Source organism: Pectinophora gossypiella, chromosome Z (assembly GCF_024362695.1).
Source record: "Pectinophora gossypiella chromosome Z, ilPecGoss1.1, whole genome shotgun sequence".
NCBI lineage: Eukaryota > Metazoa > Arthropoda > Insecta > Lepidoptera > Gelechiidae > Pectinophora > Pectinophora gossypiella.
The window spans coordinates 17,818,507-18,106,864 of NC_065433.1; the positions used below are offsets into that span (position 1 = coordinate 17,818,507).

The 288,358-nt window shown below is 37.9% G+C and overlaps 13 protein-coding genes and 1 long non-coding RNA gene across 26 annotated transcripts in view; 5 read left to right on the forward strand and 9 right to left on the reverse strand.

Moving 5' to 3' along the window:
* Nucleotides 1–13,326: 13,326 nt before the first annotated feature.
* LOC126380480 (homeobox protein Hox-C6a-like) lies at nt 13,327–21,451 on the forward strand. Its single transcript, XM_050029923.1, has 3 exons — nt 13,327–13,968; nt 19,068–19,243; nt 21,175–21,451. The coding sequence occupies exons 1-3, from the start codon at nt 13,461–13,463 to the stop codon at nt 21,301–21,303; spliced, it is 813 nt and encodes a 270-aa protein (XP_049885880.1). The 5' UTR covers nt 13,327–13,460; the 3' UTR covers nt 21,304–21,451.
* Nucleotides 21,452–21,639: 188 nt separating this feature from the next.
* LOC126380485 (protein jagunal) lies at nt 21,640–26,907 on the reverse strand. Its single transcript, XM_050029927.1, has 4 exons — nt 26,665–26,907; nt 24,890–25,031; nt 23,512–23,745; nt 21,640–22,890 (listed from the first exon to the last, which is right to left on the reverse strand). Exons 1-4 carry the CDS (start codon nt 26,748–26,750, stop codon nt 22,759–22,761), a joined length of 594 nt encoding a protein of 197 aa, XP_049885884.1. The 5' UTR covers nt 26,751–26,907; the 3' UTR covers nt 21,640–22,758.
* A 6,848-nt stretch (nt 26,908–33,755) lies between these two features.
* On the forward strand, nt 33,756–34,611 carry LOC126380490 (transcriptional regulatory protein AlgP-like). Its single transcript, XM_050029934.1, has 3 exons — nt 33,756–33,900; nt 33,975–34,127; nt 34,362–34,611. Exons 1-3 carry the CDS (start codon nt 33,853–33,855, stop codon nt 34,485–34,487), a joined length of 327 nt encoding a protein of 108 aa, XP_049885891.1. The 5' UTR covers nt 33,756–33,852; the 3' UTR covers nt 34,488–34,611.
* Nucleotides 34,612–34,748: 137 nt separating this feature from the next.
* On the reverse strand, nt 34,749–42,337 carry LOC126380470 (uncharacterized). Of its 3 annotated transcripts, none has more exons than XM_050029903.1 (9): nt 42,142–42,337; nt 41,781–41,938; nt 38,037–38,159; nt 37,097–37,216; nt 36,567–36,730; nt 36,232–36,350; nt 36,021–36,150; nt 35,536–35,678; nt 34,749–34,918 (listed from the first exon to the last, which is right to left on the reverse strand). In XM_050029903.1, the coding sequence occupies exons 2-9, from the start codon at nt 41,888–41,890 to the stop codon at nt 34,784–34,786; spliced, it is 1,044 nt and encodes a 347-aa protein (XP_049885860.1). In that variant the 5' UTR covers nt 41,891–41,938; nt 42,142–42,337; the 3' UTR covers nt 34,749–34,783. The 3 variants fall into 3 exon arrangements, with proteins under 3 accessions (XP_049885860.1, XP_049885861.1, XP_049885862.1); XM_050029904.1 differs by having other exon boundaries at nt 42,111–42,176; XM_050029905.1 differs by lacking the exons at nt 38,037–38,159; nt 42,142–42,337 and having other exon boundaries at nt 41,781–42,032.
* Nucleotides 42,338–43,436: 1,099 nt separating this feature from the next.
* LOC126380489 (uncharacterized) lies at nt 43,437–57,575 on the reverse strand. The gene is made up of 4 exons (XM_050029933.1): nt 57,440–57,575; nt 50,955–51,064; nt 47,286–47,483; nt 43,437–44,424 (listed from the first exon to the last, which is right to left on the reverse strand). The coding sequence occupies exons 3-4, from the start codon at nt 47,437–47,439 to the stop codon at nt 44,180–44,182; spliced, it is 399 nt and encodes a 132-aa protein (XP_049885890.1). The 5' UTR covers nt 47,440–47,483; nt 50,955–51,064; nt 57,440–57,575; the 3' UTR covers nt 43,437–44,179.
* Nucleotides 45,925–46,446, reverse strand: LOC126380496 (uncharacterized). Its single transcript, XR_007568479.1, has 2 exons — nt 46,164–46,446; nt 45,925–46,084 (listed from the first exon to the last, which is right to left on the reverse strand). It is a non-coding gene; the product is annotated as an uncharacterized LOC126380496 (long non-coding RNA).
* Nucleotides 52,341–57,368, forward strand: LOC126380457 (gamma-taxilin). Its single transcript, XM_050029884.1, has 7 exons — nt 52,341–52,514; nt 53,262–53,606; nt 53,690–53,887; nt 54,059–54,343; nt 54,928–55,101; nt 55,307–55,426; nt 56,091–57,368. Exons 1-7 carry the CDS (start codon nt 52,446–52,448, stop codon nt 56,754–56,756), a joined length of 1,857 nt encoding a protein of 618 aa, XP_049885841.1. The 5' UTR covers nt 52,341–52,445; the 3' UTR covers nt 56,757–57,368.
* Nucleotides 57,576–67,935: 10,360 nt separating the features above from the next.
* LOC126380472 (translation initiation factor IF-2-like) lies at nt 67,936–78,217 on the forward strand. Of its 2 annotated transcripts, XM_050029908.1 has the most exons (5): nt 67,936–68,012; nt 68,120–68,169; nt 73,064–73,572; nt 75,872–76,075; nt 77,389–78,217. In XM_050029908.1, exons 2-5 carry the CDS (start codon nt 68,136–68,138, stop codon nt 77,578–77,580), a joined length of 939 nt encoding a protein of 312 aa, XP_049885865.1. In that variant the 5' UTR covers nt 67,936–68,012; nt 68,120–68,135; the 3' UTR covers nt 77,581–78,217. The 2 variants fall into 2 exon arrangements, with proteins under 2 accessions (XP_049885865.1, XP_049885866.1); XM_050029909.1 differs by lacking the exon at nt 67,936–68,012 and having other exon boundaries at nt 68,014–68,169.
* Nucleotides 78,218–81,599: 3,382 nt separating this feature from the next.
* Nucleotides 81,600–86,044, reverse strand: LOC126380454 (probable ATP-dependent RNA helicase DDX53). The gene is made up of 2 exons (XM_050029880.1): nt 85,977–86,044; nt 81,600–83,548 (listed from the first exon to the last, which is right to left on the reverse strand). The coding sequence occupies exon 2, from the start codon at nt 83,544–83,546 to the stop codon at nt 81,636–81,638; it is 1,911 nt and encodes a 636-aa protein (XP_049885837.1). The 5' UTR covers nt 83,547–83,548; nt 85,977–86,044; the 3' UTR covers nt 81,600–81,635.
* Nucleotides 86,045–87,882: 1,838 nt separating this feature from the next.
* Nucleotides 87,883–93,108, forward strand: LOC126380460 (ribosome biogenesis protein NOP53). Its single transcript, XM_050029888.1, has 8 exons — nt 87,883–88,065; nt 88,289–88,451; nt 88,712–88,925; nt 89,041–89,222; nt 89,310–89,429; nt 89,554–89,777; nt 91,903–92,099; nt 92,897–93,108. Exons 1-8 carry the CDS (start codon nt 87,944–87,946, stop codon nt 93,064–93,066), a joined length of 1,392 nt encoding a protein of 463 aa, XP_049885845.1. The 5' UTR covers nt 87,883–87,943; the 3' UTR covers nt 93,067–93,108.
* A 160-nt stretch (nt 93,109–93,268) lies between these two features.
* On the reverse strand, nt 93,269–139,069 carry LOC126380444 (mucin-3A). Of its 5 annotated transcripts, none has more exons than XM_050029853.1 (8): nt 139,016–139,069; nt 137,574–137,632; nt 125,665–125,693; nt 103,709–103,790; nt 98,790–98,830; nt 98,233–98,404; nt 97,764–97,879; nt 93,269–97,410 (listed from the first exon to the last, which is right to left on the reverse strand). In XM_050029853.1, exons 4-8 carry the CDS (start codon nt 103,782–103,784, stop codon nt 93,799–93,801), a joined length of 4,017 nt encoding a protein of 1,338 aa, XP_049885810.1. In that variant the 5' UTR covers nt 103,785–103,790; nt 125,665–125,693; nt 137,574–137,632; nt 139,016–139,069; the 3' UTR covers nt 93,269–93,798. The 5 variants fall into 5 exon arrangements, with proteins under 5 accessions (XP_049885810.1, XP_049885813.1, XP_049885808.1 ...); XM_050029856.1 differs by having other exon boundaries at nt 98,233–98,401; nt 137,574–137,676; XM_050029851.1 differs by having other exon boundaries at nt 137,574–137,676.
* An 18,668-nt stretch (nt 139,070–157,737) lies between these two features.
* LOC126380493 (protein unc-79 homolog) lies at nt 157,738–187,647 on the reverse strand. Its single transcript, XM_050029937.1, has 57 exons — nt 187,327–187,647; nt 187,117–187,231; nt 185,941–186,060; nt 185,663–185,824; nt 185,199–185,369; nt 184,881–184,973; nt 184,489–184,674; nt 184,094–184,253; nt 183,952–184,024; nt 183,789–183,871; nt 183,402–183,533; nt 183,194–183,319; nt 182,953–183,074; nt 182,026–182,215; nt 181,741–181,840; nt 181,471–181,623; nt 180,556–180,658; nt 180,009–180,154; nt 179,820–179,925; nt 179,510–179,625; nt 178,884–179,051; nt 178,354–178,434; nt 176,772–176,909; nt 175,980–176,132; nt 175,768–175,904; nt 175,233–175,415; nt 174,374–174,530; nt 172,810–173,011; nt 172,228–172,416; nt 171,793–171,924; nt 171,381–171,513; nt 170,836–170,967; nt 170,254–170,359; nt 169,723–169,839; nt 169,298–169,442; nt 168,203–168,383; nt 167,878–167,983; nt 167,579–167,668; nt 167,369–167,445; nt 166,895–167,013; nt 166,628–166,738; nt 166,212–166,338; nt 166,002–166,096; nt 165,797–165,902; nt 165,322–165,437; nt 164,952–165,080; nt 164,494–164,632; nt 164,087–164,241; nt 163,057–163,184; nt 162,728–162,940; nt 162,386–162,614; nt 161,876–162,051; nt 161,297–161,487; nt 160,509–160,653; nt 159,464–159,688; nt 158,769–158,891; nt 157,738–158,444 (listed from the first exon to the last, which is right to left on the reverse strand). Exons 2-57 carry the CDS (start codon nt 187,172–187,174, stop codon nt 158,232–158,234), a joined length of 7,767 nt encoding a protein of 2,588 aa, XP_049885894.1. The 5' UTR covers nt 187,175–187,231; nt 187,327–187,647; the 3' UTR covers nt 157,738–158,231.
* Nucleotides 187,648–188,244: 597 nt separating this feature from the next.
* Nucleotides 188,245–191,562, reverse strand: LOC126380446 (transient receptor potential channel pyrexia). The gene has a single exon (XM_050029858.1). It carries the CDS (start codon nt 191,521–191,523, stop codon nt 188,593–188,595), a length of 2,931 nt encoding a protein of 976 aa, XP_049885815.1. The 5' UTR covers nt 191,524–191,562; the 3' UTR covers nt 188,245–188,592.
* A 4,129-nt stretch (nt 191,563–195,691) lies between these two features.
* The window catches only part of LOC126380442 (LIM domain only protein 7), a 102,090-nt gene continuing 9,423 nt past the window's right edge, over nt 195,692–288,358 (reverse strand). Inside the window, exons 2-16 of one of the 6 annotated variants that reach the window (XM_050029847.1) lie at nt 255,525–255,546; nt 240,290–240,497; nt 224,913–225,128; nt 221,380–221,519; nt 207,549–207,681; nt 205,612–207,261; nt 203,504–203,833; nt 202,973–203,308; nt 202,567–202,737; nt 200,215–200,687; nt 199,994–200,129; nt 199,022–199,129; nt 197,945–198,063; nt 196,816–196,943; nt 195,692–196,214 (exon numbers count right to left, since the gene is read on the reverse strand). In XM_050029847.1, coding sequence (XP_049885804.1) covers nt 196,027–196,214; nt 196,816–196,943; nt 197,945–198,063; nt 199,022–199,129; nt 199,994–200,129; nt 200,215–200,687; nt 202,567–202,737; nt 202,973–203,308; nt 203,504–203,833; nt 205,612–207,261; nt 207,549–207,681; nt 221,380–221,519; nt 224,913–225,128; nt 240,290–240,394 — 4,233 coding nt within the window. In that variant the 5' untranslated portion in view covers nt 240,395–240,497; nt 255,525–255,546 and the 3' untranslated portion in view covers nt 195,692–196,026. Of the gene's footprint in view, nt 196,215–196,815; nt 196,944–197,944; nt 198,064–199,021; nt 199,130–199,993; nt 200,130–200,214; nt 200,688–202,566; nt 202,738–202,972; nt 203,309–203,503; nt 203,834–205,611; nt 207,262–207,548; nt 207,682–221,379; nt 221,520–224,912; nt 225,129–240,289; nt 240,498–241,031; nt 241,188–255,524; nt 255,547–274,711; nt 274,749–288,358 lie in introns of those variants that run through there. The other 5 variants (XM_050029849.1, XM_050029850.1, XM_050029845.1 and 2 more) reach the window with 5 other exon arrangements.

Consider the following 288,358-nt stretch of genomic DNA (forward strand, 5'->3'; position numbering starts at 1 on the left):
TAAAATTTAAAACCCACTGCTTCACATTTGTGTCTGGAAATCAGAAAGATAGAAACAAACTAATGCACCGTTTACTAATGCTCACAAAGAGAAACGTTGTAAATGAATACGTAAAGCTTATGACAAAGTTTCGGAGAAACGGAGCCAAACAGTAACTTAACGAGCCAATAAAAACTGGCAATAAAACATAAGTTATACATACTTAATAGTGTTGTTAATACGTGTACCTACACACATCCAAACATAAATGTATGTGTATGCGACATAATAAAATACACCTATAAACTCGATGGCATTTAGATCTGAGAGAGACGAATGGCATAATAATAAAGAATACAGCTACCAAAAGGCAATAAAAATCCAATGGCCTCAAAAAATCGGAGGCATTGATATACTTATAAATATATACATTTGTATTCTAAAGGATTTTATTAAGTTTTGGAGTAAAATGTTGTAAAGTCCCAAGGTTGAGTGGAAAAATGTAAATACAAACCCATGTGACATACTATATATAGCTTATTATGCTAACAAGTACCTAGTGTAATGATACAGTAGATACGTGGTCTCATACAAACATCACACACAACACCGACACAGAGCAACACGGGCCTCCGGTTGCTCTAAGCGACCACCAGCACCGGCTGAAAAAGCCATCAAAAACGATACAATACAAAAACTCTTTATAGCACAAACACAAAACGAACAACAATTAACAAATAGGATAAAATAAGTACAAAAGACAAAGTAAACAGCCTCCGTGGTCTAGTGGTTAGAGCGTTAGGCTCACGATCTGGAGGTCCGGGTTCGATTCCCGATGGGGACATTGCCGAAATCACTTTGTGAGACTGTCCTTTGTTTGGTAAGTACTTTTCAGGCGTGAATCACCTGATTGTCCGAAAAAGTAAGATGATTCCGTGCTTCGGAGGGCACGTTAAGCCGTTGGTCCCGGCTATTAGCCGTAAAAACACCTCCATCAACCCGCATTGGAGCAGCGTGGTGGAGTATGCTCCATACCCCCTCCGGTTGATTGAGGGGAGGCCTGTGCCCAGCAGTGGGACGTATATAGGCTGTTTATGTTATGTATGTTATGTAAGTACAAAAGGCTGCTTTACTGCTAAGTAACAATTTCTTCTAGGGTACCATAGACTGCAAGAAGCTGAATTAAAAACAATTCTAAACAGAATGTGATTGTTTTCAACACCCCAAAGGTAAAACTACAATACATATTAATTTGCGGGGTAGAATAGAAATAACAGGCCCAAAAGCCCCAAAGTACCTAACACATTGAGCAACACGCCAGAAATAATGCAGGTTTAAAATGGATAAAATGCACAGATATTTATATAAAAAGATGGGCAACCTACCATTCTTTGAATTGGCGTTTTAGACTAGAATAGATTGCAAATTGCATGTTGTAAGTACGTTACGTACTTAACTGTATAGAATGTGTTATTTATAAGAGTAAGTATTATTTTGCTTAGTTGCTTCCCTTCAAACCGCAAAGCCTAAGTTCGATTTCCTATCGAGACTAACGTCGCGTGATGAGATTCCCCGGTGCGCGGAAATTGTTTGCATTCTGTAACAATGAAGAGAAGTTATAACGGTGCCAAACTTGTTGGTTGACATCCTCTATCAAAATTAACGTTCTTGTTAAATTTTGAATTCATTCTTAATTCAAATCTGAATAAAATTGTCTTTAGCTTTTGAAGATAACATAACATAAACTCACAACTACATATATCCCAATTGGGGTAGTCAGAGGTACATTCATCGCAAGATAAATTATGATCCAAACGTCACCGAGCTTTCTATCGAATAGGTGGTGAGCCGTGTCGCCATCTACATAATGCTATGTTAGTGAATACTGAACTTAAGATATATATATTTTTAATTTGTGATACGTTGTTTTGTTATCACTTTGTTATGTTAAGTACTTTATTGTCACTTTATTACTATCATATTATTAAGAATCAAACTAACCTAACAGAATTAATCTATTTATTGCTGTTTATTCCTGATCACGAAACCTATTTATTCGATCTTATCGTCCGTGATAAAGTTACACATATTTATATTTAGAACGCTCAATTATTAATTATTTTCTGACGAAAATAAGCCATTGAGTTGACAAACACAATATACGGGTAATGTTCAACATATTTATTTTATCCTTACAAAAAATCTACTTTGGTAAATTTTTGTTGGGTCAGGTACTTACATAAAGACTGAAAATTAGACATAGTTTCGTAAGTATCCTAACGGTAAAATAAATAAGGTAATAGGGATATAATAATACATTGATATTGGTAATTCCCCAAACATTAATTTCAAGTAAGTAAGTAATTGAATCGATATCTTATCGGTGCTTTAATTAAGTCAAGGTAAAAAATAACATTAAAATGTATAAATAACAGTTGTGGTGATGGATTAGTATTGAAGATAAATTCTAGATAAGAACCATTCTTGATCTTGAACAACATGGAAATATAATGTAGGTCACAGATCATCTAGCTAGAGCAGTCATGTGGAGTATGTAGGTAAATGCTTACTATTGTATTGTATGTTTGTACCGCGGGGCATAGCTGGAATGACGCATCAATGACCTGAACATTTGTATTGTGCTTCGTCCACAATTAGTCCGATCATTTGATAGTTTCACCTAGACAATTAGCTGGGAGCTTTAAAAATTGCTAATTTTGTTGATATCCTTCACGTTGATAATCTTATGCCCCTCACGCCAAAAAAAGGTTTTTGACAATATCTAATTGAATACATCTAACCTTAGAGTGAATAGGGAAAGCTGTATGCGTCACATAAAAGCAAGATACAGATAAGCTGACCGCACTTCCTCCCTTCATTGCGAAACTCACCCTATGACAACAGTAACTGCCATCATTTTCCGAAGCTTCAATTACATGCATTGAAAGATTCTTGATTTCTTGACAACGTAGAATTGATTTAAAAACAGGTAATCCGGTCAGAAGCAATATTTTTATGAAAGGGTTACTTTTTTTTATTAAATACCTGAATTTTATCAAAGAATTACATAACAACCAACGTTCGAGATTCTATACTCATAAACATTCTCTATTATGGCCTAATAAGGCGTTCTGCTCATGATCTGCATTAAAATTTTTGTTAATTAAAGTTTATCAAAGGACAATGTAGCAGACAGGCCATAGGTTGGTAGAGAAGAGTTGTAAACCAAAAAGCTCTGCAATTATTTATGTCGGCTCCGTTTCAAAAGACAATTAGTGTGGGCATGAATACCCGCAATCAATTACGATACCACGCAGGGGTTAATTTTGAATTCATATTTTGGAAAACATTCACAATTGATTTTAAGAGCAGGGTGACTGTATTCAACACTTGTTTATTTATATATCTGATTATACCTGACCTGAGAGCAAATACACTTTTAATTTATTTGTTTGTGAGTACTACTTCACCAACCCGCAGTGGTGCAGCGTGGTGGAGTATGCTCCGTACCCCCATCGGTTGATTGGGGGGAGGCCTATGCCCAGCAGTGGGACGTGTATAGGCTGTTTATGATGACTACTACTTATAGTGGTTGCTCATGCTCATACACTTGTCTAGTTACTTAGTATCTGTAGTGTTATAGCCATCTGGCACCATGTTAGGGCCTCGATTCAAAATAGGGCGTGTAGTGGTAGATATAAGTTACTCGACCTATCCGATTAGGGATTACGAGCGTTATGAGCTTATAATATATAATCATAATAATATTAGAACATGCACTGTGTCAGGATGGACGAGTGTAAGGTCAATTCTAATCGAGTAAAATCTCACGAGTAAAATGTTTACGAGAGATTGCAACACTGGCCGGAATTAAAAATACGGAAAAATAAAAATGTTCGTAGGCGGGAGATAGTTTTTTTGGGTTGGGAGATGGAGGGACGTAGATGCAAATTTGGATTGTTATAAAATAGTACCATATGTTTAAAAGTATTTGATTGTCAAATTAGAGGAAAATATATATGTTATAAAATTATAATAGGTGAGTAATATAATAGGTTATATTTGTGCAAATGTATCGATTACTACGTAGGGTAGTAAAAGCAATGTGATATCACTAAATAGTACTTAAGTTTTATTTTCAAATCGTATCGGTAAATTAGTTCGTTAGCAAACCTGTGTATTTTATTAACCTTACCAAAAATACTTATTTTCAGAGAAAATGTACGTTTGGCATTGCACGGGCTTTTGCAGTAGTAAACATTATACTCATTACAGACAGCTAAACGCTGTAGTAAGGAATTCTTTGTAAAGAAACTTCTATGCTCAATAGAAGGTTTACTAAGTATCATTCCATTCTATAGCGTTAACGAAAGCAGAAAAAGCAAGTTGACTACGTTCACTGTTGAACAAAATTAAACATTAGAAATTCAAGAATCAATTTATTAAATCAATTGTTTTCCTTCGTTTAACCTTCTAATTTCATGGATAACAGACAATAATTTTATGCATCTTTTATCTTTGTTTTTGGATATAAATGATGATTATTTTATTACACCCGGGCACAATTACATCATCCACCCATTATTCTGATCAAAATATAAAGAGAAGCAATATAGGTAGCAACATCAAACGACACTTATTTTTGTATAATATGCTTCTGCCATTACTTACATTGTATTTTGGAATAATTATGTACCCGAGTAATTAGAAAATACGCAATTACTCCTTTTATATTGTTTTTTAACCCCCTACGCAAAAACGACGGGGTGTTATAAGTTGACGTGTCTGTGTGTGTGTGTGTGTGTGTGTGTGTGTGTGTGTGTAAATGTGCATGTGTCTGTCTGTGGCATCGTAGCTCCCAAACGGATGATCCGATTTTAATGCGTTTTTTTTTTGTTTGAAAGGTATATCAGTCGAGAGTATTCTATGTTTGGTGGAAATCGGTTCAGGTCTTCAAGGTCATCAGGTCGTTTGTTAAGTGTGATAGGAATGTTCAGTTTGCTTGCAAGCATAGTATGTGGGATAAGTTATTTTTTGCTTTTTATAGGGTTTAGCATTTTTAACCTTTTGTCATAATAATTGAGTACTTTTTTTGGATGGGATTAAAAAAAAAACTTCTTGGCGAATGTAGCCTGGAAAGTCCCTCATTGACATCTATGTATAAAAAGAATAAATAAATTCGCCCATCACACAAGTTGTTGTTGGGCGCGAACCTCGGCTCAGGGTGTCTGAGAGGAAAAAATATTTGAAAGAATTAATCAACCCTAATGGGTCGATAGCGATAAGCGCTGAATGAGGGAAATCGTCGACCACGCCGGCGGGGTCTGTATCGGGGCCCTTTCGACGTAACACCGTAGTGTCATGAGTTTGAATCCCAGCTCAGGCTTTAAACCACTGAACTCAACTTTATATGAGTTTGAATTCATATTGGGATCATCGATAATTGATATCACGTGGTTTCCAGCAGAGCTAACATGCGCAACGTGATAAAATTATCGATCGATTCAATAAATTTTGTCGAAATCGATAAGTTTCTTCGTTCCCTAACATGTATGCCACGTGATTTCGTTCGACAGAACGACATAACTTATTTTTGGGTTCACATATTAGCACCAATCGATAAAACGACTAAATTATATCGTCAGAATCGATAAAATGACCGTGACAAAATTTTATCACGTTGCACATGTCAGCCCTACATGATTTATGCCCGGTTAATGGCAATGTTAAGTACCTTCCTTCTTGCTGGTTTGTCTGAATGGTTAAATGAATTAACTCCAAAATAAGTCTTGAAAACGGCTATATATATTCTTGACAATAAAAATTGTACAAATTGTTACAGCGGACACTGGATGGCAATTGGCCGTGTAGGGAACTAGCGGAGAAAAGCGCGGGCGCAGGGTGCGGTGCGCAGGCGCGGAGTTGCGGTGCAGCATGGCGGCGCGGCGTGTGCGACGACGGTATAATATACTTTATAACTTTAGCTGGATGTACTTTTGTTTTTTTACTAATTTCTTATTTTCTTTCCAGATTTTCTTCTTACGAGATTTTTTTTAGAAGAAAGTACCTGTAACTTTCTTGTCTTGTGTTAACAGGCAATAGTATGACATAGCCAATGGCCCCGATTCCTGCAGACACCGCCTAATTTTATTTTAGGTTATATCCGTCATTTTCGTATCCGTCGAAAAGGAAAGGGACGGATGATACACAGCTCTTAATTTTAGGAAGAATGAGTAAATTAATGTGTCGGGTTATTGACTGACGTAAAATTTTTAGACGGTTGGTTTAGATTTGTGCTTAAAATTGACGTGTGTTCCATAAATTTTATGCTTGTCGATTACCCGTCCCTTTCCTTTTCGGCGGATAAGAAAAGGACAGATATAACTTAAAATAAAATTAGATGGTATTTACAGGAATTAGCACCAATAGCCCGCCCCCTATTACATGCGATATAAACATACCTGGCGAGGAGTGGGTGTGTATACTATAAATCTCTGCCTACCCCTTCGGGGATACAGGTGTGATTCTACATTATGTTGTGATTCTGCAGTAGTCATGGAACCCGAGTAACCCTGCTGTCAAAATAATCAGTTATCATTAAAGCTGCGATAGATTGTCAACCAGACACATTACATTATCTATATTATCAGAATAAGTAGTTGACATCCATATCAACGGCGCCCATCCCTTAATTCCACATCGAATTATAATTTGTTTACTAAAACCAAACAAAAGGAAACAGCACTTTCTGTAAGAATCACATTCGATTTCAAAAAAAAATCGAAATTCAAAAATATATTCTTCAAAATTGGCTTAAATAGTTAGCGCTTTTGGAACGTCAAAAATTAAATTACATATTATGTAACTAGCTGTAAAACTACTACCACATTGGAAGCTGTATCGTTAAGGTAAGGACGTGGCCAGATAACCTCCCAGCACAGGGCCTTACTCCTACTGTTTCATGTTTTCCTTTTTTTTGATCGTGAATTTCGAATATTAAGTTACTAAAGTCATGGCTGTATGGTCCTCAGATCTTTGCCTGCCTTATATAAGGTGAATTTAAACAACAACAACATATATTTTTCTATTTCGTTTGCAACTTGACTAAGGCCCTAAGAATCAAGCTCTAAATCAGCCATATTTAGAAACTACTCATATAACGTAAGTCAAGCCAAACAAAGGGAAATTATTTATAAGTACTTAACATTCTTCTTTTCCGTTTTAAGTATAATAGGCCTCCACATTCAGAAGTCATTACAATGTTTATGATTTGTTTTTATACGTCTAATCAAATAGTGTTTGTGGCCATGAGGGGAGAGCGAGCACTTACTAAAGGCTCGTTTCACGACACCACAGTTTCCTTAAGTAAGCTCAACCCAACATAAACCGATTTTATTATTATTGCTTAATAGAAGGCTTAATTAACTGTTAAGCGTAAAGGTTCCATTTGAAGAATATACTTAAAGTTTACAATCCAATAAAGTTTAGTCTGTTACTACTACGATAAATAACAAATATTTAATAGTAATTACAATCTCACTGGCAGTTTTTTTACCACTTTTCTATGGGTGAGTTTAGTATCAAAAGGATATCTCTCTTATTTTGTGCTACAATATACAGTTAGTGACACCGTAACGAATACTAATTAGGTGATTCAGACCAGATTTGCCGCGGAACCCTCCGTCCGCGAGTCAGACTTGCACTTGACCTGCTTTTAGGTTCTGATTCCGTACCTCAAAAGGAAAAACGGAACCCTATCAAAAATCGAACGGGGCCCTAAAACGGGTTATTGCGTATCAGAGTCGTTTCTGCAGTAGGTAGAATGCAGAACATGTCATTGCTCTTCATTTTCTACTAGGGTCAATGGTCAACTGGAGCGGATAATACGCATCAAGTATTTATACAGTCATAACTTGACGAACTCTGAAGATGAGCGCTGACGTAATTTTGCCCTTCCAGTGACGTTATCATTGACCGAATCTGAATGATTCAATTTATTGATCCTTAAACTGTTAATGTACTCGTAGATGGGGTCGAATAAAGAATAGGATAATATGAAATCCACTACAATTCCCCAGGATTGGTATTCGATAGTCTATAATGTCGTGAATCATGATCTAGTATTGAAATAAGTATATTAAAAAAAACACTAAAGCCCAGCGAACTGTCCGAAGAACTGCTCGTTTTATCTACTTACTCAGTCTAGTTAACTAAAAAGCACGGTCTTCTATCGTGTGGGTTGTGAGGATTGCCAACCCCGTCAACCCTGGTGTCATGGTTACTATTGAACCGTCAAAAGCCCCTGACATGGCAGAGTCCCGAATCCCGGTGGGGCATATCACAAAAATCACTTTGTAATCCCTAGTTTGGTTAGGACATTACAGGCTGATCACCTGATTGTCCGAAAGTAAGATGATCCGTGCTTCGGAAGGCACGTTAAGCCGTTGGTCCCGGTTACTATTTACTGATGTAAGTGAGTAATCGTTACGTGAGCCATGTCAGGGGCCTTTGGCGGCTCAATTGTAACCCTGACACCAGGTTTGATGAGGTTGGTATTCTACTTCACAACCTTCACGATAAGAAGAAGATTTTTAATTGTGCGATTTTTTACGTGTCCTAAGTGGAAACGTACCTAGGAATAGCACATCACGGCACAAGAAGTTAGCAGCGGTACGCAGCGGCAACGGTTGGGCTTAATTAAATCACACTTGAATTGAAGCAGTTGCCATGAGCCGACACTCAGGTGGGCAAGTGACCGAATAAAAATAGAATTAAAATCAATACTGGGACGCCCTCCTGCTGTCGAAACCGTCAAGTATTGCTCCTTAGGTAACCTTGTCACAAGCTGTAACTGTGATGATGTGACCTCTTCTAGGCACATCACCCTGCCTGGCAGGCGCGTTATTTTATATACTTAAATCTTTGAACGACGTGGGGAGTCACGGGGTGTCCACAACGCTGCGCGTAGAACGATAATAATTATATGTGTTTAATAAGATTCCTAATAATAAAAAGAAAACCAAAACAGATAATAACGGATTCTTACCGCGTTTAAAGCAGGGATATGAGACTCCCGATATTTCGACACTGTTGCAAGTGCCATGATCACGGGATGACTGATGCGATTGGAGTGGAGTAGTAGTATGATAATAACCGCGTAAACTTAGACAATGTAAGAAAACCAAAGTTGATAATTCCATAAACTTAAGAAGTTATTATTTGTGTATTATATTTTCCCAGTACTTACTTTTTAAATGGCATTTAGGTAGGTATAATAATCATTTCATATTATAATAACTGTAACCGGTTTCTTTTCTTATCTTAGTGTCGTAATAAAGTAAAAAATTCCATAAAATGAGCTTAATAAGTTTCACTGGTAATTCAAATCAGATGTAATGTGAATGTGGAGGAAGAGAAATGTATCAGGATCGAAGCAAATGTAAATCCATAATCTCTGCTTACCACGTTGGAGATTAGGCGTGAATTTATGTATGTACATTATTGAACTTCTTCTTCTTCTTATCGTGTGGGTTGTGAGTTGAATTACCAACCTCATCAACCCTGGTGTCAGGATTATTTATTGAGTCGCCAAAGGCCCCTGACATGGCTCATGTAACGACTACTCACTTACATCAGTACGTAGTAACCGGTACCAACGGCTTAACGTGCCTTCCGAAGCACGGTTCTTCTTAGTTTTTGGACAATCAGGTGATCAGCCTGTAATGTCCTAACCAAACTAGAGATCACAAAGTGATTTTTGTGATATGTCCCCACCGGGATTCGAACCCGGGACCTCCGGATCGTGAGCCCAACGCTCAACCACTAGACCACGGAGATCGTTATTATTGAAGTTCATTTAGCATCTAATACGAATGTATGCACATCCATACACACTCGTAATTACAATTTCTATAAAGCCCGTCTATTTCCGAACTACGGCAAATACCAGACAGCGGAGCTTATTGAGTAGGTAGTTCTTTACCTAGAAAGGGATTTTTTTCATTTCCACAGCTACGAGTATAAATTCACAGAGCAGAGTACAAAAGAATCAGTGATAAAGCTAAACATACCTATCTGCATTTAACAAATGCATTCCAAGTTCACGTATATTGTTCGAATCTTTATACGAAGCAATTTCGCTCTCTCAGTAATTCAATGTACGTAAGTAGGTATTTCATGACTAGACAAAGTTCAATAATAATTTCTGGAACACATAAACATAGCTAGCGACGAGTGGGTGTAATTTAACGAATTAGTTTGAAACCTTGGCAAGGATTTGTTCAGGTTAAAAATATAAATGAAAACCCGAACACGCCCCCGTCGGCGATATAGACGTGATGCCATGTTGAGTTAGAATTTTAGGAATCTGCTATTGAACATATTTTTATCCGACTGCGGCCAAGCAAAATGGAGGGTTCGGTGTTTGACTACGATGTATGTATGTACGTCTGTTCCCACCTAACTTCTAAAGCACTTGTCAGAATTTAACAAATAGTATTTTGATTAGAAGCGTCTTGAACTCTTGATTGTCCGGTGGTTACAGGCTATGTGACGTCACACTAAATTCAATATGGCGCCCTCTAGAGGATATAAACTGAGGTCGAAAAATTTTTTTTCCAATGGTATTGTGTTTGGTATCAAATGAAAGGGCTTAATTTGTACATTTCAAATGTGTATATTGCTTTTACTTGCGGGTGTGCTTGTATTTACTCGTTAATTGAATATACGTATATAACTGCTCAGTCATGTTCTGGATAGGTTTTATCTCCAAATCTTGCATGGAACACATAATGGACACACGTTATCTTAATTAATAAAACCCCAAAATATTATAAATAAAAGTACTTAAGTTTAATAACTAAAACCCGACTACGGGAAAATCACGCTCTAAAAAATATGAAAGAAGAAAATAATTCTTTGAAATTATTTAGAATAATGATGTTTAGGAGATAGCCATGGTCGTATGCGGTGGTGAGCAAACTTTCAGGACAGATTGGCATTCAAAACATGTGCTAAATAAAATTGAAAAATGCATTTTACTGTAGTAGATAAATACTTATAGCAGCTTGTAGATATACAAGCTGGTATTTCCAATTGCGAGTACCGATAAGATTATTATTAGATTATTAAGACTTTAATCCAGGGTAATCTGTCAAAGTAACATTAAATGTGTCATTGAATTATCAATTACCTACCTTCACCGAGGAACCCATAATCACAAAGAAAAATAATATACTACGAAAATAATAAATATGTACTTGTAAATGTTTTACTTGGCACACAAATCACTTATAACGGGGGGATAAACAATAAGCGACCAATTAACCCTCAACTTTCAAACTCTAAATCAGGTAAACTTAACAATTGTGGACCAATGTAGGTATTTGAACGCGAAAAGCGCCGTAGACAAAGGGAATAAAAGGGGTTTAAAAATACGTCCGGTCCAATTAATTAGAGACAATTAGCCGCCCTTCCGGCTGCAACAAAAGGTAGAAAAACTCTTCCCATTAATTACGAAGCAAAGAGGGCGAGAGGAAGGTACCTACGCTCGTGGAATCTCCCCTCTGTTTTTGAAGAGAACTCAATTTGAGGGACAGTAGACTCAATTCAGGGACAATGTCATTCGGTCGGCAATATTTTCCTAAGTGATTTAATGAGGGACTATCCAGGCTACATTTCCCTAAAAATATAGATGGTACTGTAAAAAATTTCCTTCGTTTAACCTTCTAATATCATGGATTTTGCATCGCATTACGCCCAGGCACACTTTCCACCCATTATTATTCTAATCAAAATAAAGAGAAGCAACATAATTATATACATGATCTTATACAAATATCAAGCAACAATTATTTTTATTCTGCCATTAGGTACATCATATTTTAGAATAATTATGTACCTAGGTACTAATGAGAACATAGGTAATTTATCACGTTAAATCTGGGCAGCGTTATCTATATTATTTTTGGGGGACGTAGCCAAGAAAGTTACTCATTATTTACTTACGAAGCAACACGTTATGCAAACCATGTTCCTAATAGAGTAACTATAATAATGACATTAGTAATAAATGCGATTGAATTTTATTCTTTGTATGGTGTCACAGCCACAAGAGACATGTAGTGTAGGAAGTCTGCTACGTATTTCGTCTGCTAAATAAGTACAATAGAGTTCGTACCGCGTTTAAAGTAGGGATATGAGACTCCCGATATTTCGACACTGTTGCAAGTGCCATGATCACGGGATTACTGATGAGATTGGAGTGGAGTAGGTAGATCCATATTTTTTACGGGCAGACATATCTGTCTATCTTCTTTCTTTACCGCTTGTTTATGTATTTGATATCGGAATGTTCGGAACCATCTGAACTCGCACCAAACTCACTACGACAAACCGCACTCACTGTGTCCTCACGTTTTGTCACCACATTAGTCAGTCATCCCGTGATCATGGCACTCGCAACAGTGTCGAAATATCGGGAGTCCTTTAAACGTGGTAAGAACCCGTTATTATGTGTTTTAATTAGAAGAAAGAGGTTGAAAGGGCCAAGTAAGTGCGAAACGCGTGCCATACAAAGTATGAGCAAATAGTTCATTCTTCAACGTTGCACTCCACTCGTCCGCAAACTTAACGACGCAAGGAGCTCCGTGATAGTATAGTATTAAAAAAGTCGTCTTGTGCATAACCTTTAGGACAAAAATCTAATATCGACTATTGATGCAAGGAGATCCCTCTTTATCACAGAAAAGCTAAAAACCTTAGTAAGATCGGCTATTTATCAATAAATTACTATTGTATTCAGTATCTTACGAAAAGTAATGATAAAATTACAGCCTATCATATAAAATATACAGTGCCGGTAAAGCTTTCGTAGGTATCTACTTACAGGAGTAGTACCTAGAAAAAAAAGAGCGAGGTTGAACCGGCGACAGCGGTTCTCGTACAAAATGCGGGTTAGGGCATTTCCATCCTCTTTCTTCTATTCCGTGATAAAAATGAACAGAAACAAAACACATGCGTGATATGATTTAAGTAGATAATAATAATAACGTACCTTATAGATTTTCAGCACCTTCGTGGAGTGTACAAGGTAAATTATAAAAGTATACCTCGGACATTCCTCGCTAATCCATAAAACTCTAATAAAAATATTTGATAAGGTTAGTTTAAAAATAAGTGATTCTTTAAACAATAATCCCCTTTCATACTAATTACAAGCTTTTAACGACTTATAACAGATTACACATTTTGCGTGTATTATCGATGGCATTATCTGTGATACTCTAATCCGCTAGCTGTCAACATGCTCATACAAAAATATTCCAAAGTGCTAACCATCACCTATCGGATATACCTACTTAATCGCCACATAGATTAGACGTGTCCATTAAATAAGTAGCTATCAATTACCGTGCTTGGAACGATAATGTGCACTAGTATTTTTTGATAATAAATTCGACAGTGTTAATCAGATCGTCAACATGTGTGCTTGTCGGCAGAAAAAGTCATTCTTGATCGAGGACATATTGAAAGATGTTTCGGTGAAAAATAAAGGTTATAAGAACTTGAGCCGGGAGCCGACGAAGCCGCTGACATGCAACGAGCCAGGCCGGCTGGAAGCGCGCGCCGGCGACGCACGAGTCGATAAGAGAGCCGCCGACGCAGAGTCGCCGGCCAACGACGAGAAACACGTCAAATTCAACGTTGTCTGCGAAGTGCAGAAGGAACTCGAGTTGAGCAACATGAAGATCAATCTGGAACAGCGAAGGAACACATATCCGTTATACCCGACTGCAGTGAAAGCCAACGTGCCGTGGCCGTCGTACCGGATGAAGGACACAGTGGGCTATGCGGTGGAGGCGCGGCACCCGTTCAGCTACTACAGCGACCCCATGCTCGGCACAGAGCACATGTTGAGGAACCAGCTTGCTGCCAACAACTTCATGCCACATCCGTTTACCATCCGACAAGCATACGGATTGGATAGAGGTAACGAAAAACCAAACATTTTCTGCGACAATAACATGTTACAGTGAACATTGTAATAGAATGTGACAAACATACTATAGACCGCTTACACGCGTTATCGAACATACATACCTAATCTAATACCTAAACAAATACTTATTTTTTTAGGATTTAAATGGCTATGAGTTGATAAGTCAAATAGTCCAATAAAACAATAAAATCGTGTTGATCACCAATCTCCTAGTTATCTTATCGTTATAGTTTGAATAGATGGCATTTAAAATAATTTTGTATAAGGTCAATGTGGGGAAGACCGTCTGGGCTAAAAGACCGTATATTGCAAATAACTTCTAAATTTGAATAACTAGCGCCTTACGTCTCTGTCTATAAAACAGTCCCTAAAGAGCCAGTCCGAACTAAAAACCGTAGACGGCGCTAGTATGATTAGTTTGGACAATATCGGTCCTGCAATTTTTTTTACCATTTCGCGCTTCAGAATGCAGTAGCCAGTGGCGGATTTTTGATCAAAACAAATGGCAAATCGGAGGATTTTCAGAAGTTTCTCTGATCACTTAGGTTATTTATTGATCCATTAATATATTATAGTATATATATATAAATTTTAAATTAGAAAATATAATAGTTGGGAAGACCGTCTACATTAAGAGAGGGAAGTCCGTCATATGCCGATCTTGCCTCAATCCAGACATTGTCAACTATTACAGTAGAGCGTATTTTATGCAAGACTAGTGAGATAACATTTTGTGTCCCATTCTGTTAATATTTTGTGTTTGTGTGTGTTCACATTATAAATCTTACTGACTTATACCTAATATTAAGTAATATGTGTACGTCACATAGTCTACCACCAGACAATCAAGACGCTTTTTAGTGACACCTCATTTGTTTAACTCTGATAAGTGCTTCAGGGGTTGGGAGGGAACAAACGTGTATACACACATACATACATACATAGCGCATAACCCTCTCTTTGCTTCACCGCAGTCGGGTATACAATATGACGAAATGTTTACAACCACTGTCACCAAAGATATGCCGGTCTTGCCTTGTTTTACAAAATAATCATTTATCTGTGTAATGAAAGCCTTATTCATAAATCGGTAAAGTACGTATCAGAATGGCATTGCTGGTTCACCGCCTGAAAGTATTTTCATACGTCTAGGCCTACGATTTCTTACTAATAATGCGTTTTTTCTTTTGTGGACGGACTTGCCTCACACTGCATTGGAAGACCGTCTACTTGGCATGTTTTAAAAAAACCATTGTATATCAAAAGATTACGGCGCTTTCTCTTATATTTAGACTTATAAACATAGCCAAGTAAATTATCTATCATACCCGATCATATAATTTGATCTACAAATGATATCTTCTTCAATAAACTTAGTCAAAATCAAATTTTAGAACAGTATGCCGGTCTTCCCCACATTGACCTTACGTATGGCGTAGGTATTTGATGTACCTACTCGTTATCAGGTAATTGCTATTGCGACTTTTTCATGAAATGTCACGCTGTTGGGCGAATTGAAACCTACTTTTAATCCGTACACATACTTAAGCGACATCCGAAAAAAGGAATGTAAAATTATTAAACCGACTTTAAAATTTGTCTAATGATACATATCTCAAGACTATTTCCCACCCGGATAGCAGGTAGGAATTACTTCATTATAATTTTTACGCGAATAATATTGACTTCCCGCGCCCTGAAATTCATCCTCTAAATAATAAATATACAAATATGTTATTTTTTATTTCCTTTATTCATTATGTACTTTTTAAAATCTAAAAAGATACGTAGATAATCTACAAGGCGTATAGAAAAGCTTATCTTTTTATCTTTAATAGTTAAAATATTGGAGTAACAAAATAGGATATTGCCTATCTACAAGTAAAGGAACAAGGAGTGGGACCTTCCACTATCGATACCGCCTGTCCGATTAAACATATACCTATAGCTCATACAATAATTGTGCGATTATAACGATTATCCATTTCAGTACTCGACTCATTTTTACGTTATCTATATTAATAATACTAGTGATAATCCACGGTATTAAGACAGTAATCGATAGAATCAAGACAATAAATTAAGTAATTATTACATTAATATGATAGGGACACTCGTAGTTTTAGTTAATCTGCAACATTGGGCCCGATTCCTGCAGACATCTCTTAATTTTACTTTAAGTTATACCTGTCATTTTCTTATCCGCCGAAAAGGAAAGGGACGGATGATTGACAGCTCTTAATTTTAGGAAGAATGAGTAAATAAATGAATAACCCGGGCGAATTTTTAGACGGTTGTTTTAGATTTGTGCTTAAAATTGACGTGTGTTCCATAAATTTTATGCTTGTCGATTACCCGTCCCTTTCCTTTTCGGCGGATAAGAAAGTGACAGATATAACTTAAAATAAAATTAGATGGTGTTTACAGGAATTAGCACCATTGTTGTGGTCTATCCGCATTATAATTTCTCACGTGATGACGATGTTGGAGTTATCAATCACCAAACGGTAGAGCTTTGCAACCACTATGATGTGCCTCTGATTATTGGTGTTGTGGCTCTGCAATGAGGGATTTGCCAGGCGTTATGCACCAAAAAATATACACTGACCAGATGGCGCTGAGCCTTTGTTTAACCTTCTAATATCATGGATAACGGACATACGCATCTTTTATCATATTATATACACTCTTCCACCCATTATTATTCTGATCCGGGTGAGAGCCTTCAGCGCTCCCCATTTGTCCGGCCAAGTGGTTAATGCCATCTGCGGCAAATCTACAAAAAGTCACGTCAAAAAAAAATATTCTGATCAAAATAAAGAGAAGCAATTTAGGTAGTATTATAATACAAATATTTTATTTATTTTATTTTATTTTTTTTTATTTAAGGAAAACATACAGCTTAAAATAACACATGTATCAGTATAACACACTTAAGGTAGTACAGAAGCCAATCAAGCAACAATTATTTTTATTCTCTGCCATTAAATTATATTTTTGAATAATAGTACCCTGACCATTGAGAAAATAGGCAGTTATCACGTTAATTCTGAACTGCGCCATATATATTATTTTTGAGGAACGTAGCCTGAAAATATCCCTCATTGAAGATTACGGGAGTGTTTATGTGTGTAATATAGGTACTGTATTATCTGCCTTCACTTATGGTCACAAAGGAGTTAATACAATTTACCTTGGGTAAATAATTACACAAAGAAATGTTTGAACTAGTCCATGAAGCGTCTAAAAATAAATAAGTACACAACAATATACCTACCTAGTATGACCTAGAAAACATTTTTATGTCAACGCATAGGCAGTTGGGTTGAATAAACGATCTATTTTGATAAGGATTAAATACACAGGTAATTTTTAAAATTAGGTATCTGTCTGATATTTTATATGAAGGTGCACTGTTTTACATTAGTCATACCTATTTAGGGAGTAATATTTTTACATTAAAAAGACAGTGCGTGTACTAAAATACAGGGTGTTAGTAAGGAATATTAAGGGGGATGATTCAGACCATGATTCTGAGTTAATATCAAGTGGAATTTTCCGTCGCAAAATTAATGATATTTTTGGTGTTTTTTAAATTATTTTCAATTCTATACTTTTGCGACGGAAATATAATTTTATCCATTATTTTCACGTAGTTTATATTACTTAGCTGAATAAAATAAGTAATTATAAATAATAATATTAAGAGTAGGTACTTACATGTCTGATTGCGGCTACCGCTCCTGTGGGGTGCAAGATTCGGTTGAAGTTGTCTTGACCACAGGGTCGAAGATGCAGTCGGCTTTAACGCAATGCGTAGCCAACAAAAAGGAGTTAAGCGAATGAAAATATAAGGGATTGTTATACATATTGAAGCGAAACACGTAACTCTTACTTAGCTTACGTCAGTAGGGTAGTTTCTAACTAGTCAAATCAGTCACTTTTTACTAAACGTCAAAACCTGAAATTACTATGGAATTTGTATGAAAAATCAACCTGTGACGTCGTAGGAAAACGTGCCAAAATGTCGCACTTATTATAAAATTTCTCTTTATAAAAATTCATAAGTTAAATAGAAAAAAGAAAACGTTTTTTGCCACCTTTCTTTTTGTCTTTATTTAGTAATCAAAATTTCATAATTTATCTTGGAGCTAGGAAATTACCCAATTACATACATTTTCATTCACTAATCTTCGTTTGTGTTATGTTTTGTAGGCCCTCAAGCTTTACTCGTGCTTCGGAGTACCCGTTTCACTTGACTTCTGTACTAGGTAATAGTGAGGCGTGTGCAGTCATAGAATAAATAATAATACTATAATGGCCCCGATTCCTGCAGACACCGCCTAATTTTATTTTAGGTTATATCCGTCATTTTCGTATCCGTCGAAAAGGAAAGGGACGGATGATTCACAGCTCTTAATTTTAGGAAGAATGAGTAAATTAATGTGTCGGGTTACTGACGTAAAATTTTTAGACGGTTGGTTTAGATTTGTGCTTAAAATTGACGTGTGTTCCATAAATTTTATGCTTGTCGATTACCCGTCCCTTTCCTTTTCGGCGGATAAGAAAAGGACAGATATAACTTAAAATAAAATTAGATGGTATTTACAGGAATTAGCACCATTAGGGACTTTCTCCGCCCCCCACCGACCAGAGCTACCCTAACTTATTCCCAATTTTTCGAAACCGCTTGTGTTACCAAAACGTAAGTTACACAAGGTCTCGCAAACAATTGCCTAGTTTCCTAGGTCAAAAAAAAAACTAAATAAAGACAGATCTAAAGGTGATAAAAACACTTTCTTTTTTCTATTCAACTTATTTATGAATTTTAATAAAGAAAAATTGAACAATAAGTGCGACATTTTGTCACGGTTTTCTATGACGTCACATGTTGCTTTTTTATACAAATTGCATACCTAGTATATTCGTGGTTTGACGTTTAGTAATAAGTAAACGATTCGAGTAGTTGGAAACTAGCCTAATGCACGTGTTCGGAACTTCATCTATGTAGTGTCTGTGTAAGAGCGAGATTTTTGTACGGAGTGACCGGGGTGTATTCCAGGACTGATGAAGCTTGCTTGCCTTTCAGTGTCGCCAGGATGTTGTAACCAGTGGTGGGGTATGGGTGGTCGGCGGAAAGGGGGCCAGGTGCGGTTCAGCGCGGCACAGACGGGTGCTCTGGAGCGCCGATTCAGCGCCAGCAAATATCTCAGCCCTGACGAACGACGGGCACTAGCTGCAAGTCTCAGGCTCAGTGATAGACAGGTAAATCACACAACCAACCTATTCTTCTCTTGTGTGGCTTGCGAGACCAACAGCTTAACGTGCGTTCCGAAGCATGGATTATCTTCTTGTCGGAAAACCGGGTGGTCAACCTGCAATATCCTAACCAAACTAACAACATGACACCATCACGCCTGTACCTCCGAAGGTGCAGAGCTGTATAGTACAGTCAGAAGCAAATAGTAACAGTCAAGGTATACATATAGTTAGCAACATCCAGAATATCCAATAATTAGGGACGGTCACGGTGGCCGTATAGTTAGTAACACTCTAAGGGACCAAAAACATCGGTACAACCTACGTGTTCAAAAATATGTGGACGATTAGTTTGTAGCCAACTTTTAGCTATGTTTAAGTCCAATGTAATAGGGAGCGAGCCCCTCACCATTAACAGGCACAAATCCTGGAAATAACATGATAAAATTATCTATGATAATAAAGTCATAAAATCGAATTCAGTGGTTTAGTGCCCGAGCAGGGATTTGATCCAGGGACACTACGATGTAAGTTACGCGGTCTCCGAACAGACATTAATCACGAATTTTTGAGAAAATATACCCTAACCTTTGGATCTTCAACTTCTTTTTTTTTATGTATATCTGTACGCCTGCATGCAGGCCGAACAGATCATCATCACCAGCCCATTAACGTCCCCACTGCTGGGGCACGGGCCTTCCCTATGGATGGATAGGGAGATCGGGCCTTAAACCACCACGCGGGCCCAGTGCGGATTGGTGGTTATTAACGACTGCTAATGCAGCCGGGACCAACGGCTTAACGTGCCTTCCGAAGCACGGAGGAGCTCGAGATGAAAACTTTTTTTTTTTTTGTGGTCACCCATCCTATGACCGGCCTCTGCGAAAGTTGCTTTACGTCAACAATCGCAGACCGAGCGCGTTTACCGCTGCGCCACCGAGCTCCTCAACATTTTTATTTGAATTATTTTACCACCATTTTGTTTTTTATGTGTTCTCGCAAATAAATTGATTTGATCACATAATGATTTTTGTGATTTATCTCCACCGGGATTCGAACCCGGAGGCTCCAGATCGAGGGCCAAACGCTGTTACTAAACCACGGTCGTTATTAATCAACCGGAGAGCTTATTGAGCGATCTCCTAGACGCCGGTAATACGGTAATTAAATTAAGGGGATGGTAGTGGAATCCATTGGAGTCGGTATACGTGTGAATGAAGTAATGCTTTGTAACAATAACAATGTAAGCAAGATATTATGATCAAAACACAAGTTCTACAAAAATATTTTGACTCTTATATACATACATAAACTCACGCCCGTAATCCCTAATGGGGTGGGCAGAGCCACAAGTAATCAAAAACAACTTGCAGCCACTGTTGATACGATGTCGTAAGCTGGATAGGATAAACCTTATGGTGATAAGGGATCAGCCTATCGCCCATAACATTAGTCCATCATGTTAGTGGACACAATCAATTATTTTGACTCTTAATTTATCCATTTAAGATGCTTGGTGATAATTTTACCTCAGAGTATCCCGAGAATTTAACTTCCCCTACCGTTTTTCCTTCGCATAATTTTGTTAGTTGACTACTTGTTTAGGTATGCCTATCTTTATACAAAACTTATGTTAGTATTATTTGAACTTGATAATGATAACATACAGAGACGCGAAGTCTCGAAAGAGTGATTTCAGCCAGATAGATTGACAACGGTACTGTACTATAAGGTACATTCATGCTGTAGCGATGTGGTCTGTTTGGTTCTCCTCAGAAACCCGAGACGCGATCTTTATTATTAAAACATATTAAAATAGAATGTATAACATATTTCCCAAAAAAAAAATATTTCCCTCCGGTTGATTAAGGGTAGGCCTATGCCGAGTAGTGGGGCGTATATATGGGCTATTTTAAAATGTCAACTTTTGTTTTCAGGTAAAGACATGGTTCCAAAATCGCCGCGCAAAATGGCGCCGCACGACTCCGGACTCCGCGGACCCTGGCAGCCCGCCAACCGCTGACGAAGGGTCCGATGATGATGTCCAGATTGCCGACGACGAATGACCGCCAAGATCAACCAACATGACTCTCCCTACATGATACGTAGATAGCAAAACATTGTATCCAGTAAACGCTCTTTAAATAGGCACCCTATTATTTCAGAATCATTAATTACAAATCCCACATTAACATATTTCCGTAACAGATTAAATTGTGTTTTGTATTCATAATATAGTTGTGCGGACTATAAATATGATGCACAAATATTTACGTAAACAAACCGCAATCGAAAAGGCAGTTTGTCAATCAAATAACAGCTCGATTCCGGAGTATTTACAATAACTCAGATTGCTTAAAAAAACGAACGCTTTCTTTCAATATTTGATTAATACTCCCATGAAATATTTTAAAAATATTTTATTAATATAAAACAAGTGCTTTAGGGACAACTTCAAACAAAACAAACTCTTAACACCCTTAAACTGGACAATAGAAGATAATAATTTAATTTATTTACAATATTATATTTGCCATAATACGCCCGCATTTGAACATATGATATTATGACACCTGTATGATTCAACTCGCTTAGGCATACGTGTATATAAAACTTCGTTAAAATTATTTAAAATGTCATTAACATTTACCTCTGGGGTCTCAGACATTTCGATAAATATTTTTGACAACAAAATGGTTTGTCTTGTAAAAATTAACCACATTTGATTGATTAAAATGGCATTTGTGCTTAGACACCTACTGCTATCACATTTATAGATATTCTAAAATATGTTTTTATAAAAAGACATCAAGACAAATTACAGATTTTAAAAACGATAAGTATAATTGAAAACCTAAGAGAGCTGTTCAATTGACATAAACGCATAAATATTGATAAACTAAGTAAACAAGTTTAAACTCCACAGTTGATATGGAATCAAGTGTTAAACTTGAATGTCTTTTCAAGTAAACCAAATTTAAGTTATATATTTGATGGATATACTTCCTTTTATTTGACAATTGCTTAAACTGGCAGTTATTAGTGAATGTATCTTACACTGAATGTACTTTAGTGCATCTGCAATACCGTTCAATAATAAAAGTACGAATAGGTTCCGAGCTATTGCAACATTTCGATTTTATACTCGTCGACCATACATACAAAGTGGCAGTGACAAAATTAAATGTATCTCGATCCCGGCTGTCCACGTATGAATTAATTAGAATACAATTTTAACAGAGAAAAGAAACCATTGTCAAACCAAAATTAACAATTATGAATAGTACACCGTACTCCTTATTCGTCACATTCCCCATTCACCAGATTCATAATGAGTGATGTCATTTAATCATGTGTAAAAAACCCTGTGCACTTCATACGTGTGAATAGTCGATTTTATTATGATGACATTATTACTAGATTCGCTAAGGCATGTGAACATTTTGTGTCATTTGAGAAATTGATACGTATAGCTGTCGAATGTGGAATCTAATAAATAAGGTAGAACCATCGAGTTACGTTTATTCGGCTTTCCTGAGCGCGCCCCGTGCCCGCCACGCCTTGAGCAGGTTGTACGAGAAGTAAAGTTGGAAGAAGTGTACTTGCGACGCTAGCAGCACGTACGCGTACCACAGCAGGCCATAAGGGTAACCCTAGAAATAACATTATACCAATTGTGAGAAAAGCCACAATATTTTATTTTTTTTGTTTTAGTTTTCCCCGAAGGGTAAGGCAAAGGGAACTATGCCCATACAGCCATGTCTGACGTATTAAGCCACAATAAATTGATGAAAATATACCTACATAAACATTAAACAGCCTGTGTAGCTTAGTAATACGCAGCCTGCTGGGGGAAATTACATACATACACAGAGCCACAAGTAATCAGAAGACAACTTGCCTTCAGATGGATATGACAATCCATATGGTGATTAGGTGGTCAGCCCATCGACCTTAAAATGATCTATCGAAATGGACAGGACACAATTCCTCTGATGATTATTATTATCAGGGAAAATAAGCAGCTTAACGAGTCCTATGTTTTTTTTTAGTATAGAAGGAAATAAAATAATGTTGTTTCCTTGGATCATTTTAACAAAATAAATAAATAACAAATTAAAGTTAACTGAGTAAACTGTAAAAGTGTAAAGGCGCTAACTATGATCCTCCGATGATAAATCTTTCATACTAAGTAAGCTATCTACATTAAGATGAAGGATTTATCATCAGTACTGGGAAAGCATTAACCGTGTAAAATAACACTGGACACAAACCTGCCACAATTCAATCTCAACTTCAGAACTGTCGTCTTCTTCTTCGTCCTTCGACAGGTACCTCCAGACATCACCGCAGTAGTAGAGAACGCAGTACAGAAGAGGACCAAAGCCTAGAGCAGTGATCCCGTACATGTATCTTCGAAGGTAGCGGATATTGTTACGTTTAATTGCAGATAGTCCAAGGAAGGAGAGAAGTAGCGAAAGACACCATATGTACTCCCACCAGAGAGGCTGAAAAATAAAGTGAAATAAAAGTTAGGTACAGTTAAGGGTATTTGGCATTGAGGCTGTAACAGTACTGTGATTAATCTTGTTACTATAATGTGAAGGAAATTTAGAATAAAACGTCTTTTACAGAAAATAACGACCATGACGGGTGCTTCAAAAAAAAGTTGGGTCAAATGCTACCTTGATACAAGAGCCCATTTAGGCACCTTTACAGTACCAAACCAGTATTGTGTTCACAGCTTGCATTCAAGGGTATCAACAAAACTTATTGAACACAATAACACATAATCCCTAAGGCATCATACAAATACAGACACTTTCGTCATACAGCGCATTAGGCCATACTGTAGTGTTGTATGTACTTTAATAAATAAATAAATAAACTTTTAAGGCTTCGGCAATATCAGCACAGGCTTAAATACATTTTCTAGTAAAATCAGCTTATTCCTTCAGACCCCATCATAATTATCTGATCAACAAACAGCAACATTGCAAAACACTGAATAAGAACGTTATAGTTACTGCCTTATATAGATAGATGCATCGTAAAATAAATAATATTTCGCCTTGGCAGAAACAATAAGTAATAAGGAAATTACAGTCAATATTACACACAATATGTTAGCATAAGGCAAAATTCGCTGTTTGTGAGCCATTAGTTTCATTGTTTTACGGAAGAAGCTTTTGCCTAGCATTGGGACACATCACACAGAAATAGCAATAAATAAAATTTTGTCCTTTGTCCCAGCCTACTGAATTGTAAACCGTGGCAAAAGTGTTAACACACTAAATGTTCCCTGTAAATGTGACAATTCTGCTTATTTTCTGTTATTACCTGTATTCAGAGACACAGCAAAGTAACATTTTAACTCCATTATGGCATAGCATTTATTCTTGAAATTATGCTCAAAATTACAAATACACTAGCTGCTTATACTTCGCTATGCCACGCATATGTTTAAGTCAACCTTTACGTCATACTCTAGAATATTAGCATCACAGAACATTTTTATTTTTACACAATCAGCATTAATTACTTTGAATCGCCCAATATATTGAATAACATTGTAAATTGTGCATACCAAATTTTCCCCCAGGTCCACTTATTAATTTGTATTTAAAATTTTACATAATATACATAAGTTACCTGTGGAATTTGCAGTTCTTCAATTTCCAAGATAAATATGTCGAGTTTGTCCAATATGTCAGCAGAGAGCTTCGCAAGCATCACCAAGAAGAGCATGTGATGAAAAAATATGCAGTACTTCAGCCTGGACTTGTTCAGAGCACTGAAAACAATATCGGCAAGAAAGTAAATAACAGACCAAACTAAATTATGTAGGAGTAAATTACACAGTGATCACTGTCTATACTGAAATTAATATTCATCAGATAACAGAGCCAAGAGTCATGAAACAATAAAGTTAAATGCAACAATAAAAAATTTATGTTAAACCTCTGAATTAGGATTTTAGCATACTTTAATTACATATAAAATATAGTATGTAAAAATATGTATATATATTATTAGGTCTTTACCTATGAAATTGCCATTTGGTATGAAAAAATTCAAATAAATTGTTTTCATGTATTTTTTTTTAATTTGTATTAATCGAAGCAATCAATACATCTTTGCCAACGCAATGTCAGTTTATTCATGCCCTTCTTAAAGAAATCAGCTGCACGGGAGGCAACAAATTCTTTAAAGGCATTTTGTACTGCCTCTCGGGTATTGAACTTTTTTACCGGCAAAAAGTTATCCAAATTCTGGAAAAGTAGTAGTCTATAGGCGCAAGGTCTGGTGAGTAGGGCGGATGAATGAGAGCTTCCAACCCCAGTTCTAGCAACTTGGAGACCGTCTGCTGTACAGTATGAGATCATGGATTGTCATGCAGGAGTAGCGGAGACGAGTTGACCGATGCTGATTGGAGATGTGTCAGCTTCTCCATCATTGCGTTCAATTCTTCACAGTCTGCAGTAACGCTCACCCTGTTTGGTAAGAAGATGAATCACAGCGGTGCTAGACCATTTTCCTAGGGGTAAGTTTTCATTTAGGGCATTGTTTAGGTGCTGAACCAGGATCCAACCAACTTACCAAGTGCTTGCAGTTATCAAACAGAATGCATTTTTCATAGCAGGTAACAATGCAGTTCAAAATTCCTTCATTTGTGTGTGTGTTGAGCAGTGCAGCTACGTCTCGCCACATACTTCGCGCTGGCGATCATTGACTTCATGAGGCTCCTATTTGTATATTTGCTTTTTTACCTTGCCAATTTGATGCCAATGGACCACATGGAACTTTTAACATATCCATGATGATGAAAAAGTTTGAAATGTAATAAAAATATAACACTAATCAATAAACAATTGACTACTTATGGAAAAAGAATTCCATGCTTTTAAAATAAAATTAATTTGAAATTAGCATTCTTAGCCAAACAAAAAAATATTTTGATTTAAAATGGGTAGTACTGCAGAATGGCAATTTCATAGGTAAAGGACATATTATAATTAAATTACAGATCTTTTTTGAAAGTTAGTGTTGTGTATTATACTTGTTATTGATCAAATTAATATTATAAACAACATTTTACCAGAGAACCTGCAGTTACTGAAACACTTTGTTAACCAAAACAAAAGCTCATAAGGCTATGTTTATGACTTTTCTGATGACTGTTCATTGTTGGCAGATACATTACTCAATAGAAGATCTAATAAAATCCAGGGTGAAATGAAAACCACAGTGCCAACATTATTCAAACAAAAAGCGCGAAATGTTTTTCCTATAGATTGCTTCTGTCTAAAAATAATTTGACGGAACAGTACGGACTGAAACCACTGTAGTGTAGCACCCCGCCGGAACTCTATCACGTCTTTGGATGCATTTCATAACAAAACCAGCGTATAATTCTAAGAACTCACCTTATTTGATATTGAGCTGCTATTTTCTCCCTGTGCTCAAAGTCGGCTCCATTCGTCCCCGTTACCATAACTCCTCGCGAAGACATTTTTTAACTTAAGCCTTTCGACCAAAGAATAATAAAACTATTTTATATTATAGGTAGTCACTCAAATGACATTATTTGTGATTTCTATTCAATTCGTTATATTTTTCATCAAACCATCACGGTAACTCCACATGCCAAACGTACGAAAGAGTGCAAGTGGATTGGCAGATGGCAGATGACGTCGAGTGACAAGATGCCAACCAAAATGCCAACGTTTCGATTACGTTTCGTTTAACGTATTTAAATATGATATTAATGTTTGATATTAAATCTTTTATCATGGATGTACAGTTTCCAGCACGCTGTAAATTTCATTGTGAAATTTTCCGAAATTTCGGTAAGATTGGGTATTTCACTGAAAACAACAATATTTTTAATTAAACGTCATTTTAAATTCGCTAAACTTTCATGTTATTTAAAGCTAGGTACCTTAATCTAAATTATTTATGCATGGTATTTCTTTATTAATTAACGAAGTATACTGGAAACAAAAGATTTGCACTGTTTGTTTTTTGTTATAGGTAATATTTACCTATTTAGCTTGAAGTGGGCGGCGAACTTTCCAGAAACTGTCATTGTTCTCGCTTCATTATCACCAATATTACAAGAAACGAACCCTTTGGATTAACATTATTAGTAACATAATTAACATATTATTATCTCGACTAACATCTTGAGTTGAAGTACTTTTGTTAGCCCTGTAAGGCGTCATTCCTCTCTCGCGAGTTTGTTAACCCAACCCAGTACTACCGAATTGAAGGCAAAGTACCCAGTTTGTTTAGATTACCTACGCGTACATTTCACTGTCATTGTATGAGACATCGTTGCATACCTTTAAGGCAAAAAATGTACAGATAATCTAAACAAAGTGGGTGCCTTACCTTCAATTCGGTAGCTTTGGATTATACCGTGTGTTATATGAATGCATGAAAGTCATTATTCTCACAGAATTCACTGATATTTGAGAATATTAATTAAAATATTAAATTATCTAGCGTGCTTTTATTGTAACAGCATATATTATATTAAGTATATTTAGGACTCTGACTTGAAGGTGTAAAGGTGTTATTCTCGCGACAGATTGTAAAAGTTATTATTTGTATGAGGCGAAGCCTAGGAAATGTACTTACCTTTAAAAAGGCTGCAGGAGACTATTTCTAAAAATGTTTTTTAAAGATAACACGACTTTATTCTGAGTATGCGTTGAGATAGCTTTTTTCCAATCTTTCCGAAAATTTCATGAAAATTACTCAATTTTTCCTTAAGTAAGAGACGGAAAGTTTCGGGCAATTTGTCTGGAATCCAGGCAACGTTGTACAGCTTCTTTTATTAAATATTAGGTTAAGTATCAAAACGTTCGAATACTCTTATAGATACACATAACAGGCCTTATTTGAAATAATTCGTTTAATGTTTGTCGGACACACCCTTGACCATTTTACAATTTTCTTAAAATGCTCAAACCAGTACTAGTTAGTGATAATTATACTATTTCTCAGCATGCATTAGTACAGTCGAAACGCAAGATTCGTAATATTTTCAGAATAATGACTTAATTTTTAACGGTTTTTTGACCCTAACAAGAAAACCACTGAGCCAATTTTAATGAAACTTGCACTAAGTATTCCCTAAGTCCACCATGTAGCGGGCCTACCCACTGAGCGTCGTCCGACATGTGGTCGCAATTCTAGAACCTTTCCGCCCCAGCGGCCATCGGTTCTCTTCGCTATGTGTCCTGCCCACTGCCACTTCAGCTTTGCAATTCTCCGAGCTAATAATGGTTTGTCCTAATGGTTTACCTTTATGTATGTAAGTACCTATTGTATTGTTTTGTGAACGTCTTTTTTTGAAGTCGGTTAAAAAGTAAATTCCTAATTAAATTCTCGAATTATCTAACATAAGCTTGTCGAAAGTCAAGTTAAAAAAAATAATGGAAAAGCAATGTAGTTTTGCGTTGATAATTAGTACCTACTTAGGTATGATTCAGAAATGAATTGGAATTGCTCATTACCATATCCATGGTCTGATTGTTTCTTACGTAGGTAGGTTACATGCATCCTTGTAAAATCGCAGTTTGCAGTTATGATGGGAAACTACAGAGTAGGTACCTATTTAGAGAGTACCTAAGTATATTAATGTGGTGTTGGCGTAAGTTGTTACGCACACCTTGGACTGCGATGCGTACGAATGAGTCCATATTAAAAGAGCTCAAGATCAGCGGCTCTCCTCAATATGCCAGAATCGTGCCCTAAGCTTCTTCAGACATATTACGCGGTCTTTGAAGCACAGTCTGGGGGAGCCCGATACCGACTCCGCCGGCGTGGTCGACGACTTCCCTCAATCAGCGCTTATCGCTATCGACCCACTAGGGTCGATTAATTCTTTCAAATATTTTCCTCTCAGACGACGCCCTGACCCGAGGTTCGCGCCCAACTGGGCACCCTCAGTCCTGTTGTCTTAAACGTTTTACCGGGTGCGAGCCTTCAGCGCTCCCCATTTGTCCGGCCAAGAAGTTAATGCCATCTGCGGCAAATCTACAATAAGTCACGTCAAAAAAAAAGGAGCACAGTCTGGAGAAGCAGATCATCTTTGGGCAAATGAAAGGCAAACGTGCGCTAAGAAGGGCGCTTAACGAGGTGGTCTGACATCCTGAAGAAGACGGTGAGCGGCAGTATGCAGAGGGCGGTCCACGCAGCATATAACCGTACCGAGTGGAAAACCATAACCTGTGGTCGCGATCCTCAGCAGTGAGGGAACGACGAAGAAGAAGAAGAGATATTATTGTTCTGTGTACCCACCCATGTTAATCTTGTAGACACTATAGCGACTAGATTAAATCGAAAGCGTGGCCATTTTACGTAACCCCCTCGAGACTCGCCTTGCCAACCAACGGTATTGAAATTTTTATGTTTATTGCTAATGTACTTAAGTTGGCTACCAACGGCAACCAACTTAATTTACCTGCCATACGGCGTTACAATACGCGCTTTGCTTTAATTCCTTCATAGTAATAGGTACTTTGTATAGAACGGCAACTCTCCGTTCCCCACCCGCATCTGAACTAGGTTTACCCATCCCGGACATAATTTAGTCTTGCCATAGAATAAGGAATAATACTACGTAGATAGTTTTGCTTGAATCGTAAAAGCAGCGCGCGGACCGTTGTTTTTATTTTTTATCAAATTAGTTTATTTATAAATGTTCGAATTTTGAAATAGGACGCCGACGTTATTTTGTACGATTCGAATATTTGATCTCACAGTAATTAGCCGCGTCGTAGCGCCCGCATGAAAACAACCTAGATGTTTGTTTGAAATGTCCTGGATGTGGTAACACCCAGAGCTAAGTGGACTATTTCATATAAGTAGCTATATAATGCAAGAACACTACACGTGTATCATTGATGTATACACACTAGATGTGTACACACATCAGGAATTTCTCATGGATACACCGACAACCATATAAACATACCAGACACTGTCATAGCTGAACTAGGTATCTCATAATATTATCTTAGTGCAGTTGATATTATGGAAATATTAAAATACCTACCTTACCTACTAAGGGTGTTAGTGATAAATAAATTAACATCCTACTTAACATACAGAGTCTCACCTCTCTCTAACGTGATGAGCGGCTTTCCGTTTTTTATTTTTGTAGATGTTTGGTTGATTGTTGTTGTGTGGCGAGTCACATAGGGAATGTCACCTGGAACCTGACAAAGGGCAACAGTAACTGTCAGTACTATTCAGAGACTATTCAAATAGATTACTCTGGGCACCATCACATTCGCATTAAACAGAGTACCTACTGCGGGGCGGAAAGCAAGAGGGAAACCACTGCACTATTTATCCCTAAAAAGTAGCATGGAGAATGCTACACCGACAAGAGAGTGGCTCTTAAATTAGTGATGTGATGAGATTGTTAAAAACATTGTACATACAAGTAAGATAGAAGAAGAAGGTCTGATTCCTATCACTGCCTTCCACAATATAACCGTAAAACAACCTAAATTTAAAGATAATTAGCCTACCTAGGCTAATTATCTTTAAATTTAGGTACATTTCATACGTAGGTAATTATTGATTAGGTAGGTACCTAATCAACGTATGAAATGTACATATTTACTGTATTTTCACGGTGAAAATACATCTCCTACTCATTCGTTTATATTATTACCAATAATGTGTCTGGATCAGGCAATTATCCCAAAAAAAGTAAGGTTGCTTCTATGCTGGACATTACTGTTTATCTTCTATAACGCGTGACTAGCGATATTACCGTAGTTTTATTAATAAAATTGTAGCTTTATATAATATAAAAAATATATGCAGTTAGGTTATTCCGTCATGTTTTTTTTTGTAACTTACCTAGGTACCTACCAACAAGACACGAATAAAGCTGTTGCTACAGTCAAGACATGCAGACGAGTTTATTATTTTATTATTTAGAGATATTTAAGCGAAGGAGATAACTTGTGTCTCATAATTAAGATTGTTTTCTAGAAGACATGGAAAGTAAAGAAGAAAATGTATTTATTGGACCAATCAACTTAACAACTATGTACAGCTGTATACCCACGATCGCGGAGTAGGATTATTAAGCGTAGGTATGGTAGAAATTGGTTTCGCTTCGATAGAGAGACATGACGGACGGTACTGCTTCATCCGTACTATGGACTTCCTCCAGTTGATGATATGGAAAAACTTCCTTTAGCTCCCATACCTACACAGATATTAGAAAGTACGGCTGGTGAGGACAGGGAATGTACAAGAGTTAGCGACACCGTACCGAATACTGAGGGGGATGATTCAGAGTCAGACCATGATTCTGAGTTAATATCAATGGTACCTATTTTGGCCATACGTATCTCTTTGTACGCCACCGGAATGACGAAGTTTATTTACAAAAATATTACATCACAAATTTCATGGTACATGAGCTGAAGTATTTCAAGGTATAGGAAAATTTATAACTATGAGTGGCTGTGATGAAAATACCATGTTTTGATGAAATTTCAAAAATATTCCATTGCTTGCCAAATGCCCCACTAAATCGCAATGGACTACCTAAGGTCTGGTGATAAGTAGGTGATACGTAGGTTAATGGAGCTAAACAGGCAGCTCCGTAAGATTTGTGATGAAAAGTGACATGCATAGTTTTGACGAAAGTACGATTTATTGACACGTGTAGCGCGATTCGGCAACAAACCATGAAATTAACGTGCGTCACGGTTGCCTATGTATTTTTGATTCATTTCTCAATTATTACTGAAAATTGACTAGAAATACCTAAGTAAGGGTGTGCATAAAAATATATAGCTGCCTACCAACCTGATTACCTCTTTTGAGTCGATGGCAGACTCAGGTGCGCCCCTAGTATTTGGATATGGAAATGGCATTCTCAGCAGCCAGAATCAAGTCCTCCCGCGGGCAGGTAGGGCAAGGACACGATATGAGGAGTTCCATGTTCTAAGGAACCGTTCCACACTCACACTCCAATTTGGAATCTCCTATGAATCCTCACCTGGACAACTTTTCCTTACTTCGGCCCGCCTGGGTCTGAAGCCTGTTCAAAGATGTCCAGGTAAGTTATATCCAGGAGGGTGAATCTCAGCAAATTGCAAAACGAACCTCATTATCAGCTGGAAATTGTCGGCTCCTGGTCATAGGCCTCCCAAGACTCGCACCAATGATCGATCCTCTGCCTCCCGCATCCAGCGTTTACCCGCGACCTTCACTTCAACGGCCCACCTAGTGCCTTTCCTGTTCCCGGTCGCCACTCGAGGGCCACATCGACCGTCCGTTTTATGAGGGACAGTGCCATGTCGGTAATTTTGGTTCGTCAACATCGTATCGTAACATAGTAATTTCCATTTTACCGTTGCTGCTATAACTACGACATTTAACTACGATTAAATAGATAGGTAGATATAATGGTGTCACTAAATACATCTACCTACTTACAACTTAACTGTAAGTATAATGAAGTGCAAATGTACCTTTTTGTGCAATAGCAGGCATAATTTAAGGTCCTTTGCTGTGACTTCTATCGCTGACTGCTGAATGACTTCCTCTTTTTTCATCGCGCACCCTTCGCTACCCTATCTATCTCCAACTTGGATATACTTGGGTACTCAAATTCAAATTCAAAAATATCTTTATTCAGTAGGTAACATAGTTACACTTTGAATCGTCAATTTTACATAACGAACGTCTCATCCGCCTAAAACTACTGCAGCTTCTCACAACCTGTACAGCCGGGGAAAAGAAGCTGCAAGAAAAACCTCGGCACAGGGCCCTAGACGTTCTTTAAAAAAAATAAAAATAAACACAAAATATTGGTATACAATTGAGTAATTTAGCTGCCTAATATCAGTTCTCAGACAGTTAATCCCATGCATTCATATCTTCTAAATAATCACTAACTTTATAATAACCTTTTTTGTAAAGTTTTTGTTTAACTACTGTCTTAAAACAGTTGAAAGGCAAATTCTGAATGTCAATGGGAATCTTATTGTAAAAACGTATACATTGCCCCTTAAAAGATTTAGTAATCTTATGTAATCGACTGACTTGTAAAGCAAGTTTATTTTTATTCCTGGTATTAACAATGTGCCGATCGCTATTTTTTGCAAATAATCCTATATGTACTTAAACAATTCTACTAAGATAATGTGGAGCACCAGATCCGCAGTTTAGGTGCCTAACCTAACCTGCTTTTCACTCTGGTTGATTGAGAGCTTTAGCCCACTTGTAGATAAATAGAAATAGCATATTCTTTGTTAATACGTAGCATAAAAGTATGAGTTGGAATATGTATCACAAGTAAATGAAACAGCCTGTATATGTCGTCACTTCCTTCGGCAATAAATTGAATGGCAGCTTGGAAAATCGAAGCTAATAAAACGATAACGATTTTAATTGTTCGGCCGGGAGCGATGTTTTATAAACATAGATCGTTATTAATTCACTCATAATTGTTATTTTGGCATACGTCGAGTGTGGTTACGTCGACTCAGTTATAAATTATACCTGATTAGGGCTCAGGCCTTATTGTTAGTGCGCTTGTCGAGGAAACTATACACCTACTCGTGAAAATGAAGGTTTTCGTGGCCGTTGCTTTGTTCGCCTTTGTGGCTATCCAGGTAAATATTACGTTTTGGATGGTGGTGAATGTTAGGGTAGTGACGCGGTGATATCAATATTGAGTATTTTCCAGCTGAGTCAGGCGGCGCCCGCCCCAGATGATGACAATAAAGACAAAAAGGAGGAGGTCCCGGCGCAGGCGGCGGCGGCTGCTCCATCCCAGGGTGCAGCAGCGCCCGCGACTGTGCCTGCGGCGGGAGTAGCTACTAAAGACACCGCTCGAGAGGTAGAAATTTCGTGATTAAATTCAAAAAGTATTTCTCCATATTCCAGTCGATTAACCGTGTACCCATATTTTATACTTAAAGCATGAAATAAATGTATAAAAAACCTTGGCACTAAAATTTCCCAGTAAAGTATAAGTATATTATATTTATATATATAATATATATAATTCCTTTTGGAGAAAATATACTTATTTTAAATTTTATTGTAACTTCGTCATGTGAATATTTTGTAGTCTCATGATGACCGCAAGGGCGAAGCTAATGCAGCGGCGAAGCCCAAGGCAGCTGCGGCGGCTCCCGCGGCTGCGGCGTCCGCAACTGCACCCGCCGCCGTCGCGGCCGAGGAGAAGAAGGAATAAACACCTCTAGTTAACCTTTTCGTAATATTTCATGATATAAAATAAAATTCGATCTCAGAAATTAGAAAAGTTCCAATGTAGCGCCGCCATTCTACAGAAAACTACAACAGCGTTTGTCAATAAAGTCTAAAGACCTACATTCTCATTCTTTTTCTTTTCAAAAATCCAGTCTTATATCCAGTCGAATATTTAATGCTTCTACTGTCAACTATGCTTCTTCTTCGTTAGAAGAAGACTATCAATTATATAATAGAAACAAACTTAGTGGGCTTAGGTTGTATTTAAACATTAACAATTCAGTTAGAGGTGAAAAATAGTATATCTCTGACGCTGCCTCGCGACGGGAGCTCGAGCGGCGTGAGAGCGACGGCGCCGGCGCTGCCCACGCGGTATCTTGACGAGCGTTCAGCGCCCTGTATGAACAAGGTAACCTATCGGAAAACATTTAACACCTTTATAGGTATTTGAAAGAAATAAACCTATATTATATACAAAGAAATGTATTTTCCAAATAAAAACACAAGGTCACATTAATCAAAATAGGTAAGTACTATATATATTGCTCTTGCACTATTAATTGACGGTAACACGTGTTTAAAGGTGGAGGAGAACACCTGGAGGAAACCGTGCCCTAGATCTTCATAGGCATGGGACGTTATCTTCGTGAATCCGGGATGGAGGCGCTCGTCACAATAGGTAGGTACGTACCGATCCTAAGTACGTACAACCTACTAAATACTAAGTACTCCGTCCGTGCTCCGATTGATTCATGGAAACGCTTGTGCCCAGTAGCAGGCAGTTCATCGTAACGTACCACACTTGTACACAAAACGTTGTAAAATCGGTGTGGGTAACAGCACATTCACGTACAAAATTCACTGCATTGGCTATTAATAATAGCTTTTGGATTTATGGATTGGATGGTGAATAGTGCAAATGGATTTTTGGATTTATGCGTTATCCGCGCAAGACTGGTGCTATTTGATATGATCTGATTCTCGAGTGTGTGACTGGCTAATTACTGTATGAAAATAATAGCAGTTAGTACCTGTGGCTGGGGGCCGTGGTGGCTAGATTCACCAGACAAAGGCACAGAACGCGGTTCCCGCGACGCGTCCTTGCGCCGGCGCTTCCCACTCGCACGACGGCCATCTCGTCTGTGGCCCGTAGACGCACTTGCCGTCGTTGATTCTACCGAGATAATTAATAGTTAAATTCGCACAAATCAAGATTACACACGACTTTTCAAAAAGTGTAGTAACGTATGTGAATCTTTAACGTGAATCTTCGTAAGACACGTTAAACTGTATTGTCTGACCCCCGCCCCGGCACTACTACTACATCTCCTAACAACTGACATAAAATTACGTTTCCTAGGAAGACGTTGTTAGTTCCTGATTTTGGCCATGTTGGTTGATGAAGTCAATCACTGACATAACAACTCCCAGGAAAAGAAGAAGACTAAACGATTTAAATCGTAAATCTAGTTACATAGATTAAAGAAGAATTAAAGAGAAAGAAAGAAGATAGGACCTTCGTTATTATTTTCTTTTGGCAACGGCGGCGGCAGGAGCTGCGGGGGCGCCGGGCAAGTGTTGCGTGTGATGGCGGACCGGCGGCTCTCGATTAATCGAACCAAGCACTCTAACGCCGTTTGCTTGTTCTGTGCAACATACAACCCTGCTCTACTAAACACGATATTTGTAAACAATCGACAAAAATAAGGCAAAGATCGTCAAAGAACCTTAATTTCTTCAAGCAACGGTTCAAAATCAGACGTTTCCGTGGAGTCTTTGAGTGCTTCCCAACTTTTATACAGTTTCCGATCTGAAAGACGCACTGTGCTCTCCAACTCCCGAACCTCTGGTAAAAAACAAAAGCTTTCACGTTAATGATTTAGTCCGGTAGAGCTTCTGATATTCTTACCTACTTACGACAAAAATGATAAATTTCCACATTCTTAACCAATTTATTAGATACTTACTTAGGCAGGTAAGCTTAAGTACTTAAGTACATGAATTGTCATTCGGAAAACGAGAACCTAGGTAGGTACTAATAGTTCAGTATTATTCGGTTAACCTGTTTCCCTCAAACTGGCCAAATGTGAGATAAGATGCTTGCGTTGCGCGCGCACAGCTCGCCGTTGAAGGCGCGTGCGCGTTACCACGTCTCGTGCGTTGCGAGCCTCCGCCGCTAACGTGGCCACTTCCTGCGCCTCTTGATGTAAACGCTGCTCCAATGAACTGAAACCACACCCAATACCCCTTACCTTACCAGTGGATGCCAGAGTCATGGTACCTATACGTGCATGTATGGGCCAACGTGGTGTCGTGGTCCAATGGTTAAAGAATTGGGCCACAACCCGAAAGTCCGGGGTTTAATTGGAAGGGTATGTCCAGCAAAAATATTACTTTGCGAGACGTTCTCTAGTTTATTCAGAATATTGAAGCCTGAAATCACGCAATAGTTCCAATATAAAAAAACTGCGTGCTTTGGAAGCCACGTTCAGCCGTTGGACCCGGCTACTGCTTACTAAGTAAGTGTCTCATGTCAGTGGCTTTTGAAGGTTCAATAATGACAGAGAAAGAAGCATAACAATGATGAGATACCTTGGATATTCTCCTGTAACCTTAGCGTACGACTGTATGTTTCTGATCACCTGTACCAGATTATGAAGCTGATCACAAAATTCTGGCAACTGTTCTGGTGTCAAATATTGTCCGCCGTATCTGCGAAATGAAAGCAATCACACGATACTTAGATTATATTTGCACAATATTATAAACTTATGGTTATGATGATTGATTTGATTAGTCAGTTTAGCATTCTGTCCTCTTTTTAGAATTCCGAACCTCAAAAGGAAAAACTGAACCCTTATAGGATCATTTTGTTGTCCGTTCGTCTAGCATCTGTCTGTCAAGATCCTTTTTGTCAGGGCTACGTTGAGGTATCTATGTATGTACTAAGTACAAGTAGCACGCACCATCATAATATAAGTAAGTATACCTTATTAAATACAATAGAAACATAAGGTTATACATATACCTACAGGGTGTTAGTGACTTCGTACCGAATACTGAGGGGATGATGCGGCTAATAATTCTGAGTTAATATCAAGTGGAATTTTCTTCAAAACTCATCAATATTTGTGGTTTTTTTTTTTCATTTTTTTCAATTCCATACTTATGCGATGGAAAATTCAACTTGATATTAACTCAGAATCATTAGCCGCATCATCCCCCTCAGTATTCGTTACGATGTCACTTACACACCGTACAAGTACGTATACGTAGCCATTCGTATTAGTGATACCATAACGAAAACTTTGGGGGATGGTTCAGACCATGATTCATGAAAATGTTCCCATACTTTTGCACCGGAAAATAGCACTTGATATAAACTTAGAATCATGGTCTGAATCATCTATCAAAGTTTTCGTTACGATGTCACTCCTGTATAGATAGGTACATATCTAGTGAAGATACAAAAAATCTTATTTTATTTTTAAAAACATAAAATATAGGTATGAAATAAAGGTAAAAATATAACCTAAGGTCTATGTTGGAAGCAGATTGTACGTCGTCGATGTGAATGTTGGTGGACGTCGGCAGAGAAGCTGACGGTAAAGGGATTTCTGGCTCGTCCTCCTCATTCGTCGTGCTCTCACTCATGCTGGAATATACGATACGAACAATCAACTCAATCAACCGATATCACAATCGTGTGCTCGTAAACTAGAGAGAATATGTAAAATACTAGATAAGCGAAGCGTGTACCTCATCACACCACCATCTTGACTTACCATCAGGTGGTCGTGGTCAAACGCAAACCTACTTATTTGTGCAAAAATGTTTATTGACTTAGGTAATCGGTTGCAAACTCGTTATTAGATGATTCCGTGCTTTAGATGGAAGGCATGAACCGTTAGCACGTTACTATTTGCTGAAATAAGTAAGTAGATAGGTAGACATTACATAAGCTATAATATCAGGAATTTTGACGGCTCAGTTATAATAATAATCCTGATACCAGACTTGATCATTGACCTCATAATTCACACAAGAGAAGAATCGTTCTCTAAGCTGGCTATATACTCCATGTAGTGCATCTAGATTCAAGCTCAGACTGCCTCTTATCATTCGAAAGATGAGTGGGTGGAACTTTACTGTGGGTTGGTGTTACCGACTTATCGATGGTAACTGGCCAGCATAAGCCCATAGTCTGCGGTCTGTTTCTCTTAATCAGTAGGTACCTACTTAGGTAAAATCAGCAACACTTTAAAATTTGGCTTGGTTAGTTATCAACCAACCAGTCAAATCAACCAGTTTTAATTAAGTAGGTAGGTTGGAAAACCGTTACGAACGTCCTTTACAACATGCAGCAGCGAAACCTATTCGCTTATCAATAATAATGAATAGTTCCTACCTACAGTTCAGAATAAGAGAATAATTATTGCATTTTTTTATTTATATGGATATTAAGTACAACTCTTAGCATGAACATGGCAAAGACAAAAATTATGTCCAACGACCATGTCGCACCCAATCCAGTTCAGGTTGAGAACGTTACACTCGAAGTTGTAGACCATTACATTTACCTAGGACAAATAATCCAGTTAGGTAAGTCCAACTTCGATAAAGAGATCTCTCGTCGGATCCAACTCGGATGGGCAGCCTTCGAAAAGCTGCGGAATATCTTCTCGTCCAAAATACCTCAGTGTCTCAAGACGAAAGTTTTTGACCAGTGCATGTTAAGCAGCGAGACGTGGCCGCTTACTATGGGTCTCGTGAGAAGGCTCGGTGTCGCTCAGCGGGCAATGAAGAGAGCTATGCTCGGTGTTTCCCTGCTCGATCGAATCAGAAATAAGGAGATCCGCAGGAGAACTAAAGTCACCGACATAGCTCGGAGAATTACAAAACTGAAGTGGCAGTGGGCAGGACACATAGCGAGGAGAACCGATGGCCGATGGGGCGGAAAGGTTCTGGAGTGGCGCACACGTGTCGGACGACGCTCAGTGGGTAGGCCCGCTACAAGGTGGACCGACGATCTGGTGAAGGTCGCGGGAAGCCACTGGATGCGGACACCGCAGGACCGATCGTCGTGGAGATCCTTGGGGGAGGCCTATGCCCAGCAGTGGGCGTCGTACGGCTGATGATGATGATGATGATGATGATAAGTACAACTCGAATTTTAATTGAGCGGGGTAACTTCCTACTTTTTAAAATCTCTGTAGGTATGTGCTTATCCTAGTATACCTACACTTCATAAAGGCCCTATCACCACGCAACTATATTACTGTAGGACTAACTAACTGTAGGACTGTTCGATGATTATCGTCTAATGTAATAAATAGCGTTAAGCTCATTGAACCTACTACGCGTCCCTGGCGTTATGTGAATGAAAACACATGCTTGAATTTAGAAATGGACTGTAATATTTTCAAATTATTTAAATTAACAAAAGGAAAAAAGTACCTAACACCCAGGCGCTATGTTGTTAAAAGGATAGAAGAAAAGAAAAACGCGGTGTTGTCATAATACAAAACATAAATTTTAGTGTGTACACACCTATGTATGAGTGAAACTTACTCTGGCTATCGGTTCAACTAATGATAAATACCTAATTGGAGTGATAAACTTGGGTAGGTAGGTACACCCAACAGATAAAGTTATCAGGAACGACCTGTTTTATTATTCGAATAAATACCTACCTACTATGTCATCTTCTTCTTCTATCGTGTGTGGGTTGTGAGGTGGATGACCAAACTCAACCCTGGTGTCAGGGTTATTATTGAGCCGCCAAAGGCCACTGACGTGACTCAAGTAACGACTACGTACTTACATCAGTAAGTAGTAACCGAGACCAACGACTTAACGTGCCTTCAGAAGCACGGATCATCTTACTTCTGGATAATCAGGTGATCAGCCTGCAATATCCTAAAAAAACTAAGGATCACAAAGTGATTTTGTCCCCACCGGGATTCGAAACCCGGGACCTCCGGATCGTAAGCAGAACGCTCAACCACTGGACCACGGACGCCGTTCTTGTCATAATGTTTTAAAACAACGTTAGGATGATATGTCAACGGAGATGTTCAGCATATTCCGTGTTCAGCATACCTGGATCGATCAATGACGTTCAGGCGGTGTGCCAATTTAGCTGTATGATTGGCTACCTAGGGACCTAGGTCTGAATTCGTGGTGGCAATCAGTTTATCAAAATTCGTAACGTAATAACCCGACTGTAGGTTTCGGATGATTTTTCAGGATATAGGTACTACCTAAGTAGATGTGGATTCGCCGCTTTTACGAATAAGTAGTAGCACGAAACCTGGATTTAAAATCATTTGAAGCCAGTTATGTTTCGTAGAACAAGATGGTCGGAAACAATGATTTTGGCTATTCGACCACGAATTCTGAAACTTATTTTGGTTACATGGTAGGCACTCGCTGCCTGCAACACGTGAACGTACCTACCTATCGATTAGTCATCGGACCAACTTACTGCGTAGTCGGTGTAATCTACTTCTTTCTTAGATTACTCATTCTACTCTGAGAATTAATACTTAATCATCAACTCCAGGTTAGGAACACTTACTTTGGTGCTAATGATTAAATACATAAACTCACGACTATTTCCTACCTGGGGTAAGCAGTGGCTATGAAATTCCATATGCTTCGATCCGGACACACTTTTCATGCTTTCTCCACATTAATCAATCGTTTCATACACGCACGCCGGTTTAGAGTAAATCGTACTAAACCTGTTTTCTAAGAACATCTCCAATTTGGTCACTGTACGTCCTTCTTCCTTTGCCAGCCCTACCAACAACCTTCGCTTTATATACCGCTTTCGTAATCCTATTACTTATCCTTCATCCGCTATATGTGTCCAAATCAACTTAAAATTCCCTTTTCAATCTTAGTCACTATACTCATCATCTTTTACACCACATCTCTCTCTTATCACACTGTTTCTAACTCCATCATTCAATTAACACCGCAGATGCTACGCAACGACCTCATTTCTACGGCGTTAATCCAATTTTCATGCTTCTTCTGCCATACCCAACATTCACTACCGTACCTACTTCACTTACTTCAACGTAGGGACAAGTACTGCATTGTGAACAGCCATCCTCGCATCTTGCGAGATACATTGGCTTCTAACAACTGCATGCATTATTACCCAATTTTACTGTCCTTTCTATAACTTCATCACATTTACCAGCTAATGAATACCTACTTGGATTCTAATAAAAAATCAAGAAGGTAATTAATTATAAAATCTCACCCTGTGGAGGTCAAGGAGCAGCGTTTCTCAAGAGTATTGTACCGATGTTCGCCCCGCAACTTGCCCAGCAGTCGACCCAACAACCGCGACTGCTTCCCGCCTCCCTCCATACTCCGATGACTTTGTGATTGACCCGTTGGGATTCTCGTCTTGGATCACTTTTGAGAAATCATGGCGCAATTAGTAGTACCTACTTACTTTTGGATTACTTATACATAATCCGAGAGGTTGTGATTTGCCATAACTAGTAAGCAGGCAACGCAGGTAGCTTAAGAATATAATTATATTTATTGGGACAACAATATAACTATTAGGTAGTTAGGTACCTACGTAAAACAACGCATTCTTAAAAAAATCTTACATGTTGCACAATAGTAAGAGCCGCTACAGATAAGGACACATAATTATTTTGTACGATGATAGGAATATAGAACTACTTATAACCAAAATAAAATTTTACAAAAAATCCCATTTTAATGCGTTTTTTTTCTGTTTAAATAACGTAAATTATACAAAAGTTACATTTTTCTATAGACCCAAAATCGAACTCTTTCTCTTTGACGGTAACCACAGTTTTCATTGTCATGGTGAAATAAAAACCTTTGTAGGTAACTGTCAGTATTGTTCCAATGTTCATTTAAACCCAAGGAGTTTCAATTACGTATGAAAGGAGTAGATCGAAATATTGCAAGTTACGTTAGTCGTGCACGACGCATTTAGTCGCGCTTCTTGATAAAATTATGTACTTATCTAACTAGTGTATATAGCAAAAATACTGGATAATACGTCCAATGAGGGTCTATACAGGCTACGTTCCCCGAAAACAGTAGATGGCGTAGTACAGCTTTAACGTGATAATTAACTACTAAAGTTCATAATTATTCAAAAATACAATGTAATAGCATAAGCATAATATATATATAAAAAAATCTGCTTGATATTTGGTTCACACTATGTATAGAATTGTTGCTGGCTACATTGCTTCTCTTTATTTTGATAAGAAAGATGCACGTCTGTTATCCATGAAATTGGCAAGGCAAATCTGTACAGTGCCATCTATATCGTTTTTGAGGAACGTAGCCTGTAAAGTCCCTCATTACGGCCCTGCGCAGACGACAGACTATCCGTGACGCACTTTTTAGTCTGTGAAAATATAACCTATGCAATTATATGCAGTAACGCACACGACGCGCAAAAAGTCCGGCGCGTTACTGCATAGGTTATATTTTCACAGACTAAAAAGTGCGTCACGGATAGTCTGTCGTCTGCGCAGGGCCTACTTCTCACTATTCTATAGATTCTACGTATACAAAGGAAGTCTTTAAAATTGGAGTAGCAAAGGCCAAGAAAGAAGCTAGAAGGAAAGAATGTATTTATATCTAGCGGGGCCCTCGGAGCTAGAGCGATGAAAGTGAGGAGAGCGGTCAGCTTGTTCAATGTACCTATCAAATATAATAAAGTGGTCCAGAGGAAGGGGAAGACCAAGAAGAGCTTACATGGAACAGATTAAAGAAAAGGTTAACGTCGTGTCTTATAGGGAAGTCAAGGAATTGGCCTTTGATAGACTGGAATGGAAAATGCTACACCGACAAGAGCGTGGCTCTTAAATTGATGATGATGATGAAAGGCCAAGAAAAGTGAAATAAAACAAGAATATAATTTCATGCTTCGTAAAAAAAATACATTTATTATTCAAAACAGGGTTATGCAGTAGGTATCTGATTCTCAATTTTGTTGTCCCAACCTAATTAATACACCTGCCATTGATCACTTTACTCATTCTCATAATAAATGCTAAATTGAGACTGTGCCCCTTTTAAGTACCTACTTTAAAAAGTCAAGGGTCACGAAGGTGTCGTGAATATTAAAATACACATTTAAGATTTAATAGAAAATAAGCCCTAAATAACTATATAAGCCTAAAATATTTTTCAAAAAGGTTTGACATTGTAAAATCAATTGTGACAACTTTTAGCCATATAAAGCTAACATTAAAAGGCAGTTAATACATAATAAAGACTAATCTCGTTTAGTAATTAATACCAGGCAGTACTGGATAAGTTACAATTTGTTCAGTAAAAAGTATAGAATTGCATTTTGCGAGGATTAGAGAGAAGTAACCTGGTTCTTAAGCGAAATGGATTACACAAGTACCTACCAGCAGTACTATATACATCAAGCAGCTTAACGTTAAGAAATCTAGCTCGGGACCAGAGAACTTCTCATCGCCATCAGTCCTAAATACAATATATTTGAAAACACTTAGCGTTAAACAATAAAAAGGCACATTAGTATTATAAAGACAATACCTATAACCAAAACTAACCTAACAATTTCAAGGTCCCAGCAAGAATCTTAATAGTATGCCAACATACTAGGCTTGAATGCGTAGTCCTGGTTTACCAAAGGCGTGATGAAAAGCCACCAGGAGGCACACGCACGCGCTTGGCAGGTGCGTTGGCTGGTTGCTGAGCAGCCACTGGAGCTTCAGTCTTCGCAGGGTTTTCATTCACGCCTGTATTATCAGCATTATTAGTACTCGCAGTTTCTGGTGGAGGTGCGGCCTCTGAAGAAGCTTGTCCATTTTGTTCATGTGACTCTGTACCATTGGTTGGTGCTCGTATATCTACTCCAATTGTCGACACTGGAAATAATACAAATATTTTCATTAAGTAATTATTTTTTAATATTGATGCAAAACACAAAATGCACGTTTTTTTAGAAGTACACGACAAAGTCACGTTCGTGATCCGAGTGGATGGGTGGAACATAAGTAGTTAGATACTTTCTATGTTTCGATATGATGTCTTATTGATGGATATATGATGATCTATAATGTGATGGTAACAGCTGATCAACTCCTCGCCCACATATGGTCCTTCACATAAAGCGGGTTGCCAAGACCTAAGCTAAGGTAGTTCAGCTTAGCTCGCATATCTAAAGCAACTTTTCATGTGTGTAGATTGCAAACTATGGTAAACGATGTGTCTACACTCAGCGGGATCCCCTGTCTGGGAGACATAAGAGTGATGCAGAGAATTAGATCTGGATTTGTTTACTGAATAATGCTGAAAATAGAATTTGTTCGGTTAAAAAAACGGAAATACTAAGTTCTGGATTTGTTCTACTGAATAATGCTGAAAATAGAATTTGTTCGATTAAAAAAACGGAAATACTAAGTTTTCTAACCGACCGGGACCTCCAGCCAGCGGGATATTTACCAAAGATAAGTCTGATGAACTATAAATTGGTATTAACTTTTAGATCTGTATTTATTCTGTTCAACAAAACAAAAAAAAATACTTCTGACGTCCTTACTTCAGCTACAATCAAGCTGCAATGATACCTCCAGTCAGCGGACTTTTTCTCTCAATGACATTCATTTGTAACTTTTACACTCAAATAATAAAAATTGAACTATTTACGACTATAATTTCACTTAAATTACCCATTCGTACATCCAGTGCTTAAATTAAAAATGTATAGAATTTGAAAAGTTTGAAATGTCCCCACCCCTGTGGGTGAACCAATTGTGAGCCCTATGCTGTAACCACTAACTAAACCATACAGGTTAAAGTAGCTGAACGCATTCTATGCTTTTTCTAATTTGGGTGGGTAGTTTAAAAAAATCTTTAGCTTTATCATTAGCCTACCAGATGGTGTATCTATATAGTGATGAATGAAACACTAGCAGCACCTTAATGAAGGCAATCCATTAACGAAAGTATAGGTGTACCAGAATCTGATGGCAAATGGGGAAATAAAATTTCTATAGTAAGCAACACTCGGGTAATTGGATGAAAACGTCTTGATACTTGTTATTTTTTACCTATTGACGGCCAATATGGACATTATATAAAGTACTTATTGTATGCAGTACAATATTGCTTTCGTTCTATTTTTTGCCCTGAATGTGCGTTTGTCTGTTTATCCACTCATCACATCAAAACTAAGCAACGGATCGACTTAAGATTTTGTATGGAGATAGATGGAATGGAGCATACGCTATTTTTTATCCCGGGAAAATAGTTGCGGGATTTCTGAAAAACCTTAGATTCCAACGTTGCTTGAAGCGATAGATGTCGCTAGCGAAGCTGCGGGCAAAATCTAGCTAGTGTAGGTGGGTATATATAAAAAAACAAAATATTTATGAAAAGATCACTTTATATTATTATGCTATTTCCAAATCAAAACTGTCCAGGTTATTTGTTTTCTTTCCACTTCTCTTCTTTTTACCGGGTGCACTAAATACCCTTCCATTCGGCCTTCAGCAATTATTCGTCGTATGGTAGTGCTAGGAACTCCTATAAACAGGTCACAGGTTAATAACTAATAATATAGGAAAAATATATTCAAGTATTAAGACTAGTTAGTCCTACTTACCGGTCACCTTTGGACGCGTTTTAAAATCGAAGATTGCGGTTGATCTCCAACTGCTTCTTCACTAATTTTACAATAAACAATGTAAACAATCTTTCTTGCTTGTGACCGAAGTGGTTTTTTCGATATTCTTACGAAATTCAGTATAATTTCAAGGAATCTTTGGAAAATCTCAGTATTGTTGACAAAACATGTACTTAGACATGACAGGAGACAGTTTAATATTACCATAGGAAAATCAATATTTTTTTTACTTTTTTTATGCCATCAGATTCTGGTAGACCTATACCTGTCTTACCATGTTAAGATCCGAAGGACGTAATATACTATCCTGACGACCCGATTACTCTAGCCATAGAGGCTGCCAATCACCTCGCGACACCAAACACTTCAGGACCCCGATACCGACCCCGCCGGCGTGGTCGACGATTTCCCTCAATCAGCGCTTATCGCTATTGACCCACTAGGGTCGATTAATTATTTCAAATATTTTTCCTCTCAGACGACGCCCTGAGCCGAGGTTCGCGCCCAACTGGGCACCCTCAAAACTGTTGTTTTAAACGTTGTACCGGGTGAGAGCCTTTAGCGCACCTCATTTGTCCGGCTAAGTAGTTAATGCCATCTGCAGCAAATCTACAATAAGTCACATCAAAAAAAAAACATGTTAAGAGGTGAACACGCAGTCAGCACTGTGTCATGGTCTCGTGCAATTCGCATCGAACGACCCAAACGCGCCCCACGCTGTGCTGTGCGGATTGTAAAATAAAATTTCTGTATACTGACGTCATCCGTCTCGCACACCGCACTCGCGGCACGCCATCGAACGCATCAAATTTGAAAACGTCATCCCCGCACGCACTGGTGTAATTCGTATACCTACAGGTAGGTACGGTCACGCGTACACTTTGATACCATGTCACATGATAGAAGATGATGATGATGGATGATGTTGGGAGATGATGGTTTTTCGATGTAACAAGACATCGATATAAGACGGCGTCGCAGTATGGCGATGTCCATGGAAGGTTTTCGAAGAAACAAAATTCGATAATACGGCTTTCGCACAAAAGTAGGAAAACCCGTGCGCGTTCACCTTTAGACGCAGCATGAAAAAGGAAAACCTACCGTGAACACTACCGGACGGAATATGACGTCTGGTCTTCAGCGGCTCGGGTTCGGCGCCGAAGATGTCGGTGTGGGCGCCACCCGGCGGGCGCAGCACACGGCTCGACAGGCGCTTGTTGTCGCTCAGACCAACGTTGAATGGTGTAGACGTCATTTTCAATAGTAATATTTCTTTTTCTGTGGTTAGGTAAGCAGACCCTGTGAAAAAACGGGATAACGCTAGGGAGATGTATACAGGGTGTTACGTGACATCGTAACGAATACTGAGAGGGATGATTCAGCTCATTATTCTGAGTTAATACTCGTATCAAGTGGATTTTTTATCGCAAAGTACAGAATTGAAAATATTTAACAATAACTAAAAAAACCATGAATTATTCGACGGAAAATTCCACTTAATATTTACTCAGAATCATGGTCTGAATCATCCCCCTTAGTATTCGTTACGATGTCACTAAAATACTGTATTTATTTTTCTGTAATAAAATAGTATTAAATAAATATATTATCAAGATTGAAATTTAAATTATCAGAGAGGGAGTCAGAAGATATGCGTGATAATATAGGTACCTAAGTACCTACAACAATATAATAAATACAAAAACCCAGTGGACGATAAAGGATTTTCGGCAGGACAATTAAACTTTTAATTTAATATTTGTACTTTTAGATAACTAAGGCCCGTTGTCCTCCATCCTCTGGATCCACTACTGCACAGCACAAAAACATATACTTACCTAACAATTGTTAGTGTATGACAGAATTAGCACCCTACAGCTCTTTTGACATGATAAAATGTAAGTAACAAATGTGTATTGTTTTGCATCACACGCTACTAATATAACAACTGCTGTTAAATTAAGGGTCTTTTCAAGCTACGTTCCCCATAAACAACATAGATGGCGTTGTACAGTTTTAATATAAAAATTACCTATTGTCTCATTGCTCGGGTTCACAATTATTCAAAAATAAATTGTAAATGGCAGAGGCATATATAAAAATAATTGTTGCTTGTCATTTGGATCAGATTGTGTATAGAATTATGTTGCTACCTACCTACCTATAGTGTTTCTCTTTATTTTGATTAGAATAATAATGGGTGGAAGCTGTAATTGTGCCTGGGTGTAATAACGAGGGTCATCATTGATACTCAAAAACAAAGATAAAAGATGCATATGTCTGTTATCCATGAAATTATAAGGTTAAACAAAGGAAAACTGGACAGCACCATCTATAGTTTTTGAGGAACATAGTCCCTCATTATAAAACAACAAGGGCAATTTTAGGTCCTGCACACAAAATAAATGTAGGTAAGTATTTAAGTTTGCTCCGCCAACCAGCTGCCTACCCTATAATTAATATCATTAAAGGTAACCAAGACAGGGTCTATTGTATGCTATAGAAGAAAGCTCATTTTATTGATAATGATATGGAATATTAAGTGGCCATTGTTTCATACAACAATACTTTATGTTCTACAAATAGTAGTGAATGATGCCACACCCAACTAAAAAAAAAAATTATTGTTACCTACCTACTTTTAAAGATTTTCTGTGATTATAACAAAAAAAAACAAGATAGGTACTATCATTACAACAATAATTAAATTAGGTTCCTAAACTTCACTGGACTGATCATTCCGATCAGCATCATTGTTTTTTTATGTAAGTTTTCAGTCTGACATTTTTGTATTAATGTAGGTATGTGATGTCCTTTTATAATAAATATTTCTTTTCAGTTTTCATTGTACCACCACCACCTAAGCCCATTGCTGCGATCAATGAGATAAAAACATCTTGAAATGGCAAATGGTTTCAGTATCAAGTAAGTAATTCCATAAATTTATAGAAACATATGTAGGTAATTCGTCGTGGAGATCTTTGGGGGAGGCCTATGCCCAGCAGTGGGCGTCGTACGGCTGATGATGATGTAGGTAAGACCAATCGAGTGGAAAAAGAAAAGAAATGTGGGTAGCTCTTCGAACACCGGAAGTCAATATCATAACCGTGAATACAAAATGTGATAATTATCCAGTTAGAACTTATGAACTACCAACTAAAATAAGTTTTAACTGAATATTTGCAAAAAGACCAAAGATTGTAATGAGACCACCAGTGTTTGAAGATCTACCCACGTACAGGCAGACATATAAGGTAACTTAAGCCATTGGAATGCTGATTATACAGTACAATTATAGCATGTCCTTTGGTATGCATTCTAACCACAAAGCGAGGAAATACCACATGATAATTATGTATAAATTGTTCAAGCCACTCACTATGGTACAATAAGGATAATCTATTTTTTTTTTAATCTGGTTTGGTATGGTAGTTTACATATAATTTGTACTGTCCCTTTTCCGAATTTATACCTAAAATAAGAGACTAAAATACTAAAAACACAATCAAGAAAAAGAAACAAAACAAACCATATAAAAATAAACACAATTTAAATAGGTTTATTATATATACATATGTACTTACAAAACATATTCTGAATTATTACTTTTATGATAGGTATTATGAATTATAACATAGCCATGTTTGTAGATAGATAAACACAAGATCAAGTATAGAATTGATATAGCACTTCTTGCAGGGGGCTTAAATTATATATATTATGCATTATGTTGAACATGCACTTTATTAATGTAGGCAGAAATGACTTGCAAGATTTAGTTTAACATTTCAAGTTTACAGTTAAGTAGGTAGATACTAATTTTTATTTTTGTAGGATTTTCGGTCTGGTTGCAGACCTTTACGCTATGTCTTCCTTTTGGTGCTGATTCCAGCAATCACTCAGGTAGGTACATAATATTAGAGAGCTGTAAGTTATTTGTAAATGCGTGGGCAGTTGGTACGTATACCTTTATAATAACAAGGTAGGTAGGTAGGAATACCTTTATAACAAGGTACCTAGTTAGGTACCTTACATTCATACATGCAAGTGCATATAAATATGCAAGCTGTTTTAACTGTGTGAACAGACAGTTTCCTAAAATAATAAATGTTAAAAATAACAAACAAGTAGTCAGCTTATATTTTATATATATATATATATATATATATATATATATATATATATATATATATTTCTATTTTATATATTTCTATAAGAAATATATTTTAATTAACTACACAAAACTCTCCATTACCACATAAAACGTTAATCATAATTTTAAGTACCTACCTACTTTGTAAAAACTACTGTAAAGCAGTCGGTTTAAGTGTCTACCAAATGCAGTTTCAAACAAGCGTAATTTAAGACGTATTATAACTGTAAAAACGATAAATCTATCGGACACACGGCGCGGTCGACCCATTCATGCGGCAATGCTAACGGTGTTTCTTTGTCTGGAAATGGCGTGCTACCCTGTATTTAATTCGGTATAACTGAATCCTTGTACAAATATATTAAGAAGGACCACTTTAAAAGCCTGATGAGACCATAACTTTTAACATAAGACATCAAGAGCACATTGACCTCTTGAAAATCTTGAAAAATAACGGCTTACCGACACCAAAATGTATTCCAAATTGTCAACTGAATTTACTTATCCACCTGGACTCTTGAATTTATATTAACGATGCTATACATATGTTAGAAACATTCGCCAGAATTACAGAATATTACGGAAAAAACTTTAACGAATATTTAAGGATTACTCACCTTCTAACTCTAAAAGTAGTCTATACTGTCTCGCTGTCGCTGATAGAAGCGTACGTTGGATTGGATGGTGACGAATAACGATGGTGTTACTAGCGCTCTGCAGTCAAAACCTACCAAAAAGTGTTAAAAAAATAAAAATAATTATATTCGTTCAGACAAGAGGAGTTAAAAGAGCCACATCGATGCAATTCATCTAATAAAGCAATATTGCGATTTGACATTTGCGCATATAAAAGTAAGTGCGCAATGCAAACAAATGTTAAATAGCAATATTTCTTCTTGCTTTCTTAGATGAATTGCAACAATGTGGCCTTTTAGACCCCAAGATCCATATTGTTAGTAAAAATGATACTAAAATCTAGGACGTGTAGGTATGTAACACATATTTTGCTATTTGACATCATTACACTTTATCTAAAAAGTTACAAAAGTTGCATTCTGGAATAAGAGCAATATAATGTGGTCCATGTTTGGTCAGTGTGGTAGAAAGTAGTGCTAATAAAAACTAAATAGAATACACTTGGTCTTTGAAAATACAACAAACGTGTAAGTACGTGAACTTCTACCAAATATTGAAACACATATTTATGTATTTAACTAAATTATTTCAGGTCAGAAAAGAAGCAACTATACGACAGAGGGCAAAATAGTGCGACGATAATAATTAAATAAATTGGCAACATTTCTTAAAATTTCTTCTAGTATCCGGATAAAACCGGATTTTTCTGGTTAAATTTTCGTTCAGAACTTATATAATTCTTTATATAAATTTACGCTTGAATTAATTAAGGGATTTACTAGAATTAGATCAAGTAATGATGATAAAGCAAAGAAAATTAATAATATAATACATTTTTTTTTATTTTTAAGTAGTCTGTTCTCGGTAATGTCATTTCGTAACTTTGTTTCGTAAATTTGTCTCTGCCTGTAGTGCCTGTCTGTCTGGTCTGTCTACTCTACGGTCAGGGCTTTTTGGCGGGAAACGGGAACGGGACAGTTGCTTTCTTCATTGAATAATCTAAATAATTAATACGAAGTGGTGTTTTGTGGTTAATGATCGCATTAAGTTAGTCGGAAGACATTCGCGAGTGTTATTATATTGGAGTATTCAATAAACAAAGTGTATCTGCCTATTTTCGCTTCGTGTCAGGAAGCCGCTTCATAACTCAAAAGTTTATGCGGACTTTTGAGTTAATTCGTTTGGGGTTCGGAGTAGGAGTCTACTCCGAGGGTGGGGGCTTAGGTTTCATCATCATCACCTTTCATCATTTCATTAATCATCAAGAAAAAAAACACGTCAGACATGGCTGTATGGGCATAGTTCCCTTTGCCTTTTTCCCTTCGGGGAAAACAAAAACAAAAAAAAAACTCTACGGTCAGAAGTCTTTTAGTGCTTTTAGTCTATATAATCTATGCTAAAGTGTCTTCCGCACTTTTCCGTGTTTGGTTATTGTTTCCAAAATTTAATAACATTGAAATAACTATTTTAAAATGGAAATGTGTGCAGAAGAGACTCCAAAAGAAGTTACTGAAAATATGCTCCCCGAAGGTAGCAGTAAAGTGAGTATATCTTTAAAAATGTCTTAAATTTATTAATAGAATGCGATCATATGTCGTTTAAGCCGTTACAATTACCGGTATTAATATTTCTTCTGATGTTTAGCTTTTGTAGTTGAATTTGAATAGATTAACGTATTAATCGCTTTCATTTCAAGGGATTTCAAATGAATAGGACAATAGCTAACCTAAAACTTGTTGGCTATAAGCCAAAACTCAAAATGTTTATGATATTTCTGTTCGAAAGCACGTTTCATGCGCTTTCTTCTTTTATGGTTAACGACAATCAGATGCCAAATTACGTGTTATATAGATATAAACCGATTATGTAAAGGGTTTGGGTTATAGGATTGTATACTATTTTCAAAGTAAAGAATATATACCTACCTACTTAAATGAAGTATCTAACATTTGTACTCTTATTTTTCCTTAATTAGTCAGGTGTAGGTTACAAAAAATCTATACAAATGGAAGTAGAATTGTACTTATAGAAGCTGGTGCAAAAGTTATTTGTACTTATTGACTTTTACTGCTGTCCATGTGTACTATCAACTGTTTACCTACCTACATTAATTTGTTAATTAGAATACATGTCATTTATGGCAAGGGGATTGTTATTGCTACTTATCCTTAAAATATAAATGATGACTTATGTGTAGGCTAATTAATAATGCATGAAATAATTAACTTATATGACATGGATAATTAATTTAAACTTATATGAGTGATTATATTTTAATCATATTCTAGGAAAAGTCACCTGCATCTACTCCACCCTCACAGGAACATCAAAAGAAAATCAAGAAAGATGACAAAAGTAGCAAGAAGGATGACAAACAATTAGAACAGTTTATGAAATCCCTCAATTCTGTGACAAATGTTGATGAGAAGCTCTCATTGGTTTGCAAAAAATATATGGAGAGTACAGAAGAAATAAAAAAAATGCAGTTTTATATTAAGCAATCTGATAAACGGTATGCTGTAGTTTTGAAGCAGAAGGAACATTTACAACAGGAGTTTAATAAAACTGTCCTTGTCAAGTCTAAGCTGGAGAACTTATGTAGAGAGCTGCAAAAACAAAATAAGGCTATAAAGGTATGCTACCATCTGAATATGAATTAAGGCAGTTTTCGCACAAAAAAAATATAATCTGAAATTATTAAATATTTCTTTTGCAGGAAGAATCTCTTCTGAAGATTCGGGAGGAAGAGGAACGTCGCAAAGAAACACAAACTAAGTTCCAGAGTACACTGTCTGAAATTACCATTTTATTACAACAAAATAATGAGAAAAATGTGAAGCTTCGTGATGATAACATTAGCATGAGTGAAAAGTTCAAAAGTATAGTACAGCAATATCAACTTCGGGAGCAGCAAGTATGCATATTTATTTTTATTATAGCGTTTAATGGTGCATTCTCTCTAATTACCAAAACATACCTAAGTATGTGCTGTTCCTATGATAGTGGAGTAAAAGTAAATGTATGGACAATAAACAACTTTATCCTAAAATTAAATGAATTACAAATGTTTAAATTTTTTTCACAGGTAGATAAGATGGCAAAACAAATGGCCTTGGAATCTCAATTGTCTGATGCTAAACTGCAGAAGTCAAATTTAGAACATCAAGCTGAAAAAGAGAGGCTTGTAGCTGAAATGGAGCAATTAAAAGTAACTGTAGCACAGTACAAAGCTAAGGTTATGGAACTTCAAGGAACTGAATCTGCCTTAAAGGGTCAATTAGCTGTTTACACTGACAAATATGACGAGTTTCAAAATGCATTAGTAAAGAGTAACCAAGTCTTTGGTGGATTTAAAGAGCAGATGGAATTGGTGAGTTTGTACTTGTATTAATAAAATATTTTTTATGTAAATCTAATCTATCCCCTTCATGAACTGCTAGGAATGATAAATATACTATAGTAGTATATTCGTTCGTCGTTTCGTTCATCGTTTTATATGTAGTATACTATAGGGTATTTGACTGGGTCAAAGATAAATGATAAAATGCAAATCTAGAAATAGAAGCCAGTCTAAGATGATCAAAGGTCAATCTCATTGTATATTTCGACTTATTTGCGAATTTTATTTATGAATTCAGTAACAATGAGTACAACATTTGACTGCTTTTATTGATGACTGTATTTCCATACAAACTCCATTTGACATACGACCATGGTCATCTACAAAACATCACTAATCGGACGAATTTTAGAGAAATATACCTACCTATTTTCCTATTGGGTTTTATTTTTTAAACTTATATTTTTATTTTTTTTAGTCCAGAGATATGAAAACAGCATACAAATAGCAATAACATTGTCGCATTATCATTGTTTTTGTAATTGACTGACTTGCATGTACCCTTTTATTAATTGATGTTGACATAATCTTAGTAACAAGTTGCTGGTTTTCAGATGTCCAAAAAGATTAAGAAGTTAGAGAAAGAGTCATTGTCATGGAAGAAGAAATGGGAGACATCTCAAACTGCCTTGTTGGATATGTGTGGCGAGCGCCAGACTACAGAAGAGAGAGTTGCTGCTACAACCAGGCAGCTGCAACACATGCAAAGTCTTTGTCGCACACTACAGGTAATTGTTTATAGTCTGCTATCTAAGTGTCAGAAGTAACTGAGAATACATCTTCAGTTAGAGTTAATAAGAAACTTACCTTATGATATGAGAGATGCTATCACCCAGAATTTCAAATCATAACCAAATACCATTCCAGTTTGCAGGCCTGCTTCCTAGCAAACTTGCAAATATAGAGTAAGCATGAATCTCGTTTTGGTTTCAGGCTGAGCGCACAGTCCTGTTGAACACTTTGAAGGAAAACAATATAGAACGTCCACCGCTTCCGGCGCCCACTCCTGCGCCGCCTGCACCGCCGCCCGTCCAGACACAAAGCGACGCCAAGGTAATATTGCTACATTTAATAGTTCATTGTTTTAGCACTTCTGCCGTTGTAAACGGACGACCACGTGCGGGTTGGACCGTTTTACGTTGGAAAGTTGAAATAAGTGTAAGATTTTCTTTGAAGGTACAGATATAATTTATTGAGAAAACAAGTTAAATAGACATGCCAAATCTCTAAAGGACTTTGTGTACTGCCTAGAGTAAGTTGGTGTGATTTTCAAGCATAAGCTAGGTTGATCAGGGCGCAGAGCTGCCTACTTCCCATTAAAAAAAACTTAGCCATCGTTTTAGTTGCAATTTGAATGACGACGCATAAACTCAATGAAAATGGTTGGAAAACAAAAGTAAAATGAGAGTGAGAACTCTACGATATCCTTAAAATGGAAGTAATTTTACAGTCTCTATTAAAATATTTTTAGGCAAAGCAGTATTTTTTATGTAGTTAGTTTTAATATGCACGGGAACTGTCGCACTTTAGAATAATAGTTGACAATAGAAGCATCCTTTGATAGCTCTAACGTGAAGTTCGTTGCAATACGCCGGCGCCGGGTCTCTACAGATAAATAAAGCAATTTAAAATATTTTAAATGCAAAAAAAAAATTTTTCAAAGAAATATTCACTTATCATTTTCATGATATAATTTACAAAATATTTTTACTCTTAGGTTGATGCAATGGTTGCCAACTGCGCTCAGCTGAGACAGAGTCTTGCACATTTACAGACTCAATTAAATGTGTTAACCACTAACAAAAATGACTCGAAAGAAGAACCATCTAAACCAGAGAAACAGAAAAAATCAAAGTCGAAAAAGAACAAAGCGGAGAAACAAGGACAAAAAGTAGACACAGACACAGAGAAATTGGACGTGAAAGATAATAATATTGACGAATTAACCGCATCTAAAGAAACAGAAGATGTAGACCAACAAAAAACTGGAGATACTGAAGTACCTGAAGAAAAAAATGATGCAATCAATTATAAAACTGAATCCCCAGACAACGACGAAGCTGAAAGCCCAGAAGATAAAATAGATGACCAAACAATGGAAAGCCTGATACAGGCTATCAATATGGCTAATGTAGACCTATGCGATTTGGAGGTTGTCAATGGGGAAGTTAATAATAAAATTGATATAGTCAATGACTTAGCCCATGCGCTGGATGATCTGCAAACAGGTGATTCAGGGCTTCCATTACATGACGATAATGTTGAAAAGGAATCATCGAAACAAGAACCTGAAAATGTTTCACTAATTGTGGAAACAAACCCAAATGAAGAAGTTTCGCACATTGCTGAAGTAAAGCCAATTTCAAATGATAAACCTGAGTGATTTTTGAAGTGCGTTAAAAACTTATTAAAAACATTTAGTATTCGAACTTCTTTTTTTATTATTTAAGTAATCATTAATTTTTTTATGGGTCCTGCCCCAGTATTTTTTGGTTCTCAGCTAAATATTTTTAATTGTGTGTGATTTGATTAATTGCTACTTTATTAAATAAAAATGTATCTTAAATTATCTAAAGTGCCTGAATTTAGTGAAGTCTAGTTGTCTAGTCAGAAATCTGTAACGTAAATTGGCTACAGATCCAACAAATTCACATTACATAACACCAAATGAACTGTGTAGAGATGGTTTCTTATATACAATTGAATATTAAATTACAATAATGCGTTAAATATGCCTCTCTTTATTGTTATCAATTGGCACGACAATCATGTACACGTAATGTAATTTAGTGCAGTTTTCAAAGTTTATTCTAATGTTATGCGGTTCAAAGATATGCACAATGTACATATCTTAATGTTAGATACATTAGATTTAAGCCACGATATGTTTTTGAATCTATTGTGCTATTATTAGTGCAACAATAATAACTGAATGATTTAAATTTCAATGAATTTGTAGTCATTTACATTAAACTTAGATTTTCCAATGTCGAAACTGTGTCGTTTATTTTTATCCTTACCTAATCTAAGATTTACAAAAAACGCAATAAAGAAAAAACCACCTACTTGCACTTATTGGAACAGTTGCAACGAACAGTTTCTACCGAGGTGCGTCGTGCACTCCCTTTCTTTACTGCATTTCAGTGAGCGTTATCTAACTAGTGGCTGCACACTGAGTTATCGAATCCGACGAGGAGTCGAGCGGAAGCAACCTGTCGATAACCCCTTTTTAGGGTACCGTGTCCAAAGGTCGGAAACGAATATAGCCGTTTACTCTATTTTTCCATACGGACGAAGTACCTTTAAAGGATTGTGTTATACGAAGCAGGTAAAGAACAATAACAATTATTAATAAAAAGTATTAAGGTTCTAAACGCAAAAAATAGCGTTCCTTTGCTGTTTCTTAGAATGACTTGGTTCGTAACGAACATTAAGGGGGAGCAGAATTTCCTGTCGGAACATTTATTAGGTAAATTTATTATTATTAACTAATTAGAAACACTTTGAGTGGGACACAAGTATTTTACTTCGCAATTTGATTTTTATCATTAAAGGTAAGTATCTAATGATTTTGATGGTTCTTTACAGGGATGGAAATGCCTACTTACGCAGTTATTATTTCTGTCTATTCGTCTGTCAGAGAGTCTCACTGTTTAAGATGTGTCTTTCGTTATAGTGGATATTGTGCTCAGTGATAAAAAATCTGAAAGTTAAAAATAAAGGCTCATTCAAGTCCTCCAATCTTCAAAGAGTCCTCTCCCCATCTCGCTCAGGCTCACCTCCTAGATAAACGTGGGGACTTTAGTATGTTAATACTCTGAACACATTGTTGAAGGAATCGCTTGGGAGCCCTCTCTCGCGCTGAACAACCCCTCCATTGACTGGATTATAAAAACCGGCTGAGACGGAGCTTGCGCTAAGAAACTTTTATAGGAAGTAAACAAAATCTCCGGTTGATTGATGGGTAGCCTGTGCCCAGCAGTGGGATACTTTCTTAGTCTATATACTTATAGACTATTTATGTTATGTAAACATTACACAAAATATTATATTATTGTTATCTATCAATTTAACAAGGAACCCGCGGTGGATGAATCTGACTCGCACCTAGCAGTTTCTTGTTTTGTCCACTATCAAGATATAATGAAAATTCTGAAAGAGTAGAAGTTCCAGTCTAGTGGTTTCTATAGAAATCCTCACTTAATTACATTTCATAGATTGATCTAATTTATGACGTAATTGTAATACTTAAGTACAACAAATCTGAACACCTGTTGCGTTTTAATAACTGTTTTGTAAAAAGTTATGTATTTTTATTTTTCATTTCAATTAGTTTTTTGTTATTTTATGATGCCGCACAGAACGAAAGATTTAACCTAGCATTAGCTACTTACCATTAGCTACCGACTAGCACTCATTTGCCTACTACTAATAATGTAAAAATAAAACTAGTAATCAAATCCTCTGATAGACATCAGGACTCAACTGTTGGTAGCCACTTACGGAACCGTTGTTACACAAATCGTCACGGGTTCAGCGTCATGTTGACCAACTGGCCAGTGTCACGTGATTGCCAAATATCCGTGACAAGTTCTGGACAAAATACTTATTGCTAAACTGATTCACAATCCACACTACTCATTTTATTCGCTATCATAAACTGCACAGTTGGTAAAGACTTAGGTAATCCGCTTGTAGACGATAATGCCTAAATAGAAAAGAATGAATTTTCGTGATCAATATTTATCATTAAGTAACAGAAAGATGCTCGAGTTTTGTTTCGAAATCACGTTTCTGAAAGCGGACATCTGTGAGGCTAGTTTAGGTTCACTTCTTATTGTTGCTATTGTCGTCCCACTGCAATATTAACCTAATCATTTATTTAAGTTCCTATTGTAAAGACAGTGATAAATACGTAGCATAATATAGAAGGTCAATCTAAGCCCTATAGTAACATATTATATCAATGACTTATATCACAGTCTATAAAATAACTGATAACAATAGGGTCAGTGTTTAAAGTTTTACCTCGCTTTACAAGGCAAGGCGATAGTAGAAAAAGGTGTCCGATATAAACCGTTTTGCAATCAATTATTAAGCCAAAGACGTATATTGTTAAAGAATATGGTATTTAATGGTCAGCAACTTAATGAGGGTTATCTACTTTCATAGGTACTATTTAAATTCTTTTACTTAACCCGAAATCGCTGCGAACACGATTTTTGATAGATTCGTGGTAAAAATCAGAAGTGGTTGCAAGTTTACCTGCCCCTGTATCGGTAGTCACGTCCACGTGACTACATGTATTTTGATTAAGTGTTTCATATTTTGGTGGTACTTAAATTAAATTAAGCACATAATAATCATGTTAGCATCTTGCCTTTTTCTAATGATGTAAAACGACGTTTTATAGGGTGTGAAAACTTGTACATATACGTCCATCTTCCTGTGAAAATATCAGCAAAATATTCAAGTAAAACTTAGCTTAACCAGGGTGGGCAGCTCGTCATTACTGTGTCATATGTAATTAAGTATCTATTTTCACGGACATTGGGCCATTGGCTCTGTTTTGCAATTGGTGTTACTACATTGTACTTAAATCAAAAATTCTATTGTGAAAAACATTTCGCGCTTAGAATATAATTCGTTACGATTTAATTGAAGTGTAAATACTTGCTGTATAGATAACAATCCATAACTTTGTGCGTAACCGTGGCGACGCACTGAACAATATTAATTTCGTTGGTTCGGTCAAGGCGAGTTCGGCAACGTGCAGTACTTTCCCTAAAAAATTTTGCATTTGCTTGCAGTACAGCCTTGCTAACAGTGTCACTGTTACACTTACCGAAAATAAGTAGGTAACCTAAAGGAATGTACCTACCGACAATTCAAGAATTTAAAATTTTATAGGTACAATAAATCTTGATAATTACAATCTTTTAGATTTATGAATTAGGTTTGAGCATCAAATGGTTTACTCAAAAGTCCTCGTAAAAAGCGTAATCTTTAGGAAAAGTCTAAACAGAGAATAGGTAACAATAGTATTTTTTTTATGTACAAATGCTTCATAAGAATAAGAGTTGATAATAACCACACCTATTGGATAGTCGCCACAAGTTAAAATACAGCCATGCACAGAAAAAAAATTGTGAATCCAAAATTGATTCGGGAGGTTATCAATATTTATAGAAGCGTTTGTCTAATCTTTTCTTTAACCCGTATCTTCGTATGAAAATTTGCAATGTCGCAAGAAATGAAGAGCAAACTTCACTTGGCGAAGTAAAATCTACACCAATACTTATTATAAACGCGAAAGTAACTCCATTTAGACGATATTTGGTATGGAGAAGTAGTTTGAGACCTAGGTAAGTCCATCAATCCCGAAAATCACCCTCTAAGGGGATGGAAAAAATATAATAACCGAACACCACACGGACAAGGACAAGTCGCGAGTGGAAGCTAGTAGAAAATATGGAAATTACTCCCATTGTAGAGTAGGTAGGTAAATATAGTGAAAAAAACCTCGAAGCAAGCCATACTGTTGCCGAACGATTGACCGTTGGTATTTCACTGCAGTGGAGCTGAAGTATTTTTTAAGCAGATTTACTAACAATCACAGTGCTAAAAATGAAAACTATCACAGCCTACTTATTTTGAGCTCTAACAGCCAGTTAATTTTAGCCGTTACAAAGTGGTCTATTTTTTCGACGAGCACGACTGTTTTTCATCTTACTTTCAAAAGATAATTCGGTTTTTGTGAATAAGACACGAATCTCAACTTCAATAGAGTCGATTACTTTCCATTTCGGATTTACTATTCCGTTTTGTCCTTTAAATAAGTAGCTGTTTGGCGTCCTAAGATAAATGTTAAGCTGTGTAGCGCCGTTTCAACCCGTCCCTCATCTACAGCTGATCAGTATTATACAAAATTCTAAGATTTTTTATTGCACACAGCACTATCTACACAAGAAACCTACCAATAGATATTGATGTCTTAGTCTTAGCAGCAATTAGACCATAAATTTAGACAGCCTCCGTGGTCTAGTGGTTAGAGCGTTAGGCTCACGATCTGGAGGTCCGGGTTCGATTCCCGATGGGGACATTGTCGAAATCACTTTGTGAGACTGTCCTTTGTTTGGTAAGGACTTTTCAGGCTTGAATCACCTGATTGTCCGAAAAAGTAAGATGATTCCGTGCTTCGGAGGGCATGTTAAGCCGTTGGTCCCGGCTATTAGCCGTAAAAACACCTCCACCAACCCGCAATGGAGCAGCGTGGTGGAGTATGCTCCATACCCCCTCCGGTTGATTGACGGGAGGAATGTGCCCAGCAGTGGGACGTATATAGGCAGTTTATGTTATATGATTTTAGACAGGACGCGATATCTTAGTGCAAATCTGCGTTATTTGCGTAGGATTATATTTATCTTCTTGTCCCTACCTTCCAAGTAGATACTTTATTAATTATATAATTACTGCGAACAAAACAATCAAATTACCTACCGATATATTTACTATTTTTTTAAATAATAATATAGGCTCGCGGTTGACCACAATCTCACCTGATGGTAAGTGACGATGTGGTCTAGGGCGGATCATGCTTACTTACCTAGGAAATGCCTATTCACTCTAGCCTTGAAGACTCCCAGATGATAACGAGTTGGAAAAACAGACGACGGCAGGCAGTTTCAATCCTTCGATGTTTGCATCAAAAAGGAACAGGCGTTTAGTGCGGATTAGTGGTATAACCACAACATAAGGATGAAATGCCCGCCGACGCCTAGTTGTCCGTAGATGGAATAGAGTGGGTGGAATTAACTAGTGAAGTTTCTGGGCACACTCACCGAAGTGTATCTATGAGCCTTATTGCTCGTCGCTCCACCGAGACGAGAGTGGCCAACTGAGAGCTGGTAGGGCATTGCCGAAGGTGACAGCAGTACTCCATACAACTACGAACATAATATGCTGTGTATACATATAACTGCTCTGAGGTAAAGTATCCTCTGACCTTAGAAAGGATGATTTTTGGCAGCAGTTTTTGCTATCGACTCGATGTAACGGCCGTAGTTTAGGTTGGCAGTTAGGTCCCGACCCAAGAGCTCAGGACGGTCGGTAATTGGTACGGATACACTCCGGAAAGTCGGGAGTCAGGACGAATGGACTGCGGTTTGCGGTGAACAGACACGCTTGGGTCTTGGAAGCGTTGACTTCAACCAGGTTGTAGGCACCTCAGTCTGAGACGGACTTAAGAGTCAGATTCACAAGATCTTCTATGAGAACACTGACATCCCAGCTTGATTTTTAATCTTTGAACGATATCTATCTGGCGGTTTTTGCGAACCGACGCGGTAGGCGCTAGCCGCTTGTCCGCGCGGATTGATTTTGATCAACATACGAGTATATTATTATGTACCACATACCTATACCGCACACTGTGATACGCGCGGTAACGCGGTGTTCGTGTGGTAGGTATCAGTGGACTGCATACATACTAGTCAATGCAACCTTGCCAACCGGTTCACCGCCAACCGCGTCGGTGCGCGGTGTTATGTGAAAATCGCCTTATAGACATTTTTCGCCTTATCAATCTTTTATGGAATTTATTTGACCTCCAACTTTATCAGGGCGAATTATGAAGTGACAGAAAAGGTCTGTATAAGTAACCAAATAAGTACAATAATTTGTTTTGCAATATCATTGGAACTTATATCTACTTACTTATCAGTAAGCATCAATTTCAAAACATTAAATAGTTTAATTAATGTAGGCACTAAAGTTAGAGGCTACGTTTTGTTGGATAGAAGTAGGTACAGTGTTAGAAAGTGTATCAATTGTAGATACCTATATAATTAATTCTATTTCACATTTTATATTCAAACAATTGTGTTTTCTTAATTGACCGTGAGTTAATATGAATTTAAAAACGGCCCCCAGTCCCCGGCAGCCCCGTTGTCCGTGGCTACGGTAGCGGCTACGGTAACGGCGGGGCAGGGGGTGCGAAGAATCTCCGGGCTGGATTCGGCTACCACCAACGACGACTGTACCTGGCAACATACAACACGTGCACACTGAGGACCGACGAGAAGCTTACCGAGTTGGAAGAATCTATCAGCAGGTTACACTGGGATGTCATCGGGTTGTCTGAAGTCCGAAGAAAGGGCGAGGACACGATAACTCTGGGCTCCGGTAACTTGCTGTACTTCCGGGAGGGCGAACAACTGTCCATGGGTGGTGTCGGGTTTATCGTCCACAAGTCCCTAGTCAACAACGTGTTGACCATCGGTAGTGTTTCGAGCAGGGTAGCGTACCTGGTACTCAGAATATCATCGCGATATTCGCTGACTGTCATCCAGGTATACGCTCCGACCTCGGGACACCATGATGACGAAGTGGAGACTATGTATGAGGAGATTTCTAAAGCCATGCATAGCCATAAAAGCCACTACACGATTGTGATGGGGGACTTTAATGCACAGTTGGGGAAACGTTGCGGTAACGAGCTGAGAGTGGGGCAATTTGGATTTGGGGTCCGGAACACCAGAGGCGGGATGCTTGCGGACTTTATGGAGAAGGAGAACCTCTATATGATGAACTCCTTCTTCAGGAAGCCCGCGACCCGCAAATGGACCTGGATAAGTCCCAATGGCAGGTATAAAAATGAGATCGATTTTATCATGTCGACGAAAAAGCACATATTCAATGATGTCTCTGTGATCAATGCCGTTAAGACGGGAAGCGATCACCGCATGGTAAGAGGCACATTGAATATCAATATCAAGCTAGAAAGATCGCGACTGATAAAATCCACGCTCCGACCGGCGCCAGCCCAGATCCAAAACCCCGAGCGCTTTCAGCTCGAGCTTCAAAACCGCTTCGAGTACCTTGAGAACTGCGCAGACGTGGACGATATAAACGACCTGATGGTGGATGCTGTCCGTACGGTAGGTTCTAAACACTTTAGAACCCGCCGTACCAAAACGCAGAAACTCTCCGCACACACACTCGAACTCATGGATAAGAGACACGAAATGAGGCTGCAGGACTCAGCGGATGTCGTACGTTATAGACAACTTAATAGACAGATCTCGAAGTCTTTGACGAGCGACCTTCGCCAATTTAATACTAAACGTATTAAAGAGGCTATAGAGCGGAACAAGGGCTCCAAGGTGTTCGCAAAAGATCTGTCTATTGGGCAAAGTCAACTAGCGAGACTGAAAACTGAGGACGGCAGAATCATTTCGTCGACTCCCGAAATCCTGAGAGAGATTGAGAGTTTCTATAGACAGCTATATTCCACGAAAACATCAGGCGAAAGCATGGCTCGAGACCCTCGAGCCAAGCTTACCCGACACTACACTGAAGATATCCCGGACGTCAGCCTGTACGAGATTAGGATGGCCCTCAAACAACTCAAAAACAACAAAGCGGCAGGAGATGACGGAATCACAGCAGAACTTCTGAGAGCGGGCGGAACGCCAATACTTAAAGTCCTCCAGAGGCTCTTCAATTCCGTCATATTTCAGGGCAAAACGCCGAGGGCATGGAGCGGAAGCGAGGTGATCTTGTTCTTCAAGAAAGGGGATAAAGCCCTACTGAAGAACTACAGACCTATCTCGCTTCTGAGCCATGTCTACAAGTTGTTTTCGAGGGTCATTACGAATCGTCTCGCTTGCAGGTTTGACGACTTCCAGCCTCCCGAACAAGCCGGTTTCCGAAAAGGCTTTAGCACCATAGACCACATCCATACGCTGCGGCAGGTTATACAGAAGACCGAAGAGTATAATTTGCCACTTTGCTTGGCGTTTGTGGACTATGAGAAAGCCTTTGATTCGATCGAGACCTGGGCTGTGTTGCAGTCTCTTCAGAGGTGCCAAGTGGACCATAGGTACATCGAAGTGCTAAGGGACCTCTACCAAAATGCCACTATGTCAGTTCGAGTACAGAACCAGAGCTCTAATCCGATCCAACTGCAGCGAGGAGTGAGACAGGGAGATGTCATCTCTCCGAAACTGTTCACTGCTGCATTGGAGGATATTTTTAAGCTTCTGGACTGGAAAGGATTTGGCATCAACATCAACGGCGAGTACCTGACGCACCTTCGATTTGCCGATGATATAGTCCTAATGGCTGAGACCCTGGAAGACCTGAACACCATGCTCGAGCATCTCAGTAACGCATCCCAACGAGTGGGTCTTAGCATGAACATGGCAAAGACAAAAATTATGTCCAACGACCATGTCGCACCCACTCCAGTTCAGGTTGGGAACGTTACACTCGAAGTTGTAGACCAGTACATTTACCTAGGACAAATAATCCAGTTAGGTAAGTCCAACTTCGAGAAAGAGATCTCTCGTCGGATCCAACTCGGATGGGCAGCGTTCGGGAAGCTGCGGAATATCTTCTCGTCCAGAATACCTCAGTGTCTCAAGACGAAAGTCTTTGACCAGTGCGTGTTGCCAGTGATGACCTACGGCAGTGAGACGTGGCCGCTTACTATGGGTCTCGTGAGGAGGCTCGGTGTCGCTCAGCGGGCAATGGAGAGAGCTATGCTCGGTATTTCCCTGCTGGATCGAATCAGAAATGAGGAGATCCGCAGGAGAACTAAAGTCACCGACATAGCTCGGAGAATTGCAAAGCTGAAGTGGCAGTGGGCAGGACACATAGCGAGGAGAACCGATGGCCGATGGGGCGGAAAGGTTCTGGAGTGGCGACCACGTGTCGGACGACGCTCAGTGGGTAGGCCCGCTACAAGGTGGACCGACGATCTGGTGAAGGTCGCGGGAAGCCGCTGGATGCGGGCAGCGCAGGACCGATCGTCGTGGAGATCCTTGGGGGAGGCCTATGCCCAGCAGTGGGCGTCATACGGCTGATGATGATAATATGAATTTACAATTAAATATGTCAATTACTAAAAATCTAATTTACTTACTTACCGATACCTATTCAACGACATCCCAAGAATAGATAAATCCATGCAAAATACAATAAAAACATCATCTCTACAATGTAGGTATATGACTCCCTATGTGGTGAGATATACCTACTAATTCCAGTCATTTTTATTTTTCATACCTTTATAGAAGTTGGACGGCAGCGTTGGCAGACACGGCTAAATCGAACGATCTTGCGCAGGCGCCTTATTGTCTGCGTAAGGAATCCTAAAAGATTCAACGTCTCTGATGGCGAGACGTGACGTGACGGTCTAACTATTGATCGATTACTGGCCATTTAGCTGTTACTTTACGCATGACAAGCGACGGGCGATCTTTATTATTTCATATTTTGTCTTCTCTCTAAAGTTTTACTTGTTATAATGTTTTTGTTAGGATGTTTTTCTAGAAAATCTATTTATTGCCTATGTAGACAGCTGTAGTCTATATTTAGACTATCAGACGGTCATATCATCGTGTAACAATATTGATTGAAAGTGCACATGCGGAACCTTTAAGCTTGGTGCACATAGAGTTGGGAAAGCGGGATTTAGTATGAAGCCGCGAAAAATTCCGCGCTTAGTGCGCCGCTTGTCCCGCCCCCTGGGCACTGTGTGCAGTAAACATTACCTACTGAAATTGATGATCTATATGAATTTACTCATACATATCGTGTACGTCGATATTTGAAATACGAGTACTTTTTACATAATGAATTACGAATGTTTTGATATACTTACCTACTTTACAAAGCACCTTCAAAAAATAAAACCTATTGCTAAAATGTTTACATACTTATCTTCTAAAAACTTATGCCTTTTCCATCCTAATATGGACTAGGAGCGTGAAAGAATATCTGCGTGTAAAAAAAAGAGTACTGTTCTGTGATGAAGTCCTGAAGGCAAAATTTTGTCTTTTTACGCGCTTTTGAAGAGTTAGGACTACCTATGTCGTGGTACTAATTTCTAACAATTCATGTTAAACCATTTAATCTTGCTACACTAAGGTGAAGGATCTGCATGGTTGAACAGTTGATAGTTGATGCAAGTGTTCGAAAGTACCTAATTACGATACAGGAAAAATCAACAATACTATAGTTTAAGTACGAATATAATTTTGGTACACAATGCGTGGAACGCTGCAAAATCTGTAACTTAAACTATATCAAGCTGTTATTACCATTTACACTTTCTAAACGAATTCCAGGTAGGTACTTCACAAAAATCAGATGATGTTGGTATTATTATAAATATTATATTTTTTTTATATTTTCTTAAATAAATAACACGCATTTCTTCACGCATTTTTATTTGATATTGTCTGTGACCATTAAAACATTATTCAGGTAATTTAATTGTAATTGCGACGGATAGCAAAGTAGCAGTGGAAACATTCTCAAGCATTATCTAATGCATGCATTAACTAAGTATAAAAGAAAAGTTTTTTATTCTGATATTTAGTTAAAAAAATATTGATGATTTATTGCGTTGTTGTATTATTTAACAAATCGTGACTATTTAGTGTAAGTAAGCAGCAGCTCTATACAAATCCCCGGTGTCCGCACTCTCTGGACGGTAAGAAGCATTCACTATAAATACAAGTGGAACTTGTCTATCTGCACATTGCTTCACTAACCACCGAGGCAAGGGGCTCCAGAACCCCCTCGTAGCCTAAAACTAAACTATACTTATATTTTGTGAAAGTACTGGAAGGTTAGCTATTGTTTTTCTTATTTTAATTTAGTGAATTTCTTTTAATTTTTAAATTATTATCTGAATTTTCTTAGTGATAAACTGAAGTTTTATTGGTGTTATTTCAGTTCGACTGACGGAAATATGAAGACTTACAGGACAGTGTTGCTGTGCCTCGGTAAGTGTCCTTACTCCTTATGTGCATACGAGTAAACTATAGTATTTACCTGTAGAGCGCGTATACTGGATTTCCTTCCAGTCATAACAAAATATTGATCATACACATCATAAACTCAAGAGTCGCTGAGATATTCAGACTGATCACGCAGATTGTTCAAAAAGTAAAAAGATCCGTGCTTCGGAAGGCACGTTAAGCCGTTGGTCCTGGTTATTACTTACTGATGTAAGTACGTAGTCGTTACATGAGTCATGTCAGGGGCCTATGGCGGCTCAGTAATAACCCTGACACCAGGGTTGATGGGGTTGGTAATTCACTGCGCCGGCCAAGTAGTTGATGCCATCTGCGCCAAATCTGCAATAGGTCAGGTTAAAAAAACTGATATGTTCTTTTACAAGTAAATACTCTAGTTAGAATGCATCATCATTTTAGTGTGTATACGTTAATTTTACGTACAGTTAGCCTAAATGAAATATAGGTAGTTATAATTTGCAATAAATCCGACAGGGGGATTGTGTCCTTTCTAACATGATGGACATATGCTACGTTCCCCAAAAATAATATAAATGGCGCTGTAGAGATTTAACGTGATAATTACCTGTTTTCTCATTACTCGGGTACAAAATCATTCAAAAATACAATGTGATGGCAGAAGCATGTATAAAAATAATTTTGCTTGAAATTTGGCTTATTATGTATGTTCAATACATGAACATAAATATTGAAAGTGTATAACAACTTTTTATTTTTATAGTTTTAAAATGGTAACTTTAGTATTTTTGTAATGTGGCAACATTGCCATTTGTTTTTTCTCTCTTCTTGACAATGGTGCTAATTCCTGTAAACACCATCTAATTTTATTTTAAGTTATATCTGTCACTTTCTTATCCGCCGAAAAGGAAAGGGACGGGTAATCGACAAGCATAAAATTTATGGAACACACGTCAATTTTAAGCACAAATCTAAAACAACCGTCTAAAAATTCGCCCGGGTTATTCATTTATTTACTCATTCTTCCTAAAATTAAGAGCTGTCAATCATCCGTCCCTTTCTTTTTCGGCGGATAAGAAAATGACAGGTATAACTTAAAGTAAAATTAAGAGATGTCTGCAGGAATCGGGGCCAATGTCTTGCGAGCGGCCGGACGATGTCCGATCTTAAATTGATATTTCTTCAATAGTGAAATCCATATTTCCAAGTTACTTTATTTTATTTACAAACAGAAATAAAAAGGGTCATCACTTATACCGAAAAACAAAGAAAGAGTGTCTGTTAAACATGGAGGGTAATCGAAGGAAAATCTTTACAGCGTCATCTATGTTGTTTTCGAGGAACGTAGCCTGGAAAGTCTCTCATTGACATGGGCGTTACGCTGATCCCTTGTCACCATAATTCATCATATCCATCTTAGGAGTTCGTTTCAACAGTTGCTGCTGGCTTTTCAAGTTATCTTTCATGACTTGTGTCTCTGCCCACCCCCGTAGGGATTACGTGCGTGAGTTTATGTATGTGTATGTACAATTAGTATCTGCCTAGAAATTAAACATGTTAGGTGAAATAAAACTGCAAAACATAAGTTCACCTTCTCAGGCAAGTTTAGTTAAAATATGAACGAAGATTGAACGAAGTATCAATCAAACCATATCTATACCTCAAGAATTTCAAAGTACCTATTTTGAAAAGTACATCGAAAAGAAATAATATATTCCACATAATTTTGAAAATTACGTAGAAAAGCATAGTAATTGAATCGACTAAAAATTTTAAACATTTTTTACATGTTGGGCACATTAAGCATAAGAAGTAAGTGTGTGCGTCAAGCTAGCGGCCTCAAAAAAAAAATGGGCACGAAAAAATAATTTGACCATACCAAAAAATAGTACTCTTATTGAAAAAAATAGTACCTGTTGTAAAAAAATTAGTACCATCACGGTTCTGGATTTATAGCCATGCTTTATTGCACTTGCTAGCTTGACGGTGAGCGAAATTTGGCGAGAGTTAACGACAAGGTCTTTCGCTTTGATTTAAACGCCAAAAAATAGTACCGAAATAGTACTCACCCCCTGCAAAATACCGAAAGTAGTACTTCAACGGTTCCAAAGTTATAAAGGCAGTTCTTTGATCCCGCTAGCTTGACGTTTTGAAAATACCTATTATCTGGGGAATGCTTGCATACTTCAGTTTGTAACTAATGTCAATAAACTCGTATGAAATAGTACTCCCTACCATCATAATTTGGACCTGATTCTCTTTGTAGAAATATGTCAAAAAGTCATTATAACCTATGTCATACATTTATCAAGACAAGTACAGTCGCGAACAAAATTATTACACATGGTCAAGAATGTTGTCAGATTTTAGTATTTTTCCCCATTTTTGGGTAAAAATTGGTGAAGTGCCAGGGTTGTCAGATGAAAGTAATATCATTGTTGAAACTCTTTGAGTTATTCTACAAATACTGCAAATTGTTTATTAACAAACACTTCGATCCGTAACAAATTTAACATGAAGGTATAAATTATAAAATAAAACAGCAGATTAAAAATGTATTATGATGTATTAAAATCACAGATTGTTTTCGATAAGAACTAGACCCATGCAGCCATTTTCTATTAAAATTAGTGCATATGGGTGTATGCAATAGGAATTTTTTGTAATAGCAGCACTCTGAAGTGCAAAGAAATGGTAGGGTAGACCTCCAAAATGGCAATACTTACGAATAAATTGTGAGGTTATGTAATTGTCTACGTGACTGTATCAACAACAAATGTATGGCATAGGTTATGATGATTTTTTAACATTTCTACAAAGAGAATCGGATCAAAATTATGATGGTAGGGAGTACTATTTCATACGAGTTTATTGACATTAGTTACATACTGAAGTATGCAAGCGTTCCCCAGATAATAGGTATTTTCAAAACGTCAAGCTAGCGGGATCAAAGAACTGCCTTTATAACTTTGGAACCGTTGAAGTACTACTTTCGGTATTTTGCAGGGGGTGAGTACTATTTCGGTACTATTTTTTGGCGTTTAAATCAAAGCGAAAGACCTTGTCGTTAACTCTCGCCAAATTTCGCTCACCGTCAAGCTAGCAAGTGCAATAAAACATGGCTATAAATCCAGAACCGTGATGGTACTATTTTTTTTACAACAGGTACTATTTTTTTCAATAAGAGTACTATTTTTTGGTATGGTCAAATTATTTTTTCGTGCCCATTTTTTTTTTGAGGCCGCTAGCTTGACGCACACAAGTAAGTACCATGTTACCAATTCAAAACAAAAATAATAGGATAAAATTGATAACACCTGGATATAAAAAAAAAAAACTCTAATTCGTAACAACTCGCGACTCGCAAGGTTCATACAAAAGACATCAACGGGATCAAATTTTCTTTATTACAATTCTAAGTTATAAAAGTGCATAAAATAGTAGGTTTTGAAGAAAATACTTCGTTCTTCGAAAATACCATTCAATAAGTACCAAGTTGCTCTGTGATAAGTACCTAACACATAAAGGGATGCAATGGAGCATACAAAATACGTATATAATAAAAAAATCTAAAATTATTTTTTCGCAAGATTCATATAAAAGACATCAACGAAAGCGAATTACAAATCATAATTATAACACTTATGTGGATGAATTTTAAAATTTGCTATTTTTAGGTTATAAAAAAAATTATAAAAAAATTAGGTTATAAAAAACATCTAATGCTTCTCGATTTAACTAACATAAAATAGCAAATACTTTATTGCACACAGAAAATACAAAAAATAGGCCTTATTGCTAAGTAGCAATCTCTTCCAGGCAACCTTTGATGAGATATTTCATATTATATAAAATAGCTGAAAAAATATAGCTAAACTTTTTTTTTTACTTACACGGTACATCTGAAAAATGTAACATTATTAGAATCGCACAGGACAGAGATATAGTATATTGCCAATTGCGTAAGAGACGAGAGATATGTCACTCTAATCGTGTTACTTTTTGAAGGGCATACGTGACACGGGCTTTAAGCTGAATGCACATTTTAGCCGAGAAACTTAATTTTGTATGAAACCACGTGCAAAAATATATTCCCAGCTTTTTCGACTCATTGAGTAACTGCAGCAAGCATAAAACCTTATAGATTCGTTATAGATTCGTTTCATTTAGCATTTACTCCGGCTAGTCTTCGTCTATCGTGTGGGTTGTGAGGTGGATTACCAACCATATCAGCCCTGGTATCAGGGTTACTCCGGTTAGTAATAGCAATAAAACTATACCATCGGACTACTCGTAAGAACCTAATTCTCGCTTACTAACCGCTGTACAATACATTGAGGTAACCATTACGGGTAGGTACACATGATTGATTCCCTGATATACTTACCTATGTAATAATGAAAATGTAATTGTTCTTTATGATTATGTAGGCTTGTTCCGAATGCTTCCACACGATCGCCTGATAGCATTTCCGTAAACGCGTGATACAATAAGTTAGATAACACATTCATCATTAGTTCGTTAAATACATTCCATGTAACGTTACAGCTAATTATGCTGGCAATATAACCATTACTGATCAGCTAACTAGCCGCAAAAAATATAAACTGTTACACATACCTATATAAAGAACTAAATATACAATAAAAAAAACATATATAAATATCATATAATTAGAAAGGTACTATTAGTTGATTATACGTATAGGCATATAATGATCGTGTAAAGAAAGTGTATTCGTGGTAATAGGAACTTATACTAAAACTTACTTACTTTATGCTTTTTGCATCACACTTTTGTTTCCATCCATCCGTCCAGACATCTTCGTAGGTATAGATACTTGAGTAGGTACACAAAAAGTATGTAGCAGATGAATAGCATTTGGAATGTATTTTATTTTCAGGGGCTCTCTCGTTCGCCAGTGCGGCGCCAGCGCCTGCAGCTAGAGACAACTCGCCGCAGCACGCGGAGTACGAGTACGACTACGACAACTCTGCGCAGGCAAGCCAGGCGCAGGAGCCGGCCGAGTCCGCTAGCCATTATGACGCGTATATCCAGGACGTGCAGGCCGCGGCCACCGGCGACGGCGGCGCTAAGAAAGGCTTCAGCAGAGGCAGTGGCCTAAGAACCATCGCTGTCGGCTCCGCAAACCAAGCTAAAACCGCTCTCGGAAACCAAGCCGCCGCTGCGTACCAAGCCGCTTATGTAGCAAAGAATACCCTGGCTCAGTCCGCTGCTCAGGCCTCGGCCACGGCTCAGGCGGCCCTCGCCGGCAAACAAGTGATCCTGTCAGGATTGGAACAGCAAGTGAGAGACGCGAAGGTGGCCCTGCAAGGAGAAGAGATGCAGCTGCAGCAAGCGAAGAGATCAGCCCAGGCGGCGGCGCAGGCAGCGCAGCAGGCTATGCACCAGGTAAGCGTCACTTCAAAACTCTAAATAATCACAATTTATCATTGATTCCCAAATTTATTTTGTGGTTCTAATTATAATTAAAAACCGGGCTCTGCGATTATTATACTTCACATATTTAGTGTTAAAATGCTATGCGAACATACCTAAGTACACGTTATTCTTTATTATGTAGTCGAGACATTTAGCAAGCAAGGTTATTTATTATGCTCATATAATACGACAATGAACTCATTTAATCAATAGTCGAACAAAAAGTAAACAAGAAACTATGTGAAATCAATGTCAGATCTAATATCAAAAAAATCTTTAAAAAATAACGTTAGATCGAAATGAACAGTTTAGTAAAAACTCTCAGCGCCAATATTGCGTAAACCGACCGATTCAAATTCACAAAGAAAATAAAACTATGTGGCGATAAAAAAAAATATTGAGTGCTAATAATTATTTACGTAACCAGCGAAAGTCGCTCCAGTTGTTTTGTATGCATTTTGTTTTTACTTACACGTCGGTATTTTCTGAACTAATTTCGTCAAACAATTAATTTGAGCTTTTTCGGGAGTCCTTATTCAAATCTTGTAACCACAACCTTGTCGATTGCTTATATAAAACCAGCACCTAAGCGTTTCTCTATTGTTATTCTTGATTATCTGCACATTTAGTTGCAGTTGTCGACGTGACGTCGTATAATATGGAGTAATGCGCATTGCATTACCGTAGTTGATTTTAATAAACTGAATAGTAAGATTAAGGTACAATTTGTAATCGATTGCCTTACGGTGGGGTAACCTGAAACTTTGCAAATGATTTAAAAAACCTCCGCTCGGGCGACATCTTGCGAAATGACTTGAGAAAGATCCGTCGCGGAGGCGAATTAGTTTCGAAATTGACAATCGATATTTGTATAGAGGACAAAGGTAAAGTTAATAAGCAATTTATAAATATACTTAAAAATACATCCTGTAAAAAAACGTACATTCATAACACACTAGCGTGTTACTTATAAATAAAGCTTTATATTTACAATTTCATGATTCACTTAATTTAAAAAATCCTATGTCAACTGAAAACTTCTAAATTGAGCAATTCAATTAGTCCATGTCATGGTCCAATTGTGAACTTCATTACTAACTTCAAATTATTTTTGGAGACTTTCTTAAAGACAACATGTATTGTCAATTTCAATCGCTGACGAAACAAGTTCGGTGTTCAAGGTTATAGCACAAATTTAATGCTTGGTTACTCATTAATAGTCTGAAATTATTGTCGCACTCGGAGGCTCAATTTGAATATTGACGTTTTTCGTAATCACACCAATAAGGCGCTGACCGCAAAACTTTTTGTTCCTATTGCTTTGCTACGTAGACTTGACCCGTAAGTACTACGTCCACGAGTTACAATTTTTGATACACCGTGAACAATTTTATAACTAACAAACATTAATATAATTACGTAAAGTTTTGCTACCCGTAATCTTACAGTGTAGAGAACTTCAGAAAAAGTAACGAGTTACCTAGCAGTGCTCCACTTAGGGCATTGCTTCCATTATCCAATTTAATAGAATAAAATAAAATGTAAAAGAAAAAGTGCAAGACTGTTCCACTCCATGTAATGTAAAAAAAAAATGTCCCGATCGAAGTAATTACTGTTACATAAACACAATTCCGTGACAGAAAAGTTATAAACTCATTCTTGTTAGATAGTAATGCTTACTTCTAAACATCGAAGATGGAAAGTTGACGGAAACGCAACGAGTGATAGGAATGAGCGACATTCGATACGGTCTAACGAGATAACTTTACAAGGTTCTTTGATTTCAATTTAATCAATAATTTAATGGCTACACATTAAGTATGCAACTTTTGCGAAGTGAAAGTGATTATAAGCTGTGCGAATATTTAGCGGCGGTGAACTGTAATTTGGCGAATCATGCTGTAGTTACTGCTTGGTGACTTTAAAGTGAAATGCAGCGAATTAGACACTGTTAACACGAATTAAAATATATTACATTCAGAGGTGGTACCGCTTTACAGGCCGGGCAGCGAGATTAAACTCAAACTCAAAAACATCAACAACTCGGACATTACAGAAAAAAACCCACCGGGCGAGAGCACTCAGCACTCTCCATATGTCCGGCCAAGTAGTTAATGCCATCTGAGGCAAACCTACGAAAAGAATTACCCGGTCCGAAAGGTTACCGGTATTGCCTCTGTAAACTTTTATGCAGCGAGCTTATAACTTCTGTTGTGTTTGCTCATAAGCTTCATACGGTGACGTTTTCTAACCATTCTATCGTTTGCAGGTGAACGTGATCCAAGCCGCGTTGAACGCTGCGCAAGCGACGTCGGAAAACGCTAACGAGGCAGCGTCCCAAGCGGCGGGCGAGCTGGGCGCCCAGACCGCCATGGTGGGGGCTGCCAGACAACGGCTGCACACCCTGCAAGAACAGTTGCATGGCGTCAGGATCGACTTCGAGGCCACGCAGTCTGCTGCTAGAAAGGCCCAGGTATGTTCACCACGCTCGTGAGGAGCTCGGTGGCGCAGCGGTAAACGCGCTCGATCTGCGATTGTTGAAGTTAAGCAACTTTCGCAAAGGCCAGTCACAGGATGGGTGACCACAAAAAAAAAATCATCTCGAGCTCCTCCGTGCTTCGGAAGGCACGTTAAGCCGTTGGTCCCGGCTGCATTAGCAGTCGTTAATAACCATCAATCCGCACTGGGCCCGCGTGATGGTTTTAGGCCCGATCTCCCTATACATCCATAGGGAAGGCCCGTGCCCCAGCAGTAGGGGCGTTAATGGGTTGATGATGATGATGATTATTTATTCTATGCCACTGTCTCAAATAGCAACCGTGCAAACATACTATCTGTAAGGTTCAGTGGTTAGAGAGTTCATAATGGCTTCGATTCCCGATATTTTTGTTTAGTTAGGACATTGCAGGCTGAATCACCAAATTATCTGAAAGCAAAATGATTCTGTGCTTCGGAAAGCACGTTAAGCTGTATTGGTTACCATCTATTACTCCAGGAAGAACGTAGTTGTTATATAAGCTAGACGCCAGGATTGATGGTGTCGATCATTGACCTTATAAGCTGCACGAGAGAAGAATACTCGTTGGTATTCTTAAACCGCTACTCTGCCCTTATACACCGTAGCTATCTCAATCTACAAGTCTATTTATGTAGGGTTAGACAAAGGGGGTTCAAAATTCCAGTAACTTTTATGCAATGGCGGCCCTAGCAAAATATTTAGGTGGTGCTTAAAATACAAAATTTTTCGATTCATTTACGGCCACCGAAATATACCTAATTAATTATTTTAAAAATGTATTTTACGGCCACCCGGTATGAGTTTTATGTGGCCGCAATCTAACCCGATGATGTCTTAGTTTGCGGCCAGGGTGAACCAGTCTTGCTTGGTTGACTTTGGCGCCTCTCTATTTCGGCGCCCTAGGGCCGCCACTCACACACATTTATGTTTTCACGCATTGACTATCTACTTGATCGTCCAGTAGGTATGTAGTAAGTATGTTCCTACTCTAAATATCATGAATGGTACGTACTAACTTCAGCGAATAGTACTTACTCGATTGATATTATTGTGTAGATATTTATAATGGAAGATAGTGACATTGGTTGCTTTACTTCTAACAAATCAATAACAATACATCAAATCTGATAAGTCTTTGCGACTGCAGATAAAAAAAGCGGATTTTATTGATGTGGGAATTTCATAGCGTCTTACCCTGGTGGGAAATAGTCGTTTTGTACCTACGTATGATGTGTAGTGTAACATGGAAACATGTTTGGTTGTTGCAGGCGGCCGCTCAGCAGGCGCAGGCGAACGCGGCGGCGGCGGCGGCGAAGGCGGCGGCGGCCGGGCTCGGCAGCAAGCATGCGCACGACGCCTCCCACGAAGGTACGAGCGTCGAGGAGTACGCGGCCGCGCCCGCGGACAACTCCGCCGCACACGACTATTACACGCATCAGTCGAACTTCCAACACCAGTAGCTCATAGGTTTTAGGTAAAACGTTCTGAGGATCCGTCCCCGACATATCACCACAACCAATGTTATTTATCAAACGATACCCACGGTATTCGGAATCCTCAGAACGAAAAAAGGTTATCGATAGAATAGGATATTAACTATTCTTGTCATATATTTTTTTTTACTTTCTACGAAATCATGTGATCATAAGTATTATCCTATTTAAGAAATCCTATTCTGATCGTAACCGACTAAAAGTAGCATTTCTACAAAATGTAAATAAGAAAGTTGTTTGTTTGTAATTAATTATCTAGATTCTGAAATTTTCAGGCTCTCTTTGAATACTAATTCAATTTTTTTACTTAGCTTTTTATACTTTTTTTACTACAATTGTATTTATATTTTATTGTCGAATGAGCTTTCAGTTTTGTATATGTATAACATAGGGTAGTTATATTGCAAAAATGAAGGGCAATAGTACAATAGGAACGAATTAGATAGCAGGCTACTAACCAGAATAAGTGCGATGTCTCGAGGAAGCCATAGAGCGTTTATTGAAATGAATGGTTATGCAGACAAACCGGAGTGTATTTAAAATAAAGAATGTTTTGTTATATGTTTTTGTTATTTACTATTGACTTGACTTGTTCTTGACAATACTCGACTGCATTTAAATTTTCTTACTTGACTTCTCCTTCTGACTCTTACAGGACATCACACTTGATTCTATTACTTACTTTGACTTGACTAACTGTATCCCTTTATTTAAGCTTGTAATAGTAACCCTAGATTTTAAGAAGTGTCTAATGATTTGTGCATGTTTGTACTTACAACCGATTTATATAACATAATCATTTGATACGTTCATTTAGTTTTAAGCTGTTTATCAAAACCTGGAAATGGCTCGTATTTCCAAGCAAGTTACAGCTATCATGTGCACCGACTTTACTAATAGTATATATTTGTAAAGACGTACTCGTACTAGCTCGCCATTAACACTGCACTGATGGCTCGGACCACACCTACTAAGCTGCCACTAGGGTGACGTGTTGTCTATGTGGGACAAGGCTTCTCTCGCTTCCAGACGAATCTGACGGATTCGTAAAGCGGGCTCTTTCCCTTCTTTCAGAGTGGTCCAGCCCAGTCCAGCAACACCCTCATCAGTCCAGCGCAAAGCAAACCTTGCACCCAAAACATCAAGACTCCACAGTTAAATCATTCCATCATCAGCACTCACCATCGCCACTAACCTTCGACCTTTCTTCTCATTCGAAGCCGACTGTACAAAAACCGGAAACTTCTGCCAAAATCCAGATCCTACCGGTCCCTTCTCACGACAAACAGACCAAACAACCTACTAAAATTCCGTCAGAAATTACGCTTAACTTAGATGATGCGAACCCCTTCGATAGGGCGTTCCCGGATAGTTACGTTGATTTTAAAGGATTTTTTGACAACAATGGGAAAACTAAGTACGGGTTCTCATGGCGGTAGCCCTGCATGGTACGAGGTAGGTGTACACATTGTGAACATTATTTTTGAGGTGTACCTATAATAAACGTTATAATAAACGTGTTATAGGTACAGAGTTACATGCTTCACTTTTGATGGTGCTCTCTAAATTACAGAATCAGTGGTAGCGGAGAAGGAGGAAGTACAAGAAGAAGAAGAGGAAGAGGAGGCTGACGAGGAGGAGGACTGCGACGAATGAGCCCTCCGCCCCCTCCGCGCCCCTTAGTTATACTACTTGCCATCTTCTTATAATTCGTTGTAACTATTTTATAAACTATTACCTACTTTACTACGTAAGAACATAATACAATTAAACATGTTTTTACACATTTAATGTTTTCATTTTCCAACGAGGAAGTTTGCAGGCTACGTTCTCCAAAAATAATATAGGTGGCGCTAACGTGATTAAACGTAATAATTACTTATTTTCTCGCTACTCGAGTACATAATTGTAAAAAATAATGGCAGAAGTAATGGCAGTAGAAAAAATAATTGTTGCTTGATATTAGGATCACATTATGTATGTTGCTACCTTTATTGCTGTTTTTTATTTTGATCAGAATAATAATGTGTGGAAGATGTAATTGTGCCTGGGTGTAATGAAACATATTATACACCCAAAAACAAAGATAAATGATGCATAAGTATGTCTGTTGTGGTAAGAGTACTGGGAATAGGGGTATAGACGGTTAACCGAAGGCGAATCTGTATAGCGCCATCTGTATTTCTTTGAGGACCGTTGCTTGGAAATTCCATGATTCAAAGACAACGTTTTTCGCGACAATAAGTACAAGCCCTATTGGTTATTAGATAGGTATTTACTTTTGTAAATGCTTCGCTAACGTAGATCAGGTTATACTTTCGCTCTCAGGTCGAATAACGTAGGTAACAAAATTCAATTCAATAAAGTACTAACCACATCAAAATAAACTTATAAAAAATAATTAAATACTCATACATAAACAGCCTATATACGTTCCACCGCTGGGCACAGACCTCCCCTCAATCAAACGGAGGGGGTATGGGAGTATACTAAAAAAAATACTGAATAATTTTACTCACTGCTGTCAATTGTTATTGAAAAAGTTATAGTTGACAAATTTCGATATAAGATTATTTGGATGATTGAATCGTAAGTAAGTACCTACATTTAGACTAGAGTTAAATACATAAATGCAGCCATCACAGCAGATTCGATTGAATGTAGGACTCCTTCATTCTACAGTAGGAGTAACTCTCACAAAAAGGATTTTTCTTGTAGGTAGGTAGTCCTGTGGTTGGGTACAAGGTCTGTACGATTCACGATCTGGAGGTCCGAGTTCGATTCTCGATGGGGAATCGACTGTCGAAGTCAATCCTTTGTTTTGTTAGGAGATGTCAGAAAAATAAAATGATTTCGTGCTTCCAAAAGCTCATACGGGTGCACCACATAATAATGTGGAGCACTTAGTAGAAGATATTCAAATCCTATATTATAGGATTTATAGTAATAAGTACACAAATAAATATTTTATCTATTTATTTCCATAATTGTCGACTAATATGTCGATTCGTGACTAAGGTCAATATATTGACAATTTGAAACACGTACCTATTATACCTAGACAGTATAATAAAGAGTAGTACAGAGACAGTATAATGAAGACCTATGTAGGTACTTAATTATAATTAATAAAAAATACACGCTGGTACCTACACAAAACTTTTGAATTTTTGATTGTTTTTTTATAGTTGAACCAGATTTATGCCTAAAAGTACTTACCCTGTTTTTTAAAACAGTCAAACCTGAATGGCGATGAGCCCTTGATATATCTACTTACCACCACACCTTCATCCTATCTACCTATTTACTTTTTAAGGAATATATTGATGAACCTAAACATTTTATTAGCTAATGAAATCTTTTAAGATTAGTATAATTTTAATATACCTATATCTAAGTACTCAGATCATTGTTAAGGTTATATTTTTAACATTTATTCCTTCTATCTGACCTCAACTTAACCATAGTATAAATAGGTCCTTTCTTACGTCATAATTAATGATAAATAGAATATAAAAAATACTTATTCAGTTCATGTTGAAGTTAAAGCTAATGAAGGAGACAAGAGTCTTGACTAATAAATAATGTTAAAAGTAACCTGGGTAAAATATAATGTACCCGTAGGTAATTCGATTAAAATAAGTATCTGTAAGTATCTCCATGGCCAATTGTAAAAATGACCTTCAAAAAATAACAAGATACCTACTTAAGTGTATAATATTTAGTTTTACTAAATAAATTAAATAAAGGAAGAATATACTTTACGTTACTTTATCACATTCCATGTGTTTCCATAAAAAGATCACCGCGTGGCGTGGACTTAATTTTAAATAGGCCTACTACTTACTGAATGTTATCGATCATAGTTTTATGCTAAATAATAATTGGTAGTTGTATATTACTTTCACTACCTACCATATAGCCTTTCGTGTAAGAGCTTCAAGACTTTAATTAAATACAATATATTGACAACAATATTAAATAATGCTGCCTTTGTAGGTATCAAGAAGAATATCATCAAACTAATTGCAATATCGCGGCCATAAGCCGCGGCGGTACTTGCCCTTCCCCCTGCGAGACCTACTATCAGAACCCCCAGCCCCAGCCTCTCTTGCTCTTATATCCTCCACGAGTTTCAAAACATTGCAGCTGTCGACCATTTTTGCCAACTCATCAGGTACTATCTTATCTGCTGCCTCGAGAACTTTCGCCAGATCTTTAGCGTGTACAATATCTTTCTTTGTAATAAAAGTCAAAGCTGCACCATTTCCTGTTAATCCAATCCGGGAAACGTACTCCTCCATATTTGGCGGGAAATCGTAGTTAACGACATTCGTCATGATTCTGATTTGAACCAATTCGTCAACCAAAACATCCGTCGCAAGTATAATGTTTATACTTCCATCAATCTCTTTTACTCTATCGTCAGGAAGAGATATGTATTCAATGCCATTGTGTAGTAACGCTGTGGCAATTTGCGAAGCAGTTTCATAGTCTCCGCAAAAAATTATTGTATCTTGTTTAAGAGTCTTGTTGATGAATTTTAACAAGGCGGGTAGTTTGTTTGCAGCCTTAAGAAATTTGAATTTTGGAGTTACTGGTGAAATAGAATCAATATTTAAACCACCTACCCTCACTACCAATGGGTCATTCATGAATTGCTGGGCCACACGTCGCACTTCATACGGCCAGGTAGTTGAAATCGTGACTGTTTGCTTATCAGGTCTCACTTTTGCTAAAGCTTGTATTATTTCACCTTCATATCCCATTTCCAGCATCTTGTCAGCTTCGTATACAACGATGTAAGAGAGGTTAGATGTCTTCACATGTTCAGCCATGACTAAATCATGAAACCTCCTTGGGGTCGCAACAACAATATCCGCGCCTCTTTTAAGAGCTCTGATCTGTTTCTTATTATTTCGTCTATTATAATATAAGCAAACTGAAGTAATATTATCGTATTTATACTTCAAAATTTCTCTGTTGATATCTTCAACTTGTTCCCGATTGAGAGCCAAAATAAGTACCATAGGGCCGTCTTTTTTATCTCGTTGTATTAATTGTCCATTAATGTGTATAAATGCAGGGATTATAAACGCTAAGGTCTTACCTCGGCCGGTCGGAACTACGGCAATCATATCTTCCCCTTTCATTATTACTGGCCAGGCCTGACTCTGTATAGGTGTTGGGCGAGTAAACCCGTGCCTGCGAATTATATTCATCATTCCTGGGAAATTTCGAAGTACGTGTTGAAGTGCAAACACAGGTCTGACGGTCCGCCCCACACTGGTGGACCAAAGCCGGCTTATAGATGTTTCATTGTTTTCCCGCCACATAGTAATTTTATGATTAGTCATAGCTGTCACTTCTGGGTCTTCTCTGTAGAAATCTTTCACTAGCGGCAAAGCAAAGGGAGTATAGCCATGTGGGTGATATATTGGCCCAAGCTGCGGGTGAATCTCAGGTAGTGAAACGGTACCAGATTCAATAACAAATTCATGATACATACGTCTTTGTTGAGAGGCCATGTCCACTTCAAGACAACAATTGATCAAGTTGTCTGTATCTTCATCGGGGCTAAAGTATAAGCGATATCTAGGAGCTCGGCGTCCGAAGTCAGGGCCACGTCGTCCGTACCAACTTCGAGGAGTGGTAATTGTATCCGAGTTGTGGTGTTGAGTGTTTCTTGTGACTTGAGCCCACGTGGCAGCAGCTGCAGCAGTCGCCGCGTAGGCAGCGGCCGCGATGGCCGCGGCGTTGACACGCGTTGAGCTTGCGCCTCCTGCGGGGCCCGAGGGGGCCACGGGACGCGCATCCCCCGTGTCACCTGGAACTCCCGTGCCATCCGCTCCAGCCACATCACCTGCACCACCCGCGGCCCCTCTAGCACCAGCCAGCTCGTTTTTCATCCCGTCTTCTTCGCATTCAGCCATTTCTGTGGGGCAAATTATTTTCAAGATTATTATGGACTGTGATATTATTGCTCCTATAAGTACAGTAGTAGATTAATTTAATTAAACAATGCTATGTTTAGGTTTCTTTCTACCATTTATTCATAGATATACTACTTATTCTTTCTTGTTGATGGTTCTATTAGTTTATTTTTTATTTTGACCAGTAACAATCGGCAGTAGTAATCGGTTACATTACAACGTTGACGGTGGATCCGTACAGTTCGCGAAGCGTATTTTTTGTGGTACTGTGAGTACCTTTATACCGTTTGTGTTATGCGAGTGGAGGTGCCTACGAATTTGTCAGAATATATATTATCATTTTCTGATAGGTACGTCGCTCTTACACCAGAATTATCAAATTGTCTGTCCTGCTATCATACGCACCGCACTAGAGCCATAGAATAAGGAATAATACTACGTACCTACTACAGCGTAAATAGTAGCTAAGCACCTAATTCCCTAACGTTTATTTTGTATGAAAACCGCTGTCGCCGGCTCAATTCTAATACTAATACTACTGCAAACAGATAACTACGATAGCTCTACTGCTTCTCAAATTCTTAACCGCTTTACCGGCACTATCTGTATAATTGTATATATTATGTGATAGGCTGCAATTTTAACATTACTTTTCATAAGATACCTACTTACTGCACACAAAAAGTTTTTTTTTATAAATAGCCAATCATACTAACCTATAAAATGCTACTTAGGTTCTATGACAATCTTGTGACGTATCGAGTAGGCGCCGCTACTTCAAAAGCGCACCCCTGATGCCGGGCAGCAGCGGTATCAGTACTGGTTGGAGGCCGAGGAAATGGATTCTGGTAGGGCTCTAGCTAGAATTTCACCGATTGAGAAATTGGTCGGTGTACTACGGAACGGAAGGCGATAGGGGCAACCACCTTTCTACACGCCCTATCTATGGAGTATTGAAGGCGATTACTCCACCGACAAGAGCGCAGCTCTTAAATAAAGAGAGAGAGAGAGAGATGATTAGGAGGGATCTCCTTGCATGATACTCGAATATTTGCTCATACTGTAGGGCGCGTGTCACGCTCACTTGGCCTTTCCAACCTCTTTCCTCTATTCCGTGGCCTAAGTACCTACTTATTTAGATTGAATTTGCAGCGCCTATAAGAGTATTTACTTACCTAAGTCCGGAGTAGGTTTAGTACTTCCAGGTTGATTAGGGTAGTGAGTTGCCTACACGGAGTTCTTAGTAAGTACTTATTAATTAGTTTACCTCTGGCATTTTGCTACTTAGCTGGACAAATGGTTTTCAACCGGTAATTACAAAAAGACAACAGGACTGAGGGTACCCAGATGGGCGCCAATTTCGGGTAAAGGTGTCTGAGGGGATTATGTCTGAGAGAAGCGCCCCTGAGCGATAATAGGTGAAAGGCTTATTGCTCAGGGGCGCAGCGGGGCCGGTATAAGAATCCTAAAGTGTTTGCTATTGCGAGCTGATTGAAAGCATCTGAGTATGGCTAGAGTCCGGGTAACCCGAATGCAGTGTGCAGTGTGTGTGGTCGCTATGTAGGTATCTGGGCGGGATTGTATTTTCGTGTGAAGTAGGGAAACTAGTTTTGTGGTCTTTGTACCTATATTCATTTAAACTAAGCGTTGTACAGTAGTGGGTAAGGTATTTTAACATCATACGATATAAAATTCACTCTAGCTACATACATCGAATGTCGTTATTCCCACGCCCTAATAGGGTGGGCAGAGCCACAAGTAATCTGAAGCTGCTTTTATGCTGGTTGGACGAACAAACAACAGAACGCATTCAGCTGTTTAATCTTCCTGAGCATGTTATAAAAACCGACCGAGAATTATCCTTTTATATGGGCGATGAGCTGATTAGGGTAAGGTCTAGGAGTGAACTATAAACATAGAATGCATCGCCAGCGTAGTTTTATTTTCTGTAAAATTGATTTTTGGTTCCGCGCATGCGTAGTTCCAGTACGGATGATGCTATATACCCTACCTGTAGCATGTAACATGTTGTTTACTAGAAATGCAAATAAATAAACACAATATGCACTTATCTAAGCCTATTGTGAAATTAGACAGTATAATTCACTTGCTGCGGTTGGCCTTCGTAAACAATAATAGGGCAAGAGACTAACCGAAAGCTACCGGCTTGGCTTACCGACTGTCAAAAGCCATATGCAACCATTTGCCTATTTGCGTGCAGTGCAGTCCGAAGCACAAGAGAACCTTGGAACGAGATCTATGAAATTTAGAGATTAAAGAGATTTTGTTCATTGGACTCTCTACTTTGTAGCTGGGGACGAGACTACGAGGTTTAAAATATTCCACCAGTGTTTACTCTGGTCGTCTTCCATACTGAGTATTACCTATCTAATATTAGTACTTATAAATTAAAAAATATTATAAACTCACCGATTATTATGGGAGCACCAAAACAGTAAACTTCACAGTTCGAGTGTTCGGGCAGAAAGGAAGAAAACAAATCGGATCGTATTGATTTCTGCCGGGAAGCTGCTAGGGATGTGAAAGGATGTGCACAGGCAGGGGCTCGCCTCTAAACATCCGGTTAGTGTAAACCGGTAAATACTTGAAGATTAGTCAAATTTAAAGTGAAATTTAAAATGATGTTCGGATGTTTTCTCGTGGTAAGTATACATGACTGAATTTAAAAGACTGGTACGATCTTCTAAAATTGGCACACCCTGGACACTTCACATTAAACACCCCGTTTTACACAGACGCTACACATTGACGTTACCGTATAAACGCGCACGCATCTGTGTGTGTCACGTCTGAAGCCATACGATTGAAGACTAAACTATGTTCGAAGGAGGATGTGGTAAACCTATCTCAGCCGCTGCCGCTGGTGGGGAACGGAGAGTTGCCGTTCTAAATGTAGTATTATTCCTTGTTCTATGATATGGGTGTAAACATACTTATACCACAAAGTTTATTACTACGTACGGAAATGACACTCACCTCTCCCCACCGAAACTAGATACCGCAACACCCCACACGCTAAGTACGCCGATAGTTATTCATTAGCCTTGGATACGATAACTTCTGAGTAGGGTACTTAATTATATTTGTCGTTTTTAAATAACATTATGATAATTTATTTCTGTATCAGAGAGCGATAAAGATGTTTAGATAGTTTTTCGTTGCTAATCATATTGACAGTATAATGGGTACTATTAATAGGTTATTGTGAAAAGAATAACAACCAAGTCTACCTAGCAATATAAAAATTGTGTTTGAATACCTACTACAGACATATTTCTGTATATTTATTAATAATTTCACTCGATAGATAGGTAGGTAGTTAAGTAATTACTCACACACATAAGCACGATTCGAGTCGAATAGGTAGGTGTATGATGTGCCCGAGGTAATGTGTGCTCGATTTATACGGAGATGAAATAAAGGAGATTCTGAGTAAAGTACCTATAAAAAAGACCGTTCTAAGTTTTTCTTCATTTCGTAGGTACTTACAACCTAGATTGATAGGTACGTACCTACTTATCAAAAATCCCAAGGACCAAGTGGAAAATCCTTTATCCTTGAGATTCAACCCGAACAAGTAAGTAGGTCATCATCATCATCACCAGCTCATTAACGTCCCCACTGCTGGGGCACGGACCTTCCCTATGGATGGATAGGGAGATCGGGCCTTAAACCATCACGCGGGCCCAGTGCGGATTGATGGTTATTAACGACTGCTAAAGCAGCCGGGACCAACGACTTAACGTGCCTTCCGAAGCACGGAGGAGCTCGAGATGATAACTTTTTTTTTCTGTGGTCACCCATCCTATGACCAGCCTTTGCGAAAGTCGCTTAACTTCAACAATCACAGACCGAGCGCGTTTACCGCTGCGCCACCGAGCTCCTCTGTAGGTATATCGAATTAATTGTAAAGGTTTTGTTCTAAAATGATGAAAAAGAAACCCTTATGCTGAGAGTAAACTGTCCGTCCTTAGCACCTAACTATTATTCAACAGCAAGGAGCAGTTCATCAATGATCCGTCCGGCTGATCAAACGACCATACAAAAGACAGGTCGTTTTAAGTGGTGCGCATTTTTGAACTTTTCTGGGCCGCGAACCCTCAATGCGCGAGTCCGACTTGCACAAGCCGGGTTTCTTTCTTTGTAGGGTTAAGAATGATAAGAAATTTTTCCTTCCACGTAATTATTGTAAACAAAGACTTATTTTTCATACAAAAATATTTTAAAGTCAGTTACATTCCATTCCATCGTTAAAAATAATATGACAACTACTGTCATGTTTCATTTGAGTGAAACGAAACGTTACTAATTCTTTTAACGCGCACCTTGCATGGTGGTGTGGTGCATGTGGTAGTATTTTAGGATATTCGTGAGTAATGTCTGTTGTAAAGAAAAAGAAGCATGTGTCGAAAAAGAACAAGAAAGCATGGCGAAAGTATTGCGATATACGTGACGTTGAAGAGTTTCTAGAGGACCAGCGCTTAGAGGAAAGACTTGGGTGAGGTTATGTTGACATCATTGGTTGCTCGAATAAAATATTTTGCCATGAGAATAAACGGCTATAATAATTAGCTTAATAAGGAAAGTGAACTGAAATTAACGGATAATATTAGATACTTGAGTTTTTTGAGTTCTTGAGTCTAGAAATTTAGCCACCATGTTGTTACTTGTATGTTCTGAGCCTTTCTCAAAGTGAGATTACAAACTGTATTTCATTACAGAAAATTTGAGACAAAGCCTGATAGTGAGCTGTTTGTTGTTGACACTGAGGGGGACTCTAAAGTTAAAGATGTAGAAGAGAAACCATTGAATGCTAAGCAGAAGAAGAGAAAAACGCTCCCTGCTACACCTAAGTGCTTCGAAGTCTTACTACCAACTTCCAAGGTATAATGAGAATATGTTTATTATCTTTATTATTTATTATGAAAGGTTTCTGACTAAAGATAAAATAACATGAATTTATAAAAATGAAAAACTTACACAAACAAAATAATTATTAATAAATGTGGAAGTAAAGTTGTTGTTGTTAATAAGTGAGTGATTTTATCATCCTAATTTTCATGTTCAGTCTACAACTGTGAATTTGAAATAACTTAACAACATACTTTAGAATATATTCTTAATTTATTATTCACTATTTTCAGGTTCCAGATCCCAATGCAAACCGCAACCATGTCAACCCAGTGGGATCCAAACGTACAGCACTCAGTAAATTGACGAACAAACGCCGTTTTGAAAAGGGAGTGTTGCAGAAAAAAGTGGAAGTTGCTCAGAAAAACAGAAAATTAGCTATAGAAAAAAAGAGAAAAGCAAAACAGACCAGGCAAAATTTTAATTTGGATCTTTGGGGTAATGATTGTGAGTATAAGTTGTATATTTTCTGCTTTGCTTTACTATGATAATGCTATTGGGAACTTTGAAGACAAAATTGAGAACTGACAGGAATGCTTAGCATTTGTTTTTTTTTTACCAGTGCCAGAAACCAAAGGCATTCCTGCCTCATTATGTGATGAGTTCATTTCGCCTGAAGCTCAGTTGCATAATGTACTGCCTGATAGGAGACTCAGGCCAAAACCTCCACTTGCAAAGACTGTTGTGACCAGATCAGCTGTGGAAGCACCACATCCAGGAGTTAGCTACAATCCTTCATTCAAGGTATATTCTTTTTCAATACCAATTTATTTCATCCGAAGATGCATCATTTACCTTTCTAACAAGTAAATGTTTTTTTTATGTCTTTAGGAACATCAAGAATTATTGCAAGAAGTTGTACAACATGAGCAGAAGATGATGAAACGTGAAGCCCATTTGCACCGGGTCACTACTGGAATGTTTAGCAAAGTCACTCAACAGCAGAAAGAAGTGAGTATTACAATATTAAATATGTTTAATACCATTTGAAGCAATGTTGATTTGACTCGTCAAATTAATTTCAATGATAGTATAAGTACACAAAATCAAATAAACTATTGTCAAAATATTACAGAACCAATGGCGTGAAGAAATGAGTGTAGGTTTACCACAGCCACATAACCCCACAAACGATGAACCAGAATCAGACACGGACAACGAATACAAGGCTGTCAACCCTCCTGTTAAGAACAAGAAAAAAGATCATAAAGCTAGGAGGAAACAGCGCGAGAGGCTGGATGAACTAGAGCGCATCAAAAGAGAAAAGATAGATAAAAAGAAAATTACTGATCTTTACAGGTTTGTACTTGATTTTTGTTTTGAGTTTGTACTTCATTATTCAGCTTTAATTTTGCCTATACCCAACAGTAGTGGGACATATATGATCTTAACCTCTCATTTGCCCAGATACCAGACACAATAAATTTTACATAGTGTCTGGTCGAGATCTGCGTTCCGGCATTCAAAAGTTTAAGGTCCAAAGTCCTTTTAAAATACCCTATTTTTTGCCACTGGAGGTTACAGGCTGTTGCTATTTTTATATATGTATATAGGATGACATCACATTTACATAGCAAAAGCGAAATTTTACTATGAACCTGTAACATTATAACCATGCCTATTAGTATACAAGGACAAGGCTTGGATAATGAAATGTATACAGACAGACATCCTACAAACATGTTATTGCTCTTGTTGAATTCACTGCTGCCTAACTGATTGTTATATTATAAAGTTTGGAACTTTTGTATGAGATAGAGACCCAGGTCTTGCCCCTAGATCCTATCCTTTATTTACTTACTAAAAGACATTAATAACGCTCTACCCAACAAAGTGATTATGTGAATCAAAAGAATACTTCTCTCCTAAATATAGTATGTTTCACAAAATCAATCTATGGTTGATTGAAGAAAGATAAAAATCTTTGCGTAAGACATATAAAACGTTAAATATTGGGAGTGCTTTGCGTGGCTATTGCGAATAATTGCTCAAAACAGATACGAATTTATAGTCTTATCTAAACCACAGATCCCGTCGATCATATTATTATAATTGGTGGTTCCAAATAGTGTCACCGACGCCACCGTCAAATAGACACGTTATAACAGTGAGGTGCCTCGTTACGTTCTTATTCGCACGCCCATTAAACCTTAAAGTGACAGTATACTTTACGATATTTTTTTGATATTTGCATAGACCCCATATAACACATAGACAACCAAACTTTGTAAACAAGATCCGCGGCGCATCTTCTTACAAGTGACTGCGTGTAACGACACTGTAAAACCGATATTGCACTTTAACAGCCATAACTTCTTGATTTTATGGAACGAACGAACTATACGTTTTTACAAGACTGTTCAGACGCTTTTTTAGAAAAATTCCTTAGCGAATGTGAGTCTATTTATTTATATTTGTATGAAACTGTGCATCTAGCGAATAAAATCTTAGTCTATGACGGATCCACACTAATATTATAAATGCGAAAGTAACTGTCTATCTTTTCACCAATTTAAATGAAATTTGGTATGGAGATAATTAGGCTCAGGGAAGAACTTATAAAGTTTAATAATAATAAACTGCCTATATACGTCCCACTGCTAGGCACAGGCCTCCCCTCAATCAACCGGAGGGGGTATGGAGCATACTCCACCACGCTGCTCCACTGCGGGTTGGTGGAGGTTTTTTTACGGCTAATAGCCGGGACCAACGGCTTAACGTGCCCTCCGAAGCACGGAATCATCTTACTTTTTCGGACAATCAGGTGATTCAAGCCTGGAAAGTCCTTACCAAACAAAGGACAGTCTCACAAAGTGATTTCGACAATGTCCCCGTCGGGAATCGAACCCGGACCTCCAGATCGTGAGCCTAACGTTCTAACCACTAGACCACGGAGGCTGTCGTATATAGTTTATCCAGTACATAATAAAAAATACGTGGCGCATGCGATTCCACGCTGACGGTGACACGGGCGTTTTTTCTTCCCCTGGTACCTACTATGGTGCGTAGTACTACGGAAAGAAAATTCTACCTATGGTACTACTGGCATTTAGTAAAATATATTCTTAGGCATGTAAGCAAGAGCACCGCGATTTGTCTTAAAACTGAAGTCGTTTATTTAACATTGTCAGCGCACTGCGAATTTTAGAATTAAGCTATGTTCAAGTATAGAAGTTAAAAATGTTTCTCAATATTAATATTCTTTATGTAGTCTTTACGTGTGAGGAAGCTGACTGATTATTATTCGAACATCTAGTAAAAATAGTAAACATCATATTCGCATGCAAAACTTTTCACTTATGTATTTGATGCGTAAAAAGGTACCAGGTGTCCACATTTCATAGTAACTTACGTTATTGTCTATCTTGTATATTTATATTTCCATGTTTAAATTACGACCTCTGACAATAAAATACAATTTTAGATTACGAAAAATTAAATCGTCAATAAAGAAAAAGGAAGAGCTTAATGAGAAACTCCGGTCTAAGCGCGTGTCCAAGAAGGCAGAAGAAGCGAAGACTTCAGTGCCTGTGCTCAACGCGCATAAGCCGCCGCGCAAGGAACCAGAGTTCGTTGACCCTAAGCAGTTGACTGGAGATCTGAGACACGTCTCTTCCACCAGTAAGTTTTTATTACTCTATTAGAGTTCTAAGATTAAGTCTATAATAGTCTATATCCATGTATTCAACCTTTTAATTCGGCCATATACGGTAAGTTAGGAAACAAATAGGTCCTTAATATTGTAGTTACACACATTACTGTGTGGATGTGGATGCTCAGTGTAGACGCAAAAAACTGCCTTCATTGGCATGTCGTCTTTTATAAACCTTATTGAAGCTGCAATATTTTGGGTTGAATCCACATCTGGCAGCACGGAACCGCAATTTCCTATGCTTCTATCCTGTTCTGTCACTCAGGACAGTTATTTGCTAGAGTGAGATGATACGACCGCACGCGGCGGAATCGATGAGGCAGTAGAAATACGGTTGCTGTTTTGCTGTAGCAAATAACGGTTCTGAGTGACAACAGGATATAAGCATAGGAAACTTCGATGTGGTGCGGCTAGATAGATGTAATTCAACCCTTATACGTAAATAGGTTTTATGGCTGATGAGGAGTGTCTGTATATACTATACGTCTTTGGGGATACACACTTTATTACGTAGCGGCCGGTCTATGCTGGATTGGCAGCGATTAAAAGCGGAACACATTCAATATAGCTACATATTATTATCTTCCCGTGCATGTCGTAAAAACCTACTGAGGGATTGTATATTTTCTAACATGATGGACCATTGTTTGATCGAGGGTGACCACCTGTCACTACACAGTGCGTCATAAGCATCTTAGCATCCAACCATTCATATTCAAAATATGAAGGATTGACATTATGTATGCATGTTTTTTCGTATTTCCAGCAAATCTCCTTCGTGACCGCTACGAGTCTCTACAACGACGCGGAGCTGTGGCGGCCTCTAAACTTATGATGAAGAAGAAGAGGAAGCTCAAGAGCTACTTCAAGGCAGGCCACAAGGTCACAGAGCAGGAGATAGAACGGTACACTACCCGCAGTGCCGGCAAGAAGTAAGCATTTGTAGACACGCCTTTAATAAAATTCTTAACTGCAGCACTTATATAGTTTTATTTATTTCTTTAAGTGTAAGGTTTCCATAATTTCCAATATATTTGTCAAATGGTCGTAAGTTATTTTTTCTGAACATTATGTTCATAACTTTCAGTAAAACTCAAGCGTACTTTATAAAAAAAAATATTTAATATAAAATGTTTCCCTATCATATATTACATCTACAAGTAGGCTACTTACAATTACTTTACAATAAAATCAATTGGCAGTGTAACAATATGATAAAACTAAATACAAATAAAGTAGGTAACTCAGTATGTTATTACAGCTATTTTCCATTTCATGAGAAAATATTGCAGGCTTTTATACTAAGCGGTAAGTCTTTAAGAACTAGTTTCAATAACAACGTAATAAGTTAACTAATTGTAAAAGTAATAAGTATTGTTGATTTCTTGATTTTGATACCAGTAATAACAAGTGTTTAAACAACGTTCAAGTATACTTAACCCATTTGTATATAAGATATATGTTTGTATATAGAATATACAAATGCATCTAATTTCAATTACAATTATGACGTTACTTAATAACATAATGGCTTAAAATTTTGCAAGTCCCAAATAGCTAACTATAAAATCACATTTACAATGTCAATTATTTATATTTAGGGTTTGTACTGAGCAAAACAACCCCTAAATATAAAATTTTAAATTCATTAATTTACATGTAGTGATGTCAACCCCACCGCGCTGCAATCGTGTAAAGCGATCGTAATAACTCGAGCGCCCTCGTGTCGGCGGAGGTCTTGAGGTCGGAGCCCTGCGCCGCGGTCCTGGCTTCGGCTTTAGGACTATCGACAATCACCTCCTTAGTTACGGTAGGCTCGGTGGTTGTACTTCTAGTTAAAAATTTCTTAGCGCCTCTACGGAAATTCGTTGTTAATTTAGGACTTTGCGTGGTTGAAGCTGTCTCCAGTATTTCGCTTTGTTTAATATTTTCCGGTGTAGATGGGTTCGATAAAGAATTTACAGCGCTGGGGTCGATATTCAAACTTTTTCCTCTTCTGTCGGTTTGTCGTCCTCTGATTTCTTGTCTGTCTAAAACCTTATCGGTTCTCCTTTGGGTATCGCTTGTTTTAGTAATTTCGTAATCCGCAACTGTCGTTGGAATATCTGTGATCCCCTCCTCTTTAGCAATTTCATCCATATCCTTTTGTGACACTGCCATAAGTGCTTCTAATAACGCCTTTTTGGAGGCCTCAGCTGTAGTGTTATGGTCGTCATCGCATGTCTGTACTAGGAGAAGTATTAGTCTTCTTACTGTTTTTGATTTCGTTTTCTTCATCACGTTCATGAGTTTCTCGGTCGTCGTGGCGTTCATACCTCCCATTATTTCCTTTGCTTTTTCAACCACAGTGTCAGTTATAGTCGTTAAGTCCTGGGCAGCTTCAGTAGACGTAGGATCGCGGAGCAATCTACTCAGTCTGTCGTCATTTTTGTTTCCCGGTGTGGTCAGTTCAATGGCATCAGAAGACGAGAAAATTGGTTCACTTGTTGTTCCTGTGTATTCAGAAGAAACGGTAGTTGCTGTATTTGTCCAGCTGTGGGTTTGTTTGGCGTGCTCCTGTGCCGAGGGGCTCAGATTGTCATTTAAGGTGATCGGATCAATTACAGTACTTTGCCAATTTTCATAAGTACTGGGCCATTGGAATTGATAAGTAGTTTTATCACTATCTGGGGATGTAAACGAACTACTAGAGATGGGTGCCGCTGTAGTAAGTGCCTCGGAATAAATCGTAGTAGGTTGGGTGGTTTGCACAGTGGTGGTATCGAAATCTGGAAGAGTTGGCGCTTCCAATTCCTCTGAAGGTTTCTTCACGGTTGTTTTGTTGTCTTCGTAACTGATTTGTTTTCCTTGGCGTAAGTTATTACTTTGAGGTGTTACAAACGATTGACTATGCGCTCGTTGCAATTCCTCTTCATTTTCTAATTCTACACTGTCTGTTTCAGTAAAATACACTGCGGTAGTGATCGGTAAAGCGGTAGTAGTTCTAATCTTCTTACTTTCGAATATATTTCCGTGCGCGTTAGTTACGGATGTGGTATCGGCTGCGTCGATTCCCCAAGCAGTAGGTAAATTCGTTGCTTCAATATATTCATTCAAAGGTTTAGCATTTGTTGGATTAACTTCAATACCATAAGGTGAGTTATTAGGCAGCACAGTGTTGTTTTGGAAACCACCATATTTAGGAATGTATGCTGATTCAGTAGCGCCGTATGTATCATTGTAGTTATTCGCAAGAGTGTTAACATTTGCAGCGACAGTATTTGTGTAAGGAATGGGTGTTGTTGATATTTCTTTAGGTGTTGAAGGGGATGTATATGATGCTGATATTCTTCCGCAGCATCTAAAAGGATTGGCTGCTGTAGTTGAGCGAGCCGTTGTATAAGGAGCCTCCGTTATTCTAGGAGTCGTCGTGTATTCTTCAGAAAAGGATGGATAATCAGTACCGATGTTTATAGATTTTGCGTCTCTTAATGAAGCTAATGCAGGTCTTGCTTTATTATCATCTGAGAACCCTAAAATTTCATCATCATCTTCATTAATTGTCGTTGTTGGCTCTGTATTGTAAGGATCTTCAGTAGTAGTCAACATATCACCAAAAGAGGGATGTGTAGGCCTTATGTCGGATAGAACCTTTCTGAATTGTACAGGATCTTGAAGATAAGCAGAGAGAGCGTGTGTAAACACTTGTGCCAATTCTCTAATTTGAGGCGAAGTTGCTAGAGGGTTTTGACTTTGTTGTACTGACAAATCATCTGCAAGTTCGTTATACGTTCCATTGGGATCTAATTTGATATCTTCGAGTAATTCAGAGTTATCTGTGCCGTGTCCAAACAGATTACTGTATTTATTGATCGTATGACGACTGAACAAAGCTGGTAATCCGTCATCTATGTTTTCATATTCATCAAAAACATTGGTGGTTGTTTCCGTTTCTGGCGCTGGTGTAGTAGCAGACAAATTGTCTAAAGCTGTTGCATAATATATAGCGAGCGTGTGCAGAGTTTTAGGAGTCAAAGAAGGTGGAACAACCAGGCCAGGTCTGTTGGGTAAATCACCGTAGAATTTTTCCGTAATCGTGGTGGGGGCAGTCGGTTCGGTAGCCCCGAAAGTATCCAAATTTAATTTTCTCATAAGTCTTTCTCTCCTTTCGTGATAAGAAGGCTCCGTTGTAACCTGGGGGAGCTGATTAGTCGTGGAGTAAACGTCGAATCTGTCAGACGATGCGGTTTCAGTGAAATACGTATTATCAGGTCTAGTTGTGTGTGGTATTTTGGTAGCAGATTCGAATGTGTCCTTAGTTTCAATAGTGATTCTGTTATCTGTCTTCTCTTTCCTAGTATAAATGTCACTTCTTTCAGTGGGATGTACAAACCTTTCTGTAGTCGTGGTTAATGTCTTATTTTTTTCTTTTTCAAGAAAATCTTTTAATAGAGATACACCAGGCCTAGTGTACGGCTCACGTCTTTCGTTGATGGTGCTGGAGTAACTCTTAGTATACGGCACCAAGGATGGTCGCTTTGTCGTAGATTCCTGAGCAACTAGATTCTTGTCTCTTATGTCGTACAGCGTAGTTAGAGTAGGACTGCTTTTGGTTTTGCTCAATCTAGCTGTAAGATTCGGAGTGTATACTGGGTATGGCCGGTAGTTTTTGTTATAATCTTGTAAATATTGTCTGTTATTATTGTTTGCAAAAGAAGCGGATTCTGCAGCGACTTGCATTTCTTTAATGCTATTGTAATCAATAGGCGTTGGTGTTGTAGTCCGGTATGAGGAAGCTTCAGTGTACGTTGGCAAAGTTGGCCGAGGAGTGTTTCCAAAGTTGTTAGCTATCAGTTGTACCAAATTCTTTCTTCTCTTTTCGAAAGCTGTTGTAGCTTGAGTCCTTTGTGTGGTATAGAAGTTGCTGTCAGCTGTAAACAAGGATTGGAAGCTTCTAGAAGTAGCTTTCGCGTTGGATGGATCATTCTGAAGTCTTTGCCTGTGCCTCAAAAGTCTCTCGGTGGTGCTCGGTACAGTGGTTGGTGCTTTTCTGGTCTCCGGACGAATGTTGGTATCAGCTCCGATTTGCTGTAGGTCTGAATTCTTGGAGAGGCTTTGAGTGACCTTGTGTGTTTTTCTTTGTTCGCTGGAGTAGTATTCGGCACTCGATTCGTAGAGTGCGGGAGCGGAGGCGCAGTCCACCTTGAACCACCAGTCACAGATGAGGTGCGACTGGCTGAAGATGGTGCCGTTTGGACACAGGAACGATATTTTGCGGGACGTGTCGCAGATATGGAATACCTGAAAATAACGACGGAGTGTGTTACAATTTAATAAATAAATATAGCTATCCAAAATCAACGACTTATGACCGCTTACCACAGAAATATTGTCGGGCGTGACTTTTATGAGTTTGTACTTTATTTTTATAGGTATCAAAAAATCGAAACACTTCGGAAGTTTTGTTCAACAAAACATGAATTTAATTAATTAAAAACCTTATAATACGATTAAATTATAATTACATTTGTAATTTAAATTAATTACACGTATTTAATATTTTTCTGTTGATCGTTACGAAACATAAACTAGGTGATTCGATATTTTCGATGATAAGTGATATTTAGTGTTGGTAAAATAGTTGACATAGTCACCTGGCAGTCGGTCTCCAAGTCAGCATAGTATCCGGTCGGCACGTTCTTGCAATTGAACCCTGTGTTGGGGATGTTTGGGAACGCCGGGAAGTCCACGCCCGCTTTTCCGATAACGCCTGAAAATATTGACACCATTAAACAGGGGTATATTGCTTGTTCCGTTTGTTTGAATTTTCATGGAATATCGTTAGAAACATGGCCTAAATTAAACGACTTCTATAAAAGCGAAATGTCCGAGACAACGCATCATTCGCCGTTTAGGCAGGATTAAAAGTATTTTTATAACAGTTAAGTTTACTTTCGAATAGCTAACAATGCTAAGATCTTTGTCACTATAGTCATATACGTAATACACTTCGCCCAATTTTACTATTTTGGTAGTTACTACTAGTAGTCATCGGCAGGCAAACCACATATAACATGTGTGGTGTTACAAATTGCTAATATATTCTGGACATTGAGTAATAACCTTGATGCTCCACAACGTCGAGGTCCGGTTGGCTGTCGGCCGGGATGAGGCGTTTGACCAGGGCCTTGCCCTCAGTGTACGACTCGAAGCCGGCTGCGCCCATCGCCTGCGCCAGCGCCTGCAGGCTCTCCGCGCTCGGTGACGGCAGGTACAGGTCCGAACGAGCCGTCTGCTGAAAGATAAAACAATTTACACATTATTATGTGTTTTAATTAAAACAATTTACATTAACAAGTCGGCTAGTGCGCGGCCTATACGCAAGGACAACCCTATAGGCCGCGCAAGCAAAATCTTAACAATACACAAGTATTGTTAGGCTTCCACCTAAGTCGTATGATATTTATCTACGTAGACAGCATTCGCTGTGCCTATTGCTCGAAATCCTATTTGAGCAACCCCTGCAGACCCCGTTGGATTCGCTTTCTCTCAAGTCACGCTACTCAACTAGATAGGTTTGTGTTAGGGAAAGGTTATCTCTCTAGATACGCATTATGCTTTTCTTGTTTGCAATATAAACTTATTAATAAGGAAAACATTAATGCTGAAGCCGATTGTACCTTTCGACGCTGAGGTGTTCTCCGGTTGCCTTCACAAGGACCTGCAAAGAAAATTATTTTAATAAACAATATTATGTATATGAAACTACATATAATAATGTAGTAATTAACTCACGGAGTAGTATCAGATAAACAATTTAACAATAAGTATTGAGTGTGCTGAATCGAGTTATCAATGTCAACCTGCGGTCCTTATGAATAATTTATGGTCTGAATTTAACAATGGGACCTGTTTGAGCTTTCTAATAATGTGAACTTAATGGACATAAGCCGTTAGAGACCTCTCACATTAATATTTGAACTTACATTTCCGGTCATTTGAAAGCTTGTTTAATGTAAACATGGCCCTTATAACGATCAAAGTTAAGAATTATTCATTGAATTTAGAAAAAAAATAGGGCGGCGACATAACTATCTTTTTGAGATGCAATTAGTGACTTGACTCAATCAAAATCCCCTATATCATTATCCACCAAGCAAAGTCCTAGGTACCTAATGCGAATTATCTATCTCTCATAGTTGTTAGAATATTGTCTTCGTCATAACAGCGTTACGATATGTAATAATGAACAAAGGAGGATGACAATGATAGTGTGGAAGGTGAAAGTATCGACTTGTGATCGATGTTTCAACTGCTGCAAACTCTGTGGTGACTAAATAGTTATGTAGTATTTAGTTCCGGGTTACCGCCAAGATAAATCGATAGCAATTATTGTAAATTGCTTGTTATGACTACGTTTATCTCCCATCAATTATATTCTACTCATCTGTATTTTACATGTTCTCGTAATGTTTACTTAAACTTCACATGTAACATGTACGAACTTTACTTGGTTAATGGAACTTCTTACGACCCAGTGATCGATGAACATAATCGATTTATACCTCGATGTCTGATTGACATACTATTCACTGTGAGACGTGTCGACATTATCTAAGTTTCAAATGAGATAAATACAATTTATGGCGCATTTGCGCAACACTCGCTTTCCCCGAGCCTGCGAGCACGAGCGCGCCTGCGCTGATCTGATAAATATAAAATAATAAAATTAGTACCTCGAACCCTCGATTGTTTATTGTTTGTCCGACTATCAGCTGTAAAATGCCCGCAAGTCATAAATTCCTAATGCATCCTGATAGGCCAGATGATATAATTCGTATAATATTCATGTATGATACACGATTTAAAAGGAATTGATTAATGTGTGAGAAAATTATCGTTTCCAATAAAGTTACTCGACAGCACCACATGATCAGGTAACGAAAAGTCCAGAGTACATTTTATGTAACTTATCGTAGACTAGGAAGTGCTATATCTAATCTTTTGACTTAGGAGTACTTCTTACATACGCTACATGTCATCTACCTACATATCTAAGTTATATCCCTAATTATTATTTTATAAAGTTATTAATTATTAGTATACCTATATAGGTGCTGAGTTCAGAAGACACCTAAATTGAATTTTACAATTATTGAGCGAATTTAAGAATAATCCGGACGAATGAAATAGGCATCTCGTTGGGATTCAACCCGATTGATACTGGTTGTCAACTTAATTTTGCCGGGAAACCTGGATCCATCGGGCCTACGTTAAATTTTTTAAAGGGTTGTTTTAATTTCTGTCTAAAATTGGCGTGTGTTCCATAAATGTTCATCCGGTCAACTACGTATTTCTTGGATTACAAAATGACTGATATTATAACTTTAAATTATGGTGTGTCTGCATGAATCAGCAGCAATGTGTAGTACCTTAACTTTATTAGGTATATGTCAATCTATTCTAGAGCTTTTCTTAAAACTCTTGTCTTATTTTATTAGCTACTGCAACATGTTTCGATAGACTTATTCAGATTAAATATCGATTGAATTCTCCAATAAACGGTGTCGTAACTACGATAGTCCGGTATGAAGATCGCCTATTTCGAGAGCACAAGCAAGTTATCCTACTTACATCCTCAATAAGTAACTCATAAATGCAAAGCCGCAGACCGCACGAACGATGTCAGTTGGTTCCTCTATTACTAGGCAATGTTCAGTTTCTCATATTATGCAACTTACGCCATCTTGAAAAAATAATTATGAAACACTTCATCAAACTAGGCAAGTCTGATTAAGAATATCTAGTAAAGTAGATAAGTATAATTAGCAATACGTTAAAGATCTACATCTTAATTAAGTTCCTTAAGTACCTATGTTACAAAGGGCAGGTGTCAACTTTTGAGTTGGGCAACGAATAATGAATCATCAATATATGACGAAGGACCTACTTGTATTATTGCACTATTCGGTTTGATGCACTATTTATTTCTCGGTGGACGCGTGAAGGCAGAAATTTTACTGTTAAAGTTAGAAATTGTGTACTGAATAGTAGTCCGGCCAGGGAGCATCACTCATTATCAATGGGTAGGGTTAAAAAGTTGACTTTGAAGCAGATGACGCTCTATATAATCGAGTTTATACCGCAAGGTCGTTGCTTGTAAGCGGAATATGTCTATCGTACCTTTACACGATGATTGGCCATTTAACATTTGACGCTGGGTGTTGACATGCAAATTGTTCTCATCAAACAACGCACATACACTGACCTTTCATACGAGTGGCGTTAAGCAGAAGTGTTGTCATAGAACCGCCATAGAATGACAAATTGATCACGCGAGGGTAACAAGCGCCGCACGCGACACCAGGCCAGGGGTCAACAGTTTTCCTCCGTCAATTCATTGTATAGCCAATAATCAAATTACTTTTGATTCGTGTCTGAGTAAAGGGGTTAATGACGTTTGATGTGGTGTAATATGAAGAGAATGACGACGTTTAATGATAGGCCTTCAATGCATCCTGAGAGCGATGATTCATAAGTTAATTTTTGTTTTACCTCTATCTGTACGATATATGAGGAGCTCAGTGTCTGCGATTGTTGAAGTTAAGCAACTTTCGCAAAGGCCGGTCATAGGATGGGTGACCACAAAAAAAAGTTTTCATCTCGAGCTCCTCCATGCTTCGGTAGGCACGTTAAGCCGTTGCTCCCAGCTGCATTAGCAGTCGTTAATAACCACCAATCCGCACTGGGTCCGCGTGGTGGTTTAAGGCCCGATCTCCCTATCCATCCATAGGGAAGGTCCGTGACCCAGCAGTGGGGTCGTTAATGGGCTTGATGATGTACGATATACGTGACATTGTAAGTACTCTCGTGATAGGTGGTGAGCCGTATCGCCGCCATTCGTGCAAGTCCTGTACTGGCGCTCCCCGTTTCAGTGACTCATAAATTGTAAATCATTGTCAATCTAAGAAACTTTAAACATTACTACGACAACAAGTAATGAGAGTACTATCAGAAAAGCGCGTTAGGAAACTTAGCGCCCAGGGTTGCTCAATCCAAGACAACGTTACACTTATTTCAAAACAAACAATCCTGACATTTCCCACTCCATGATAAGTATAGAGTCTAAGACCTACCGAAAACACTTATTTCAAAGCTGATTCTAGTTAGTCTGCGGCAATTTACAGGCCTTAGTGTCCGAGCGAGTCTAAATTGGTTAAAATAACAATTTCGCAGTCGATAACACTATAGAATTCAATACTTACTTAACTATTGTTCGAAACAATTACCTACCTATATTTTCATTTAAAAACTATAACACAAGTTTTCTTTATTTTGAATGTCTCCAAAAAATCTTTGAAAGTATCGTATAAAAAGAAATATGGTGTAAAAGAAGATGTAAGTATGTAGTGACCAAAATTGAGAAGGGAATGTTAAGATGGTTGACACGTGCAGCAGATGAAGGATAATAAGATTACGAAAAAGTATAAGGCGAAGGTTGTTGGTAAAGCTGACAGAGGAAGCCTTATATTTAGCAAATTGGGGATGTCCTTAAAAATGTTTAGTACGACCGACGCGCATGAATAAAACGATTGAAGAATGTGGAGGAAGTAAGAGAAGTAGGTACGTCAGGATCAAAGCAAATGGAATTTCATATACTCTGCTTACCCCGGTTGAAGATAGGCAAAAGAAAAAAATAATTAACTAAATAAAATATCAAAAGTTTCTAGAAGCATTTCAATTCATTGCTGGTAGTAAAGTTTTAATCTCAGAAATCAGAATAATTTATTCAACTAGGTAATTACTATTATAGACAAACTGGTTGAAGGTCAATTTAACATTTTTGAATCTACGTCATTTCGCAATGTGTTATTTGGTTATGGCTGAGTAGAAATGACAAGAAACTGCAATAGCAACACATCTTCTAAATCAAGGTAGGTATATTATTACGTATTACAAGTTATTTAATAAGTAAATAGAGGAACATATTTAATACCAGGCATTTCATTTAGGTAATCTAATCTTACAATAAGCTTTTTTTCACAAAGTAGGCTCCACATGAGCTTTAAATTTATTTTCTGACAAATTCAATATAATCTCTGGTATTTTATTGTAAAAAGTATACATAACCCCATAATGATGAATTAATTTTGGATAGCAAATTTATTTTTGTTCCTTGTATTGTATGTATGTCTTTCACAGTTTCCCTCCTGCTTGCGATCACTACATCGGCATAAAACTTCTAATTTTGCAAGTTTCCGTTGTTTTAAAACTTGTGTAACTTCGGTGCTTTAATGTACCTGCTACAGTGTCCGTTATGAAATCAATGATAGGTACCTACTGTAAAAAATCTTATGATACTACCACAAATAACTACGTGTGTTCTGTGATATTAAATGTAGGTAAGTACTTTTAATATTATGTTCTATTAACTTTAAGGTTATACTTCGCACAAGTGGGTACGATGTAGAATGAACAATGATGATTTAAGAAAAGATAATTATATAAGGATCTCAATTCACTCTGAGGTCAATTGTGCTTGTAATCTTGCAGGAGTAAAACTTTAAAGCGAAGGCTAGGTATATAAAAGGTTGCTTACTTATGGTGAGCAAAACAAGCAGTACTGCAGCTTGTGCGATCATGATTAGCGATGACTCTCCCCACTTTCGCCGCATTGCGATCTGAAACAAAATAAAAAATGCATCATTAATAATAGCGGTATCAATTACTTTGTCAGTCGCACGCTCACACTACTGTTCAGGTTTATTGAAGAATAGCGAGATGGTTCACGATAACAAAAAGTACTTTATACGAGTATACTGCTGCTTATTTATTAATGATTATCACGTACTCTGCGGTGAAGGAAAACATCGTGAGGAAACCCACATTCCCGAGAAATGCATTTTCGGAGGTATGTGACCTAACCTGTATTGGACTGATTTTCTCTTCGCGGGTTGGAAGGTCAGACAGGCAGTCGCTTCTGTAAAAAACCAGACCTATCAAATCTTCAGGTTAGGTAAGCGGACCGAGTGAAAAATAAAACGGGATAATGCTAGGCAGATGATGATGACTGCTGCTTATTAATTCCCGACGACCCGATTATCCCGACGACCCGATTACTCTACCCATAGAGGCGGCCAATCAGCTCGCGACACCAAACACTTCAGAACCCCGATATCAACCCCGCCGGCGTGGTCGACGATTTCCCTCATTCAGCGCTTATCGCTATCGACCTACTAGGGTCGATTAATCCTTTCAAATATCCTTCCTCTCATACGCCCTGAGCCGAGGTTCGCGCCCAACTGGGCACCCTCAGGCCTGTTGTCTTAAACGATGTACCTTGTGAGAGCCTTCAGCGCTCCCCATTTGTCCGGCCAAGTAGTTAATGCCATCTGCGGCAAATCTACAATAAGTCACGTCAAAAACAAATGCTGCTTAACATCTATGTTTCATCAAGAAATATCTTTAAAAGCATTATTACGAAAGCTCAGAAATAATAATGTTAAGTATATCTATAATATTGACGCATATGTTTTAGAGAAAGCGGAATAGTCGGTGTGAAGAAAAGCATTATTGTGAAGTGAATAGTTATAGTGGTTATCGGTACATCTCGCTGGTTCATTGCACTCAGTCTGAAGCTTACAGGCAATCGCAGCACATCCACACAAAACATGCATCCGGTTGAAGAAGACATTTCACACAGCAGTCGTCACGAAGCGCGCGCGCACGCCTAGCGCCATCTGCGATCTACGCACGTTTCATTATATAGGAGGATAATAACACTGTCACTTCATATTTATAGCTGCAGCAGATTACAATAGCTGTCGCCCGCTAATTGTGATGCAATCGAAGTATTTTAATGGAACATTAACGAATCAAAAATTCTGGAGACAGTATGTGTACTTAGGTAATTTACGATAAACCTAGTTAGCGTGTTACATAAATTTACAAGCCGCTTAAATATTATTTCAAGACATCCTGCAACGTGTGGAGTTGCAGAAAGTCCTCGCGCATGCGCATTGCCGGAAATCAGCCACGACAACATGGCCGCGCTTCCTGTCGCCATTGTCGTCGCAGCATGTCGCAGTATCCAATTAATAATACTTGCTTTGCGTCTTGTACGACTTTCTCTGGTGACATTTGAACTTCCATAGACATTTCCCTCTAGCCTCCGAGCTGTTTTACGATCTAGTATATTAAATGCACCGTCCATATATATATATATATATGTAACTATCCATAATTTTATAAATATTTCTTACGTAGGTAGGTATTCATAATGCTAAGCTGTAACTTTCACACAGCTTAGTCAAAGTTCAACAAGAGTAGAGCAAACAGTAGCTTTTGTAATCGAAGCATCAACAACCTGCTGTTATAAAACAAAGCATCGAAAATGGCCACTGAATAATTACATGCAAATATGAAGACTGAAACTGTGGTCTAAGGAATAAACGTGAAGCGTTCATTACATAATGATAGAGGAAGAATGATTCTATTGAATAAATCAGCATTAAAAGTGCGGGGAACTCTTAAGTAAGGAAACGATTATTTCAATAGCTTAACTTTGTAATTGGCCGTTCCTACCTACCTGTGAAAATATATGTACATTCTCATTATTAGTAAATAACATCCCATTTGCACAGTGAAGCTCAAATAAGCTCCTACAGATCAACGGCTTGCCAAACAGATTACAGTGGCAGCAATAAAGCAATTTTGCACTTTGTCTTTTCTCTTGTACCGCGCCTTGCAGGTGACTTCCTACTCGCGAATCCCAGGGACTATCGCTCGAAGATCGCTTGCGAAACCGGCGAGCGTTTTCGTCGACTCTTCCCATGCATTAACCGCCTTTCGTTCGTCACGAGCGCTCGATTCGAATACGATTGTGGGAGATCGCCACACCGCGATAGTAGGGCGGACTCGACGTGATTGTCATTCTGTTTTGATTGGCTAATTGCCGCTCCGATAGTTCAGAGGTCGCTTCCAATGATACACTAAAAATTAGAGGGTTCCGGCGCTCTTACGATACACGTATCTCATGGATTCGGAAACATGGTTCACTTTCATCGCAATCGCAATTATCCTTAATTCACTTATTGTCAAAGAAACAATGACAGCTTATGACTCGTAAAATGAATGGTAACATCTTATTAGAAGAGATTTGATTCTATTGATGGCTGATACAATCGTAGACGGGCATATAAGTACCAACGAGGGTATACTTATTAGTAATTATAGCTGTCCGTTGCACTTCTGAGGTTGGAAGTGGTATATGTCTACTTACATTTAGGGTACTTATTTGATTTAATACAATTCGTTTTGTGTTATACCTAATTGCAACACTGAGATTGAGGTAACATTTTGTACGGTAGGTAAACAGATGTACCTGCCATACAAAACATAAAAAATCGATCTTATGTTCGACTAGCTTTTCGACCGCGTTTCCGTCCACGTGGACGTCCATTAAGTTTTCTGCACAATTTTCTCATTGTTTCTTTCCATAACAAACTAAAAAGTAGGTAGGTATAAGAAAAGTTGGATTGGACTGAGAAGGATGATTTAGCTCATTAGTATCAAGTGGAATTTTCCGTCGCAAAAGTATGGAACGGAAAATAATTTCGTGATTTTCCGACATGAAAATCCACTTGATATCATAGTGTCATGTCAGTAAAACCCTTTATATGATGATAATGGCTAAGTTTTAGATGATGGTTTACGAATCTCCGGTTAGAAGTTAGGAGACAATACAGTTAAAGCATGTCGTGCGATTAAAAATACAATGCAGTGAACAGATTTGCGCAACTGGCAGCCAAAAGCAGCTGAACATCTGATAACATTATTCTCTACAATCGGTATTTTGATTTACGTAAACAACACGATAGTAATTTTCTAGGATCGGTCGGAGGTGCATTATTGCTCGAGAATATCATCATCATCAGCCCATTAACGTCCCCACTGCTGGGGCACGGGCCTTCCCTAGGGATGGATAGGGAGATCGGGCCTTAAACCATCACGCGGGCCCAGTGCGGATTGATGGTTATTAACGACTGCTAATGCAGCCGGGACCAACGGCTTAACGTGTCTTCCGAAGCACGGAGGAGCTCGAGATGAAAACTTTTTTTTGTGATCACTCATCCTATGACCGGCCTTTGCGAAAGTTGCTTAACTTCAACAATCGCAGACCGAGCGCGTTTACCGCTGCGCCACCGAGCTCGAGAATATATCGTAATTTTATTTATTGGTCATAAAATAAATAAATACCTGAAAATAGTGTTCTGGAAGCCTACTTACCTAGATCGGGTTTACGGGCATGTATGTTTTAACATGCTTAAGTATCTGGTACTTCCTTCAGGTTGGAAGGTTAGGTGGTGGTCGCATCTTTAAACAACCGATGTCTACTCTTAATTTCATCGAAAGAAAATTCTGGAAGAATCGTTATAAAAGCTAAAATAAAGAATAAATATATTTATCTTTATTTAAAGTAAAAAAAAAAATGTTTTGACTTGACTTATTGTAGATTTGCCACAGATAGCATTCACTACTTGGCTGGACAAATGGGGAGCGCTGAGGGTTCTCACCCGGTACAAAATTTAAGACAACAGGCCTGAGGGTGCCCAGTTAGGCGCGAACCTCGGCTCAGGGCGCCGTCTGAGAGAAAGAATATTTGAAAGAATTAATCGACTCTACTGGGTCGACAGAGATAAGCGCTGAATGAGGGAAAACGACCACGCCGGCGGGGTTGGTATCGGGGTTCTGAAGAAATAAAAAGTAAATACATAAATATTAATAATTAAACGGCTACATCTACGGCATAGATAGAGTAAGGAATAACCTACAGCTAACAGAAAGCTCGGTGACGTGTGGGTACTTACTTTATCTTACGATGGATGTACCTCTAAATACCCCAATTGGGACATAGTCGTATAGTTTATAAATGTTAAGCGTTTTCCTGGTTACCTGTTACTACTACATAATCTGACATTAGTAGAATTCGTTTGTCTTTGGAAACCAATAGGAACCAAAATTGCCTGCAAAAGACTTGGCTCTGACTGCACATTCATGAGGAGTCTGATTCTAAGTTATCGTTAAATTAAACCCAACTAATTACGAAATAGCTAATTAGCATAAAAACAGGTTTAACAGAGTGTCAAGGTGATTTGGAGGCTTTGTATTTATATAGTTTTCTTTTGCCAAATGAGCGGATGAACATAGGTCAGTACCTATCTAGACGTAAATGGCTTAGTTGCAGGCAATCGCGTTCCAAGGACGTGTGACATGCAAGCTCCAACAAGAGCGACTAATGATACTACACTGTTACAAAGTTGCGATAATATACTTCTTATAAAGCTATTTCATATTAGGTATATCCTTTAACAATTTCAAAACTTCATGATTCTTTGATGATCTTGTTAAGAAAAAAAGATCACTAGCCACAATTGAATTAGTAAGTATGTTCTTAGAGATCTCACAATCCCGTTGCGGTGTCAAGATTAAATGATCAAAAAATGGTAGGTGTTGATATGACTAAACTGTAATTAATATGCCATAAGTCCGTATGTTTCTTTGATATCTCATATGACGTACTTAAATGAGTTCCAAGTGACATTGCGAAAAGACTTTAAACGCTCTTACAAGAGCTTAACATCTGTTAATATTTTTATATGTGTGTACAATAGTTAGCCACCCTGAACTGTGGTTTGCGCAAGATAAATAGAGTCGATTTTGACGAACAATGGTAAGATGACGAGATTCTACCAAAGGTTTCGTCCAACGGCTATTTTACAGCGCGATGCCTTCAGAATGAACGGTCAGGCCTTGAGAAGGTCAGCCATAAGCATCTCTCAAGGGTATAATGCTTTAACCCAAGATATAATCAGCGTTTTCATTTTAAGTACTTGAATTGTTTCTGGTAATTTTAAGTTACTCAGATCGAATCATTATAATCACACGCCATGTGATTTTTAAAGTTTCTAAATTTGCAACAAAAATTGCTTAGAAAAAAGATGCCACGTAAGTAGTTTTCATTTCAGTGGTCATCCAAACATTGTGTTTTATCAGTGTGGGCATATGGCTGAGTGAGTGATAGGTGAGAAGTATCTCACACAATCATCTCAACTCACCTACTGACGAGAGAGACTCGTCTACTGACGAGTGACATGAGTAGTACAGAAGGTATAGAATATAGAAGGGATACATAGACAAATGATAGATTGAGTGGAGGAGTGTGAATGAGTTAGAGAGTGTTAGAAGGAGTGACTGAGAAGATAGACGATGGCGGACGGTAGACGATGGTGGTGAAAATTTTTGGACTAGGAGAAAAATAAAAGAAGTGTTTGAACCGTACTTGAACTGTTTAACTGAGCAAACCCAAATCCCACATAAATTACAGCATTTTCTGAGTCTAGTGTTTATTTTCATGAGTGTGCAGTTAAATTGCACTTGGAGCAATCTATCATGTTGTCTTCACATGAGATCGCTCCAATAAAACGTTGTAGGGGAGCGTGAAATCACTCCGCGTACAATGGTGCGGACACCGGCCGCCCTCCGCGGGAACAATGAATAATGGTGTGTTGGCAATACCCCGCCGCCGATTTGTACAAACAAATTGTTGCACTTAGTGCTGTTTTGGTCCGTGGATTTGATTGCTAGTTTAAATAATTACTTTTTATTGAAATCGCAGTAAAGATTCCACAGAATCCACAGCTCGTGATCGTCCTGTACGATTCGTCGCCAATGTTAACTTTTGCAATCCTTTCACAAAACGTACCTAAAGTAGACATTTGCGGAATGTGCCTAATTGTGTTAAATATATTTTAATAATGACTACACGAATCTGTATTATGTGGTCTATGTACAATAGTCTTTTATTTATCATGTTAATGGGACTGGCTTCCTTTCTCGGCTTGACCTATCGTACGTCGGAATTGTTTCCGTTGATACTTGGCCTAATAAACCGCATCACAGCCTTGACCCTGATGTTCTTGTGTCTTCATCACATCACACCTACCTCTATTCATAACCTTTTAATTCAAGTCAATAAAACTGGTAACCATTGTTTTCCCACCACTTTGTTTCGGATATTAGGGAGCAGTTCGGAAGCCGTTATAAGAGCGGATATTACAACATCTCTCATTTTGGTCTGCATGTGGCGCCTTTGAAAATATATACAATTTTAATTTATTGCTGTATTGTTTGTTTGTCTTTGACCTTGATATTGCATGCGCTAATATAACTACTTACTTATATCCGGCGCTACACCATTTATAAGAACCCCGGAATAAACGGGATAAACTAAGTATCTCAATAGCAAAACAATTTATCTACTTACTTACTTATACACTTTAATATGTTTTTTAAATCTGCTTTATTTTAATCACAAAAACAAGTTTTCTAGTGTAGTATTAGGTTTATGTAAATTATACGCGGATGAGTCATTTTATTAACTATAAAACGCCTGTAAGTACCGGGTTAAACCTAACTCTAATACAGGAGAGAATGTATGGTCGGTGAAAATGGCGCGTCCCGGAGTAGCGCGCACTTACTTAGATATTGTTGTATGAACCGGTTGAAAGCTTGAACCCGGGGTCAAGAGCCCGCTTTTGCCTCTAATTTACTCCACCATTACCCGCCGCTACCAGAGGTGTCATTACCTATTCGTGGATCTACCGCAAACTACCTTGAGCATAGCCAACAGACAATAGGATTCAGAAGTTTTGCAACAAAAATAACGCTTCTGACTTTTTGTTGGACACATATCGTCTTATTAGATTTCGTTTAAAAAATCTGTCGTTTTGTGTATAAAATTATACTCACAAAACTCACTAAAATTTAAAATTTAAATTTCACTTTTCTGCTGGCATGCCCTTCCTGTACCTTTTCCATAATTTCGTATTCAGTTAGATTTCTCCTCACGCCGTGCCGTCCGCGGCTACTAGCTACTTCTTTAGGTATCTACACTGTATACCTATACATAACACCCAGTCAGGACCTCAAGGCGGAACATCACTCTCTCTTTACGAAGATTATAGCTTTAATGTCGTTCATATGCTACACATATACGATCGTAATAATACATCTATTCATAAAATTGTTATGTATTTGAACTTTCTAGATACTATCACACACAATATTACATTTGGTGCTCTGTACCGCCCGGAGTGCTCCGAAAATGACTTGCAAAACAATGTTTATGAAGTGAAAGACTATTTTCAGTGCACTAACATAAGAGTTTGCGTGCAAAAATCTTGAGATACCTAATGCTTTTTCATAAAAGTGCATATTCTACTGCGCAGTGACATCTTCTATTACGCGATTACGTGCGACACTCGTTCGTTATTATGTTGGATTACAACATAACGCAACGAGAGTCAATTAAATGATTTCTGAATCGATTTCTCGGTTGGGCGACTCCCGCGCATCCCAGCTAGATCGCGGTGAAAGTGAACGAGTGGTATAAGTCATAAGACAGCAATCGGTGATAGTAACAGTAAATACATAAAATTCACTGGAATACCTAATATCTTCGGTACACTCAGAAAACATTTGCAAGAGGTACGTCTTACGATAAAACCAGTAGTTATTTAAGTCTTCTAATTGGAATGAATGGTAGTAAATTCGGATATAGTGTATCACTTGAGCCGTGCGCCAGCGTATGATCATCTCTGCGCTCGCGCACGCAACCGCTACTTAGGTTAGCGCACGCTGAGGCATGTGCGCTATGCAATAACGTCATTACGTATCGTTAGCATTGCTATTGATCGATAAATCTACATCGATAAAACCAGTCTTGCTACGCAGCCACTGATTTTATCGAAAATTACGTCACATTCATCATCATTATTTTCGCAAGTTGCTATCAAGCTTATATTTCTGTAGAAACCCTTAAAATTACAGTATTTATGGCCAATTAACCTACGATTTATTTGGCTATCTACCATTAATTTGATTGAAGGAGTTATCTTCGGGCCAATTTAATAAGTAATGAAATCGTGTTTAAAGGGAAATAATTATACGGAACAATTTCACACGTATCAAAGAAGAGGGTTTGCGGTAAGTAAATGGTAAATAGATCACGTTGTCTCCCAGCAGTGAGAGTATTACGGCACGCATGCGTAACAGATGCTATCTGACAATGTGGGGACCATTATGTACTTGCATTGTTGTACTGATAGCCTATTTCACTCTCCACTTAGCTACATGTGCTGCTGACACATTTATGTGATTCCATTAAGGCATGCACACGGAAAGTTTAAGCGAAGCTTTGCAAAGCATTCTTGGCATGTCTAATTCATTTCTGCATGAAATGTGACGGAGACTCGTCGAATCTATCATAGCAGAATGTCTGTGTCTACAGACATCCATAGTCTTACGGATTTATAAAATCGTGATAAGTATGTCTCGTTCTTTTGTCTTTTTTGTCACTTTTTTGTGTCTATTATACACAATTTTTACTAAAGGCGAACTTCGTTTTCATCTCTAACCTGACCAGAGGGATTAAAATGGCGACATTGAAGCAATTCATCTAAGAAAGCAATATTGCTATTTGACATTTGTTTGCATTGCGCACTTACTTTTATATGCGCAAATCACATTTTTTTTAGATGAATTGCTTCGATATGGCCCGTTTAACACACCTGCACTCCTTAATATTAGATCTGGCTCGAAGGACCAAATATTAAGGACAACAACAAGACGTGTCACTTTGTTATAAATCCATAGTCAACAATATCAATTTAACAAATAATGAGTAATGAATACCTAAGTTGATATAATAAAACTGCCCGTGAAAGTAGATAGATAGTATTCGTATAACAATGAACAGGTAAAGAGAGTATGTACCTAAGCTTGGAACACACGATCAAACAATAAGTTGCCGTCACCAACAAGAAGGTTATTAGGTACTTTGTATAATGCATGCAGGAAGCAGCGTGTGAATGGAAAACACTTCTATGAACGTGTAAAATTAACTATCGTTAACGTGAATAAAACTAAATTGGCTTTTTGCTTTAATTTCGAGCTGTTTAATGATAAAATACGATAGTATTAAAGCGTAAGTACATGTAATAGCAATGATAGTAGACAAGTCTTGTGGTTTCCTGAAAAATATCGATACACGCACAAGACTACACTTATGATAATTTTCATGCATATGTGTCCGGTAATCTCCTGCTAACCATAAGTATCTATGTACACTACTTACTATGAAAAATATTTCGAGGAGGAAGTACAAATAGAAGAAGTATTCCCATTGATTATTTTAAGGAAAACTTCCTTGTGACGAATTTCGGAATATCTTCTTGTCCAAAATACCTCAGTGTCTCTAGACGAAAGTCTTTGACCAGTGCGTGTTGCCAGTGATGACCTACGGCAGTGAGACGTGGCCGCTTAGTATGGGTCTCGTGAGGAGGCTCGGTGTCGCTCAGCGGGCAATGGAGAGAGCTATGCTCGGTATTTCCCTGCTCGATCGAATCAGAAATGAGGAGATCCGTAAGAGAACGAAAGTCACCGACATAGCTCGAAGAATTGCAAAGCTGAAGTGGCAGTGGGCAGGACACATAGCGAGGAGAATCGATGGCCGCTGGGTCGGAAGGGTTCTGGAGTGGCGACCACATGTCGGACGACGCTCAGTGGGCAGGCCCGCTACAAGGTGGACCGACGATCTGGTGAAGGTCGCGGGAAGCCACTGGATACGGGCAGCGCAGGACCGATCGTAGTGGAGATCCTTGGGGGAGACCTATGCCCAGCCGTGGGCGTCGTACGGCTGATGATGATGATGATGACGAATTTCGATGTAAAAGTGAGTTAAGTAGTTTAACGAAAATTGCCTTTGATGTCAGTTGGTTATGAAGTATATGAATAAAATGAACATTCGAGGCCTTAACGTCTTCTTCTTCTATCGCGTGGGTTGCGAGGTGGAACACTCATCAAACCTGGTGTCAGGGTTACTATTGAGCCAAAGGCCCCTGACATGGCTCATGTAACGACTACTCATTTACATCAGTAAGTAGTAACCGGGACCAACGGCTTAACGTGCCTTCCGAAGCACGGATCATTTTACTTTCGGGCTATCAGGTGATCAGTCTGTAATGTCCTAACCAAACTAGGGACCACAAAGGCGCAAAGTAATTTTTGTGATATCTCCCCACCAGGAATCAAACCCAGGACCTCCGGATCGTGAGCCCAACGCTCAACCACTGGACCACGGAGGTCTTAAAATCGAACAGGAAATTGTATTGATAATGTGTTATTTCACCACAATCAAAACATTTACTTGGAGAATGAGTGGAATGATAATCTATCGCATACGATTATCATGACGATAGGCTCATATGCCGAGATTGCCCGATAAGTAGAGCGTCGTGTGCAGTGTGAAAGCAAGTGTGAGGCGTGATTGTTGTCATTATAACGTTTTCTGACACCTGCAGTTTAAATCGAGTCTACGAATACATAAAAAAATATTTTACTTTTATTTTATTTTCTTCGGAAAACCAACAGCAGCTCTGCGTATATAAGAATTTTGATAGTAATTAGTTGTAGCAATGGGAAGGTACAAAGGAGAGTTAAATCTAAGACGTCTACTATATAACATATACCTAACATAAGCAGTCTATATACGTCCCATTGCTAGGCACAGGCCACCCCTTAATCAACCGGAGGGGGTATAGAGCATACCCACGCTGCTCCACTGCGCGTTAGTGGAGTGTTTTACGGCTAATAGCCGGAACAAAAGGCTTGAGGTACCCGCCGAAGCACGGAATCATCTTACTTTTTTGGACAGGTGATTCAAGCCTGCAAATTTCTTACCGAACAAAGGAAAGTCTCACAAACTGACTTCGACAATGCCCCCATAGGGAATCGAACCTGGCCCTCCAGATTGTGAGCCTAACGCTTTAACCATTAGGCCACGGAGGCTGAGTGTGTGTGTACAAAAAATATATTTTTATAATTTTGTTTGACAACTAAATCTATAATTAATTATTTACGCTGAATAAGTGACTTTACGCTGAAACGCACGTAATTTCAGCGACGTGACTATTTCTAAGTATAGGTAGTTTTTATTTTAGGGTGGTATTAATAAATTAATCTCAGCTGAGACTGCCCTCAAGATCATGCTCAAGTCCCTGTTTTTATATAAGAACTGTCACATTGACAAGATCTTGACGGCAGTCCCGAAGCTGAGATTAGTTTATTAAAATGCTGAAACTTATCCACAACACTAATAATTTTATGTAATTTTATAATTTTATGTACTTAACCACCTATCTCTAAGTTTTATTGCGATAGTTTTAGTTTTCGTTTGATTTTTTCATACCATTTAAACGTTGTTGTGTTGTATTAGACGATTTATGTTTTTTCTTTTTTTGATTATATTTTCAATTATTGTTCTTTTTAAGCTAACTTTAGTTTAGGTATACTTTTTATTATCAGTGTTGTGTGCGTCTATAATTGGCAGGCATACCGGAACTTTTCCTATGTGTATTTTATATTGTGTGTTTGTGTATGTACTGCTGTTGATGTACCATAATAAATAAATAAATAAATACCACCCTTAGAATTATGTCGTTGACAGCGACTCCTCGAACCCGTGATTCCCGCTACGGCGAGTCTCTTTACGGCGAGTGGCTTGACGTCGCAAGTCTCACATCAAACATTCTTTTATTTAAAAACTAATATCAAATAAGCTGGCCTCAAAGTAGTCAGAATCACAACTACCTACTTTTCTATAGGAACTTATATTATGTTTAAAATTATTGTTGCCTTAGAGCGCCTGTTTTGCTTATGGCTGAATTTAAATGTAAGAAAAGAAATAAGAGTATAAAATACAATGTTCCATTAACTTTTAACATAAATGTTTTTGATTGTGCTATGATGTTGTTGTCTTTTTTTGTGTATGCGCCACACTCAAAAAAAGACAACAACATAATACTTTTATAATAAAGTATTTCTATTATATTATTATTTATTTTTTGTTTATTGACATTTAAATGTTATTGTATTGGGAGTTATGCCTGTAATAATAATATTTTGGTCTGTGTAAATAAATAAATAAAAATTATCTATTCTATAATTATGTAAAACTCAGAAATTAGTAAGCATCTAGAATTTTGCATTTGATAATTCTACTTAGTAAAGATACGTTATAGGCTGTCTACGTTTATGTATGTTTGTTCATGTGGTTAGAATCCCGGGTCGGGCTTCTAATTCGAATTTGACTTTACGAGTTTGAATTCATGTTTGGATCATAACTAATTGATATCACGTAGTATCCAGGATTTGTGCTCGTTTAATGGCAATGGGCTCCACTTGGATCCCGGGTAAAGGTTTGTGTTACTGTATGCACTAAGGGCGGGTGCAACACTTATTATTTACTTTTTTAATAGGACGTATAAAATTGAAGTAATATGCGGGACTTACAAGGAAGTCAAAACATTTTGTATGGGGACTGTCAACGTGTTAAACAAAGCTGGCGAGGAGTGTGTGTACTATACACCTCTGCCTACCCCTTCAGGGATACAGGCGTGATGCAATGTTATGTTATGTACTCTGCTTAGCGGCGCGACCTTCGAGACTATAGTCAAAAAGCTATTAATCTCCGCACTGCATTACACGATTGTATACACAATGAAAGGTCGCAGTTTTCGTTGTGATCTCGTTTCACGCTTGTTTGTGCCGATAACAGATCTCATACGTGTAGCATCCTCTCCGGCGATATTGTTTGCGCTACCACCAACTAGACTGTAACGATTTATTTGCAATCCCGCCACTCAATGGCTCTTAATTGCAGTTAATTTAAGCACCTACAACGAATCTAGATCTAACTTACTAATTATGTTAGTCACACAGACTCAGCATCATCATCATCTCCCAAGCGTTATCCCGTTGCACAGCCTAACCTAACCTAACCAGAAGCTTTGACAGGTCCGGCTTTTTACACAAGTAACTGCTGTCTGGGGAGTTAAAAAAGCCACATCAAATTCACTTAAAAAAGCAATATTCCTATTTGACAGTTGTTTGCATTGCGCACTTACTTTTATAAGTATGCGCAAATGTCAAATTGCAATATTGCTTTTTTAGACGAATTGCTTAGATGTGCCCTTAACCCCTCTGACCTTCCAAACCGCGCAGGGAAAACCGGCCCAATACAGGTTAGGTCACACACCGCCTAAACGCATTTCTCGGGAAAGTGGCTTGTTTTAAGTTAGACAGATTAAAACAACTAAGTACATTATGTCAAAAGACAACTTGTCTAACATTTTGGTATTGAATTCTTAAGCCGTGATGTATTGAATGGCGACCATTCAGCGTATTGATCATCCATACAGACAGTCCATCATGTTGAAGAGGATATAATCGCTTTATTCTACAACATGCACGAAAGCATTTTGACCATTGAGTTTTATATAAGTATATTCTTAGTTCAGAAGAAGTATTTTAGTGGTAAGAACAAAAGTATACAGATCTCATACATCAAAGATAAAATAAGAAACCTAAGGAGATAAAGAGAGCACGATAAAACAAAGTGAGTAAGCAATACATAACAACATAATTTGATCAAGATATCGATCTAGCTAGAAAATTGTGAGCACTTACAATAGGTGAATGAGTTTTATTTATTGAGATGCATCGGTAGGTACTCGGTACCTTCCCGACCTTGCTTTCGATCGCTGGTTCTTGCCATCGGCCTTATTGTTGCGAAATTACAGTAATGTATACATCGTTAATAACGAATTTAGATCTGCTGATAAGCTGTTAGCGGATCGGAAGGTCACCGGTTCGGTTCCCAGGCGGAAATTATTGATTATTACTGTCCGACAGTTACAAGTACATCATCGTAAGTCATTGTTACTTTAAACATAAGTCATACATCGGACAAAGCCATCACCAATCGAAAGTAATATGATAATAGTTTCAAAAGTGAAAATATGTGCCAGTCATTAATTAATGCCGTATGAATAGTTCATATCTCAGAAACGACGTACTTATGTTAAAGTAATTATTAAGTAAAATTATGCTGGGCTCTGTTTAAATTTCACTACAATAGAATAAGAAAGCTTCATAATATAGATCACGGTTGGTAGAGACATCGGGCCATAGCTCACGACACGTTCGTTACCTCTGTGGTATGGTGCGAGTTACGACAGACTCGGCAAATGTCTCTAGCCCTTTGAACTTTAGATATTAAAACTTGCTTTGATATGATTTTTTCTCTTAGTGAATCATCTATCCATCAATATCATAAATAAAAGAGGAAAATAAGTAATGGGAAATGAGCCACTCTTAGGTAGAAAGCTTTCTTGACAACAAGCTCTCCGCTTACGTTTACACCAAAGCATTACTATTGATGAGTACAAACGTTATTATATCCTTTCTATTTTTGAAAGTACCAGGTTCATCTTTATGTAACTGCAGACATGACTTCGTCAAAAAGAGAATAGCGATGTAGTTATAGAATTGTTCGACAAATGACTTCGAGGCGGGCGTGATCCAAATTTTATTATGTACTCGATTTCGTTTTGTTCTCCGATAGAATCGAAGATGTCTGTGTCCAGAGATCGCCGACGCAGAGACGTCGTATGTATCATGCATCTCTTGTATTGGCGATGAATAGTGAAGATGATTGATTCGAAAACATTTAGAAAATGGGCCGTAACTTCGATTACAATATTGTGACTGAATGTGCGGTCGTTTTGAAGTGAAAGGTCATTTGGATGCGCAGAAGCGGCATGTTATGTCAGAGGTAAACCAGAAGTAGCTGAGATATAATTACTCTGAAATGTGGGCCAACTTCAATGAGCACGGTGCAACGTGTTGTCATGATCGATTTTATCTAGCCACCTACGTGATACATTTACTGCAAATGTCATGCGCAACATTAACCACAACATTTATACGATTAGATTTTTTGTATTAAACAAGGATGTAGTGCTCTTCTCCCACAGTTAAATGTCGAATTCGTGTGATTATTCTTAAACGCATAATGGTTAATCGATTGGTTGCATCGGATGTCAAGGATGCCACTCTTGTTCACTTAAATCAATTGAAATTGAACATTGAACACACACATTAAATAGGTTAATAGCGTCTTTAAGTGTTGCGTTGTAAACTTTAGGAGCACCAGAAGTAGGTAGGTAGGTACCTATATTTCATAATGGGAACCAGTCATCGAAGATTTACACTTAAACATCATAATTATATTTTTTTTTAGTTTTTTTTATTAACTTTACTTGACAAAAGCGTACTTGACCGCATAAAAATCGTCACAATCGGCCTCAAATTAACATAGCAGCCCACATCGTTAAAACTAATTAGCTAGACAAAAACAATAGTCTCTGGACGCCCCCTGCGACACAGCGCGGACACGTGTGTGAATACTTGCAACACTAACTTTGTTTAATTCTCAATGTTTTAATTGATAACAGCTTTTAACGTATAACGCACCAGTGTCAAGGCATTCAACATGCTTATACAATTAGTAATTAAACAATTGCAATAAAATATTGATTATAATTTTAGACAATTTTTCTGCATTGTTACCATTTTATTGTACTTATCATATGATCATACGAGTATGATCACTTTTGCTTTCAGTATTATATTATATAGAATAGGTAGGCGACAATCTAACATAGTTGAAATCGTTAGATTGCACATCCTTATTGTAGTGTTTAGATAACATTACCTTATTGGGCAGGTCATTGTAAATATTTACTTTAGATGGTATTTCTTTTGTAACTTGATTTCGTTTCTTTCATTCGTTTATATAAGTGATGGTGACACGAGAAAGAGGGGACGAGATGATATCATGAACTTTACTAAGCCTGATGGGTCTTAGTGGGTTTAAATAGATGCCGTTTTGCGTGACCTAAAATAACCTTTATCTCTATTACATCGAAGTATACTTAATTCCCAACTTACATACTTTGCTGCGCAAACACATCACGCGAACAGGCTGTTATATAAGCGTCACAATTAAACATGTCTGCCGTGAGAACGAACCTATTGTTGTAGTGATTAAGACTTATTGGGACACAAAGAGGTTTGTTAAGCTTACGAATTCATATACAGCGGCTAAATACGTAAATACCGGGCGATTGGGTAAACTTAATTATTCAACAATTTCATTTGTCGGAAGCATGCCTTGAATTGTAAAAGTTATAAGTAGATTGAAATAAAATGTTATGCGTGACTTTGGTACATCCTAAAAATCTATCCAGTTATTGCACAGTAAAAGCTTAATTCTTGGAACATCATGTAAAAGAGATACATTTATTGTACGGAGAGTTCTACCGGCGAGTTAACAGCCCTGAAGCCAAAACTTAAGAAGATAATCGCTTCACTTAGATATTGTCGTATCAGGCTTTGGCTAGCAAAATTTAAAAGAATGTATGATGTATTCCAATTCAAAAATATATAACCTACTTGTCACGATAGACAAGAAAGTATAACTAAATTAAATGGACTCTTAAACCCTTCCAATTAAATAAAATTTAACAGTAAAAAGCCTATTAAAGTAGTTTACACCTCATGCTTTTATGAACAAGAGGTGATGTATATTATTACGAAAATTACGCAGTAAAATGCCGCCGACTACCGGATTACTACATAGTTAATTAAATAACAGTGCAACCACACTTCATTGGAGTAAATGGCATCATATATGTCGAGTAGGTACGGGTACTTTATCTTATATTACTTGAATGCCAAGGCCACGATTCCGGTAGACTTACTTTTAGTAATTATTCAGCATCAGAGAGTTTTTGTCAATTAAGAGCACTTTTTATGCTTAAATTGTAAACTATTATGTATCTATTGTCGTATAATTATAAATATTTATGAACACGTGTCTTCAAATGGCCTATATTATATCCTAGATGTTGGCCATAGATATCGTTAACCTAAGGGTAGGTGCTGAGCGTACTCAGGATCTTTGAGTATATCATATCCAGTGCAATTTCCTCTTGTGAATATCTATTTCTTTTTTGCTTTTTTAAATAATGATTGCAATAAATTTAACTACTCTACTCGCTTTTAATTACAGGAACACAAAAATGTAAATTAACTACCTAAACGGTTTACTAACTGTTGATTAATATAACTTTGCAGGCCTTCGTATATGTCGTCAGTAAAAAGTTGACAACCTTAAGAACTAAATCGACGATAATGACGAGTCACGCATTATTAATGTAGATGGTTTTGGACACATTAAATTATCTACTTTAGTCAAGATCCTTTCCTAGCCAAAATTCCTCTTAATATTATTATCCCTTCGGTCGATGATCTGTGCTTAGTAGAGTAATGTACATAAATTGCATTAACCTAGCTCAAGTGTTTGTCTAGCAAAAAAGTTTCTGCGATGCTAGCCATAGCTAACCTAAACCCTTCTTTAGCTAAGCCTATGATAAGTTATTACTCGAAACCTTGATAAATTGTTCAATGGACATTTAGTCGGACATGTCCATCAATTCAGTAATGACATCCAAGATCGTGCGTTACGCCAGTAGTTTGTAAGTTGTAACGACATGGGAAGCCGGCATTTGCAACATCCAGCGAGCCAGCCACAGTGGATCGAATCGCATCACCTTATCAGCATTACTGCATGAAATTTTATAAAGTAGCGTACGCAATCTAAAATTAAATGTAGACTATGATAATAACCACTGACATTTCATTTATTTGTGGTAGCTTGTAATTGGCCTTTAAATTACTTACTATTGAGTGTAACATTGTGTGTATTAAGCTGTAAGCTCCCCAAACAAAATAAAATAAAATAAAAATATTTTTACTCGCCGAAATTATGTGATATTATATGTAAGCAACCGTCAACACAATTATAAAATATCCGTAAATGCTGAAGTTAGTTTGTCTGTTATCTTTTCACGCCTAAAGTTGAATAATAATAATATTCATGTATTTAAATATAAAAAAAATAGTTGAAGCTGAGTCAGTTTTAATAAATATTAAATATGGCACATAGATTGAACCAGGGGTGGCCGGCGAGTAGGTAAGATACTTTTTTCACTCCGTCATTGGTTCCCAAAGTTGTCTGGGCTACGTACGACCCATCTAATACAAGTTTGTCTTTAGGAAATTTAACCGATACCAATATGAATTAAGGACTTTAACTAAAAAAATAACAAAAAATGTTTGTTACCAGCCGTTATGTATATATTCGTTTGCGACTAGTTGCGACCCATAGTTTGGGAAACCCTGCACTAAGCTACTAATGCATACCAAATAACACAAAGTTGCTCTCACCAATTATACGTTGTTGGGAGGATAGCTAGCTTACTAAGCATATGTTATTGAATTTTCATATGTAGGTACTCGTATACAGGGTGTTATTGAAACCGTAACAAATACTGAGGGGTATAACTGAGACCATGATTCTGAGATGATATCAAGTGGAATTTCCTGTCGGAAGGTTCATAAATATTTTTTTTTTTATTATTTTAAGTTCCATACTTTTGCGACGGAAAATTCCTCTTGATAACTCAGAATCATGGTCTGAATCATTCCTCAAAGTTTTCATTAATAGAGAGCATAATAATAAACAACAGTATATATATCGCTGCTGTCGCTACATATCTCAGCTAGTCCGAAACTGTTATGTGACCTTGACCTTTCTCTGTTTCGCAACGTTCTGTGCCACACATACACTCACACACTCGGACGCTGGTAGTTACACACAATTGTTTATGATACACAGCTGCCATTATCTGTCTTATCGCAGACACAACTTTGTTGGGAAAATTACCCTCGCTAGAAGCCCTCACTTATACCACACGGATACAACTTAACTTAGGACCTATGAACAGAGTCATTATCTTCACTTATGAATGCAGCTGCTGTAGGTATATCTTGTCATTGTTGCAGTATTATCGACGCAGTCACGCTATTACTGCGTAGTCTAAAAAGTCACGTCAACATCACCATCATCCCCCTAGCATTATCCCGTTTGTCACAGGGTCCGCTTACCTAACTTGAAGATTTGACAGGTCCGATTTTTTACAGAAGCGACTACCTGTCTGCCCATCCAACCGGCGATGGGAAAACTAGCCCAATACAGGTTAGGTTAAATACCTCCGAAAATGCATTTCTCGGGAATGCGGGTTTCCGTGACAATCATTTTACGATCCAAATATGAATTCGAAAACAAATTCGGCTATCATTGATTTTGACCTGCGCTGGATTCGAACCTGCGACCTCAAAGTGAGAGGCAAACGTTCTACCAATCGGGCCACCACGGCTCATATCAGCATCACCGCCGCCTTTAAGGGTAAACACATGTGATGCGCAAACGACACGCGACACACTCCTTTTTTAATATCATGAAGATTATGTAAATATTAAGAAGATACTTATATATGTTACCGGCCAAACCCGATTTTAGGCCAAACTAGTTTTGCCTAGGCTAAACTAGTTCATCCTATGTGCGATCGGATAAACCGGTACAGACTAGGCCAAACTGGTCTGTCCTAAGGGTGATAGGAGAAACTAGTTTATCCTAGGAGGAACTAGTTGAGCCTAATAAAAATAAGTTCACTTCAGGATAAACTAGTCTGGCCTAGTCTATACTAATATTTCCTAGTCAGAAATGTTTAAAGTCGGCGCCGTATTTACCTGGACTAGAATGACAGTTATGTTTTAAGCTAAAGTAGTCTTTACGAACGAGACACAAAGTGTATATTGCGTTGTGTTCATTGTCGAGCCATACTTATGGCAAAATAAGCTTTGATTGTTCGGTAGTAAAGTCAGGTAGTAAAGTACTTAATTTACAAATTACAAATGATAAATACATCTTGATTTTATAACTAGTATTTCTGGTATTTTATTATTCCCTGTTAGCATAAAATAGGCTAAGCTAACTAAGTTCTTGACGTGTACCCATTCATAGAAGGCCCAACCAGTTTCTCCTAGGCCAGACTAGTTTATCCTGAAGTGAACTTATTTTTATTAGGCTCAACTAGTTCCTCCTAGGATAAACTAGTTCCTCCTATCACCCTTAGGACAGACCAGTTTGGCCTAGTCTGTACCGGTTTATCCGATCGCACATAGGATGAACTAGTTTAGCCTAGGCAAAACTAGTTTGGCCTAAAATCGGGTTTGGCCGGTAACATATATATTGAATTTATGTAGCGGTGTTAAGGTATAGAGTTAGAAGCGGAAAGCCTAGGCCTACATACCGTGATGAAATCCAGGATGTTTAAGAGTGTCATGAGAGTGGAAGAAGCGAAAGTAAAAACTGAACGAATGGCTTACAGATACGTCAGTAGGTAGCACAGAAAGGGATAAATAAGGCTAGAAAATTTAGCATTTATTTACAAAACATCGTTTGTATAATGTAGACAAACACCAAAAAAGAATTATGGAATTTTAACTAGGTAAGAGTTGCCCCCTTAATGCTAGTCAAACATAAAATATAATAATATTAAGTATGTATAAAATTATAAATATACTTAAATGTAAAACTTTGACAATCAACGTGTGCTCTTGGCCTGCATTTTGTTATTTATAACATGAAATTACCCTAATGTCGAGCATAGACACTTGGTGCAGTGTTAATGTGATGTGACAGACTAGTTGGCATTTAGTTGACGAGCCACCCGCCAACTGGTCGACAGCAACCAGGTTTATGCAATCAGGGTAATTTCCCCAAGCTCCACATATTATGCACCAACTCATTAAAATGCTTACAATAATTGTAAACATTTTAAAATATTGTTAGAAATTACATGACACAATTCATCTGTTTCACTTTTTGTATTCTGATTTAAAATTTAGCCAAAAAAATATCTGCTAGACCGTTTTACGTAATATGTTATGGCATAATAAATTAATATATAGCTATTCAAATTATTGTTCTTACATTAATATAATTTTGATCCCAATTCAAATTATGTTTGGTACATAGTTACACAATAACCTCATTTAAACAGAGCATCATTAATCGTCATTATTTACATAAGTATGTTTAAACAATGAAACCATGGGAACGCTAGAGAAGCGGCGAGAAAAAGTGAATTTACCATAAATTTTAATTGATGTTACACTTATGCTAGCGAAAGGATTTCATATTTAGTCATTATTCTGGGTATTACAGAGGATACTACCGAATTATACATTAAAAGGCCGCTTGAGCATTGTACATCGTTAAGAGTGTACTTATTTACGTAAAAGACTTCTTGATGAGCTGAGCTAAGTTGAGCTATTTGATACCAACCTGTACTAAACAACAGTGAAACGGAAGCGTTTAACCTATTAGACTAAAGTAGCAGCTCAATCTCTTTTTATCAAGTGGTGGCAGAACCTCGGCAAAAGGGCAACCAGCTCTCATGAAAATGTACTGCCGATGATTACACGCTGCGCAAAAACATATTTTTGCTCACACCCCCCCGAGCAAATTAAACCGTGAGTAATGACCATTTGTTACTTTACTAACACAATGTCATGACTAATTACTAATGTGTAAAGTGGTCTACCGTTTCACCTATCACTATGACAAATGTTTAACAGCTCAGCTTGGTATGCAACAGTTAAAGTTACATTTAATCATCTTACCAGTAATTGATGGATATTCTTCTGTTGAACTGTAACAAAAAATAATACATTACATAATGTTATACCTCAACTACAACTACTTAACAGCCTCCGTGGTCTAGTGGTAAGAGCGTTAGGTTCACGATCTGGAGGTCCGGGTTCGATTCCCGTTGGGGACATTGTCGAAATCACTTTGTGAGACTGTCCTTTGTTTGGTAAGGACTTTTCAGGCTTGAATCACCTGATTGTCAGAAAAAGTAAGTTGATTCCGTGCTTCGGAGGGCACGTTAAGCCGTTGGTCCCGGCTATAAGCCGTAAAAACACATCCACCAACCCGCAGTGGAGCAGCGTGGTGGAGTATGATCCATACCCTCTCCGGTTGATTGAGAGGAGGCCTGTGCCCAGCAGTGGGACGTATATAGGCTATTATTTATGTATGTATGTAATGTTATACTTATTTGGAATGTCGAAAAATTATATGAATTGTCATCGCCAAGCAAACGTTCGCAATGCTGTGCTTTGAAAGAACATTTTATTGTATTTAGATAATAACATAAGTTTAATAAACTAAAGCATTGTTCACTATTGTTAGCATCTGATTCATTTTAAAGGAGACTCTATATTGCACAAAGATCATAAAAACATGTTTCCCAACTGAATAGGATTGTAGACATCTTTCGCTCTATCTCCTAGCTAAACAATAGTTAAGACGACTTTATATTGCAACAGACTCCGGGACCTTTCTGGTGACCTTTGTCGATATCGGATAAATCAGAGATGACACACACGACCTGACATCCAGTTAGAAAGGAGAAAACAAACCTCGTCCTCAGATTATGAAGTAAGTACTAAAGGTAACAATTTACAACAGGTACCCCTACGAACTTGCCCCTTGTTATACACATGTAAATTGAAGTACTTAATCATTTAACGACTACAATTTATAGAGCTTTCCTTTCAGAATAGTTTGTGTGTTTCTATAATATTGCTGCCGTTTCCGAGTCTGCGTCAAATTATATGGATGAAAGTTTTAAAAAGGTTTACAAGTCTGGCATTTAAATAACGTAAGTATGTAAGTATAATATTTGAATGAAGTGTAATTTAGTATACTTAGTCATCGTTAATTTAAAAATGTTTTAATAATGTAACAATGTTTTATAAGCGAGGCAATAAAATATATTCGAATGTTTGATGCGGTTCGTTCAACAAAGCGTTTCTCGGAGAGTTCTTATTAGAGGTTGTTCAGTTTTACAGTTATTGCCCTTTGTGAGGAAGCGTGCGCATTGACATAACATCATTGCTTTATTATGGAAATGCAACAATGCACATTTGCATTGTTATTTTTCAGCTGATATAAACGTTTCTATTTAGGTATTAGTTAGGTGAATGGGTTGGTGTAGGTGCAAAGCGGTTGGTGCAATAAGTTGGTAAGTAGTTAAAAATATAAAAGTAAGTAGGTACGAATAATAATTTATTGTAGCTATCTAAAAAAAGCATAATAAACCAAATACATATTATTCACTATAGTATAAAGCTATTTATAATTAGTGGGTATTCTAGTACTTAGTTATCAAAATTCTTCCACACGACTAATTTGTTTAGTTACCAAACGTACGACATCATATGTCTCGTAATCAACGTTCCATGTCGAATTTGCATTTATTACTAATTCTTTCCAGAATGGTGTGACCATTTCTATAATTTGGCAAAACCTCTCTGTTATTTTACATACTCTACAATGTTATCAGATCGTACCGCAGATGTATAATTTATTTGCATATTTATGTTTATTGCAGACGATTATTAGATTTAAAATGGACACTTTCTGTGTCCCAGCATGGTTATTTACTTAGTTCTTCTTTAACATTTGGTCTAGTGAGTATCACTTTTCAGGCGAGTCAATGACTGAACTCGTGTAAGTGACTCAAATAGTTTGTCGAATATTACAGCTATTGTGCTGTGCAGCTTTCCTCCGCGGCGTGTTTCAGAGGCATGCGCGCGCGCACCGTGACACACGCGACGGCTTTCACCCTTTGTCGAATATTCTTCTTGTGTAACACAGAGCTGTCGTTAAATACTTTAGGTGACCCTAACTAACCATTGACAAATTACAAAACGTTTATACATACATAGTAATTGTCTCTCATGGAATATTGTGACATTTGAACTTATAAAGTTGTCATTGATTACGTAATACTGTTACGCTGATAGTTGTTAGCCCTAAGATATTATTATATACAAGTACTTTAGGTTGTTAGTTTTCAGGAGTTCTAAAAGATCTTCAGTGATACAGATCTTCACCTGACAACAAGGGAAGGGCTTTTCGTCCCAGAATTATAATGCCGTACATAAATGCATCGTCTTATACAATACGGAAGAAATTTACACCGTATCTGACGTTGTCTCCGAAAATCTCATTAACATTAGTAAGCGGGACAATGAGAAGATTTCTCAACATCAGCGTGATTAGAATCAGCTCGCACACGTTAGGTATGGTCAGGAGGCCTGTCTCAGGCCCTCCACGCACTATTAAAGTATGTCATGAGGAGTTCTTAACACGAAAATAGAACTTTATAGTTATTTAAAAAAGTTACTCGTAAAACGAAAATTCGATCAGTCTGTAGAAGCCCCTATAGTAGACACAGGAGATGATCTTCTTGGAAATGGGTAGTTTTCTAGGCCAAAGATAAGTTATGAAATTCTGATTTTTTACTAAATAAAGACAGTACTAAAGGTGACAAAAAACGTTTTCATTTTTTCTATTTAACTTATTAATGAATTATAATAATGAAAAATGTAATAATAAGTTTGTCACGTTTTTCTATGGTCACAGGTTGTACAAATGGTTCATACAAATTCCATAGTAATTTCGTGTTAAAAAGTAACTGATTTGAGTAGTTGGAAACTACCTATTAAAGGTAGGTTCGTTATTCAAACTAAACCTACGATACGTTTGGTTGATTGTATAATGTAGAGACGTACGCAAACTTTTCGCATAACTCTGAATAATTAGATAAGTAAGTATTTTGATTCAGATTTTTCCCAACATTTTCCACGACTAAGTATTTAAATGTTAGTTAAGAAATGACTTAAATGGTAAATAATTCTAGTTGTTACATTTAGTACGGTCGCACGTGCGTTTAATTGACGTACTTGAGCAATGCCGGGTGCTCTGCAAAGGTTTGCGGTTTACTAAGACGCGGGATTACTTCAAATTGTATTGCATAAATGTGAAAGTTCTAGCAACAAAAATACAATGTTAATAAATCTTTCTACTCCCTAAGTCGCCAATAAATCGTATTGATTTGAATTTTCGATCTAGTCATTTAAACTAGAATAAAGTGTGCTTTTGAAGGCGGCTCCATTTTTCCCAGAAACGTATAATATAAAAGGTAGGTACTTAATCGTAATCAATAAAAGTAATCACCATCTTAGGTTAATCACTTTGTGTTCCATAGTTTGGTTAGGAAATTACAGGCAGATCAGATGATCCGTGCTTCGGAAGGCACGTTAAGCCGTTGGTCCCGGTTACTACTCACTGATGTAAGTAAGTTGTCGTTACATGAGTCATGTCAGGGGCCTTTGGCGGCTCAATAGTATCCCTGACACCAGGGTTGATTAGGTTGGTAATCCACCTCTCAACCCACACGAGAAGAGAAGTATGTCGGAAAATGTATTCAATTAAAGTTCTAGAATATTATGTAGTTAAGAAGTAATAAGGGAGTGTCATATAACTGATTAAGTATGTGTTTTAATTATAAGTAAGTAGTAAAAAGTTAAGAACGTATTATTAGGTACTTATAGGATTAGTTAAAGTGGCTTATAAAATTAGAAGCATTTAACTTAAAACGAAGGTAGGTTACTTTAGTAGACGGAGTCGTGTCTACCGGCCCCTATCCACATACTCACGGGGGCAAATATCATGCCATGTAATTTTGAAAGTAAACACATCATTGCATTGACCATGACTTTTACTTAATCGAGAGGGACTACACTCTGTTAAAGGCGAGATCCCTCTTAGCTCTATATTAAAGCTTTACAACTGCAAATGCCACCTTAAATATTATATTATAAATTATCCGTATTGTGGCAAGTCATATGGCACATGTATCACCTGACAAAAGGGATTATTACAGTGTTACTACAAAACACAAACTAAAAATAAACTAGGTTTAAAATAGTATTTCGCGCCACGAAAGAAGTCGGCGGATTTTAATGAAACTAACTTGACAAATCATAATAATTCTATGCAGAATCTGCGACAGTAGCGCCACGGCGTTCGGGACTTCTTTCGTATACGAATTATATTTTAAACATAGTTTATCTTTTAGTCTTTGTTTTGTAGTAACACTGTTAATGTTTAATGTGATAAATAGTAAAATATTAACATGTTTCTTCTTCTTATCGTTTCGATGGTATTCAGATGTTTCCAACCCAGTATTTTGCCACTCGGACAGCATTTTCGGTGGCATTCATCAGCTCCTCTCGCGTACAGGTATCAAGCCACGCGGGGCAAGATGTTAGATGAGCCATAGTCTGTGGCGTAACATGTTTTGATATATTGAGATGGATAAAATGTAAAATGCCGTGAGGTCTGTCCTGGTTATTCATGTGAAATATCATGCCTAAATGATCTTAGAGTGTGTAAAAGGCTCGAACGTCATCTCAGGATTTATTTAATACGTGTATGGAACGTCTTAGCGTTGAAAATAGAATATAATGTGAATGTATCTTATTAAAATTATATGATACTTTGCCATCTCTTCCGGAGAGCTGATCATTACCGGTTTAACAGGTTACCTAAGAATTAATAATTAAGTACCTACCTAGTTGCGATAATGTTTGCGATTAGTTGACTTCAGAAAATAATATACGTAAACTATTTTATGATTCGCGACTACACGAATTTACTAGGTCACCATTTTACTAGAACAAACAACACGTTCACAAGCTTCAATGACAAATATAATAATAGGTACATATTTATTGTCTAACTAGCTGAAATGAGTTCAAAATGTATGTGAATACACGAATGGCGCAAAATGAGAGCATTTTACTTGGGGCACCGCCATGACCTTCTCCGTCGGAGCCTTCGCGTCTGCTCTCTCAGAGTAATGAACAGCATTATGCAATTTTGCATTTACCTACTAACTAATATTTCGTTCATGCCTGCTTTAGATGTTTTCCAAACTTAAAACCAGTTATCAAATTGACTTCCATTTGTGAACAACTGCCATAAAGACAGTTTACATTATTTTATTATGTGAAAAAGCCGTGGATGTCATAAAGTCATTAGTTACGGACCAAATCATGTCAGCCGCGGGCCAACCTTTTCAAAAAGGTCAAAGAAAATTGCCAAAACATCTTACAGGCGATCTTAAACCTTGACTAGTTATTTTTAGAGAATGTTACAGCTAATGCCAGAACAGAGTAATTATTTTCTGTAATTAGAGTAATCAGCAATGTGAATGACAGCCAACTCGTAATTGATTGCAAGGCGAGATGCTATAATTCGTTAGTAATATGTAATTAAATTATTTGTGCGCGAATGTTTCTGTATAGCACATTGCTCTGTGAAATCAGTGTCGTCCTTTCTCAATGGATCCGCTCTAAAGTGCTCTGCTAACATTCACTAAATTCCGTGGCCGAGGTAAGCGTAAGATATAACAAGTGGCAGCAATGCTTTAAGCGTGGAATTTCATAAACACTTTTACCAAAATACCAAATTATACCATTTATTTTACGTTATCAAAATAATACGAGAAGGTCACGCTCAGCGTAGGATGCTATAGGCACCTTCAGGATCTTTTCTCCTGTGTGCCGGACGCCTCTACTCTGAGAAAGTTTCGTGGTTTGTTTTAAGCTCATTCAATACGTTAATATAGAATACAGTTCAAATGGAATACGAAAAGGCTTGAATGAATTAAACATCAATCGTTGGAGAAATGGAATACGAAAAGGCTTGAATGAATTAAACATCAATCGTTGGAGTCATGTAGAAAAGAATGACATTTGACATGAATAAGAGACATGGAATAGTGACGGGACACGGGCCGCTATACCTCTCTCGCCCACTCACCAGCCAAAGCTAATCGATTTTAAATAACTCCATCGCGAGTAGGTTTCAAATGGTTGCGCGCCGTTTGCGCAACCACTTCCTGCAACGCTGAACTGTGACCTGAGCGATAAAACTCTGTGCGTGTTTATAATTGTCGAGTTTCTGACTTTTTTACTATTGTAACACACATGCCCATGTGGTAAGGCCCTGTTTATTTACAAATTGCAAAATGCAGCACATAATTACTGTTCACAAATCAGCGGCAGGTCGGAGGTCACCGGAATGCGCAAGTTTCGTAAATCATAACATATCATTGATGATCATGTTACGAGTTAGTTAAATAGAAATGAAAGTGTCGATAACCGTTTAAGATTTTATGTCCAGAACTAATAGATATTAGGTACAATTTAAACAACAAACAACTGTTTATTGGTGAAAATGCATCTTATAGCGCCTCCGTAATGGGTACCATATACATTGTTCGTGCATTGTAAGTGCGTACACTTGTGAACACGTAATAGTATAGAAGATGGCACGTCAATTATATGTTATGTTACATACAGCAGATCCATGTGTAAACAAAACAGTTTGTTCCGGAGGCCGGGTGCGTGGGGGGCATCGCCCAAATAAGGCTTGACATTAGTTCTTTATACAACACTTTCATTGAGTGACAGCATTATGATGACGTAGCTGTTTTGATATTGTGAATGAAGCGCAAGGATGATCACCCAATATTTCAACAGACACAAGGCTGTATATCAGTGATGGATACGTATTGCAACTTCACAACGATCAGAAGATTTGTATCAACGCACTATCTTGAGCAAGTGTAGAAAATTAGTACCCACATTATGCCAATGATTGGTTCGAATTTGATTAAAGTAATTATCGTAATATATGGGAGATTATGTAGATTGGGTGAACACGTCCTTTGTGCTTCGTGGGCACAAAGCATAGCGGTGTAATGATCATTGCAGTATTCCATTCAGAAACGGCAATCTGAGCAATTTCCCTAAAGGTCACCGCTACTGCATAATGGCACTAAATAAACATAATTATTGCAAAACATATCGTCTTCGCTAAACTTGCCCGAAGTCAAGCGCGGACAGCGGGTGACGACTTATTTAAAATTATAAGATTACCGCTTAAGCATAGCTCTATACATAAGTTACATAACATAAACATCCTATATACATCCCACTGGCCTCCCCGGAGGGGGTATGGAGCATACGCCACCACGCTGCTCCATTACTGCTGCTGCTATTTAAGTTGTTTTAAATTCCTCCCCCCAATTAAGCAGATGGGTTGTGGATCCCTAATGTGGGTTTGCGGGAGTGTGAGAGAATGTGGGTTTATGGTGAAATCTCTGCTAGTCGTGCTATAATGTGTTATGGAGAAGTTTAGTTGTAATTTGTTTTATTCTTCTACATAATATATAATATAATATAATAATAGTGTACCTTTTGTCCTTGACTATGTGCCTTTCAATCAGGTTACAGAGTCCTTTGATGGGGTGTATATCGATTATATGACAAAATTCAATTCTAAATTCGAAACATTTCTCAGATGCAATGAATAAATAAATATTATTATTATTCTATTGTGCGTCGGTATAGAGTACCTCTTAGACCCGCACGAGTCATTGTGGTACCTACAGGTAGTTAAATGAATGTGCAATCATTTATTTTAATTAAACCTTACCAAGTCAATACCTATATCAAAAATCCTTGTAAGTATATTAAAACTTTTTTCAAATTGTTGTGGTATGTTTGTAATTAATGTGGACATAAGCAAAAATATTAGGTATATATTAATGCACCTAAGTGTGTACCTATATTTTAAACCTTGCCCTTTTTATCCTCAAATTGTAGGGTTAAATTAAAATCGAATCTTTGCGATGACTGAATCTAGACTGAAGCTAACGAAATATAATCATCACCATGTTTGTTACGATTCTATCATTTTTAAGTTGTTTTGTACGGAAAGTAAAATTACATGGCCAACTGAGGCAAACCTACAACAAGTGAGAAAAAATGAATTACTATTTATAAATTCAGTAAAAACGCGCCAACGTTTTATGGCTTCTTATAAAGCTCTGAAAATAAAATTTCAAATAAAATATGTACCATCTTCCGTTCTCGTTTTCACGTTTTTCTAACCTAACCAGAAGATTTGACCAGTTTTTTTACAGAAACTACTGCCTGTCTGACCTTCTAACCCGAAATAAATATCTGTCCAATACAAGTTAGGTCATAGGGAATGGGCGTTTCTCTCGATGTTCTCTTCACCACTGAGCACGTGATAATCATTTATGGTCCAAACATGAATTCGCAAATCACTTGTTTAGGCCCATGCTACATTCAAAATTACGATCTCACAGTGAAAGACAAGCGACTTTACAACTGTGCTAAGTAAAAAGATAGATAATACAACATAAATGTCGTCATATCCAGTTTTGAAGTGATACAAAACTTCCAATATATAGTATATTATACATAACTTCAAAATTACGATCTCACAGTGAAAGACAAGCGACTTTACAACTGTGCTAAGTAAAAAGATAGATAATACAACATAAATGTCGTCATATCCAGTTTTGAAGTGATACAAAACTTCCAATATATAGTATATTATACATAACTTCATAATGTAAATCGACAAGTTACATGTCGTCTTCTAAGAATTAAGTAAAAATGAAAAACTTGAGTTAGAGCAATTACGAATACAGGAGAAAAAAACCATTTTCACTTAAAGTCAACGACCATATCGTCGGTTAATTAACTCCAACTCTTATGCGTGCTATGAATGTTGAAATGTTGATGTTATAGATATTTAAAACCCCATAATTTGCTATGAAATATTTCTGGAATTGTTTATTGTTTAACTTAACAGCCTCTATGGGTAGTGGTTATATCATTGGGTTCACGATCTGGAAGTACGTGTTCGGTAACAGTTGGGGAGGGGACTTTGTCTAAAATTACTTTGTAAGTCTTTTGTTTTGCTAAGACTCAGATATCAGAATACAGATATCAGAACGTAATTATCATGGATAAACATATTGATGCGGGCAGGGCAGGACCGATCGTCGTGGAGGCCTATGCCCTGCAGCGGGCGTCGCACGGCTGATAATGACAAACTTATTGAAGGTCTATGTTACATCACTTGAAGATATGTAGATACATAACAGACTGAAACACCTGATTGTCTATGCCTATGCCCAGCAGTGGGACGCATACGCTGTTTTAAGGCAAATAGAGAAACCTATTTTCCGTCTCCTTGTATTAGAACATAAAAATTAAATGTAGAATGAGCAAAGACTACGCTTCGAATACGTACATAGATAGACACAACTTACGCCCATAAGCCCTATCGGTGTGAGCAGAGCTACAAGTAAAAAGAAGACAACACGCATTTAGGGTGGTATTAATAAACTAATCTCAGCTTCGAGACTGCCCTCAAGATCATGTCAAAGTGACAGTTATTATATAAAAACAGGGACTTGAGCATGATCTTGAGGGCAGTCTCAGCTGAAATTAGTTTATTAATACCACCATCCTTAGGATTGAAGTCCTAAGAAACAGAACCTGGGCCCTCAGAGTGACAGATAAGCGTTCTTCCAACCGGGTTACCATGGCTATCTATCTCAATAATATACATACATAATTCTATAAAAACAATAATATCATATCTATTATTAGACCATATTGGTGCCGATTCGAGCAGCCACGACCAAAATTTTAACTCAATTAGAATTTCAACAGGACTGAAACTATAATTATCTCTTCCATGCACTTATTGTAAGTTTCACGGCCTCTGTGGTCCAGTGGTTGAGCGTTGTGCTCACGATCCGGAGGTCCCGGGTTCGAATACCGGTTTGAACAAATCACAAAAATCACTTTGTGATCCCTAGTTTGGTTAGGACATTATAGGCTGATCACCTGATTGTCCAAAAGTAAGATGATCCGTGTTTCAGAAGGCAGGTTATGCCGTTGATCCCGGCTATTCCTGATGTGGCGGCTCATTAATAAACCTGACACCAGGGTTGATGGAGTTGGTAATCCACCTCACAACCCTCACGATAGAAGGAGGAGGTTGTAAGTGAAGGTCGGCAATAATTCAAGAGGTGTCAACTGAAATTAACTTAACCCGAATAACCACCATAAGTGTTACGTGATGGACATCACTGATATACGCAGGTAATATAACAACTCGTTAACAGTCCAGTGATCCATATATGGGTCATTACGGACTAGCTCCATAAGTCCGTGACCCATACTTGTTCAGAGCCCTGAGTGCGGCCTTTAAAAGTTCTAATTTTTCATGATAGTAATAGATATGGTTTACTTCCTTTTGCACTCAATAGGTATTGTGAAGTGTTTCGAATTAGAATATATTTATTATTATTTTCGTTTTTAACAGGACGTAAGTATATAAAGTTAAGTAATAAGCGGGACTTGCAACGAAGTCATAATATTTTGTATGGGGACTGTCAACGTGTTAAGTCGTAGTGTGACGGGTTCGAATCTCGGCTCGGGCTCTAACCACTGAATTATTTGACTTGATGAGTACCGGGTGAGAGCCTTCAGCGCTCCCAGTTTGTACGGCCAAGTAGTTAATGCCATCTGCGGCAAATCTACAATAAGTCACGTCAAAAAAATAAAAGACTTGATGCGTTTACGGTTGGATGAAATATAATTGATATCACGTATCTTCCAGGATTTGTAAAAGGCTCGCCTTCTGTTAGTGGAGGAGTGGGAATACACCCCTGCCTAGCCCTTTGGGGATACAAGCGTTATAATCCACTTTTACGATTGGAATGGGATGGTAAGCAGTCGAAAGCTTTTAATGTTTTTTTGTTGACTAGTTCGTCGTTACAATGTAACTGCGCACAAGCTCATACAAAAGACATCAACGCGCGATAGTTAAAATTTTGTAAGTGACGTTTGATTGGAAGAGGCGTTTGGTCTTTTAAACGCTAATTTAATATTCATACATACATAAACTCACGCCTATTTCCCACCGGGGTAAGCAGAGACTATAGAATTCCATTTGCTTCGATCCTGACACACTTCTCTTGCTTCCTCCACATTCATCAATCGCTTCATACTCGCACGCCGGTTCAGAGTAGATCGTATTGAACCTTTTCTAAGGACATCTCCGATTCATGATTATACATAATTAACATTTTCTGTGTTATTAATCTTTGAGTGCAATAATTACCAGTAAATATAATTGTATATTCTTATTGGAAAATAATAAAAAAGCAGAAGTATTTGTGGTCGTAAAAACGCATTTGTATCTGGTATCGTTTTAAGAAGTAAGGACAAGATGTCTGCGTCGCGCAGTGAATGTCCACCCGCGCAGGATTATGCGATGCGTAAACAGCGTCAAGGCTCGGACGGCAAAATGTCACGATGTTGTTACCGCATTCTTTATAATAGTAATTACTGTACTTACTACGTTTCTACTGATATTAATAAACAAATTGAAATTAAAGCTTGATTTAAATATACAATAAATAAAAATCGAAACGAACTGTTTAATTGCATATCGTTACTTATAAGTAAATGGAAAAAGTACACTTCAAAATTGTAGTACCTATGTAAGTACAATTTTAAAATAATTTACTCGAAATAAAAATAAAGTAAGTATATACAATTTGAACAATAAATTCATAGTACAATATGAATACTTTTAAAATGTAATGTCTTGATTCCTATAAACTATCCTTTTCCTATTTATCCGATAAAAGATAAGTAGATTAAAAATGATAGTAGATAACTTATTATTTTTATATTTAAATAATTCTAATGTATTTTATTAGTTTTTGTAAAAAAAAATTACAATTAATTAAAACAATTTAAACACTCACCGCAAGTGGTCGCGCCGTAAGCTCAGCTTCTCACAAAGATGTCACTGACTATTGAAATACTATCACTCTGTAAGCTTGTACTTTCAAACTGCACCTCCGATTCCTGCACAATCATGCGCCCAAGTTAATTACCATCCAGCTCTTTGCTACCACTTGCTCTATGTATACCAAACACTAGACGCCGATTGTAAAACAAATTGTTATACTAATCTGCAAATTACACTCGTGGGAGGCATGATACTCCCAGGTAATCAAAACTAGCAGTATATGGTAAGTATACATAGATTACGCAAAATATTGACATCAATCGACAAGCGTCAGGTTAATCGATGCCAAAACAAAGAGCTATATAGAAAAACTTGGACAACTTCAATGATTCTGAAAAGCGGGTGGCAAAGATCAACATTATGAACATTCGCAAAAAGCAGTCAAGTTGGTGTTAGATGAGGCAAGGTTAATCTGTAAATATGCGACCCTAATATTCGACAAGTTGGTCTTAAAACTGACCTCGGAGCTGCAGAACAGACCTGAACCCACTATCTGCGATGATTGGTAATGTGTGCCGTTGTTACAGGCGACGGAATGCAAGAAGCGCTGCAGAATGTAACAAAGTGACACTTGTCAAATAAATGTAACACTAGCATAGTTCCTACACATTGTATAACCGAGTCATAACACTAATCTAAGAAAAACTGAAGCTGCGAGCGACGGAACACGCGGCGAAGACAATGCTTCTCACGGCGGCTAAAGTCTCTAGAGTTACGCAAAAATTGCACATAATTAGGCCCGGATTTTTTAAACATTCATTCGGACATTGTCTAAGATATTTGACAAAGCAATGTTAGTAAACTGGGAGGGTGTGAAAAAACCACAATTAACATTTGACTATTGTCTGATCAGCTCAGTTTGGTGAGTGGAGGAATTAAGGCTTCATCGAGATAAGATTAAAGGTTATGCAAAAAGTCGGTCAGAGGTTGGCTCGTCCCAACCCTAACACACAAAGAAGAAAAACATTACTCATTTCTATTAAAATACAACACTATTGTCGCGATTCAGTGATAAACAAAATTCACTGTTTAAAACTTTAGAACGACAAGAAAAAAGCCCCTATCACGTATTAATTTCTACACTAACAGACAAATTCCTGCAATCATCTAACCAGGTTAGTATATATTAGATCGCTGAGCTTCTAAAAACTTACCACCCCGTGCATATAGTTCACTTTGTTATAATATTGAATTCATTGAAATCAAACGAAACTAAATTCTACAACTAAGTTTTATATGTATAGGGCGGTAAGGGCTCTCTGAAAAACAAAACAATATATTTAACTAGAAGATAAACACTCGCAAAAAGCAACTTGAAAGTACAATGCCCAGAAAGTTTTCAAAAATTTAAACGTTTAAATTTCGAGCGCGAAAAGTTTTAATAAAAAAAAATACCGAGAGCGTCTGTATCCGTGAGGCGTGTGAAGATGTGCACTCGGCGGACGGTCGCCGGCGAAGACTGCGGTATGTTGCGCGCGCGCCGCCTCACCGCCTCGGTGGGGTCGGGATCTAGGGAAAGGGGAGATCATCTTTGATTGTTCTTTTTATTAGGCAAACTCTATGCAGAGGAATGCCAATGTGACGTTAAACTGGTACCTATTGCTGGCTAGTGATAGAAAGTGGTGGATGAGAGCGGAAGGCAATAGTCACCAAGGTCGCATGGGATCGTATTATTTACTAGCTGCAAACTTTATATCACAAATTGCTTACATCTTCACCTATGGGTTGCGCGAAATGACTCACGATGAACACATTACACCTATATTTAACTATTTCCATCGTCGTCTTAACACGCCATCAACTTGTCACATGCAAATCTTCTAAGCGTTTCTTAAATTTTTAGGTGAGGTTTTTGAATATTTTGGAGAGGAATTTAATAAATCTGGTTGATGATAAGTTTATTTATGGATCGCCATAGTAGACTTTATTGCACGATTCATTTTGTTAGTCATAAACTTAAGTATTTTCGCACCTTAATACTGCTAAAAGACAAAAAAAATCTCGACACATTATAAATCTTATCTTTACTGGCCTTTGTAATTAACAACCTTGTCAAACAAACATACGGACAATGTTCTCAGACAATACAAGTAGCTAATAGTGTCAAACTGAATAGGTCATAATGATAAGGGTTACTTACCTCACTGTGTATAACAGACCTATAAGTAGGTGAGAAAATGTTAACCATATCGTAATCAGATCACAGCACTGTCAAGTATTTCGTAATAGATTATTGGAAGGTGCATAAAACGAAAAATGTAATGTAAGTGATTATTGTAACGCCTTCTGGGAAAACATCTCACTAAGGTGGATGAAAAGGAATAAATAAATAAAATAAATCTTCATCTTCTTTTATCGTGTGGGTTGTAAGGTGGAGTACTAACCTCATCAACCCTGGTGTCAAGGTTACTATTGAGCCGCCAAAGGCCCCTGACATGGCTCATGTAACGACTACTTACTTACATCAGTAAGTAATAACCGGGACCAACGGCTTAACGTGCCTTCCGACCCAAGTAGCATCGGTCTGGAGGCTTAAAACAAAATTATCTATTGATAGTCTATTCGTGGTTTATTTCTAGACAAGGGCTTTCTACAGATGGCTTCTATAAAGTATTAGTATTCTTATAGAGTATCTTCACTAATATTTGATTATTTTTAGATAATTTGCTCTATAGAGCACTTATTTTAAGTACATTTCTAGGTATGACGATTATCTTAAGACAATATTATCTATAAGTAATGAATAAAGCCTAGAGGAACCGATTTTCTAGATATTTTATAGATAAGATGGTATATTTTAAGATATAACTTTCTACAAATATTCAATTTAAGCTAGTGGTACTCTTATCTTTGTTTTAGAGAGACACTTAAGTCTAAATAAACTACTTTTATAGATATGTTATAGTTATTCTAAAAATTTGCTAGTGAAACAGTGTTTCCAGTGTTTATTTGCCTAACAATAGTATAACTAAGTGCAATTTTACTAGATCGATTGGCTTTATGCAACGGAGACAGTAAAAAATTAAAGATCACGATCTCATTTTTTGGGGTTCCCAGCTGGTCCTGGCGTGAGCGTTCAGCCGATATATTGCCTCATACTCAAGATATAGTTCAAGAGGCGAGAGATTAAATGCTTTGGACCGACTTAGAGGTCTTAGAGGACCTTGGATGTGTTAATTTCTTAGATCGTAATGACATAACATTTTATATTATTCATGGATGTGTACAAATTGACGCAGCGCCGAGTATAAAGGTGATCTTTGTGGTGGTGCCTTTGAGATGGAGGGGGCTGGTGAAGCGATTTGCCACTTATACCTGTAAGAGGGGTATTAATCTATCCACCAATTTAAATTTAAAACTTATTTGTCAATCATAACTTTTATTCAAACAAAAATCGACTTTATTATTACTTCACTGTGATTGTTATTGGTAGTTGTAGGGTCGTATGCTGATTGACGGATTGCCATGGACAAACCACCAAACCACCACCATAGACAAAAGAAATGCACAAAAATGAAGTTTAGAAAAAGCGACCTTATTATTACTGCACTGCGGTCACAAATCATTTTAGGGTCGTGTGCTGATTGACGGAATACCACAGGGCCCCCAACTACCTGCGGTCGGCCACCGGCAAGACCGTGCCTCGAATCCCACTACCCTCCAGAGGGAGCTTCCCGGCCTGACGTCGCTTAAGGAACCAAATCGGTTCTAAGCAACACAACTGATACCCTTACATCCCCCAAAGGCACTGGTACTCCCGCGCACAGACGGAACGCAGCAAGTGGCTTGGCGCCTGGCTCCGGCGGGAGGGTGGTAGCTAACCAGGTGGCGAGGTCTACCACCAGCTAAAAGAGGTGTTATGTTTGGAATTACCCTTAGTCAACTCTTACGACATCCACGGGAAGAGGGGGGCGGCGACAATCGTATTCTTTCTCCGTCGCCGCACGGTTAAAAGTGAATTCTATTTTGCAATAGCGAGTTCTATTTTGGAAAATGAATAATATCAGGAGAAAATAACGGACCTGTGTCATCGTCATTATATACCAGTAAAAAAAAAGAAATATGCTAGATTTGAAAAAAACTAAAACTCTAGGAATCTCTAATATTGCAAGTAAGTCCAATAATAAAATTCACCTAAGAGGTAGAAAAACGTACAGAACGTCTATCATTAAATTTATTTATATTTAAATAAAAAAATATATTAAAAATACATAAACTCACGCCCGTATTCCCTGAAGGGGTAGGCAGAACTACAAATCGAGAAACTATTTGCAGCCACTTATGATACAAAATCCTAAGGTGGATAATGATGAACACAAAAATTTGAAAAATGTTACAAATGGTAGGTTTATTTATAAAAGAGAATTCAATATCGTTTTGACGCTAATATCACAGGGTTACGCATACGCACGAAGTGTCTCCACGGGAGTTAAAAACAAAGTACATAACTATGTTTATATACAAGAGGTTATCGTCTGAGTATTTTTGGATAGATGTAATACCACTCATACATTTTATCGCCTTCTTTAAACCATACTAGACTGAATTTAACGAAAGAACTAAATGACTTAAGATTATATTTCGCATTGTTTACAAATAAAAATATTTTTCTTTCCCTCGTCAATTAATGCAATAGATTGCTTCTGCACAATTCTATCCATAATTGTTCACAACGTAAAAAATACAGTTCTCTGATGAATGTCTAGAAATACTCCGAAGAGATAAACAGTATACAAAAATGACAGTTTATAGGCAATCTTAAATCACTCATAAACCTGTTTTTTCTTCGACTAGTAAGTTTAGTATGTAACAAGTACAAATAGTCTTGTCATTATCTAGAGCCATACTACAGACAATTCTTTAGAATGTTTGTTCTAAAGGAATCGATTTTCTAGACAATTTTAACTAGACGCCATTTTTATTGCTTGATACGTTTTTACATTATTATAACGAACTATTTATTCGTGTTTTTATGAATAAATTATGTCTAATAAATCATTCTACACGTTTTAAAATACTATATTATGAATGAAATAAAGGGTTAAAGCATTTGAATCTAATTTAAAAAATATTATTTTTACAAAATATTTTTTTATTTGGTAAATTATTAATTAAATATTACATTTAAAGCGGGCGCTCTTATTTTCAGAGAGTTTTACACAAATTCCACGAGAAACTTTCATCCGCATTAGGTTTTTCATGTCTAGGTGACAGTATCAGCCCGTATAAGCGGTAAATAAATAGGAATTTAGAAATTTGTAACGCCATGTTGTAATATTAACTTTTACTCTTGTGAGATCTGCGCCATTATGAATCGTTGTCTATTTCAAATAAAAATTATCTTAAAGCTGTTAATGTTAAGAAAATTTGGTCTTAAAACTTCACATGCAAAGATTTCTGTTTAGCTCTTAACATTATCTATAGACTATCTACTAGTGCACATTGTGGTCTATAAACAGTTTAGAAAGACTCTAGAAGTACGCCTTTAGACTTTGAAAATTTTCAACTCTTAACTCTATCTATTCGTGCGTTCTTAACTCCTTCTTATGAATAGCTACAAGGTTGTGCCCACTTGGCTAGAGGCTATCTATAAGCGTTCTTGAAGATAACTTGAGGGATATTTTACTCTAGAGGTAGACAATCAAATCGCATTCTATTAGATATCTAATATCCCCTTTTTAGACTCGCCAATGCTACTTGGGGAGGCACGGATCATCTTACTTTCGGGCAATCTGGTGATCAGCCAGTAATGTCCTAACCAAACTAGGGACCACAAAATAATTTTTGTGTTATGTCCCCACCGGGAATCGAAGCCGGGACCTGCGGATTGTGAGCCCAGCGCTCAACCATGCACCACAGAGAACAATAAATAAATAAAATATTAAATAAATAAATAGGTAGGTTAGAAGATGAATCATGAATCACGAATTATATTTCGGATATACTTACTAGAGAAAGGACGATTCAGGTAGTCAGCTTGAATAGCTCTAATGATAGCCAAGTCGTAAAAGACTGCCTACTTATTTAAGATTTCTCTGATGGAAAGGAAAATCTATTAGGTTTACGACAAGTCCGTAACCTGTCTGCGTTGAATTCTAGGAAACTCTTCCGTCATATTGTTATAAAAGCTATCGGGACTTGGTCCGGCTGCACCTCTGACCCCGGCACCAGGCATCAATGACTGTAACGAGCCTCGCCCCTGGCCACTATTATGACAGGAGAGATCCGACGCCAACTTTGATAAAAGCTTGTACGGTTGACAATGCCTTCAGCTACAAATCTTAGTGTACAATTGCCACACCACGTCTCAGTTGTGAAACAGATTTATGCGTTTATGTTTACAGACTTCTTTACTGCCTAGTGTTTATTTTAATACATTAGATTAATCTTCAGCCATAGGTGATGGTCGTTTACGGTTTACAATCAAAACAAATGTGGTTGCGTAAACGGTCATCAATCGTGTAATTGAATATTTACTAGTATTCTTCGCGGTAACGGTGGTTCTGAGCGGTAGCTGCTAAATGTTGCGAGGCATGTTCGGTAAGTTACGACCCTGCCTCAGTACGTCATTTTGATAGAATAAAAAAAATGCCATTTGATTTGTCACTTGACATTTTAAAACCACTTCTAACGAGGCCGTGTGCTTCAATAGCAATATGCATCCAATTTGTATGAAAATTACTATAATTTCACTGAGTCCAAATAAGTCTTATTGATCGGCTGATAAACGAGATAGTTTCACAGATAACGAGCGGAAATCGTGGTTGGATTACGTGTACACTACACAACAGAGCCGGATCTAGGATTCGCGCGGGATTCATGACATCAATGTAGTTCTAATTTAGACATGTAATACTTTAATTAGAATATGAATTGGGTAGTTTCCTAGGTCAAAAATATTATCTATGACTTTCTGATTACTAAATAAAGGCAGTTGCAAAGTTGACAAATAACTTTTTTTTCTAACTTATTAATGAATTTAAATAAAGAATAATATAATATTATATTTTTCTTTATGCAACTGCCTTTATTTAGTAATCAGAAAGTCACAAAACATATTCTAATTAAAAATAAGTGCCACACTTTGTAACATTTTTTTATCACGTCACAGGTTGCTTTTTCATACAAATTCCACAGTAATTTTGTGTTTTAACGTTTAGCATAAAGTGCTGATTTAGCTAGTTGGAAACTACTCTATTATTGGGCATGGATTGTTAATCGTATTTATTTAAGCTCTTAGAGTATAATATAATTTTAATCGGTGCCATAGAGAACCAGAACGTAGCCCAGAGTTTCTAAGGCGGGCTCTGGCAGCAACGAATGGACAAAATGATGAGATACAGTGATAGAGCTGTTTTATTACGGGTTAGGGACAATGGGGCCGGTAAACTTGGGTGACGGAAGTACTCACACTATCTACTGCAACAGGTGACATGATGACATATTCTCAAGCAAAAATAATAGATTTTGCATTAATCTGTATGAAGTTAATGGGGTTGATTATACAAAATTAACAAAACACTTGTAGGCGCGAGTACAACGGTTAGGTTTTTTTTTTGACGTGACTTATTGTAGATTTGCAGGAAAAGACACCGGTTAGGTACCTACTTCAAGAGCTTAGCATAAAATTCCATATATTTAGGTTCTCGAGCGACATAATTAGGCTAAAAACGATTGTAAGCGGCTTGAAGTCACGTGACATGTTGCCGGAAATTATCGAAATTCTCAATAAGAGCTGAAATATCAATGTTAACGGCATTTGGTGCCACTAGTCGGCGAATGCATGTTGCTCTTTACCGCCAAGGCCAGCCATCTGTACTAACACGATCACCACGGTACTTATTAGGTACGAACGTCCGCTCACACGGACATTGTTCTACTAATATTTTCCATACTGACCACTCTTCATCATCATCATCACCAGGTAACGTCCCCACTGCTGGGGCACGGGCCTTCCCTATGGATGGATAGGGAGATCGGGCCTTAAACCATCACGCTGGCCCAGTGCGGATGGATGGTTATTAACGACTGCTAATGCAGCCGGGACCAACGGCTTAACGTGCCTTGCGAAGCACGGAGGAGCTCGAGATGAAAACTTTTTTTTGTGGTCACCCATCCTATGACCGGCCTTTGCGAAAGTTGCTTAACTTCAACAACCGCAGACCGAGCGCGTTTACCGCTGCGCCACCGAGCACCTCAACCACTCTTCATATTGATCCCTAATATATAAACAAACAAATAATTTGACTATCCCAAAACGCTTTTTGGGTGCAGTGCTTACCTACCGTAACAGAATCATATTACTAAGCCTACGTTGTCCGTCAGCCTGTCCTACCTATATTGAATCAAGTAAATTAACAGCCAAAGCTTATACGGAACTATGCATCTACTTACTTAGACAACGATATTCCATGAAGTTTACATAGGTACATACGTACATAAACTCACGCCCGAAATAACCAATGGAGTAGGCAGTGTCACAAGTACCTAATGAAAAATAACTTGCAGCAACTTTTGATAAGAAGTCTTACATTTTCATATTAATTTAATTTTAAATGGCATTTATAATTTTTCCACACACATAACATGTTATGATAATTCAAATTCAAAAATATATTTATTCAGTTGGTAACACAGTTACACTTTGAATCGGCAATTTTTACATAACGAACGTCTCATCCGCCTAAAACTACTGCAGCTTCTCACAACCTGTATAGCCGGGGAAAAGAAGCTGCAAGAAAAACCTCGGCACAGGGCCCTAGACGTTCTTTAAAAAAATAAAAATAAACATAAAATATTCGTATACAATTGAGTAATTTAGCTGCCTAATATCAGTTCTCAAATAGTTAATCCCATGCATTCATATCTTCTAAATAATCACTAACTAACCTTTTTTGTAAAGTTTTTGTTTAACTACTATCTTAAAACAGTTGAAAGGCAAATTTTGAATGTCAATGGGAATCTTATTGTAAAAACGTATGATACTATACGATACGATATCGATTCGATACGATAAGATGGATAACTTTAGCTAACTGTATTATTTTGAAGATTACAGAAATATGATGCAAATTCCGAATTATGTAATATAAAAGAAGGATGCACAATAAAGCTATCGCGTCGTAAATTAAAAATTAAGTACATATTCACTCTATAACTCAATCTCTCAACGGCCTCCGTGGTCCAGTGGTTGAGCGTTCGGCTTACGATCCGTAGGCCCCGGGTTCGAATCCCGGTGGGGACATATCGCAAAAATCACTATGTGATCCCTAGTTAGGTTGGGACATATAGGCTGATCACCTGATTGTCCGAAAGTAAGATGATCCGTGCTTCGGAAGGCACGCTAAGTTGTTGGTCCCGGTTACTACGTACTGATGTAAGTATGTAAGTAGTCGTTACATGAGTCATGTCTATGTCAATAACCCTGACACCAGGGTTGATGAAGCTGGTATTCTCCACACGATCCACACGTTAAGAAGAAAAACCCAATCTCAAAAATAAATTTATTCACGTGCTAACATAGTTACAGTTTGAATCGAATTAGCATAGTAAACAAATATACTTAGTATATACTTAAGTACTTTAAAAAAAATATGTTGTGGAACGTCTCATCCACCTAAAACTGTTTAAGTACCGCAGCTTTTTAACCTGTGTAGACAAGGAAAAGTATCTACCTTCAATGAGGAAGCAATAATTATTGTTCATACATATCAAATGTGTAAATGCCTAAGCCATACCTCCTTCTGAAATGAAATTACCAACAAACATCGTGATCATATCTCACTAAAAGATTTTCAGAGTAGGTAACTACATACTTCTAAATCTAAATATATTTTATTCTTATTCTTAAATTGTTGTAATAACAAATTATAAACAGTTTGAGGAATCAATGCATTGCTCAATCCTTCAAGGACAACAAATATTGGATGAGGCTAATCACGCTGACACACGTCTGTCGTCTGTCCGTCCGTCCATTCGACACGCGACTCCCACAACACTTGCGAAATTTTGATGACCAAACATCACTGATTAAAAATTTATAACGGTCCTGTGTATGTAATGAATTTCACACCTTTGTTGATGATGATTGATGTTGATCATTATAAAATAAAAGGTTGACTTTGATATTCAGTAATCGCCACGTAATTAATTATTATGAATTACTCACTTAGAATCTCTGATAAATACTACAATGCGTGGACAGCAGAAGGTCAACTAGAGTCTAACAAATGAACAGTTTATTCGACGTCGTCTTGATTCTTGATGAGTATATAACAACATAAATATAAAGAAGAAATAGTCAAACAGCCCATCTAAAAGACTAGATAATTTCACCAGTTCCAATTGTGGTTGTTTAAACAAACGTTCAGCCGCCAATGTCAGTCAACAACTCGTCGGGAGCACGCAAACAATGACTATTATTATAAAAATAATATTAAAATTGCGTATGATTGTCCTTGATGTGGAAAACCCTGGATTCGTGACTCCTTCGGTCACATCTTCAATAAGAATCGTGCAAATTTTATTATTCGTCTGTGAAAACGTTTTACACGTTATTTTGGTCTTTATTTTACTTGCAAACGCGTACTGAGCCGAGCAAGAATTTGCAAAATGAAAAATGTTAAGTAAAGGGCGTTTTCAGTACATTAATCTTTTTTTTAGTGCATAAAACCCATAGTCTCAGTAATAAGAACCAGTGTCGCTATGTAGTCTGTGTCCCGTCTGCATTACAAAGTTGTGGCGTCGTCGACGACGTAGTTGACAAACGGCAGTAATTACAGGGTGTCGCAAGCAACCGCGGGGAAAAGATTAAATGCCCTACGCAAGCTGCGGTTTTTTTGTTTGGAAAATTGCATAGGAATTTTTATTAAAGGGTGGTTGGTAGCTTAATTTGAAAGCTGAATTAATTTGGGAACTTTAAATATAGTTCGCACCTTGAAAGAACATTCCTTTTGCGTCGCACCGAGTTGCTTTGCGATATAGGTACTTACTTTTGTTTATGATATTAATTACAGAGCGTTAGTATACATACAAATTTCCGTAAACAATTTTGCAAAATGTCGTATCAGCATACCAGGAAGTTTATAAAAATGTTTTTCGTAATTGAACTCTCAAAGAAGCGTAAGATAATTGTATCTACCTTATACCACTTGTCTATTACAGTAAAGTGAACAGTAGGCGTGCAGTTACATAAGCTTCCAAGATGGTACGTGAGATTTGGGCGCGCTTCGCATCAAACTGGGATCACATCCGCAACGAATTCCGTCTGAATTTCTAAACTTCCGTAAGTATACCAAAAGTCGCGAGTTTTTGATCTTCAAACACTATAAATAATAAAATCAAAGGGCAGCTTCCATTAATCGATCGAGTACTTGCGTCCTTTTCAATTCGGATTACGCATCTCTGCTCTCTACAATAAGAAAATTGTTTAAGTAGTAGACAACGCGACGATTATAGTAGCAATGACCGCCGGTAGTGGCCAGTAAAACTTTTTTCCCGACATCCCCGAGTGGGGGACAAACAGTGGGAGCCACCGGGAGTAGAGGTTACAAACTCACACCTACAATTCCGTTTTATCCAAGTCGCACAAACACTTCATACAACAAATGGCAGTCGCTCTGTATACCGTCCGAGTTACAGAGCTTGCAGAGATTGCACGTCCGATTTCGATATCAATCTGTAACATTCGTCATAATTAATGACATGCATTCAACGCGGCTGCGATTCAATAATACAATTAATTGAACATTGATGCCATCTCTGTTCTCTTTCCAGGTCAACATTTAACACGAAGCTACCCACTTCAATACAAGAGGTTTAACTTATGTAATAATTAAAGTTACACTAATGATACAGGCAAAATTGTGTATTCATTTAAATATGCAAGTTATAACCTTACACTAGGTTTCTGTGTAAGTAACTCTCAGTATTCATTCGTGGACTTAAATAATGTATCTATTTACCTATGTGTTTATTTTTTTATATCTATTTATAACGCGCTACGGGCCTTAAATGCTTTATATTTCCATCCTCAGTAGAGTTACGGATATCGTTTTCGTAATTTCACAGGACAGTGCTGTTTATAACGAAGCCGACTTCAAAAGTTAAAAATGTACAATTGTAGTGTCACGAACGTAAATAAAATAAAGCATACCGTAGCGTGCTTCAATAGATAAGTTTATAATAACTGGAGTTAGAAAGAACTGATCCCATTTCGCGCAGCAAAAACATGTTTAAATATTTTGCTCACCACGGAGATGTGGGAACGTGTTAGTGTTGTTATGTTACAGCTTCTTGGTCTACTTTAAGAGCGCAGCGATTAGTACCTACTGTCATTCAATCTATCAATTGTTTGTGCTACGTTGTATGGATGCAATGTTTGGAAATGGTGTTATCGCTCTTCGTTTTAACACAACGAAAAGTAAACAAAGAATTAAAGTATCTAGCCGAGGTTTAAGGAGAAGCAATATTTTTTTTTGTTTTATGCATTAACAAGTCTAGCGTGTGAGTAGTTGAACATGCTAGTGGCCGTATGTGACAATGGTACAACACTACACACGAAAACTATTCACAGAGTGTGACACGGATCCCGTATGATCAGCGAGGTGCACGCGCGTAATCATTGTTATTATGCCATTTTTGTCGTGACGCAACACACGCCCCGCCATCTTGCGGGAAGCTGCGGTTCGCGCGCTTTTTACATGCATTCATAAGGTAGATTCAACCATGAAGCCCAATAGCTTTGTAACAGTTTTAAAAATGAATACATAGGTATATCTTATTATCAATATTTTATTTAGAAAACATGTATTGTCTTGTACAACATTGTATATGTACAATAGCTAAGTTCCTTAAGTACGTATAGGTAAGTAAATATAATATCTTCAGATGAAAGCATTACAATAATTACGACATTATTTCTGCTAATGCAGAAAACATATAGCTATCTAGAGTTTAAATATAAATAAATAGTCATTTAAAAAAATATATATATTAGAACTCAGACTGGAATATTCATATAATTATGTATTATCTGCTTTCGCACACTTCCTTCTTTTGTATTTAAAGCAGAGTAAAACCAAGATTCATAAGCAGTAAATATACCTACTTATAAATTAACATACTAAAATTAAAAATAACCATTGTGTTCTCAGCTTTACCTATAACAAAGCACATGCACGAATGATTGGAATCGTTATACAACGTCATTGGATTATGTTGATCCATCACACTAGGTAATAAGTAATGAGACATTTGTTCTAGATTCGGCTCGGATTCGAGACGTGTTAGTAGGTGCTGCACATCTCTGTAATAAAAAAAAAATATTGTTATACGTGTCAACGTGTGACTTGTGTGAGAAATTTTGCAGAATAAAAACCTAATGTACCTACGCATATAGGTAGATCAACCAATTTGAAATACTTACCTATGTGTATGCTGTGTTTGAAGGTCTTAAAATATCCACAAAATTATGTTCTTCTTTAAGGGTATAACATTTTGTGTCAATGTTTATCTCATTACTAATCAATTACGCTAAGTAATAATTCGCAAAAAAGTGTACAAAAGATAATTCTTTAGTCATAAAAACGTAAAACGCTGACAAACCAAAGGCGGTAGCTTAATGATAGTCATGGGAAAATATTAAGCTTCAATAGAAAAGTGATTGAACGATGTCTTAATTACACGGCTCATTGACTAGACAGACATGAATACATTAGAGTAACTGGTAATTGATTAATTTGTGTAGAAGGCGAAGGCTGACCAGACCATCTATGGGGCTAAACAAAACGAAGATTGTTGTCCGCCTTATAATATTATTATTTTCAATAGATATTCATTTTTGACAAAAGAAGCTATGAAAGAATATTATTTATTATTAGTAATTATTATTGGCAGATATTGCACACAGGATGAATTTTAAGGTATGCCTCCGTAGCTCATTGCAAATACTCCAACCTACGCGTATATAGGCGTGAAAATTACCCAATGCATCACAAAAGACGTCTAATGAACGCATTTTGTTGCGATTGCGTCCAAAATGGCTGTATTAGCCGGCCTATTGTGTATGGTCACACCCAATTTCTCTCATGTGGGTCATAGTGGGCGTCAGTGGGTAACTACCTAATGAGTTCAATGTAAGTACATTATTAGCGTTGTCATTGCCCAATTCTAAAAGGGGTTGTGCGAAATCTTACTCTCATGATTTAAGGAAAAACAAACGTTAAAAACATTTCTGTATTTTTCAACCACATTGTAAACGATTTAAAGTTTTCTTTTCTACGTGGAATAAGAAATGTCCCACATGTGCACCTCACTATTGAGGACTTACCATGTGTGTGAATTACTAGTGTAAGCTCATAGGAGCTCGTAGGTATTTTAATGAGGGCGTCGGTCCATAATTTTTAAGGGTATATTACATTGATTACTTTACCCTTGGGAAACCTATGCCCCTACACACTCCTATGCTCTGGATAATTTCAAGACTTAGGTACTGAGTTGGAAAATTAAATATCATCGGAAAAAAACTTTAAAAAGAGACAGGTAATTTAAATATTCAATAAAAGTTTGTATTAAACGGTTATTATTCTATAATCAAAAACAACTAACTTAAAGTTTCTATGCATAAAATAATCCAGCCAGTATCAATTAGATTGAGGTTACAGGTAGAGTCGTAATAGAATTTCTTTGCTACCTACATGTTAAACTACAATAGACAGATGGTCTCCTTTAGGCCACCGCTTACTGCGGTTGATGTTACCACGTATGAAAGTTTCACAGGCGAGGGGAAAAGGAATACGCATAAAGATTACCCCGCGTAATCAATAATCATTGTGTCGTTGTAATCAATTGGCCACATCGAAAAAAACACTTCCATGCCATTTTGTTAGATGCGTGCAAATGGCAATCTGTGCGCGCGTAATCAAATTCACACGAAGCGACGACCGTATCACAATTAAAGTGAAACAATACAAGATGGTATTGTACGAGTACAGCCGGGTCAGAGGTCCATAAAAACTAATTACCAATGCGCTATACTACAGCGGACGACCAAAACAAGAGGCGCAATTAAATACGTTTTCACCACTCCAGCACGAAAAGGGTTAAACGACCCCTTGAGTAAAAGTCGCTTTTTAATTTTCGGATATTTCCGTTACAAAATGCAGGAGGACATAGCCATACAACCTCATTTGCAGAGTAAACTCGCGGGTCTATGATATTTATTGAAAATTAAAATATTTAAAATAAATACTTATAGCTAGTTCGTAATTAAACTCGGCACTTGCGCATAAGACATAACATATTTGTATAAACAAGTAACTATTATTGCGACTTTCTTGTTAGGTAATTGTGACAATATGTAATTCAGTAGTGCTCGTATTGTTGTAGATATGTCCAGCAAAATCTAAATTCGTAAGTAAACACTATTACACCATAGATGTGGTAATAAATATTTATTTTTAGTGTTTAAATATTCATTAATCTCAAATCCCACACGTCTATGTAAATAATATGCTACTCTTAGTTATTTCGTCAACGTATTGTGATGGATTTACTGCTGTGCATTGAAACTATTCTCTGGCCGCTATCAACGAGCGTATACAAAAGATTGCAAAACATATCGTCTCTTTGTCAGGTTTTATGACGCGTAATTTATTTTCCATAGGTCACACTAACTGCAAATCTTACCAACATATTGCAATAACGATAATTAAATATTGCATTAATAATAATCTATATAGTGATGTGTTAAATAAAAAGCTCCAAATTGTGGTAACTAATCAAGCGTTTATTTACACAACGTACATACACACCTATCATGTAACATTTACAATTTATACACATTTCAAACGAATACGCCAGGCGTTTTCAACCTTTACATTCATCGAAGTTTCACGGCACACCAGCGATGAATAGCCAAGTGCGAATCGGACTGGCGCGTGGAGAGTTCCGTATAGTACACCTATAAATGTGTAACGGACAGCGGCCGAGGATCATTAGTAGAGTACAGACTCTACTAAAGACGCCCTTTAGGTATGAACCCTAAAAAGCAATGTAGCTAAATAAAACTAACGTAATTAGCGAGAGATTCTGGTAAGGCGATTGAAACACAAGTCGAGCGAGTGTTCCACCCGCCCCCAGGACACCCTCCGCTCCGTTACTATGGAAACCTGACAACGACAAGCGCACGCGCTACGCGTCACTGGTTTTTATACCTTTTCTCATTAAAATAGCTATTCGTGATTTCAACGCGTCATTCAATTTACGCCATACTTGAAAATATACAAGCGGCCCTCTGGTTGAAAACCTCTTCTATACGCAAATATTTTATCTATATAGGTACCAAAGAATAGAACAGAGACGGCTATGATTTAAATATTAAAACAGATCGAATAATTAAACTATTAATAATTATGGAATATCATTGGTTAATGTATAATTATAGAATAACAGCCTCTGGGTCCGGGGTTCGATTCCCGCTGGGGACATTGTCGAAATCACTTTGTGAGACTGTCCTTTATTTGGTAAGGACTTTGCAGGCTTGACTCACCTGATCGTCCGAAAAAGTAAGATGATGCTTCGGAGGGCACGTTAAGCCACTGGTCCCGACTAATGGCTGTAAAAACACCTCCACCAACCCTCAGTGGAGCAGCGTGGTGGAGTATGCTCCATAACCCCTCCGGTTGATTGAGGGGAGGTTGTATATAGACTGTTTATGTATAAGTAGAATTTCTTTATTTATTATTGAACACAACATTAGATACGTAGGTACTATAATTTTATATTAAAATTTTCCAAGTATAATATTTCCTTCTTTTATTTCATTATTAAACTGCTACTAAAAACAAATAACAGAAGTACGTCACGGGAAAATCTGGTTAATAAAAGGTTAATCATAATAATACAGATGCCATATCCCAACGGTGGTAATACAGGCTACTTACTAGTAATACTTAGGCTTATAATATTTTATCCTAAAGTGATAATATTTTTTTTCTTAACCTAAAATGTGTATCGTATCTGACGATGCCCGTGATGGCAAGACACCTTGACTACTAAACCAGATCTCCTATCTTTCCCCTGTCGGATCAATGAGAGACTTTTCAGGCTACGTTCCTAAAAAACAATATAGATTGCGCTGTACTTTTTCTGTTTTTATGAATAACAGACATATGCATCTTTAATTTTTGTTTTTGGGTATAAATGATGACACTTTTAGTTACACCGGCACAATTACATCTTCCATTATCATTCTGATCAAAATAAAAATAAGCAATATAGGTAGCAACATAATTCTATACAGAATGTGATCCAAATAATAAATGTTTCTTTCTTTATCAAATCAAATCAAATATACTTTATTGCACACAACATACAAAACAAATTCACACAGATGAAGATAGATACAGTACTACAGTGTATTTATTTTTATATGCACAAGTATTCCCATGCTGCACTATCCCGCTATATTACCTAATATTCAATATCTCCTATACTTAAAGGTTGCCTGGAAGAGATTGCTACTTAGCAATAAGGCCGCCTATTGTACTAATTCTATTTCTCTTTTGTTTTGTATTTTGTTTTTTCCTGTTTGTGCAATAAAGTATTTGTTATGTTATTGTTATGTTATGTACAATCTGGCGGCCTTATTGCTAAGCAGCAATTTCTTCCAGGCAACCAGTGGATAGGAAACATTATTACAATTTGGTGCGGGACAGTGCAACATCTATTATAAAATAATAAATACTATAAATAAAAAACAAATAAAAGTAAAATAAATAAATAAAAATAAAATAGAAATATATAAATATAAATACATACATACAGATACCCATTTATATCAGACGTATATATTATAATTAAAATATCAGGCTAAAATTTTTATACATGGTTCTCATTACATTTTATTTTTGAATAATTATGTAACTGGGTAACGAGAAAATAGGCAATCATCACGTTAAATCACGATATCGCCATCTATATTATTTTTGGGGAGCGTAGCCTGGAAACTTCCTCATTTAAAATACGAACTTTCTAAAATCTAGGCGTTTCTGTACCAACCTGTTAATTAGGTTGTTAATTACATGAAATTAGCATTTTTTAAATATTGCTTTTCTTTTATTAAAAAAGACACATTCATGGCCGAAACAACATATTATGATAAATAATAGTATCAATTATTATTATTTCTACATTTGTAAATGCACTCGTTACTGATCAGCATGGATATATGAGCTATAATGGGACTGAAATCGTTTCTTGACTGGAAAGTGGTTGCAGTCGGACAGTCCGACTGCGCACTAAACAGTCTAGAAGACGCTGGAACGACGTCCTTGGAAAATGCCTAATTGTTCGGTATTTTGCTATGAAAAAAGATCAGTCATATCAAATTTACGAAAAGGCAGCCTAAACACATAATCATGTTATTCATTTTCTCTAAAAAAATTACTGTTTCCTGTTTTAAATTTTTTTCAGTAGACAATGGCTTAAATAATGGCTAAGATCATAAGACTATGCAGCCTAGTCCCGATAATTCTGATTGGTCAAAGACAAAGGAGTATACAGCAATGGCTCTAGTGATTATAATCATGTCAAACTGATACGATATTAAGTTAGTTTGTTAAATTACAATGATTAAAGCATAAAATTGCAACATATTGATTATAATGAGCACCATTGTTATCATATTTTTAAGTTGTGAAGTGCAATGTACATTTCGTACATATTGCTTGGGCTTTGAAGACAATACAACGCGACATTAGTACATACACGAAGGACGTAGTCAATGTAAGATTATTTCACAGCTACAAAGCGCCCCTTTATTGATTCCTGCGCCTGAGTATTTTAGCGTGTCCAATTAAGTGTTTTGTACTGTACATTCAAGTCGTCATTATAAACAGGTCCATGCTGTTCAGTATTTAAAATTCGAACGAGCCGCGGCTATCTATATTAACTAATTTAATAAGAGGTAGATTATTTTTATCAATTTCTGATACATGAGTTTCAGACGCGATCACGAGTTATATTATTTTCTCACTATTTCTTATACAATAAAGCTATAAGGAAATTCACAGTTTGGGGAAATTCAGGTACTTACAATACGGAGTAAATATTTCTCTTTAAGCGACCACCCTCACGGCGTGATCGGTTCTCGCACGAGTGTAACAGTATTATACCAGGTGTAACAAAAAGTTCGACGTTTGACCATTTTTGACGACGGCATAACTTATTATTTCATAAATATTTCTAACGTATATTTATAACGGCCTCTGTGGCCTAGTGGTTGAGCGTTGGGCTCACGATCCAGTGGGGACATATCACAAAAATCACTTTGTGATCCCTAGTTTGGCTAGGACATTACAGGCTGATCACCTGATTGTCCGAAAGTAAGTAGATCCGTGCTTCGGAAGGTACGTTAAGCCGTTCGTCCCGGTTACTAGTTACTGATGTAAGGGTGTATTCGTTACATGAGCCATGCAGGGGCCTTTGGCGGCTCAATAATAACCCTGACACTAGGGTTAATAGGGTTGGTAATCCGCACCCACACGATAGAAAAAGAAGATAAATATTTGAGAGACACGTTTCGACAATTTTTAAAACTACTAGTAGAATTACGCAGTAGGACCACGGGCAAAGAACCGTCTTGAGCACAACTAGATACCTGTATTTCACCCAAAACTTGCTACCCCAAATATCAACATTGATTTTCATGTATTGCGTTTTAAAAATATTGCTTTGAACTAGATTTAATTTTAGTTTTTTTTTTATGTATAATTAACATTACAATCTTTTAAATTCAATTACAAATACAATCTAGTTGCCTTTGAACTAACCGAAAAGTATATCACCTCAAGTTAATCATAAATCTCTCAATAGTTTTTAATGTATAACTACAATTAAACATCTATAAATTGACCGATGGTACAAGATACGGTTGCTGTATATTATTATTCTATAATCACTCTCTGTATTATTTCGAATACAGCAGTGAAATACTTTAAAATAAATACTGTATTCGTCAAAAAAGCATAGCCACAATAGTGTATATGGGTTTCTAGTACGGTCATGAGCATTAATATGTATACACTTTGGTACCATGCCACATTAACTTCTGCGACAGAGTCCTAAAGTGGGTACATTATATTGCTCATGACTGTACCATACAGCGAAAAACGTTAAACCTAATTCTCTTACTCTCATCCATTGGCAGCGGTTTTCTCACTAAGCTGTTACATTAAAACTATCTTAACTTTTTTCACTACTTCAGCACAAATGTAAACTCCGCGTTTAATTTGCGGATTGCGTGTGGCATTTATTCAAATTATTTTTATCTTTTTTTGTTCATCTTGCGATGGATGTGTACCTCTGATTACCCCAACTAACAGGTTTGTAATGCTACTACTTATGTAGCTATAACCTATATAAAACTTTTCTCGCTGGTAGAGGTTATAAGTTGTACATTTCACACAAGAATAATTGGGTAGTATCCTAGGTGAAAGATAATTTATGAAATTCTGACTATTTGTCAGGTGTCACTAGGTGTCACTAGCACCCTGTTTGTAAGTTCAAGCCTTTAATATTATCACGGAAAGTGCCGTCGTGGAAGTGAACTCTATATGAAGTAGAAGCTCTGTGGTTGTAGTTCAAGCTGCGCCATCTTGGCGAGGAGGCGGTGCAGGCGGCGGTGCGCGCGCGCCGTTTTGCCCGTGCTGTCGACGCCGGCAGTCACTCCCGCGCTCATATTGCTTGCGCCCGGGTAAGAGCGCACCCCCTCCGGCATTACCTCTCGACACGCGTCCAATCTCTGCGATACGTGACGCGGCATCTGCGAATGCAGAAGAAACACTTCCTTCAACATTTTTAAAGCAACTGTTTATACGCAACATACATGCATGTACAAACTCACAACCGCAATTACTAATGGGGTGGCAGAGTCGCGAGTAATCAAAATAGAACTTGAATTATGTTTTGAGCGAAGTCTTAAAGTGAATATGATAAACCTCATGGTGATAGGTCGCCCATTAAAAAGTAAAATCCTTAATTTGTTATAAGACCTATTGCTGTTTAAATTTTGCTCTTTACCTATAGTTAATATGTGCCTCATCTGTAAACCCAAATTTATAGGACCTCTTTTGGAAAATAATCTTACGTTGAATATTGGGGAATGCAGTATAGGTGTCCACAGAGGCAACAGCTTGCTGAGGACGGTCGAATTGCATTCCAGAAGCGATTCCAGAAGACTCAGGAAATGTAAGTTTACTGTTTCAGCCAACTGCAAAGAGAAACAATATTACTCTATCTTTAAGTTTTACCCGCTTATAAGACACAGTAAACATAAAACACGGTAATAAAAATAAAAAGAAGAAAAAAAAAACTGAAAACTATTATCGTCGTATATATCGTATACGCTAAACAGATGAATAAACGAAAGACAAGTCTGAATATACTTTGTCTATTCCACTGCGACTGTGACAAATATATCGCGTTACCTCCTATTTTGTGAAAAATATAGTATACGTATATAATAATATCCCTATAAATAAGTATAGATAACAATATCCCCAGACACGAAATAAGAGGTAACGCGATATATTTGTCACAGTCGCAGTCGAATAGACGAAGTATATCATGAGCAATGACTTAAAATGGTTAGTATTACAGTATGAGAATTAAATGTTTTTTTACTATAGGGGAAGCAGTAGATGGGGTTAACGCAGGACCGGAAATGGTGGTGACAAAATAGAGGAAGCCTATATTCGACAGTGGGATAATGTACGCCGATTGGATGGATAGATCAACATAGAACGTTTACAAGCTATAAGAATACAATTGGCATTAACTTACAACTTTAGATTGAACAGTGACTTGCAGTATACTGGGCACCAGTTTGCACCAGAAGTCGAGTAGTATGCAGACGGTGGTGTTGTGTGGTTCGCTGCTGGGCGTGGTTCCGTTGGCCAACTCTTCTAGGTATAGCGTCCACAGCTGACAGAGGATGAACGCGTGGAAGAGCGCGTTCATGCGCTGCGCCGCCGGCTTAGACTGCTCCACGTACGAGGACATTATCGTCTGCGATACAACGGTATTTTACAGTAGAAAAACGGTTACTCTAGATCTAAACAAATGGTCACGTAGTATCTAGGACTTGTGCCCGGTTAATGGCAATAGGCTCGCCACTAATACATGGGACTTATACATACCTGGCGAGGAGCGGGTGTATACGCTATACACCTATGTCTACTTCTTCGGGGATACAAGCGTCATGTCATGTTGTGTTATAAAGAAATAGTACAAAAAGAAGAGTAAATACAGCTCCAAGCTCGTATTGGTTGTATTGGGGGAGTGTCCTTATTAAATAATTATTTTATATAAACTTGTTGATGATCAATTTCATATCTATGAATCAAAGAAATTTCGTAAGGTATTATGGCTGAGAAGAAGGAATGACAAGAAACTGCAACGGAGATGCATGTTTTAAATCAATGTACACTTAGAAACAAATAGTGACAGTCAAGGTTACATATAGTTAACAACATCCAGAATGTCCAATAATTAGGGACGTTCAAGGTGGCCGTATAGATAGTAACACTTTGAATGACCAAAAACATCGGCACAACCTGCGTGTTCAAAAAGTTGGCAACAACCTAATCGTCCAGATTCGCGAGACGCTTACAATGTCAAATAGTTGGGCTCAATTATGTCGTCGTAAATATGACAATATATTAGAGCTTTACTATCTATACGGCCACCTTGAACGTCCCTGATTATTGGACATTCTGGATGTTGCTAACTATATGTATACCTTGACTGTCACTAACTATTTGCTTCTGACTGTACCTACATTAGAGGTCGTTAATTCTATGCCTAAGGATAACTTAAGGGAACGTACCTGAATATGATCGGTGATATGGCAAGTGGCGTCCTGCGGCACCGGCTGCTGTAGCGGCTGCACGCCGCGAGAGTTGCACAGCGCGCCCATCACCAGCCACGAGATCAACCGTACCCGCGTCACGCACTCCGACACCTCCCGCGACCTGACAAAGGGCTATATTATGTAGTTTCTTTACCTCTTTAAGACGCAAAATAGTGTCAAGAGCAAACACATTTGATTGAAAAAAGAAATGTCTCTGACTACAACCGGGCAATTACATTTGTTACCCCTAGTATTTAGAGCATCATGTAATTTACACCCCTTTACTATTCATTAATCCAACTAACTTGGCACAAGACTTAAAAAAGTAGAACGTTGATAATATTTTAAACACGGCATTAGATTGAGCCAAGAAAAATTGAAAGGAGTCAAGGAAACAAAGGGCATGGCAAAACCGAATGGGAATCAGTAACCATAACTCCAAATGAAGCCATCGATTATCGCACGATTTGGCTCTGCATTTACCATATTGACACCGGTAAAGAATACCAATTTAAATAAACACGTACATAAGATGATGTCTATTTCCTATTGGGGTAGGCAGCCACAGAATTCCTCTTACTACGACCCTGTCACACTACTTTCGCTTCTTCCACTCTAAGACTTCATGCATCGCCGGTTTAGAGTACTCTCACATCCGCCTCTACAATTCTCGTCACTACATTTTCTTTCACACCACAACACTCCCTTATCACCATATTTTTTTTCTATCGTATATCGTATCGATATGCATTCAAGATATTTACCCTAGTATAGAGGCAGTGACGCTGCACATGACGTTTCTTCCCGCCTGGCCGGTTCCTTGCTTGCCGCGACACAGCTCGAGTGCCAGTTCCACTGCCACATACTGCGCAATCCCACCCTTGACAATCGCTCCCAGTGTATCTTCATTCAGGCAGATCAGGTTGCGATTCACTATTGACTTCGACACTGAACCCTGAAGATTAGGTTATATTAATAAATGTGCACTTACACTAAACGCGTAAGATGACAGCTCTCTACAACACAACCTATCCTTAGAGCATAGCAATAAACTATGTATGTCGCATATTTCTACAGTTGACATTACCTCTTGTGTGCAGAGCAAGTAAGCTATACTAGTGCAGTACAACTCATGCAATGGATATAATCAAGGCTTTCGAATGTTGTTTCTTTTGTAGCAGAGATATGCAGGAATCGACCAATCACCGCTGGGCGAGAGAGCGCTTCTCGCTCTCCTCTCCGTCCGTCATTTTCAAATATACTAATAATTTATAAATATAATAACACGTACATCAACAAATATCCTGTCAACAACTATGATCTACCTCTAGATACAGACTTGCCTTGATTTTGTTAAGCAAGTGCGGGTCTTGCAGCAGTTCGATCATGTCAGACAGGTGTGGACGCATGCAGTCGACGGCGCCGCTGCCCAACTCCCTCGCCTCCGAACCGCTCGGCCCGGGCGTCAGCAAGTCACCGGTGTTTAGTTGCGGAGGAAGTAGCAACGTGCAGCCATGGCCTGGGATCAAACGTTACAATTGTTTATTTTTAGTCTAGAGTCATTTAAGAAATCTTTAAAAAGACCGCAATTTTTACAACCTTTTATTAGGTTCACTTGTATCTAACTAACATGAGTAATCAATAAATCTTGATAGATTTCGATAGTAAGTGATATTGTTTCAAAACATGCTGTGAGAAAAAGAACGAGCGCCTTAAAGAAACGAAAAACGTAAATATTCTCAATGGATGTTTCTGGTAGACTACGCGCTTATATCTAGAGTATTCGTTTTGTACTTTTGGACCATCCTGTACACAAGCATTATTGATATAAACAGTCGACTTATCAAACTAACCTTGAAGCACGAACTGTATCAGTATGAAGAGATTATCATCGGGGATGGTCGTTTTAGTACGCAGCGCTTGTACGAGCTCATAGACGAGCACGCGGCAGACGAGCAACTTGTCACGGTCTCGGCTGAACACGCGCACGCATACTACACTCAGTTCAGATATCACAGAGAGCTTCAGCACGAAATTCTGGATCCCATAGCTGATGATCTTTGATATTGGTTCGAGTATACTCTGCAAGAAAATAAATATACTTACTTTGAAATTTTCGGGTATGATATGACATTTTTTTGTTGACTTTATTTTACATTATAAGATTAAGAACGCGTGAAGAACGCGTGAACTACCTTATGCTTTTCAGCGTGAGGTATCTTCAAGACAGCGGTGGCAGCCCTCAGGAGTGGAAGCACATCGTCCAACTGCGGCAACTGAAGGGAGATGCTTCGGAACAGAGCCTCCATTTGCTGCAACAGCGCTGCGCATGCGCTGTGCGGGCCCAACGCTTCCGGCGCAAGACACTCCAAGTACATCGCCATGTTGCCAGAAATTACCGGGATTTGCTAAGTACGTGACATGTGTATCAGTAAGTTGACTTATTAATGGAAAGCGAAAGTTCACTGGACTGGACTGTTTTGTCCGTCAGAACATATTTATCTTAATAATTAATTTTACTTACTTCGATAGACAAGGTTTTCTTAGAATTCAGATGTTCTACAACTAATTGCAGCGGTCCACAGGGGTACAACTCATTGAAATCAACAAAAGCTTGCGCTATGCTCTTGAAAAATATCAGCCGTTGCTTCTCTGTAACAATAAGGAATCTACATTAATTTTCTTCTTTAAAGTTTTCTAAAATTATATATAAGGATTGAGCATAAGGCTCCGCCCTAGATGAATGCTCGAATGAAACGACGAAAGAAAACCTAAAATAAATCGTGAAAATATAGAAGTACATGACGTCACACTGTTCTGAATCCTGAATACAGGAACAATGTTGAAGCTTCTTCACCCTTTTGTCCAATTGTAGTTCTCCAATGCGTGTCTAATGTCTAGTCGTTCTAGTAGTTCTCCAATGCGTGTTAAGTCTATAAATTATGTAATACAAACTGGATTAAAAGAAAAGAAAGGAAAACATGAAACAGTAGGACTAGGGCCCTGTGCTGGGAGGTTTTCTGGCCACGTCTTTCCCTCAGCGTTACAGATTCCGATGTGGTAGTAGTTTTACAGCTAGTTACATAATATGTAATTTAATTATGTTTGACGTTCAAAAAGCGCTAACTTTGTAAGCCAATTTTGAAAAATAAATATTTTTTAATTTGAATGTTATTGAAAAAAAAAACTTCATATATATGAAGTGTCCAGAAAATACAGCCGTGGTAGCACTTGGAAGAACGCTTGACTTTCACTGAGAGGTCGCAGGTTTAAATCCAGCACGAGCCAAAATCAAAGACTTTCGAAATCATGTTTAGAACATAAATCATTATAACATGCTCAACGGTGAATGTAAACATTACGAGGAAACCTACAGTATCGAGCAATTCGTTTTGGACGTATGTGACTTAACATGTAATGGGCTGGTTTTCCCTTAACTGGTTGTAAGGTCAAATAGGCAATCGCATCTGTAAGTAACCGGACCTGTCAAAACTTCAGGTTAGGTAAGCGCACCCTGTAAAAGCGGAAGATGTACCCAGAAAATTGTAACATACCAGGAGTTCGCTGCAGGAACATCTGTAGGAAGACGTTGTTGGGAGCGAGTTGGTGTAACACGGTGCGCAGGAACTGGTGCGCCACGAACACCGCGCTGCCAGGCAGGCGCGTGTTGGTCTCGGCTTGCCACGAGTAGTTGCCCAGTTGCACCACCCTACGCGAGTATACCAAACTTTAGGTCACTTGTAATTTTTAGACATTATCAGGATAACAGATTCATAGAAGATATCCTATATCAATTTGTATTTTACCTTGAGCTGTTAAGCTGGAAGTCATTCTATTTACGACGCTCTTTATCTGAGCTATCACTTGTGTTGTTTTTCTTTGCTCTATGCAAAATGTTTGTGGTTTCTAAAATAATCAATGATTTTTTGATTCGCATGAGTTGTAAAGTTGATTATTTTACCTGCTGACATTGTGCAGTAGAGCCGGTAACATGGCAGCAGCAGCCGCCGGCTCCCGGTGCACAAATGTTGCCAGCACTATGATACTCAGCCCGAGCTCTTCGTCGCTGTACTGTTCCACCGCAGTACCGCATTCAGCACCTGATAAATACGTAAAAAAGTTCATGCATACCGGTGTGATTTTCTTCAACAAAACCTTCAATTTTTTTTACCTGGATTGAAACTAGCTTGTCTATTGTATTATCTATTGCGATGATATATAACCTAGGCAAATAATATAAACTAAGCTTTTTTATGACGCAAAATATTACTAGATTTCTCCTGCGGGCTAGCAAAAGATAAACTTGTAACAACTTTTGGTGTTCTTCTTTTCAGATAAATGTAAAAATAGTTTACAGTGACAGGTTGTTAGGAGTTGATATGATTTAGTAAATTAATTGAGATATAACATTACACTCACAACGATAGCACATGGTGGTGTCGGGGCGAGGCGCGGCGCACGCATGCGCGGCGCGATGTGCTTGTCTTGTGTCGTCGTCCCACCAGCTACCGGCGGGATCGCAAGCGCTCTCTATAATAAAGTTCACTGCTAAACAATTAAACCACATTGCTCACATCTACTCCAAGAAAAGAGACAGCCGCAGAAATTGATTCATGACCGACACTTTCGGTATTAAATGATTTCTTTCTATATAATTCTATCTCAAACTCGAAAACAACATCACAATCATAATACAGATATATTTAAGACAATCTGTATTACAGCGATGATTCTAGCAAGGTCTGCAATCAGTTTTCGCGACTGCGCCTAGAAACAGTTATTAAAGTACCAGTATTGTGCGCACGAGCACTGGTAGACTCTACCGCAGCACAGGGCGCCGGCGTCGGCGGCGAGCCCAACTGAGCCGCCTGCCGCGCGAGTCGACGTGGTGAAGTACCTCGAGACCTAAGTGTATGATATGACATTAATCATGTACCTACACCTTGGGGTCTTTCCACCAAAGCGCAGAGGAAAGGAGCGGAGTCATGCAGGAATTGACTAATTACCGTGAGAGATAGAGCGAGACAACGTCTTCTCGATCGAATTTAGGAGTTATCTCCTAACTGCTACCTTCTGACAAGAACTTCTTGAACTTGTGCAGCCGAGTTTTTGATGTTGGATAAAGTTCTGATTCAGATTTACTCAACCCCTGCATATCTTCGCTCCTCTCGTCTCCGCTTTGATGGAAATCCACCCTTAAATGCCAATTTCCCAAGAATTGATTAATCTAAATAAATCCTATACACTTAGGAGTTAGCTCCTACCTGCTACCCTCTGACAAAAACTTCTTGAACTCCTGCGGCCGACTTTTTGGTGTTGGAGAAGGTTCTGGTTCAGATTTACTTGAGTCTGTTTTATCGGTGGAGTCATCTAAAATAATAATACAAATGTAGACATTATTATTCATATAAAATATAATGTAGTTTTGATGTGGTTTCGCATCTGCCATTTATTATATCTGATTTTTACCTGGTGGCAAGCTTAGAGCTTCCCGCACACGGTCTACTAGAGCGTTGAATACCGGATATTGTTCTTTGTTGGGTTTAGGGCCGATGGGTAGCAATCTGAAAACGTAACAGCAATTATTTATTTCGGCCTTGATACCTGCTTTTTAAAAAATATTTATGTGTCCTTTATACTCAATAACTGTATATTGTACGAGAATTAATATGAACTTGCCTCTCAGGAGGTGGGATGTTAAAGGGCTGTATCTGCGTAGGCGCGTGGACCGGCGTAGGCGCCGTGAACGCAACCTCCATTTTGGACAGCGGCGATTCAGGCGACGCGTATGCATAACCGGTTCTTACTGGAATTACAATTCAGCAGTAACTATTGCTAAGATATAAATTAGAAATATAGGACAATCCGACCTAATGTTGACACTTTTGCTTTTGTAAATGGTGGGGACACCATTTCCGTAAATAGATCTTCTCTCGTGCGGGTTGTGAGATCAATGAATAAATGGATAAAGTTACTTAATCGCACGGTGTTTATATTGATTGTAAGTACAAGTTTAACAGCAATAAGTACTTACTAAAAAGTAAGGAACCAATGTAATATACTAGTTTAGTATTATGAATTCCTGCTTTACCCACCTGGACTCTTGATGTAATGCAGAGGTGGAGACTTGCTGAGTGGCGCCCAGGGTCCCGCCGCCCCGTCTCCGTTTGAAGATGGAGCCGTGTCTGGAGAAGTACTGCTCCCTACTAAACATTGTATTCACATCCAAAGTTTTTAACAGAGATTTGTAGGTTTAGTAAAGTTATTGATAGTAGCAGTAACGGAAGCAATAACAATTGCTAGAACCAAGTACTTTTCTTTGTAAAAGGTGTAAGTGAAACAAAATTTATGGAATTACTTGCCTATTATTCTCTTCTGTTTGCCAAGAATTTTAACTCGGGGCGATGCTTGTCCATGCGCATGTCCATGTAACTGGTCTGGCCAAATTTCTACTGAATGACCACTCATCGGGGTCGATTTCCTTGAATAAAAGCACAAAAAAATTGTCATGTACAACTTTATTTTTTAATATTTACAGTGTACTATAAATTGTCCAACATTTCTAAATACGACTAGGCATTAAGCCACAAAATATAATAAGTGAATCTCGCTATTTTTTCGCATTCTGTCTTTTAAACTGGATTTCCACTAAAGCGGATAGGAGCGGAGACACGCAGAAATCGACCAATCACTGCGAGGACACAATATCAGATAGTGGTCTTCCTCGCTCTATACCACTCTGTGATTAGTCGATTCCGCACGTCTCCGCGTTGGTGGGTACCCAAACGAAATAGTAGGAGAACTATATCAAGGTTACTGTTGAGAAACTGTCTTACAAGTTGGAGGAGTCGCTGCCAACGGACACAGACGAACTGGTGGATAACTGATGTGCCGACCGGGAACCGATAGCTGCCTGGGGTACAAAAATATTTTTATTACGATAGAGTTTAAATATATTTCTTAGTCATCATCACAATATTGTCGCTTTGTGGATCGTATTGTTTAGCGGATGAATGAATAATACATCAAAACAAAGTTCTACTTACAATTTTATTGAGTGGCGCATGAGACGTGGAAGCTGCAGGGGTTTCCACTTTAGGAGGATCCTCGTAATGAGACGGTTCGTCGAATGAACCCTGAAATGAAATTTATGTATTATAGTATTTACTAAACACACATAAAAACATAATCTGCCAATGTATACTTACGAGCCACTGCTGAACACAGCCCAATCAACAGGTGGAGGTATGGAGCATAAATACCACACCGCACCACGCATGATCCACGGCGGTTTGATGGATTTACTAATCAACGTGTAAAATTTGTAACAATAGTAAAAACTCACGGGCGCCGTACTGCCATGAACAGTAGTGTCTGATTTGTCGCTGGTCTCGGGAATAGCTATCAGCTCGCTCTCTGAAGATTCTTGATCCAAACTCCATTGCTGATATCTGATACCCAACATCACGACCATTAGAAATGAATTACAAATGAAAAAATGTAGCACCTAATAAAATATGTATTATTTACTTATGGCAAAAACTAAGTCACAGCATAAAATATAAAATGAAGTATTTATTCGTCCAATACAGCCAATAATAAGATGCTAATATTCCATTCTGATAGAAATAAATAGTAATAATTGTCTTACTACTTGATATAATATTTACTTGGTGCTCTTAGTAGGTTGTTCCCAGTGCGTGGGCATGTGTCCGGGTGATTTCTGCGGCATCTTGGCCTTGCTCGTAGATGGTTGTGGGCTGGTGGATGGTCTATCTGCCAACGTCGTGGGCGGTGCGTCGTGCTCTGTTGTCTTTACTGACGGTTGGCTCAGGTCTAGACCGAAAGAAACTGTTTAATGATAAGATTTAATTGGAAATACATGAATGTGATTCCATGAAAAATAAATGTAACTTACCTTAACTAATAACAACATTCACTAATTACAAATTAACAAAAACTGGCCAAAAGATAGTCGTATTTGGTTAAGTTCAGAGTTCTGTAAATTTCCATGTAGCATTGGTCACATGATGCCCGAAATGTTTTGTTTTTCAAGATCTTTTTCAATGCCCACGAATAATCAGTAAGAAAAATATAATTAGGGCACTGTTAACGACAATTTATTTAAATTGGTTAATAAGTAGACACACTAGAGACAGACGTCCGGACTGGAGAATTTTATAAGGGTTCCTTATAGCAATAAGTCTTTGGAAACCGTGATTCAAAAATAGTATGAAGTATTTAGTAGTGTAAACTTTATTCAAAAGTTTTCTATTTATTTATGAAAGCTTCATAAATATTTCTCCTCTATAGTCGCATAGTCGCACGTCTGAAACTAAAAGACACATATTATCATGTTTGGTACCAATGCTCGCCACCGGCTCTCCTCTTTGTAGTTTGAATAGGGACCGTAGCATATTTTTACGTAGTATATTTTGCATCTATTTTGCCATGGAGTAACTAGATGTCGCTAACCGTAAAGGATACATATAGAAAAGTGTCAAATAGTGATAGTGTGTCGTATCATTATGAACACTTGACAGATAATAGAAATGATCGCCACTGGCGCTCCATTTGCGCGTGTTTTAGCGGCAACTTTTCTGTATGGTGAAGGAACCTCTATTTTACGTACTATAATAGTTACTCCATGATATTATACATACTCTAATACCGTAATACAGTTTTAGTAGATCCTTTGGCCGCTAAAATACTATATATAATATTACCACTGTACATTAAATATTAAGTAAAAGAATTATTTTTACCAATGTTACCTCTAGCGCGAGCTTGGGGCATGACAATCATGGGCGGGATGCGCTTGCATTGATGGTACTGAGCTTCCACCGTGTTGAGGACTATGCGAACCAGGGCCTGCACTTGACTGCACATCGTACCCGTGCTGTAGTGGTACTGGCAAAATATACAGTTTTGTAATTATTTATATATTTTTTACTTTATGATTAACTTTCACTGCGATTTTAAAACTGTAACAGACTCAGTAATTAAAAGGCGCACTCCCAGTATTTCGTTTGTATTTATTATCTTCTGCCTCATTCAATCAATTATTTGCTCTGAAAGATACAAAGTACCCATCCACCATCAGCTATATTATCTAAACAATAGACGACGGCCAGTTGTCAACGAATGTACAAGTATCAGGCAGGTATCATGTTACAAAAAGGATTCTTACTTTGTATAGAACAACTAAGAGCGCCATGAGCCAATGTCTTCTCACGTGTGGTTCGAGCGCAGCCAAGGAGTTAGTGGCAGTATACGCTGATCCACCGGACGACGGGCCACAGCAGTGCTGTCACAAAAATAATACTTTTCAGATCAATACCTTACCTATTACTGGAATAAATCTAACTCCGGGTTCCTTAGCGACTCACGTTCGAACGTCTGCACGGATTCGAATGACATTTTGCAGTTTTATGCATGAGAAGCTCGATCAACATCTGATAAAGAAATCTTCACTTTGGGGTTTGGGCCCAGCCTTACGCAGGAGTGATAACGAGGAATAGCTAGTTGTACTTAAACCAAACCTAAGCCATTTATAGGGTCTCAAAGATAGTACAGTGATGATGCCGTAGTAATACACAACACCAACTCTGCAACGCTATCACACTTTAAACTCAATCTAATTAATTATACGCACCGATCACCAACAAAAAACAAAGGAGCGACAGATACAAAAAATCACAGAACAAGAAAATGTTCTTACCTGCATAAGTAAAAACGTCTGTTCTGCAACGCTTGCACCCATAATATGATTCTGATCCAAGAATTGTGGTAAGTTAGCAATGAACGCATTGAATATAGACGATTGTCTGCAAGCAAATCACACAGTATTACTACGATAACATTATATTTATACATAAATATTTTATCTATGTACAGTTTAAATAAGTGATACACCTATAGTATTACCAGGGATAAATGAAGTAGCTGAACAAGTGTTATTATCACGGACGAAAGGCCCTGTGCTGAAGGAAGCTGGGCTCTTAAATATAACAGTTTGTATAACTCACAACAATAGAAATAGTTGATTTTCATGATTATACTATGTAGCTACCATAAATGGCGTATAAAATAAAGAACGCAACAAAAGCAATCGCGACAGTGTATGTTACCGAATGGGAAGAGACTGAATATGATGGGCCCCAGAGAGAATTTAGAATTTTATTATGATTTAAATTAAGAACGAAATCCAAAATATAACGAGCCAGAATAATTTCGATGGAGAATGTTAACCAATAATGTTAACGGAGAAAACCCACATAAAATATTATAATAAGATACGTACCTAAGACTATAGGGTGATATTTGAAAGTATTTCTCGTTAGAATTGTATCCTAACAATAAAAATAGGTGTCTCAAAACTAATTCCTGAGTCTTTGACGACTGCTTGTCTTCGGCTGGATAAGCTTGATCAGACCTGTAAAAAGTTAATAATTTTGTATGGATTCCACAATGGCCTTATATCTCTAGTATCAGACGCTAAATAAATTCATCGTTCACTTATCGCAACCTGTTCTTAAACAAGTGTCTCTCCCAAAATTCCGCAATAATATTGGTATGGCTAATAATTACTATGAATTCTATTGAAATTGACAAAAACAACCCTTTGTAACTGAAGTCCCATGTTAAGTTTACATCTGGCTCGGGAAATAAAACAATCGCTTCTTATTTTGAACATTGCAAATGGTCGCATTAATTGATCTCTTTTACGGTTTTTTTATGAAGTCTTAAAGTGATGCAGACAAGAGAAATTGCGTTATGTTAAACAAATGAAATGCCCCAATTCGACCCGTGCAGATCTCAATCATCCAGTGAACTGAATTGTCATACCTAGAAAGGAATTGCATGAGCAGAAACACAAGCAGGTTGGTAGTTTCTCGATCTGCCTCCTCAAGGTCCACGGCTTTAGGCAGCACCGTCGTCGGAGTGTCATCAGAAAACCGGGATAGAGAATGGAAGCCTTCTGTAACAAATGACAGTTTTCAAGATACTTCTAAAGAAATATTTTATTGCGACCGTGTGTTCGACACGGATTTATGTCCGAAATCATTAACGAGGTAATCTCAAGTAGATTAGTAAATTGGAATTTATCATGACTATTCAACTGCTGCTGAACTGGAAGAAGGATTTTGAAAAAAAGGAGTAGAAATGAAGGGGGAGTTTCGTGAGATACCTTTAGACAAGGAAAAAAACGAAGTAAAAACAAGTAGTCTTGTGTCGACTGTAAAGAACTGTTTCTTACCGTGTGGGTTGCTAGATCTCGTGGAAGAGCCAAGTGGTTGCGGCGCTGCTAGCAGTTGTCCGAGCCCGAATCGAGACGTCTTACGTTTCAAGAGCGGGGCCGAATATTGTCTGGAGTACACTTTCTCGCGCTCTACGGGTAACAAATATACACATTAATGGCTCTCGTTTATCGTGGGCGGTGGGACCTAAGGCGAAGATTATTAGTAGAGATAGACCTAAGAGATCCAAATTGGGGATGTTCTTAAAATGGTTAGGTACAATCTACTCTGAATCGCCGTGCGTGATTGAAATGATTGATGAATGTAGAGAAGGCGAGATAATTACATCAGGATCAAAGCAAAAGGAATTCCATGTTCCGCTTACCCCGGTGGGAAATAGGCGTGTGTGAATTATGTATATATGTCCTAGCGCTGATCGTGTTTAAAGTTCTTACCATGTCTAGTGTCAGGATGTGGCGGCATAGTAGCAGGCGCAGAAATGGTTCGTTTGTACGGCCACTTCGTTCCAAACGAGGCACTCAAAGTGTTCACATTCGAGTCTTTTGCAGACACACTCAACGCTTCGTGTGCACGTCGCACTTTGTATATGAACCATTCCGAGCTTGTCTCGCTGCTTACCAGCTCTGTAAACAGGTCAAATTTGTTTAATGCATTCGAAAAGACGAGTACAAAATATATTTTTTAACTCACCTCTGAACTAAACAGCTAACAACAAATCTAAAAACCTGGCGAAGAAATAAATCAACAGTAAAGTTAACAAAACAGAAATCAATAAACAAAAAAGATATTAGATAACAATAACCCGAAAATTAAGCATGCAAGAAATTTAACAAAACAAGAATCAATAAACAAATAAAGATAAAATAACAATAAAGCGAAATCTAAGTTTACTAAGTAAGCCTCGTCCCTATGGGACTTAAACATAGGCGAGGAAAGAGTGTGTATATTATACACCTCTGCCTTCCCTTTCGGGGATAGAGGTGTGATGCTATGTTAAGTATTAGCTAGTGGCTCACCACGTAAGTTTGTGAAATCGATGGCCTTGTTAGAATTAATCTGTGCTTCTAAGAAAAGAGCTTCAAAGCGGTTGAGGAAAAACCTCCATGTGAGGATCTTGCGGTCACTCAGCGTGTTGTGCAGTTGGTATATCGACTGCAGAACCATCGGCCGATCGACTATCACCAGGTCGAACTGAGTCTCCAGACAGTACAGTAACAACTGGAAAAAACGAACACGCATTTTTTCATAACTCTTTATAATACAAAAATGCTTTAGCAACATTAGAACAAATAGTTTCCTAGGTCAAAGATAAACTATGAAATTCTGATTACTAAATAAAGAAAGGTCTAAAGATGACAAATTCTATTTATCTTATTTATGAAATTTAATAAAGGAAATGGTAATAATAAGCGCGACATTTGTCACGTTTTTCTATGACGTCACAGGTTGCTTTTTCATAGTTTTTCAAAGTACAAATTCTATAGTAATTTCATGTTTGGCGTTTAGTAAAAAGTAACTGATTTGACTAGTTGAAAACAAATTGACAAAAGCACATTCGGTAGTCTTTATTACTAAACACAATTGACGGCAAAATAGATACGTAAAAATAAACAAGCTACTTGTGCTATCTAACGATAAATTTATGATGTTGGTGCATCATTCACATTTACCGGATTTTGAAAAGATTCGCTGCTATTAGCTTTGCCGTAGACGGGTAAAAATATCCACTTGATATCTATCAAAGTAATGTGAACGCATGTGCTAAAATTACGTACATAGGTAACAACAAATTAAGGACTAGCTAATAAAAGTGGTATTATTGGATGCGACTTAATGAACTTCTAATATTTGTTGGTTTGAATGCCGCGGATTACACTGAAAATGCGTCTGATTCATTGCCGCTCCCATATTTACTGCGCTCGGTTACCATGAATATTATACCTATGATAAGGAGATTGAGAAGAGAATGTTAAGTTGGTTTGGACACAGAGCGGATGAGGGAGAATTACGAAAGCAGTATATAAAGCGAAGGTCGGTGACAGAGCTGGAAGATCTAGAAGCATGTACATTGACGAAATTGGATATGTCCTTAGAAAAGGTTCAGTACGATTTACTCTGAACCGGCGTGCGTATATGAAGCGATTGATGAATGTGGAGGAAGCAAGAGAAGTATGTCAGGATCGAAGCAAATGGAATTCCAGTCTCTGCTGAACCCGGTGGGAAATAGGCGTGAGTGTAAATAATTTAACTACAAATAAAGATACTACATAAATAGAATTTTACATGTCAACAATATCGACTACAATAATAGCAGTATAAAAATAAATCTAGGTAATATTTAGATCGAATCAAAAGCCGAAATTCTCTGACAGAGGAAATATCCAGATCGAAGATCGCTTCCCCCTCTCTTACACAGCGACCGTTGGTTTCTACACCGCGTCGCGCGCGATATGTGGGTGTCATACTATCACTAGTGTATCCGTAACGTAGCAGTGAGACAAATTAAATAACACATTGCTATTGGCTCGCGGGACGTGTGTGCTATATGCTACGGGTGCTGATGTACCGTTTAGTATTTACCTCAATAGCGTTATCGTGTATCGTGCCGATATACAGCGTAGCTCGTTGCGCCACGTAGACGTTAATATCGTCCATGCTCGAGATGAGGTAGCAGAACGCAGTCGCCAGGGCCGTCTGCAAGGGCAGGCTTGTCTTCAAGGGGGACCCGTCCATGAACCTGTTTATTAGAATAAAAATATATATAATTCAGTACAGACATATCAGCTTATTATATTTTAATAACGTGTAAATAACCTAGAGCAACACGGAAAACAGTAGTCATACGCAGGCGTTCCCGTCTGGCAAAGTGTTTGCACATTTGTTCAATCCAAAACTAGTTTGTAACCTACTGACTGAACTTGTCGCCGAGAAGTAAATAATGCTTACCGGTACGTAGTTGTCGAAAGAAATTCCAAAGAGAAAGGAGTATACGTATACAGATGGCTGTATACGGCCCATGCGGGTGTAGTGCATATAATCATATTAAAACGCCCGTGTTGCTCTTTGGTAAATAAGAAACATTAAACAACGCATAAAAACTAAGTATATTTTTTAAGAAATTAATAACCATCCATTAACGTTATCACAAGATACGATACAGGTTTTATTAATTAACAACGAAAAAATATCCTTAATAATGGTGCCGATTCGGCTTAATTTTAACTTATTTTGATAGGACTAAACTAACTCTATATCTTTCTTGCAGCTTTGTTAGTGAAGAGGGACACTAGTTTAAACGCTGTCAAATTAAAATTATGATTGCGTCTGTTAGAACTGGAACCAATGTATTTAGTTTTCGTGATGACAGTGGCAATGTTTACCGTACGGGCTGGAGTTCCTTTTAGGTGTTCCACCAGGACCTGTTATGAGGAATTTGTACCTGATGATAACAGTGACCCTCTCAACCGCTGCGAAGCGTACGCGGTGGTCGCGGTGGTGGAACTGGTCACGGATGAGTGCGCAGAACACGTCCGCGCCGCCCGCCAGCGTCACACAGTGCAGCAAGATCGGCACCGCCACTGAGCAGATGTGCGAGTGAGATGCGTCGCACACGCTCCATAGACTAGACAGAAACATACATCATATTCATAACATATTCATATTCATAACATGATGGACAGAACCACAAGCTATCGTAAGACAACTTTGCAGCTCCTCCAGATACAACGTCCTAAGATAGATAATAGGAACTGTATGGTAATAACCAATGTTATCATGTTCTGATCGCAGTTAGGGACTAATCACAGTCCAACGCTTGTATAATGGCCCATCAAATTAAAAAGGACACAATCCCCTCTGTCGTTTTTATAACGTGACTGGGAAGATAAGCAGTTGACCGCGTTCTCTTTTGTATACGTGATTGCCTCCCAGTCCAACAACATCGTCTCAATTTATAGATATTTTTTTCGACTCACTTGTCTATCAACAAGTTCTCTTGGCACCAAATCAGGAAACCTCTATGATCGGACAATGCGTCGGCATTCAACACCAACACTTGCAGGCACTGGAGTAGGTGGTAGAGAACGTCAGGTCGCGAGGTGCTTTTTAGTTCCTGTTCAAATAATTTAAAATTATTAGTTAACCGCCCAAAGATGAAATATAAATATTACTTCGAAAATGTTTATACCTGTAACAACTGATGTATGTACTGAAGCTCTTGCGGCAACTCTTCTATACTGAAGTGGAACTTGCCAGCAGACGTTGGCCAGAAATTACTCATGTCGTCTTCCACAGACTCGCCAGTCACCTCGTGCTCGCCCACCAGGTTTGGAGTTGACACCTGGCTCATTCGTTTCGTTCCCTGATTATAGTGTATGAGGTCTAAGGACCTAACTTTTGTGTAAATATATATGCTAACATTTATAGAAGCTGATTCACGTCAAGAGGAGTGAAAGGCGAAAGTAAAGCTAAGCCTCTAATATTATCCTTATTTTATAGTTGTCATTTTGAGTTACTATTGGTTGCTTCGGAAAAACTATCCACTAAATCTTGAGTTGCAATAAACTTGATTTATTGACAATTATAAGCAATAGAAAATTAAAGTGGTGTCGAAAAATCCAAAAACTAACTAAACACCCAACATCAAGATGACATTGCGAGCGGCGGACAGTTTTTAACCGCTGCCTCATTTGGATTAATATCAAATTTAAGGAGCCCTGAATCCACATGCTTGTGACGCGTCGACAATCGACGTACTCTCGTACCGCCGCAGGTGGGGTCTTATTTATTTCACACTGTGGTAACACGTAAATTTTATTATCCCTACTTTACAATGCTTCGTTATTTGGCTGTTTTTTGTTGACTCTACTAGTATTGTTTGACAATTGACCTTTTGAGCGTCTATTGCGATGTAGTGATGATGATGGTCTGAGCACGGCGAGTGCGATCAGCGGCTTGCGAAGTGTTATGCTCAACTTACAGCAGCGGTGGCGGTGGCGACGTCAGTGTCGGTGAGCGTGATGGTCTGCGCAGTGGCCAGGGCAGGCGCGTCCGCCGATGGCAGCGACACCGCCATGTCCAGCTGCTCCGTGATCGTCTCCACCGTCGCCGTCATTATCTAAACAACGTGCCACTTAGTACACGAACAATACAAATCTTAGACCCCGTCCGGAGAGTTCGCTATCGAGCAATTGTTAAAACCGAACATACTCTGGAGGCGTTTCCGTACGAATTCGTCTCGTGCGAACAACGTACGACTCACGCACACACAGGAACAATCTCTACCTACCATATAGATTGGAAGTGCGCCCACCAAGTGAGAATTGTTCATCATATACCAGTATTCGTACATTTACGTAGTGCAGGATACAAATTCATACTAAAACGCGTCCAAAATCCGGTCGGATTTTACACTTTCACACGGCTCACACTTTGTGGGTGTAATTCAACTTTTGGTATATTTATTGATATTTTGTAATTTTTCCAAAAGATTAGAGTGCCAATAATTAAAGTGAAATATTTCTGCGACTTTCAACATAATCGTTGTTATAAAAAGCTGATAGTTTAAGTAAGCATTGACAAAACGTTACAAAGAATTACTTACTTTCAGGACAGGACCAAGATAAATGCATACAAGGAAACGTTTTCAAATATATTGTATTATGGAGTCATCAGAAATTACTAGCGTTGATAACGTAACCCTGTACATTGGGCTAAATCCTAAAAAGCAGTGGCTAATTTTTTATCTCTCTCTCTCTCTCTCACTCATCTTGTTGCTAAATGCTAGAATAACAAACGCATATGGCACTAGACTGAGATGTTTGGCAGTTGACCGTACCTAGACTGGTTTCGGATAATTCGGATAACTTATTTAGACTTACATTTCATATTCATTCATATAATCACTGCTTTTGAAGCTCTAGGTACGATCACACAATAATACATTCCATTTTGATGATTGCTATGATTACTAAAAATCTGTGATTATTTTAGTGAACAGTAGGTACCGATTAATTTGATTAATTCTACCTTAAATATATTTCAACGCATGATTTATGATATTATTTTAATATTACATTTTAGAGTATTTTTAATTTACTAACTAGCACTGCAACACTTTGTACATGCAGATACAACTTAGTTATTATTATACAACACAACAAACACAAGACAGCTAACTATAGACTTCACTGTGTTTGGAGCAATGTTATAAGCCCTGGCTAAAGCTTGTACTGACGAGCTACCTAAGCTAGGTCAGTATCAACAGTTTGCAATAACCAGTGAAGCCACTTTCATAAAAGGTGGTTTTACACTGACGTTTTCGTATAATTCGGACTGTCTCACCACAACGACATCAACCAACATATATATAGGCAAAACAGAAACAACACAGATGCGTCATGCGTTTAAATACATTTGGATAGCCGGGCAAGCACACGACACCGACGTAACGACAGTGTAAAACCAGCAAAAACTATAACGTCGGGAAAACAACACATACATACACTAAAACAAAACATAAGTAGCACAAAGGAGAAGGAAGAAATAGATAGAGAACATACTTGCGTATCGCCTGACGATTTCGTCAGAGTGGCGTCCGAACCGACGTCGCTTATGAGTGACAGTTGCATGAAATGAACAAACTATACATCTATTATATAGATAACGAGTATGCTAGTGAACAAATAATGCTATTCGAACGTCTGACTTGGCAGGCGGTCCTCTTTCTTAATATACAATTTAACAACAGCTAAGGTAAACGGAATACAATGAAGGAATTATTGTAACGACAGGTAAGGTGTCAAAATAAAATAAACACTACTTGACTATGACAGGAAATAAACATGCAGACAAGGTTTTTAGCTGGGCATTTTTGAATGCTTTTGTTATTTATTAGAAATTTATTTTACAAGAACGCTATTAGGAATACGAATTTAGGGTATATTTATGATTTGAAAAGAAAGTTGTATTATAAAACTAGGAAGTAGGGTCTATGTAAGGTATCCGTGTACGTTAGAGCGTGGTTGAAATGACCATCCCGCCAGATCAGATCCAAAACAGCGCATACAGACAAACAGTCCGACATACATACATGTGGCATATGCACCAGTACCCCTCCAACGGATCCCTTATCTCCGAGCGGGTGCGCGATGGACATGAGCGCGTCGACCGATGTGGCCGGAGTGCCGCCAGACTTTCGCTCCTCCTCGGCCTGCGCCTTCTTGGCCTGTGAGTCCGACCACATATCCTCCGAAGACATCTGGACAACAACACATTTGCAAATGCACCATCTACAATATACTTTTCTTTAACCCACCACATTTACATATTCGCTTCGTCTCTCGTGTGGGTTGTGAGATAAATGGCCGAGCTCATCAAACCTGGTATCAGGGTTACTAATGCGCCGCTAAAGGCCCTTGACAAGGCTGATGTAACGGCTCGGTATATACCTACTTACTTAAGTAAATATTAGCCGGGGCCGACTGCTTCTTACTTTCGGACAAACTAGTGATCAGCCTGCAATATCTTAAGCAAACTAGGGATCACAAAGTGATTTTTGTGATTATGCCTCCACTGAAACCCGGGACCTCTATATCCAGTATCGTGAGCCCAACGGTCAATCGCTGTATATATTCTCTGGGATAGTTTTCGAATAACAGGCAGAAGAAGTGAATGAAATCAATCAACATTTTATGAAATCTTTTGTAGAATGATCACCTCAGGTTGGGGCTTGGGTTTGTCAGGCACCAGTGACCTGACCAAAAGAACAGCCAGTTGGTGCCATAACGCTGCTGCTTCGCAATACGCACAAGCACCTTCCGCCAGACAAACAGCTGAAAAACAAAAACCTCTTAAATACGCTGAGTCTTTGTATACGCGTGAAAATTATACAATTCTCCTAGCAGTTATGCACGATAAAAAGGTCACAGTTAACACAGTGAAATGTGGAGAAGTACTGCACCTAAATCATTGTTGACATACTGAAAGTTGCTTCATTATGTTACTAACTAGTAGCAAATAAACTTACCATGTTCAATAGTATTCTTCTGATTAGACTTCAGCATCAAACGGAGGAGTTTCGTGGCCTCGCTACTCACGTTTTGAATATTCATACGACGTTGTTGTAGTTCCATCTATATTTTGTATTATTAAACAGAGTTAACAAAGTACAATCAAGATTATCAATAAGCATTAACTTATTTATTACACTGAGTACCTGTTTCAGCAGTATGTCCAGCATAAGTATACAGCAGGTTAAATTATGCGGTTTCATTTGGTCGTCACTTTTATCGTCACTTTTATCTTTAGACGTCTCTGGTGAATTCGGCGACGCCGCAACAATTTCTTTTGGCTTCGCTCCCTCTGAACATACCAAAATCATTGTAACCTTTATCATATTAGTAATTAACTATTTGACAGTTGAGTTATATTAGAATCCATAATTAAAAATACCGAACTTGACTATACCTACGCATTAAAATCCGTAATCATTGAACCCTATAATGTTCAAATATATAATAATTATAAAACTTTGTTTATTGAAATGTGACGTCACACGAACCTCAATCATGGCCGCCCGTGTTTCGGGTCTTGTAATACACAGACAAAATATCGCATTCTTATTTTGAAAAAATAAAATATTTAAAAATTATAACTACCATTATCCGACATATTTCATGTTTTATGGTTATAACTGCCAAGTAGCCAATTAAACGTCATCACAACAAGACAATAATATCCTAAAATATTGTTAAGGACATCACCTGGTGGCGGTTTGAAAATCTTCTCGGGCATTTTGACAACGCAGTAGCTGAATAAATCAAACAACTGCGATAGAGGAATTTTCACATCAAGCATAGATATAGTCTGAAATAAAAAGGAATTAGACAGGACACAATAATATAAATTGTTAATTTACATAAACAAATGCAAAAGCATATCTACTAATATAAAAATCAACAAAATAGGTGAACAATTTCAAGATTGATTTATGGCCAACAAACGAACTAATTATAAATGTAAACAAATCTAATGTTATATTATTCTGCGGTAAAATCGTACAGAGATCTATGGCTTTCAGTACCAGTAATATGCATGCAGTAACATGAAACGCATATTATTGCACTTGCCAACTGAAAAACAAATATTCATCATCTTAGTAAGTACTTCGAAATGGACATGATTGTAGTACAAAGTTTTATGCTATCCGGCTCACACTTGGCCGATTTTTATTATTTGTTATTGTTAGTTTGACCCTTGTATGTAAAAATCAGATTTATTATATGGTGATCCCCCTTTATATTATCTTCATTTCTGTTGTTTTATTATTCGTTGATGTGCTATAATAATCTACGAAAAAGCCTTTTCAGCTCTCTACACTTAATCATGGTACAACCAAAATGCGGAATTTTCAATATCTAAAAAACCTTTGTTGATTATGGAGTTGTACTCTCTTAACGAATTCATGTTTAATGCAACAATTATATTAATGTAATCTTATATGTCTATTTTTTAATAATTATGACATTTGTATTGTAATATGTTTTTGAATTTTAAAGAAATTGTTTAATTATTCAATCTTACATCTATCATTACGGGTTATAGCTAATGCGACAGCGTATCTTACATGTTATTATATGTGAACGAAATAAATCTAATCTATATTTTAGAGTACTTACCTGGAACCACTCTAGCACAGGCAAAACAGTTTCTGGTTTTGGGTGCTCTTTGACTTTCATTACGGCAAAGTTGTAAAGATTTCTTTCATCCACTCCAACCATGGTGCCATCTGGCTCCAATATCTTGGCCACGGCCACCTTCAGTTCCATAATCTAAGAAAACAATCGTTTATTTGTTTAATTGCATCGTTCCAAATTTGAATTTTTGGAATAAAATAATAACATACTGCAAAACACCCAGATACTAATTAATTATTTTATATAAACTACCTTTTCAGGTGTATCCGAACATATGGCTTCCATCCATGCAGGCATGATGAAATCCCAAATAGACTGAGTAATGATGCCATAAGGAATCAGGCAATACAAACTGTAAAATAATACATATTCACTGTTTTAAGTTTACGCGGTTATTATCATAATTAAAACACATAATAACGGGTTCTACGCGGTAAGAACCCGTTATTATGTGTTTTAATTATAATACATATTCGTTTGAACAAGGGAGATATTTAAATGAGAGTGATTTATAGTGTAAACAAACATTGAGCTTACCGATTCAATCCGTCTCTTAGATGATGTGTTTTAGAGGCCAAGTTGTCCCAGTGGCCGGCTTGCCTCGTGTAGTGCGGCGGGTGAGGCAGCAGGCAAGACACTAACACTGACCGATGAGTTTCAGCAATGTTTCTGAGCCAGCCACAAACATGTTCCATTTTTAGTTTCTCTACAATATTTGCTGTTTCTCCTACAAAAAAAAAATAGTACAGTAAGTAACGCAGGATAAAGCAGGAAGTTGTTAGAAGAAAACTTGTAACCATCGAAATTGTTGAAGATATTATGATGATGTTATGGCCGCCTTTGCCCACCTTAGAATAAGTTTATCCTGTAAATGTTTTGTGAATTTGTGTGTAATAAAGTGTTTTTATTATTATTATTATTATGTTATGAAACACGCGGTTACTGCTTATATAAACTATCCACGACGTTGAAGAGAGAGAGCCGTGCATTTCCAGTTGGAAGAACGCTCGACTCTCTCTGTGCGGTCGCAAGTCCAGGTCCGAATACCAACACAGGCCTAAGCCAATGCTATTAACGTGCTCAGCGGTGAAGAAAAATATCGGAAGGAAACCCACATTCTCGAGAAATTTAATTTTCAGGTATGTGACCTAACCTGTATTGGGCCCATTTTCAAGATCAGACAGGCAGACCCTTCTGTGAAAAACCGGATCTTTAAATCTTTAGATTAAGCGAGACCCTGTGGAAACGGGATAACGCTAGGGAGATGATGATGACGTTGAAGAGGATATATTCCTTAGTCGACCTTTGCGACACATTCGAGATGATAAGCAGCTGTACACAGGTTATATTTTTTCTTTACTCCTAGTCCAGCAAAGAAGTAAGATTAATTAATGAACATGCCCTAGAAGCCATAAATAAGTTTAAATTATTAATACACAAAGTAAAAAATAACGAAAATGTTACCTGTATATGAGAACGATGTTACATGGAACCAATGAAATAGGACAGACAATAGTCTGCCAAGTACTTCATCTGGTGTATCAGGATTGGGTGTACAAAGTCCAACCATCAGCCACACCCCATATCTGAACAATAAGTAGATGCATTTTCATCATTCATTTAAAGTAAACAAAGTGTTTATACATTCATTCATTCAAATAGGTACTAAAATATTCAGTTCTCTTAAAAAAGTGTACATATTTACCTTCCAAGAAGCTGTCTGTCTTCAACAGATATGGGATCAGGTAGATTAATATTTAAGGGGGGTTTCATTTGTTCAAAGGCACTGTCAGGATCTTCCATATTAATTGGTTTTGCTTCTTTTAAAAGGCTGTGAAACACAGATTAGATAATCGTTCAGAAATCTTAATTAAAAATACGTCAACTATGTAGTACAAACGTGATAGAAGTACCTAATAATTGCTTCAACGAGGTTAGTTTGCATATCGCTGTCCATCTGCCAAGCTTGAGGCAGTCGCGTGTGCACCACGTGGTCGCCTCCTCGCCTACTGTTATGCCGATTCCCATGGCATTGTTGGCAGTATCTACAATCATATTTCATTACTCAGATTATGCTACATAGTTACCAGAGACTGGGATTTATCGTTGGATCTGACCTACGGCGTGAGCGCGTTGTTCAACATCTACACAGGGAAGAATTCATAAATGCTATAATTGTTCAGCTTACAATACAATTACAATTTAAAAAAACAAAAGAATACAATACAAAACAATACAATTAAAACATACCATGATATAAAAAATCATACATGAGTATATTGATGAAGGTCTACGCTTACCTTATTGGATGATTCCCGTTATAGCTAGCGCATTCATTTGAAAAACAAATAGAATACGCTGACTTATCGCTAGATCGACAATTCTGGAAAAAAAAGTATTATTAGTACACTATTAAACTAGCTACCATTAACTAATATGTGAGGGCATTTTTTTTAAACATACCTTATTTTCACACACCATAGAAACTTGTTGTTGAGGATGCAATATGTCGAAGAATCGTTGGTTAGGGTGTTCCCTACGAGAAAACATTTAAAGTCACTTTTTCATGTTATTCAATGAATGAAAATAAAGAATAGATACTGACCTGTGTATTTCATTAGCACATTCAATACAGAGGTAGAGAGGCGGGGGACTGTCGGAGGCGAAGGTGACACTAATGCAGTGGTCGTAACACACTTTGGCGGCTTCTGCAGACCCAGCATTCGGGCACATATCTCGTTGGCACAAAAAAGGTACCAAATCATCTGAATAAAAGAAATATCAAAATAAGCATGATGCCGTTCTGAAGTAGGTTAGACGAATAAAGAAAAAATATAAATCTTACACCTTACATGCTGAAGGTGGGATAAACGTTTGATATTCGTGTTTTTTTTTGACTGTCATGGAATAAAAGTCACAATTATTAATTGTATTATTCTAAAGAAAATTTCAGGTAATTATTTTTTTAATTTCATATTTCTTCTTTTTGGCATAACTTACTAGAAAACTTGCATAAAAGCCCTTTTCTGTCGAACAGCTTGGCATCGAAGGGAGGCCAGTAGTAGAACAACAGCTTGGCAGCGGACAGGCGCGCACCCCATGTCCCATACGCGATCACACACAAAATATCTTTCACTACTGATTGCTTCATTGACATAAGGCATTCCAACAGTTGGCAGTGATGAGCTGGAAACAAATTTATTTAAATAAAATTAATTCAAAAAGCACCTGATTGATTGAAAAATTTGTGTCTGGAACTAAAGGCGAATGATTTAATTAAAATTGCGCCCTGCCAAGTAAGAAAGGCAGTCATTTACACAGCAACAGTAAAAAAATACGACGTCAGATTGAAATGTTAATAACGTGGATGTGAGTCAAAAATTGTTTGCAACCTGGATTTTTTGAATGCTGAAATACCATCATAACAATGGCAGCAACAGATTGAGAGGCTTGGCTTTCTTCTTCTTGACCAGAGTATCTTCTAGCTGAAAGCAGAATATTTCCATGAGAATAGAATCATGCAACCGTTGATGTTATCAGCACCCAAGGAGTATAATGCACAAGGCAGTTTTCAAAATTTGGCCATTGCATTATGGATACCAATATCAAGGTATTAGGGTAAGAAGATGATGAATTTAAATCCTTTTGTTATCTTTAATTAGAAGAATTATTTCATATTAGATTACAAAAAAATATATTCTATAACTCACTTATGGTGAATGGCAATATATAATAACAGAGCAGATGTAAGATCTCTTGATGCAGGGACACCGGAAACACAGCCACACAGTATGCCACGAGGTAAGGCAGGTTGTCAATAATGTCATGGTCTAGAAATGGCAGTAAGCACCCGAGGCATTGGAGTACCGCTTGCCCAAAAGCTGTAACAAAACATTGATACTGTAAAATTTGCATTAATCTACTTAACAAATATTTTTACAGAAGAAATAATGTTTATAAATGATTCTGAATACAATAAATTATTTATTTGTTACATTACGACAAAGACCAAATAAAAATAATTTAAATAACTACATTTCATACTAATTTTTAATAAAAATAAATATAGTCATAATTCTATATTAGAATTTGGGTACAAGTTACACAATTTACACAAAGTTTACAAATCTAACAATAGGAAAAACAATAACCAAAAAGAAATGCCATATTTTACCTTGGATTCCATATTGCAAATGTGGAGCAGAGTCAACTAGTTGGGATATAGCATTGAAGAGACTCTTGTAATCAAGATTGGGGTAAAGTGTCATCCTGTCTGCGTCGTTGTCAGCATCCCGTAGCATCTCGAGCGGCGACCTTGGCACATCCTTTAGAACACCTAAAAATTTGTAAGGATATTGGCTCTTAATTCAAAAGACAACTCCAAATTTTATGTTATACCTGTCATTTTCTTATCCGCTGAAAAGGAATAACTTCATATTTTCTGCTACTTACTGAGAAGAGTTTGTGAGAAGTATTTGACAGTGTTGGCGATGTCTGTACCAGATGGCAGTGGCTGAATGTTGTGCATCAGCCGCAGCTGGCAGTCATACAGACTGCGTATCTTTGCCGTAACTGTAATATAAACTCGTATTTTACAATTTAACCAAAAAAAAAAAAACACCTAGCCCAGGTTGTGAAACCCATAAATGTCATTAATTATAATGTTCTTTTGAAATATCAAAAAGATTGCAATGTAGGGTCTATTTACAAAAAATTTGCAGTAAAGTGTAACATCACACATACATTATTTACAATACCTACTCTAACACTGAACACAATATGGAGCTCCTCTTGGATTCTAAACTAATGGGTTGAAGCAGAATAGGGTATTAACACTCTGCTATTGCCTAATTTCCTATACACCCTGAAAGAAAGGTGAGCCTTGGAACAAAAAGTAAACACGTTGACAACAAGAAAGTTTCCAACACGACTTGCATCTAGGAAATAGAACAGACACAGAAAACTACACAAATCATATCAAGATTAAGGGCGAATTGCATAACAGTAATATGAATCACATAGATGGACTATCGTGCAACTTGCCCTAAGAGGACAACTGTTAGAATACAACGAGGGACAATTTTACACCAAACCAGGGTTAAAAACGACAGACATAGACCTAACATAGACAAATCTGCATTCCTTAGCCAGTAAAGGGCCTTATTATTTTAGACACAGTGAAAATCAGCAAAAACAAGCAAATTAAAGTTTACATATATGTGTGCAATGAACACTTTCAGGCAAAACACAGCAATATTTAGTAATTTTAATTTTATTGATACCTAATTTTTTTTACAGAAAACTCGGTCTCAAACATTTCATTGCACCTAAAATTTTATATTTAGTATATTCTAATCAAATCTACCACTACAACTAATTTTCACTGCCATTAATTAATATCAAATGAAGAATTACAACACCATGATTGATCTGGTAAAAAATTAAGTAGATATATGACAAATTTGGCCTCTTTTGGTTCAAGAGAGCAGAGATGGGAGTCACAAACACAGTGTGAAGACCGTAATGGTCTGCCTGGAGTTTGGGGTAAGCGAAGAACGTGCCGGCGGGAACTTGCGGAGCCGTGCCAGTTGGTGCAACAGATAAAACCAACACCCGCCACGAGCTCACCTTTCTGATTGAGCGGCTCCAAGAGAAGCTGCATGTTATCGCACGTCTGCAGCTGCATTAGGGGACACACAAAAAGCTTTGACTACGCAATGAAGCCTTCCCCTTTACGACACCTCTGAAAAATAAACGTTTTAAAAGTGCATGCAAGCATCGGCCTTATCATGAGTATTCGAGAGCTGAAGCGGAATTATAAAGAATTCAAATGCTTACAGGCCGCCGCTCGAGTCCCCATGTTTATAAGTTGGATCTTGAAACTGCCCTGCATTTGAATGCCGGACGACACTCCCGGATTTCATGAATTGGCTCGCGTAGCTTGTGGGCAATCGATACCCCTAGTTCAGGTACAATTTCAGCTTTAAAAACACGAATTCAGACGAGGACACGAATTGGGGCGAAAGAGATAAGACCTAATTCTGGAGTTTCCTTTCTCTTCAGTGTGTGTATTGATCGATCCGAATTTTGTTTTCCAGTTTCCACAAGTAAGATCCCCAGCCCCCACCGATTCCCTCCCATGCGCATGAATATGAATGAAAACATCAAAATATTGAAACGTCAACTTCATCTTGTCAAGTGTCAAGTCAAGGCAACATTTTGTTTCCGGTTGCGGGGTCGTAATGCGTCTTTATAAGCTACATCGAAATGTTAGAAAGAGATAAACCTATACTATTCTAACTTTTCTATATCATCATTTGTTGTTTTTTCACGTACTCCAAAACTAAGGCTTATCAAAATGGCCGTCGCAATAAGTAATTGTAAATGGATGAAAGATCCTAAAATATTTAATTATATATTAAGACTCTTAGGTATATTACGGCCCACGTAATATTTTTTAAATTAATATTTTTTGAACATTGTATGTATCACAATATCTGAATATAATGCTCAATTAAAATTAAAATAACAAGTCATGTTTTATGAAAAAAGCGCCAATTTTCAAAATTTTTACTTAAACTTTGTTAAAAGTTTTAGAATACCATGCATAATTATTCAATCATCGTAATCATGCCATAATCGTAAGTGTAATATAAATATTACATAAATGAAAAGTTGGTAAGATGAATATTATTTTTAAAATTAATAACTACTACTAAATCATGTAAACACAATAGACATGAAACAAACAGCACATTTTATTTCTTTAATGGTTTATTTTATTTAATAATCTGTGTCATAAAATCAGTTACAAAGTGTTGTATACCTATAATCACAATGTTCAGTACGTCCTGCGTTACTAAACAATAGTTACAGTTATATTTTACCTAAAACTTACAACAATTATAAACTAAGCATCTAGAAAATTTATATTTTACAACATAAAACCAAAATATCACCACGCAGAATTTTTAAGTTCGTAACCGTCCACATGTACAACAGGATCTAAACGAATATAAATGTACGACAAAGCACGCTCGCTATAGTTTATTGACTTGTGTACCGTTGGCATTGAAACTAAATGGTCGGTCGGCCATTATATCATCAACGACTGTCCATCGCACCGGCCAGAGCTTGCTGGATCACGAGCTGCTGTGCATTTATTAATTTCTTTAATTCTCTTACTTCTACTGTCAATTGTCGCACGCTTTCCGATGTTTCATCTAATCTGGCCTGCAAACTGCCTAATCCAGATGAGTATCCATATTCTCTGTAACTTGAATCATTATTATTTACATATTTTTTAAAACAAGAATATGCGCCTGTTGTGGATCCGTTAGATGAAATTGTATGTCCATATTGTTTTCTCATTTTTGCGATATCATACGCAGCCATCATTATATCTCTTGGTAATCTTTTTTCACTCGGATTCAAAGGTTTTACACTCAAGACGACTCTGTATGCTTGAGGTGACACAAGAGCAGATGAGTGTAAGATTTTTAAAAGACATTTTGGTAAATATCCATTAAACAATGCCAATTCCATATAAGATATTAGTTTGGTTTGCCTCACTAATTTTGATAAGCCTGCTGTTTTCCTTAAACCCTGAATATCATGTACAGCAATGCCGACTAAGAGATTCATGAGTACGACTGTCACAAACATAAGAAATAACACGTATGTTATCTGTGCCGAGAACTCTAATAGTACGGGGGGATCGTTACCATCTGGTTCGTTCAATAATAAATCTAAGTTTAGCTCTCCAATCATCATTGTCAGCACCGTTATGAAACCCATGAACGGATTGGCAAAGGATGACGAGTCAGGAAATATGACGCAGAAGCTGATAGTGAATCCAATTAAGATACACGAGTAAGCCATGAGTAACTTCGCAAATTCTTTTTGAACCTTTTGATACATTGCTACATACGTGCCAAAGACAGGCAGCTGACCTATCATCATCATTAGATTAGTCCAACCTGCTAGAACAGCGAACGCTCCTACGTGATTTTGCCAAGTATACGTGATGTTTGTGTAAATGTAAGATATCAGAAATACACTCACAATGACGAACCACTCTATTATATTCTCCGATTGCATTAGGTATTGTTTTACAGTAGAATAGCCAGCTATACCGTAGACTTTTCTAAATATTTCAAATATTGTTATTCCAGCTAAAACCCACCATTGCATTTCTATAACGAACGGATTTTTTCGTAACAGGTCTCCTAGAATTGATTGTTTTTGACACAACTCTTGCTCTTGGATGGTCTCTTCCATATCTTTGCTACCGTTATAACAATTGTGTGCAAGAGCCGTTAAAACGTATAGCGTTAGACATAGAACAAATATGAAACTCAGAAATAATCTTGCTACGTAATATTTACGTATTTTTTCCCATTTAATGTATAAAAATGCTGAACAAAGTGGATGTAAAAGAACTTCCTTTTGACCTTCGTCCACAAATGTGTTAAGATAACTTATTTCCCGCGGATAGCAATGTTGTAGTATACTACGAAAGTCAAGTTCAAGTTCCACTTCCCTATTGCTAGACTGGGAGTGATGCAATGTGATAGCGCAATCAAGTTTCCTTGTTATCATAGCTAACGAGGCAGGCGTCTTTCGGGCGATTACATTAAGAGCTGAGTTTCCTTTTTTAGACCTCGTAGTTACATCAGCACCGTGGTATATTAATGTTTCAACACAGGCAGATAGGCCGTCAAGAGCAGCAAGGTGTAAAGGTGTAAACCCGTATTCATCCTTTTGATTTACGTTTGCGCCCCAGCTTATTAATGTTTCTATAATATCACAGGCGCTGTCTGACTTGCCAATGGCAGCGTGTAGAGGTGTTCTCATATCAAAATCTAACGCGTTGGGTTCCGCATTACCCTTTCTCAATAATGCCTCGACGCATTCAAGACTAGCCGATCGAGCAGCTAGATGCAGAGCAGTAAAACCTCTATGATTTTTCAAACTGGCGTCAGCACCTTTAATTAATAATAGATCAACACAATCCACAAAACCTCCATCTGCAGCTAAATGTAATGCTGTTGACTCTCTGTCTCCTACTCTTGTTCTGACATTAGGGTCTGCGCCTGGGGTGTCTAATAAAATAGTTAAACATTGTATCATTCCCAAATCTGCAGCAAGATGAATAGAGTTGGTGCCACCTGGTTCTATTAAATTCACATCGACACCGTGAGATATAAACAACTTGAGACACTCCACTGAGTTAGCCCTGACTGCACAATGGAGCAAACCACCTTCGCAATTAACATATTTAACCGCTGCGTGTACCGATGCACCTCGGCTGATTAATAAATTAGCTACCTGCACTGAATTTCCAAATGCGGCACAGTGAAGTGGCACGAAGCATCGCGGCATGTAATTAGGATCGGCGCCGCACGATAATAGGTAATTTGCACACTCTGTTGATCCACTGAAAGCTGCTACGTGCAATGGCGACAATCCGAGGGCGTCGAAATATAATGGGTCGGCGCCGGCGTCGACCAATGGTGGTAACAAATTAGCCAGCTTCAGGAAAGCAGCCCAGAAAAGACAAACATTTTTTTCTGCTTCGGACGCTGTCGAAAAAGTATTCCCTGCAGTTTCTGCTGTAATAACACCGGATTCCAATTCATCCAACAAGCGTAATCTTCCTCCGACGGCTCTCATTTGCTCATGTGCGCTCTGACGTAGTGAGTCAGAGCAGATATGCGCAGTTAGATCCAGAGGTGGTTCCTCAAAACTGTCATACATATTTGGAGCACTTTCAGCCGGAGGCGATGAACCGGCGAGGACGTACTCCAGGTGACCCATGGAGGGGAAGGCTCTTTCAAGGGATTCTTCATCAATCGGCGGGTTCGTCTGATGTTGCGTCCTGGCAGGAGAGCTGAGGACACGAGCGACACGAGGACGACGCTCCATGTCGCTCCGAGGCAGGGTTCTGGGTCGAAAGTCATCTAGTTCTTCAGGTTTTGGCGAGCGGCGTGTACGGAACCACCGCGTGGAGAGAAGTCTGCGCGTCGTGGGCATGCGGACGGCGGCGCGGCACTGAATGCCGGCCACACTATTGTACGCCAATTGTAACAACAGCGGAGATGAATCCCGCGCACCTTTTTGATAAAGCTGTCTGTTCACCTAACAACACAGCGTCATAAAGCGAATATACTACCTAAGCGATACTTTAATTTCTTATAAGAGTTTTTTGAGCATGAAAAGCTACTGAAATACACACGTAAAGCCTTTTACATAATACACGTGTAAAAAGATAGTTTGTTTTGCCATACATAAGACTGCCAGCAACTACAATACCATTATGTTGAGTCTTATTCTTTCAGAATTTACTAACATTCCTTGTGATGATGACATTGTTATCTGACACAGTAGGTAATACTATTATTCTTTCTTTCTCAGACATACTTATAAATACAAAAGTTTGTAACTTGATAGAAAAAAAATACTTAACGAATTCAAGCAGTTTTAGTAGTAGAAAGGCACTACCTACTTATGTGTAGTTTAATTCTTTGGATCAAGCGTTCGATAAAGTATGAAAAGCTATTAAAAATAGGTACCTACCGACTGACCTACTGTAATAACAATATTTTGAAATTCGATCTTTTTCAACCAACTTTGATTGATAGGTAGATAATAAAATAATAAAATAAAAACATCTGGGAGACAGGCAATGTAGGTAGGTAACTTATTTTATACTTGTACCTACCTTTTGAAGAATACATACTTAATTATTTCTTTCTGTTACCTCTTCACGCCTATACCACATTGGATCTATTAGAATCGGTTTGGATAAAATTGTCACAAGGATTATTTCGTACGCGTATTATAATCATAGCAGGGAAGATCGATATTTTTATTTTTGTTATATATTTACTTTAGTATTACCTACCTACTTTATGTATGATTGTTAGTTTACTCCTAATTAGTTAAACAGAAAAGTTTAAGTAGATACCTACCTGCTTATTAATCTAATGAGTGCGGTCCCTTACAATACAGATATTGAAAAAGTAGGTAAGTACCTGATATGTTTACTAGGTTCTCACAAATTTACGAGATGGTAGATATGTCATGTTTTCTACATATTCGCTGCATGCAATTTGATGAGATCATAATTCAAATGGGATCATAATTGAAATGAGATCTAGTTTTGCAAATTTCGCACGTTCAAGTAGATAAATGTAATGGCCATGGCTATCGGAAGTGCGCTACAATGAACATAATAAAATGTTGGTGATTTCCGTAACCATTGAGAGGTGAACAAATCGATTTGACGTTGCCCGGACAAGGGCATGAGAATCCCACGCCACCAAACAATGGCAGTTTAAAGTCCACGGTTCTACTACAAACAGGTGTACCACCGCCAAACAAAATCCATGCAAATTATAATACAACCGAAATTGAAATTTCATGCTAGTAACACTCATAGTTACATGAAATAAGTACTTTAATCCTCCTATATTGAAGCTTTTACGACAATCGATGAATGCATTGAAAACTCAATGTACTTACCTAAGTAGGTATGAACCACGGAACAGAAGAAAGAGGTTGGAAAGGCCAAGTGAGGCTGAAAAGCGCGTCATACAAGTTTGAGCAAATAGTTTATACTTCCACTTTGCACTACCCTTATCCGCAAACTTTACGACGCACGGACCTCTGCGATAGTACCTATATTAAAAGGTCGTCTTGTGCATTATAACCTGCAGAGCAAAAAATCTAATATCCACCATCATGCAAAGAGTTTCCTCTTTATCACAGGAAAGCTAAAAATCTTAGTATGATCGGCTATTTATCAAAACATTACAAATGTATGCAGGATCTTATGAAAAGTAATGACCAAATTGCTGCCTATCACCATAGAATAAGGCATAAAATATAGGTACATGGCCGGTAAAGTGGCTTTGGAATTTGAAAAGCAGTAGAGCTATCGTAGTTATCTGTTTACAGGAGTAGTAACTAGTAAAAAAGAGCGGGGTTGAACCGTCGACAGCGGTTCTCAGACAAAATGTGTGTTAGGGCCTTTCCAACTTCTTTCTTCTATTCCGTGGTACGAACGAACGAAGATTTTAGATTTAGATAAACAGCAACATTTCGAGTAAGTAGGTAACAATAACAATTGCAGTTTTCCATGAGAACTTCCCCGCATTAGTAGGTACGTTGTTCTTGCGGTAATTGCGTCTTCCAGCGGGACGATCACTATCAGGCTATTCCTAGACCCTGCTTATCCAGTTGGGCTCGTTTTCCGGTAAACGTGTTTTTCCACGTGAATCTTCTAATAATATAGGTAACTGAGTATTGTTTACCTACAATAAAGCAGGAAATATGTAGGTACACGTACAATGTAACTTTTCAACCATTTTAATGATTGAGTCACGACTTTTTATGACATTGTTACGTATAATCTGAGATAACTTACCTGTTTTTCGGTTCATTATATCCGTCTTGGAACTAATATCAGAAGTGGCTGCGGGTTGCCATATCGGTGGCTAGTTCGTGGCCCCTGCCCACCCCCAGTTGAATACGGTCTCTTGTATGTATGTGTCACCTATTTTTTCTTCTAAACACTAAACAATTGTCAATGGATACGTAGCTACCTCGGAGAAGTTCGGTGGCGCAGCGGTAAATGCGCTCGGACCGCGATTGTTGAAGTTAAGCAATTTTCGCAAAGGCCGGTCATAGGATGGGTGACCACAAAAAAACTTTTCATCTCGAACTCCTCCGTGCTTCGGAAGGCACGTTAAGCCGTTGGTCCCGGCTGCATTAGCAGTCGTTAATAACCACCAATCCGCACTGGGCCCGCGTGGTGGTTTAAGGCCCGATCTCCCTATACATCCACATAGGGAAGACCCGTGCCCCAGCAGTGAGGACGTTAATGGGCTGGTGATGATGATGATGACGTAGCTAACTATATAAATTTTTGCCATGCTACTAGAACATAGGCATCACTGATATTTTTTTTGGAGCTACTTGTCCTCATCTATATTATACCACACAGGTTAAGAAGCTGCAGTAATGACAGTAGTAATAAGCCAAAAAATAAATAGTACTTAAATAAAAAACGTTACACGTCATTTTCAATTAAAACTTATAATGAATAAAAATATTTTTTAGCTTTAATATTTTTATCCCATGTATTCTATAAAATAGTAAATTTTAAAATCGGTTCAGTAATTCCAGATTTTATTTCCAAACCAGCTTTACCTCCTTGTAATAATAGTGCAGGTAGGACTTCCTTAAAAATGCAATCTCAAGAATGGAAGCGATTTGTAGCAACTTTTAGTATATTTCTGTCAACTGGATCACTCATCGCATCAAGTAATGGGGAATCCAGATTGATAAAAGGAAGGAAATAAGTGTCTAATATTAAATCTAATATCTTAGTAAAGGAAACCACGATGTGAAGTTTGAAATAAGTATTTATTGTTATACAGTTTGGCTTATCAACATAGATAATGTACACGTTGTTCAAATAATTAATATAATTACAATTATAATCGTGCAGGTCTGCAAGAATCACGTAGATATTATTAATGATATACTTTTACGTTATAGTATAAAAATATTTTGGATAATGTTACATCACATTAACGTTTATGTGACGTTATATAGGTACAACATATTTTGAAAAATAATTTTAATGAATAACATAACATAATCATCATACATTTTTTGGATTAATGTCTACTGTAGTATTAACTATTAAAGCTAAATTTAAAACACTCTATAACATAAATTAAATCATATTTACAAAATATTACATTTTTCTTTTTATGTAGAAAATATATTTTATGTACCTAAACAGTTAAAATGTTTCGAACAATTTACTCACTGCAATAACTTTTATAGGTAGAGAATAAGTAACTCGTACTAATAAATCTGTGTTAAGTGTGTACTTCTCGTCATAAATGGAAATATATTACGTTATGACATGGCACAAAAAAGAAACGAAATCGTAAAAATGGTGAATGTGGTTACACTTACTATCTAACTTTAGATTAACCAATTCAGTGCAAGATATTATTATTCAACTAAATTAGATATAAACGTAGGTACAAATAATTATTATTTGGATACAAAAGCGTGCAATAGCGGACTCAGGCTCGCTGAGTCGCTGAGACGTTTTGGTGACATGTGCATATACATATTGACAGACAGCATGGTAGAGTACCATCACGCTTATGTCAACAAGTGGAAGTCAGAAGTCTTATTATAATGTACATTATTGTTTAGCGTGCTTAGCATAAACTGATGTTTAATATTATGCAATAAAATCACGTAAGGTGTTGAAAAACGAAACGTAAAAAAAGTATAATGTTAAATCCACACCAAGTATTTCTATGAATCATGACAAAATATTTATAAGTAAATAAAAATATTACTGATAGAAATAAAACAATCGCGAGGCAATAGTGATTGTTTATGTCGAGTGCAATGCCATATTGTTCGTCACTGACATTGAATTGACCGAGGTCTGAACGCGTCGGGCAGGTCGGCGCAGGCAGGTATCTCGTGGGTGGGTTTAGTTTAGACACAGGAGTACTTCCTGCCGTCGTCGCCGGAGTAGCACTGGTGGCAGTGCAGGCGGTTGCCGCGCACGCGCACGTCGGCGCCCGCGCGCCCATCGCCCAACCGCGTGCCGCACACTGCGCAGTTGAAGCACCACACGTGGTAGCACAGCGACAGTGACTCTATTATCATCGCAGCTCCTCGACCTGCACACACAATTATCGTTTATATTATCCGACTTCTATTTCTAAGAACTTGTCGCGTACGCTCTGAACGGGTAACCTGTAAAATATGTCACGGCCGTGACCATTTGCAGTTTGTCAACGAGATTTCATCCAATTGACCTCATCAATCTGACACATTATCTCTAATGATGCATTACAGCGAGTTACATATTACAGAGAATACAGTAACTTTAGACGTGTCGCAGCACGATACTTATTTCATTAGCTTTTCATGAGACAAAAACACATTAGTGCAGTTTCCGTTATTTTTTGACAATTACATGAACTTGCAACCGAAAACACTTAAAAGGTGGTATTTAATAGGTTTAGGTTTATACTGCATGTGGTTTTAATGGCTTATTCTTATTAAAGTCTGCTCCTCCGCGCTTCGAAGCACAAGTAAAATCGACGGTAAGCCAAGTCGGAGACGAGAAAACGGCTTGAAAACTCTGGCTTCTAGCCAAAATATTCCTACTAACCCTCACTGGAGCAGTTTAAGTGGCGTACGCTTCGGCTGATCGAAGAGAGGCCCAGAACTGAGACGTATACAATAGGCTGTTTATGTAATGTGTATGGTAACTACCTAGTTCTTCCCCGCAGTGGGAACACTTCCTCCGCCCGCTGACGCTGAGCAGCTTCTCCTCTCGCGGGGGCTCGGCCCGCGGCTGCTCCCGCGCTGTCCTCTTCAACTCCTGCGGCAACTGCTGATGGCTGTACACATCAAAATTACATTGAATGTTACGCGTTATACAAATTGCTTCTTTGTTGAACTGGGAGCGAACATAAATAGTATGCGTTTAGCTAGGAAGTTAAATATCTTCCCGGGCATCATGTAAATACCGACAAACGGGCCGCGAAACTGACAGTAAGGGCTAGGACTGTTTTGACTAGTATGATGGAGGGCGTATTATATGGACGATGTGATGGACTGATCACCTGCTACCCTATGGTAGCAGTAAAATCAAGTCGAGAATCCATATTTTCGATTTGATTTTATAGAAGAATTGTGATGCGGTTATCATTATTATTAGGTTATGGTTATCGGTTATCACAGTACTTATCAAGTGATAAGAGAGTAAAGTAACTAACACTGGATTTGTTTAAGTTTTCAGCTCTTCTTTGTGTACGCACGCAAATGTTTGTGTGTTTAGGCTAAGTAATCAGAGGCCTAGCAGGATATATGACCTATAAATAGGGTAGTTTTCAACTAGTCAAATCAGTTACTTTTTACTAAACGTCAAAACACGAAATTACTATAGAATTTGTATGAAAAAGCATCACATGTTGCTTTCGTCTTTGCGTCATAGAAGAAAGTGACAAAATGTGCATTACGTTACATTTATTGATAAATAAGTTAAAAAGAAAAAAAATAACTTTTTTTACCACCTTTAGATCTGCCTTTATTTAGTCAGAATTTCATAATTTATCTTTGACATAGGAAACTATCCAATTGTAGTAGGTTTCTAGCTCAGAAACCATCCTATCTGCACTGGAATCAGTTTACGATTTGTGTGAAATGTGCTAAATGCTAAAAATATTGTCCTAACTAGTCATCATCATCATCAGCCCATTAACGATCCCACTGCTGGGGCACGGGCCTTCCCTATGGATGGATAGGGGAGTCCTAACTAGTAATGGTGTTTAAAAGTTAAAGATATGTCTGATATATAACACCATCGTGGGTTATATTGAAAATGTAGTATTAGCTTTACCTGGCGCTCAATGGATGCATGTTGTGTAAAGTGGGCGGTGCCATGTCTTGGTGGTACGAATGTCTTTGATTTGGGCGCATCTTGTTTCTTTGTTCCTCTATCCGTCTTTGTTCTGCTTCCTGCAAGAATAATAAAAAGGTTTTACAATGGTAGCCGGGTAAACCTTAGGATATCCACTCAGTTGAAATAATGTAGGTTTTTATTTGGTTATCATTACCTAGATACCTATACACTGGCACCGTTAAAATGAATTACCTATGTACAGTCTCTTGCTAGACGTGTATGATATTTAATGATAATCTTGATAAACTGATGTGGATCCAAAATGAAAACAATCTTGATAGGGTAAAATGTCTGTTTTATTGATCACTTTCTTTTTAAAGTTAATTACACAAATACGCGAGTAGACGCTACCTTGATGAATCGTGAACTAATTAAACAATTGCGTAAAAGGTAAAATAGCTGACGCGGGACATGTGCGGTTGCAAACTGTACAACCTAAAAATGTGTTTTCCCGGGTATTAGATATCCAGCCAACCTTGTAGCCGGATATCCTCCTCTAGAGGTCCCGGGTTCCACACGGTTAGGATATTGAAGGCATCACTAGATTGTCCGAAAGTAATATGATCAGTGCTGCAGAGAGCACGTTAAGCAGTCGGCGCCGGCTACTGTTTAAACGAGTAAGTCGTTATATGAGCCTTTGGCGACTCAACAGTAACTCTGGCACCAGAATTTATGAAATCATCAGATATCAAGATGGGGATATATATTAGATGGGTTGATGGGGTTGGTAATCCACCTCACAACCCACACGATAGAAGATTTAGATATTCTATCGTGCCAATAATACCCTTCAGCTAAAAATAACTACCATGCTGAAATGTATCATCGTAACGAAAACTTTGAGGGTGATTCAGGCCACGATTCTGAGTTGATATCAAGTGGAATTTTCCGTCGCAAAAGTATGGAACTTCTTCAGTCGTGTGGATTAACAACCTCATCGACCCTGGTGTCAAATATTAATTAATGTGCTTAGTTACATAGTACTCATGTGATAATAATGTTTATTATTTTTACCTGTATGAGCCAGTGCTGATTGTAATTGTAATTCGCAGGTTTTCTGTTCCGCGCCTGCATCCAATCCGCATTTGATATCAGCTTAGGCGTAGGGGCAGCGCTTAAAGCCTAAAATTATAATACACGTTACAATCAAGACGTACTTAGTTGGTTTAATAGTTTAATGAAAAATCCATTTTCATCATTAGGTTCTATTTATATCTAAGGACTTCTAAACAACAGTGGCTGCAAGTTGTCTGTTTTGTCGAGACTCTGCTAACCTCATCAGGGATTACGGGCGTGAGCTTATCTATGTGTATGTACAAACATACATACTCACGCCTATTCCTCACCGAGGTAAGCAGAGACTATAGAATTCCATTTGCTTCGATCCTGGCACACTTCTCTTGCTTCCTCCATATTCATCAATCGCTTCATACACGCACGCCGGTTCAGTGTAGGCCGTACTAAACCTTTTCTAAGGACATCTCCAATTTGGTCAATGTAAGTCTATTCATTCATTCATTTATTTGTGTTCATTTGGTAACGTGTAGAACTTTAATGAAAATAATTATAAAATGTTACCTGAAAATGTAGTGACTCAAATGGTTCGGACATGTAGAGAGAATGAGTGAAAATAGACTTACGAAAAACATTTGTGATGCAGGTATAAGTGTTAGAAGAGTAAGACCTAGGCGTAAATACCGCGATCAGATCCAAGATGTTTTAAAAAAGGCCAGCATGGTTAAGTTGCGCAACGTAATAAAATTATCGATCGCATCAATACATTTTATCCAAATCGATAAGTTTGTTTTTTCCCTAACATTCGTGCACGTAATATTGTTTGTATTTTGACATGACTTATTTGGTTTCACATATTACCACCAATCGACAAAACGACATAATAGTATCGTCAGAATCGATAAAAATACCATGACAAAAGTTAGCCCTACTGGTCAAGAGTACTTTGATGATGTTATGTATGTATGTTACCTGCAGTGTATGTCTGGTCATAGGGTGGTATTGCCCATTGTTGCTGGCCTGAGCAGGAGGGACTGGCTTCTGTCGCAACTGTACAGTCGTTCGATCAACATTCACGTACTCCACCGCTGACGGTACGCGACTGCTCCTGAAATTATCATAAAATTACAATTTCTCACCGACTTAGAAACAAAATTTAATTTAAGGATCTGTGTATCATATATTGCATGTACCTCATTGTGATTTCTCTCTCTATTGACTCTCGACTTTTTGGCTTAGGTGGCAGTATGGGCTGCGGCGGTCTCACCACGTTCGGCACCTGTCGCCTTACTTCAGCGACCTTCACTCGGTCGTTGTACAGAACCTTCCTACTTTCCTCCACTCCGAAGTGTCTCTGTATGTGTTCCTCCGACACAAAAGGTTTCCTCTTCATATTCTCGTCGAACACTGGCCTCTCAGGTATCGCCGGCGCAACCAGAGCATAACTCTCGTTCACCAACAGATTTGGCATGGAATGCCTGTAGTTCTGATTGCCTGTTTTTGGTGGCCTATTGTGTAAAGGCTTCTCTGGGGTGTTGGGCACTGTGGACACATCCTGTACGGATTTCTGTATAATTCTAGTTTGATCTCGCAGCAAGTTTTCTCTCTGTCTCCGCAGTTCTTCTTGTTCCAACTGCAGGAGCTCCCTTTCGAATCGCAGTACTTCCTACATTCAGGACAGGGTTGCTATGTTATAGTTACGTTTTAACTTTATGGTTTTGTTAGTAATTGAAAATTATAATTAATAGTTAGGAGCAAGGCTTAAGCTAGCGTGCATCAAACTAGAGAACAATTGACGATTGTCTCTAGATAATGGATTAATGACTTTGGTTTACATTTAGTATACAATGTAATTGTTAATGGGATGACGTAATTGCCAACTATTAATGAGAATGAAATTGAGTTAAAATGTGTCAGTCACCTTGGTATGAGCATCGTCAAAGTGCCCGTCAGGCCAATCCTCGTTAGTGCGACTCGCCTGTAAAGTTACATCATAGCCGCCATCTTGTTATTTACACACACTCACAAACTGGTGAACGTAATTAGGATCCATAATATTAAAACGACAAAACCAATTAGTATTGATGACCTTAAATTATGTATCCGTAGGTATTATGTTAATATTATGGCTCCGTTCGATACAATGCATGATTGACAAGTTGTTAAAGAAGTTATAATCTTGATGGAGTTGACCAAGCATCAAAAATACAATTTTATGGTCAATGATGAAATCATCACGAACACTTGTGACTGATGATGTTGAATTCCTTCAGAATGTATTATTAATGAATCATAACTACTACTCGTGGTAGACTGATATGATAGATAATGTGCAAATTGTGCAATAGTCATGCAAGTGTGTATCTACAAATACTTGCTTAATCTACAATAGGTGCAATAGATTGTGCAAAAATAAAAGCCAAGAAATATTGTAGTGTAAATAATATTTATTTGATATATTTTTAACATATATACTATACTTACATAATAAAAATAATAAAATAAAAGGAATCAAAATAAACTATTTGGCCCTTAAGTAAATTAAAGACAAAAAAAAAATAAAAAAAAAATAAACTATCATTTGTTTCAAATAAATCACTTCAGAAAATAATATTTGTTTGTGATATTCATTACACTTCCTAACTTAGGATGTCTGCCCAGTACCTTATACGTATACAAGCGTTAAAAAGCAGTTTTGTGTTAGTTGATACAGCGGCAGTGTGGGGAATGTATCAAATGCCATCTCAATGTCGTGACATCAAACTTTCAAGCGAATCTAAGATCTATACAAGATCAATAATTCTATGAACACATTATGTATGTGGCATTTAAAACAGTGCCCTTATGTACATGTACATATTTCTAATAACGAACGTTAAACCAATCAACTTGCGATATAAATTACAATAAATAATCAACCATACCATACCATACCAATGGCTTTGTGTCGATTACAAATAATTTACAACGGTAATTCATTCGAGAAAATAACTATAGGTACTATACAGCCCCAGTAAGAAAATACAAGAAACTACGAGATCTAAAATAGGAATATATTATCAAGTAGCAACCTTACTACGAGCATAAATAATTAACTAAATAATAACTCTTCATATAGCATTTCACTGTATTTGAAATGTATGGAAGATGAGAAGAAAATAAGAACATTGAAATCGGGTAGTTTCCCAAGTCAAAGATAAATTATGAAATTCTGATTACTAAATAAAGACAGATTAAAGGTGACCAAAAAACCTTTTTCTTTTTCTATTTAACTTATAAACGTATTTTAATAAAGGAAATTGTAATAATTAGTGCGACATTTTGTCACGTTTTTCTATGACGTCACAGGCTACTTTTTCATACAAATTCTCGTAATTTCGTGTTTTGACGTTTAGTAGAAAGTAACTGATTTGACTAGTTGGAAACTACCCTATTACACAAATTAAAATAAATCTAATATCCCCGGAAGAAATCTAATTTGCATAAGAGTTAATAAATAAATATATGAAGGGTGTCGGGCAGTTTGTTCATTGTTGGGGGGTTACCTGTTGTTGTTGCAGTTTTTTATCCAATGTCTCTATTTTATTTTCGTCTAGTTGCGCCGTCGAGTCAGTTAGGTCAGATAGTTTGGACGTCAGGTTAGTTGAGAAGTTCTCTTCTTTTTGTTTCTTTGCTGCTTCCTCTTCATCTGAAGTTACAGTTACGTGGGTGTATGGCTGGAACAGAATACTACATTTTAGGTACATACCATATTTTATAAGCTAAAGGTTGATACGCGTGATTGTATTTGTAATAGGAATGTAAACAAAAGGAAGATGAAATCAATAAATATACCATGGCATTTGAACCTGCGACTTTCGGATGTAGCATTTGGCGATATTTTTAAACTTCTAGGTACCTACTTGGTAGTAAAAAATGACAATAAGCAGAGAACGTGTTTGTATAACTCACCTCGCTATTCTGACGACTATGAGGATTCGAGGTTTCCGGGGAAGACTGTCCCTTGTACCAGGCCTCTGCGGACGGACCTCTGTCCACGTCTACTCCCGAGTCGCGGCTCTCCCTCAACTTGACGTCCATGTCGTGAGAGAGTGTCTTCTTGTACAGAAGCTTCTCTATCTTAGTTTCTTCTTGCAGGAACGATGTGATGTCGGGTCTGGGTACCAGCGCGAGGTCCGCGTCGAGGTAGCTGTCGTCGACCTGACCCTCAATGCCCAAGAAGCTAGTTCGCTTGTTGCGAATCTCTTTCTTAATGCGTCTTGCAGAACTAGTGTGCTTGAAATTCCCCTGGAATACCATTTTGATGTCTTTATATCCATCCATAACGTTTTTAGTTTCATTTGTTTTCATGATTATTTAATTGCATTGTTTATTGCAACTATGTGAAGAAGGGCACACTAATAAAAATACTTGTGCCTTTAGATGTTCAGGAGAATTTAAACATGTTATACTTAGACTATGGACAAGTGAAGTCATACTTACATTTCCAAGTAGTTCGTCGTTCTCTGGTTCATCGTCAGTCGGTGGTGGAGGTGGTTTCTCTTTCGGTGGCTCCAAGACATTGGTTGGCATGTCCAGTGGGAAGGCGGAAGAATCATCCATGGTATTCTGATAGAAGACGTTTTCGTACAATGGCGCCACCGATATCTTCGTGTCCGAGTCAAAGTCAATCAGAGGCTCATTACTACTGGATGGTTTACTCTCTGTACTGCTCCCATTTTGTGCCTCCTTGCTGTCATTCATAGTACTGTTGTTGGCAAAACTATCTTCCGAGTCTAATTCTTTAAAAGCCAACTCCAAAGCGTCAATGACCTGAAGAATTTAATTATTTTACAATCACATAACATAGTTAATTAATACACATAGAATTAATAAAACAATACCTCGCCATAAAAATAACAAAAGAAGCTTGCAATGTCAAACTAATAATTATATATCAACTTCCATCAAAGACTTTATTATCAAAATAGAAAAATATTAAATAGAGAAGAAGGAAAATTCATGCTCTGAAAAAATAAATGAACCATTACGAACACACAAGACGTGGCTTGCCATGCAGCGAAATGAAGGTTATGAAGCGCAAAATCTACGGATAATTTTATGTCTTACCTTGCATTAACCCATCACCAAAAGCTGCTGATGTAACAGACCCTAACGCGAGGCTAACCATTCTGAATCAGGAGATAACAGTTTACGGAATAGATACTGTGCGTGACATAGTGCTGACGACAGAGGGGCCTACCTGGTAGCGGCTCCGAACATAATACTAACGTGTACTCATACATGATCACGAGATAACTTTAGCTTTGTTTGACTAAGATAAAACGAGGTCTCTCAGACAACAGAAGGGTGTGCAGACTAGAAATTCTGCTTTGATTAACTCAGTTAATGAGGTGGCTTGTTCTGTATGACTAATATTGTATAGGTACTTAGATAATACAATGATATAAATGGGGCGTTAATATGATATAGGATACACCATACATAAAGAAAACCCATACATAACAGCGTAACATATATTTTTGGTAAAATGAATTTACACATATCACGTTTTTCGAATAAATACTCTAAATGAATAGATGCTAAATAATAATGAATGGGCTTAGAATGATCACTCTACAGACTACGAATTGACGAAATAATGTTTAAAATTATGCCTACATGATAGGATCTTTATACAATGAGGTCGTTTATTGGGTAGGTACTACAATAAATTTGATAACCCTGTATTATATGTATAACATCTAAATATACTATAATTATGGTGATAAATAGCTAAATTATAAGATGTCTTGTGTGTATGTGTGATCGGCTAAGTGCTAGGAATTTCTAAGATTAAGTTTTTTTGTTTTAGCACACATCTGACAATGATTAGATGTTTTTATTTTAATAAATAATGTTAAAAAATTTATAAATCTCACAATACATGGAGGTATTAGTAATTACTTTCTACTAGACGAATTAAAATAGCTAAGAATGTGCATATGGTATTCGGTGACGGCGGAGCTGCTAACATAACCGGAAGGTGAGATCAAGATCATAAAGATTTCTATTGTAATACGTCCATAATCGTTACTTCTCATCTGCCTTGCTGTTTCAAGAGCGAGCAATGTATGAGAAATAGAATGGAGTAGCTCGAACCTCGTGTTTTCGCTAAGGATTATTTACACATTATTATTAGCACTATTGTTGGCTACCGTTTTTGTCGTTGTGACTTTGTTATTTATAAACAGAATAGTTTTCCGCCTATTAGGCTCCAAACAACGCTTAGTTCGTTTCTCCCAGAATGGATTAGAATCTTGCGTGCTACTTACCATTGATTCGCCACTGTTAGCTGTAATGTCAGGTTTCGGATTGATGACATCGTTACCTCGAGTATTATTAATGGGCACATGATTGTTACAAGATGGATCATGATTACGTGATTCATCATTACCTACGCTTTCATCATTGAATGTACATTCAAATGTACACGTTACATCAGCAAGTTTGTTAGTAAGCAAAGTATGGTTTTCGCTAGATGGTTTTAGCGTCTTAATGGAATTCTTTGGTGAAATATTAGTAGTCGTTGTAATATTAGAGACAGTTACCATCGGCATGCTTTTGCAGTTAGTAGAATTGTTAGTAGAACTAATTTCCGTACAGTTAGAAATTTTCCCAGCACCAGCGTTCATATTGTTGCAAATTTCATTCAAGTTCAAATGTATTGTCATCTTCCCCTCAAACACCACTGTGTCTCCCTCCGATGCGGTAGACACTGGCTCATTTAGACTTACACTAGTATCTTGATTGTCCAAACTCTTAAGGGTGTCTTCGTCTTCTTTGTCCATCTGTATTTCAGTTACTTCTTCTGTAACGCTAACTTCTTCTGGTTGCGAGACTGCTTGGACGTAGTTGCTGCCGCTGTCTGTGTCTTCAGCTTTACTGTCTTGGTCCTCCACTTCTTCAACAATGATATCTTGCACTATTGTTTGAATAGTCTCTGTAGTTTTTTCTGCTGGTTCCTCGATTTTTGACGGCTCAATAAGCACTGCACCGTCTTCGTTAGAAGACTCGTATTCTGAAACTTCGACCATCGGTTCTCCAATAGGAGAAGCAACTTGAGTTAAATCTGCGATGTCGTCAACCGGAGCGCATGAGTCTTTTGCCGTGTGTATTCCACTATCTTCAGTTTCGATATCACTTGGAACAGTATTGTTTTGCATCTCAGCACAATCGAAGTCTTCTAAGCTCTGGACTCTTTCGAAAGAGTTCGGAGAGGACTGCCCATTAATATCCAAACTATCAAGTGAACGACAAAAACTTTGCATTTGGTTTTCAATTCCGGACAGACTGGACTTCAAAGAGTTTTGTTTTAAGTCATTATCTTTTTCCTCTATCTTTTCATTTTTAACAATATCTTCTTCAACTGATATTTTGGGAATTTCCTTGTGTTTTGCAGCATCAAGACAGGATAGACGTTCCTTAAGACTCATGGACACTTCTTTAACTTCTGTCTTTAAGGATTTCACTTCTTCCTCAGAAGTTTGTGATTTAAGACTCGACAAACGTTCTTTTACAGACTTTGTGTGACTGAGGTCGCCATTAGAAAGCCTTTTAGCTTTGTCGACTTCTGTAGATGCAGATTTTATTTTTTCAAGCGATGATAAACGTTCTTTTAAAGGTTTAACTTCAGTGGGTAGTTTTGTCAGGTCACTTGTAGACTTTTGGACTTGTGATTCTTCTGTAAACTTTTCTAAACTGGATAATCTCTCCTTTATAGACTTTTTGTTCGCTATATCAGGCAATTTTGGTTTGTTTATTTGCAATTCTTGTGAATTTTCTCTTTCAAATTGCTCCCGTCGTTTATGTATGTCGACTTTCGGCAAGTCCTTTTTAAGGTTATTGTTTTTGGCATCAGTAACCCTTTCATTTTGGAAAGATGAAACTTTTTGCTCAATTTTGTTGCTAACCGTTGTTCTAATCCTGTTCAAATCACCGTTAATTTTATCAGGCGATTTCTCTTTGAAGTTGTTATTAACAACTGTTTTAACGATGTTACTATTTGTCTGTGATATGATCCTCGATTTGTAGCCTTCAATAGCGCCTTCATAAGTATACTCCTCGGGTTCTGGAGAGCTGATGGTCGTGGTCGTGCAGGTATCGTATTCATTAGCGCTTGACCCCAGCTTACGATTGTTTTCGCAGTTTGAAAGATTGTCAACGTCTGAATGGTTTTTATCCAGGTCGATGCCGTCACTCTGAAAAAAATAAATAAATAAATATTAGGAATATCCTTATGATACAGTATTAAACAACTATGTTAACTATATAGTGGGAACACGAAGCTTTCTTTTTGCTTTCTTATCGCCGGCTGCTAAGTATAAACAGGTTTTTGGAGTAATGAACTCAAGAATATTAAATACTAAATTAGTGATGTAACAAGCATACACATTCGCATTGCCGAACATTGGTTACTATACATTCGCGTTGGCCTTATAATTAGGTAGTAGAGTAAGGTAGTGTAGGGAACAGTAGGGGTACCCACCGCGAGGCTGTGTGTGTCGCAGTCCTCACTGAGGCTGCTCTTGGTGCTGGAGGTGCCGATGCCAAGGTCACTGAGGTCGTGCCCGTCATCTTCCGTGTACAGCGCCAGCGGGTTCCGCCTTCTGCGACCGGCTCTGGAACCAACAAACCCCACTTTATTCAAGTTCCAAAATGTATTCAAGAGAAAGTAATGCTTACAACATTTTACTCTACTCAGTGTTGAATATATGCATAATGTTATGTTTGTTGAATCACATTGAGCAACTTTTAGGTAAGATAGCGTCAGATGTTCTACAGCTAGTTGTTTATTATTATTATTTTTTACACAGTGTTAGTCATTTGTGATTTGTCATACCGACTATGATACCTGTGGTTGACATGTGATAACATTACTGAAGCCTTGAACAACGAAAGCGATGGAAAGTAAATAGCAAAAAGTAAGTAACAGATTCAACGATAATAAAATATGTACTAAACAAGTAACTATGATGGATTACGCTATGTCGCCGAAAGAAAAGTGAAAACTGGTCAAATTCTCCGACGCATGTTCCGAGGTAGTCTGTCGCATGCGATAATACTTTCGCCGTAACACTTTTGGACATTTGAATAGAAAGCAGTGGGTTTCAAAATTACACATGCACTATTCTGATTTACGATACTCGACGCCTATTACAACACGCCGGTTGACGATATGCTATTTGAATATGGCGACAAATGTAAGCTGTCTTAAACCACGAATCCTACCTTCTTACAAGCCTAATTTAAGTCAGTGCCGGTAAACACACGAAACGAAATAAAAATTTTTTTATAGGACTGAACTTAAAGTACCAAAAGGGTCATGCACAATTTTCTGACCTCTGCATGTACGAGTATACGGCGAAACAGATTCTAACATAATACGAGGTACACATTAAGTAATTTAAATCTAAAAACAGTTTTACATTTGTTCATTTTGATTCTGTATGTTGACTTTCTATTCTATTCAATCGTCGTAACACTGAGTCTACACATTAGCTAGTACGACGTGATTTTTCTTTCACCTTTGACCACAAATTAGATGAAACGCAAGATAGCAGTTAGACATGTTTTCTACAAAAGAAAGCATGTTTAAATCCCAACTTCAAAATGCATACTGGGTACAAATAAATAACAATATTGGTTTGTTCGTGAGTAAAGTATGAAAATATAGAAGTTGATTCCAGATTTCATTAAATATTGATTAAATAATACACACCTTGAGAAGAAGTACTTCCAAGGTGATTTCCCCTTGGGTGTCACTATGCCCTCAGCATTCATTTTTAATGATATTTAAAAAAATCTGGTATCAACACCTGGAAAATATTGTTATAACAATCCTGCGTAAGTCCGTCCATAAAGCCACTTGCATGCGTTTCTGTTAGTTGCTGTTCTCTTGTACGGATTTAACTATCTCGGATCCATTGTTGATATACGAACATGGGAAGTGACTTACATGTATGTAGGTAGGTTTATAATTATTTATTCGCAAGCATAGATCCTGTAATATACAACATTCGCTCGCATTGCAAATATAACTCAAAAGTATATCACGAAATTCCTTATCCTGTAATGAATTTCAATAAAATAGCTTGGGAATTCATAAAATAGGATGTAATTTTCGCAGGGTTCGAATCCTGGAACCTCACGTTCATTCGTGCTTCGTATATCACGAACCAATTTACCTCGAGGCTCTTATTGTTGTACTTTGAGGATAAGGAATTTAGCAAAATATTTACACACAAGTTATTCAGTATAATTCAATATGGTAGGTATGCACGAAAAGCGGCGCCCGTGACCATTATTGGAATGAGAGTCAATACATTTATATGTATTCCACTGGTAAATGCGACGAGACTTCATATGAACATATGAACTCGAAACTTGATATTATCTAACAAGTTGACAATCATGCAAGTGTAATAAAGTCTTACTGGCTTGTTCGAAGGAAAAGTAAGTACAATTGTACATAGCACCACGTACCAGTAAGTCACGGTAAGCCGCGATACGCACGAACTCGGCGTGAACGCGAGTTATTTCGTGAATATTTGCACGAAATACCAACTGTTACGCATTTTTCCCATACATTATAATATGGAAGTAGCGTAAGTGATGCCAGAGGACTGAAAATATTATACTTACAATAGAACATGATATCACGGGTTTGTCAAAAGACACGTGGAAATATGATCAGAGTTGTTTAAAGCACTCGTAAGAAGTGAGTGGTGATGGTCATACCGACGCTTATGGTTTGTGCCATAGCTTTAATGGAGTGCGGACGACGGGAACATGGCCATTGTTGTTGTCAGTCACATAACATCGCGATTATTTCGCAATTTGTTTGCCGTGTGAGAATGTGTATTGCTGAGGAACATTGAGATAATATACACTACTCTTCATTGCTCATTTAAATAAGGACCCGCTTTTAAATTACGTTTTATAACACAAATCACTAAAAGTGCCTGAGAATTTTTAGAACAAAACATTCGCAAATAAAAATGTAGCATAACAAATTCGCCAAAGCATTATAACAACAGTTAGGTTAGTTAACAGTTTAGGTGTAGATAACTATGATACAGTTACATCACTAAATCAGTCAAAAATTATAGAGAGAGAGAAGATAAACAATGATTGTGAAAGATTCTACTATAAATTGGCTGGGGATATTTCTGGGATGGATTCTATACAATAACAACTTATACGTGAACATTACGTGACACTATTACATTGGTCGTACCGTATTACATCGTGTATTTCAAAGGTTATCATTATTTACGCTCGCGTTCGTTTAAAGGATACATACTATTTCTACAAGGTTGACTAGTAGAAGCATTGATGTATAATGTTACTAGTGAATAGTGTGACATATTAAAGCTATTTCTGTTCACGAAAACTACCCAGTTTTACCCTTAGTTTTCGTTACGATGTTGACACCGTAACGAATACGATTCAGACCATGATTCTGAGTTAATATATCAAGTGAAATTTTCCGTCGCAAAATTCATGTTCATTTTTGGGTTTTTAAAATTATTTTCAATTCCATATTTTTGCGATGGATAATTCCACTTGATATTAATGAGCTGAGTCATCCGTCTCAGTATTTGTTACGATGTCACTTACACCCCGTACAAGTACGTACAGGTATCCATACAAGTAGGTATAAGGGGATGATTCAGACCATGATTCTGAGTTGATGTCAAGTGGAATTTCCTGTTGGAAAATGCATGAAAATGTTAGTGTTTCTTTTTTAATATTTTTAGTTCGATACTTTTGCGATGGAAAATTCCACTTGATGTCAACTCAGAATCATGGTCTGAATCATCTGTCAAGTTTTCGTTACGATGTCTCTGACACAGTGTATATTCCATAAAATATGAGTGAATTTCCTGTAAACGTATCGTATGTAATATAGATCGTGTTTTTATTAAATAGGCGATCTCCTAGGAATGAGCATTCTTATCACTAACACGACACTACTGGCATATCCATATCAGTCACGAGTGAAACATTGGCTTTCAAACCGCTCCCGATGTGGTTCGACCCTAATTGGAAACTGCTTTGAAACTGGCTATGCAGGAAGCTATGGGAAGACACCCAGGCTTTTTGCGCGTGTAGATGCGCTCTTTGGCTACGCGCTCAAGCTAGCGTGCACAGACCTTTAAGGCTTCTCAGGGTGCGATTGCTAATGTGTTGTAAGGACGGGTTAGTAGTGTCTACAGTTGGAAAACAGCGTTTAGCTAACCTACTATGGTGGCTAGTCGCGTCGCTCCTTCTAGCTAATGGATAGTGTTGCTTCTTACGTACACAACATACATTTTTAATACTCTATCAGGATTATGATTACGTACGCCGTACATGTATTTATAATAGTAGTTTTGCTTTGTAATCTTTGATTTATACTTTTAGTTTTAAAACGCGTTTCGATTAGAATCGCATGTTTATTACGCAGCCAGGTCTTCGTAACAGCACTTTCCAATGATAATGAATACGTAAACAGTATCAAGCTGTCTCAAGTTATCTATAGAGTAATATTTGATAACGATAAATAAACTCATTCTGTCAATACGTTAACACAGCTAAAAAACCGGTCTAGAGCAAGTTAGGTATTGCGGTACTTATTGGACAGATACCAGATACGGTGGCATTGTTTTGAGTGTACACGTTTCGTCATAATAGTTGTCTTTTGTAGAACGTTACCTTTTGGCTAGGTGGGTTATTTTGTAATACGAGTCGAATAATATTAGAAGCTAACATAATTAGGGCACTATTTATACATGTTCAGTATGAATTAGCTAGGTGACAGAATAACTGGGTGTCACGTGTAAACAGGTCCTAGGGTTGCGTGAACAACAGTTGCCTAGAGTGGTGTCGAAGCGACAGGTTGTAATGCGATATACCTAGTCATTATTACTGGTTCTCCCTTCTCGCTGAACACTGGCGATATGCACTGATTTAGCTCACATAGACGGCGAGAAATAAGTCTGCTATCTGCTTGTTTTTATGCTACTTGTTATTTATTATTCGTTTTATGGCTGTAGCCCGTTATGGTGGATATTTTTACATTTTATTAACGATTATGGAATTTTAGTTTTTTTTTTATTTCCACGATATTTTCAATAGTTACATCTTTCCACTTGATTCGAACTGTCCATAGTTTCTCAACCGCCTAGAAAATATACACGAAGTTTTTCGTCATACTAAAACAAAAGTGATGTCAAACGAAGGCCATAAAGAAACAACCACCTACGATACACATGTTTCGAACATTACAATAAAAGAGGATCATCCGTCAAAACCCACACAATGAGGTATACTAAGACGGATGTACCTACTCGTACTTTACATTGTTAGTACTCGGTCATGATGCAACTGCAGAGCACAGCAATGCCATAAAAAAAATTACGAAATCTCACCCAGCATAGGGAAACATCGAAGATGAAACATTGGCCCCGATTCCTGCAGACACCTCCTAATTTATTTTAAATTACACCTGTCATTTTCTTATCCGTCGAATTGGAAAAGGACCGATGATTGACAAATGTCAATTTTAAAATGAATAAGTAATCCTTGTGAATAAAAGAGGCATCTCGCTGATATGCAACCCGTTGCTGTAATGTTGCCTAAAATTGACGTGTGTTCCATACATTTTATGACTGTTGATTACCCGTCTCTTTCCTTTTCGGAAAAAAAATGACAGGTATAACTTAAAAATAAAATTAGACGGTGTGTACTGAAATCAGCATATTTTTTTTATTGCTTATTATGGGACTTTTACACATCTATAAACTAATCCTTAGGAAAAAAATAAAGCACCGAACTTTCAGGGGGATTAAGAAATATCAAGCACGGTGAAAGGCTTACACAAGTATCAGATCCCAATTATCAGAATCATTTATTCAAAGTAATTTCATAGATAAACTTTTTGTAGGTCAATGTAACATTTTTGATTGTACGCCATTTCGTAAGGTGTTATGCAAGAGGAGAAGAAATGACATCAATGCATCTTATAAAATAAATTATAGTGAATTTCAATACAATATCTAATTGGTAATTAAAACTCAAGAAATACAGACGTGTTGTAAAGTGTTGAAGATTTTAATTTGTAGCATAATAGAGGTAATTTAATAGACGTTTCCTTAACCTCGTAGTTATAAGGTTTTCCCTTTTGCGATGAGTCTGACTCTTAAATGTGATATACTATGGCATTGTCATGTATGTCGTTTATGTTAATTATGTAAAACAAACGATTGATGTATTTGCCTCTCAGTGTGTTAACTTGTAGCAATGTCGAGTCGAGAGGTTTAAAAATACCGTATTGTAACTAGTATGCATTGCGATTGATGTAACTCGCCTATTCATCAATCATGCGCTGCTGCAGAAATGCGCTACTCCCACGCAATACATATTAAGGTTTCTGCAATTGTTTATGGTGTGTGAAGGTCGTTTGTTTCCTCTAATTACTTGTGAACAACACTCGGTACACTCTAATATGCAAGGAGATCGTTCAAAATGCTGATATTAATTATAATATTTGCAATCAAAAACAACTTTTAATAATAATTTTACTGCTGTAAAACGGTAACTGACTTTCGATTTTTGATTGGTAATAGTGCTCCGTTCTCAATTAATCCTTAAATCAATTATAAAGTTTTAATGCCGAACGAGCAAAATTATTTGACGATTGCGCAAAAACAGACAAGACTTCACGACGGTAACTGGAAATATTCTAGTAAATGGTAATAATTGACAGCATTATAAACACTAAGTACTTGTGTATTTCTAGAGAAAATGAACGTGCGTGAGTGCAGGATTTAACTGCCGGTAATGAGTGCCGGCTACCGAACACTTCTGACCATAAGGATAACTACGAGTAGCGACGCTAGCAATTTTCTCTTAGTTGAGTTTGCAGTAGTTTTTTTATATTAAAAGTGTACTTCATTGTGATAATAACTTCCTCTAGTTCATACGCCCTATTTATTGAGATGGATATGACATCGTTGAAGCCAAAAACAATCTCAGTTTTATGCTGTTATATGCATAGCATTAGAAGTCTACACACCTGAATACATTTTGCGTTAACATCATTGAGATTAGTGGATTAGACCGCGTAAGTTATTAATAAACGTGGCATGAATCCGTTCCTTATGGTCTATATACCTTATGGTCTACGTGGTCTATGATCTCACAGACTAGACTAGGCTGCGGTCGACAAATATGGAATTAATTACACAATGACCCAAGCAATAACATCAGAGCGGACATCTATGAACGAGTCTTATTCTTGTTCTGCACAATGGACATTCCAATCCATTGCACACCTTTTGAAGCTAAACATACACTGAAATCTAAAAGTGTAAAATTTTACATAAATATGTTTATACATTTAAGGTTCTTGAGACTAGTAAGTTCACCGGCTATGGGCAGAAATAATATATCCGTGTACGGTACGTTCATAACTCCATGATACGTAACACAAATCAGAAGCCATGTTGCATTTGTATATACGGCGGAGTGGTACATTAGTTAATAGGAGCGTTCTGTTATGTGGTCGGCGACTCTGAACTGCTGTCGACACCATGTGGAACAAATACAGGAAATGTAAAATAGTTTTATGAGTATAAAACGTATACTGTAACGAATTTGTATTTTATACGTTGCATTGATCGAGCAATACCGCAGCAGCGTTCTGGAACGCTTTGCGACAGTTAACACACTGTGTTTTAAAAACTATATATTTTTCTAAATAATATAGGCTCGCGTTTGACTACATTCTCACCTAATGGTATAAGTGACGATGTAGGGTATGCCTATTATAGTTAAATTCACTCAAGCCTTGAAGACTACCAGATTATAACGAGTTGGAAAAACAGACGACAGCAAACAGTTCCAGTCCTTTGCTGTTCGCATCAAAATATGATGCAGCGTCATGATATTAAATTTTAATATTAAGTAAGAAAATTCTAGAACATGGAACGTCTTATCATTGGAATGACAGCTTAGAAACTAAAGGTAACGTTCGCGAGAAAGTGCAGTGTCCTATGTTATCAGACATCACAATTACATAGCAGCCACCCCCGGAGCAGAGCGTAATGATAGTGTTTGCTTAGAAAGTGATCTCGGTACGTCTCACTACACATTTTTAAACAAATAAATTCCACCTGGTGGTGACGATACTGAACTAATTTTACAAATTGACAGCGTTAAACAGAAATAGCGCTTTTATAGATTGAATAAACAGCTTGTAAAACATTGAGCGTCAGACGGCCTGCTTGTAGACTATTTATATTATTTCGTGCAGGAACCCGAGCAGAAATTGACTTCATAATGCGGGTGTAATTTGCCGGACTTGAACGGTTTCTTTGACTTTGCTTACTCGTCTTCGGCACAAATAAATGCTATGTTTAATTCGAAGTAGTGCAGTTTAAAAGATCAAGCCAGAGACAGACAGACAGGCAGATGGTCGGACATTAGTCCGTCAATCGCAATCGCAGACGATTGTAACACCGCTTTCTAGAATCAATCGATTGTACGTTTGTACAGAGAAAGTCGTGCTATTGCTGTTTAATAACGCTTGGTAGGATCTGCCATTACTTAGATAGTTTACCTAGGTAAGGTTTCAATTTAAACATGTTTAATTAATGCCCATTTTGAGATTGTTTGAACCGTGGTAGCCCAATTGGTAGAACGCTTGCGCCTCATTATGAGGTCGCAGGTTCGAATACAGCACAGGCCTAAACCAATGTATGTTTGTTGAATTTGTTTTCGAATTCATGTTTGAATCATAAATGATTATCACGTGCTCAGCGGTGAAGGAAAACATCATGAGGAAATCCACATTCTCGAGAAATGCATTTTCGGAGGCATGTGACCTAACCTATTGGGCTGTTTACCCTTCGCGGGTTGGAAGGTAAGACAGGGAGTTGCTTCTGTAAAAAACCGGAGCTGTCAAATCTTCAGATTAAGTAAGCGGACCCTGTGAAAAACAGGATAATGCCGAGTATCATATTCAAACAACACTCATTGAAACACTTGTGAATTTCAGTAGGTACCTAAGTAAATAGCTTCGTGAGAAGTAAGGTTGTAAGATTAGTAGTATTGAGTTCATGTCAAAGTTATATATACCTACAATGGGTGAGATTTTTTCCTAATTAAATGTATACAATAGAGTAAGTGAACTGTGAAATGAAACCATAGTATTCACAAGAATGTGCCATAGGTATGTATTGTACAACAACACATAATCCAATAGTATACTTACATCATAACAATTTGTAGAGCATTTATTTAAGCCTATGCACAAAATAGAATTACCAGTGTGCGTCAAGCTAGCGGCCTCAAAAAAAAAATGGGCACGAAAAAATAATTTGACCATACCAAAAAATAGTACTCTTATTGAAAAAAATAGTACCTGTTGTAAAAAAATTTGTACCATCACGGTTCTGGATTTATAGCCATGTTTTATTGCACTTGCTAGCTTGACGGTGAGCGAAATTTGGCGAGAGTTAACGACAAGGTCTTTCGCTTTGATTTAAACGCCAAAAAATAGTATCGAAATAGTACTCACCCCCTGCAAAATACCGAAAGTAGTACTTCAACGGGTCCAAAGTTATAAAGGCAGTTCTTTGATCCCGCTAGCTTGACGTTTTGAAAATACCTATTATCTGGGGAACGCTTGCATACTTCAGTATGTAACTAATGTCAATAAACTCGTATGAAATAGTACTCCCTACCATCATAATTTTGATCCGATTCTCTTTGTAGAAATGTTAAAAAATCATCATAACCTATGCCATACATTTGTTGTTGATACAGTCACGTAGACAATTACATAACCTCACAATTTATTCGTAAGTATTGCCATTTTGGAGGTCTACCCTACCATTTCTTTGCACTTCAGTGCTGCTATTACAAAAAATTCCTATTGCATACACCCATATGCACTAATTTTAATAGAAAATGGCTGCATGGGTCTAGTTCTTATCGAAAACAATCTGTGATTTTAATACATCATAATACATTTTTAATCTGCTGTTTTATTTTATAATTTATACCTTCATGTTGAATTTGTTACGGATCGAAGTGTTTGTTAATAAACAATTTGCAGTATTTGTAGAATAACTCAAAGAGTTTCAACAATGATATTACTTTCATCTAACAACCCTGGCACTTCACCAATTTTTACCCAAAAATGGGGAAAAATACTGAAATCTGACAACATTCTTGACCATGTGTAATAATTTTGTTCGCGACTGTACTCGTCTTGATAAATGTATGACATAGGTTATAATGACTTTTTGACATATTTCTACAAAGAGAATCAGGTCCAAATTATGATGGTAGGGAGTACTATTTCATACGAGTTTATTGACATTAGTTACAAACTGAAGTATGCAAGCATTCCCCAGATAATAGGTATTTTCAAAACGTCAAGCTAGCGGGATCAAAGAACTACCTTTATAACTTTGGAACCGTTGAAGTACTACTTTCGGTATTTTGCAGGGGGTGAGTACTATTTCGATACTATTTTTTGGCGTTTAAATCAAAGCGAAAGACCTTGTCGTTAACTCTCGCCAAATTTCGCTCACCGTCAAGCTAGCAAGTGCAATAAAACATGGCTATAAATCCAGAACCGTGATGGTACTAATTTTTTTACAACAGGTACTATTTTTTTCAATAAGAGTACTATTTTTTGGTATGGTCAAATTATTTTTTCGTGCCCATTTTTTTTTTGAGGCCGCTAGCTTGACGCACACAATTACCATACGGTTGCAAAACTGCCATCCCGAGCAATAACTATTACAGATTTAATACGCCAAATCAGAGTTGCCTTTCACAAATAATAATTCTTAAATGCATTCACACCATAGCTCTTATTCCGTGGACTTAAAGGTCAGCCATAGTGATCTGACAGTATTCATAAACCTTACTTTGTAATGATCCAACCTATAGCTCTCATTATAAGTATACAAAGACCAGATTAGATTGGACGTCAGTTTATTGAAACATCACGATAAAGTGTAATATCTGTGTCATCACATCATAATTTGGAAATAATTCAATTTCATAACTTAATTCTCTTTAGTTTAACTTTACCGATTATTATCGAAGGAGTATTTTGCCATCGCGGCGTTTACGGAGTGTGACTGTGGCGGTACGATAATGGTTACATTACATAAGTTTTATTGGCGTTAGATAGGAGATAAATGAAGCGATATCAGGACTGGCGGCCTGGTTGTGGCCGCGCCACCCGGCCGTCGAGATCTAGCGGTGGCGGTGGCGAGTGCTCCTCATACCGACTCCACTCAACTCCGTTCACACTCAATGGGAACAAAGGACACACAACACCATGATAAATATGTGGTTTTCGGCGCGACAAAAGATTTTTAAATAGCGTCATACGATATCCGTGTGGTCATGCAAGAGGTATCTGTTATAACCTCATTACAACAGTATTAAGTTTAACCTTAATTGTTGTCTCGGGGCCTCACGGGAAAAGAAAAAAACAAATCATATCATGTGTTGTGCCTGTGGATATTAGGAGCTTGTTCCTTTATTCTCACTAGTAAATACCATTGGGCAGAATAAAGCTACTGAAAAAACTTCGACGGTAAGCCAGTGCTAAGAAATATAAGAAAGTCATTGTTTCGTAAGAACTTACAAGTGTACCTATTACCTATCACTTATCCACCTGACAGAATTGACATTATCTAAGTATGAATTGTAATATATCTGTGACAATTTCTTGCGTGAGACACAGTATTGAGCAATAGGGAATTATCTCAACACTCAATGACGCTACATTATCGCTACAACGTGACAAAATATACGCCTTTGATCGACGCACGTGGGCATTGTAACAAATTAGGGTTAATTTAACTGAGTATTTTAGTTAGTTTGTAGTGGGTATACGTTTACCGTTGTACCATCGCTGCATAAACACATTACACTCCTATGCCTCGCGTAGTCGGGTAAAAAGAATTAACCAGTTTCAGTGACGCGGCTTGAAGGCATACGATCTGCGTTGCTAAATAAGCCACCTTTACACTATTATTGAAACCACAATGTACTTCCTCGGTGAAAGTAATCGAATCTCCCACTGAAAGCAAACAAACAAGCTGAGAACATCGAGCCTGTAGTTAATCTTGATATTTGCGTCGAATTCTTGCTAATTACGTGGTTAGTTTTGAAAACGAATGCAGGATGTTTACCGGGCGATTCGATGAAAGCTAACATTATGCCTGCATTCTTAGAGTGGTTGGAAATAGATAAGCAAACAAGCGGAAACGTGGCAAATAAACCATGAACAATATTCAAAAGAACGATCCACTCCATTTGGGAACAATAACACATATACATACATAAACTCACGCTTATTTCCCTAAGGAGTAAGAAGAGACTATGGAGTTCCATTCGCTTCGATTCTAATATAGTTCTGACACAGTCTCCTTTTTAGATCACAACCACACTTGATGGTAAGCGACGATGTAGCCGAGGACAGGACAAAATACGATATGATAACGCGACTCCATCGACTATGTCGTCGCAAATCGCCTTTACACCTAGATCATGTCATACCATTACGACACCGTCTATTTGAAGAACAAGTCTGAGATGGAAATATATTACAAGTTTTCCCTTTATCTAGAATACGCAAGGAACTTATTATTATTATTAGCCTATATGATCCCACTGCTGAGCAAAGGCCTCCCCCATATTTTTCCAAGTATCCCGGTTCTGTGCGAGCTCTATCCAGTCTTTTCGATAACCGTCGAGATCATCGCGCCATCGTTTCCGGGGTCTACCACGTCTACGGTGTCCGTCCTGTGGTACCCAGTGCGTGATGATCTTTGCCCATCGTTCCGGATGCATGCGGCACACGTGTCCAGCCCAGTCCCACTTTAGCCTGGCGGTCTTCCTGCCAACATCAGCTATACCGGAACTTATTTAAGCTAATTATAAGTGAATCGCGATTTACTGACCAATCAATAAGATCTTAAAATGAAATTGACATTGAACACTAACGTAAGAGATTAGACACGCTAGTAACGTCTACCTGAGTGTCTAACCGGAAATGTACCGTCATAATTAAATCTCTTTTGTTTCGAAAGGTGATTACAAACGATTTACACTATTATGCAACGATTAATTAACATTACTAAACAAAATGAGACAATTGTTCTAAATAATGTGATTGATTAAATACGGTTTACTAAAAAAGACTATTAAGAAAAAAGTAATTTAGTTACGTGAGTCAATAAATTAAAAACAAGTAGCTGTTATAAATAGGTTTAAGATATTTTAGAGGCATGCTCTAGATAAGGTGTCTATTTTATTATGGTCACTTATATTTTGAAACACATTTACGGCCGTTCCTGTTGCTTGCGCAGGCGCATGTAACCCGATCAGTCGTGGTGCGCTCGTCGAGCGCGACCGACATGAAATATACACCGAAGAGTTGACGAAAGATGATGATTTCCTTTAAGGGAAATCTGTATAAAAATATATCCAACGTAACGTTTTATATTTGGTGAAAGATAATATTGTAACTTCATGGGTGAAATATCATTGTATCCAAATATTTATGCAGCAATCTTTATCTATCTCGTGTAGCGTATTTGCACGTAGAGTAGGTACGCAACCGCTGCACAAGTCAATGACATCGATATTATGTTACGAGCGTTGCAAATCGATATGTAATAAGTATATTCTACCGACTCGTACGTAACTGCGGCTTTGTAAGGATCTACTTATGCATATTACCATTCGGAATAAACCATGTTTCCTTCGATATAAACCTTTACATCAATCTCGGAGGCCAACTTTATAGTATAAATAAATTATGCTGTATAGTATATCAATAACCATGAGTGTTGGGTACTGTAGGTTGGTGTGTATGGGATGATCACACAGGTATGCGCGCAGCGGTTATTGTATTCATATCAAAACAGACAACACTGGAGCGAGAGATGGATGCAAGGACGGGTGTAGACTGTACAAGGATAAGAATTTGGCGGGCCTATCGAACTCAGCAAAAACCGGCAACAGATATCAAATATTCTACTGGGATAAAATGAATAACGACTTGAAATTACATACACCGCTCATTTAGAGAGAAAAAAAATATACGGTCGAATTAAGAACCTCCTCCTTTTTTGAAGTCGGTAAAAATATAATGAAGTCTTTGACTAAGCAGTCCTGGGGAAGGACTAGAAAGTACATATTGTTTGAATTTAGAAGGAATGGATTTGGAAATAGCCAGTATAGTGACAGGTTAGTCCGTCTCCAGTGTTGGCGCGAACTCAAGTGCGATGACTCACCTTTCTTCAAGCATCTCGTTGAAGGTTTTGGACTTAGTCCGCGGCTGGCTCGGCTCGTTCTCCATGCGCCGCACCTCCACACACCGCTCTATTATGTGCTCTACTCGCTTTCGTCGCGACGACTTCCAATTGTCCAGGTTCTGCGGAGAAATGATGGACATCAATATACTAAATAACGACTACAACCTACGTACTATAGGCTACAGCTAAGAAACACTACAATCCAACTGTAATAGAATGCGGTTCATTGCAGTTTCGATTCACTTATTCCAACCACACAAAAACTGCCTCCAAACTGCAATATTGCGACTGCAACCCTAAAACTACCGGAACAAAGTTCACGCAATAAAATAGAGATTGGCTTTACGTTAGTACATTACCAAGTCACTTTTTTATCAAATTACCTATACGTACTCTGGATATTTTTTACACATTATGTTCAGTTGTGTTATTAATTTGGAAAAATATATCTAAATGCTCTGTACAAACTAAACAAAGCCAGGTCCTTGACCTATAACACGAGAACAGCATGTGCTAAATGCAATATACATGGGAATGCAGCTCCATTTGCAGACTGATTGGCATCAAGCCGCGCAAGGACGTCCCCGCATCACGAGCGCACATCGCATTTTCATGAGAATTTGATCTCGACACGAAAAAACAGGCAGTGCTTGAGATGCTTTATTGTTTTTTTCACGATGTACCTATAGAATAAACAGCCTGTCACACATTTTAAGCTTTTTAAAATATAAACGGCTATAATATTCGAGAATGTAATCTCTCGAAGATAGGCGCATGTAAAATAAGGTAAAATGTGAGATAAAATATATTTCAACGCAAGGAATGCTGTTTCGTGTGAGCAAAACACTATTATCTAGCGAGTTGTTATTTTATTCAGATTGTATTTATTGCAAGCAGTCTGTTGCACAGATTGCGAGTGTATCAAACATCGCGTGTTGTCGACGTTGCAATGGTTTTTTCTCAATTTCGCTCGACGTAGTTACGACTAGTTGCGCGTAGCAATTTAAAGGAGACCAGTTCTTAAATACAGCGGACACGTAAGTATTATCTTTAAATACCACACTATTATAGTTTTTTCAAAGAAATCATGGGAACATCAAGCTTTCTCATTGAGTTTCTGTCGCAGAAACTACATGGAAATAGGATTCAGAAGACCGCACAATATGGTGGGCACTACACTATGTTTAACAGGGGAGTGATTAGACCAGTGAAGAAAGCAGAGAAGAATAAGGGTTACAAATTCGAAACTAGTATTGTATAAAACTTGCAAGCTTTTTAATCGACACATGTCCTCGCCACATATTGCATTCTATTTCACATTATAATTGGCTAGAACCGACTCGTTTCGAGAGGACGTAATTACTTTTAACAAAATACACTGATTGTACAACTAAAATCATCATCTAGCGTTATCCCGTTTTCACGGGGTCCGCTTACCTAACCAGAAGATTTGACAGGTCAGATGCGGGTTTACAGAACCGACTACCTGTCTGACCTACCAACCCGCGAAGGGAAACGTCCCACACAATGCGCATCACATTTCTCATGCGCAACGCATTTCTCGGGTAAGTGGGTTTCCTCACGATGTTTTCCTTCACCGCTGAGCACGTAATAATCATTTATGATTCAAACATGAATTCGAAAAACGATTTGCACAACTAAAATATGGCAGTTTAATGATGATTGTCTACCAGACAATAACAGTCGCTTAGAATACTTAAAACAATACTTGCTAGATTCAGACAGCTAATTACATAAGTAATTCATTATTGTGTAAATAAGCAATTACGAGAGTCATGACAGATTGTAAACGTTAGCGATTCCATAAGCAGAATCTATTTTATAATTTTTATATTAACAGACTTACGTATCTGCAATCTAATTCAGGTGAGTAACTTTTTTATGTGTTACTGACACACACCTTTGATTATTATAACAACAATAATTAATTGCTTAATAAAAAGTACGTCGTCTTGTCATATGACAACAAAAATATACTGGGCTAGCCTAAATATATTATATCTAATAGTCATATGGTTATATATTTAAACGGGATGAAAATAAGCCTATGTCATTCTGACTTCCACTGCACAAAAACACATAGTTTGCTCCGTGAAATAATAAACTTTAGAATATACCAGTAGTACAAACTGGGACAAGACTGTTGTCATGCGACAACATGACGTTTAATTTATAGCATCTTTTTTATTTAAATAATTATCAATGTTATTTGTAGTTCGCTTGCTTTATTCTTCGAGAATTTGACTGTTGTAAATATCTTTAGCTGACTAACTCGTATGTTGTTGGAGGTAGCAACAAAAACGGAACGAAGGCACAGTGGGCGGAAACGCAGAGCATTCCCTTGGCTTCTGAGCGGCGCGGACAAACGCCTGTCGACTGTTTCCGCTAACGAAGGACACAGGGAATATCAAGGAGAGTTATTATTCCCTCGTTTTTTTCTATTTAATCGTGTCAACTACATCTGAAGCCCGAGATGGGTATAACACACTAACGCGAACCCAAGTAACATCTTTCGTTACAAACAACCTTACCAAACACCTACTCACATGCTCCTTAGCGAAGTAAGTCAAACCAAATTAGGAGTAATTTTGTCATATCTGAATGAATAGCATGTACAGTTTGTCGAATAAAAGCCGCGTCTCGATTGTAAATTTATAGCGCATAAATCCATACCCACACGACAAAGGACATAAACTATTGTGAAACATCAACAATAAATCAAAGGCAGAGACGGTCATTTCATTATGGAGTGTATTTCGGAAAAGAAAACTATAAAAACGCAACTGTTGTCATTAAACCGACGGAAATTAGGTTCGCCCATTAAAAATCAGACGACAGAATACTATTAAAGATAAATCACTTCTTTAAAGTATCCGCATTATTCGTTTAATCAGCTTTGTATCCGGTACGACCGTGTACCTGTAGCGAAAGACGCAGTGCGCAAATAAGAAAACCTGACACATCCGTCTCTTCTAGATAAGAGGAAGGATAGCTTAGGTTAATTCTCGGTAATTGCCTATATCTGCAAAGTGTAGGATGTGTCATATTACCATATTCTATTTTGCATGATGTTCACTTTATGTACTTGGTGTAGCTAACTAATAGCAACGTAAGGAGCATGGATGATACGCCATAACGCTTTCTTATATATTATATTACGAGTATCCTTATATTTACCTGACAGAGCAGTATACAATGTTCATTATGAAAATTGCGGTACTAAATTGCTATAACATAAAATTGTACTCCACGGAGTGAGACTCATATTTTCCAGAGCTCGAGCATTTGCTTTTAGCAGTTTCGGTAGCTTAAATATCGGATGTTAGATATTTTTCCGGGATGGAAAAACCTTATGTTTACATTCACTGCAAAACAACACATAGTAGCTACGTTGAACGATATTATATAAACCAGGGCAACACTGGCTGAAAACTAGTTACAACGAAAGAACAAACAAATTGTCGCATTTAGAATAATGTTTAGTTTTATACCATGGCAATACTGACCGACTGCCAGTCTTCTTGGCGCTCGACCCGCGCGGGCTCCGTGCGCTTGGCGAGCTCAGCTCTGCGCAGCTGCTCACGCGCACGGGAACCCAGGTCCGCAGGGCCGACGCGCACGAACTGCAGCGGGTTGCCCGCAGGCTTGCCCGGCAACACTCCGGCCGTGTGCGGCCGCGTCGCCAGGAAGTCCGCGCTGTCTGTTGTCTGGAGAAAAGAAATGTTTTGGTTACAATACAATCACAAGTTTTGAATATACATACAAAAATAATACGTCTACGTTAGGTGAGAACACAGACGCTAGAAACAGTAAAACGACATAACACGCCAATGGTCAAGTATGTAGGCACAATTAAGGCCAAACTTACATAACACTACGTACACTTTATGTTTTGGTGAAGCGATCCCTCCATTGTAGAATTTCTTGTAACATAGAATAGAACTAGTTGAAGTCACCTCATTACACTTAAGTACGTGTAATGGGCCACCTGAGTGTTATTGCGGCTGTAACGACAACCTTCCCATGCCATAGGCAACTTAGTTTAGAATTTGTTTTCCAGGTGCCTTCTATGTAGTACCAGTAGCCGCTATACAAGAAACATTGTTTTTTAATGTGCAGGTAGAACCTTTATTAAAGACAGAATAGAGAAGTTATGAAAATAAATTAATACTTACTAAGTATCACAGTGCAACTACAACAAATATAATACGTGTCTTGCACTGTCTTTGATTCATCATTTATCACCAGCCCGATTTATTGCGTCCACAGTTATTTCTTTTGTAGAACGCAATCGGTAACGCGATTGTTAATGCTTTTATCTGGATAAAATCAATATAAAATGTCCGTAAACATTGTATTTATTAAAATTCATGCCTGAAATTAGTTGAGTGGGGAGGATGTCTGGACCTGGACAAGCGTTAAATTGCTTGAAATCCATTAGTTGTGGTGCTAACGACCAAATTGAAACTTAAGCTGGCCTACTTGTACTACAATTTCTAGTAATGAGCGGTAAGGACAGATTTCTAATATTACATAAAATATCTCATTTCACTGCGGCGCAGGAAACGCTACGCTACCGGGACCAATATGGCCGCCGCTAATGCTAGATAGAGCTTTCTACGTGCGATTTGTAGATACATATTTGATATATGTTCATGCATTGCTGAATCGAACTTCGTGCGCGGCTAGAACACAACTTATTGCGTTTGGAGAACACTTTCTGACACAACGAGCGTTATTCGGTAATGATACACGACGGCGGCGTTACCTACCTTAGATAGAACGGTTGATGTTATCTTTCAACACAGTTAGCATTTGACGGCGTTAGATCCTTCATTTTGATTAGCGTGTGCTAACGAGCTAAGTTAATTAAAAGCATGCATATCACTAAGCCACGTCTGAGCCAGTTTTTTATCACTACTCTTAACTTAATTTTGACTGCCATAAACTATGAGCTGCTGGACAAAAATATAACTGTCATTATGTCAATCATAAATATGTCGCAGCTTAAATATGTCGTTTCATTGAAAATGAGAGCTTAACAAATATAAAGACTACTGTATTCGCTGTTCCATATAAAATTCCCTTCTTCATTCTATAAGATCTTACAAAAGCATTTATATTTAATTGTCGTTTGTCACCCATTCAAGACAAAAGCAAAGGCAAGTAGTGCGATATTAACTAAAAGACTGTGCAAATAACTTATTGTGCGATATTAACTAAAAAAATGTGTTTACCAACAAATATGACGACTACACCAGGCAAACACTTTCACTGTCATTGCCAATTACAAAACAATCGACGTCTCCACGCCCTTTGAACAAGTTTTATAAGATTATTCATGCGAGCCTTTACTAATGAAAGTTGATGTCATTTTCCTCTTTTTTCCAAAGAAAAAGTCTTAAAAGGAGAGAGTTCCCGTTGATACGAAGTTCAAAAAAAGAAAGTGGAATCCCTACGAACAAAGTTCACACTGGCAGCTGCACTCAAAATTAAATTTAGAACGTGCAATCCGTTGGGCGTTCTAAATTTCCGTTCGGTATGTCGTTTAAAATTAGAACCCTAGACTTAGTTAACTGTTCGACACTGTCGTTTGTTACTCGCTTGTGTTTGAACTTTTGATAAAGTGGAATTATTTAATGCGTTCTTTTTGTTTGTTGAAGCTAGAAAATGTTCTAGCCGCGCGCGCGTTTACCATGTGGACAGAGTAGAACTAACTTTCGCGGTTTTCCACAGACGCGCGAGAGAGGGGAAAGTAACATCTTGTGTTAATTAAAACGGCATTATTTTAATGTAGCTGCAAAATATTCCAAGCGGCGAAGAATTAATTGATAGGTGGCTAATACTGAGCGGGGCAATAAATTTTTCTGTATATTTTTTGTGGACTTGCGTGTTTGTAAACTGTTATTTACTCAATTTAAGAAGCATTGATTAGATTTTAGACCGAACAAGACAGGTAAATTGACGTCAGCAAAATTCATTGCAGACAACATGAGCTTACAGTACTCAAACGTCATACTAAAGTATTTTTTTAATTGATTTATCTATGATCAGTGTCAAATATTAATACAGTAACGTGCACCAAGTATCACACTTGAACTTTTTCTAGCGACACCATTTCCTTAACAACCCGTCATGTAAAGTTAAACGGTCTGCTTTCATTTATTCACACACAACTTATCGCTAAGTGGTCCACGGGCATCATTACTGAAGATGAATCAAAAGAAAAATTTGCTCATTGTAATTTCTGTAAGGTATCTTACCTATGCCTTACGTAATGTACCTATTTTCAAGAAGGTAATTATCTAACACGTAACTTTCGTTGCATCACATTATGGTAAATAAACATTGACATTTCGCCTTAACGATTATTAGGTTTCGTTGAAACAGCCAACAACGTGAAGATAAAAACTGTGCCGATATTAGATCTCCGAACCAACCGTATGAAGTAATTAGAAAGGAAACATTTACAACGTTCAATTAACAACAGAGTTAAACGACTGCGCACGGTTTGTGGATGGATTATTAAATGCTTTGTTTTTAAATGAGATTTTTTTGTAGCGTTAAATAGCAATACATTGCAGTAGCATGGAATAATGCTATCCCGAGAAATCACTTACCTGAAGGAAGGTATTGCCAATAAATATGAAGACGTATTACAGGTTAATATGGTGGATGTAAGACCACATGGCTACTTCGACGAGTACTGAGCGTTGGTCAGCAGTCGGCCAGTAAAGAAATCCCAACACTTTCACCGAAAACGTGAGGGTTTTGCTAAATTGCCTCAGCGACTTGCCTCTCACGTTGCATGCATACAAGCATGTGATTCGCAAACGGCATTTTAATAGGAATGTAAATGTCACTTATAACATTAATGAGAAGCGTAAACTATAAAACTGTTTAAATGTCTACTTATATAATAAAAATAATAAACTACGTTATATAGCAGCATCATAAACGTAATGTGCTTGTTTAATATAATAAGATGAAATCTAACGATGTGTATGCTCTAAATACATTTTATATGCGTACAGCATACCTCGTAATTCTCACACCACGGTACAAAATATAATATGCTCGCTGCATTGATATTCGCGGTGCGCTCGGAGCTCGGAAGGTAGATATTATATTTTGACAATATTAACGTCTCAACGGGTTTACTACTTATATTTCGCTATTATCGGAGAAATTATTTTGTCTTTAAAGACGCTTTTAATCTATGTTACGTGTTCAAATATGAGAACGTGATCGCACATTAGAGAGTAAGTACAAGTCAGCTGGAAAATATCCGCTACATTCCTCCCAACGTGTTTCGCGCGACAGGCGCGGCGGCGGCGGCGGCTGCAGGGCGCCTGCGCCCGCGCCGCTTGCTAGTTCGCCTACACGATATACAAAAAGCTGTGTTCAAGCACAACATGACCGGTCAGCGGAGATGACATCAATTTAAATATTACGTAATGTTTCTTTATATCGTCAAACATGAGTCACGCGGTGACACAGGTAGGTATGACTGCAATATCTAGACTCCCCCTCTTATTCAACAAAAGCACATTTATTATTTTAAAAATATGAGTAACATCTTCTACGATATTTATGTATAAAAAACCGTAGTAGGTAGGTAATAATTGCGCTAAGTAACTGGTTTAAGCCGGAGTTTTTTCACACCGAATAACTACCTGCAAAACCCGTACCGAAACCTTGTGACTACTAGGATTTACAACCAGCACGTGTTCTTGACATTTGTACCTACTCATAGCTTTCTCGCGACCCCTGACTCTCAAATAGGCATTTCTCCAGAGAATTATCAAGTAATCAAACAAGTCATAAGAACACACAAGTTGACCGATAGGCGGGGTCATTGTCCAGGGCGACCCACACACTCCCACCGGCGGTATTATGTCGCCTCGCGGTACCCAACACGCCAACATGCGATGACACAAACGTTTTCTTACATGCATTTCATAGAATTTAACCGAACCTATGAAGGAATAAAAACATAATGAGAGTCTTCACTAATACTTACGCAAAACCCAAACTGATTTCTACTCTGGAAGTGATAGAATTCTTAGAAAAATCTCAGAATTTCCATTGTACCTAATGGATGGCTAATTGTGCTTACAGTAAAAATCAACACCTGTGCAAAAACAATCGATCATAGGTACATTGTTATGAAACGTGATTCTAATGATGACTAATGCATTTTTGTGTTGTTGTGAAGTTCAGTGAATTCACAAACATTTGGGTGGGCATCTAAGTAAGTATATATTTCCATTGTTACAATTACAAGAATAATTGAAAGCGTTACTTAATCACGCATTTGTAATTATGGGAACCTGCTGGGGATCAGATGCTCGTCTGCAAATGCAAACAAAGGTGTGAGAAAACGTTGCTCCTCTTGACACCGAGATGAGTAAAGTCGTTGAATGTCGCATCATTTAAAAGAGTGATTATACGTATTTATATCTCAGTGAGTCGCTTCTGACTGAGCTTCTACTTTTATAAAGACCATCTTGATTCTAGAGACTGCGCATTAAATATGCTTAATGAACGCATGAATGAACACACTATACAAACTAAATATGGCTGTTCCTTGTGAAGCACCTTTCATTGCCCACGTCAAGTGCGCTTACGGTTGTACAGACCTTCTTTATGCTGTGAACTTTCTTCGTATCTCTTGCAAGGTACATCTAATCCTGTTTATTATTATTACGTAAATGTTTATTGAACTTAATTCATGTAAAGTACTTGTGAAATTATAATTCTCATAAAGTATGGTTTGTTTGCTTTCTTATCAATGAACAGCGGATTGATACTGACTGAGTAACGCGTTCGATGACTATTTCTAAAAAAATCTCTTTTATTCGTCAAAAATATATCTGGCCAAAGGTTGACCTGTGCTAAAATACGTCATCGGCGCCAGACAGGTGAACTGACACATCGTTCGTTGCCGTCAAATACATATCCAATTACGATCTATTACCGCATTTGTAGGGATTTACTTCGCCCGACGCGGCATGAGGTAGCTGCCACCGTTGGAAATCGGCTATGGTGGGGTCAAGGCAGTTTAGTAACTGATACCTAGTCGCTCATTTATGGAAGCCCCTGTTGTTACTATATTTAGGCATATTTATACAGAATATTAGCGAAACAAAATAATCTATTGTTCCTATATTCTATCGTTTATATTCATCATAAAGTGTCTTAGCATTCAAACTGCTATACGTCTTAAACAATTCATGGCGAAAAGAGTTAAAGCCCCATTTGTATCCACCGAGTAACTGTAACGGCGTGCGTGTACGCACCATTCTGATCTACTTTTTACAACGTTCCAATGACAATAGTCGTCAGTCTGTGTCACTTGTCAAATCTCTAAAGTCTACTTTCACATTTCTATTACGGATTAGGGTGTTTGTATAGGTATGAATTCAAACAGGCGACTTTGATTGAAGGGATTTGGTTCGATCTATTCATCACGGTGAGAACGGTGACAATGAGATGATAAAAAGTATACTGCAGCAACGTCAACAAACACGTAACGCAAAAAGTAATTGGAATTAAATTCCTCAAAGTTTGTTGGAATTTGCCCTGAGTACATAGTGTAGTGCGTGCCGTTTGATGTATATTTCCCATACAGACAATAGTACAATACACAATAGTGACATAGTACTGACGACCTTGGAGGGAGAAAGTTAGATATGCCACCGCTGCAGCACGCCGTTTTCCACACAGTAAACCATCACAGGTTACAAACCAGAACTTTACAATAAAATTATCACGAGTTAATAAGTTATATAAATAGAACCAGTTGACCAAACAGTCCTTGCATTTCGTCTTTGACTTCTTGACCTGATGAACTGCTGTTCAGTTCGAAGTATTGTTTACACAGTTGTTTACTAATATTCATTAATTAACCTTTGCTTTTTTATGTGTATATAGCCTCATAATTTAATCTTTGACATTTAATATAGTGCCAATAAAAAAATAATGAATAGCATTATAAAGTATATCATCACTATCGATGGTCTTGATCTTCTCTGACCGCGGTGGAATTCCGTCAAATTGGATTTTGCGTCATTTAAACATTATTTAAATAATGATAGGAAATATTTGTGAATTCTGCATACTTTATTCTATTTGCATATTTTGCATTTTAATACACGATATATTTTTATTTATAAGTAGAATTATAATTCTATAGTTTTTCATAAATGGGTAGGTAAATGTCAAGTTTACGTTGCTCAAGAAATTGCACAAGATTAGATTTTTTACGAGGCATAAAGAATAATCGCATTCTTTAGATTAGGTACGTACTATATGTTTTTTTTTTTCTCCATAGTTCCACCTATTCAATAACTATTTGGAGGCATTTCTATTTTATAAAACGATAAAAAGCAAATTACACAATAATGTGCACACGTTTTCGGGTCAATAGCAATTTCTGCTTATATTTTTTGAATTCCGTAGTTGTAAACGACAAGGAACCTCAGACCATCCTGTCTGTTAATAGTCAGTCAAGAAAAAGTAATCCAGGGATCAATGTGGTTGGGAACATGTAACTGGACTCAAGTAATATTAAATTCATTTTTCGAAACACAGCTTTCTTTATTACCTGATTTACTGATACCCTGGTACAGTTTTCATATGATAAGTGGCAAAACAGCAGGAAGAAGATGAAAGCTGTTGTTAAGTCACGAGCATCGGAAAAATAATACTAGTAATTGTAAACGTCTTAACTGAGAAATTAATATTAACCAAAGCGATCAATTGGCACCACGATTCGCCTTTGCACTGTGCCGACTTTAAATTGGACGAATTAAGCGCTTCCTTTTAAGCATTTGCTCAAGTATTGCATTGATATATATTACAATTAGACTCATTGAAAAATACAATATACTTTATTAATTTTATAAGATGATTTAAAATAAATACCCGATTTATTTTTGTTTTTTAGAAACCACCTGCCGGAGGTTGGCGATCATTGCAGAGGCCGTGAACCAACAAAACGCTATTGGTACATTATCACTGTGCCCTTAGCACAAAACAATTATTGTATAACGTTACGCATGCTCGGTACAACAATGGTAAAAGAGGATCGACCTTCTTATGAGCTGTGTTCCAATGTCATCGAGTTTATTTAACAACGATACCGATCTGAAGATTAAATAATTTTATGTTCTTTGTACAAAGTTATCTATGATCTATAGTTTGTAAGCTATTATATTACTGACCATGGCATAATGTTCGACTTGTTTACAATAAGAATTCGTATGAGTATCACTTTTTTGTGGTTAGAATAATACAAGCCTCAAAAGTAAAGACGACAAAAAACCGTTTCAAAATGCCAGAACCTAATTGAACTTTTGATTGACTAATCACCCTTAAGCGTGACGATACCTCAGGTGTGTGATATGATGGACAGACAGGCATAAAGGTCGTTCCAAAACTTGTGATGCAAGTTTTTAATTATGAACTAAACGATCTTACGATAACAATGTTAAGTGTGAGAGTATACTTTGTATTCAGTGTCCATTTAGTTTACATACTGATAAAGTATTTTAAGAGGGATCTTGATAAGAAAGCAAGCAGGAAGTTTTATTTTTGCGATTATTATATTGAAATTTTTATATAGCGTGGGGTTAAAGTAAATTAACGTGATGTTTTTTCTTAATTTGAATCAGAAATGCGCTAATGGTTATAATTTAATGTTATGTTCGTTGCAGTATCATTTTACTATGCAGATTTACTCACGAGGTGATATTTTCGCTACGATAAAAGTAGGATGGTTTTTGATACTGTGAAACTCCTGTGTAAGACTTTAGAAGTTTACACAATTAGATCTCGTAAATATGAGACCAGGGAATATCTGAGTACTTTAGGGAAGGGTAAAGTTTCCATTTTATGTAAAGAGGAGTTGTAAATATAATTTCAAGAGTGACGAATGCTTAGTAGAACTGCCTACTTCGAGGGTAATAATTAAGGAGTCAAGTGCTAAATACTATAGTAGTATAATAGTGGTTGTAGCAGGCAGGCGAGTTACAACACATTAAAAAAAACAATAGCTAATTATCGGGGCCCCTGTTTGGTTACCGATATGTCTTTCACCATACATATAAGTGTACTCACGCCAGTTTTGATCATTGTTTAATTGAACTAATGAATCAATTATGCAATTAACTTCGTAAAAGGTGAGTCAATTCGTGTACTCAAATAATAAATGGAATTTAATGCCGTTTCCTTGTACCTTATATTGATTCGTATATAAATGTAACGTTGCTGTTTAGAAATGCGGACGGAATTTTCGTTTGTTATAAAAGTAATAGGTATTGTAAATTACAAACATAACAGAGTGGACGGTTTTTTAAATAGAGCCGATAGTTCAGGTTTTCTAAACTGTTTAATTTTCGCGATAAATATCGTGATATATCACAAAGATAGTAGTAATATACCTAGCTCGAACAAAGTAAATGGTTTAACGTGGACATTGCACGACTGACTCGCTCTCGCCAGTTCTTTGTCTTTTTAATTAACGTACTTTGTCTCGTTTGCACTTAACATGAAACATGCAGTATTCTCCCAGAAAATACCTACAGAATCACACAGTGAAAAACATAGGAAATCTTCCATTTCCTTATCCGCCGCAGAACGGTATGTAGTAGTCATAATAAGATAGTGATATATAAAAAACAATCAATATTATTGAATATAAGTAATGACGCTTAATTATACTTATCTCAATTGCAGAGGCCATATAAATCAATAAACATTTTATCATGTTACAATTAATTTTAATGGTCTTGTTGACGAAGTAGATGCTACTTCTATAATTTATCAGTTTGATAAAGAAGACAGACTCAGCCTTCTGTGTAATAAAGAGCTGATTGTGCGATCCTTACGTGCAAGTCAGCCAGTAACTATTAGCAGCGACTGTAGATAATCTCTTATCTTAAGACTCTCGCCTCGTGCTTTGCTTTTCCCTCGTCTAGAGATATGCTCCTTGGCCTTTCACATTATGACTTCCCAGTGAGCATACAGCACATTCATTACACTATATCATTCATTCTAAACATCTCACACATTGTACAAGCCACGTCATACAGCGCGCATGCGCTAAGCAAACAATGTAAGCAGGCCAGTGCGCGCCCCACTTTGCGTCTTTGAAGGAACGTCGTAATGTACAAGTCTAAATGAGAACTGGCCGGTCCAAGTGACTTGTATGGCTTCTGTCAACTAGGTCGGACAGGGAAATAAAGGTATATATGGTACCCCGTTTTACTTCTTTTCATAACTTTTACCAAAAGGATTTTAAATATTGCTTCAAGCGTATTAATTTCGGTCTTCGGTCGTTTTTATTATTGTAATGAGAATATTCTAAAGGAAACTTTATAAACTGAATTAAGAATTATATTTGTCTTTAACGAATCTCTTAAGTTAATACAATTAACTTAAGAGGCTTGTAAAACTTGATATGAAAAGCAAGTACTTAACACATAAACTGTCCAATAATGCAATATAATTGTAAGTGTATCACTGTATCGATATTCATAGAGGTGATATTTGATTCTGAATACAATCACTGGGTGTCAGTAACCAGTTTAGTTTTGAGGTCAAGTGCGACAATTCCATTGTACACTTCCTGATCGATTCGCTATCGGCTCAGGTCACCCGGTTTCGGAGAACGGACTAAGACGGAAATGTTCTTAATTGTTATTTTTATATGTCTAAATCTAGACGTTGCATAAATTAAGTTTAATGTGCTGATGCGCGCCGGCGCAATTCGTAACGATCCTTTGATGTTCAGCTTTTTTCATTAGGAGTATTTTGAGATGAATCTTTTTTTTTAATTACTCGTGATCGACTCGCATTACCTCGAACATGCTATAATCTTCGACTTATATAACCAACCCAACCCACAACTACATCCGCTCACAAATAGGCAGAACTATGTTAACGCCCTTGATTTCCTATTGTTTTTACAAATATATAGATCTAAGTACTCTGAAAGAGCATTTGTAGGTGACATTACTATTAAATTGTTACAATTATTATGGTCGGCGTAAGAAGTTAACCAGCGAGGAGCTCGGTGGCGCAGCGGTAAACGCGCTCGGTCTGCGATTGTTGAAGTTAAGCAACTTTCGCAAAGGCCGGTCATAGGATGGGTGACCACAAAAAAAAAGTTTTCATCTCGAGCTCCTCCGTGCTTCGGAAGGCACGTTAGGCCGTTGGTCCCGGTTGCATTAGCAGTCGTTAATAACCATCAATCCGCACTGGGCCCGCGTGATGGTTTAAGGCCCGATCTCCCTATCCATCCATAGGGAAGGCCCGTGCCCCAGCAGTGGGGACGTTAATGGGCTGATGATGATGAAGAAGTTAACCATTTGTTAAAATATGCGGCTTATCAGGCGAACGTGTCACAGACGTTATTAGTCTAATTATCAGGACTGCCAACCGCGTATGTGGGCCACAATTTTTTGGCACTATCCTGTGATGTATGTCATATTTGTTCTAATTGGCGCAGCAAAAAGTTTTGAAAAAAAAGTTAGGCCAAGATCAAGCAAACACAAATGATATACAGATCATAATCACTGCCTACTGTTGCAATTACATGGACAACATAATGAAAAGTTTCCAAATACTTAAGTACAACTATTGTAGCGTTCGTTTGAAGATTCGTGATGTAATTCAACTGAGTGCCACTCTCCTTCCGATTTAAAAACGAAAAGAAAATTGCATTAGTCATACAATCGTGTAACGAGCATGTTCATTGCGTTTTAATGTCTGGGTTTGCACGAAAATCAGTAAGTTCGCGTGATGAGTGGCATATAAAAAGAAACTGGTATAATGACTGTTACTCGTAGGTTATGGCCGGCCATGAGCCGTGGTGGGTGCTAGCGGGGCAGGTAACGGCAGCGAGGTGACAACAACAGGTAGCAAGCTATTTCTATATTAACGTATATTATCGTCCGATTCTGTATGTTGTTTAGCTAACGAATATTGCTGATTTATAATAGACACTGTAAACATCAATAAAACAACGAAGCTAGGAATGCACTGTTTTCCGCAAACAAAGCGGATGCGAACTTGATATGCGATGGCATTAAAATGAAAGCTGTCTAGATTTTAGCGTAACTATTTACACCATGACCCTTAACATTTTCCAGCATATACGATTGACGCCACATAAAATATGGTCGGCTGTCGAAGTGAAGGCCGTCCGGCGGAGCGGCGGCGCGGGCGCAGCAAATGTCAGCCGCGTCCGGGCGCGGGCGCGCCGCACGGCGGCGGCAGGTGCACAGAAATAACAGATGCGGCCGCTGATTTTGGGGAATGGGGATTCAAATAGGGCGTGGTCATATTCTCCTTTGTTAATATTGGAACTGGGTAGTCTTAACTACACAATAATTGGCAATTTTCAAGCGACAGACAAAACTGATTGTCCGAAAACAGTTTAATTATTAAAATACACCTTAAAAGCAATTTATTATTTTTAATCTTTAATGAACTGGAAATAAAATGTTATGATACCTAGCAAATCACGCTCGTAAAACGATATTTAACGCCCTTGAGTAGAGACATTTTAGTGGCGAAAGGCGAATAATTCCTAAACCAGTAATTCAAAAAGATTTGTCTGGCCTCAAACTTTAGTGTTGTTACTTGCTACGATGTAGGAATTTAAACACACTATTCCACTTTTAAATTCACTTGATGCTCGATAAGCAATATTGAGCGAATTTCAAATGAATGACGGCAGTACAGAGAATGTACATTCAATTCGTGTTCATAGTAAAAACTTAGGTTTGTTATTATAATGATAAGTTCAAGAAATTAATACTTATTTTTTTAACGAATCTAACGAATTTATAAAGCAAATAAAATATTGGGTTTTCTTTTCGCCATTTTGGGTCGAATCCTAAAAGGATGTGCTAATTGTAACTGAATGGAAACATCCTCAATTCGAGATAAGGTAGGATCGATTAACTGTGTAGGTATATTACGCGGCGGCCATGTAAATTTTATTTTTGTAAGTATACGGCAAAACTGTGCAGGTGAACAGATGGTAATAATCATCACTTATGTCATCAACGAATCAGTATCTATCTACCAACCTTAAGTAAAATCAAACATGTATTTATTATTATCATAATAATACATTATGCTGTTGTACTTATTTTCTGTTACTGCAGAGCGATTTAGATAATGTGGTATTACTAAAATTGCATTATTAAGTTATTATAAGTACCTAATCTATAAATACGTAAGTGATTGCATTCTTGAATTACGTGACAATTGAAGACAAACAGCAGGATGTCTAGTAGGTAAATACTACTAGTTGGAATAATCATAGACGAGTAAGGAAAATGTAACCAAATAACGATAACAATTTACCAGAAATAATGAAAGTGAAAGTATTAACAGTTTTTCTTTACGCATCAGTGGATTTATACCTTGTAGTTTTGTTGCGTGGAACGCTAGTTTAGCTAAATATTGGTTTTGTCGTCGGTACCGTTACTAATCAATTGCGAATTACAATTTCGATGTTCAATACGAAATTACAGAGACTATTACAAAAACCCCGGTGTTGGATGGTATAGTTGCACTGAATTTCCAATCGGTTACACTATTCGAATTAAGTAGGTTTGAAGAGTTATAATTGTTGGTATTTGTTTTCAACGTGTGGTCTTGCAAAGCTCTTCGCTACCAAATAAAATATACATGTTGTACGGTCTTTTGTGTCATTCTTCTTCTTGTTCCAGCGCCTGTCCATTACTGGACGTTGGCCGTCAGCTTTGAGAACTCTTCTCTGTCAGAAGACGAAACAGCTGTTCCACGGTTGTAATGCAGGTCCATTCGCGGATGTTTCGCAGCCACATCTTCTTCCTCCTTCCTCGAAAACTTCAATTTTTCTCATTATATTTAATTGGAGCAGCTGGTATCTTTCATTCGAAAGAACATGCCCCATATACACCCTACTTTCCGTTTTTTGATGGTTTGCATCAATTTCCGGAACATACCGATGCGTGGGAGAACATTCACATTGTCCAACTTATCTTACTATCATTTACTATCTTACTGTCATAAAAGATACAATTTTCATTTTATGTCGGTGTTTAATTCACCCATTTCCTAAGATTACTTAAATTATGCGTGCATAAAGCGCATAACTAAGTTGTTAATGGCATAATCTGACTATTACATTCTATTTGCAGTAAGTATCCAAGAGAAGAAAAATGTTGAGTTCACGTTTTTATTATTTGTTGTTGATAAGCTAGCTTTATTGTGCTAAGATTTTATTAGACGCTAAGAATTAGTACTAAGTTATAGTGAGGCTCTGCATGTTCTATCACACCTATCGGAATACTACAGAAACTTTTAATGGAATTTGAAAATATGAATTTTCTGGCACGTCGTGTCGTTGAATATTAAGCGATAGGTAGTAAGTGGCGATGCCACCTTTTTTTAATAGTAATACGTAAGGGTTCGGTACACCAAAAGCAGGAACAAGTCAGAAGCAGCGCGGCGCAGTTTCAAGTTTAGTTAACAAATAGTATTATTATGCGCACTGCTAAGGAGTGGAATTCTCTGCCGTGTTCTGTATTTCCGAATGCATATAACCCGGGTGCTTTCAAGGCCAGGGTGAACAGGCACCTTCTGGGCGAGCTCCATCTTAGGCCTCGTCAATGCCTTCGGGCAAGTCTGGGGCCAAGAGCAAACCCATCACAGGTAAATAAAAAAAATAGTCAAATGTTACTAAACAGTTTTGTTACTAGTATATAGTTGTTTAGTCACAATTGTAAAGAATAAGCAAACTTTTTTTTTTCAGTATACTGCTTCATACAGTTTCTTGTAGTAACTCGAGCCCGTGCTGCTACTGCTTTTGGTGTGCCGAATCCTTTAAACAACTAGTGGTAAAGTATAGTTCACTCCACGTGGCATTTTATAAACTTGTTCGATCACATTCAGGCGATTCGATAGAAAATCTTTTATAATTTATAGTAAAAAAGTAGTACCAACCCTAAAGTAGTAGATTGCAACCCTATGGTGGTAGTGACTACACCACGCTACGGCTGCAAGTTTTTACCCTCCGTGTGAGGCTGCCTTAGAACTTAATACTTTGTTAGTCAAACGCTTAAAGGCGAATATACCGCAGTAGACCGCAGGTCTGGGACATCAGGCAAGCTTAAGCAGATTCCGTTCCGCCAAATTAAAGTTCATTCTAAAATGGATATATTTAGCTACTAGGTACTATGGTACTTTTAGAAACATTAATATAAAGTACCCTTAATACGGGCAAAAAACTAAGTAATTAGCCCTCAAAGATTGCAAGACAGACAGATTTGAAGGAAAATTTGACATTCTCATACAATGTAGCTGCTACTTTCTAACGTTGTTAAAGGTCCTCAAAGACACATTTTCAATTAAAAGTAAATAAAAATCACGCTCATAATCGCTAACAGGGTAGACATAGCAACAATCCGAAGACAAAACTTGCAGTCACTTTTGGTATTCGTATTTTAATAAAGGTACATAGATTTCAAGGAAAAAGTTATCCCCAAACACTGTTGGTGATTCATACTAAGAATCAAGGGAAGACCTTTCCCAGCAACGGGGTTAGTTGGGCTAAATAAGATAAAGATATGATTTTTATTATTATCTTAGGTTTCCTCGGCTTATGCCTTGCCGGTTTACTGACCTAAGGCAAGTACATATCAAGGTCAATACTTTCATTAGTTTTGTGTGATACGTACGGTATGTGTGGGTTGTGTACTTAGTTGCATAGTGATTTGTATGTTGGGTGTCTGGTAGGTTGTGTGATTGACTGTGTGTTGAGTTGTGGGGTAGTTTGAGTGGCGATAGGTGATGAAGTACTTACAGCTTTAGAGTAGCCGCTGCCGGCGCTGCCATCGGAAGAGTTGCTGAGCCTCCTCTCGCTGTTGGACGCCGGTGGCGACCACGCAGACCCACTGTCCGACGGCATTGTGACACTTCACCAACAACTGTCTCACATCATCTCGCCACCAGTTCGCACACCACTAGGTTCACTGTCCAACTCTACCGTCCATTGCACGCATCCCTTGTACCTGTTGAAGAAACAATTACTTTGATTTTTTTGGTAATTAGTGTATCAGTCCAGTCGCAATAAGGAATGACAGTGGTTTTTATAGTTTTTCCTCGGATGACATTCACTACGTACTCAGAAGACAGATTTACAAATGAGTATAACTTTACAATTCACAATAACAGCAGTTGAGTACGAATGTAAACCAAACATTACATTTGCATCATATTACGAAATTAGTAAGTAGGTATATAAACATTATTATTCACCACAATGAGAGAGCGGGAGCTCAGAATAGCTCCAGTTACAAGCAAGTAAAATGAACACTTGGGTATTGCTTATGCAAAATCTGTCGTCTTCAAATGAGTCATCCTTATCACGCCGAAAACAAGATAAAATAACATCGCAACGCGCAGAACATACAGCGGTAACCTTAGATTCACGGTGAGAAATAAAAACAAAACAAAATCGCTGGCTTTTGTAATAACAAAATCACGTAGCCTTATGTAATGTTCACGAGAAGACAATGGTGTAACAACAACAGTGCATTAATTACCCGTATATCAAATGTCCACGGCCAACTTAGGTACACAACAATAACACGGGAACAATAAAGTTCACAATTGTTCGGATATTATCAGCGAATAACCGTTATTGCTGGTTTTACGTTCCCCGCGTCCGAAACGGCGGCCGCCGCGGTCGAGACTGGCCCCGCGCCCCACGCCACAAGCGTAGAATGACAGCCTACAGATAATAACGTTGTATTATTAGATTATATTTAACTGATTTGTTTAGTACCACAGGTAAACTTACTTTACCAATTCAATTACTCTTAGGTTATAAGGAATCTTCGCGAGTTACCTATTTATTGCAAATATTCCGTGCGTTGCGTCCGTCGTTGCCGTAGCGAGATTTTAGTTTGCACCAGGTGCAATGTTTTGTCGTTTTGAACACGCCGGTCTTAATAATGTTGCATGAAATAATGCACACGGAGTAGAGACACAGAGTAGGTGACGTCAATGTGTACAAAATGTCAACTGCAGAGTAGTAAACCCTTGTACCTAACTCTGTTCTACCATGCACGGTTTACACTAAACAAATGTTCCTACATATCGCTATTTTGACATTCACTTCACCGTCGCCACCTCCGTACGCCAAATAGCCGGCGATATGTCCTACATACCATCGATTAATCTCCAATCTAAGCCCCAGTTTTAAAAAGGTATTTACCAGCACGTGATCCATTATCCATTCATGTGACATAGTGAACCCCATAACACAATGTGACAGTCTCGCACGCGCGATTTATCGCGACCAGAGAAATGCTCGCATTGTGTCCCTGCTAGCCAAGTGAACTCTTGGGACATGACATAAAATTGGGAGCAATGATGACGAATGGTCAAACTACATTTAATAACGGTTTAAAATACCGAACATATTTATTTGAAAGACGTACAAATATATTAGTTTATAGGCGCCTAAACGATTTGAAAGTTTTGTTTAAAACGTTCATGTGAAATGAAGCAACATAATATAAATTATTTATGCTAAATCCCTATGTTATGGAGTATTTTTTAAACCAACAGCAAAGTGTCGTTAACACGAAGTTGCTGGCCACAATAGTCACGGGACACTTTCTATGTTACAACACGACGCGTGAGCAGATAACGGCGAAATTGGTCTGCTGAATACAATGCACAATAACACCCTTAATGCCATATAAATACAGTTTAAGTTGAAGGTGAAAGGGCAATCTGCAGTCGTTTGCAAGGATATGCACAAGGGCTGGCGGAGAAATCGGTCGCGATGTCCTGATTTGTAGATTTGTTTATTACGCTTAGGATTGCGACAGACCCAGATCTGACAATCCAGTTGCGACAGTACCTACAGTTTTGCATTGAATATAATAATTGGCACTTATTAGCGTTTCGAATGAGTTATTTATTACTTAAATAAACAAAGTGCGTCAACTACTTGCAATTTCTGCTGCAATTTCATTTTGAAGTGGCTGTCATGCATACGAATGTAAATAGCTTTGAGTTATCGATATTATCGGAATTTTAATATACTTAACATTGCTTGACATTTAAAAGGAATCTCAGTCGTTTTCCAGGAAGGCTCGAGGTCGGTCAGTAACATTATAGACGTACCTAGTTGCGCTCGCGCATATTGAGGTGCCGTATTGAATTGAGCGGACTTAATGACCGTAGGGTAATCACATAATGTAATAAAACGTACAGAAGAATATGTATAGTAATATTAATCTGGCATATTTAACATATACTTGTACGATTTACTTAATATAGAAAGAAGGCTATACTAGCATAGTGAAAGATGAGCGCATGTCGCAACGTCACGTACATAGAATTTTCCATTATTTAGACGTGTCCGTTGAACTTTTTCCATATTTGGCTATCTCGGGAGTCGTAGCCAAGCATGAGTCAGCTTTTTGCTGTGATGGATATTATCTAGATTACAATAATCTGGTGATATTGTTGTCTTATTAGCATTTACCCGTCGCGCAAGTAAGGCGGCATCGTGAATCAAAATAGCTGTATCTGCGGCGGCGATCGCAAAAACGGTAGCGTAACGGGACGCGCACGCGCTCCGCAAGCCAACCCGTCCCCGGTTGGCCACTGGACATTGTCGTTTGTTGACGAGTTTTTTGTAACATACTGTATTTTTAAAACTAAACTTGCACGACGATCTGATACAGCCCCCGCGAGCCCGCGACCCACAAGCGGGGCTAAACAACTTTTATTTTTACACCGACATTTGGTTTGGTATGCATGCAATACCTACCTACTTTTAAGTAACAGGTACATACGGTAAGAGTTAGATATAGTCTTTTTCAACAAACAATTATTACCTAAAGCCTCTACCGCGAATAGGCTACCATAGACTGTTTATAAAAAAGAATCAGTTTCACCAAATAGGCTCTTTTAGTAAGCATACTCTATAAGCTAATATTCAAATGAAACTCATAGTCATACCAAAAATGTAACAAGTAGCGGTCGTTTAGCAAATGTTCACATACCACAAGGCAAACCAATGTAAGACAAGCCAAGTAGAAAATCACAAAATGTCGTAAGTATTATGGTCACGTTTGCGAACGACCGTCCAACGGTGTAAAGAGTTAGTAGCAGACTAATAATTCAATTTAGTAGCATAATGCAAGAATGTTTGGTTGGAACGCATTCAAATAGTCACATTAAGCGGAATATGAAGTCGAAAATTGCAAAGAATGTTAGAAAAGTTTAACAAGTATGTGTATTTTAGAAATTTTGTTTCCATTGGCGGTCCTGACGCGCTTAGGGACGGTACTGAAAAGTATCGGCGTCCAAAGGACGTAATATACGATCCCGACGACCCGATTACTCTAGCCATAGAGGCAGCCAATCAGCTCGCGACACCAAACACTTCAGGACCCCGATACCGACCCCGCCGGCGTGGTCGACGATTTCCCTCATTCAGCGTTTATCGTTATCGACCCGATAGGGTCGATTAATTCTTTCAAATATTTTTCTCTCAGATGACGCCCTGAGCCGAGGTTCGCGCCCAACTGGGCACCCTCAGGCCTGTTGTCTTAAACGTTGTACCGGGTGAGAACCTTCAGCGCTCCCCATTTGTCCGGCCAAGTAGTTAATGCCATCTGCGGCAAATCTACAATAAGTCAAAAAAAAGCGGTCCTGACGTTAACTAAAATTATAAAAGTTATACCATCATGATTCGTGTAGTGACTATTTCTGGAACATTCAAAAGTATGTCAGAAGATAAACATATTCAAAGGCTGTAATTCTCTATTTTATTAGTGATATACATATTTACTGGAAGTGAACATAGTTCAATCTATTTTTCGACTTCAATATAATTTTGAATAGATAATAAAAAAATAAAAAGTACATGTGTTTGTCTCAGAGTTCTCATTATAGAGAGATGCCGCGGCAGAATCAAAAATGGGTCCGTAATATGCACAAAACGAGCATATTATAAGATGCGACGATTGTATTATACAACTTTCCTCGTCATTAATTGCTTCTTTGGTATCGCGCAATCACACCTAACGCTTGCTTGTGTCACTACGCAATGAAGAGCGGGTACATCGATGTAGCGGTCCAGCCAGAAATGCCTTGGCGCGGCTGCATCACACCCGACGTGAGGAAACAGCCTACCAATATGCGGCTCGTGTAATTTATTGCTGATATCTCCCTTTTTCCTATGATCTGTGATGTTTGTCATTCACTCCAAGCACTGGAACTTCTATATCTGACTGTGAATGTACCCACGCACCTACAATGAGTCCGCTTCTGATAAGGCTCGGGTTTGGATTACTGTCGCTATCTAGTTGACATCTTTCACCAAATGTCGTATACTCCCAAAATTACAACACCGACAAGAAAGTTAAGGTCAAGCAACTCATAAAACAGTAGAGTCAGTGTGTAAAAAGCTAGTTTTTCCACCTTTATAATTGCTACGGCAATCTTTAAGTCATTCGCCTTAAAACTTACAGTTACACCAAAATATAGATGACGATTGCGTATCATAAAGAAGACTTCGGTTCCGTGGATAATTAAAAATATTTTACAAGTAATTAACTATGTGGGACACGCAAGAACACACAATCAATGAAATCGATATTCATCTTTAGATTGATAGATATAAAAAAAAATGCTAAGTAAAGATGACTAAACCTGATAACACTATTACAGTACGTTTGACCGCTAATATGTATACAGAGTGTTAGTGACATCGTAATGAATACTGATCGGGATGATCCAGACCATGATTCTGAGTTATATGATTTTGTTGTTGTTTTTTTTTAATTATGTTCAATTCTGTACTTTTTCTGTGGAAAATTCTACTTGATATTAACTCAGAATAATGGTATAATGGTATAGAATATGGCGAATAATGGTCTGAATCATCCTTAAAAGTTTTCGTTACGATGTCACTAACACCCTGTATACTTATGTTTGTTTCTTCCCAACTTCTTAAGCACTAGTGTGCCAATTTGTCTTAGGAGCTCGCTTACAAGGCATACCACCACAACTATCTTTTGAACATCACAAAATTAAAATACTTATATGTAGTATAGGTCCCTATACAAAATAAATTGGTTGCCTACTCGTTAGATGTACCTTTACATTTTTTTTGTTTGTAATTGATAATAATTTCGAAGAAACATTTTAGAGGTCGATTAGAATTTAATTTTTTATTGTAGTATCCATGAACTAAAAGAAATTGGATGGAAACGTGTGGCGTTAATTAAGTACGGTATTAAGTTTCCATCATAACTTTCCATTTTCTAGAACTGATTAGCATACGTAATAATAATTCATTAGCTTAACGATCTTAGATTTCGAAGTTTACGAGGTATAAACGCGAATCGATAAACGTACAGTTTAAGTAGAGCACAAAAATACGCGGACAAGCTGCATAGCAACGCTCTACTGGATTACTAAAGAAACCAAAAAAGGTGCTGTTTAAGATCCACATTCTATCCATTCCGAAGCTTACGAAACCTGCAGGTAGATGGTGTATTTTCTATTCCTTTAATGGCTAAGGCACATGTCTTATCCAGGTACTGGTATTGGGTATCTGGTGGCAGACATATGCCGATGACGAAACTAGAGCCCGCCCGACAGATGGCTACCTCACCGGCTTGAGAAACTCAGGGTATTGTATAACAGCTAAAGGGCATTCTGGGATGGTAATTTAATGTGTATTATTAAAAAAAGCTATACGGCTTTGTTAAGTAAACTGCCACCATTGATACCAACATTGTCTAACAAACCATTAGATAACATAGCTAGTATTAGCTACCGGCTATAATGTTATGCAGTCAGAGCCCTGTCAGTTTTATCTAGTACAGATTCAATTGAGAACACTAAGGGCAGTTTCACACTAGTCGATTTTAGAGTCGCGGTGTCCCACGACTTATGCAAAGCGATGTTGAAATTATGGACACTGCAGTAATTACTATTAAAAACTACGACAACGCACTACTAAACACGCTTAGCACCATTGCAAGGTCCAAATAGATGGACTTAAAACAACAATGGAGGTTCACAGTTTTCCAATCAAATGTTAACAATAGAGCCAAATAATCTTGGCTCAGTAGACAACGCAGCAAGTATAATATGCCTTGGAAAAAACCAAGCGTACACGCGATTATATACTTCACTTGGTGTAAAATTGCCTTCAGCTTTATTATGATTTAGTCTACCAATAAAACTATTGCACCTACAGTTTTTGTTACCTACTTTATATAATGTATCTTGTTATGTACATTATATTTTTGTATCTTAGTTTATTTGATGTAAAAGGTAAATTATTTCATGTATATTATTTCATGCATATTCTTAACTCGGGTTTAATTTTTCTTATCCATCTCGATAACACTCGATTTATATTATGGGTACGTCAAGGCCACATAGCACATTACCTGGTCGCCATTTTGATTCTTACAAATCGCTATATCTAATATCTGCAGCACCAAAGCGAATCGATAGATGTTAAGATCATTAAAATCAGACAACGCATTATAACTTCAAAGTGCAACCTAGGAACTTTGAGTACCTACATACTCGTACATAGATATTAGCCTATTTTCATTACATACTTAGTAGAACAATTTGATTTGATATTGTTTGATTCTTGCAGGCACCTGCTAATTTTATTTTAAGTTATACCTGTCATTTTTTCATTTCATTATCCGTCGAAAAGGAAAAGGACGCATGATTGACAACTGTTAATTTTAAAATTAATATCCGGGAAATAAAATAGGAATCTCGGTGATATTCAACCCGTTAGACGTCTAGTGTCAACTTAATTCTGTCGGGTTATTGGCCAATGTAAAATTTTGAGAGGGTTGTTTAAATTTCTGCCTAAAATTGACATTCGTTCCATATTTTTTGCCTGTCGATTATCCGTCCCTTTCCTTTTCGGCGGATAATAAAGGACAGGTATAACTTAAAATCAAATTAGACGGTGTGTACTATAGATCAGCACCATTTTAAATAAAAAAATTGAATGCTACGATTCGGCTTTGCCTCAAAATCACTAAACTGTTAACACAAAAATATGGTCCCAGCTGCGATATCTCACTTGAGTTCAACTACGCGCCCGCGCAACCCGTAATTTGGATGTTCGAAACTCAATAATAAAACTTTTGCAAAAAAGAGCATAACTCAGGCCCGACGACCTTTGGAATTTCGTGATGGCTGAGATTAATGTTCACCACAAAAGCGACCGAATTTTAAATTACTATAAGAAATTGAAGGAGTTACAACCTTTGGGAAACGACGAGGAAGAAAGGTAGTACAAAAAAGAAAAGAATAACATCGTAAAGCGGTACACAGACGGCCTTGGGTTTTACTGTAGGCCACATACCGGCTATTGCTCCTACAGGCGAGGTATGTGCGCAGCCGGTTCTGTTTTTGTGGGACTACTTTGGGTTGAGTGTTTTGATGGATCGATTTCGGGATCCTTGACTTGGAGAGGTAGCCCGATACCCTTGTAAATTAAAAAGTTAACAATGAATTTGATAGTGCTAAAAGTTGCGAATATAAAATGCCTAAAACAGCTACTAACTCTCTTATGCGTTTCGAGTTCGGGGCCCTCAGCCACGCCCCTTTATCTCGGCATCCAGTTAGGCGCATCTATGCAACCTTCCCATTAACTTTTACTTTCCGCTGTCTTGATGAATTTAGTTTTAATATTAATGTAAACATAGATGTAGTTTGCGGCGAGAAAGTTTAGGGATCGTGTGCTTCTCGTGGTAGTGAAATTTTTTATAAAAATGATAACATCTTTATATGGTATTATCGTGCGAGAATTTGCTGTTAGAACAACTGGTATTTCGAGATTGAAGAAATTATACACCACATGCGACAACATGACGTCTTAGAACTCTTAAATTATTCACAAATTTACGGTTCACTTAACTTACCATTGTTTATGATGTATTTACGCCTAACGTTCTAATAACGGTATTTTACACATAGCTACACATAAATATGAATAAAAATAATATTAAAGGTTTTAACCGTGACGCCGCCGCACCATTCACCGAAATTGTATAATTTGAAATAATTGTTGCAATTAACACAATTAGAGCAAGAACACATAATTGATATGCTGTATGTTCTAGTTTTGAATTTGATTAAGATAACGCCATGGACTAACATGTACTAAGGATGTGGTTGGGAAATGAAATAATGCCATGACGTTCTATAGAATTTCCGGACTAAAATATAAGAAATTCTTCGTCTGTCGCTTCTAAACATATGCTTTAGCAAAAAACTTAAGATTCGGATGAGATAAGCGAGTGAAGTGGGGTCTCAATGGGATTTCAATTTCGCAACGGCCATATTTTTCAGGAATTTACCATATTGCGAACCATTTTGGTATCGAAATGACATTGAACACAGATTGATATGTAACAGATAACTAAAAGTACTGAGGTTGTTACTTAAATTGCAAAATAGCACCTTACACAGCTTGTGTCAGATTCCGGGCATTTTGCCATTTGAAGAACATTGCATCAGCGGCGGTGTGATACGTGAATGTAACCTGAATACTAATGGGCGAATAAAAAATCGCCAACTTCTCCTTTGTTTAATAATTCATAGGATCACAAGATTTTGTAAGTGCAGAATCGACGGATATTATGCAACCATTGATGGCTGTGTAATTGTAATCGGGTATGTACAGAAGAGAGCTCCAAAACATCTTATAGGCGTATCGAAACGCATGTTTATTAGAGAGGTATTGGTACACGAAATATAAGGCATTGAAGCTGGTACATTTACTAAAATCACTTTGTTACGGTAGCTACATTTTGTAACGGAGTCTTCGTAATTTTTGTTGGATGAAATTTGTCAAAGTATACAATGCATTGTCATGATTGCAAACTTGGTATACAAGTGATTAAATTATAGCATAGAAACCTCTCATAAGTAGGTAAGAAACGCAAAGCCGTAATAATATACCTATAATATGTCTGAATTATCGTAACAAAACCAGGTATGCTCAATCCTATGACAAGCCGCCATTGCTAGCCGTTTGATGACGTAAGTGTTACCACTGTGTTACCATTAAATTGGTATCTCCAAAATTAAGTGAATTACTTACTAATGTATTTAACCGCTATTACTTGTCACATATATATATAAATCATTAAAACTGTAAGTAAATCTTTTACTCAAAGTTCAAAATTTCCTTGCAAGTAAATTAAAAACATTGGTTGTGAGTAATTTATTTTTTACGAAATGGCAAGTCAGGGTGGGATGACGTTAGCTGGACTAACCTTGAAATGTTAGCTGTCACTTTTGAGCATAGATACCTGGTTTTCTTATACCATGATCTGAATGATCATTTCAGAAAAAACATCAGAAGTTTATGCGTAGTCGCCTGTTATCTGCATATCGCAACCCTTCTCAATATCTTTGATGAAACGTATTTCCGAGTAATAGTCAGATCAGCATAACCTTGGGGCTAACGTTGAGCGTATAACTAATGACGATAGGACCATGGTGAATGTTAATTTTTGTTGCGAATGGTTGGCCAGGTTCATTGCCCTTTGGTCCGCCACGTTTGACCATAGACTATGGAGCCATCATGTTGCCGGTTAACAGAGCGTGACCATAAGTTACAAAAGAATCGCATTTGGTAGTTACTCTGTTTGCGACGCATCACTGCTTTTTATTGATATTCAACAGATTTATGATAACTGTTTTTATCGGTTTCCAGTTTACTGAACGACCTTTGTGTAGAACACGAGAAGACAACAATAAATGTTTGTCAATACGATAAAAATAAAGTAACAATGGCTTTTCCTTAGATCTCAAATTCAAATGTCAAACTAGAGGAATATATACTTACAAGACAATGGCATTAACTGGTCAGATGACCTAAAACGATTGTCAAAACTCTGTTAAAATACGAAACTAGCTCAAAAAGACATTTGAATGTATACAATTTGTACTACAGTTATAAAAATTATATTTTGCAGCGTAGACCAGTTCACCTGCCCCCAAGTGTTACTAAATAAAGGCTTAGGAATCCCAACCTAATCGGGACAAGGCTTATTTGTTTTGCATTTCAAATACATTTGAAACGTCCGTATGAAATTTAAACCGGCTAGTTTCTATATTTCTTATTTTAAACGAGTTGCCTGGCCAGTAAAGATATTGTTGGTGCCGTAACAATATGTTTTCATACCACCACTATTGGCATAACATTACTTACGTTCTTCCTTAGAGAGTACTTTGTATTAGCGAGTGGGAGAAATTTATTGACACATCTATATACAGGGTGTTAGAGGCATCCTAACAAATACTGAGGGGGATGATTCAGACTATGAATCTGAGTTAATGTCAAATGAATTGTACCGTCGCAAAATTCATGTTTCAATTCTATACTTTTGCGATGGAAATCCAATTGAAATTAACTCAGAAGAATGAGCTGAATATTCGTTACGATGTCACTTACATACCGTCGTATATATAAATACCTACAGGTACCCATACAAGTACGCATGGGTATTAGTAACACCGTAAGGAATACTCAGGGGCATGATTCAAATCATTGATTCTGACTTGATATCAAGTGGGATTTTCTGTTAAAAAATTCATAATCATTTTCATGTTTTTAAAATTATTTTCCATAGAAAATTCCATTTGATGTCTACTCAGATACATGATCTGAATCATCCCTCAATGTCTTCGTTACGCTGTCGCTAACATCCTGTATACTTTTATGTAAAATACACAGTTAGACTTTACTCGTGATGAAATATTCATATACCAATTATTTCTGTGTCTATTTAACAGTACTTGTGATTGTAATCTTTGTATAGATTCATTTATATTTATCGTTGTAGAAGTGAAATCTGACGTCACGAGTTCAAGTAGGACTCATACACTACACTTTTTATAAACGATATAGGTACAACATACAAGTAATCATTGAAATAAATAGTGCTTCATTGTGAACACGGTCACAGTGCTACGACAAATGGCAATTGGGTCATGACACGACTATACAACGTAACCAAAGTAGACCTCGTCACCACAGTCATGTGTTAAATCTGAATGCTCCTGCTATGTAATCAAGTACTTTATTAGGTACTCCTTCAAAAGATAAGCGCCTCTAGACCGGCTATCTCAATGTTGGCGACTAAACAAATATAGTTTTAAAAGATAACAATAATTCAACTCCTATCTTATTGGTAGACGGTCTGCTGACTAGTTTAAAAAATAAAAAATGTTTATTTCTTTATCTTAGTTTTTGTTACATTATCAGGGCCCAGTATCAGTTTAACCAGACGCTTCTAAATACGGTTAGGATTCCCCAAGGTGTTTATTAATTTATTAATCGTCAGTTTATCGACAACGACATGAATGATATGGTGGTTTGTTTGCTGGAAAATCTAGTGTCATAAGAAGACGAAAACAGAATTTCAGAATTGATGCTGTAAAAAAGAACGTCACTTTTCTATTGAAAATCCGTAATTAGATTGCTATTATAGGAGGTGTTAAGCATTTATAAGGCATAACAATGCCTGCGCGCACACTTGTGGTTAATAACCTGCAAATCAAGATCTTTCGTTACTGCGCTGTTATTAACATCGTTTCATCACGCCGTGGGTGATGTAACAATTGTGTCACTTGTTCGAACATTCTCATTATACCTGATATAATGACACTACGTGCATACATTGGATTCAATAATATACCATCAATACACGCGCGATTGTCGCAAAAGTTTTGAGCAAACAAAACGCCTACATTACGTTATTCATTATAATATTATCGTAAATATAGGCGGTGAAAAACAATACCGCTACACCTACAGCTATCGTATCGCATTTATCGTTATCAGTCTCTTGATAAACTGTATAGCTATCAGTGTTTTGTGCTAGATAGAATCTACCTTCTTGCTTTTACGATCCGAGTAAAGGTGTTTAGCTATTCAAACAAATAGTTGCTCCTAACTTCTAGAAGGATTTTCATAATGTTGGCTTACGATATCATTTCGACATCAGATATTTTTAATATAATTAATCTCACACGACCCAGAGCAGCAATATTCATGGCGTTTAATAATAGGACAATTGTCTTTAATTCACTATCGTACGAAATGTCCATTGTCGGTCCGTCTGTTGCAACCTGGCCGCAGCCGCCAATAGCATCTGACCCAGATTATGAGGATTTGAGCTGTTAGAATTTCTGTACCATTTGTTTATTGCCATTCTTCGAGTGGTAAGGTAACGCAAAGGTGTAAGGTTCACTTGAATAGAGCAATAAATACAAGTTGGATTATATAGTAACGTACTCGAGTTTTTGACTATCGCTTGACCATGAGTTTTATAGAATTTAGGAATTCCAAACCTTTGCGCAAGATAACTACGAAATGCGCGCAAGTGACCTACGACATTTCCGCGATATAACGTGTTTTGTTTCAGGCAGCAAGCAGCCAGCTACTGTCGCAAGTCTGAACTTATCCCGTGCTTAATGACTTGCTACCATATAAATCTGGAGCTCAGTTTATGCAAGAACAAACAAAGAGATAGCGAAACCTTTGTTGTTGAGTTTAGGCCTAAGTATGGCCGACAAATGTAGTAATAGATGACAGCACCTAAACTGTATCTCTACAGCCTTTGTAGTGCCCAAGTGCCCAGTAAAGTTGTAAATGAAGTACAAGGTATTATCCACACGGAGGCCTGAGGCAAAGGTTATCAAGAAACAAAGTGATACTCGGCGGCGAGTCGAATCGTGGGCGCGGACCGCCGATGGTAATATACCGAGCTGTTCTATTTCAATTTGTTACCTTTTTGTCATATCAACTTTGATAATGATTGTAAAATCCCTTGAACTTATATAAAAACAAATAACAACGTAGGAAATCTTAAGGCATGTTTATATTTTAAATAAACAATTTTATATACGGATACAATAATATTTATAAAACCTTTCTTTCAAGTGAACGTTGAATTGGCCTTGAAAGCTGACGTGAAATAAATATTAACGGTTTTAACAATAAAATACAAGTAGCATAAATGTGAAGTTTACAAAATGGTTACAACGTTGTATTGCTTTAGTGCGTGTGTCGAAAGGTAAAGGGACCGCGGTGAATAAGTGACCAATTAACACAAGTGACCTTACATAGCAACTGTGGATATTATGTCTAATTAACAATCTATTCACTGACTTAACTTCTGGGAGACTACAAAGGCCTTTTCATAATTAATGGACATACAACTATCAAAATGTCAACAATTTTAGTTTAAGAGCAATTGTTAACTGCGAATTGTATTTCTTACCTGCTTAAGATTACATTATACATATACAACGTATAATGTAATAAGTATTCAAGGTAACGTAATATTCTCTAGGTCTCTGAATATTTTATTTCGATTTTCTACATATTTCAGCACATTATTTTCTTATTAAATAGTTTCACCAAAATTAAATAAAAACCAAATTTATTTCCAGTTATTACAAACTCGTAAGAAACTGTATCAATAAGTACGCAACGGAACCGCCTAACTGCTTCTTTTTTATAGGTTCTATAACAAATAATGTTTGGTATAAAAACTCAAATGTACCTAACGCTAACAGATACATTACAAAAACGATAGAAAAACCTCTCGACCTCCAACCTGCGCTAACAATACCATATCAAATTCACGTCCCCAGTGGCTGGTTAAATCAGGAACCGTGACGATTGACAATAGTTGCGCACCTCTGACCGTTGGTACTTTCGCTGCGCGCCGCTCTCAACCCAGCCAATCACAGCCCGGTGACGCAGTCATTGTAAACCTTTTTGTGATATAGTGGATTAAGTGAAAAGGGTAATTGTGATTGCACGATCTGTGCAGGTAGTGCCGTAGAACAATCGCTCCAGCTTTATTGATTTCGCCATTGCTATGAAAAATATTCGCATGAGCTGTATTAATTTACTCAATTAAACTTTAATGATACTAATCCCCCTCCGGTTGATTGAGGGGAGGCCTGTGCCCAGCAGTGGGACGTATAAAGGCAGTTTATGTTTATGATACAAATAGTAGCTACGAGGCAGGTAAAAGCTTGTATCATTGTAAAATAAACTAGTAGAACTGCTGTTCAACGATTTCTTAACTAAATAAAGGATGTTCAAGTCGTAAAGTTGCATAATAAGTATTTGGGTCTTGCCGAACCAGAGCATCAAAATTCCTACATTTCATTATATGCCTTATTAATAGAGGTCAGTGGTCGTTCTTTATTTAAATACTAACCAGGTATTTCCTGTAGCGATTTTAATCTATGTCAAATAAATTAATTAATTATATTCAAGGAATATTTTATTTGATTTTTAAATAGGTTTATTAAATCAAAACAATTTGCACAATAAATTTACACGATACTATGCTATTTACTGCACTCTATCTCTCTGCTTTATTTGATTTGGTATTCAAGTTAGGTATAGTAGCGTATTTATATTACAGTGACTATCGCATCATTATAGGTAACCATGATGATGCGCACAACGTGTACAAGTGATTCTATGAACAACTACATAGTAACTACCAAAAAATGGAAGTTATTTGAAAATTATTATGAACAAAAGTTCTACCAGCTTTTTGGATTTGCATGATAATGTATTTATTAGTTAGAACAGCCTCCGTGGTCTAGTGGTTAGAGCGTTAGGCTCACGATCTGGAGGTCCGGGTTCGATTCCCGATGGGGACATTGTCGAAATCACTTTGTGAGACTGTCCTTTGTTTGGTAAGGACTTTTCAGGCTTGAATCACCTGATTGTCCGAAAAAGTAAGATGATTCCGTGCTTCGGAGGGCACGTTAAGCCGTTGGTCCCGGCTATTAGCCGTAAAAACACCTCCACCAACCCGCAGTGGAGCAGCGTGGTGGAGTATGCTCCATACCCCCTCCGGTTGATTGAGGGGAGGCCTGTGCCCAGCAGTGGGACGTATATAGGCAGTTTATGTTATGTATGTATTTATTAGCAGGAAGAATATTTTTTCAATTACAACGAATTCTGCTTTTACCCTTTCTTGGATGTTTACGTACCTGAAACAAAAGAATAACATTAAAAGTTGTTGAACAGTCTCTACCAATCTTAATTGCTTTTAACAATAGGCAACATGTGTAGTCAATGATAAACAACTAAACTAACTGAACAATAGAAAGTATCCAGTAGCCGTCTGTATACAAAACAATAGCTAGTTAATAATTAAAATCAATATTTTACAACAAAGTATCTGATCTATTATTAGGAGTCAGTAAGTGGTACATATGGCTGTAAGTACTGTTAGATAGAAAAGAATCGATCGACCTAATCTCGACTGATACATCACTATGCTAATGAACGTCACGACACTAGCTTACGTACTTTGATAGATACATACATACATAAACTCACGCCCGTAATCCCAAATGGGGTGGGCAGAGCCACAAGCAATCAAAGACAACCTGCAGCCACCGTTGATACGAAGTCCTAAGATGGATATGATGAACCTTATGGTGATAAGGGATCAGCCTATCGCCCATAACACCCACCCATAACTCACCCATAACTTTGATAGATATAATTCTTTATTGAAATATAATCACAAATTTTGCTGAACTGGAATTGTACGGGAAACAGTCGTGATCTTATGTCTGTATGTGTATGTACAGGATAAAAACTTCCATCAGGTGTTGCTACTGATAAGTGTTCTTAAATTTTGACAGTTCCCCATATTATTACAAAGTTAGTGATTATTTAGAAGATATGAATGCATGGGATTAACTATCTGAGAACTGATATTGGCCCCGATTCCTGCAGACACCGCCTAATTTTATTTTAAGTTATATCCGTCATTTTCATATCCGTCGAAAAGGAAAGGGACGGATGATTCACAGCTCTTAATTTTAGGAAGAATGAGTAAATGAATGAATAACCCGGGCGAATCAAAAGGTACGTCGCTGGTATGCAATCCGTTTGACGTGCTGTCTACTTAACTGTGTCGGGTTATTGACGGATGTAAAATTTTTAGACGGTTGGTTTAGATTTGTGCTTAAAATAGACGTGTGTTCCATAAATTTTATGCTTGTCGATTACCCGTCCCTTTCCTTTTCGGCGGATAAGAAAATGACAGATATAACTTAAAGTAAAATTAGATGGTATTTACAGGAATTAGCACCATTAAGCAGCTAAATTACTCAATTGTATAACTTTTTTTAAAAAATGTCTAGGGTCCTGTGCCGAGGTTTTTCTTGCAGCTTCTTTTCCCCGGCTATACAGGTTGTGAGAAGCTGCAGTAGTTTTAGGCGGATGAGACGTTCGTCATGTAAAAATTGACGATCCAAAGTGTAACTATGTTACCTACTGAATAAAGATATTTTTAAATTTGACTAAACAAACATATTGTTTTGGTTATATTTTTACACTATAACCCTTGGCGCAGCGTTTAACTGCAAAATCATAGTGTTACATTTATATCGGAAAACTTATTTTTAACCTAAACTGCCTTCTTCGAACTGGCACCTTTTATTTTTCTTAATTTTTCCTTCAGTCGTGATACACTCCACGTTGCTCCACATTTTATAGGAATTTATTACGAATTTTAGGGGAAAAAATGGAGAACTGACAAAATTTAGGAACACTCAACAGCGCCTACTGATCTTGACTTAAAGAAAGTCGAGTGGAACTGTTGGAGAGGCCTGTGGTGGGATAAAGTAAGCTTCAGCTGTCTTTTATATTTAATACATAACAAAACTTTTTTGTGATTTGTGAAAAACTTTAAAGCCTGAACTAGCTTTAAACTCAAGTACATAATCTCTCGGCTCATCCCGACTATTTACATGAAAAATAATCTCATTTAATTTGAAATCAAGATAGCGGGTGCATGGGTAGGTATATTTTAAATAGCTGATCGTTATTAAGATTGGTCTCACAAGCAATGACGCCCACGTCCCTGATTATTACATCTTTACTTTTGCGTGAATAGAAGATTATAGCTATTGCCACATCCGAATTCAGCTTACTTTTGTGATAATAAAACTGATTTTAGGCCTACGCAGTAATGAGATAGGTATACGAAAGATATTTACGGGAATCATCAGATTTACTGGGATGAACATAAAAATAAATAGCTCATGCAAGTCCCACTGCAGGGCACGTGCCTCCTCTCCATCAAGCGTAGGGGGTATTGAGCATACTTCACCACGTTGCGCCACCACGGGTTCGTTGTTTTTACGGCTAGTAGCCGGGAAGTAAGACGATTGGCCTTCCGAAGCACAGAATCAAGAGATTTGAATTCAGACTATCGGGTGATTCAACCTCACGAGGTGATTTCAACAGACAATGTCTCCACCGGAAATGGTACCAGGACTTCCACTAACTATTAGACAACGGAGGTGAGCGAGGTAGACTAGTAAGAAAGCAGCGACAAAGCGTCAGTCGAACTCATGTAGTATCTGAAGTTTTCTTCACTGCGAAGGGAGTGATTAGTCTCGTGTTACCTACGTCAATAACCATGACGAGTGTTTCAGATAGAAAGTTCTCGATGCAGGTACATAGAAAGCAGGCAGATAATATCTCATCTATCTGCGGCTATCGCGTGATATGCGGAGTTATCGCTCTTATTGTAACAGAGAGCTGATAAATATGCACGTATTGTCTTTCTATCGATACAATACATGAAGGGACATTTACCACCAGTTTCAAATAATTTATGTAGCTGACAATGTAAAAATGATGAGAACATCATATTTGCATTTCCAACTGCACAAAACATGGGTGTTGAAATAAGTTCCCTACTCAGTTAACAAATGTGTTCAAGTGAATTAACAAATCAGTGCTCAAGATAGCAACGGTCGACCCTCAACTCGAATTGAACACACAATCGTCCTATAAATACTTAAGAAAAACCTTAAACGCATTAAAGTATCAGATTTATCGTTCGCCGAACCAGTAGACGCCAGTGTTAAGGTAAACGCGGCGTATGTTCCGTACGCATTTAGCAGTCAAAATAAACTTTCAAGGGCAATGCACCGGGAACGGATTCCGAACGGTCGGAGTGCGGCTAAATTTAATTAACTGAAATCGCAGGCTAATAACACCGCCACCACAACAGTTATATTCGCATTAAGACAACGCATTTGCCGCCACACTTACACGACACTATTTACTCAGACCTGGATTACCAACTGTCGCAAGTTTTCATGGCGATAAAAAGGCAAGATTTGAAATGTGGTACGCATGATATGCCACAGATGTCGAAATTTGAGGTTGATACTACGGTAATAGATCTGCTTGAAACATGTTTGATTATCAGCATAGAATAAGGAATAATTCTACGTATAGAACGGCAACTGACACCAGTCTCTGAGCTAGGTTTACCTCGCCCCCTAGTTATTGTAGACACACACAGATGCGTGTGTACGATAACGTCAATGTGTAGTATCTATGTAATGCGAGGATTTTTTGTGTTAAGTGTCCGGGGTATGTCACCAGCTTAGATTTACTCTGTTTAATATAGCAAGGTCGGTAGCCGCAAGATCATAAAGTATAAATAAATGAAAAGGTTCACCAAACTCTTAAACAGTACGCAATATTAGCACCACCCACATCACGCTAATTCGAATACACAAGGCTTCTCTGTACCTATATCTTTTAGTATAGACTCACTAAGTAACCTACTGCCTAAACATGTACTTGTGACCCCAAAATCAGACACACGCGGTGAAATACGTTCTGAAGCAATATATGTAATAAATTTCACGATTGATAGCATTGGATTTCTTTTCTGGACCTATTTATTTTACCTTCTTTTTTCACGATTGTTTTTTATCAAACAATTTTTTCTGCATAAAAAATATTGAACATAATATGGGTTAAATTATGTACATTACTTTGATCTTTTTTAGAAAATGAGATAAAAAAGAACAATAAAAACAAGACCAGCTTATTATAAATAGAATACTTCTTCCAGCGCGCCACACTGAGGTAGAGTGCCCAAAACGCTGGCAGCATTGCCCTTCTGAACTGCCAGGCCTATTCTCTGCGCAAAAAAGCTGCCAGCTCTTGGATCGCCAGTTGCCTCAATGAGACGCGTCGAAATACCATTTTTTTACCTAATTTATGTAAGTAGGTACGTTTATATACATCTCAGTGTATAATTTGGAATAATCTAGTCAGTCATAGTCATATAATCCAAGCCGTGTCCGGCGACTCCTAAATGTCTATCCCAGGTCGATGTTATGATAGGCTCTAATGTGGCTAGCATAATACATGTGGAATATAGAAATAACACGGGATATTTTAAATATCTTTACTCCTTTATATTTTAACAAAATCTTCTAACCCGACCGACATCGCACCATAGAGTCCCCTCCCTTACTTTTTAAAACTGCCTTACATAGCCATCCTTATTCATTAGCCATCCTCCTTCCATACCATAAACAATCAAATTCCCATTCATTATCCTTCCATAGTATTCTCACTTTCCTGCATACATTCGAGGTGAAAACTTTGATCTGACGCATCTTCCAATTTTATCTCAGCTATAAACTGATAGTGATTGATTACACAAAGTTTGCGGTATATTTATTGTAAGCAAGACGGATCGCTTAGCAAGCGCCATAATTACTATGACGTCTGTTCTGTTCTTATAACCTGCTGATTTTAACGTCAGCACTTGCGCTGCAAATATTACACTACCGCCTAATCGGCTGTAGTTCACGGTTTTATTAGAAGTGTCACACAAAGGAGAATCTTATTTCAAAAGTAATTAGAACACCTATTAATACAAATTGATTTTGATGGGCACGATTGTTGTTTCAATACATTTTTTCAATATATTATTCGTTATTTAAAAAACCTATTTACCTAGACCAATTTTTAAATTGAAAAATCCTATTTAGACCAGCATTACATAGGAGCATAGATGAAGACAGTTTTAATGCATTTTTTTTTTTCTTTTCAGCTAAGTATACCTAAGTAACACAGTAATTTACATAGGTAGCTGGAACCCGGCGAGCTGGTCAGCGCGCTACGTAAACTCAGTTGCGCTACACAAATCACTGACAGCGCACGACACAACCTGTATAATGTCAATGGTTTACATCCCAGCAAATATACTTTCTTTTAGAATAGAATCAGTGTCTTCAAACACGAACCAAAAATAATAATTAAAATGCTCGTTTCCTATTCTGCGGTTTGATGTTCATGGCTAACATAAAATCTAATATTAGATATGTGCAGCACGATTGGGACGACAATAACCGTTACATGATGGGCGACTGCCGCATAATTACTATTCAAAGGCACAACGTGGTCACAACAGAATTCCTGAGACAATTCCATCGCGTTCCGAAGTGCATGTAAGAGTATCTGTAATTCATACGAGATCCCGCCGTAACTCATGGCTCAATTAGGGCCACTCGGGACAGTTATTGAGGAAGTGGGACCTATAAATCTGGCTAGACTTTACTACGATACATTGTTGGTGCGGGACCTGGGAATTTCTAGCGATATCGTTTTTATTGTGAACTCTTGAATAACATGTTGATATACAACATCTTCACTTCTCATACCTATAGGTTGTGATACTATGAACAATATAATCATGACAAGCAAAGAAGTTGCTGCAGACAACGTCTATTCTAACACTAATGTAGCTAGTAGAAGCACAGAGATGTAGGTACCCTTCGAAAAATTCAAAGAGAATTAACATTGTACTAATTCCTCGCTTTCACCGTAGGTCGGTATAACGGAATGTAACTACCAGCGGGCATGTAAGTTGCACATACATGTATGTAATATTTTACTGTGCCGACGACGCGATGCCGACGCCGCAAGGTCACACCACACACCCGTCATGCGTTCCTTCGCTTATAATTTGGTACAAGTAACAAATAGCAAAAGACATTAATTAATACGGTTGTCGAACAACTTGCCAGTGTAACTTATAGTATACGACACTTGATAACTTTGTATTTAAATGAGAAGGAGAATTTATAATATTCACAAAGTAACTGCAAAATACGAGATATTCGTACCCACATACTAGTAGGTAATAACTCGTAGACGTTCCTCTGCAACGGGGTTCTTTGTCGTTATTGGGAGTGCAACAGGTCATAGTTCGTACTCGCTAGCTCAGTAGGGGTTGTCGAACTTTGCAAGACATTCACCAGATGTACCTTCGAATTCCAGTTAATATAACAGAACGGAAGAAAGGATTCTCGTGGAGCACGCGACGGCGCTTATTTCCACTTGGTATAACCACATCTGGCGCTGAGTTGAACACTGATACTAATTGTACCAATTGACTTTCGCCTGGGACTTGTTTCTTTAACAGGCAAAAGTCGGCACTATAATAGATAAAATATTTTTTTAAATTGTAATATCGATTGTTCGTAGTAGTAAATGCCGATCGATATCTTGTAACATTGATTTGATCTGTAAAATGTAAGTTTAACTTTCGCCTTGAAAATCACTATTTATAAGCTGTCAGTATGCAAAGGTAATTTTATGAGAGAAACCAATAATAATACGTTTTCAAAAAAATATTAGGTAATGAATCCAGTTTTAAATACCTTTGCCATCAAACCCTAATTCTCAATTTGGTATCGCTTTTAAATAGGCACCTATTTACTAATCGTGATATATGATATGAACGAAACTAATTTTACTATAGTTTTGTAGAAAAAAATATTGTTTTAATTGTGAAGTCAGCTGTCTAATTAGAGACATTACTTAATTATTCACTAAGCATCAGAGCAGATGTCAGGTGGAAAATTAGTAACCTTACCACCTTACTAATCACTTACTCATACCACGAACCTTAATTGCTTGACATATTACTTGGCACATGGTTTCTTTAGCCAAACTAACAATATTTATAATAAAAAACACGACATTAGTAAGGCAACTTGGAAAATGACTGTAATTGACCATCTTCAATTACAGTGCATCCAGTCCAATCCAGTACAGTCCAAAGTTGTTACAAATAAAGAAAAGAAATCAGGCGAATTAACTGTGAGCTACGGTGGTAGCTGATGAATATGAAATGGACTGTATAACTAAATGAAATGAAGGAATAACAGATACTTAGCTTTGAGAATTATTTAATATATTTTCACCAGTCACCAAAAAGCAAACGACAAGAAGTAAAACAAAATCAACATACAAAACGTCAAAAAAGAATAAATATAAAAAACATAATAATATAAAAAGATTACAAAACCTACGAAGAGTTCGCAACATCCTCCCCCTCGTGCAGCATTGCACCAATTTCCACAATCTTTCTGAGGGGGCGGCGCAGCGTGCCCGCAGCTGTGTCCACGTCCACCACCCTGCAGACTCCGTCTCGCCCGGGGTGAAGCTGGCTGATCCGACCAAGTGGCCACAATCCTCTGGGCAGTGTCCCGTCGCAGATTATGACTGTATCGCCAACTCGAACCGTTGCGTGACTCCGGGTAGACTGTCTGGGCTGTAATGTCGGGAGCACCTCGCGCACCCAGCGTTTCCAGTACAGGTCGGCGAGGCGTAAGGCTTTTCTCCACTCTGCTCGGCCAAAAAGGTTGCAGTCTGCAGTTTCCGGCGTAGATACTTGAGCTGGCAACCCTCCAAGTAAAAAATGAAATGGCGTGATGGTCGTCGGGTCATCAGGCTCCACGGAGACGTGCGTGAGAGGTCGCGAATTGGCGATCGCCTCAGCCTCCGCCAAAAGCGTCGCTAAAGTTTCCTCTTTGGGCGACCTTTCCTTCAGAGTCGCTCCCAGGGCCACCTTCACGGTTTTCACCATCCTCTCCCACGCACCTCCAAAAGTGGGAGCTGCCGGGGGTATAAACTTCCAGCGGATCGCCTTGGTAGCCACGAAGTCTCGTACATTTTCGTTAAAAAATTCTCGAAGAATCCGATTTGCTCCCACAAACGCCGTGCCATTATCGGAGAAAATGGTATCTGGTTGTCCTCTTCTGGCTATGAAGCGGCGAAGACTCATAATCGCCGAATCAGCGGACAGGCTATGCACCAATTCCAGATGTAGAGCCCTCGTCGTGAGACATGTGTAGAGCGCTACGTATCGTTTCTCGTGGCGGCGGCCGACAGTCACGTTTACGGGGCCAAAATAATCGAGGCCAGTGAAAGTGAACGGCCGCTGATGGTGTGCCAGTCTTTGTGGCGGCAGGTCTCCTGTCGGTGGATTCAACGGTGCGGCTTTTCGTATTCTGCATTGTAGGCATCGGTTCGCTACGGTTCTGACGGTGTTTCTGAGTCTGAGAAGCCAAAACCTTTGTCTAATTTCATTGATGACTGCTTCATGGTTGGCATGGCCGGCTCGCCGATGGTAATGTTCGACCAATAATCGGGCAGCTGGGTGACGTCCATCGAGTAAGATCGGAGAGCGTACGTTGGGGTCCACGTTTTCGACTGCTTTAATTCGCCCAGCCAAGTGCAGGAGCTTGTCCTCTCCCAGTGAGGGCGACAGTTTGGAAATGCGGCTGCTCGAGGGGATTGGCTTCGAGTTGACGATAAGGTGGATTTCGTTCTGGAATGACTCGAGTTGGATCCGTCGTAAAACATGCCTTTCTGCGGCTTTCATGAGATCGGCATCGAGAGGCGGCAGCGCGGCGGGCGTGGACAAGCGGCGGAGACGTGGATGAGCGGTAGCCAAACAGTTTTTAAACAAAGCCGCGGCTTGATGCGTTCGTGCTGTGGCACGCAACAAACGCACCCAGTCACTAAAACGGTCCAAAGGAGGTGTGACTGGGTCGGGAATGACCACGCCTATCGTGAGTAATCCCACCAATTCGTTCCGCGGACATTTCAACTCGTCTCGAACTGGTGGGACATTCAATGGCTCTGAGGGCCAGTCCTCCGAAGATTTCAAAAGAAATGAGGGACCGCTAAACCACCTATGGGTAGCGTCCAAATTTATAGGGCGCAACCTCGTTGCATCATCGGCCACGTTCAAATCTGTCGGTACCCATCGCCAATTTTCGACTGACGAATTTTCTAATATCTCTCCAAGCCGATGGGCAACGAAAGGTTTAAAGGCTCGTGCGTCGTTACGTAACCACTGAAGGACAGTCATCGAGTCAGTCCAAAAATAAGTACGGATAGATTTTTTGCGATGACTGTCCTTGATGGTGACCCCAAGCCGTGAGGCTATCAAAGCGGCCTGCAGTTCCAAGCGTGGAATCGAAATCGGTCTTAATGGGGAAACTCGGGCTTTGCTCGCTATGAGAGCGACCTTGATGCTTCCGTCAGGGTAAAGTAAACGCCAGTAAGCAACACAAGCATAGGCGAGCTCGCTCGCGTCGGAAAAAACATGCAGCTCTCTAAAAGAGGGTTCAGATCCCTTTGCGCCCGAGTACCAACGCGGAATCTTTAACGCCGTGACTTTAGACAGGTCTCGAAACCAATCAGACCACTTTGATGCCTCAGTTTGGGGAAGGTCGGTGTCCCAGCCGACGTTAGTCCGCCAAGTTTGTTGAAAAAGTATTCGCCCTTGTACAACAATGGGCCCTAACAAACCCAAAGGGTCATAAACGCGCATTATGTGCGACAAAACCTTCCTCTTAGTCAATTTGACTGGCGCCGTTTCAGTCAAACCCGTGCGAAACCCTATAAAATCTGTGCTGGGGTACCACGCTATGCCTAAAGCTCGTATGAAACTAGCTGACTCACCAAGATCAACCTCCACTTGTTGGACAGCTCTCAAGTCCTCGGGGACAAGCTTAAGTGCCTCTGACTTATTGGAGATCCATCCTCGCATCTCGAAACAGGCTGCACCATGCACCTTGACTATGTCCGCAGCTAAATGGGCGGCCTCGTTTACGTCATCTTGAGAATCGATGTAGTCGTCCATATAATGACTGAACAAGATGGCGTCTACGGCTTTAGGGAACTGGTGAGTATGTTCGCGAGCATTTTTGTTTTTTATAAACTGTGCTACAAAGGGGCTACAGCACGCACCGAATATGACCGATGTCATCCTAAACTCTTTAAGGGGTTGTGATTTGTCTGACCTCCACAAGTATCGAAGAGCGTCTCTGTCCTGTTCCCTTATCCGAACTTGAGGAAACATTTCCTTAATGTCGGCTGTCATCGCGACGAGGCCTTCCCGAAACCGAAATAAAATTTTGAGAAGAGGTTGTAGTAGATCAGGACCAGGGATCAGCAGGGAATTTAAACTTATACCCTCGTTTCTAGCTGCTGCGTCGTGCACAACCCTAACCTTTTGTTTTTGAGGATGGTATACGCCAAAATGTGGGAGATAAAGCCGCAAGTTGTCACAGTCTTTTTTATGAAAAACGTGGTAAGACTCTGGAGAACACTCCTCTGCGTAACCCTTGTCAATCATGTTATTCATGAACTCGGTGTATGCCTTAGCGAACTCAGGCTCTTTGGACATACGACGCTCCAAACTTAAAAAACGAGACAACGCTTGGGGGTGACTGTCAGGGACGCGTATAACGTCGTCGCGCCAAGGCATACCTACTTCAAAATGACCAGAGGGTAGCCGCCTAGCAGTCGCCTCTAAAATGTCGACTGCGCGTTGATCCTGTTTGTTGAGCGATGTGTCTGTATATTTTATACCTATGGAGTCAAGTTTATATTGTTCCTTTAATAGAGTTTCAATACTGTCGTCATCGTACCTCACAAAGGTGTGGTTTACAAATTCAATGAGTTTTGTTCGGGAGGAAGCAACACCATACAGTGTCCAGCCAAGCGCTGTCAGGCAAGCGACGGGATCATTTTTCCCTCCGGTCCGAACCTCTCGGTTTATTGAGAGATGCCAGTGTTCCGCTCCAATGAGTACGCTTGGAGTGGCATTCTCGTACGTGACAAAGTCAATTAAATCACTTAAATGCGAGTATGAATTTATCTTATCGCGACTTATAGATTGTGGCCGTAGACCTAAGTCATCCATTGCGCGGGCGTTCTTAATTTTGAAAGTCTCTTGCGAGTACCTACCCTTGATGCTGAACTCTACGAGGGAGACGGTAGTTTTTCTTACGAGACCGCCTACTCCGTTGACCGTTATCGTCTGTCGCGGTCCCGTCGCTCCAATACGCGTGGCGATGCTAGAATCTATAAGTGTAGCGGTACTTCCGTCGTCGAGGAGTGCGTACACGTTACAGGTTCCAGTAGGGCCGGAGACTGTAACAGGAACGATTTTAAGATAAGCACGAGGTCGACTGGCAAGGGTGGTGCTCTGTGTGTCTGTGGCGGTAGTAGTAGATACTATCAACTTTTCGGGATCTACGTGTTCACTTGGGATCGACTGAGTGTTATCTGTGTTTGTAAGCTCTGTGTGGATTGCGTTAACGAGAGGAGATGGTTGTTGTTGATGTAAAAGCGAGCTATGACGAAAAGGGCAGCCGTCCACCCCGCACGGGTTGACTCTGCATGTTTTCCATTGATGAGAACCTGCCTTTAAGCATCGATAACAGACTTTCGCCTCACGCAGCCACCGCCAACGTTCTTCAATTGATAACGCTTTAAATTCAGTGCAATCTCGGATGTTGTGGTTATTTTTGCAAAATACACACTTAGGCTCTGTATTTTCTGTTTTAATTGAACACCCTGTATTTTGCGATTTAGGTTTGTGTGTAACAACGTGTACATTTTCGCGTTTAAAAGGTTTTAATGTAGAGACCGGAATGTTGTTTGATTGAAACGAGCCCATCTCGGGCGATAGACCGAAACGAATATGTTGGTCTAACTCGCGTTTCAAAAAATCGGACAAAATCTCAAGTTTAGGACGGCCGGTATTATCCTGGACCGCGAAATCCGTCCATCTGGTTTTAGTGGTAGGATTAAGTTTGCCTAACACTGTGTGAAAAAGCTCAGGCGAACTTATATATTCACGTTGGTTTAATAATTTCATAGTAGAGATGGAGTTGCGTACCTTGTTAGTGAGGATTCCTAGCTCACGTAATTCATTACCTAGTTTGGGCAATGTTTTCAGGTTGTTCACCTCCCTGAATACGATGAGTTCGGGGCGCGCAAAGTTCTCCTCGAGAGCGCGCATGACCTCGTCGGGGTCCTCCGTCGACATCAACAGCGCCGCTACGGCCTCACGTGCGGGCCCACGAAGTGCGTTGTCTAGTCGTGTTATGTTGTCTAAAGCTGAAAAATGTATCTTTGTATAATCGAAAATACGTTTAAATTGCAACCATTGCAACGCGTTGCCGAAAAATTGTGGCAACTCTAGCTTTTTAACGCCGGCGGCAGAGGCCAGAGCCTTTGCGGCTGCCGCTGTGTCGGCTACAGCTTGAAGAAGAACGGTTGGTGGGTCAGGTTCCGTTGGGACGAGCGGGGCCGTATGACCAACCGCCTCGGACGCGTTGACCTTTAATTGTTGCTCTTTGAGACTCGTTGGTGGAAATAAAGTTGCCCTCGTGGCTGCCGGTGGCGGTACCGAACAGCCGGGTTCTCTAAGCTTTTGGTTTTCAACCCATTGCCTTGTTCGTTCTACGCTTTCTTTACCACTTAAAAAGCTGCCCGCACGGCTACTAGCTGCCTCGGCATCGATAGCTGCAAGTTCCGCCTGCAGTTCGCGGTCCTCGACCTGCTGTTGTAAAGTAGCAAGCTCGCGCTGACGCGCCAGCTCACGTGAGGCAAGCTCTTGTTCACGCTCGAGTCGGCGACGGAGAGCGAGCGCCTCAGCTGCAGCCTTTTGTGCCTTGATGGTGGCAGACGACCGTGACGACCCACTACGAGCGCTACGAGCGCGGTCATCGTCGGCTGCCGATGAAGATTCGGCGTGCTGCGGAGCTGGGGCGGGGGCGTGCTCAACCGCCTGCGTGAGTTTGCTCTTGCTACGGGTAAACATGGGTGAAAAAAAATCGAAGAAGTAAAGAAAATGCGTTAAAATGAGTGTAGATAGTGTGTTTCCTTTACGAACAAATAATCGAAATGAGAGAAAACGGAAATGTCAAAAAAATGAAATTGAGAAAATAGGGATGATTACTACCGATGAAGGACCAAAATGTGAGCTACGGTGGTAGCTGATGAATATGAAATGGACTGTATAACTAAATGAAATGAAGGAATAACAGATACTTAGCTTTGAGAATTATTTAATATATTTTCACCAGTCACCAAAAAGCAAACGACAAGAAGTAAAACAAAATCAACATACAAAACGTCAAAAAAGAATAAATATAAAAAACATAATAATATAAAAAGATTACAAAACCTACGAAGAGTTCGCAACATTAACATTTTACAACCATGCACTCACTTTAGAATCCTGTCGCATTAACGTATTTGACATTTAAAGAGCCTTACAAATAGTTCAATTCATCAAAAAGTTAATGTGATATGGTACTAAAAGTTACTAATTCTTAGGTTATTATAGGCTTTACAAACGAGGAGGTTAACAGGGTTTGCGAAGAAGCAAGGAGATGATAAGTTAGGCAAGAGTGCATAAACCGGGATGTCTGTAATGAGTTATCGAAATATGTTTTGATTTGCCGTTAATGACATTAACTACTTAGCCGGACAAGTCGGGAGCGCTGAGCTGAGAGCTCCCACCGGGTATCCAAATGTCAAACCTTTATAACTTTTTATTCGTAGATTGTAAGTTGAGCGAAAATTTACCTTTGCGGCTAACTGTAAAAGCCTATCTCACTAAACATTTTACAATTAGAGAGTGTGTAAGCATACCCCTCATTTTACACAGACACTACATATTGACGTTATCGTCCACGCGCATCTGTGTGAGTGACGTCTGAGGGTTGCCGTCTACAATACCTAATTCAACCAGCATTACTTACTTAGATAAGTACTATACTACCACATACGACAGAGATAGAGACTTATAACCTTTTACAAACGTCAACGTCACAAGAGCTAATAATTACTCTGAGCGGGTTTTATAAGTTACAATATAAAAAATAGGCACTACACTTCACTTAAAATTTCACTGAGCTAATTAATTGCATTTACCTTATTTTTACATTAATCACTTATACTAGGTTCAATTTGATTGCCAATTATTAGCAATTGGGCAAACAATCACCATGAAGAAGTACACATTTAAAGACGCCGCGCGCCGCGCGGATTGCGCCGGTACTGGCAATTAATAACAAATCAAATATTCGAATCAGCCGAAAGAACGCCGGTGTTCAATTTTAAAATTCGAACACAAAATGTACTAATAAAAATTAAAAACAATCGTCCGCAGCCCACGCGATTCAACACTGAAGTAAGACCGAGGGGAGTGAGGTAATCCTAGCTTAGCCGCTGGTGGGGAGCAGAGTTGCCGTTCTATACATAGTATTATTCCTTACTTTATGGTGTAAGTAGACTTCAAGTTCATTGTGCTGGCATAGTTCACCGCGTCTGATATCAAGTGGCAAATTAGTAACGTTGCTAATTACTCATAGTCACTACCGACCGACCACCGTTATATGAACGGTAACTCAACTTCCAACCTTCTTTGTAACATTTCGCCTTTTCATCATGAAGCAATTAACGTTGGACATGGACAAGTAGGAAATTGTTTACAGAAATGTCTGGGTCAAAAAAGTCATTATGATTCGTGATGCTTCTCTTACCTAACATAATTAAAACATCATCATCCTCCTGCCCTTATCCCACTCTAGGTGGAGTCGGCACAACATGTATTCCTCTTCTATTCATTTCAACCAGTCGTCATCTCTGTACTCATCACACCTTTGACACACATTCTTGGGTCGTCCCCTACCCCTATACCCATTCACATTCATACTCAACTTTCCTCGTTATATGACTTTCATCCCACCTCATTACATGCCCATACTATGCTAACCTGTTGCTCGTCAATTTCTCAGTGAGCGGCGCTACTAAAGTAACATAATTTAAACAACTAGTTAGCAAAAAAAAAAGTTAAAAGGTAAAAGTTTTCATCTCGAGCTCCTCCGTGCTTCGGAAGGCACGTTAAGCCGTTGGTCCCAGCTGCATTAGCAGTCGTTAATAACCATCAATCCGCACTGGGCCCGCGTGATGGTTTCAGGCCCGTTCTCCCTATCCATCCATAGGGAAGGCCCGTGCCCCAGCAGTGGGGACGTTAATGGGCTGATGATGATGATGACTAGTTAGCTACATAACGCCTAGACCTAGACGTTCCTGGTGGCTTCGGATACTGCCGATTACCACTCTTCAGGCAAAGTTAGGTCCTCAAACGATGTAACTTGAGTTTCGGCATGATGATAAGAATAAGATATACGGTGAATTGTCCGGATACGTTTTTATTAAGATTGTTCAAGATCACTGATATAAGATATGGTCACTGTGGTCCTGTGGTACACCGGCTTGCTTCTTAATCGGAAATCGCCAGTTCGAACCCCGGACTTGCACCGATGAGTTCACTAACACAGTGGCTCGTCCATTATAGACGGCGATACGGTTCACCACCTACGACGTTGGCCTAACGAAATCTCAGCGAGATGTAGGTACTAAGTTCACTTGCGATGGATGTACCTCTGACTACCCTAATTGGGATATAGTCGTGAGCTTATGTTACGTTAAGATCACTCGTCATTTTATGGGCGATGATAAACAATTACTACAGATCATCATTATAATCTTTAAAAAAAAATACCAAAAGCGGTTGGCACCTAAATAATAATCTAATCAGTTATGTAGAGTAGCGTACATAAAGCTAAATACTAGATTATCATAACTAAGTCTATCATTGGTCCCGATTTCTGCAGACACCTAATTTTAAGTTATACCCGTCATATTCTTATCCGGCGAAAAGGAAAGGGACGGATGATTGACAACTGTTAATTTTGAATGAAAATGGTTGAGTGAATGCATGAATAACCCGGGCGAATAAAATAGGCATCTCGCTGATAAGCGACCCGTATGACGTGTGCTGTCAACTTAATTCTGTCGTAATATTGGCCAATATAAAGTTTCTGCCTAAAATTGACGTATGTTTCATAAATTTTATGGCTGTCGGGTAATCGAGAGTCGTTTTCCTTTTCGGCAGATAAGAAAATGACAGGTGTAACTTAAAACTAGATGGGGTATACTGGTATCAACTCCAGGATCTCCAACACCATGCGTAAGCATCCAGTAAAGCATTTACAAGATAGCATAGCAAAAAGTAGGTGTCGACAAGAAATACGGAATAATATGAAGTTATCATGCGGTCACATCGATCGTCCAGATAATGATGCCCAGGGACGTCCGCGATACACTGTCGCATGGCCATTGTGGTTAACTTGTGAATACAAGTGGAGAATATTATGTTATGAACACATTTGTAAGCAGTGGACAGAAAATTTCTAATACCAATTTTAGAATACGGCACAGTACTTTGGATGGACCGTACGATGAGAATTTTGTATCATTATGGTACTATTTTGTATCATAATTGATGATAATGATGAATTCCAATAAAATAAAGATCAAGCATCACGATCATACACCACTATAACACCAGGCCCCGATGCATACTCCCGACTAGACCAACTAAAAACACTAGGATAGTGTTGGTGTTACCCACACTAGATGTCTGGTTGGTTGGCACAGGTCGACGCACACAGTGGTCGCACGCACCGTTAGAGGCGGGTATTTGGGTCGGCGCACGCGCGTCCGCCGCAGTATGCCACGTCGCTCGCTACTCCCGCATAAGCGGGAGCGGATATAATAAACTTCATTACAATAAACTGCTTTTATGCTGGACTGGGAGTGAGCAAACATCATAGAACATGTTCTGCTTCACCGATAAGAAAAATTATAAAGCTTTTGTTGCCTATGTTACAAAAATTGTGAAATTAGTTAATAAGAAAAATAGTTAAAGTAAACTTGATTATATTGTATATTGTGCTAGTTATAAATACATATAATAGTCAAAAGTTTAAAATAGATATAAGCAATTAGAATTAAGATTAAACATAGTGACAACTGTTTAGCATGTAAGAAATAGATTAAGAAAGCATTGCATTGTCTAATAAAAAATTTGATAAAAAATAATAAAAAAGAAAACCCCTGTGTCCAGTGTCCATCTCCTAATAGTAATAAGAAGTAGAGTAGGGAATTAGGTATGAAAAGAATGAAAGACGATGAATGAAAGTGCGAGAGGCATAAAAGCGAGAACTGGTATGGTAATAGAGGAACAGACTGAAAGTGTACGTAGCGTAGGGCCCCTTGCGGGCAGAATAGACATAAGAGATAGATTGTTAACATATGTATGTGATTGATAAGGTCCCTGCCTATCCTGTGCGGCAGGGGTACTAGTAAAAAAAAAACATGTTCTGCTGCATGTCTTCCAGCATGTAAACAGAGGAGCGACTGACTGTGTCCTCCCTATATGATACCATTGGTCTGATGACAGCGAGTGGCTGATTACTTGGCTTACGGTTCATTATATCCATCTTAGCACTGTGTAATAAAAAGTCTCTACAAATTGACTTTTGATAAACTTTTATTAATTCATATTCGTCCTAGGATCGTCACAGGTTATCAGCCTATCACTGTGGAATATAGAATAATACTACGTATAGAACGATAACTCTCCGCTCCGCACCAATTCGTATCGGGCGCCGATCTTACCCCCTCTGGGTCTTACTTTAGTCCCCGCTAAGGTATAAGGGGGAGAGCGCGCGGGTATGTCTCGCTCGCACTTGCGCGTTAGGCCGGGTTTCCACTGACGCGGAGATGGGCGGAGAAGAGCGGAGATATGCGATTTGACCAATCACAGTGTTCGAGAGAGCGAAAAACGAAGACGCTCTGTCTAGCTTATTAAATAACTTGTAATGTATACCCTCATTGGTTTTTAAAAGATGTGTTGCTGTTGCAGTTTCTTGTCATAAGTTACATTGATTCCTGGGGATGGTCCTACCCGCCCCATTAGGGTTTGCTAGCGTGAGTTACTCTAAGTATGTATGTATAATATACATAAAGGCTCAGCGTAAGATCGTTATCTTTACACAGTCACAAGTCCCCAGAAGGCAACTTGCAACACATGGCATTAAAGTCCCAAGAAGGATATGACGTACCATACGGTGATAAGAAACCAGCAACTAAAGAAAGAAAAAGAAAGAAAATATTTATTTCCATATTGGACGCCACATTTACAAACTTACAACAAACAACCAACAACCAACAACTCGCCGATTCGTCAACTCGCCGATTTCAATACTCCGTCATGTTGGGTCTCGTTGAAACCGCGGTGCGAATCGACTAAGAGCTCTTTCTAAATGAAACGCCGAATAACTTCTTTGCAGTGGGTTGATTTGGGCTATTTCAGGCAGCAATGAGTTCGGATTGTAGAAGATAGTATTTACTTAAATTTCATTTTTCCCTGTGGGCCGAGTCTACACAAAATACCTGGAGCAACTCCAACCGCTCCAACCATAGCGGTACAACACGACCTATTCAAAAAGACCATTTGACGATTCGCACCGCGGTCCGAACTGCTTGCGTTCGAAATGATTAAGATTATTTGATTGATTTTTTTATTTATTAGATTATATTGCAGACTAAGATCCGTCAAGTTGAATCCCCTGAGAAGTTAGGTCCTAAATAATATTCTATACACACCGCACCGTATATACCGCATTGGAGCAGCGTAGTGGAGTATGCTCCATACCCCTTCCGGTTGATTGAGGGGAGGCCTGTGCGCAGTGGGACGTATATAGGCTGTTTATGTAATATTCTATACAATAATGTGCACAAAATAGGCGGTAAAACATTATAGGCAAAAGCAAAAATTGACAGAAGTAACAGTCCGCAGCCATTTTCAACACTTGAGTCGTGTTAATCTAATTTAAAACAACGTTTTTCAGCCAATATTGCTATTCAAAGACTGATGAAAGTTCAATACGTACATCTTTTAGTGCAAATTGTCTAATAATAATAACACTAACGACAAGGAGCTGTACTTTTTGTTCATTTCTTAGAGTTATATATAACACATGAGTATAAACTCATAGGTATTTAACTTACTGCATCATAATTGAAAAAATTATCGTGTACATAGCAAGAATGTATCGAAGATAGTACTCAATACGTGACTTCTTGGTGATTGTGAAAGAATGAATACTGATTTAATGACTATTATCGTAATTATTTAAGTGATTTATGCACAACAATGCGCCATTGTCTGCAGCATCTTGTCGTGTAAAAGTTTATTCAATAGATCCTTCTTTTTATCGCCCCACGTCGTTCTACATTAAGGTAGACCGTATCGAAATGTTAATTGTGTCTAAAGTACTTTGATAACTAAATTAATCTTACCACAAATTACGAATCTCCTTCGTCAAAAATATTACACCTGTAAACAAAAAGAACATGAATTAAAACCCTGGGCGTACTAAACGGATACCAAAAACAAACTCAATTCTAAAAGGGAAATCGTGACAAAAAGATCATCCGCCAATTGAAAATGAAATAAAAAGACGTCATTGAAAAATAAAAGCCAGGTCATGGAAAGCGAAAGTTACATAAAATGCATTGATTAAAAACTACCAAAACTTCTGTATTAATTATCGTAAAAACAAGTTATTCTCTAAAAGGAAAAATATGTTAGATATTGTTTCTAGTTTTTATTAAAGACGATTTGCTACTGTAATTGTCCGATGATGAGATCCGGGAGGCAACATACAAAGTAAGATATGTGTTCCGAATCCGAGCGACTATTAAACCAATTACGCGACTAACCGGCGACGGAGTGACAGCTGGCGACAAAAACGAGACACTCGCACGCATACACGATGTAAGCCAGTGGGTTTGGGCCGACGAAGGCGAGAGTCATAAAAAAATCTATGAGAAAGGTCAAGACTAGAGGGTGTCAGGAATATTCTCCTCATTACACATCTTCAGTGTAAGGTATTTCCCCAAGATATTTATTTGCCTATCACAACGTCGAATCACATTTTTCTATTAAGGCTAAAGCCCTCCTGCAGAAGTTGCAATGAAAATAGGATATTCACTTAACTGGCAATAAAATTGACAAATAGGCGATTAACAAGCTGTTGCAACTCTGCTGTTGGTAGGCCAACTCTCGAGTACTCAATCAAGATATTCAAAGGAATTCGTGTTGCGTTTGTATCAGATTCATCTCGGTCACGAAGCATTTAACCACTATATCAACTCGCCACTATAATAACAATAAAAATATATCGTGAATCGCACGCGCGGTGCACACTGGGTCAATCCGCGTGGCGAATCGAACGACACGAGCGGCCCAAAGGCCCATTTACGCGAAATCACGCCAACCAGAGTCCGCAGCCACTGCCACGACTCCGGCACACGTCTACAACGATCAAACTATTATAGCAAAAAATCTCTGACGACTAAAAAACAATTCAATTGCACAGTTTTTTTAAGTATTTTTTGTCTACAGAAACCGTTTTATCCCTATAGTACAGTTAGTAATATTTGTGTGGGATACTTTCCAAAAAATATTGCTAATTTACCGCAAGTCACACAGCTCCATGTATCACCCGCTTGCAGTTATCTTAAGCCATACTAGTAAGAATTCCATTCCATTAAGTTTAACTGTGTATGACTGATGCAGGTTACTGCTAAACGAATTTGTAATCTTACAAATTCGCTATTACGATAGTTTGTCACGAGATGAGAATCCGTGTTAGTAGTATAAGTCATTCTAGACATTCAAGCATGTGCGTATATTACTGCATAAAAATATTGTTTCATGCATTCAGCTGACCGCAGAAAGTCATACGTGACTAGACATATATTAAAACTTGTCACATTTATATATTATTTAATATTTTATTATATTTGAATGTTCAGGGCCGGGCCGTTAATATGCCTTGCGTTGAATATTTTGTACACTTATGGTCAATAACATTTCTAACAAGTAGTTTTAGTGACATTTTACAAATTAAGTGCTTGTGTACCTGCTTATATTAAGTGCATGTATGTGCTTTTCTTTTTCGCCTAGCATGAGTAGTCACGACTGTCCTTTCGCCAGCTGTTACTAATTAGCTGACTTTTTTTGCAATCTGGACAGTTCGTGTCATTCGTGACTTGAATCTCATCCGAGCCAGATCCATGGTTGATGTAAGCTAATGTGTTTGACATTTTCATGTAGAACCGTTCATGGTAATCAATACCTACTTTTATTGGAACATTTCACAGTGAGTACTATCTATTTGGATGTATACGACGCATCCCAACAAAAATAGGCACACTGCTGCTGCGGACTGAAATACTAAATGACGTGATCTAATAGCACGGTCTAAAATAAAAAAAACTTGCAGTTGTTTCATGACGGTCGTAAGCTGGAATCGAGATATTTATTTGACTAAATGGTATATTTAGGTTACTTACAAGTGTATTTTTTTAGAAAAAATAAATAAGTACAGCTACAGAAAATAACACGTTATAATCAAAATATTTAAGTTCAATTCTGATTAATAGTGAGATGCAACTAGTCAAAAATGTATCCTTGTATACATATACACATTAACGTGAATGAACTGTTTTGATCATTCTACGTTAAACAGAATAGCTCCAAAGTCTATAAACTCGTATGGAACCTAGAATACGGTAAGTTTTTCCGCACATGTGATTTATAGAAGAGCAAACCAGGTCGTGGGAGGACTTCATTTTAATAATGTCAAATAACCAGTTCCTAACGCGATCCATGAGATTTATATTCACATACTAAAAATGCTAATCAATGTTTAGCTTGACATATTTTCATTGAACGAACGATACTAATCCTATGAGAAGTATTTGGACGTAGATCGTATTAAGTATAAGACAGGTTTCATGTTGTTTGGCAAAAACAATCTGAGATAACCAGTTTTATTTCTAGCGAGTTCACCAACTTTCGTATGTAAGAAATTGTTATAGCAGTTAATATATTTTTTTAATTATTTTCGTCTAAATCAAGCCACTACACGCACTTAACTAATTTTATAAATACGTAATTATGTAGGATGTTACTGACATTGTATTATAAACGATGGTGGGTGTTTTTCTTGTCACAAGTGTTTAATTAAGATGTTGATTTGACAGATTATGGTTTTTTTTTAATAGGACTAAAAATAATTAGAAAAAATATTTTACAGACAGGATATTTTACTGGATATCAACTCAGAATCATAGTCTAATTGATCCCCTAAGTTTTCGTGACGATGTCACTCACACCCTGTACATTATATTTAGCAACTAAATAACGTAGGTACATTTATATTTTTAAACATGAAATAAAAATTTCAGGGTCATCTCAGGAATTGAAGTTGCGTATTCAGAACATCTTTAATTAATTTTAGTTGCATAATCACACACGTTAAGTTTGGACTTAGGTAAGTTAATATAATTTATGTACGAGGCATCGAGTTGATCGATTGGCTAATTCTTTGACAGTGAAAGGACGTTTTTTACAATAGGTAAAAGTTGTTTAGACACAAATTAAAATGACAGTGGTAACTAAACGCTCAAGTCTAGCGAACATAAAAAAATATTTCTCAGAGTTTTCTTAGAGAAAGTTAGATCAAGTTCATTATTATGTTCACGGTAGCGTAAACAATATTCGATTATGTTAAAAAAACTTAGTTTTTTAGAGAAAATCTTCTCATAATCCCGATTATACGGTTGTTATGGCTATGAGCCTATGACTATGATCCACAAATACCTACTTACGTGTTTTATTTATTCATCCTGCAATTTTAATTGTTTTTTTGACTTTGGGGTTATAGTGAAATGAATGTAAGGACTGAATCCGGGAGCAATGGCTTTTTACCCCTAATTTAATAATCGGAACTTTTTTAACTATCGCGATTTACACTCATATGATTATATTATGTTTCGGCTCTGTCGTTTTTATGGTAGGAGGATATCTTTTGCTGGTATTCAATAAATTTGTTGTCACTCATCGGTATGTACCTTAGTGCCTAACGACTGTTCGTTAGGCACTAATTTATGCTGTTATAATAACTTTAATCTACTTATTTTACTTAATAAGGTTTTTTATCTGATCGTGAACTTCACCTGGGACGAACTTTTTTAATCAAGTGAGTAGGATTCAATTAATCTTGTGGAAACATGTGTTCAAGGTACCTTACATTTATTTGGAAGACACGGCAAGGTTTACGCACCCTGGGGAACTTTTATACCGTTACTTGATATTTAAATGCTAACAAAAACAAATTAAGCTGTCAGTAGCTGATGTTTACAGGAGGAGTCGATGTTTGCCAAATCTCGTTCCCGGCCTTGTGACGATCGTGGCAATGACCCCATAGTAAATTACTTTTACGTCGGCTCAAACTATGTCACTGACAAGAAACTTTTTCACTAAAGCTAGGTATTTAAGAGCGAACTGCAACGAAGAAAACCTAAACCGCGGCCTATTTAATATAGTATAATTATACTATTTAAAGGATTGAATTTAGAGACACCGTCAGAAGTGGAGAAGAGGAGTGGAGGCCTAGATCCAAAGCTGCAAAATGTCAGGCCACAATGATGATGACACTATTTAAAATACTTTAAAACTTCTAAGGTAAGGTTGTCCGTAATCACATTATGAATCAAATTATCAATAGCCATTGTCAAAAAATGCGTGCCGTTTAGCAACAATAGGTAATTTCCATTCTTCTAAGAAATACCGGTGCTCTGGAAATACGCTAAAGTATTTACAATGTAGTCCAGGGTTTGTGTTGACAGGCTGCCAATTTCCTTGCGCTGCATACTAACCCACAAGGAATAGATTTGTGAAGGTTAATAAGACAAAACTTTTAAAATAGCAAGTGAAACGCGGACTTTCAATCTGAATGAATGATCTCACGCGTAGTTACGTATTTATAAATAGAACAAAAAAATATAATCAGAATCAGAATCAGAATCATTTATTCAACGTAATTATCATGGATAAACTTGTTGAAGGTCAATGTAACATTTTGAATTTACGTCATTTCGCAAGGTGTTATGGCTGAGGAGAAGAAATGACAAGAAACTGCAACAGCAACACATCTTTTAAATCAATGAGGGTACATTACAAGTTATTTAATAACTAGAGGAACACATTTAATACCAGACATGTTTATCATTTAGGTAATCATTAATCTTATAATAAGCTTTTTTACATAAAGTAAGCTTCACGTGAGCTTTAAATTTATTCTCTGACAAATTTAAAATATTATCTGGTATTTTATTGTAAAAACGTATACATAACCCCAAAAAAGATGAATTTAATTTACTTAATCTAAAATTTTGAACAACAATTTTATTTTTATTCCTTGTATTGTAAGTATGCCTTTCACAGTTTCTCGGAAGGAGAGATACATTCTTACGCACATACATAATGTTTTCATAAATATATTGACTTGCGACCGTCAGTATATTTATTTCTTTAAACAGCTCCCTTAAAGAGTCCCGACAACGCAGATTATAAATAGCGCGAACTGCCCTTTTTTGAATGATGAAAATAGTTTCTACATCAGCGGCTCGACCCCACAATAAAATACCGTAAGACATTACGCTGTGGAAGTAGCTGAAGTAGACAAGTCTAGCAGTGGGTACATCTGTGAGTTGTCGGATTCTTCTGACGGCATATGCTGCTGAACTTAGCTTGCCCGCTAGTGATACAATATGTGGGCCCCATTGAAGTTTTGAATCTACAGTAATTCCTAAGAAAACGGTGTGTTCAACAAAATCTAAATTCTCGTCGTTAATTTTAATGTTATTATTTACTTTCTTTACGTTTGGTAGAGCAAATTTAATACACTTCGTTTTCTTAGCATTTAGAACTAGGTTATTTACTGTAAACCAGCTCAGAACCTGCGACACAGCGCTGTTTGCTTCGTCAAGTTCCTCTAACTTTCTATCGATTTTAAATATAAGAGAAGTGTCATCCGCGAACAGTACAATGTCAGCTTGGTTCTGTACTACATAAGGTAAATCATTTATGTACACTAAAAAAAGAAACGGCCCCAAAATGGATCCTTGAGGAACTCCCATTTGAACATGAGAGCCCGAAGAAGTTGTACTATTGATTTGTACCTTTTGTATCCTATCACCTAGATATGAATTTAACAAACTGAGAGCTCCATTATTTAGTCCATAGTGCCTCAATTTCAAAAGCAAGGTCTCGTGATCCACGCAGTCGAACGCCTTAGACAAGTCACAGAATACTCCTACGGCATTCTGCGACTCCTCCCAAGCATCGAAAATGTGTCGAACAAATGTGACACTCGCGTCTGTTGTAGACCGACCCTTAGTAAAACCAAACTGCTGGCTGTGAAGTAAGTTATTTAAATTAAAATGACATAGCAGTTGGTCGAGAATAATTTTCTCGAAAATTTTACTAAGTACTGGTAGAATAGAAACCGGTCTATAATTGGTGGGGTCTGATTTTGTGCCCGATTTAAAAAGAGGTATAACTTTACTGATTTTCATTAAATTTGGAAAAGTGCCATTTTCAACACTCATATTAAAAATGTATGCTAGATATGGTGCTAAGATATCAATAACAGAGCTCATCAATTTGACAGACAATCCCCATAAATCTTTCGAGGTTTTAAGTTTCAGCTGTTTGAATACTTTAACAATACTACTCGGATCAACACGTTTAAAATCAAATAATTCAGTGCAAGCAGTAACATTACTTTTCAACAATATATCAGCTTGAACAGGAGAGGACCTGAGAGATTCTGTAGTTTTTACAGGGATGTTCGTAAAGAATTTATCAAAAACTTCAGCTACATCTTTATCTTGTTTAACTAACCCAGTGCCCGATTCTATATTGTATTCTAATTCACGCGGTTTCGAAGCCTTTGTTTCACTATTTATTACTTGCCAAACTGCCTTTATTTTATTATCCGCGGTCTTTATTTTACTACTAATATGCATCTGTTTGGCTGTATAACACACTCTTCGAAATATTTTAGAATAATTTTTGACGTAGCTTTTAAAACTATCAGTGTGTGTATACGTTTTTTCCTCATATAAAGAATAAAGAGTATTTCTACTTTTGCGAATGCCTACGGTAGCCCAGTCACTGAACTTGAATGATTGACTGTTGGTAACTACCTTTTGAGGAAAATTATTTTCAAATTCTTTATGGATTATAGTAAAGAAATCCCTGTAAAAATCGTCAGGATTGTCTGTATCAAAGTTTGGACAAGGTAAGTTACTAATAAGACTATTTCGATATTTATCTATCCGAGTATCAGTGATGGGTCGTGTACGAAATTTAATTTTCTGAACATTTTTAAGTACTGGGAAACTGACCAGCTGCCCACTGTGATCTGACTTAAAACAGTTAAGCATACTGTTATCTTGGAAGTCACAATTGCAAAAAACGTTATCTAAACATGAGGCAGTTGTTTCTGTAATTCTAGTTGGCTCCATAAATATATTAACAAGGTTAAATGATGTAAACAAACTTAGAAATCTAGTTGTAATTGAATCTACTTCATATAAATCAACGTTAAAATCTCCACACACTATAATGGCTTTATTACTTTTAGATATGACCTTCAGTACATTTTCCATCACTGATTCAAAAACTGTGAAGTTAGCACTGTATGGGGGTCTGTATACGGCCACAACAATATGTTTCTCTGTTTCTATACATGAAATCTCCATAGTGCCCTCTATCGAAAGTCCAGTAATATCTTTGCGTTCTTTATATTTTAAACTATTTCTGATAAAAATAAGGGAGCCACCGCGTATTTTGATCTTTCGACAGAAAGCGCTAGCGAAATGATAATTTTTAAAACCGAATAACATTTCATAATCCTTCAACCAGTGCTCAGTAATACATAAAATGTCAATAAAAAATGTCTCTAAAAATAATTCTACGTCTAATTCTTTGCCAGAGAAGCCTTGAATATTTTGGTGAACTAGTTTTAATATTCCAAGCTTCTCTTTTGTCTTATTGTCTAGTTTAAAGATGAAGTACCATTCGTGGTACATGGCTGACTACCGTCAATAAAAGATTTTGTACTGTAGAAGACAGTACAGTCAATAAGTTTACTGCCTGGTCTGGCAGATGTCTCTTTAATATAAAAAAGTAGTACCGAACATATAATTTTTTTAAAGTACTTAGATAGATATATTCTATCTGTCGTTATTATACAATTTTGAATAAACTTATTCAAATCTAAATAAATAATATTACTATGATGACAGGTTCTGTTGTAAAGGTGTTGGTTGAGAGAAAATATATAATTATTTTCCTCACTAGCTAATGAATTTGAATATGGAAATGAACAAATAATTAAGTTTCCACACTCAACAGTCATTAGTGACCTATGATACCTAGTCAATTGCTGTTTTGTGAGCCCTGTACTATTGCCTACTAAAAGAATAACGGTAGTGTTTGCATCATATTTACACTGGAATAATTTTGTGATGATTTGCGAATATGACGCGCCAGGCATGCACACATTAACAATGTCATGATCAAAGGAGTTTTTTAGAAGTAGTCCTAAACCTATGCCTATATCGTCCGAGAACACAACAGTCTTTTTCGTTAGACGTGGGACACAGTCTTTCTGGGGCGCGACGATGTTTGGCAATGCGGTCGCGACCTTTTCGGGCCCTCGCAGCGCCCCACCTGGCGGCGCAGCGGGCGCGGGTGCCGCGGGCGGCGGCGCTGTCGCTGACGCCCTGCGCCTCGGGGCTCCGCGAGCTCCGACCCTCCGCGGCTCGGCTCCCGGCGGCACATCACCGGCCGGCGCGACACTCGGCAGCGTGGCACACAGCGGCTCGTTGTTGGGCGGTGCGGTGTCGCACATCACTGCGGCCAGCGGCGCACCGGCGGGGAGCACGGCACTGCGTTTCGCAGCTCTGCGTGACGCTGCCCTACGCGGCGTGGCCCCTGCCGGCGCAGCACTAGGCGACGCGACACTGGGCGGCGCGGCTCTGCGTGTCGCAACCCTACGCGATGCGGCCCTGGCCGGCGCAGCAATAGGCGACGCGGCACTGGGTGGCGGGGCTCTGCGTGTCGCAGCCCTACGCGATGCAGCCCTGGCCGGCGCAGCAATAGGCGACGCGGCGATGGGCGGCGCGGCTCTGCGTGTCGCAACCCTGCGTGATTTGGCCCTGGCCGGCGCAGCACTAGGCGCCGCGGCACTGGGCGGCGCGGCGCCGCGTCTCACAGCCCTATGGGGCGTGGTACCTCGCGGCGCGGTCTCGCGGCGCGTGGTACACGCGGCGCTGGTGGACGGTGAGGCTCCAGAATCTGCGACCAGCCCCCCGCGCTGCAAATCCTCGCTAGACTCGCTGCGTGTTTTGGCGCGGAGTGTTTCCAGCTCCAGGTTTCGGTCGTGCACCAGAGACTCAAGCCGTTCCGTGTTAATTACCAGGGACTCTGTTGCCTTTTTATATTTTGTTACATTCTAAATATTCGTGTTATTTTATGTCGGCCACAGGCCAACAAATGTTTGTAATTTACGCAGGACAAAAAAAACCTACAAACCGTATTCAATATGCACAGCGTCAACCATAAATGCGCCAGCACAAAAGACTTACTACAATGAACCGCATTCATAGTGCGCATTACTGATGCAGCGCGCAAATCCATCATTATGCATTCCTGGGTTGCACGTTTCGAAAATGGCCTGTCTCATATGGCAAATTTGAAAAATAAAATCCTTCTCCATGCAATGTGATTTCATGAAACATAACTTTTCTATTATCAATTCTAAATAATGATTGTCAACTCATTCATAGGTACTTAAGTATTTCACAATTACAAATCTTTATTCACTTGCCTTTTAACATAGTACGTAGAGTTTTGTTAACGTTATGCCTTAGAAAACTTATCGCGTCTTAACAAGGTTAAAAATACGTTAACGTTTAATATAAAGTTTGATAGGAAAAGATACGCAATGATCTGGTTCTAGACATGGTTGTTATAGCAACGCGCTCTGTTTTTGCTGGAAATACGAATACGTGCTCAACAGCTGTTTTGTCTGGATACGGCGTTTTGTTTTACAATTTTCGTTGACGCCAAGGACGAACAAAGGGGCTTTTGTTCTGGGTCCTTTGTGATTGTTGACAACACTTTTAGCAACTGTTCCGTCCTTTCATAATTGTCGAATCGTCGTTACTCAAGGCTCTAAGCTAAGCTATAGCGTCGGATAAATTGTCTATAATATAGCTGTTGTCGTGCTTCACGGTTTTCATTTCTATTCAAAGTTTGACATGTCACATGAAAGCCATCACTTCTGAATTGGAAATGCAGAATTATGTACACCATAACACCCATTGTTCTTTTGCAATAAAATAATACCATGACTGAATGAATTATACCAATTCGAAAACTCTAGAACGAACCACGCCATATTCCAAGAAAAATAAAAACTTAACTTGATAGCACAGTTCAGGTACGGCTCTAAAACCACCAATTTTTTCACCTCGTGGATCTTAAATTACACCAAATCCTATTTTATAGATGTTCCCACAGGTTAAAATGTAATCACGCGCGAGAAAATGGCCGACTCGCGTGAATTGACCGACCAAATGTATAAGAACTTCCTAGCCCCTTTGCGTACACACGACGCCATACACGGAGAGGGATTTCAAAGGAAAGTTGGAGATCTTGATATAATAGCCATAGAAAAACAGTGGTCATTAGACCGATGAGCCGTGCCTTCCGGATTTTACTTGCATTGTTTAAGATTTCTCACATTAACAATGTTACAAACGTGATGTAGTGAAGATTACTTGATTGCACCCTTTCAGTTACTTAAGCATCTGAATAAACCACAAACCAATAAAGCAAACAAAGATTGCCAATGAAAACCAGTTTCCATATTAAAAAATCATAGTTCACCTTATGAAAATTAATAAACACTTAAAAAAGGCAAGGTGGGAAATTGCAAAAACTTAACCGGAGTATTCGATCGCAAAAACCAGATAGGCACTACCTGTAATATAACCATATTGTTATCGACAATGCAAATACTAGTTTCTACATGGTATGGAATGGGCGCGACAGGTTAAATAACTTTTAAATGACGTAACTAGGTGGCAGCTAAACACCTTAATAACTGAGTAAATTAACTTAGGGTCTGTCTCACAGCTGGCAAAACCTTCTCTGGAAACTATTTTGCATTTTCAAATGAGATACCTGGCCACATAAGCAGTGTACACATAGTGCAACGAAGAGATTCTACTTGTTTGTGTCGTAACGCATGCGTTGATTTTGCGCCATACCAACATTAAACAAGTTTTGGATGCGGCAGCCGTCAGCGTACTCGAAACTATCACGTAATTCAGTAAATATGTAAGGAAAAAAGAAGTTACACTATTTCTGAAACCATTTCGAGATTTCGTTTTAATTAATAAAGTAAAAATTTTAAGAAAATAACTACTGCATGAAAAGCAAAAACATTCAAAATGTTTTTTTTAATAATCGCTAACTGTCATATAAAATTATAAAAAAATTCACCACCACCACCATCACACCACACACCAGGACACCAGGGTTTAGAAGGTTGATAATTCGCCTCACGACCCACACCAAAAAAAAAAGATAAAAAAATTACATTCAAAAATACTTTACATACCGAATTGTACAGACTTGATTAAATGGTATTGATTGATGCTAAAAGAAAATATGTTTAAGAATGTTCTGGTGTGTTCGATCACTGGAATTATGACTATTAAATACATAAATATAATTTATTACACATGATGATACGTCAAATGTACTTGTACTATTACCTCCTGACTAATCTTCAACAAATAATACGTGTTAAACTTTGTTAACGTACAGTCGGTGCGTCGATGGCTTTACAGAGATTACTGAGAAACACTCGACATAAACGGACCGACCGACCTTGCTATTATGCCATGCCTCTCACTTCACTACAATTATAATGAGTTGAAGTGATGGATATAAACTACATTTTACTTTATGACTGTAAATACCTGATCCATTACTGTGGATTATCTGAACAGTCAACAAGGGGCAATTAACATTATTACGCGCATACATTGCCATAAAGCACCAGGATATCAAATGTCCCACAATGTTATAAAGTGAATAGACATCCTCATACTACCCTCAAGTTATTCTGTAGTACTATAACAAACAGACTACAATAAAACAGTATTTTGTCGTGGGGTATTCAAAGTTCAAAGTTCAAAGTGCTTTATTTGTAAGAATATAGGTAAGTACAAATTGATCTTATAGCTAGGATGTCCGCCATATTCGACCTTATAATTCAGGTATACAAATTAAAATTATATATCATGCATTATCATGTCACATCAATTCAATAAATTAATATTATTAAGAATTATAATTAAATCTATAACTTAAGTCATCTAGTAAAATTTGACAAAAAAGAAAAAAAAAAACAATTCATACAAAAACAATTACATTAAAGTCATTATCATACATTTCATCAAAGTCAATTATAATAAAAAATAGAAAAAAATGTTTATATTATATTATATTACTTTGTAGAAAAATATTATAGAAAAAAAAAAAAAAAGATATTGTCCTAATTTAAATTAAAGTAAACTAATTAATAAATAAATTCTCTTAAATTGTATACACATTTATCCAACAAAAGCTTTTTTAATGCGATTTTAAATGAATTAAAAGGAAGTGCTCTGATTTCTTTCGGTATTTTATTATATACAGTTGGTGCCATACATATGACACTCTTTCTCATTAGCGCTGTGTTAGCGTATGGTACACTCACCAGGTCATTGTCCCGTCGGTTACGCATTACATTTTCTGAGAGTTTGGGGAACAAACTAGGATTAGATTTCACAAACATTGCTATTTCTAATATGTATATTGATGAACAGGTCAGTATATTATATTTCTTAAAATATGGTTTACAACTTTGATCTGATGGTACTCCAAACATTGACCTCACGCACTTTTTTTGTTTCTTAAATACTAAATCTCCATGTGTCGAATTACCCCAAAAAATAATACCATATCTGAGGTATGATGCCACAATGCCATGGTACGCAGTAAGAAGTGCTTCCACATTAAGAACTCCTCTGAGTTTGTTAAGCGCATACGAAGAGGAACTAAGTTTTTTACACAGTTGATTTATCTGTAATTTCCAGTCAAGCCTTGAATCTATAATTAAGCCTAGATATTTCGCATTTTCCACAACACCAATAGTGTTACCATCATAACTAATATCTACATTTTGTGGGGATATGCGCTGTCGAAAATGTGTTATTTTAGTTTTGTCAAAATTAATTTTTAAGTTATTATTATCAAGCCATTTTACTACAGATTTGAATGCGTCATTTATATCAAATTTGTAATTATTCTTATTTTTTGCGTCAATAGTGATAGTACTATCATCAGCAAATAGTGACATGTGCTGAGACGTGCATTTGGGTAAATCATTTATATATATGTTAAATAATAAAGGACCTAGCACACTACCCTGCGGTACTCCATACACATTAGTTCTTGTCTCAGATTTGTAGGTGTTTAAAAATTTTGTATGTAGGTCTATTCTATTTATTTCTGTAATTTGTTTCCTGTTAGTCAAGTATGATTCTAGTAGTCTGTTCACATTTCCTCGTATGCCATACAAATGAAGCTTTCTTATTAACAAACCATGATCTACATAGTCGAATGCTTGGGTCATATCACAAAAAATTGAGCATACAGGTATTTTTCTGTCTACATTAGGTATAACCTTCTTCAGCAAGTCATAAATTGCCATTGCAATCGTTTTACCTTCTCTAAAACCTTTTTGTTCGATAGATAATAAATTAAATTTCTCAAAATATTGACTAAGTTGCTTATAAATATACTTTTCAAATATTTTTGAAATTACTGAAATAAGCGAAATGGGTCTATAGGAGCTAATAAACTCTTTATTATCTTTTTTATAAATAGGTTTGACAATTGAAATTTTTAGGAGCTCCGGGTAAATACCCTTGCTGATGCATAAATTCAATATATGACTCAAA

Coding starts and splice junctions, on each gene's coding strand:
- LOC126380490 (XM_050029934.1), top strand. CDS start 33,853: ATGAAGGTTTTCGTGGCCGTTGCTTTGTTCGCCTTTGTGGCTATCCAG. Junction 33,901..33,974: donor TCGCCTTTGTGGCTATCCAG/GTAAATATTACG, acceptor AGTATTTTCCAG/CTGAGTCAGGCGGCGCCCGC. Junction 34,128..34,361: donor CTAAAGACACCGCTCGAGAG/GTAGAAATTTCG, acceptor AATATTTTGTAG/TCTCATGATGACCGCAAGGG.
- LOC126380493 (XM_050029937.1), bottom strand. CDS start 187,174: ATGCAGCTGCAGACGTGCGATAACATGCAGCTTCTCTTGGAGCCGCTC. Junction 165,438..165,796: donor TTTTTGTCAGAGGGTAGCAG/GTAGGAGCTAAC, acceptor TCATACACTTAG/GTCTCGAGGTACTTCACCAC. Junction 160,654..161,296: donor GTCACTGCCTCTATACTAGG/GTAAATATCTTG, acceptor GCCCTTTGTCAG/GTCGCGGGAGGTGTCGGAGT.
- LOC126380489 (XM_050029933.1), bottom strand. CDS start 47,439: ATGACGTCTACACCATTCAACGTTGGTCTGAGCGACAACAAGCGCCTG. Junction 44,425..47,285: donor TCCGTCCGGTAGTGTTCACG/GTAGGTTTTCCT, acceptor TATTATTTCCAG/TGTCGACAATTGGAGTAGAT.
- LOC126380457 (XM_050029884.1), top strand. CDS start 52,446: ATGGAAATGTGTGCAGAAGAGACTCCAAAAGAAGTTACTGAAAATATG. Junction 53,607..53,689: donor AACAAAATAAGGCTATAAAG/GTATGCTACCAT, acceptor TTTCTTTTGCAG/GAAGAATCTCTTCTGAAGAT. Junction 55,102..55,306: donor GTCTTTGTCGCACACTACAG/GTAATTGTTTAT, acceptor TTTTGGTTTCAG/GCTGAGCGCACAGTCCTGTT.
- LOC126380454 (XM_050029880.1), bottom strand. CDS start 83,546: ATGGCTGAATGCGAAGAAGACGGGATGAAAAACGAGCTGGCTGGTGCT.
- LOC126380480 (XM_050029923.1), top strand. CDS start 13,461: ATGTGTGCTTGTCGGCAGAAAAAGTCATTCTTGATCGAGGACATATTG. Junction 13,969..19,067: donor AGCATACGGATTGGATAGAG/GTAACGAAAAAC, acceptor CTTGCCTTTCAG/TGTCGCCAGGATGTTGTAAC. Junction 19,244..21,174: donor TCAGGCTCAGTGATAGACAG/GTAAATCACACA, acceptor TTTTGTTTTCAG/GTAAAGACATGGTTCCAAAA.
- LOC126380444 (XM_050029853.1), bottom strand. CDS start 103,784: ATGCGGCGAAAGTGGGGAGAGTCATCGCTAATCATGATCGCACAAGCT. Junction 97,880..98,232: donor CGACGTTGTGGAGCATCAAG/GTTATTACTCAA, acceptor CAATATTTTCAG/GCGTTATCGGAAAAGCGGGC. Junction 97,411..97,763: donor ACTTGGAGACCGACTGCCAG/GTGACTATGTCA, acceptor CGTTATTTTCAG/GTATTCCATATCTGCGACAC.
- LOC126380460 (XM_050029888.1), top strand. CDS start 87,944: ATGTCTGTTGTAAAGAAAAAGAAGCATGTGTCGAAAAAGAACAAGAAA. Junction 89,430..89,553: donor TCACTCAACAGCAGAAAGAA/GTGAGTATTACA, acceptor AAAATATTACAG/AACCAATGGCGTGAAGAAAT. Junction 89,778..91,902: donor AAAATTACTGATCTTTACAG/GTTTGTACTTGA, acceptor ATACAATTTTAG/ATTACGAAAAATTAAATCGT.
- LOC126380470 (XM_050029903.1), bottom strand. CDS start 41,890: ATGGAGGGAGGCGGGAAGCAGTCGCGGTTGTTGGGTCGACTGCTGGGC. Junction 38,160..41,780: donor TGCTCCTTGACCTCCACAGG/GTGAGATTTTAT, acceptor CGTATATTCCAG/CATGAGTGAGAGCACGACGA. Junction 37,217..38,036: donor GCTTCCAACATAGACCTTAG/GTTATATTTTTA, acceptor TTCATTTCGCAG/ATACGGCGGACAATATTTGA.
- LOC126380485 (XM_050029927.1), bottom strand. CDS start 26,750: ATGTCTTCGCGAGGAGTTATGGTAACGGGGACGAATGGAGCCGACTTT. Junction 25,032..26,664: donor GCAGCTCAATATCAAATAAG/GTGAGTTCTTAG, acceptor TATTGTTTTCAG/TGCTCTGAACAAGTCCAGGC. Junction 23,746..24,889: donor AAGAACTGCAAATTCCACAG/GTAACTTATGTA, acceptor TTTATTTTTCAG/CCTCTCTGGTGGGAGTACAT.
- LOC126380472 (XM_050029908.1), top strand. CDS start 68,136: ATGAAGACTTACAGGACAGTGTTGCTGTGCCTCG. Junction 68,170..73,063: donor GACAGTGTTGCTGTGCCTCG/GTAAGTGTCCTT, acceptor TTTTATTTTCAG/GGGCTCTCTCGTTCGCCAGT. Junction 76,076..77,388: donor CTGCTGCTAGAAAGGCCCAG/GTATGTTCACCA, acceptor TGGTTGTTGCAG/GCGGCCGCTCAGCAGGCGCA.
- LOC126380446 (XM_050029858.1), bottom strand. CDS start 191,523: ATGCCCACGACGCGCAGACTTCTCTCCACGCGGTGGTTCCGTACACGC.